General features: G+C 49.8%; 6 protein-coding genes across 11 annotated transcripts; 3 read left to right on the forward strand and 3 right to left on the reverse strand.

Moving 5' to 3' along the window:
* Nucleotides 1–63,398: 63,398 nt before the first annotated feature.
* TOP1 (DNA topoisomerase I) lies at nt 63,399–132,556 on the forward strand. The gene is made up of 21 exons (XM_055722123.1): nt 63,399–63,765; nt 64,384–64,408; nt 93,607–93,709; nt 105,002–105,128; nt 105,672–105,730; nt 108,552–108,647; nt 109,855–109,930; nt 110,943–111,040; nt 115,396–115,511; nt 119,431–119,552; nt 120,258–120,380; nt 121,846–122,033; nt 122,657–122,801; nt 123,848–123,991; nt 125,184–125,369; nt 126,956–127,024; nt 127,653–127,767; nt 128,490–128,617; nt 129,739–129,833; nt 130,618–130,767; nt 131,153–132,556. Exons 1-21 carry the CDS (start codon nt 63,733–63,735, stop codon nt 131,253–131,255), a joined length of 2,301 nt encoding a protein of 766 aa, XP_055578098.1. The 5' UTR covers nt 63,399–63,732; the 3' UTR covers nt 131,256–132,556.
* LOC129736924 (uncharacterized) lies at nt 132,237–134,952 on the reverse strand. Its single transcript, XM_055722124.1, has one exon. The coding sequence runs from the start codon at nt 134,800–134,802 to the stop codon at nt 133,867–133,869; it is 936 nt and encodes a 311-aa protein (XP_055578099.1). The 5' UTR covers nt 134,803–134,952; the 3' UTR covers nt 132,237–133,866.
* A 3,748-nt stretch (nt 134,953–138,700) lies between these two features.
* On the forward strand, nt 138,701–187,599 carry PLCG1 (phospholipase C gamma 1). Of its 5 annotated transcripts, none has more exons than XM_055721921.1 (32): nt 138,701–138,995; nt 161,233–161,385; nt 162,551–162,644; nt 163,175–163,222; nt 168,107–168,191; nt 169,031–169,114; nt 169,456–169,478; nt 170,678–170,750; nt 171,809–171,910; nt 172,672–172,790; nt 173,589–173,674; nt 174,005–174,125; nt 174,564–174,732; nt 175,140–175,262; nt 176,201–176,302; nt 176,535–176,722; nt 177,022–177,222; nt 177,688–177,807; nt 178,116–178,296; nt 178,635–178,712; nt 179,165–179,268; nt 179,509–179,605; nt 179,719–179,791; nt 180,634–180,791; nt 181,330–181,426; nt 181,877–182,101; nt 182,950–183,098; nt 184,991–185,105; nt 185,290–185,451; nt 185,782–185,870; nt 186,486–186,673; nt 186,985–187,599. In XM_055721921.1, the coding sequence occupies exons 1-32, from the start codon at nt 138,794–138,796 to the stop codon at nt 187,025–187,027; spliced, it is 3,852 nt and encodes a 1,283-aa protein (XP_055577896.1). In that variant the 5' UTR covers nt 138,701–138,793; the 3' UTR covers nt 187,028–187,599. The 5 variants fall into 5 exon arrangements, with proteins under 5 accessions (XP_055577896.1, XP_055577898.1, XP_055577897.1 ...); XM_055721923.1 differs by having other exon boundaries at nt 186,489–186,673; XM_055721922.1 differs by having other exon boundaries at nt 179,722–179,791.
* Nucleotides 187,600–188,111: 512 nt separating this feature from the next.
* ZHX3 (zinc fingers and homeoboxes 3) lies at nt 188,112–238,590 on the reverse strand. Of its 2 annotated transcripts, XM_055721927.1 has the most exons (5): nt 238,424–238,590; nt 219,683–219,789; nt 200,671–204,034; nt 195,389–198,324; nt 188,112–193,892 (listed from the first exon to the last, which is right to left on the reverse strand). In XM_055721927.1, the coding sequence occupies exons 4-5, from the start codon at nt 198,162–198,164 to the stop codon at nt 193,882–193,884; spliced, it is 2,787 nt and encodes a 928-aa protein (XP_055577902.1). In that variant the 5' UTR covers nt 198,165–198,324; nt 200,671–204,034; nt 219,683–219,789; nt 238,424–238,590; the 3' UTR covers nt 188,112–193,881. The 2 variants fall into 2 exon arrangements, with proteins under 2 accessions (XP_055577902.1, XP_055577901.1); XM_055721926.1 differs by lacking the exon at nt 200,671–204,034.
* Nucleotides 238,591–245,519: 6,929 nt separating this feature from the next.
* LPIN3 (lipin 3) lies at nt 245,520–257,869 on the forward strand. Its single transcript, XM_055723013.1, has 20 exons — nt 245,520–245,620; nt 248,413–248,613; nt 248,947–249,042; nt 249,822–250,057; nt 250,282–250,389; nt 250,830–250,950; nt 251,110–251,512; nt 252,329–252,428; nt 252,543–252,712; nt 252,796–252,889; nt 253,106–253,175; nt 253,769–253,861; nt 254,321–254,382; nt 254,655–254,784; nt 255,045–255,193; nt 255,344–255,430; nt 256,400–256,552; nt 256,863–256,974; nt 257,071–257,174; nt 257,294–257,869. Exons 2-20 carry the CDS (start codon nt 248,422–248,424, stop codon nt 257,436–257,438), a joined length of 2,625 nt encoding a protein of 874 aa, XP_055578988.1. The 5' UTR covers nt 245,520–245,620; nt 248,413–248,421; the 3' UTR covers nt 257,439–257,869.
* Nucleotides 257,870–261,177: 3,308 nt separating this feature from the next.
* Nucleotides 261,178–271,184, reverse strand: EMILIN3 (elastin microfibril interfacer 3). The gene is made up of 4 exons (XM_055723014.1): nt 270,862–271,184; nt 267,015–267,137; nt 263,754–264,001; nt 261,178–263,222 (listed from the first exon to the last, which is right to left on the reverse strand). The coding sequence occupies exons 1-4, from the start codon at nt 271,056–271,058 to the stop codon at nt 261,328–261,330; spliced, it is 2,463 nt and encodes an 820-aa protein (XP_055578989.1). The 5' UTR covers nt 271,059–271,184; the 3' UTR covers nt 261,178–261,327.
* Between the last annotated feature and the right edge of the window lie 10,616 nt (nt 271,185–281,800).

Raw genomic sequence — 281,800 nt, forward strand, 5'->3', positions numbered from 1 at the left:
GAGGTCTCCACATTTGCCTGTGAAAAGCAGCTGTTATTTATAGGCCACTCTCCACTTTCTCCCGATGCTGAATATAGAAGCAATAAAGAGGTGAGGACCATCCCCCTGTTTACAGTGTATTTTTGTACGTCTCTCCAGCAGCAGCTGACGGGGAGGGACACCTCAGCTGTGAGGTAAGAATCTGCTTCTCTCACTCAGAGACCTGCTCATATCGCTCTCTGCCACAGAGATATTCTTACTATCACAGGACTGTGGATGTTGGATCCTGAGGTCCTCAAGGATAAATATCAAGCTGGGTGGTTTGGGGGTGTGGTTTGGGGGTTTGTTTGGGGGTTTATTTCAGGTTAGGGGAGGTTCTTCCTCTTACAGAAGGAACAGAACGCTGATGTTTCCCACAGCGGCAGAGGTTGCTACTCATTTCTCCTAGACGGATACCTGGTTTCAGGGACCACTTGCTGCTTTTTCCAAAGCTGATGCCAGAAACATCTCTCCAGCTGAGAAGCAGGTGGGTGTCTCAACACAACCTGCAGTGGGAAAGAGCCACAACCATTAGCTGCGGTGGCATGGCTGGCCACCGTGCAGCAATGCCGTCGTGTCCTCTCCCCGAGAGCTGGGGCATTCGGCCGGTCCCGGGAATGGGGGCACGGCCGTGGGCTCGGCAGGCTCCACACCAGGCTGGCAGATCTCCCGCTTCTGTCCGCCAGGAAAAGAGGATTTCAAAGACGACATTCCAGGCAGTGCGGTACTTTTCAGAGCCCGGTTTGTTTTGAAATCCCCTAGAAAGCAGTTTAAGAGTACAAAACCCATTTTACCACGTCAATCAGGGCACAGGTGTAGCAACAGCTTAACTTAACCTATGTAATGTGCCAGGCACAGTGCAGGCTTCAACATTGCCATGAAAGCACCATCCGCTTGCAGCCAGGACAACTAGGAATGGAAATGTGCTGTGGGACGCTGTCTAAGGGACACACTTCCCAGTCCAAGAGGCATCGATCGGTCTGTCCCACCACCTCCCTGGTGGCTGGGCAGTGTGACAAACCCGCTTCGCTGCTGGAACACTCTCCTTTTCACAGAGGAATGAGAACCAGAACGTTAAAATCAAAAGCAAGGTTCCCTCGCGTTAGAAAAAATCTGCTTCCTCCAGGCTCAGAAAACACTCATTCGTTACTGAGTCTTATTTGCAAAGAAATTTTAAGCAAATATAGGTAATAACAGGATACAATGGAAAATGATAGTCCGGTATGGTTTTCATATTGCATTACTTCAGATCTGCTTGCACCACCTGCTTAATTTCACCTTTCTCCCACTGATATCTCCTGGAGATCTCAGGACTACCTCCCTACATCTATATTTGGGTATAATTTGAGTGTAATTTGATACGTAATTAGGGTAGAATAGAAGACTGAGTATTTAACTACCCATACATCTCCCTCTAATTTAAATAATTCCTAATATATCTAACTAGTTTGCCTCATACTGCACTGATGTGTATTGAACTGGGGATAATGAAATAAGAAATGTGAGGGAGAAAAATGTTATTTCAGAGTCGGAAGATCACCAATTAATGACATGAAAAGCCTGGTGGGAATATCTGTACACTTAATGCCCCTTCTGCTTCGAATATAATGCGGTCATAGTCTCTGGCATGAGGGCTCTCGGAACAGTCTTTAGAACAACTCGTGTTTCTGTGAAGCTGTCTCGATGTGATCAAACATCCCACAGCTTTTGGACAGTACTAAAACATACAGAGAGTAAGAAATAAGAATTTCACCCTCAGCTAGCTACAGCCATGTCTTAGACACCACAGTTAAGAGGGGAAGAAACCATCTTTCACAGCCGAATCTCCCTTTTTCTCTCCTGTGCCTAGAGAGAAGCCAGATGACTGCCTTAAGAAAGAAACCTGTATTTGAGATGGTTATAGTTAGGTGAATTCAGCTCTTCGGTGTGTGAATATACAGCCCTGACGACTCAGCATACCATGTCACAGTCAGGGAATTGTTTAGTTGTCGAATGGGAGTTGGCCGGGTTTTATTCTGGTGACTGCTGGATTTCATCCTGCGACGTGGGAAATACTTTAGCACATTCCTCCCTTTAACAATATAAATTGTCTTGCTCATGCTTAAACAGGGGCAGGTGCTGATGGATGCACAGGCAGGCAAGAAGTCAGATGTGGCTGCTCATCTGAGGTTTCAAAATGTCATTCTATCTTCACGGAGGGAGGAGGGTAAAATGGAAAATCCCAAAGTTTTTAAAGGGTAAGAGAAGTTTCATCTAGATAATGATAAAAAGTTTTATTATGATATTGGTTGGCTTCTTTCACGCAATGTAAAATACAGCCACTTAAATGGTGCAATTTCAGTATGCAAAATATTGAAAATACAGTGCAAAGTAACCTAATACCAGCTGGTTATTGGAGGAAAAAAAAAAGGTGGCTATGGAAGTTGTTAACCATTCCATTGAAAATTGCAATGAAATCCACTCTTTGCAGTGGAATGCTTGAATTTAGATGGGTCATTACTCTCAATGGAAAATAATTTTTCAGGAAATTTTCAATCCTGGCGAAGGTGTAGTGAAAAGCAGCCCATGCACAAGATCCCAGCCTGCCTGGGCTCCCAGCTGTCACGAGCTGGCACACCACCACCGCTTCCCCATGACAAACCCTGGGGCAAAAGGACATCTCAGCTGAATGCCATTGGGGTACGTTTTTATGGGTTTTTTCCTCAACATAATCTCTACTGTGCCTTCCAAACAATTTCCAGGGATGCCAGCTGGACTTCTTGCATATCAGAGCGTGCTGCCTCCTGCACCCCAGCACTGTGCTCACTGCTCCCCCTGCTCCACTGCTGCCTACCCACCATGCCACCAACGATGCACGCCACAAAATGTTAGGTCACCTCCCTGTCCAGCTTAGGAGCATCGCTCCACAATCTTTTATATTCCTAGGGCAGCTAAGGGGTGGTGGTGGAATCCTCGGTGCTAACTTGCAGTGTCTGGTCGGGAGCAGCTCCCAGCCTTGCTCCCATCACATCACCACATTCCCGATGTGGTGTGGGCACCCGGGAACCCCCGGCTCGCTGGCTCACACGCTCCCTCCCCCTCCCTTGTCAGGGTTTCTTTCTGTGCAGAACAGATGGGGACAAGCTGTTTGGGAACCACCTCCCTTCCCTCTCCCAGACCCTGCGGAAAGATGCATCACCGGAGCAGGGAGCAATCCCCTCCCGCCTGCGGCACAGCACCCTTTTCAGAGGGGCAGGTAAAAGTTTAACCAGGCTGTCTTTCAGCGGTGGAGGCAGAGCCGCCTTTCATAGCCATGATAAATTGCTCCTGTCAAAACTACATGAATGCTCATATTGAAAAGCTCTTCTTTCTTTCTTTTTAACTTTCCCCTTCTCCCCAGTCACACGGCGTCTTTCAGTTGTTAGCCAACATTTAATGCCTGCTTAGTCAAAGGGCACTTCCACTCCTCTTCTCTCTGTCCTGTCCCCTGGGGCTGCTGGGGCTGAGTTGTCACAGAAATACTGACGGGGAATAAAATTAAAAAAAAAAAAAAAGACAGAGTGGGGAAGAAACCCTTTAATGTTTTTAGGGCTTTTGATTTCATTTGAGTCCTTCTACCAGTAGTCCCTAACCAAAGCAATTGTAGGATGGAGAGGTGAACAGACAGATATCTTCCAAGGAAGTTTCCAGTTGTCAGTATGTTCTAAGTTTATATTGTAATATTTTCCGGAGGTGATAAGGAATGCATAACACAGAATAATCCAGAACCCCTCCTCTCCAGCAGCTGAGCAGCAAGGACAAAGCATGCTGGAGGTGTCCCAGGGGTCAGAGCTTGCCCAGCTCTCAACAGAGTCCTAAGACCCTTCCCCACCTGCCTGCAGGTGCCTTTGCTCCATGGGTGTCCCAGAGCAGCAGCCACCGCTGGTGTAATCTGGGGTGGGTGTCTTGGCCATGGAATTCCCCCCATTTCATTCAAAATTGCCTACTTTTGCCAGCCTCCTGGCCCTGCTGTGGCACTGCTCTGCTGGGGCTGGTGCCCCATGAAGTAGGCTCGTGGAGTCCCTAAAACAGTTACACTGGTCACCGGGGAATGGATAGGAGGGTGGCCTGGTTGTCACCATGAAGATCCTGTGAACCAGTTGTCTGTTCTTGGGTTTGAGAATAATGGGAAGGATGGGTTTAGGGTGCTTGGCAAGCACCGAGCCAGCTCAGCCTGGGCTGGCCAGTCACTCAACCATCTCAGGGTTGCATCTCCAGGAGAAGCGTTGAAGTCCAATACAAGGAAAGTTGACCTGAGCATCCATCCAGAGCACCACGTACTTGGGCTGGTGCCATATTTATACATGTTAGAGCCCCAAGCTCTTCTTCTCCTCCCTATAAGCTTGCTGTGAGGAATGGGAACGACAGGACACAGCACAGCTGTTCCCAGCTGTGCTGCTCTGATGCCCGTCCCCAGTCAAAGCCCACGTTCCACTCGCAGCACACCCAGCTCCCCAGGCGCTGCGGTTCACCCCGAAATACCCAAGCCCTGGCGTGCTGCAGCTCCCATTGCAGAACATCTCTCCCTCCTCCACAACGCCTGAGTGGTAAAAGCAGCCCACAAATTCAGAGCCAGACATTCAACACACATCTCCAAAGAGATTTCAGACCTATTCCCACACTGTGCTCCAATTCCTTCCTCTTACGTCTTATATGTCCATGCTGATATCTAGCCATCGCCTGGCACTCCCAATATATCTTCCAGACTGTAAATATATGTGCTGCTGCCCTGCTACAGCGATCAGTGACAGCAGTATCTGGCACACACACACACACAGAGCTTTCCTAGGTGCATCTTCTCTGTGACAAATATTTCTGCTACGGTCCCCGTAGCTAGTGACAGTGTCGCTACCCTTATCACTATTGGCCTCCCGTAGGGTTCAGCCCTATCTACATCTATATATGTATTTTGGGATATTAATACCATCAAGACACTCTTGTTATCTCAGCTTGCTTGCTCATTAACCCTTTTTATACTCATATATACACAGTATACGTGCAATGAAGACTGCATAGCTCTAACTGTTCCCACCTATCTATATAATCCCAAATATTTTAATAAATCTACATGGATGAAGATGACCGGGCTTTGCCCATACATGCACTCTCGTTTTAAGGGCTGCATTTCTTCTGACTGCAACAGAGTCATTGGAAAAGCGTCGCCCTCCGAGGAGCAAAAGAAAAAGAGATGCTTAAAGAACAAGCCAAGTAATCTCCAGAGGTTCCAGTTCAAGAACAACATAAGCACAGGCTGAAGGTCAGGCCTGGTCCTTTTTTCAGTCAGCTGCCCTTGTTTTCCCCGGCTCTGACAGTGGTCTGCTGACATTGCATGAATGGTTTTCTCTCTCTGTGCCTCAGTTTCCCCTATCCGTCTGCTAGGAAGATTGCTGGTGATGGTCCTTTGGAAAGCGCTTCTCAAACTACCATCAGGAGTGTTGTAGGGACTAAGTACTCATGATACCAGCTTAGCTGGTGATGTGTACGCTTGTCCCCACTTGTGCAGAGCCTCGAAACCACAAAGAGCCTTTACACTGCTTCAGCTTGCATGGCTCAAGCCCAGCAGATTTGAGGCCACAGTCTCCTCTCGCCTCCACGTACCACTTCAAATCAGCGAAGCTGCACCACAGTTATTAACTTGTTTTGACTGACTCCTTAAGTTAATTATAATTTCACAGTGTAATATCAAGAATGATTAAAACAATCAGGTTTTCCACCCCCTTGCAATGCCTCCCTCCCTTTGCTTTCCCTTCTCCCCCATCCTTCCCCTGCCTCCCTTCACCCTGGAAGTTTTTAGATACGCTTCTGCACCACTGCAACAAATTGTATGGTAGGATCTGAAATTATTACCCTCTTAAATGCATTAAACTGTTCATAAAGCAATTTGCAATGCCAGTTACCAAACTACAGTGAGCCTCCCAGCCTGACACCTCCCAAATGCAGAAGGATTCTTGGCAGCCGTATCCTGCTGCGATGCACTCTTGCTCGCTAGAGTCGATGTCCGAAACTTAGGAGAAATCAATGCAATTATAGATATGAAGGTCCAATTACTGCGAAATGTGATCAGTCTTTATCTCTGAGTCCCTCCAAGAAAATCAGGGAGGCTTTTTCTTTTTTCCCTTGTGAAGGGCGTTGCAATATAATGCAAAATGATCTTTTAAGAGGGGACTGAGAGAGAGGGATGTCTGTCACTCAGCAGGCCAATTCTGATGTTGCCCGATGCTGATTTCCCTTTCATACTGGTGAGATTATTCCTGATTTACACCTTGGTGCATCCATTGTGGCTGATGAAATCAGTCCCCATTGACATTGCTATAGGGTTCCCAGCCCAGCGCTGCACGTGGCCATCTCCTCCCCCCCCAGACTCCTTGGGATAATTTTGCCCGTTGAGGATTTTTTTGCCCACTGTCAATCGCATCTGCTCCCCCTCGTGTGGCCATCCTGCAGCGGAGCTGGAGGCAGCAGAGCAGGACACGGAGCTGCCTGGCTGCCCCCCATTAGCATCTAGTGCCACTGGTGGGCTCCTGCCCCAGCATGGAGCAGTGACTGGGCTCCTAAAGGGATCGGAACAGCCTTCCTAGGAAAAGAATTCATCCCTTCTGAGCCAGATTTGATCCTTGTACGTGCCTAGCTGGGCTGATACACACCTCGAGGGGCCAGCCCCAGGGAACCCTCATTTTCCTGGAAAATACAGGCTGGTTCTGACATCCCCAACAAACAGGGGCAAAGAGAATGGTCGGCAGTCACCAGCTGTGCAATAAGGGCAGGTTCTGCTCAATGGCAGTCACACACACCACAATAAGGTGATTTTAACAGAAAAACTATCCCCCCATAGCATTGACTTCGGTTCACGGGGGGTCAGTGAGAGGGGCTTGTGTCTCCCCGTGCTGCACCTTTTATCCAGCAGACCAGAATCCTCATCAGGGCTGCAATTACACAAGTAGAAAAAAGTAACCATCTGCATTAATAAAGAAGACAAACCTTTACCTGTGTTAATTAGAAATAAATTAGCGAGAGGAAAAAAGGTATCTATATTAGCTAATAGTTAATTACTGGAACTATATGGAGAGATATATGTATACAGAAAGTATAAATCTGTTCCAGATCAAGAAAATATTGGGTTTTGTTTCTAGAACTGCAGAACAGGCATTTGTTTGCCACCACAGCCAAGTATGAAGAAGGCCATTTATCATAAACCTCATAGCACCTTGTTCAAGGATCCCAAAGCACTCAGCAAACATTGATAAATAGACCCTGATGCATTCCCAAAGGGAACCATTATCATCATCATTTAACAGCACCAGGCAGGAGCCCAGGAGGCCCAATCTCCATTCCTGCCTACACAGCTCCGGTTTGATCCCCCTCTTCTTCTGGAGAACACCCATCCACTTCCCCAAACAGCTAGTTTGCAACCAAAAGCTGTAGGGAGCCAGGCTGCCACCAAGCTAAGATGTGGGGACGGCAGGGCTGTCATCTGGGCTGGCTTCAGGCTGTTCAGCAGAGCTGACCCTCAACACCTTGATCCATGCCTTTGCCCTGCCGACGTCCCCCAGCGCTGAGCACCACAGGCACAGCCAGGCTCCCCAGGAGGGCACCAAACGGAGGAGAAAACGATGGGGATGTGACCCTTGGATGCCCATTGCCCTCTCCCTGTTCTGTCATGTACAGCACGTTCGAACCAGCAAGGAAGAGCTCTTGTCCCGTGCAGCACAGGAGGGCTGTGCTGCGACCCCGAGCAGCTTCCCCCCGCCTCAGCCCCCTCCAGCTGCCCTGTTTTACCAGGGAGTGTCAAACGGGCTGTGTCACCTCTTTAAACAAAATCCTGGCTGCATTTTGCCCTGGGAAGAGGAGGGGGAGAGGACAGCACGAAGCTGAAGGGCAGGTTGAAATGCGCTCAGGTGAGCGGCAGGCATCTCCCTGCCAGTGGACTTATAGGTGCCGATGGCGTCGTGGCAGGGGACAGAGGCAGCCGAGCACATACTGCCGGTCAGTGTCACTGCTGCCGTCTGAACAGCTGCACACGTGTCCTCCCAGCCCCACATGTGTGAAGAAATCCTGAGAATGCTCTCCACATGCCAGGGCATGTACTTAAGAGGCCTGAGAAAATAAATAAGCACAATATATCTGTGGGTGTTTTTATTTTCTTCTCAGGTTCTGGACCCAACTTCACATTTTCAAGGGCTTCCAACCACAGCAGCATCCATTTCCTTCTCCTGCCTTTGGTTTTCCCCTCGAATTTCATACGTATTTTCTTTTCTCACCACACTGCCAGAATTACAATAAGTAATTTGCTTATCTGGGGGTACAAAAATTGTGTTACTGTACAGACTGGTTTTGCAACACTGAATGTTGTCTGTTAGGGGTATAAGTGTAGAGTTAATCCTGTTTTTCATGGCCCACACTTTCTCTGTACTTGTTTATTCCACATTTTGTGTCCGCCCCAGGATGGATCAAACTGTTTAACCTTTGACTGCAAAGTCAGAAGAATGACTCACTTGGAAGCTAAAATGTAAATAAATATATGCATTGCTAAATAAATCATACACTAATACACTAAACTAAGGCTGATAAATACCCTGATTAAAAACACACTTAAATAAATGGGGCAAATTATCAGACAGTGGATATAAAAGTAATAATTTGAGGACATAACTCAACACAGCACGTCATAATAGCTAAACGGGTTTGATCTTTGACTTTTCTTTACTATATAGAATGAAATCTTTTCTACTACAGTTAAGTGAACCCTAGTATTACCACAAACGCTACAAAAAGAGACGAAAGACTCTTTATTTATTTATTTATTATTGATAACTTTAAAAAACTTTTCTTGTTTACATTGACTGAAAAATGCCCCAAACCACTTAAACCATCTAGTACAGCACAGAGGAGTGGGGACCTGGTAAATGATGTCCCTCTTTGCCAGTATCCCTGCCATAGCTGTGTGTGCCTGCAGACAAAAATTAGCCTCCTGTACAGGTACCTTCCCCTCTGGCATTAAATTACAGAGCACTACCCCCAATTACAGTCTCTAAAACCATTAGCAGTTAAGAGAAAATAATCCCTGCAATTTGTGCAGCAATAAGTATTATGTACGATGGAGGAATATACAAAAAGGAGCGCAGAGCTGCCGGAGGACGAGTCTCTCGGCTCAGGACTGCCACCTCCCTGCTCGCAAAGTGGAGAGCTGCTGGAAGCAAATTTTATTAATTTATTTCCTATTTTCTTGTGTCTTGCCCTTACTGAACTGCCTCAGCATGGCAAGCCTGTCTGCAAGGACTTGCATGCTAGCACATGTCATTTTTTTTGGCACCCCTGAAGGAAAAGGTAGTGTTTGCCTCCCACGTCGGATCGAGCCCTCCGAACCTGGTGTTCCCACATTCTTGACTGCCCTGCTGCATGTGAATCGCATACCAACTAAGCAGTCCTTTAGATCACCTTCCTAGTTCAATTTTTTCCCCCCACACGCTGATTGAAAAGCAAATGAAATACTTCTTCTGCCACCAATTTCTTTTCTTCATGTACCCACCTGCACTTATTATTTCTGAAGAATCTTATCAACCAAGCAACAGGTTTCTAAAGGGGTGATTTGGCCCCTAGGTGATACACTGGGCTGATAATTTATGAAGGGCAGAGCTGTTAGGGGAAGATTGCTCTGAAGTGCTTTGACCTGAGCAGACACCCAAGGGGATGCAACGGAGAGAGCATCCTCCCCTGCCAGCCCCATGGCGCACCCAGCCAGGCATGGCTCGGAGGAGACAACTACACGTGCAGGGTCTTCTGGAATTTACCAGGAAGATTTTGGCCACCTTAGATTAGTGATTTAGCTCTCTTGCTTGCCGCCCTGGGATTCTCCAAATAGCCGCTCTTGTTTAGTGTGTTCTCCCTGCAGCTCCTGCACAAAGCAGTTTCTGTGTTGTAAGCATGCTTTTCTTACCCATCCCACACCAACTCCTTAGACTTCAAGAGGTGAGGACTGAAACTGAAGAAACAGGGTCCGAGAATTCAACCTGGATCAGTTATGGAGTCATGCCAGCGACATAAAGAGCTGGAGTAAAAAAAACAAGGATCTGCAACTCCCAAAAATTGCAAGGGGAAGCCCAGTCTTTAGGCATATACTTGAATTTTGTTGGAGTGGGATTTGAAGTATGTGTTCTGGTGCAATCCTGGATCAAAATGCATTCTTAAAAGAAGGCCTAAATACCTTAGATTTACAGATAAACTCTTCCCCTCACTGCCCTTGTACATGCAAGACGTGGCCAAGGCAGCTTCCAAAACTGCAGAAGGGCTTTTGGGACTAAACCCCAAATCACACTGGTGCTCTTCCCACTGAGGACACTGGGGTTTGGCATAAGGGTTTTATTGAATTTCCACATCCCAAATCTTGCCTTTTCAAATGCATGAGCACCTGGTCATAACAAGACAGAACTTCCTTTTGGAGTTCTGTTTCATTTGCTGCTACCAACCCATGAACAATAGATGATTCTTGAGCAGGGCAATTCAGATAGTGTAAAAATGAATTTCTTTTTGCTAGCACAGTTAGCTAGAAAGCTTTACATTCCCTATTGATGTTATCTAGATAAAATAGATTGCGTTGCCAGTGCAATGCTGTTGCCTCCCATCTGAAGCCAAAGTCACCCACACCCTCCCTGAAGTTGAAAATGAAGCTTTCCCACCCTCCAAACTTTGATCACAGTCCCAGCAGATGCAAAATATTTGCAGTAAGGGGTGCCAGTGCCGTCAACTCGCCACAGTAGCTCCCAGTCAAAATGTTTGCACGCACACTTCAGAGTATCATTTATCTTGAGAGATGTCAACTCCAAAAATGTTAGCACGTGTCACTGTCAAAGCAAATGCCAGAAATTAGCTTTCTTTCATCTGAAAGAAGAATAATTAACTTTGCAACTGTTTCCAAAAGTGCTAATTAATGGGTTTCACCAACTTGACTTGTCAGGATACATCTTGATTGGAACAACAGCTTGTCCTTCCCCTTGAGGATTATGGCTCTTCTTTTGGACTCTTTTCCTCATCCACCAATTTAGTGAGCTGTGGAAAATAGATGTCATTTATAACACAAAAATAAACATGTGAAAAAGGGAAAGCCCCAGAGACAAGTTAAGCTTTATTAATTATTGGTGTACTTTTCTCTATCAGTAATAATGTAAAAACACAATGTTCCATTTTAACAGAATAACCTTTAAACAAGATGGGATTTTGTTGACTGTTTAGCTTCCTGAAAAAAACAGGACAAATCTTCACCTGGGATGTGTCTGTGCATGGGAACGGCTTGGACTGGACCAGAGAGTGGGAGCAGCTCTCCCTCCCTGGCCTTAGAAGTCTCCTCATGGACCTAAGCCAAATACCACCTGGAAGTCCACTCTCCAATGCTCTGAGCAAACTGCAACTCCAGAGAGCACATTTGGAGTATTTAAATTTCTCCAGCAGTTTAAGCAACACATCTTCTCCCAGCTTTTGGCAAGGCGTTAAGTTTCCTGACTCTCAGTTCTGAGCTCCTTCCCTGTTAAGCCATGTCACTCCTTGGGTGCACTCCCACCCTGGTTTCAGCTGGGGTAGAGCTCCATCCTCCCACCAGCAAAAGGTCTGCAGCTTTTCTGCCCTTGCTGAGTTGAAAAGTAAAACGCCTGAGTTTGCCAATGGGATCCAGCTATCCCCATCCCACAGCAAGTCACCAGGAATCATACCACGCTGCCTAAATCCCCAAGACCCTTTGAAAGCCCAAAAGCTTGGATCCACCTAACAGTTTAAGAGACTGTGGCCTGGAGAACCACTGAAGGTCACAGACTTTATATAAGGAGCCTGATGAAGTCTCAGAGCCTTACATGTGCTCCTGGAAAAATAAAGTAAATCAGGAAATCAAGTGGAAAATCCAGGAGGTTATTATTAAAAATCCACAGCTCAATTATCGTTATAATAAACCTTACACCAGAGGTCATTTACATTCATGGTAATTAAGGAGGAAGGTTATGGTTTGAGAATAACTATATATCAACTAAAGAAGAGTTTTATTGCAGGAAACTTGTCCTTAGCACTGCTACCTAAATTGGTCCTGCCAGGCTGAAGACAAACCGAAATTGTGCTCACCTGGGATGCCGAGAGCTCCCTCAGACTCTCACCCCCCAGCAGCTGCTTCCAATCCCCCCAAGAGGGCAGGAGGGCTGGTGCCACCTGAGCCAGACCCTGCCCCTTCCAGGTGGACGAAGGAGTGGGATGACATACAAAGAAGTCAGTGGAGGATGGGGGATGGTTTGCTTTGGAGAGGAGGTGGAGGAAGGACAGATCTTCAGGAGAGGTACCGTGTTTGGGGTGTGCTGAACTTGTGCAAGAGTTGTGGGATGCTGTCTGGTTTCTCTCTGTGATGAGCTGGGCTCTCCTTGTTGCCTGGAAGGAGAAAAAAAAGAAAAAAAGGTTGAGGACATCTGAGTAAGAGTTCTGCTCATTCAGCTGCTTGCTTTCTCAGAGGCTTGTGCTAGGCTTTTGGGGTCAGAGAAGGAAGTGTCCAGGCTTGCGTGCCCCTGAGCTGGGGTTATGAGGACACGGGAGGTCTGGCTCAAGCAGTGAGCTCTGGCTTGTGTTTATGCAGAACTTGATGGTGCTGGCTCTTCTGAAAACTCATTGTGAAAGCTGGGGGGGGGGGTGTGTGTGGAACATAATCTAGGAGCCACAGCTGAATTCAGTAAAGAACAGTGGACCTCTTGCATGGGCTGATGACCTCTCTGTCTTGGTTTTTGCTGAGTTGTTCCTTATACTCAAACTCTGGCAGCAAAGGGTTGATAAATTATTACTTCTGGTTATAAGCACATTAGGACATAAGGGGCAGGTGGTTATATGTGTTTAAAAGTACATCTAGGAGTAGAGGAGGTGGCTACAAGCCATGTGTTAATGTTTTAAACTCCTGATAATAGGTGGATTGGTAAGTTTTAAGCAGCTTCGTGCTTTTGAGCTGGTCATGAGCTCTCTGCTGATATGTCTGTAGCCTGAGCAGTTTTGCACTGGCTTCTCATAGTAATAAACCCCAAGAATGTTTTAGCCTGGTATTTTCATTGCAGGGGCCTGGGAGGGGGAGAAGCTAGCTTTGACAGAAGAGGGCAAACGGATGGGACTAACACCCTGCCTTGGTTTCAGCTGGGAGAGAGTTAACTTTCTTCCTAGTGGCTTGTACAGTGCTGTATTTTGGGTTTAGCATGAGAATAATGTTGATAATCGCTGGTGGTTTAGTTGATGCTCAGCAGTACTTACTCGAAGTCAAGGACTTCTTGGTTTCCCAGGCTCTGCCAGGGAGCAGGTGCGCCAGAAGCCAGGAGGGAGCAGAGCCAGGACAGCTGACCTGAACTAGCCAAAGGGATATTCCGTACTATAGGACGTCATGCTCAGTATATAAACTGGGGAGAATTGGCTGGGAGCCACTGATTGCTGCTGGGGGGCTGGCTGGGCATCAGTCAGCAGGGGGTGAGCAATTGCATTGCGCATCACTTGTCTGTCTTGGGTTTTATTTCTCTCTTTTTGTTGTCTCCCTCTTCATTACAATTATTATTTTTATTATATCATTATTTATTTCAGTTACTAAACTGTTAATCTATGGGGTTTATTTTTTTCCGGATTCTTCTTCCCCCATCCCACTGGGGCAGGGGGGAGCAAGCAGCTTTGTGGTGCTTAGTTGCTGCTGGGTTTAAACTGTGACCCATCCTGAAGGACATCGTTACAAGGGTCAAACTAAGTTTCCCTGCCATCTGGTCACAGACTAGCCTGTAAGAGTTAAACCTGAAGCAACTTCACCTTCAGGGATGTCAACATTATTTACTAGATGTTTCTACTTAATTTGTTGCTATATTTACACTTACAGTAGAAGCTAAAATCCTGTGTTGCTGCATTTTTAAGTAGAGTCTATTTTTATCTATGGAGGAAGGGAAGAATTTTGACATTTACTGGAAGGTATGGGGTTGTCATAGCTCTGAAAGAATAAATATTCTGGAAGAATAAATCTCTCGCCTACTTATCGTCACTTCTTGAATTTCACCTGTAGAATCCAGGCAATCCACTAGATTAAATTTAGGGCAACAAAAAATATTTAGGGCATAAATTTCTACTGGTTTCCTATTTTGAATGGCCCTTCAATCCAATGAAGATGCTGTGGGCACATATATGCTGGTTTCCCATTCACCTGGTGCCGAACACACAGGGATCTCTACAAAAGTTGGCCGAAACACTGGTGGGAAGACTATTTGTGTAATTAAGACGAGGAGGGGAAAAAATCCTTTATGCAGAGCTCTGTACCACCTTCAGATGCATGCTGGGGCAATTCTAGGTGTCATGGGAAGCACTGGGGATGGCAGAGCCAGGCTTGGATCTGGGCTGAACCCTTCCTGAGGCCAAAGGAGTCCTCGAAGAAGGCCTGTGGTATTTTACTACATGTTTGTAAATACGAGGGGAGTTTTGTCAACTAACACAGAACGTGTCACACCTGGGTTGTGTATGGATGAGTGGTTGCCAAAATCACCAGCATTGGCTCTTGCCAAGGATGCTGCCAGATGCTTGTTGTCTTCCACTTCAAAAATCCAGTGGGAGGAACCCTCCAGGTTTAAAAGAAGAAGGGTGGATAAAGGCAGTCACGTTGCATTGCATTCTCACTGGATGCATTTAGCAGGGGAAATGGTCCCTTTCTGCACAAATGTGGATCTTGGCTGTGAGGCATGTGCAGGGGCTCCTGGCTGCGGTGCCCTCTGGGCAGGGTGGTGGGGCACAGGGCAGGCTGGGGCTTAGGCTGATGGGCAGCTGGGGAAGGAAGGGACTCTGCACAGTGAAGGCTTGAGACAACAGCTCAAAGCCAGCAGGGACTTGAGTGAAGTGCAAAACTGTCTCTTTGCAGTGTTAGTCCCTACCCTGTGTGCATATATATATGTTGGTAAAACATGACATGAAAAATCCTCTGCTGCAGATGAAATAGGCTGTACGCTGCAAGTCCTTAAGCTCTACTTATTCTGTTTTCGCCCCCCCCCCCCCCAGACGGTTATGACAGCATCTAGGGAAAAAACAGTATGCTGTTTGCATGCAGAGGCTGGGCCTCTCGACCCAGTGCTAGCTGGTGATGCTCCCACATGCTCTCCCCTGCATTTCCCCATTAGTGCCCTCCCTGCTGGTGCCCTGCCCCAGCTCTGGGAGCACAAGGACACCAGCCCTGCTAGGCGCAGCCTTGTTGTTTTGCGGCTGCTGATAGCCAGAGAGGTGAGCATGGGCTTTGTCGAGGGGCTGCTATGCAGATGATGGGTTTTGTCTCCGTTTACTGGCGTGCATCTCATAACCAGATTTCTCCCCTGTGCATATCACCCTTTGTAACCCCCTACTGACAACCCCTCCCGGATTGGGCTCCTTTACTAAAAATTGGTTGAGAATGAAGGGGGGCAGAAACTTTATTAGTGTTATATGTTATTTTCCTTCTCTGCCTTCTCCCCCCTTCTCCTCCTGCATGATGAATTGCCAGGTACTGAGATGGTAGCTCTAGCCCAGGCACTCAGCAATCTCCTCCTGGTCCCTTGCACAGACAGATGGGACGGCCCGTGTCTTGACCGTGATTGATTAGCTGGAGAAAGCCTGTTGAGTGGAGTTCCATGAAGATTGATGCTTTCTCCTTCTAACAGCATTTCCAAAAAGTTTCTATTACATTTTGATTATGTTTATAGAATCTCACTGGTCTCCGGGAAGATTCAATCTTCTTTTTCCCCCTCTCCCCTCTGTGCAATGTGTGTAACTTCCCTCCTGTGCATATGCTGTTCATCCATCTCTTACCTTTATTCTTTTAGTGGTGCCCCCAGAGGTGTCTCAGGACAGTTCCCTTCCCATGCCCCTCCTGTCCCCCCAGCAAAGGTACTTCCTCGTTAATCCTTGCCCTCTGGCTGGTAGAGGCCACAGACAAAGTAGGAGTTCCCTGGCACTAGGTGATGCCTGCCCATCTGTGGCCTCTAAAAGCTGCAGAGCAGCAGCAAGGAGCACTGTCTCTGATGGCTTGGTGGACAACTGAAATATGGGACCACCAAGGGTGGTATCTGGATGAAGAAGCGCTGCTTCCCTGTGCAAGAGGCTGTGGTTCCTACCTGCCCACAAAACCTGCTTTGTCCTGCCTGGACTTCCTGCAGCTGGAGGGCTCCGCTCAGCTACTTGCCTGTCCCGAGTCACTTGTATCAGCTCAGATGCAAGTCCTTAAAAGCTGCAGGACCTTTTGAGCCTGGGGTTAGTGTGTTTGCCCAGGGAGGGGGCCAGAAAGATGAGCTATTTCAGCATTGCAAGCTACCTTATTGCAGCTGGGTGAGGGGTGACAGCAAAGCAAATAGTGCTGGCTCTGTCAGCATCACTGTAGGAAGAGGATTTTGTTTCACGAGGGAGGCTCAAGTCCTGTGCAGTGTGATCTGGGGTTGTCCATCTAGGAAGGCTAACATTTTTCAGTAGCTCCATAAAATGTGTAGATATGTGATGATTCATAAGTAATAACTTTGGTAAAGTGCTGAAAAATGTGCTCACTGCTGCATAGAAGCAAAGATAAAGTTGGTCCCTGACATCAGATAAATCAACTTTAAAATGCTGGGCTTCTCCAAAGTGTTAAAGGAACCTTTTCAGTTGGTTCCTAATTGTAGCAAATAATTATGTTACTAAATCTCATTAAGAAACTGGCTCTCCTGGTCTTCCCTTCTTATTTAATTAAACAGAGAGCCGGGCTCTTTTGTAGAACAAAAGTCACAGGCAGCCACCTTGCTTTCACTGTGGTATCCTCTCTAGGAAGCCACGTCCCTTGTGCCACCTCAGCAAATGAGCAGGAGTTGCCTGTCCTGAGCAGTGGGAACGGTCCCACGAAATGAAGGGTTGCGTACGTACGCCTGCGTGGGCTGAGCACAGCGCCTGTGGCATGGGAATGGGAAACGGCTTGTGGCTGCCTGTCTGCTGCTGTCTAGAGGAAGGAGGGTGCAATCTGGTGTCTGCTGTTCCCCCTTCTCTCCTTGCTTCAGAGGTTGTGGGTCTGTGTCCCAAAACTGGGGGTTTATGGGTGGGGTGAAGGGGAGTATCTACCAAGAGGCATCCATGCGATGCTGTAACCACCTTCACCTAACAAGGACCACCTTCTCCAACTGGTAAAGCACAATGCCCTTGGCAGATACTTACGTACTGGCTATATACTGCATTAAGGGGTAAATACAGGTAGGGAACAGCAAGCCAGCGCGTGCAGGCTGAGCCACGGGTGCACGGTGTGACCTGGGAGATGGCAGTTGCTCACTAAAGGCCTGCAGAGGAGGGGGGGATGCAGGGAAGTGGTGCTGCCAGGGCTCTGCCAGCCTGTGTGGCTGCTGTGATGGCAGTAATCGCTACCACGGGTGTTTGTGTCCCAGTGAGCTTCTCAGTGTTGGCTGAGAACCACGAACCTTTGTACACCTGAGGAAACAGATCAAAGGAGTGATGAATGCAGTTACTGAGGAGGCAGGTGAGAGGCAAAGACAGGACTGGTGCTGCCACCGAAGAGCCTTCCTCCTCCAAATGCCTTTCCGGGGTCCCACAAGCTGTGTGGCACCTTGATGGGACAGAAAGACACTCTGGAGGTTCTCTCATTGTTCCAGTACTGTCCCTTTGCCTGGACACTGGTGCAGCACTCCTGTTTCCAGGCATCACCAGTTGTCTGCAGTGTTTTAGCTATATGTTCAACTTGTCAGCCTCTGCTTTAATGTCACCAATGCTTGTATGTCCCTGGGTGCCTGGTGAGGTAGCAGCAATGCTGGGGGAAGCCTTGCCAAGGCAATGCAGTGCTTGACTTGCAGCTTGGCTATTTTGCTCCTCAGTGGGGTCAGCTCGCCCCAGCTGAGCTTCATGGCACAGAGATGACCCACTTCCCCCAGGCTGGAGCTTGGCAAAGCTGCCTCAGGTATTCTGCTACTTCCCAGCAGCATTGACACAGCCTGCATGGGTCTTGTAAGGGTGACGTGGTACCCCCTTCGCTGGCAGAGAGGCCACAGGGCATGGCAGGACTTCACTAGGCTGCCTGCTGTGTGTGTCCCTGCATCGCTGGGTATGTGCACACAGCCAGTCTTCCTGAGAGTGGAAATTTCTGGTATGTAATTATTAACACAAGCCATGCAAGGACTTCTGCTTTAATTTTTTGTGCTCCTTCTCCTTGTGTAAAATCAGGCTGGGCAGGAAGCCCATGATTTATGTGAGAGAGGCATGTGTATGGATTCCCCCTCCCTGCGCAGGAGATGGTGTGGCGTCCTGGGATGCAGCCCTCAAAACCCCTGAGCTCTCTCCCTCGCCATTAGCTCGCCTGCCTGCTCCTGCCATACCAGGCTATTTTTTAAAATATAGACCCCATTTTTTATTTCTGCATTTATTACAAATGCAAATTACAGATGAAAGCATCAACTACACAAACCATTACTCAGAGGAGCATCTTTCCAACTGCTGGACTTGGACTGAACAGCTTGTGGTTAATTTGCTATATAATCACTGCCTGCAACAGGAAAGCAAGTGCTTCAACTGTGCTAATATTATGAAAGGGGAAGTTAACCATAGAGATAAATTCTGAGGAGCTGCAGCTGGGATGAAAGAGGGAAATAAATGTAGCTGGAGTCCAGGCTTCAGGCTTGCAAAAGTGGCCGCTTGGATATTTAAAGGGATAAAAGATAAGAGTTCAGGTTAAACACGGGGGTTTGAAGTTGCTTTTAGCCTGAATATATTTCCCCCTAGAAGCAGAGAATCCCTGCAGCTCCCATTGACCTGCGATTTGAGCAGCTCCCTGGACTGTACACAGGCATGCAAATGTAATAAACTGTCTGCACTGCCCTGATTGCTGGGTGGCTCCCAGGGCAGCTGCTGTTTGCAGAGGCAGGCGCAGGCACCATGGTACAAAGGAGATGAGCACATGACAATTTAGCTGGCAAGATTTTACTGGGGGGGGGCGGGGTGGAGGAAAGTGGAGTGTCCCTCTCCATCAGCCAGGTCTGTGGTTTTGGCATCTTGCACAAAAGCCAGGGAGGCTGCATCCCGGGGCAGCTAGAACTGTGCCCCCGCTGTACGGTGCTGGGGGAAGGGATCAGTGGTACCTCCAGAAACAAAGTGTAGGGTGCAACAGGTCTGCTTACCTTGGATGGAAGAGACACTGATCTTGCTAGGACAGAGTGCCCTGCTGAAGAACTGCCCTGGGACAGAAAGCATTACCGTCTTGTGGCACTGCTTTGTGCCCGTCAGCACACTGGCTTCACCAGAGCTGGCTTAATACCCTGTGCATGTGACTGAAATAGTATTTAGAAGTTCCCAAGTACCCAGGCTTCCTTACCCTTTCACTCCTGTGCCTCCAAATGTAATAACAGTTTAATACTCGTTCTGTTTTGCGAAGTGCTCTAGGGATTAAAAACTGTTCCTGTAGATTATCTCTCGAGACAAATCTGAAGCCTTGACTAACTCTTTTTCTCTGGAGGCTTATGAGAAGCAATAGCTGCTAGATGAGCAGAGATAGGAGGCATGTACAGGAGTGGGAGACTGAATCAGCTCAAGATGGGTGAGCTGGTTCTTATGAAGCAAGAGAGCTCCAGCTCCAGGAACCATAGATTCACATCCACCTCAGACACCTTTTCAGACTCTGAAATGTTTGTGTGTGTTTTTCACAGATTCCCAGGCTGGGAACAAAATACTGGGGTTGGGGAGGGGGTGTGAAATGTTGGGACAGGTTGTGCCTGGGAGAAGCTAGCTGAGTCCTCTGAGCGGTGGGCTGAGGTTACCTCTGTGGTGGCAGCTGGAGGGTTCCCTGCAGCAGATGTTGTGGCACAGGGCTGCTGGAGGTGTTCTTAAGCCCCACCGCTATGAAGAAATTGTGCTGACAATGCAATATACTTGGCACTGGCAAGAGCCTGCCCTTGCCAAAAACTTGGCTATCAGCAGCCGCTTTTGCAAGCCTGAAGCCTGGGCTGCGGCCACATGTGTTTAAGGTGCAGCACCAGTAGAAAGTGTCACTTCGCTTCCCTGTGCTGGGAATTGGTTTTCATGGGACTTTCAGGCCATGAGGGCATATAGCAAAGCTTTGACGGTCAGTGCAGGGGGTGTTAGCACCTGATGAACTGAGTTTTGAATGACTGACCATAACAAGGGTTTTTTTCTTTTCCAGAGCTGAGTTAGATTCCTGGACCTTCTCAGTCTTAGGGAAGTGTCCCTTGATCTTTTGGTTTTAAGTCCACAACATTTTGTCCAGTCTTGAGATACAACTGTTTTTCTTCTCCAGCTGATGGGTAAAAGCATTTTCCTTGCCTCCTGGTTATTTGCTACAGGACCATGGTAACTCCCAGCTCTAACAAATGCAGTTCCAGAAGTTAATCACTGAGCAGGGAGGATGGAGACATTTGGGGTGCATATGTAAAGAACAAGAGGGCCAGAGGCCCTGTGTGGGCAGGGGAATGGGAAGGAGATGCTATTTGGGGAGAGGGGGAAGAGAAAGCAAGGGTGTCTGGACGATGGTGGGACTGTTGCGTCAGTGCTGGCCTTGCAGTTTGACTCCCCAGTCAAAACAGATGAGCCATGAAGCTTTATGCTCAGTCAGGAGAGGATGTTAGGAGAGCATATCACAGCAAAGATCACCAAGGCTCACTCTAGCAAAGACCATCCTGAGATGTGTGTCATGGTACATGGCATACAGTGCTGTTACCTACTTGGGTTAGGTTATGCCAGCTCAGCTTGACACGGCAAAAATTGTAGGGAAAAGATATTCCCACCTGTGGGTTGTGAATGAAGCTCACTTCCTCCTGATAGCATCACTTCTTAATGCAAAGAACAAGGATGGTGTGCATTTCATGAAGGGAGAATTTTCTGGAACTGCTTGTTAGCCTGGTACTTAAGGGCTACAGCTGGAGAGATCTGGGGTCAGATCCACCTCCCTCTGCTCAGAGCCCCGCAGTGTTTCCTTCCCTTGCCATGGCTGCAAAACCCTCTGTGCTGGTGCCAGCTCAGTGCAGGCATCTCTGCACGGTGAAGCTGGTGCACCGCAGGGATGTGCGGCTCACCTGGGCGTGTGGTGTGAGCTTGGCGAGAATGTCTGCTCGGGCAGCTCACCCTGAACCTTTCCAGCTGTGAGGTGGGGATGGTTGCTGTGTGCTCGGAGCTGGGTGGCCACTCGCTGGTGGAGCAGCCATGCGTCGTGAGCTCCTGCTGCAGAGCTGCACAAAGCAGCAACCCAGGGGCTTCCCAGCACAGCATCAGCAAACCGCAGCCTTTGCACAGGCTGATCCCTGAACGCCCTGCTGAGAGGGGAAGGGAAATAGCTTCAGACAAAGTAAAGCAGCCGAGGGGGCTGCTACTGATGCCAGAGCCTCCTGAACTGGTGCTGTGAGTTGGGCATGGTGGTCGGTTGATGTGTTTTCAGTGCTGGTTTTTGGGGTGCAGATCACCAAATGGTTTCAGAGAAACCTCAGTGCGGAGCGAAGATGCTCTGAGATACCCTTGTGGTATCACAGCACGAGGGTATCCGCCTTCTCCAGTGTGGGAAGCAAATGCAGAAGCACTCGGGACACGGATCTCTTGGAATATGATCTAGAAGTGCTTAAGCTGCTTTTCCTGCAGCCTTTGTGGAGCTCAAACTCTTCAAAACTGCCCCAGAAAAAGGTTGCAAATACCATAAAGACTGAGAAAGCCAGGATGATGTGAAGAGAGGGATTGCTTTTTCAAAACTAGTCGCTTCTGCAGTCTTGTGAAGGGCAACTCCACAACCTGGGTGCACTCTATATCGGGTTTTTGTGTTGGCTTTTAAGTACTTATTTTGTCCTAGCCTTTCAGAGGTACTAATTTGCTTTGTCACTAGGCCCTTTGATGAAAGCAGCTTGTTACTTTAAGGTAACCTGCCAAAACCATCTTCTGGGAAAAGAAATGAGTTGCGGTTAAGACATGGCCTTTTTCTGTGTGCGAGTTGAAGTAGTTGGGTGCTAGCATTAGAAAATTCAATAGTGTTCTAGTGAATAAAAGGGAAAATACAATAAGCCATTAAATAACTTGCTTATGTTTCAAAAGAGAAGGAAAGCTCAGTGTTGACAAGGTTCCTCAAGCACCTTCCCACATAGCTAAGGTGAGTTCACAATCAAGCTCCAGTCCAACATCAAAGGAGATGGGTGTCTAGGAACTTATCCACATCCACATAAGGGCCAATTTCTAAAAGCATTTCAAATTTCCTGGCTCTTTTTTTTTTTTTTTTTTTTTGCATGTAAAAATTGCTTTTACTAGTGTAGAGAAAAGGCAGAGTTTGTTCAGGCTATGAATTAGTGAAGCAAAAATTGTGGATATAAATTGAGAAGCTGCTTTTGGTACCTTTGCCCAAAGACTAAATGCTGCAGAGCAAAATCACAATAAATGATTTAGAGAATAATCAATAACATTAAAACCAACTGGCAAAGAACTGTCTCTGCATCTATAATGTATTTTCTAGATATTATTAAATAATACATCAGAAGCAAACTCTTGAGTGATGAATTTGGCAGCTGTTTTGCAAAAGGTGATTATCTCAGGTGCTATCCTTCCTCTGCTCTCCGGAGGAGGTGATTAGCACACTGTGCAATGTCTCCTCCCTTTTGAAAAATAGTTATTGCATAGACCCTAAAGGTGTTTTGATGCCAAAGGCACATCTTTCAGATGTGACTGAGCCTTGGGGTCATGCTGATCTGCAGGTAGACATACTCTAATCTTAATCAGACAGACAAAGGTTTTTCTTATCTAGTCTCAAAAGGCGCTGCACGTGGGATGTTTGATGCCTTCTCCTCTTCAGCCCTGCTCTGGAAGACTCAGCTGGATACTGGGGGGCAGTAAGGCTGTGCCTGAGAAATAGAGGAGGCTGGAACGGTGGTCCTGGGCATGGATGAGTGGTGTGGTGGGGCTCTGAGCCTGCCCTGGTGCTGGGGAAGCAGCATGCTCAGCCCTGTGTTAGAGCTCAGCTTGTCCCAGAGCTCTGCACATTCTGGTTCAGAGTATGGTGTGACCATGGCACTATGGTGACAAGGTTTAGACCTTCGTGGCCCTGCGCACATAGGCTCAGCTGGCATCCTCTGCCCTCCCTTTGAGCAGAGGAATAGGAGTTTTTAAAAAAGATGGTTTCAAGTTGTCTCCCAAAGAGCTGGTCTAGGGGTACCCAGCCAGGAGGACTTCCCACCAGTCTGCCAGGGGAGAGGGAAAGGAGCTGTCGAGTTAGTCACTTTTATCTAATTACGCTTCACCCCTCGAAGAAAAGCCTTTGAACATGAAATTCAGCAGTGACTTACAATTTTGTGGCTTTGTTTTAAAACTAAGGCAATTTTTTTCTAGCCTAGAGATGTAACTGATCTTTTTACCTTTGGGTTGGGTTTTTTGTTAAAAGAAAGATAAAACGTGCTGTTCGTTCATCTGTCTCCACCCTGAACCTCACTGCGGTGAGGAGGACAGGATTAACTGTGGGAGAGCAGTGCTTCTTATCCCAACAAGTGTAATGTTTTTTCCAGGCACCACACTGCTCTTGCAAAGCAATTCTTGTAAGACTTTGGCTAGACCTGGCAGTTCTGACAACCCTTTAACCTCCAGTTACTAAATTGGAAGTGCCAGGCATGTCCCCAGACACTGCATCTAGGGGGATGGCATGTTGGGACGCTGCTTTCCTACAAGGACTGAGTTCAGGCTGGTTGAGCTCACCCCAACTCAGGTCCTCATCCATAGCAGCAAGTCTGGAGGCTTCCAAATGCAATTAGACAAATGCGTGGGAGAAAAATCCAGCCATGTCCATTAAACAAAATGATCCTTTCTGGCTCAGGGACTCCTCCCTGAGCTGCAGAGCTGGAGTCTGGAATGATTGTTAACTTTATATTCTTCTCTAAGCAACTTCTGTTTGCCACTGTTGGAAACTAGGTCCTGGTGAAATGGTAACTGGTTTAAATTGTTTCCACGTCCTTTTACAGCAAAATTTCAAGCATTGGTGTTTGGAACTACCAATAAAAAGCTGAAAGGCTCTGTAGGTTATCATAAACAGCATCCAGCCTTACTCTGATAGACTCAAAAAAATATTTTTATTCCATTTTTGAGTGATCTGCACTAACAGAGCATGGTCTAGTTTTGGTAGATGCTTGTGTGGTTGAAATCTGTCTCACAAGCTTGCTCAACCTTAATTGCAAGGGCTTTCTGTGATTCAGCCTCCCTTTTCAGCACACCTGGAGAGGAGTCAGCAAAATGGAGATGCTGGCAGAGGTGAGATGAAAGCCATGCTGTTTGAAAGGAAAGTAAAAATGCAAATAAGGAGAAGCTACGTAACACCTTTCTTCCCCTTGCTTAACAGAGGAACATGGCTTAGTGGTGGATTTGGCAGCGCTGTGTTAATGGTTGGACTCGATGATCTTAAAGACCTTTTCCAACCTACACAATTCTATGATTCTGTGACTCTGTCCTACTGCTGTGTCCTGATGAGCTGTCAGGGTCCAGCCACTGCTCTTTTATTGAGAAATAGTTAATCTGTCCTTAATACCAGACTGATTTGAAATAACCACCAAATGATGCATGATATGATCGGTATCTTACCTGAATAATAATTGATCACCAGCTTAACCATTCCTGTCCTGATACAAAACACCCTGGATATACAGGCAGCAGGAAAAGCCCAAGACCTACTTAGGTTTCTGCACCTGAGGGTACCGCAGTACCCTCTCATGCTTAGAAACTGTGCAATGATGTCACTGAACCCCTTAAAATTAAGACTGGTTAACTGCTCATTTTAGCAGCCTTTTGCTACTTTCAGTTTTCAGTTTCTTGGTCTTTCACAGTAGAATTTGACGTCAAAACTAGACTCCACGGTAATGACAAATTCAGGTGATGGGTAAAGTATGACTAACTTGCCTTACACATGCTTCTGCAGAAGGACAATGTCACCAAGAGCTTCACACAGAACAAACTGTCATTGAAACAGCTGAGGATGCTTTTTGAAGTGGGTGGGCTGGAGCTATTTCTCATACGAGAGTAAAGGATATGCTTTAGCTGGATGTGACCTTTAGTAAAATAAAAGGGTGTCTCACCACTCCAGAAGGAGACCGTAGGCTAAGGGTGTTGGTGCTTCCCCTTAGGCACCACAGGATTTAGTCTGAGCAATTCCTCGGGTACATGCAGCAGGGATGGGAAAGGAACACAGTTTAGAGAACAGCGTTGGATCCCTCTTAGCCAGCCACTCAGTCACAGCTATACCCTGCAAAACAATAGCACTGCAGGCACTGCTCTATTCTGCAGACCCATAGCAGAGGTTAGCTGGTAGCTGCAGAGGGAGCAAAACTGGCTGGCGTATAGATCACAGACCGAACAGGCTGCATGCCCGGAGACCACACACCAATCTGACAGATCTTGCATGTAGAATAGACAATACCTCAAGGTACTCGTGGAGCAGAGGCTGAAGCGCTGCTCGGTGTGGTAACTCCAGCCCCTGGGCTGCACAGTCCCGTGCTTTGTGCTGGGGGCCTGGTGCTCAGTTCTGAAACAAAACCAGGGATAGAGACACACTGGAGGCTCTGGGAACTGGTTAGATTTAATTGGTGTCAAGTTTTTTTTATTGTGCCCAGAACCTGACTTATAGGAATGACAATTGGTGGCTGTATGTTCAGGACTTGCTAAGAGGGGAACTGCGCTCTCCTGTGCTGGGACCATCCTGAAAGCCGCTTCGTGCGTGGTCACCTTGGTTCTCTAATAATTCATAGAGAAAGATGGTTAAGTGGCAGCAGCAGCTGGTGAGGGAGCAGATGGTGCCACCTGCATAGTCAGATGTTTTATCACATTCTCTGTTTTATCCCACAAAGAGCGGCTGGAAAATAGAGGCGAGTGTGGGAGCTAGTGTAGGTTGTGAAGGTGTGAAAAATCACAGGTAGCTGCACTGCTTCCCTGCCAGGCTGCTGTTTTGCTCAGCACTGGGTTAAGAAAAAAGTACTTGTGCTTATGAGAAGGTCTGTGCCCACCTGTGCTTGAGACGGCAATGCTGCATTGGGGAAGCACAAGGCTTCAGAGCATGCTGGCTGTCCATGCTGGTGGCTGGGGCTCAGGACCCACTGTGAGCCTCCAGGGAGGTTAAGAGGAGCTGTCTGGATCACCAGCAAACCCTTAGATTCACCTTGGTGGTGGCCAGCCTGGACGCCGTTTCCTAGTTCTGTCCCAAAGAAGGTATAGAGACCTGGGATTAAACTTGCTAAAGGATCCAGCTTCACTGTGAGTGGGAAACCCACTGAGTGAGTAGCTTCTGTTTTTTCTGGGCTAGTCCTTGAGGCTTTTGAAAACTCCTTCTGAGCTCCTCTGAAGGAAGAGGAGGGTTTGTACTCTCAACACATGCCTTGCACAACCCCCAAGAGCCATTTAATCCAACAGGGCAGGGTTTTAACATCCTTTCTGTAAAGGACCTGTACCAGAGCCCATCAGCTGCAACACGGATTTGAATGAATATTACAACATGGTATCCCCTAACTGGTGTGTTCAGGGGGCAGCAGTTTGCAGGACGCACGCGGGAAGACGAGGCAGCAGTGATATTCCATACAGCAAAAAGTTCCAAAGCAGAAAGTGTGGCAGCAGGGTGTGCTGCTGGGGACAGCTTTACTTCAGCTCCTGCTCTGAATTTTGCTCACCTCCCTTGGCAGCTCTGTCCATCCATTCTCCTGTTGCCCCAGCAATCGCGTTGCGGCGGTGACATTCAGATGTTAAGGGAGCAGACGCTGCGGCAGACCGGTAGCTACATGGCAGTTGTTTATGTAGCAGTCAGCAAAGCCATTCACCAGTCTGGGTTAATATTTCAACGGGGTGGATGGATGGGAGGGTGGGATGGCAGGAGAGTGGGTGAGGAGGTTGGCAGTTGTCAAGCCCAAGAGGAAGAGGAACGTGTGTGACTACAAAAGGGGAGGAAGCCCATTGTGTCTGAAACAAGATGGAAGATGCCATCCGACGAAGCTGGCTAACTGGTGATTAATTAGAGGCACACTTTGAATTCCGTGCCTAGTTGCCTAGTTTAGCATTAACAGCGTTTCCGTGGCATGCGGTGAGTTGTCTTGCTTGGTGGTTTCATTGTCTGCGCTTGGGAGGAGCAGGGAGGGGTTTTCTCAAAAAAACCCACCTACTTCTGGAATGGAGTGAGTGTGTGGAAATCTCAGCTTCCACTTGAGGCAGAAAATAAGGAAAGGAAAAATCCCAAAAGATGGAACAAGGAGTTTCACAGGTGAACATGTGAGAAATACCAAATGAGCTTGGGGTGTTTTTGAGGGGTGCAGAGGAGACACGTGGTTCTGCATCCTGGTTCCATTGCCTTCGTTTGGTGGCTGGGCTTTCTGAGCCCAGCGGTGTCTGTGCGGTGGGTTGTATTCCAGGCATGTCTGCGGTGCTCTGGCTCTGTATTAGTGTTTATAGGAAGTCAATGAGATGGAACTCAATAGAGAAAAGGAAGACTTAAGAGTCACTGGAAGACAAATGTGAAGGCCTGGCACTCAATAACTTTACTGAATCATATCTTTTGTTTCTGGGTAGCAGGAATACAAGAAAGAACAGGTCTGTATGTTTCAATACGCTGTTCACCTTCCCCTTCAGAGAGAGGGGATGTTTTATTTCCCTTTGTAAAAAGAGATCCATCCTCGGCTTGATATGGAGTCAAGCAGCACCATGAATCAGGGGGAAGGTGTCAGTGGCGATGGAGACTGGACTGCTGGAGGTGGTGGAGGGCAAGTGGGACACCACAAACAAATTATGAGCTGTGAGAGCATGTGTGTGCATGCATCTCCAGCTGGGATGCTGTACCAGTGTCTAAAGAGTTCGTCCGGGTTGACACAACTTGCAGCTGTAGTCCACAGAGCAAAGGTATTTTATCCAAATGGCTTGAGCATCCTGACGAGCATGTGTCCTTGGCAGGTAGAGATCAGGTGTGGGTCGGGCAGATTCTGCAGGGAGGGGACAGTCCAGGCTGAGCTTCTAAGTGAACCTGTGAAATTTGCCCCATTTCTCCTGTTTTAAGAAAAGGGTGATAAGATGGAGTTGCCTCTGCTAACAGTCATTGGATTCAGTAGCCAAAGACTTTGTCACACCAGAGATGGACGGGGCCCATTCAGTCAGCTGCAAGGCTGAGCAAAATTCAAGTAGCTTCATTATTTATTTTTTTTTAATAGGAAAATACTTTTCAGTGGGCTTCAGTTGCCAAAATAAACTTAAATAGTATGTGAAGTGAAAAAGAAGTGCAAAGCAAAAAGCTCATGGAACCTCTCCGGCCTGGGATGGATTTCTGGAGGTGCCAGGAGTGCTTGAGCACAGTTGTCTTTCTGAATTTTCAGAGAGTTTTACTGAAACTTGTCACCAGCTAAATGTATGGAAACATGTGAACTGGCAATACTAAAAAGCTTCTTCATTAATTGATAAATATAATTAAGGGTATCACATTAGTATTAATTTATATGGCTAATTAACCGAAGTCATTAATTTATACTAATGCATAGTCTTGTTATAACCCCCGGTAGTTCTGCTTCATGCACAGTGCATTTTTGTATACTATCACTTTGTGGATTAAGCAAACACTTTTGAACAAAAAAAGTGTTGAGTTTCTTGGAACCGAATATATGCAGGACAGAACTGCTGATGCACAGGGCTCTATAACTATATTCCCTTCTCATTTTCACTAAACAGCCTTTGTAACACAGGGGATTAACACCTCTGTTAGATGTTTGAAACACCTCCAGGAGAGCGTCAGATAAGGTGGATCTAGGTTACCCCCCCGTCAGATGCTGAATTTATAAGCATGTGTGAGCATTCAGACCCAGGGTCCTGCCCTGTCCTGCACAAAGCAGTTTTCACCCCGTAGTCCCTCACCTGCCTGAGTGTGCAAACGCCTCTGCCCTGCACTAAGGGAACAACCGGCTGTTCCTTAAAGACGGGTGTTTGCAGACCTCCAGGTGACACTTGTTGGAGCCTACAGATGGGTGTGCAGTGCTTCCTCCCATGCTGTGGCCAGTGGAGGATGGAGGTGACAGGCTGGCCCAGGTAGATCCCCGAGAGAGATCAGCCAAGACAATCTGGAGGCACGGACGTAATAGCTGTGTGGGGAGGACAACAGAGCATGTGGCTCACGGCCCGAGGATCTAAGCTGCCCTGTGCCGAGAGCTGAGGGTGGACGTCCACTCTGCTCTGAATACGGCAGCCTGCTCCAACAGGGGATGCACAAGTGCTCTTGCCTCTTGTAGATGCTTTGGAGAAAAAGTGCTTTGTGCTTGGGAAAGCCCAGATTGCAGCAACGAGAGCATGCTTGCCCGAAGACTTCCTCCCACGTAGGCTGTGGCAGCGGCACTTTGCCATTAAATTCCCAGACCAAGAAAATCTCAGCTGATCTCCCTCCTGCCAGAGGAAACACAAGCTGCATTCTCCTGGCCGCAGCCCAGCTCAGCCCCAGCTCCAGACCCCCCTCTCCCCTGGTTCACAGGCACCTGTAGGCATGTGGTCAGAACAGGATTTGTCCCACAGGGAGTGGGGATTTGCTGAATTCTGCCTTTTGTACGAAGTCTGGCCACAGTCCCACTGCACATTTGGAAATGACCAAATTCAGACTGATGCAGCCGAAGTCCCCAGGCATGAGGACTGATCCCGCATCCACGCGGAGGCTGTAACACCAGCCCAAAGCCCTTGCTACAAGCCCTAGACCTACAGCTCAATGGTCCAAAGGGATCCTCTCTGCGCACGCCCCTGCTGCTAGGTGCTGAGCTGGCACTAATTACAATTTTGCTAATTGCTCTAAACTCCACTGCCTTGCTGCTTTCCATAGGCAATGTTTGGCCATGGCTTCTGCTGGAGCCAGGGACTCTTCTTGGAAGCTTGATAAAATCTGCAGGGAGACACCTGCCAATCTTCATATGCAACATCTTTATTTTAATTCATTGGCAGCATTTAGAAAAATTGGCTTCTGTGCAGCATCAGTTGGACTTCATTAAAATAATAAGAGAGCTAAGTTAGTAAAAACAAACCTGGCCAGTTGGCAACCTCAGACTTTTGTCAGGACTGATCTATGCTGGAAGATATAGATTTAGTCCATCTACAGTAATAAAGTCCCATGAACCCATGGTTAAAATGTCTTTTTTCCCTGCTAGCTGATGGAATTCATTAATTATATGACATTTCCACAATGATTTCTCCAGAAGGCCCTGGATGCCAAGGTTTACATTACATTTTCAATTACAGAGAGATCCATATGGTGACTCTGCAGTATGTACAACCGCTTAACATGCGTCTAAGCCCTATTGCAATGCGAGCAGGGCTTGGGATGTGCTGGCAAAGCCCCTCCTGCATATGGGGCTCCCACGCTGGGGGTGTGCTGGGGGTGGCAATTAGGGGTCCCTGCAAGGAAAGTGTGGGGTGCTGAAGCACAAATCCTTATGTCTTTTTGGGCCACCAGACTTCAACAGCCTCTTGAGGTTGTGAGTTTGGATATAAATCAGCATTACAGCCCATCAAGGGTCTGAAAAAATTTATTAGGAGTAGGATTTTAGACAGAGCCGAAAGAGCTCAGTGCAGGCATGGATTTCCCAGGCAGGCTCCAAGGAGCTAGTGAAGGGTCAGAGCCCATCTCCCACTCCCCACTGGGACATGCACATCCCCATTGCGACATCTCTTTTGTCCCAACACCCCGGCAGCATTGTAGACAGCCAAATGAGGGGCAAAGCTGCAGGGTGAGGTGCTGTGATGGATGCAGAGCTGTGCAGAAGAGGGTCATCCTGTGTTGCATGGTGCAGTGGTGGCCACGTTGGTATTTCTTCACATCAGGGCTGGTCTTACCCACACAAAATCAACTGCTGCTGTAGAAGCTGCTTAATTAACCACTAGTATGAAAGGTACAAGTTGCGATTCAGGTACTGCTTGGTCTGAGGAACTGTATTGATTTGAACAGACCCCTTAGAGAAAACCTCACTTGTAGTTCTCAGGGGGGGTTGCAGCACTTTGATACTCAGTCAGCATCATATGAACCATCCTCGGTTCTGCCCAGCAGCTCCTGCCTGCCCCAAACATTGTGGTAATACAACTGGGCCCTGAAAGGAAAGCACGGATCTTCATTTGACAACTCTGGTGTGTGGACATGTACCTGGAGGCTGATTCCTAGCACTGTCAAACGGGTAAGTTGCAGGTTCACTTTTCCCAGATCTGGACAGAGGATGTGCCCGTGGCTCATCCCCTTGGTTCTCCCAGGTGCAGGACCTCACTGGCCCTCCTGCCGAGCAAGCTGCAGCGATGCTCCCTGTAGCACCGCGAGTCAGGAGTCAATGCTGTTTGCACAGTTGCACTCCGATTGGCTCTGCAACGCCTGTAACCTTAGAGTAGTAAACCAGTGGCATATATATAGTTGAACAATTATATGTATTGTGACTAAATTTCCCCCTGAAGATCTCATTCACGATGTTAGAGTGAAAGGATCATAAAATGAATTAATAGCTGATTCACTGTATAATTTCCTAGTTCAATATACTTTAGTGTACCAGCTAAATGAGCCATACACAGCATTCAGCTCAGCCAGTTAACAGCTTTATCATTGAGATCTCAGGCTTAGAAATAAAAGCAATTCTTCTGAAGTAATTGCGTCTAATTAAAAGAAACATTTAAAAAGTGTAACCAAAAGGAATTCATTTCAAATGGAAAATTAATGCTGAAAAATAGCCCTGAGCTCTCTTGTCTTTGCTAATAGCTAAGCATTCTCAGAATAATTAAACTGTTTTGAAATGTTGATACCTTCCCCTGTTAGAAATGATAGCCATGGCCCAACACATTAGCAAATTCTCAGTGTGGCTTGGTGTAGGTGTGGGACGTTGGGTGGGCAGGGGAGGAGAGTTCCCACCCCTGAAGCAGGGTCTTTGCAATTTCTTTTGCAAAAAAAGAGGAGCTGAACTCAGCTTTGGGAGGCTCTGCCAGATGCTGGGACTCCCCATAAAAGCAGAGGAATTAACAGAAAATAGCTCTCTGTTTAAAAGTGAGTGGACTTTCTTACAATATTTGCTCACGTCTGCAGCGCCTTGGTTAGCTGAAGTTCCAGGGTGTTCTCCTGGGAACAGTCCCTTCACTGCTCCTCTGTTACTTTTTTTTCATGAGCAAAAAGCACAGCACTTCTTTCTGGGGTGCAGGTTGATCCCGCAGCAAATACCCCATTTCACAGAGTTCCCGGGTGGTGTTTGTGCTGTGGGTGTGTGCCAGCCTGGCTGCTCTTGACAGAGAGGATCCTAATTCTTTCAGGTTCCTCATTTGCTTCTCCATCACTTGCTCCTCTCCCTTTGCTACTGCTCAGTTCTGGTCGGGAGCATTTCAAAGCTGGGTGTGTAGTGAAAAATCCCACTGATGAGCTGCCCTGCGTCCCTCCAAGCAGGCATGCCCGCAGGTGCCTCTTCCCCTCCCTCCACCCAAGGACATGCTTGCAGATGTCAGAGCAGATGAAGTGCATCCTGTGATGTGGTGGGGATGAGCGCAAATCCCATGTGTTGAGCAGGAGCTCAGTTTTTAATTCCCTGTGCTGAGCTAGGACCACATCTCCAATGAAGAGTCTGTATCTGGCTGCACCGAGAGACCCGAAGGGGTGGCTGTCAGGGTGGCAGGGGTGTCTGGTGCCTAAAACAGTGTTATAGCATTTCACTAGCACAGATCGAATGGCTGGGTGCCACTGACGTAAGAGACCTGCTATAGCTGGCACTGCCAAAACGGAGGTCATCATAGTGGGTGAGGAATTGCCAACAGAGCTACAGGGCACAGGCAGCTGGCCAGGGATCTCGGAAGCCGCTGCTGGGCTGTTTTGTCAGGAAATGCAGATTCCTCAGACTTGAATCTCTGTCTGGGATCTTTTTTTCCTTGAAAAGTGACTGAGGGGGCAGAAAAAAGTTTTAAAAATGTCAACATTTGGTTTCAGCATCTTTGTGTTAAAGCATTTCATTCTCATATTGTAGCAACTCCCCACTGGGAAGCAAACACTGACAAAGTTGATTTCTTTTAAGTGTTAAAAAGACCCAAACACTTGTGACCCAAGTGACTTCTTTTGCTGGATGACCAAGACACACGTGTTTTTGAGAATTCAACTTTATACTAGTGGAGGGAGAGAATTTGTTCTCTTAAAATCCTCGTGGGATGGGAATGTAGTTTCTCATGCTGCTGCAAGTGGGAATCTTGGGGAATCTTTAGGGGCTGCTGCTTATTACTGCCAGCACCTACTGACTTTACTTTTGGTAACTATGACAGAACTGAGCATATTCCATCCAAGACTTTCTGCTAACTGTTCCCAGGAAATTCTCTGAATGTACAATATGTGGTATGTAAATATACATTTATAGCATTGATCCTACAAAATAACCTGTGTGTCTGCTGGCTCGTTTCCCTTTCCATACCATTGTGCTCTTTCATGTTTTTCCTTGATGTTCCTCTTCAAATTGTAGTAAATCAAAGTTTTCTTCCTTTCATTTTGGAGGCAGAGCAGAAGGGCAACAACTTAAGACAGGTTTCTGTATTGTAGCATGTTTTTCTTTTACAAATAATACTGAAAATATCATAGCTTTTAAGAGAATGTGTAAAACTGGTCCCTGGTCTTGGCAGCAGGTCTGTGAATGCCCTGCTCTGGCCAGCTTGCTCAGAATTCTGCCTCTATTTTCTAGATGATCCAGAACTTTCTTCTTTTTTTTTTTTTTTTTTAATTCCTGAGTGTTTCTAATTGAGCTAACATTATTAGAAGGTTTAAAAAAAACCTTTCCCAAATTCCCTTTGCGTTTCAGTAGCTCTTTAATATGCAAGGCAGCAAGAGATGAACTGGGTCTAATTACGAGTCCCTGGAGTAGCCAGTCAGAAAATGAATTGATGCCTTTTTCCTTATGAACAATGCATGTACCACAAATTAGAGGCGCCATCACCAGAGATTTAATTACAAAATATCATTACTTTCACACATCATTTCAGATTTGGCCTGATCAAATCAAAGTTGGGGGAGAGAGAGAAGGGGGAGGCGGGCGAAGGGAAAAAACTGCACCACTAGCAGGGTCATTCGTTCAGGGGTACTTGAATGCAGGAGGGAATTGGTGTTATTGAAGCTTCCCAAAAGGCAATTCTGCAAAGAAGCAGCGGCCGGGAGGAAATTCATTTCCTTTTCCAAGGCAGGCTCCAGGCAGTTCAGCTGTCCAGGGGAAAACACGGCGTGACCACGGCGGCCAGGGCTGGGTGGGCTTCACTGGGATGTGCTGCCTAAGGACCGCAGGCATGCCCAGCTCCGTGCCAAGCCTGGCCCTGCCTGGGGAGAGGGGGATGTCTTTGTCAGGTAGGAAAGATGTGATGAAAAGAGCATTTAGTCTCCTATCACTTGGCTTTAGCTGGGCTTCCTCTATCTCTGGCAGCAAAAACTGTGTACGGAAAAACAAGGGATTAATCCCAAGATGTAGCTAAGCATACTTCAGGCATATACAGTGTACATTATACTGTGTCATTCCTGACAAACCTCCCCAAAAACACAGATGCTGAAGCTAACTATTCATGCCAAGGAGCGTGATAAATTTTGTCAAGAGGAATGACTGCCAAGGGAGGCCTGGAAACTCATTTGCTGCCGAGTTCAGCCTACTATTGTGGTTTAAAGGTCACGGTGGTTACCAGAAAAAGGGTCTGGTGTGTGCTGGGAGGAGGGTTTGGCTGCTTTTGCTTCCCTGATCTCTGTTCACCTCTGAAGAATACAGGAGCCAGCAGCTCACCATCTTATTCCTAGCAAGGTGCGTCCATCCCTGTGGCTGGGCATCTTTGTAGCTTGTGGCGTTTTCTACACGGAGCAATTGGGACTGAGCGTGGTCAGAAGTGGTCAGTGGTCCCTGATCTGTAAGTAAACCCTGAGAATCTCCTTCAAGCTGAGCATCCCAGGTAAGAGGTCTTCTCTTTTGGCCCATGCCACCTGAAAAGGGGTAGCACAGGTTGCAGCGTGGAGTGTGACTCTTGGCTGCAGGAAGGTTCCTGGGCTCGAGGGCCCCATGCCAAAATGGAAAATCTGGTGAATATTCAGGAGCTGAACGGTTCCAGTGCTGTGCACTCACTGTAGCAGGAATGGAAATGTCAGAAATACCCCAGTAAAATAAAAAGTAACAGCCTGTTAGTGTCTAACGTGTGCCTGCACGCTGATCGTTGTAGTGGACTGATGCTACGGCATCAGAAATCCTCTTCTTCCATCCTGAGAAAAAAAGCGAGGCTATTTTCCTTGCAGAATGACACCTGTCTGGTGCTGATTTAAAGGGCTGGCTGTTGAACAGGGTCATTCGTGCTGAGCCGGTGCCATAAAGCCAGTCAGCAGCAAATGGGGGTGCTGGGGATGGGAGGGCAGAACGGCTGCTCAGCCCAGGGATGATTTACAGCCCCCGCACCCAGCCTAGGCCATGGGCTGCCATCATTTCTCAGCCGGACGCACAAGCCAATCGTTTCAAGAAGCTAAAACGCTCTTCAAAATTTATGAGGAAAATGACGGCTTGTTGAATACATGATGTAGCAAGATGTAGTTTTACATTAACTTAAGAGGCATTTATGGGGCAATATTCATCTTCTCTGTATTATGGCAAGTATAATATGAGAGGATGCTATGTCATGGGGATATGAGACCTGACAGATACGATGTACACAGAGGGAAGACCATGATGAAACAGAAAAAGGCAGGAAGAGCCAGAGCCACAGGCTGAACGTGGATAGGGCAGGAAAACAGGCTGTTGGGAGAATGTGAGATGCCACCGATGTCCTCCACCTGTGGAAGTGAAGTTGCTTCACCACTTACAGGGAGCCACGTGGATGCCCACCAACTGAGAACTTAATCCAGGGCTTACAGCCCTGAAAATCCACTCATGACTCAAGGTCAGAGCTGCTCAGCTTTTTTTCGTGGTCCGGTGGACAAAAGTGACCCAGGGCATGTAATTCTAACGGATTGTTGTGCAGGTGGCAGCAAGAGCCTGGACCGCTGTGAGTGTGTGGGCACATTGAGAAAAATGATGACTTCTGCTACTGTTCTACCTGATGGCTGGACTTTGCCATGCGAGCACGCAGGCTGAAAAAGGTTGTGCGGTCTTACGGAGGAAGTAACGGACTCCCCTGGGAACGTGGGGCACAGGCACGTATATCACTGTTAGCTAAATGTAGCTGGATACTTGCAGAGCTTGCTCCAGCTGGCAAACCACGCAGTGTCTTTTCTCTCCTGTCTGTCATACATCCGACTCCTCTGAACATGCAGCACAGGCCAAGCTCTTGGGCTGCTCCAAGTAAGCCTCCCTGGTTTAGCCTGGCAAAATTGTAGCTGAAAGTAATTCCTAAGCATTTTTTCCCCCACCTTTAGCTGCAGGGAAAATTTTGCACTATAAATTGTTTGACTCTGTGACAGAGATCAAATAGCCGTCTAACTGGAGCTGTGAATTAAAGTAGCACCTGCGGTGCAAGCCGAGACCCTGTGGCATCCTACCCCAGGCACCCAGGGAGGGCCTTCGGGCTGCCTCCCCCTCCCCTCCTCACTGTGTAGAGGCACAGGCAGCTGCAAGGCACACGAGTCATTGGTGTGGCCATGTACCGCAGTAAGTGATGCAGGGAAAGGCACTTTTCCCTGACACCAGGGATGTGTGGCTGCATGCACCTGCTCCTGCTCACCCAAGTGTTTGGGTTAGCACTGGGCTCACGGCCCCTTGCAGAGCTGGATCCAGAGGCAGCAGAGCAGGGCATCCAGCTGATATGGGCTCGCTTGCAGTGTAACCTCACGTAAAATTACAATTGCAGTGGGGTCTTGGTCTCCATGATTCCTCCTTGAGCATTATGTGCAGGGAGAGGGGTTAAATTTTCTTTTTCCTTTGGTATCATGAAAACATCAAGCAGAGCTGTGAGCCCTGCCTTAAGGAAATAATGGTTGACTTTGGAGTAGTGGCTGATCACCAAGAGACCAAAGAACTTGTTCTGCAAAGCCAAGGGTCTCTCTGCACCTCTAATTCAGCTCCTTCCTCCACGAGAACTGCAGTGCTTCCCCTCCCCTGCATCTGACCCTTCTGTTCCTTGGGAGAAAGGGATGCTGGTCCCTTATTTTCTCACCTTATTAGATAAAACAGCTCAAAACTTCTAGACTTTGAGTCACCCTGGGGTGAATACTTGGATGGATGGCAGCACCCACCTTAATCTGCTAACACTGCTGCTCCCCAACTTCTGCCTCGGAAGATTTTTGCTAACCTTTATTAAGGCTTGTAGCTCTGACAGAGTGATGCTGTGAGCAAAAATACAGCAAAGAGGTTGTATGGTGGCTGTGTTGTCCTTTCTTGATATCAGGTGGGACCAGAGCTCCAATAACCAAGTGCAACTTAAGATCAGTTGGAGAAGGATGAAAGGTTTGCAGGAGCTGTGGCAGCTAGGCACAGGGAGATGGGCTGAGGCTGGAGGACATGCCTAGAGAGGTGTCTGGGTGCGGAGAAAAGGTTGCAGAAGCCATGCTGAAGGGGCAGGATGATGTATAATACCCATTACACTGGAGAGAAATTAAAAGGATTGATTGATATCAATTATCAGGTACAATTTGTTGCTGCACAATTGACACGTTAATCACTTCCCTGCTGCATTTCAGCATGGCAAGATTTTTGACCAATTTGAAAGGTTTACAGCAACAATATGATGCTGATTTATCTCTCCTTAATAAAAAAGTGATCAACTGAAACCTGCATCCATCATTCTGTTTATCACTCATGGTGATTTATTAACTAATTATACTTACAGTGGGTCTTTTTCTATAAGTATGGATAACAGAGTGATGCAGTGTCAGTGCAAGTCATAAATAATGCCACAGTACAGTATGTTTAATACTTACTCCGAGGACCAGCCCATAACAAGATGCCTTGATTAAGGTAAGCAGACGGCTTCGTTTGTCAGGAACGGTCCTGAAATTGCACATCAAGGAAACAAGTCCATTTCTCATGTTTCCAGCACTGGTCATTGCACAAATGTCTCAGCTATGTAATTCAGACCAGGTGAAACACTCCCAGCTTGGCCATTTTTTCATAGGCATTTGCAAACTCTCACCAGACCTCATCGCACCCTGAGGCTGAAGAGCAACATGGTGCTTCAGAATCGAGGTCTTTGGAGCCAGAAGCAGCCACAAATGCAAGAAAAAGGGATTTTGCTGTGGATTTTAAAACAGAAGTGGGGAGCTGACAAAGATCAGAACTTTTCCGGCCATTATAAAAGGAAAAAGGATTTTTGTTGTTTAAGTGACAAGTTATCAAGCCCTTAAATCAGTTTGATCCATCAAAAATACCTTATACAACACTTGTAGGTTACAGTAATTGGCTAATACAGACTCCTAGGATTTCTGTCTTGACAAAGAGATGTGGTCAGTTCCCTTGCCTCATGCAAGAGGAGGATGATGTGACTCTATTAAACAATTACACCTGGTAATCATGTAATCTCAAGGAGAAAGCAGCTTCTCAAATGACACATGGGACAGCTCTGTGCTGTCTTTTTCAGACTGTGCAGCTGAGGTCTGTATGATCTTCCCTCCCTCCAGTGAAGAGATGTTATCAAGTGTATCACTAAGGTGATGGCATTGCCAGAGCAGCCCTGCAGTGACTGGACTGGCTGTGTATTTTGGGGTCTTTCCCTAAGAAATACAGCAGAACCTACTTGCATTTTCACATGTGCTTTATGGAGCAATACAAGACACCAAGTGCCCAGGGCTGCTCAGATTTAATGACATTTTTCTTTTCCTAAAATCAATTGGGAAGTATTCTTTGGAAGCCCAACCTTAAACCCATTGTGGTTCTGCTTGGAAAGCAACTATAGAAGGGCAGCAGGCATCTCTGGGGCTCCAACGCTCTCCAAAGCACCGTGGCAGAGTCTGATGCTTCTTGCGCATGATCGTAGTGGTGCAGCAGGACTTCTTGGTTTCCCCTTTTTCTCTTGCACATCACTATTCTCCTGCTGGGTGCAGGAGCTGGAGCATTAGATCTGCCCTGACAGCCTGCAGCTGTCCCCAGCCTGAATTCATCTTGCCAATTGAGGGAGAGGCAGTCCAATTTTTTTTTTCCCCCTTTAATATCTGTGAGGACTGGGTGAAGTGTTAGTTGCTTCTTGCCACAGGAGGTTTGAGGGCACCAGAGAGGATAACCTGGGTGCAGAGGAATCCCTCACCCTGCTGCCTGTCCCCATGCAGTAGATCAAATTTACTCATAATCCGATCTCCAACCTTTTGAACTTAAACCAGAACCATCCTCTTAACTTTTCCATCTCGATATCTGCCCAAAAATGCATTTATAGAGTCCATTCTTTCTCCTGATCTTTTACTAAAAATATGATTTCTCTTGGTAAGAACAATATTCTTTTTCCTTAAAGATGCTTTCTTTCTTTTATCTGTCACTGGACTAGGTCCATGGTGAATATCCTGTGTCTAGACTCCCTTGTCTTTCTGTTTTTCATAGGTACAGATCATATGAGATTCCTTCTGGTATTGATTGATCTCTGTAATTAAGAACCTCATATAAATGCAGCATATACTGGCTATTGTCCCATCACCCTGCTGCCCCCCTCCCAGCCCTGCCATTGACTTACTCCACCAACTTGTCCAAGTCTCTCATTGCTCTGCCATGAAAATATTAGGTGTAGCACAAACTTTCTTTGGGACAGAGTCTCTTATTCTGTGTTTGGACAGCGGCTGTGAGATCTCAAACTAAACCTCTCTTTCTCTACCCCAATAATATCTGTCTGCTCTGTGATTACAGCTTGCTTGCCCAGTGAAATGCAGCCACTTCTAGCTCCGAGCAGCAGCGGCTGAGCAACATGCAGCATCACCACGCTGTATTACAGGAGGCCAAACAATAACACAGCAACACCAGCCCAGAGTACTAGTGCGGAAGGAAGCGAGGGGATGTAGGTGTGATTAGCACATTAACAACAGGATCCATAACCAAGAGGGAACACTCAAACCAGCAGCAAATAATTGTTAAATTATTACACAGTTAATAGTTGTTTAAAAGCAAAGCAGGAATGACGCAGAAAATAGCTCTTCTTGAAAACAGTTTTGCAGGGCTGATCAACACAAGCGCTGCTGTGCAAGCGGGAGTGCAGCTGCAGAGACACCGCAAAAATTACCCAGCCCCTTTCGGGGGAGCAAACAGTGACAGATCCATAATTTATAGGGGGCAGTCAGCGCTCAATAATTAGGGCATAATTTACACTGAGTGGGTTCTGGTGGTGGGAGAAGAGAGGCAATTTTGTTTGTTCTCCTGTTCCTTCCCTGGGCGTCTGTCCCAGAGCTTGGAGGGGAGAGGATGCTCCTGCAGACAGACCTGGCCTGACGCAGCATTGCAGGGGCTCAGTACATCCCCTCCCATCGCTCCCTCAAGGCCATGAGCCCATAATGACTATTTTGCAGGTTTTTCAGATGGAGAGGTTCAATTTTGCTGCTCTGATCCTTGGCACAGCTCTTCCCCTTTTGATGACTAATCCACATCCTCCCTCCTTCACCAGAGGCTCCGAGCATCCCCACAAGCCTGTACCACAACTCATCTCATGCACTGTAACAGCCAGTCTCAGTGGCTTGAGCACATTTGTGGCCTGCAAGGCGCTTGGCACTTCGTACCTGTCACCATCCCTAAGGCCTGGGGCAGTGGTAAAAACAATGCAACTCTTGTTCTGCCTTTCAGCCACAGAGCCACCTTGCAACCGGGCTGCCCTTGTAGCTGCCCTCATCCCCTGCCCTGCCTGGGCTTGCAGGGTTTAACATGAGCCACCTTTGGTTTTCCTATTTTACAGGCATGTCTGGCCCTCAGGACCACCTTCTGTGGGCAGGACCTGGCCATGCTCTGGGTGTGGAGCCAAGCTAAGCCCATTTCCACAAAGGGAGCCAGCTTGTCAGGCACCAGGGAGATCCAAGGAGAAAAAGTCCTAATGTAACACAACAGGAGCTAAAGAAATCCTGAGAGTTTCGGGGCAGATGCCTCCCTGATGCACATGAGGAGGGGATCACCCTGTAGACTTCTCAGTAAATCTGTGCCCAAGCTGTCATGGCGAGGAAGAGCAGGAGGACGGTATTTGTGCAGCACCTTATTTGCAACACCTTATGCTTAAAGTTTACAGCTGATGTGTAAACCAGACTAATAGGACGTGCAGATTTAAACTGAGAGGGAGAGGGATCTGCAGGACTTTAGCCAAAATGTAGCTCTGCTAATTACCTCTTCCCTCTTAAATTAGCCCTGTCCCGATGACACTGGATGAAAGCTTTGCTGCCTGCCCCATCCCGTGGAGCAGCATCGCTGCAATGTGTCAGCCAGTGCTGGCTGCCCTGCAACAGTGGTGCAGTGCGCGGTGCCCAGGCTGAGCACCCTGTGCGGCTCTGGCTGCGGAGACAGCCACCAACACGCCGGGCAGGATTGCCGCCCACCGAAGGCCTCCCTGACCCTGCCAGGGTAGCAACAGCAAAGGAGTTAAACTGGGTTTCCTCATCGGGAAGAGGCTTGCCAGGGAGGCAGGAAAAAAATTACTTAGCTTCATCTTTCTCCCATTTTAGAAAAATTAACTTTTGAGAAACCTCCACAGTTTCACTATTTCTGGTGCTTAAATCAAGCAGGCTGACAGCCTGTCCGGGGGTATTTATGGGCTCCCTCGCAGGGAGCCGGGGCTTCATCTGAAGACCACGAGTGCCATCTTCTGGGATGCTGCAGCCCTGCTTCCCTCTCCTCCCCCGCGGCATCCCGCGCTCGTGCCACTAATCTCGACTCCCGAGGAAAAAAGTTTCGCTACGATGCGCTTTACCCTGGGGTTTCCCCCTCGCCTTCCGATGGGGAGACTGAGGCGGAGAGGCGGGGGATAAAGCAGCCTCTCTGCTCTCCCGCAGGTGCACAGCGGGGTCTGGGGTGTCGTGTGGCCTCTGAAGCCCCCAGGTAGCTCAGGGAGCTGCAGTTGTGCCCCGGGTTTGCTCTCAATCTGGAGCTCTTTTCTAGCGTCGGGTAATCGGCAGGAGCCTCCCTTCGTTTTTCTCTGTTAATTTTCTATTAAGAAAAGATGGTGGTGTTCTTGCACAAAGATTTTACTCCAGAATTGTGCATTCTAAGATACCCCTGGAGCATCACAAACTCCTAGCCCAAGCCCAGCGGGAGGGCAAGGCTGGCTTCAACTCTTTGCTTAAAACAAAGGGATTGCCTGAGCTGGAGCACAAAGCTGCAGGCAGAGGGTGGTTAGAGCATCCCAGGAAAGGAGATGGAGGCAAAAATGAGGGGACAATGCCTCTCTTGCAGAGATTTACAAAGGATTTAGTTTCTTTTGCTGTAAAACTCATCAATGCTTTTTGCTGAGGTTTGGTTTATGGTAATGGGAGGGAGCAGATACCTGTGCCAGCCCTGCCAGAGCCGGCAGTGGCACAGAGGGTGCTGCTGGGCTGGCCCAGAGTGCCTGTGAGAAGCCAAAGAACTGCCCTTTTCAGTGAATTTGTTTGAATATTGTACAGTGGTTCCCATGGCTAAAGGTGGGGTTAACAGTTCCTGGGTGCCTGGTGCTCCTAAGCCTTCGTGGAAGCATGTGGGTGACGGGATGTCAAAAAGTACGGCTATAAATACCTAGCAGGTCCACAAAGCAGCACACAGACCATACAGCAGCATGCAGCCCGTATGCCAGCATGCAGTACGCACAGCAGCATGCTGTGTGCAGCCTGTACAGCATCGTGCAGCCTGTACAGCAGGGTGTGGTAGGTACAGCAAGGTGCAGTTTGTACCGCACTGTGCAGTCCTTACGGCAGCACACAGCATATGCAGCAGCACAGTCTGGTTTATCCAGCAGTGTGCAGTCTATATGGCACTGTGCAGTATGTACAGCAGTGTGCGATGCACAGCAGTGTACATGCGGGATGCACAGCAGTGTGTGATGCACAGCAGCATGCATGCAGTATGCACAGCATTGCGATGCAGAGCAGTGTGCGATGCACAGCAGTGTGCACACAGGATGCACAGCAGTGCGTGATGTGCAGCGGTGTGCATGCAGTACGCACAGCAGTGTGCATGCAGCACATACACCAGCGTGCGATGCACAGCAGTGTGTACAGCATGTACACAGCGCACGCCCGCACAGTCAATGCCACACGATGGTGCTCGGAGCTCTCGCTCCTGCCTTTCCTGCAGGCCAATGCTGCTGGGGGTTTCTCTGTCCGCTCAGGAACTTCTCAGTGTCCCTTCTGGGCCAGCAGAGACTTGAGTGGAGCCCCTCGGATGTGGTGTGACTTCTCTCTCATTCTCTGCCTGGTCCTCCCCATTGATGGCTCCCGTCACACCCCAGGGAAGGGTGAAACCTGCCACGCAGCAACGCGGGTGGCAAGGGAGCGTGCTGGTCCGCAGGGTGAAGTGCCTCAGCAAGGGCCTTTGCTGCACCGCACCAGGTAATGGCACCCACCCTGGCACGTCCCAGCTCTGCCACCCATCACCTGACGCCCCGCAGCACCTGGGGCGATGCCGGCACCGCTGCAGGCTGGCACAGCCCTCGGGCAGTCACACTGCTCACGCTGCTGGCTTGGGACATGTCTCACCAGCTGCTCTGCTACGCGCTTGGGGGAGTCTCACGCAGCAGCTGAATCCCTTCATTCTGCGGCTGTAGGTTAAAAACCCGTTCACCACCTTGCTACAAGCATGATCCCTGTGGATCTGAAAGAATGTGAGTGAAAACAAGTCTGGACGTGTATTGTAGTTTTGGCTGGGATAAAATTAGTTTTCTTTTCAATAGCTGATGCAGTGCTGTGTTTTCAATTTAGTATGAGAACACTGTTGATAACACATTGATGGTTTTAGTTGTTGCCAAGTAATGTTTCTACTAAGTCAAGGATGTTTTCAGTTTCTCAGGCCCTGATAACGAGAGGGCTGGGGGAACACAAGCAATTAGGAGGGGACACAGCCAGGACAGCTGACCCAAACTAGCCAAAGGGATATTCCAAACCGTAGACCATCACGCTCAGGATATAAACTGGGGGGGGCTGGCCAGGAGGGGCTGATCGCTGCTGGGGGACTGGCTGGGTATCGGGCAGCAGGTGGTGAGCAATTGCATTGTGCATCTGTTGGGGGTTTTTGTCCTTTTAGGTTTTATTCCTTTCTCCCTTTGTCTCCATTTCATTACAATTGTTGTTGTTGTTGTTGTTACTATTATTATTGTATTTTATTTAGTTTATTACATTTTTCTTATCTCAACCCACAAGTTTTACCTTTTTGCTGACTCTCCTCCCCATCCCGCTGGCAGGGGCAGTGAGCAAGCGGCTGCGTGGTGCTTAGTTGCCGCCAGGGTTAAACCACCACCTCATGTTCTCCTCCTTCATCCTCCCCTGCAGCAGGATCCACGCTCTGTCAGGATTACAGACCAACCCCTTACCCAACCTGACAGCGAAGCCCCCCGCAGCAGTGCTGCTCCCCAGCCTCCCTCAGCATCAGTTTTGTCACTTCACTGGCTTTATCAGCAGGACCAATCTTTGGACCACACGGATCCATCAGGTCTCAGCGATGGAGTGAGAGGGAAAGCAGCTGCATAGCCAAAGGTGGAGGTGGGGAGTCTGGGGCCCCACATCAAGTGTGTCCAGGAGCACCCATCCACCACCGTGGCGAAAAACAGAACGTGGGAAGTTGTTGTAGCCCAGTTGCTGTTTTTCTCAAACAGAAAGTTAAAGAGTTTCCCTTGGCAGAGAGTCAGTCGGTGTGGAGCTCTGGTGTTGCAAGGGGATGGAGGTAGAAAACCTGAGCTCAGCTCACCTTGCTGGCCTCCCGAGCAGCTCGTTGAAGTTGTGTTTGAAAAACAAAGCCAAGTGGCTCTGCTCTGCAAACGGAGCATTTCAGACTGAACCGTGGTGGTTTTTTGGCAGACGTGTGCATCATGATGGGGCAGCTCACAGCTGCTGGGGCTGGGGGATTCAGTTAGTGCTGGAACAGAGCAGGGATGGCTTGAACGGATCCTAGGGTGATGGTTTTCAAAGGAAATAGCAAATGTTAGATATTCGAAGCCCCTCATAGCAGATTTCAATATCTGATTTCGTTAAACTCTGCGAATAACCTCTTATATGAGGAAAATTCATTATTTTTAAAGCTAAATCCCCCCACCCCTGTAACACTCAGTGCTTATCTCTTTGCTGGGGCAGGGGGAGAATCATGTGGAAAAAACCTCGTTAAATGTATTCCTGCTGACTTTTCATCCGAACAAACTTCAGGCCGGTTTGGAGAGTAACCAGAGTCCCCGTCCAACCTGTGCTAGAGAAAAGGGGAAACAGCATCTACCACATTCAGTCTACTCGTGACCCAAGCCCAGATGAACCAAACGCTACCTGGAGGCAGGCAGTGCCCTCTGCGAGACGATGACTAAAGTGATGCCTGCAAGGGAGTTCAGATAAAACTTGGTGAGGTTTTCAGAAGAATGATTCCCACCAATAACACCATAGGCAAGATTTCAGAACAAAGGCTTTTTCTCATGAGTTAGCAAAAGCGATGCTAGCTATTCACGATTTATGCCTCCCTCATAAATTAAATTTAAGACTAGGATTCTGTGTCATCAGAAAAGATACATTTTATTTTTATATAGCATATTTAACACACACTTAAGGAGAATGATGGTGTTGTCAGGGGCCTGGGGTGATAGGGAGGATGTTTTTTATTTAAAAAAAAAAACAAAACAACACAAAAAACAGAAGGGTTTCACCCTGTGAAGCTGGGCAAGGGGAGTTACAGCAGAGTTGCCGGCTGACAGATTTAGGGGAGGAGGCAGAGATCAAAGGGAGAAGCAGGGTGCACAGAGACAGTGCATGTGCAGGAAGAGGCTCCCAAGGGAAAGCCATGGCAGATCTGGCCCCTGGAGGTGTCAGGTCCCACATGTAGACCAGAAGAGCCCTTCCCATGGTGTCTGTGCTTTCCTCTGCTCCCTGCCCAGCCCCTCACCCAGCTACAGTTGGAAAGAACTGCAGGGTTCAAGCCGTGCTTGGGTACCCGTAGCTGTATCTCCGTGGGATTGTCACGTTGGTACGGACAGGTTTGGCCCTGATGTGGGATACGGTCGCTGCGTTTGCCACCGTGAATTGCTCAGACCTGACCTTGGGGCATCCAAGACTCTGGTCCATCTCTGTGGCGGCTGTCTGAACTCTCCATGTCTTAGGTCACTGGGTTGTGTAAGAACTGCAACTTCTGCAGGCTTAGGGGTTCTTGCTAAAACTTTTATCAGTGACAGGGTGCATCCTGGTGGCTCAGAAATTGGGAAGCAATAGGCCAGGCATGTTTAAAAATGAGAGTGCTCTTACGCTGCAGTGCTAGCCTCACCATGCAGTCACTGGGATCTGTACCAAGGTAATCCAAGCCTTTTTCTTCCCCAAAGTTTCCAGGATGACTTGGAAAAGTGAGGAATTCATTGAGTAAAGATGTATTCAACAGCTATATTTTGTGGATAACTGGCTAGCTGAAAAAGTTCACACAGACATAGTCCAGCTGGCTGGACAAAAATGCACATCGCTCTCAGCTTATCTGAAGTAAAGTAAAAATACACTATCCTTGGCTGTTCTTGTTACACAATATCAGGAAGATTGCGGTGGGAAAAGAATGTTGCAGGTGGGAACAGATAACTACAGAAGAGAAACTAGAGGCGGACTTGATATTTAGGCAACTAACCAATAATGAGCTTAACTTTTGTAATATGTATGAGCTAATTATAAAAAGGCATAAAAGGTGACTGTAAGGGACAATAAATGAAGTCTGCTGATCACTCATATTGAGTGACTGTGTCTTCCCTCCGTCGCGACAATATTTTCCTCCCATTCTTCTTGGCTTCTGTCCTTGTGAGCTGGCACATGGCTCACTCTAACCATGGTCACTGGTTACCGGTCCCTCAGCAGTTGTAACCATGACTTTTACATGATGTTTTCTCCCAAGGCCAGGGAAACGAACTCCCCAAGATTACTGCTTCCCTGGGACACCCCAGCAGGTACCCCCCCCCCTCCCTTGGCCTTCCCCTTCCCCCCAGGGGGCTGAACCTCCCCCATTGCGCTGCTTTGCAGCTTTCCAGGAGCTGGAGGCAGCCCCGTGGAGCCCAGTCCCAATGGCTCTGTGTCGCCCTTCTAGAGAGAACTTTTGCCAGTTTGTTTTTATAAACTTTCCCTGCCAGTGCAGCACGTTAAAGAGCTCTGAAAGGGAAGGAGGGGAGAACTGCGTATCGGGTCATCTCCATGGGAACGTTGTGGGAAGATTGATACGTGCCCCAAGAGGCGGGTGCAGTTATTAGTATGTTCCAGATCCTTTCCTGTGGCCTTTTTTTTTTTTTTTTTTTCCCCCTGCTGAGGAGGAAGAAATAGTTTTCAAGGAGGAAGGAATATGAACACCTGAAATAAAGGCACCAGCAGCCCTTTCCAGGAGAGGATCTCCGTTACCTGCCAGAGCAAGCGCTTGTGGCGGTGGAGCTGTGAGAGCTCTGGCAGCTGTCAAAAAGACCCAGAGGGAGCCAGGCTAGTTTGCCCAGGAGAGGACAACCCTGCTGGTGTGGTGGGATGGCACCAGCCATCACCAGCTGGACGTAGAGTGACGATGCTTGGCCAGGCGTAGGGAAGGAGAGTGGCTGGAGCAGCTCCTCGCTTGGTGGTCACGACCACTTGGTACAACTTGTGACTTCTCCTCTGCTTGCTGCCCCACCAACCCACGTCTTTCCACATCACAGCATCATCCGAGACAGTGAGATGGGTTCCAGCTCAGTTTGGTGAGCTGAGCACAGATATGAGCACCCGAATCTTTCTAGCGCAGCATTAACCCAGAGAGCCAGAGGAGGCCAGCTCATCTCCATGTTCCTCAGTTTCCTCCCAAAGCCCTGTTCTCCCTGGCCAGCACTGGGGACTGCCAAGAGCCTTCACACATGCTAACCATTTCCAAGAGTGATGGTGGGCTGAAGACAAGCCCTTCAGTCTTGCAGGAGCCAAGAATGAGAGACCAGATGGTGCGTGACCTGATAAAGCCCCCTGTGATCTTGTGTTTGTTATTCTCCTAGAAGCACGTTGCCCTGGGAAAAATCCAAGGGTTCGTTTCCAGGACCCAGACTCTTTTCATGTGTAATAGCAACTGCACCTACTCTGGCCACACGCATTGCTCACATGAGGCCCTCTTGCTGATGCAGTAATGTTTTTGGGTGCGGGGGGGGAGCTGGTGAGGTCTCCTAGAAAACCAGTCTTCAGCTCAGCATTCAGCTCCTCCAGGCCACAACTGCAATTATCCTCCCGTCCCATGTTTGTAGAGCACCTAGGAAGCAAGAGTCCCAGCCGCGACAATCCTCCCATAGGCACTACTCCAAAATTACTAGCAATAAGAATATTTTTAAAATGGAAACCGCTGCTCTGAGCTATGTAGGAATTAATCATTAATAAATCACAGAACTCAGGAGGAACTTTAATGCTGCAAAGCTGATTTTAAGAGCTTGTCTAAGTGGACCTGAGTGCAGAAGTGGATCTGTAACACGCTTCTCAGGTGGAGGGTGTCTACTTCCCTCCCACGCCAATTAATTTCTGTCAGGCAATGAAATTTGGATGGCTGGTCTCTGCGGGGCAGATCGGTCTCAGTATCTGTGTATGCAGCATGGGCACAACTGGAAAAGATCAAGGCATGCATCTGCAATAATAATAATAATAGTGTCCCCAGAGTGACATTTCAAATGCAAATGAAAAGAATAAAAATATCAGTTCCCGTTATAACTTTGTTGCTGCTGTAACCAAATCCAAGAGAAGCCCTGAAGCTGTCCCCGCTGCCCGCCCGGCAGCAGAGCTGCGATTTTGTTTATTTTCATTCCTGTCCCAAGCGGACGGGGACTCAGCCCTGAGCTGAGAAACAAGGCGAGGAGCTGGGCCTGAAGACAGTCTCATGGTGGCAGTTACCAGATGTTAATCTAGTATCAGGCATGAAAAGCAAAGGGTGACAGCAGCTATGCAGGGTGTGACTAATAATTAACCCGCCCTGGCTGGGGACCGGCTCTGCTCCTGGGCTCTGGCTCTCAGGGCTCTGCCAGGTGTAACGTGCTCCAGAACCAGCAGGAAAGATTTCTTGCAGGTCTGATTTCAGTCCGTCTTAACAGTTGCTGTTCAACTGCAATATCCGATCGCATCCCTTGTCTCTCACTGTGTTAATAGGCACAGCTTCCTTCCCTTCCCTCCAGAGATGCAACCGTGTAGGGTGCTTGCGGGTGTGTATTGTTGCCTTTGCACAAATGCACATAGATACATATAACTAACGAGGGCATCTTTTCGTATGAAAATTACAATATAATTTCATTTAAATTTTTCAGTTAAAAACTTTGTGCGTGGTTTGTGTGCATCCTTGGAAGACAGAGGCACTGGGGTGCGGTGATTTGGGCCGGTTTGAGCCCAGAGGTGCAGGGCTGCCTTCATCCTCTGCACAAGGCGACCCCTCATGCACAGTCCCGCTCCTTGGCCACACGGTGGGTTTTCTGGAAATCCAGAAGCACATCTGTTTATCAGTTTATTAATTACAAAAATAAGCCCCTTAATATTTATCACTTAGGGTCGGAGTTTGGCTAGCCATGGGAGAAATTGGCAGCCGGGGAGCAGAGGCAGGATTTATGGTTGCAGGGCACATGCAGGGAGCATTTATCTGGGCCATGCTCCCAGTAGCTTCTAAACCAAGACAGAGCTCTTAAGACGAAGAAACGTTTATTTTTTGCAGCAAAGAGGTTGTCTGAGAATGAAACTGATGTTTTTAAAAAAAACAAAGAGAAAAAAAAAGGAATTGAAACTGCGTAGGCTATTTTCAGCCACCAAGATGAATGAAACGTAAAAAAATAAAATAGGTTGCAAGTTTTGAATTCTAAAAAAGATCACTCTGAAAGCATGATAATCCAAGCAGGTGCTGTCAGCTCCAAGCACAGACTAGGCAGGCTTTTCTGCTGGCAAATAGTGGAAGGTTTCGGCAGACACACCTAGGACAACACAAACCTGCTCATCCTCAGGGCTCTTTAATTATCAGTGGAGACCTGCGACACATTAACTGCTTTACTGTTGCTCCTTATTCCTGGCTCCTAAGGCTGGAGGCTGCTGGTGCAGCTGCCACGAGGGCAGACGAGACTCACAACCCTGCTACAAAAGGCAGCAGAAAAGGTGTTAATACATCAAGTGGGAGAAGGTGATGTGCAGCTCAACCCTTCGCCCACCATGCGCATCGCCATCGTTGCAGGCTTTCAGCCTCTGCTAGTCATCATGACTTTTGCTGTTGTTTACCTCCATCTGAAGCAGGAAGAGATGATCAGGGCAAGGAAAGACAGCCTCACCAGCGTCATCCAACCCTGAGCCTCCCAGGAGCGCTGCCCTCTCCCATAGCTGCCCACACCAGCTGAGGAGGGGAAGCCACGCGCAGTAATTCGGAAACAAATCTGAGCTGCCCATTTCAAGGTGTTGCTCGGAAAATTCACTTTCTACTGTGTAGTGCCATCGCGGGACATGTGCGGGTGGGTGGAGGACCAGGAGGGCAGGACCTGCCGAGTGCTGAATGCTCCGACCTCAGTGCGCTGTGCTCACGGCTGACCCGGCTCTTGGTGGCATCCATGGCAAGGAGCTGCTGCAGCAGCGGCAGTGGAAGGGGAAAGCCAGGCTCAGGAGCCCCCGTTGCCACCCCACCTGCCCTTCAGCAAGTCCCAGCAAGTGATGAGCTGGTCCTGGAGAGCCGAGGATGGGCTGTGTCCTCAGCTGGGGGACACGAGGCTGCAGCCCAGCAGTGGACTCGGTGTCTGACCTGCGCTGCAGCACCTGACCCCAAGCCAACCTGCGTGTGCTGCTTGCCCTTCCCTGGGGTGGTTCATGCAAGGCACTTATCGTCCGCGCAGCGCTGGAGGGGGAGCGAAGGCAGCTCTGCTGTGGCCAGGGCCAGCTCAGTTTCGGAGAGTGGGCAGAAAGACTTCCAGAAAGATGAAGCTGGTGGGAGCTGTGCGGGCTCTGCAGTGAGGTCCCTGCACCGCCTGCCCAGCCCTGGGCAGATGGGTGGTGGGAAGCCAGGTCCCAGAGACTGAGCGCTGAGCTCCAGCTGCTCAGCCCTGCGAGCCAGGGCTCCTGCTGCAGAGCCGCTCTCCGAACCATGCTGCTGAGCACGTCTGCTGGGATTTACGCAATCCAGACTGCAGGAACAGACTGAACAAAAAAGGGCAAAAGCACCTTTTCACCCACAGATTTGGGTTTGTGCTCAGGGGCCAGCAGAGATCCTTTTCTGGCTGAAGCAGAAAACACTTCCCAGAGCACTGTCCCTCTGCTCTCTTGCTCATAGCAATCTGGATTGGTGCTGTTCAGCTGCATTATATTTAAATTACCTGTCAAGCAATTGCAAACCGTGGTCTTAAGCAATATGACCGCATCTGGCTGCCCCGGGGTGCTTGTATCAGCCTGTATGTGCTGACAGCACTAATGCTTTTTGCCCTGGTGACTACCTAGACGCAGAGAGTGGCTGGGGCTTTTAGAGGCTTTCCTAAAGTTTATTGGCTTTTATAACGGTCATGAAAATAATTGGATCTGAGACATGCACTAGCAATTTGGTACAAAGGAGAAAAAAAATGAGGCCAGATGAGGTGTAAATCAGGAGTAACTCCAGAGCTGCTGGTGTGGTTTGAGCAGAGCAGGATGAGCTGGAACAACAGTGCAATGAGTCCTGGGGAGGTGGTGGGGTTTGGGAAGGGTCCTGGAGGCCATCCTTGATGCAGCCTCACAGTTACCTGTCCCATCTGGGCGAGGAAGGGGATGATGCCGCAACGCCTGGGCTGGGTGCTTCTGCCAGGTGCACTCAGGAGCGGCACCTGCCCCAGTCACTCCATTCACATGCTGCGGGTGTCTCACCACCATGGTGGGATGCTTAAATAGGTCCTTGAGGCACTAAGGGCACTGCATGACAGCTGTAGCCACGGGCAAGCGCTTGCCCCACTCTCTGCCCTGCTCCTATAAGCAGCTACAAGCTGGCTGCCAAGCTCAGGGCTGCCTGTCTGTACCTACTGGTTACTGCACCAGCTGGGACCCTCTTGCCTTGCTCAGCACCCATCCACACCCTGCCCCAGGGCCAGCGATGCTGGTGGCAGGCTCCAGTCCTGTACTTAGAGCTTTTCCACTCAACACTTCAAGCAGACCAGCATCAGCCCTTTCTGTTTGCAGACGGGGAAACTGAGGCCCAGAGGAGCAACCTCAAGGAGGCAGCCAGAAGAGGTGCAGCCTCCAGGGGTTTGTCCTGTGCGCTGGCGTAAGGGGGTTTTCCCGACCCCACTGCCTGCTGTGAGCCCTTCTGCCAGGCCTGCTCTGGGGGGATGGGAAAGGGGCTGCGGGGGTGTGCTGACCCCGGTGGGGGCTGATGAGCAGGCAGGGGCTCTGGGTGCTGCCGGGAGCTGTGGGTGGGCTGAGCCATGCCACGAGCTGTGCAAGGAGCAGCTGACCGTGTGCTTTCAACCACAAAGCTGCAGATCTTCCTCCAGCTCCCTCCATGCACACATGCTCTTCACGCTGGCTCCGTCACAACAAAGCGGCCACTGTTCCCCACTCCATCCCCAGCTCCTCCCCAAGCCCTGTCACAGCCAGCGCTGGATTTATGAATGAGTCCCCTGCTCTGGTGACCGCGAGCCAGCCCGGGTGGCTCGCTCCAGGGTTGGAGGCACAGCAGGATTCTGCTGCCATCAGGAGCCGCACACGGTGGGGAAGGCAGAGCTTTGGGGTGCACAGCCTGCACCCCGCAGGGGGCATGGTGCCATGCTCCCCTTCCAGCCCCAGCCTGGCCCCATGCCCACTTGCTGGGGACCATTTGGGATTATAACTCATGAGCTGCCTGTGCCAGACTGCCAGCTGGCACGGCCGCATGGGAAACAGCTCCCGAGTCCTCACGTCCTGGCACAGCAGCCGAGCCCGCCTTGGTGCCACTTCCCTCTGCTATGCTGGGTGGGAAACTCCGGCCGTCAGAGGGCTTTCCTGGGAGACAGACACCCCTGCCACAGCGCTGGGACCTCGGGCAGGCGGGCACTGCGAACAGCCGGCCTGCAACCCACCTGCATCACCACATTCAGCGCTTTGTCTTTGCTGCTAATTAACACAGTACAGGTGAAGGATGGCTGATTTCAACACACTTCATGCAAAATGAAGATATGGAGCTGACAAAGCACTCAGCGGTGTCACAAGCTCAAGGCCTATCATGTAAAACCACCAGTGACAACCCGTTCACTTGCCCAACACCCTGTGTGCTCAGAGCTCTGCGGGTACCCCTGGGAAAACCCTTCCATCACCTCTCTGAGCCAGGTCAGGGCTTATCAGCATCCAGTCATCCAGGCAGCTGAACTCTCCTACACATCACACATTTTCTGCTGGAGTTTATGCCCAGCACCCACAGCCTCCCAGGAGCCAGAATTTCACCCTGTGCTTCCAGGCCATGCTGTTCCCTTCAGCTGAGCAGCTGCTCCTGTGTCACCTGTCCCTTTCCCTCTGCATGCCCGCCTTGGAACCCTGTCCTGGACCCCTGTGAACCGTAACAAACCTTTTTTGCTCATTTCAAGTGGCTTTGGATCAAGCATTGTGCCAGTACCTGAACAAGGTATTTCCATTTATTTCTTCTGCATCTAGATCGCTCTAAGTGTGAACATCAAAAATCAGTTCCCGGGACTGCAGGGGCTGTGGTCATTGTGTGCAGCATGGAAATCGCTCCTCCTTGGCATTTGGTGGCTGTGCAGCTCCACCTCCAGCTCTGCCCCTTCCTGCTGCATCCAAGAACTCTTGGAAAATGGAAGGGGGGGTGGGCGCAGCCACCATAGATGGGGCTCAGCTCAGGGGTGAGGAAGGAGTTGGTCCCACCTGGTTGGGTTCTCACTTGCCTTGGTGCCTGGAAGCAGACAGCAGTTGCCATGCATCTCCATCCTCTCCTAAACCTTTTTCCCTTCTTGGATGTCCCACATGATCTCCCTGCTGTCACCGCCAGCTGCTCCCCTCGGAGCCACAGCCCCACGGCTGCCCACAGCAGCTGCTGCAACAGGCCGTGGGCTTGTGGGACCTCTTGCATGTCCCTGGAGGAAGATATGTGCCCCAGCCCAATGGCAGCAAAAACTCAAGGAGACCAAAAGCTCCGTGAAACCACTATTGATGTCATACCACACTAGCTCCAGCCTCCAAAGAGACACATTCCCATGGGCTCCTTGTTACTTCTATTTATTTTTTAAGACTGCTTCACATCCATGCCGCTGGGCTGTGATATGAGCTATGCTTCACTACCAGTCTGTTTTCATATAAACATACCGGCTACCCTAGCCACATGAAAAGATGTTTGAACTTGTATCTCAAACTACTTAGGGCTGGCTAAGCCTCTCTTTATAGCTGCATCTGCACACCCTTACTTTATTACTTAGAGTTAACGTTAATATATGTCCAGGATGAATTCAGAGGTGCACGATCCTGAGGAAGGCCTTAGGAAGTTATCTGCTCTCTGTGTCACAGCCTGCTGCCAGGTGATCTTGAGGCTACGCAGAAGAAACCCTCGGACACACCAAGAGAGGTTTCCTGATCTGAGAGCAGAAGATCCTGCTCTTGGCTGCCTGGGGCTGTGCCCAGACCTGCTGCACCCCCGGCTTCCCCAGCAGGCACCGGGGTCTGCTTGCACAGAGCTGCTTGCAGGTGATGGGAACAGTAGCAAAAAATAAGCATCCTCCTCAGCGTGGGGCAGCAGGCCTTCGATTAAGCTGAACACCAATTTAGATGCTGGTCACCCATGTTTCTGTGCTATCTCCACAGCATCTGAGCTCTCTAAAGCCATGACGGTTATTGTCTGTTTATCTCTCTACATGTAGACATAGATGTCAATGTAGGTACAGATGTAGATGGTACTGACCTGAGACTAGATCTTTTGGACAATCCTTTTGCTAGGTATGGCCCGTGCTGTTCTGCCTTGCTCCATCACGCACAACCGCCGAGCACCACAAGAAGCTTCTCCCACCACCTTTCCTCAGCCAGCTTGACACAGGGGGTGACTGCACCTTCCCTCCTCACAGCTTACTCACCCCATTCTCCAGCCTGGTCCAGAAAAAGATCTGTGTTAAAGGAAAACCTATTATTATTATTATTATTATTATTATTATTATTATTATTTATTATTATTATTAAGTCAGCAGTTTGTTTCTCTGAAGTAAAGATGTAATTCCCCAGTAATTTAAGCCTCCCTTAGCATGGAGGTGTGCTCACATAAGGTCTAATCACTGATCTAATTAAATTGATTTGGTACTGTGTTAAACCAGTGCAGCTATATTGAGCAGATCAGGTCTAAGTTTCTATTCCACCTCATCATAAAAAATGATAATAAAAAGCACCTTCAAGACATCAGTGCTAAGAATCCAAACAGAAAGTTACATTTATTATTTTAAATCTAGTCTCATTATTTCTGGGATGTGAATTTTTGAAAGGGGCTACGCTATATATTTGCTACATGCCAATTGGCATTGGCAATATTCATTTCACATTTTATGAAGACCTCTATAGCACATACAAATATTTATTAATGTTCCAGAAAGGTCTAAGGAGTTTACAAATCTAAAGCCCATTGAAGGTGACAACTCACTTTTGAAAATAAAGAAAACAGGCAAGTCAAAAAATACCTAATTGTTTTTAAAATCAGTTTCAAAATTATTTTCATTCATTATTTGAAATTTTTTCCTTCTAAAATATCTTCATTTTTTTCTCCCTGACAAAATTACTTTAAAGTAGCTGTTTCCACTTGAGGTTTTGGTGGATTTCCTGATCAGTGGTTTATGTCTAGGCTTTCATAGATCTGTTACAATACTAATGTTGCAAGTTATTTCAGGAAAGATTTATGTTCCAGCTAAAACCATGACAAATAAACTTAAACCCAACAATATAGACTTTGTATACAGAGCTATCTAATTTGATAAAAACTACAAATTTTGTCAGATTCACTTCATCAGTGGCCCTTTAAACTCTGATTTAGAAGTCAATTAATAAGCTGAAATAGCAGCTCATTGGATTTTCAGAGCCAGCAGTCTTAGCCCGATAGCAGGACAGTACTAGGCTGAGACAGAAGCATCTCCCACAAACCTCTCCAGCCCGATGTGATGCTCCTGTGGACCTCACATCCCACTGCAACATCGCATTCGGGATTGGCACCCAGGAGCTCAGGTGCTGCTGGCTCCCGGGTTTGCTCTGCGGGTGAACCACAGCAGTCCTGCCCTAAGTGAATGACCCCAGCACACCCTGCGCTTACCTCTGCTGATGGTTTGCTGCCGCGTGACATTAAGTCAGGGATTTGCACCCAGACTGGACCGAGTGTGGTCTGATGGACTCCCGGACTGCGAGGGGGTGCTAAGGTCTAACCACCTCCAGGGAGGGGGTGCCACTTAGCAGACCCAGCCAAGGGCTACCTCTGCTCAGTAACAACGCTTACCATTGCAATTAATCAGGCTGATGAGCTTAGATGTGAAAACTCCCTGACACCTTTGAATCATTCTCACCCGATCAGCAGAGGACCCCACATCTGCACTTCTCACCCCATTCCCTGTGCTGGTAGCTAGGAACCATGAGCCTGTTTGCCAGACGATGAGTTGAAGCACAGGGAGGCTAAAGGCAGGGTAACCTGTGGCAGGCTGTCCTCAGTGTAGGGGGTTTGCCCCCCCGAAAGCATGGCCTATATCCATCTCAACTTTAGCCAGCGTCAACTTGCAAAAAAACTTCTGGTTTATTTTCCTTTTGTGCCAAGAGGGGAGCAGGTCTACCCAGAGCCTGGAAAGAACCACAGAAGAGGGCAGGTGCTGCATCTGCCTGCTGAGATACCATGTGGCAGAAACCCTTGGAGCTGCTCCTGAGAGCTGAGACACCTAGCAAGAGCTGCAAGTGCCAGCATGGCTATCCAAGGACAGCACCCTGTGCTGAAGGGAGTGCAGAATAGGACTCCCAAACAGCCTGGTGCACCAAGCAGGGTGCAGTGCTTCCATGACAGTCCCTGCTCACCCATCCACCACTACCATGTGAAAGAAAGCAGCAATTCAGTGAGCAGGATCACAGCTGCAAGCATCACCCAAGAATAAGTCTGCCAGAGCAGGAACCAAGCAGCCTTTGAAGCCCTGCGAGCACAGGACTTTCACAGAACCATGGAATGGTTTGGGTTGGAAGGCACCTTAAGGATCATCTAGTTCCACCCCCCTGCCATGGGACACCTTCCACTAGATCAGGTTGCTCAAAGCCCCATCCAACATGGCCTTGGACACTTCCAAGGATGGGGCATCCACAGCTTCTCTGGGCAACCTGTTCCCGTGTCTCACCACTCTCCTTCTTCCCTGGATAGAACCACCCAGCTGCATGGGACCACCGAAGCTAATAAAGCCTTTAATAGGCCCATATGTCATCTCCTGACTAAGGCGTGAGCAATTCACACTTCATTGTGGCTTTGAAGTCTGAATGGGCCACATTTGGTCAGACCCCTCCAGCCTGCAAGGCAAGCTAGCAAAAGGGCAGTTCCCCACCGTCTGGGGTCTGGGGAAAACAGTTTTCCAGGCTAGACTGAACTTAGGCTACCTCAAAGCCCTCAGGCTAAAACAGGTCTTTGGTGTGAATCTTGGGGTAAGAGGGCAATGGTATGCTGGCACGCTGGATGGGAAGCTGTACGGAAAGGTGCTGCTGAATTTTCAGCTCTTGCCACTGACTTGAGCAAAGTTTTTAAAGGCTCCTTTTCAAAAGCGCTCTCGGGTTTAGGAGGGGCGGTCTCTGGGATATGTCTGGCCTGGCACTTGGAGTGACGAGTATCAGAGTTCCTGTGGATTTTGGATGAGTTTAGGCTGCTCAGATCTCCTGGAGTTGGGCCCAGCATTCTTCACGTGGCGTAACTCCAGAAATGGAAGCACTCCAAGTTAGCAGTTTCTTTCCCAAAATGGGGATTCTTCTTTCCTTTGGATGGAAAACACTACAGACAGGGGAAATATTATCTCATTGTACTGTGAAGGAGAACCATTTATTAACTGTGGGTACCAAATTTAACACTGGGTATTTTTTTAATAGAAGCTCTGATATGAATAGAAGAGTCTGGATCCTTTCCTTGTATTGTCAGGAATCTGCACCACAGAATTATGCCACTATGTGAGAAACAGTAACTAAAATCAGCTACAGGAGAAAAATGTAAACCCGGCTAGCCTAAATTCATTCCAGGGGCACAGATTATGTGAAATGGCTCCTTATCTCAGTCATATTTGCAACACGTTAACACTCAAAAAGAGCCATCCTATTGCCTCCTACACTTGCCACATTATGCAAGGGTGGCTTTTCTCACGTGCTCTGGGGCTGCCGAAGCACCCACGCTCCGCTGCTGCGAGCCTAGGCCATGGGGTAATATCCAAATACAAGGCACTGCTCTACACAGTAAAACCAGGAGGACAGCAGCAGGCTGCTTATGGGTTTCTCGTTGCTTTCTCAAGCAGGAGAGTTGCTTTTATTTGTTAGGAGCAGAGAGGCAACGTGGCGTAGGGGAATATATATGCCCGACTGCATTCCGTGTTAGGCAATGGTCGTACAGCAGCCACAAACAAACATAACAGATTTATATGGATTTGTGGTGTTAGCTGGCTCCATGAGAAATTGCAGTTACATACTCTAGATTATGATCCAAATGTTATTCTTTCCATTATACCAACTTTTCTACCACTTCTGGCTCCCTTAACCATAGCAAATGAGGACATAATAAAGTTCAAGTGATATCAGCTATTGTTTTCTAACTAATAATTTCCCAGGGCTTCTGCAAGCTTCCCCTGTCCCAGGTGAAACTGTAATTAAGACTGACCTTTGAAAGCTCCCACTTACGGTGGTATCTGCTGGTTCTGCTTAATTTGCTCCCCTGTCTTACATATAAAACTGTGAATAATTGCTGCAGTTTATTAAAGTGGAAAATAAAGAGCTTTCAAAGCACTGAGATCATTTAGTTTCAATACATTCGACAGTGCATAATAGGTATAAGTGTTTTGAGCAGGTTATCCTAATGAAAAATGAGAGGGAAGTCATATATCTGACTGTTCCTATTTTGTACAAGTGTCACTTTTTTCTAGTGACAGCAGGTTTACAGGATCACACTGACTGGGAATCCTGCACATCAGGCAGGTCTCTCTGGCTGTGAAAAATTGTGGAGTAGCAATATGAGTATCCAATCCATAGTTTTTACAAATTAGCTAAGACTCAGAAATCATGACAGGTTTTTAAAAATGAGATTTTTGGTGTTTAAATCTGTTCTGTAACTGGTCTTTTGCTACCTCTTCATTAGCAGAATGCACTTGTTTCATAGTCAGAAGTCTTTTTTTATTATTATTTTTCCCCCTAAAACATAAGTACTAGAAACTTGCTGCTGTCTTAACAAAAGTAGAGATTCTTACAAGACAATATCAAAGAAAACAAGACAAGTGGCCTTGGGGATGTGGGACTGGTAATAAAATTGCATGACTTGGCAACATTGTGTTCTTCCTTCTGCACTCTGAAAGAGGGTCAGAGACCTGAACTTTTGATATAGAAACCAAAAATACCAAGATATGGATGTATTTAATTACAAAATCTGTTTCACTTTCAAACTTCAATGCATCATATAATAAAGTTGAACATAAAGGAGAATTAACTGAAGGAACACAACACTATGGCTTCACCTGAGGCTCAAGGCAAGGCAATGGCTTGGAAGGAGGACTACAGAGGGTTTAGGGGTTTGGATGTATAGGTTTTGTTTCCTGTGTTGGTCCTACAGCCTCACTTTTGTATTTGCCTTCGGTTTCTTAGGCCTAGGACAGCACAGCCTTGTATTCACCTGGGCACCATGACCCTTTGGAGCTGGCTCCAATGCTCAGGGAAGGCAGGAGTCCTGCTTTTGCTTCACAGAGCACTGCCCAACCTTTGGGGTCAGCTTTGACAAAGCCTCTGCAGAGACCCGAGAGCCACTGGTCCCACCGCTGCATGAGGGAGGCAGGTCTGTGGAAGCTGTTGCCCTCCTGAACTCTCTGCTCTTCTGGATAGCGGCCAGAGAGCAGCAGTGCAGAAGTGGAGGCTGAAGCCACCACCCAGCAGGCACAGCGCAGCCACAAGCCTGGCCTGGCAAGGGCATTTCCCGCATCTGCAGATCTCGTTCATGCACAAGACTGGGGATTTAAGCTGGAGCAAGGTGTAGGATCCCATCCTGACACAGGACTGCAAAGCTGGTCAGGAAAAAGGCACCCACCTACCTCTCCCAAAACAGGCACCCTGAGCACAAGAAGCCCTGAATATGCCAAATAAATCAAATCTCACAATTCACCAGGATCAAGAACTGGAGGGGTTCCTACAGGTTTTATATCCAGGACGATTTATGATTTAATTTAAACGTGTAGTTTCCAGCCATTTCTTTTTGCAAGCAATCACCTAGGCTACATTAACCTGATGGTGATGTACTGCAGTCCCAGGGAGCCCTGGAGAGACAGAGAGAGAGGACAGCACTCAGAGGTGTGAACTTCCCCCATTTATCTTGATGGGGTGTGCACAGCCTTGCCAGGCAAGCAGGTCCAAGCATGTTAACCACTTCACTGCCAGCCTCTGCTGTTGAAAGGGCTGGTTGTACAGCAGCGTGTCCTGTATGGGCCTTTCCCTTCCTTTGGTAGAGCCTCCCCAGCAACAAAGGATGCAAACCCAGAAGGGGATGAGGAAGGTACAGGCTCCTGGAGTGTGATGGTGCAGGTGATAGGTTTGGAGGCACCCTGTGTGATCAAATGGGGTTTTTATCATACAGCTTGTTGCAACAGATGTGGCCATACAGGTGTTACAGTTTAATATGCTTTTGAACAATTCTGTGTCTCCCCATCTCTTGGAATCGAACAGTGAAGCAGAGGCTCCCAAGCTAACAAAATGTAGTAGATGGGAACTGATCCTTGGAAGCCACTTCTGCCTGGTTTGGGTATGGATGTTTCAGCTGGAGGCTTCCCTCATCATATGAGTGGTATTTCACAGCAGTGGCACAAGGTTTTGCTTGTCACCAAAGGATCTGGCACAGCTGCCATGGGAGTGGTGGTTATTAGGACCTGAGCTAACAAACCAGGCAGCTCCCTTCACATTCAGAGCTCTCCTATGTGGCTGGCAGCAGACTCTTGCAGGCAGTGCAGCACTGAGCTTCTGGTGTGCCAGTTTTGGGGCTCTGTTTTGCAACCAGACGAGTGCTTGCAAATTTCTGTGAAGATGGCAGCTGCTAGAAGAGGTAGCGATCCTTTCCTCTGAACGGGGCTGGCTGCAGCTGCAGCATGGTGGGGGTTGCAGCAGGTCCCTCTCCTGTGGCAGCGTGCAGCCACCTGAGCAAGGCTTCTTGGGGAGACAGAGATACATACGATTTAAAGTGAAATTGCTGCTTCAAAGAAAGAGCTTTTAGGAATCTCTAAAGCTGAAAGACAGAGGTGCCAGACTACCCTCAGACTGTCCCGCATCAGTGGACACAGCCTCTACGCCCCACCACAGATGTTAGCCAGGAGGGGCTCAAACCCAGAGCAAAGCCCCCTTTCATCTCATTCTCATGAGCTAAGGGCAAAACACCTCTACCAACAGCAGAGGTGTCTGAAACAGCCTTTTCATTATGTTTATATTTAAAAATCTAACAGTGACTAAAGCAGTTTGCATAATAAACAGCTCTAGAGCCAGAAATACTTGCTTGCTCTTGGTAAAAAAAGGAAGTCCTCAGATCCTCTTCTGAAGACTGTAAGAAAGTGACAGAGTTTTCCCTTTACAGGCTATAAATATGCAGTGCAAATAGGTGGCTGCTGTCGCTGCTTAGATTTTGATGTATCTCTTCAGATAGCCTGGCAGCGCCAGGTTATTTTAGTGTCAAATCAAAGCTCTGGTTGTGTAAAGAAGCTGAGGAACGGTACAGTCTGTGTTGCAGCACAGGATGGAAGCTCCAAGAAGACTGGAGGCAGTCCTGTGAGACATGTACCAGCCATGCATACTAAACCTGCCATTTAGTACACCGAAAAGAAAACCCCTTTAGTAAAGCTGCTGCAGAACAGAAATAAATGTCTTTAGATTTGGGTTAGGGCAGAGGAGCATTTTTCTAGGGAGGTAAATGATTCATTCTCACATTAGCTAAAAGAAAGGAAAGCTTTTGTTTCCATTTTACCCTCAGTTTCTTCGTGAGAGAAAAAAATTCAAGGGCCTGTTTATGCTAGAAGGAAAAATCTTGCTGGCTGATCCCTTTTCAAAGCAGAAAGCTCATACTTGCAATGCACCGTTGCTGTCCTTGACCTTAACAAGTCAAGCCAGCCCAAACTTGCCTGATTCAAGTCCCCCCTTTGCAACACTTATATCTGGATGCAGGGCAGTTGTGCAGCGCCTGCCACAAGGTAATGTGTGTTTACCGCGACCTCTGCATTTCAGCTCAATACAGTCATGTTGACAGACTAATAATGAGAGGTGGGTCAAGTGCTCGGGCTCGCTGTAGGAGATGCACACACTACGCTCAGCTTCTTTCCTGCCGTGGGGAACTGGCAGCTGCATCATTTTGAAACGCTCAAAATCAAACTGCACATCAGGCCACTTCTGCTTACACAGGTTCTGTAGGAGCGTGACTCAGCCAGACTCGCGGATCTCCTCCTGCAGAGAGCTGGTTTGAGGGCAAGGCCTGCCAGGCCCCAGGCCCACCAGCAGCCCATCGGGAAGGAAGAGTCAACCCAGGCAGAGTTGCCCAGCCTGGAAAACACCGCCTGTGTTTCCACGCACTGCAGCCCTGCCTGGCACCGACCAGGACGCCGTAAGCGCGGCCACAAGCAGGGCCCGGGCGACGAGGCCGCACGGCTGCCATGAGGAGACGCCCTGCCCCGGGGGCACGGCTGAACCTTGCCCGAGAGTAGGGGTCAGACCTGGCAGGCCGCGGCCAGGCCCAGGGCGTGCCCGGAGGGCCTCGAACGAAACCCAGCAGCCCGCTCAGATTAGCAGGGACAGCGGAGCCGTGCGCGGTGCTCCCGATGTCACCGTGCCGTTTTCACGGGGACGCAGGCCCACAAGGCCGCCCGCCCGGGCGCCGCCATGTCCCCTGGCACGGCGGGGGCGGGGCCGGCGGGGTGAGGGGCGGGACTTAGTATGCAAATACAGCCGGCGGCCTACGGCGTGGGATGGGACGCATGCGCACTGCGCGCACAGTGGGGCACGGGTTCTTACACAATGCGCCGGGCTCCTTCAGCGGCGGGGAGAGGAGTGGCGGGGCGCGGTCGAGTATGTAAATGAGGGCCGGGTTTTGCTGCGCGATTGGACAAGTGGGAGGAAAAGGCGGGACCGGATATGTAAAAGCGAGCCGGCGCAGGGCGGACGGGAGGGAGTGCGCGGGTTGGTTGCGTTCGGAGTGAGCATGCGGGAGGGGCGTGGCCCGTATGCAAATCCCGCCGGCTCGCGCGCGCGGGAGGGGCGTGGTCCGTATGCAAATCTAGCCGGCTGGCGCGCGGGGAAGGGCGTGGCTCGAATGCAAATGTCCAACTGCCGTTTGCCAGGCCCCGCCCTATCGTGTTGCCCTGCACCGCCGCGGCCCCGCCCCGCCGGTAAAAGGCCGCGCGCCTGCGCAGTGCGCCGAAACGGGGACTTAGTCTGTTACACAACCGCTGTGGAGCCCGGGCTGCGCTCTCCGCCGCGTCCAGCTCCGCGCGTCCCCGGCGGCGCGGCTCGGCTGTCCTCGCCTGTCTGCTCCTCGCCTCTCCTCCTGCTCCGCTCCGTTAGCGCTTCCCGCACCCTCCGGTATGAGCGGGGACCAGCTGCACAACGATTCTCAGGTGAGCGCCCCTTCACCGCCCGCTCCCGGGGGACCCCGGCCCCTCGCTGCCGAGGCCGCAGGGTCCTTGCTTCCCGTCAGGGTCGGCCCTGGGGGCCTGGCTGACGCCCCCCCGCCCCTCAGGGAGGGGAGACGTGCCCCGCTGCTGCCCCCTGCCCGCCCCCGCTCGGGGTAGCCCGCGCGTCTGGGGAGGGCCCTGTCAACCTGGCCTGTCCCCCCCTCGTCGCGCTGTGGCGTCCCCATCCACCGAGTCCGCCCCCGCCCCGGGACCCGTTTCTGCCCAGATGGGGGGACGCTGTGGGGGAGAGGGGGCTCGTGTGTGACCGGGGCGGCTGGCCACCTTCCCCTGGCTCGCTCCCCTCGGGGGGTGGGGGGGTCACCCTAGGAGCTACGCGGGTGCCGGTTCACCCTGCCTTCCCGCACCCCGCGCCGCGGGGCCCTTTCTGCGTCGCGCTGGTCGTTTCTCATTTGATATTTAATTTCCCTAAAAATGAGAAGGAAGGAAGGAGAAGGGGGGGGGGGGAGAAATTCAACGGCCCCCCCCTCAAAAAAAAAATAAAATCGATCCCCTGGCGGGACGGCGTTGTTCACGGTGTCTCCCTGTCTCCTCTCCCCGCAGATCGAGGCGGATTTCCGAGCGAACGGTGAGTGTGGCCCCGGCGCGCCCCTCGCCTCGCCGCGCCGGCCGCGCACAGACATGGCGTCCCAGAGACTAAGTCCCGGCTCCTCGCTCACCGGCCCCATTGTTCCCATCGAGCTGCCAAAAGCGGCCCTTTCCCGGCGGCCTCGCCCCACCCCGACCCCCGCCGCCTCTAGTGGGGGCTCCGGAGGCCCCCGATCCGAGCCCATCGGCTCTCCCGGGATCCCCTTTGGGCCCCGATTCCTCCCTGGAAAGTCGCCTTGTCGACGGTCGGGACTTAGTCTCTGCGCCATTTTCTTTTTCTCCTCTCTTCTGTGTGGCTTTCTCGCCTTCTCCTCCTCCCCGAGCTGCCGGCAAGGAGCCTTCTACAGAGGCACCGGGCGGCGATCCCCGGCCCCCAACCCCTTCTTAACGGAGGGGAAAGCGAAGTTTTTAACTAAAATAAATCCCCAAGACGTTTTTTATCGCAGCTTCCCTCCCCCCACTGCTCCCTGTCTCTGTTCCTTTCAGGGAATCCCTCCCTTCCCCTAAAATGAAAGGTGATTGCAACATGTTGCTCTTTAAAAGAATCTGCTGCATCCATTTTAAGATCGGTCTTACTTCTTGCCTTGCTATTTAATTGATGTAACTTTACCTTGTTGGGTGGAGATTTTTTAATTAAAATAAAAGCCCACACTATAAAAAAAAAAACCCAACAAAAAAAAAAACCCTAACAAACAGCTGAAAACCAGTGTAGACAATTCCAGAAAGGTAGACAGCATCACTTTAGAAAGTTTGCAAGGTAACTGTTCATTTCGTTCAGAAACACTATAGAAAGCCTGTAATTTTATATCTATGTATGTATATATTTATATATTAATATATACACTTAGATGTCAATATATATTTATATTCATGTATATACACACACATACAATATTATCTTTTCTAATCAGCCTAATGGCTGCTAACTTTTCCTGATAGTTTATGCATATTTTCTAGGAAGCAGGCTAATTGCAGTTTCTACCATCCCCCCTCCCCAAGTTGGTAGGTGTCAAATTGAAGGGTTTAAACAGGGTGGAGGGTAGTTGAGGATGTACAACCTACCCTTTGTGCGTATGTGTTATTGTCACTGTTTGGGATGTGCAAGGAGCTCTGAGCTGTCCTCTTGACTGGTGAGGTGTGGTAGAGGACAAAAAAAGATGGTTGAAGAGATCTGCTTGACTTGTACTGGTTTTTAGCATGCTTTTCTGGATGATGTCCATGTGCCTGGTTGCTTTGTAGGCTACTGCATGTAAATATTTACAAATCTACATTTGTGTGCACCTTTCTGTCGGTTCATTGGAATGTGATTGTGTGCAGTGAGAGCAGGCAGTAACGAATATGCATTTTTTTAACTTTTATTTCCATTCTGAATCTATAGTAGGGCTCTATATATAATTCTTAATGGAAAAAAGGGCACAGAGGATTTCCCAAGAGGTGCAGGAGTAACTCTTGAAGGAACTTAAATATAAGTATGTTTTTGAATACTTGTAGACTTGTTATGCTGGGAAATATTTTCAAGATCATTTATCTTTATTTAGAGAAAAGTACTCCCTGGTAAGCTTTAGTTATATACTGATTTACATAGGGGAGGTGATGCATATTTGACCTTTCCACTCCAGCTTCCAGTGGACCTCTTAGAGCGCTTTTTCTCTTCTACTGTGACCATGTGCTGTTTTATTCTTTTAAGAATTTTGGGCATATAGCAGTTAAAACTCCTCCAGTTTTTATTTCTACCATGTGTTGGAGGAATTCAGTACAGAAATTCAAAGAAAGACACCTTGGTGGAAAAAAAATAATTCCTAGTAAATCAGGCATACCCAACAAATTCACACTAGTGTAGGCACCCTTCTCCTATTGTAATTATTTTATGGCAGTTGTGTAACATGTTGTGACTGATCAGAGGGCCCCTAAAATCCAAAATCCTTTTTACCGCTGAAAGGTGCCTGTAACCCTGTTAGTCTTGTTAAGGCAGTAATGCTGAATAGACACTGTCCTCTCTGACCTTGTGACCACGACTGATCTTCCTGAAAACCTGTCACCTCTGCTTGCTCTGAGTCTTGTTTCCTCGACACAGGAGTTCTTTGCGTTTCTGTGTCGAGAACTGTCACGTGCGGATCTGAGAACAGCAGTTCTCATTTGGGCATAGTGGTGAGGCCCCAGCTCTTATATTCTTGTTTTGATCCTATTTGGTGGCAAAGATTAGGAGTGGGTGGTAGGAATATTAAGTACTTCCCCCCCCCCCCCCCCCCCCCCCCGATGTTTAGAATTGGTTTGTACTTTGGTTATTGTTAGGCAGCACTTAACAGTAGAGCCATGTCTCCCTTCAGGCTGCCTTTACATTTGGGGGAAGGCAGTTTTTTCTTGGGGCTGGTACTGATTCATTCTAAATGTTGAATGTACCAACAGTAAGTATTTTTGTTAAAAAAGAATGTTTGGGGTGACTTCTGGATAGCGTATCAGTAATAGAGCAGCTAAGCACTTCGAAGCTTCCTTTTGTTACTAGTGTTCATATCTGGGTCAATGGACATACTACCTCAGGTTGTGACCACACAAGCTGTTGCGGCTGAAGTGGGATGAGGGGGGGTGGATCTGCTAGCTGGTTGCAGGTCACCAAGGAGTACCCTGGTTGTAGCTGAGACCTTGGATTTGATTACACACCCGTTTCATTGATGGCTGAGTAGTGGTAGGTATGAGAGAGGATGCCAGCAGTAAATAAGTGTTCCTGGCTATTTCTTGTCATTAAATAGCCAGATCACTCTAAGCAAGTGTGTCCTGGGCAAATTCCAGCTTGGGTAATTGCATTCTGTCTCAATATCCAGATTCTCCCTCCTGTTTAATTTGGCCATAGTGGGTATTTTTTTCACCTTAACTGTATTTTTAGTATCAGTATGTACTGCGAAGAATTTTCCATGTTCACTCCTAACAGTGCCTGCTTGCAAGGCATCCTGAGAACATTATTGTGCTAAGACAGTGAGCCTTTTTTGTATGTAATGTCCTCGCAGTCTTCAGCATTGTGGAAGGGAAATGGTGGTCTAAAACTGTCATTTCCAAGTACTGCTTGGTCATTGAAAATGACCCCTTCGCAGATGTTAATGTTGAATTGCAACTATGTACTCAGGGAGGGAATAATTCTGATATTTTATTTTTTTCTCTCACTTGGTAAAATTGCAGATCAAATGCAAAATCTGTTTGGATTCTGTTGAGTTTTGCCTTGAAGAGCTTTGTTGTTAAGGTTGAATGTAATAACCTCATGACTACTGAGGACAATGTTGAGACTAAAAGCAATTTGTCCTGACTTTCAGTTCTCCCGTTGCGTTTGTAGAGTGCGGTAGATAAAAATTACTTTTGTTTGCAAAATAATCAAATTATGTTCCAAAGCTACTAAATTTCACTAACTGCTCTTAGTGTCTTGGCTGTTCGTCACAGATCAGGCCTGTGATCAGAACTGTTCTGTGTAGACAGTAAAAACATCACCCTAAGAAGTGCGGTTTTTTTCCTCTGGTTGACTTGGCCAATAATGCTATGATGCAGTTTGAGGCCAGAATCACTGTAGTAACCATTACAGTTATATTAACAGGAGTTTAAGTGTGAATTTGATTGTCCAGGGTCATAGAGGTGGCTTCTGGAAGTCACACACTTGGAGGAGCTTGCTTTAACAGTGAATTATTTTTTTGGCGGTGGGGGGAAGCAGCCCTTGCTGCTGCAACATCTTATCAGAAACTGGCAGGTTTTTTGTGTTGGCTTGAGCGCTCATATGGCACCTCTGTATGTATCAGAGTGAAGATATGAAGGGCAATGAGTGAGAGGGAAATCTAATTTAAATAACAAGTGCACTGAAAAAATGCCTTACAAGTTAAGGAATTTCAGCACACTTTGTGTTTTGTGTTAAATTCATGTTTCACGTGTGACAGAGCTGTGCATGTAACAGGTGGGGGTGGAGTAAATGCTGACAAACTGAAAAGCAATATAATGAAGATCCTTAAGATTCTTCAATGGTTGTGAAACAGTCTGTTGGAGGGCAGATTTGCTCTTCCTTGCAGCTGCTTTGCTGGCGCCTTATGGATGAGTGAGAGTTTTTTGAAGGAGAGTATGGCCACTTCTGACATAGGGCTCTGTGTGCCTCAGCGCTGCTGTTAGAGCCACTGTACTACAACTTCTTAGGAAGCTTGGAGGTAAACTCTGGTGCTCTATCTGTGTTTTGTGCAGGTCAGGGGACACTGTCTTTTAAGTTCTCTGGGAGCATGTGGTCATCAGTGCGTTTAAATGTCAAATGTTTGGCAAGGGATCTGAAATACAAAAGGTACTTGATGGTATTTAGATGCAGATTGGTATCTCCACTGAAAATTTCCTTTCCCTTTTTTTGTGATACTTGGAGATGTGAATCCTGAAGAATGTAATTTGTTCCTTCCAACACAAGCCTTGAGTCACTCCCTGCCTTCACTTCCAGACTGCGGTGCTGGGTGATGAGCCCACATTGTAAGAAGTGCTGCCCACAGCCTCAGAAACAATACTTGGGGTAGCTTTAAGTCTGAAACCACTTAACTTTTCTATTTTAAAAGTATTCAATGTCAGGCGCCAATCTCTGCAAAATTTCTTAATTTTATTTTCAATTGATTTTTCAATATGTTCACAGCAATCTATTGCAGGGCTTGTAGAATTTGAGTGTTGCTTGACTATAGGAATCTTCAGATTGTTACAGGTGAGGGTACTGTGAAGTAAATTGATCATTTATGATGCTTCTCGGAAATGTAAATAAACGTACTGTTGGTAAGCTGCTTTTAAATATCATGTGCTACATAAGTTGTCTGTGTTAATTTTCCCAGCAGTAGCCTCAAAAGGGCTTTACTAAAGACCTTGAGGTCTGTTGTGTTAATTGGTCTGACACATTCAGCATTCAGGTTAAAACTTAATGGGTGTCTTGTGGGAGTGGGGAGTTGAATGCATTTCTGTTAGCTGCCGCCAACTTTTGTTTTTGTTGAAACTCAGCAGAATTACCTAAATGTGCTGGAAGATGTGTTTTGGGGGTTAATGGCCTGTGTGCTTCCTACCTCTGGCAGATTTTCTTAAGATGTTTTTCCTTTTACTACAGTGTTAAGCACTATCTGTTATTAACATGCTGTCAGGGCTGCTTTGTTTACTTTGTAAAACATGAAAAATTTTTAACCAGGGGACCACTGTAAAAGTGTGGGGTTTTACATGGCTTCACATAAATTAGATACACGGCTCATAAGCATGATTGAACACAAATTCAGATTTAATTTCATTTACAACTGTGACTCCAGATATTTGTTAGATAGTTCATTGAATTCCAACCTCCTGAGTTGCGCTGTCAGCAGAAACTGCAATAATATGTAATTATAGCAAGTACTTAACATCTCATTGACTCAAATTCCTCTGTTAATGATTTCACTGGATTCTTGTTAAAGTAATACCTGCTGAAATAGCACAAGCCACTGCCCTATTAGAAAGAGGCTCCAGGTCAGATTCTTGGCGTTGTAAATTGTTGTAGTTCCGCTAAAATCAGCGGAGCTCTGACAGTGTATCTGCGTTTTTGTTATTGGACTGCAGGGATGGGCTTTAATGATACACTAAGAGGAGGACAATTTAACATAAGAAATCAGTGCAGATTTTCTTTTTCTGTGGCTTTTCAAGATGGAATAGTTTCAAGTCTGCTTGAGCTGGTTGTGCTAATATAATTTCTCATATCCTTGTAAGACATGCAGTCATTCAGAAATATTTATTGGCTTATTAAATTGAATTGCCTTTGTGGCTGCTAGTTTTATAGAAACTGCCCTAAGTTTTATAGAAAACCTCACACTCTGAAATGTGGGAGCAAAACGCTATTTAGCATTATGTATTCCGCTCCTGCCTGCAGCTTTAGAAGGACCGTGTCTTAGGTTTCCAAATCTGAGAGAGGATGTTCCTTGTAGAAATTGGTGTTTATCACCTTGCTTTTCTGGGGCTGTTTCGTTTAACTGAGATTGCAGCATATGACAAATATGTCCAGCCGTACCTTCTCCCTGCATGCCTTTCCGTTCTGAGCTGTTTAGCACTGTCAGCGTTTAAATATGTATCATCATTAGATTTCAGAATGCTTCCTCCTGTTCAGAGAACAGGAGAAGGGTATGGACTTGCTGTTCTTTCAGCAGCGAGTTTGCTGGTGACCTGCTCTTCTGAAAGAACAGCAAGAAAATCAGTTTAAAACCCAGTTCTCAGCTACAGTAGGATTATTCCTTTTAAACAGTATCCCCAGCTCCTGCTGTCCTTACTCTGCTATTAACTGTCACGTCTGCTGGTGGTGGCTTTCTCTGTCACTTGCTGAACGCTGGAATTAATGCAGGGTTGAAGTGCTGTTTTGGGCAGAGCAGAGAGTGCCTTTTCTAGGGCAGGCTCCTGCTATTTAGTAGTTCAGCTGAACAAGTTGTAGTAGTGGTTTCCTGGTGTGTATGTGACTACAATATTTTTAGCACAGCATTTGTTCAAAATGTCCTGGCTGACATAAATACTAAATAGTTCCAGTGGATTTAATCAGATTTATAGTTAGAAATATTTTCATCTTGAATGCTTGCTTTTGAAACTAGTGATCATAGAGAGTGAACTGCCGTTGATATCTTCTGGTGTCACAGTGAGAGTTAAGGACCTTTGGAAGGTGACGTGAAAAGAAAGGGTGAAGTTAATTTTGTCTTCTTGTGAGCTGCAAGGTATAGAAAGCAGTAGAAAGTGGCTGTTGGCTTTTGAAACATGAGCATGCATCCATATTTTCAGGTTGAAATTTGGTTTCTAAATTTGACTTCCATAGCTACTCAGAGGATGATCAAGTGAGAGCTCCAGGCTTGAGGATTAAAGTGGAGAGTACGGAGCTGCCGTCAGTCTTCCTGAAACTTGTTCTTTTGCAACACCTGCTTTTAACATCAATGATTCTTGGACTTCTTTGACCTCAAAATAAGATTTTGTTAATTGTAAAAAAGACCTCAGTTTGTGTCAGCAGGAGTGTGGTGATATGAAATATACAGCTTTGTGCCAGTCCTTGCAACAAACAGTGTTCTGGGAGATCCTCCAGAGCAATGGAAGGCTTGATGCTTTTGGGGAAGTGGGAGACCTTGGCAATTGGCTGCTTGTTTGATAGCTAATGATAGAGGTGTAGAATCCTGTAATGAGAAAGAGGAGTAGGAGAGGGACATTGGTTCAAATAAGAGTTGCCTCATAAATTTGCGGGGGTGTTATCACAATGTTCTAGCGATGTTTTCTGTCATCTCAAGGCCTGTTTATCCACTAGAGTAACATACTCTGCAAGAAAAAGAAGACATGGCCCAACAGCTTTCATGAACACTACGTCTGTGATCCTGTTGCTTCACCCTTGGGAAGTTTCCTTTGTTCATAGCTGTACTTAAATCTCTGTAGCTTCACTTGACGATGGTCGCAGTCGTAGTTCATTTTAGACAATTAACTTGTACTGACAGCTGCTGTGTGTTTCAGAACAGCTGGTTCCAACGTGGAGTCACAAGGACAGACGGTATTGAGCATGCTTTACCCCCGTCTTGGAAAGCTTTGGAGGAGGGGGCTGGAAAATGTCTGAAATGCATGTCTTCATGGGATGGGGGCAGTGCAGGCTCAATTATGGGAGGCATAGCAGGAAGGTTAGCGTAGATGCTTGTTATTCAGCCTCAGCAGACAATAATTCATCAAGAAAAACAACCTGTGTTTCCACCTAAAGTACTTAGATCCCTTTTTAAGTCTGAAAACTGTAACTTCTGAAATTGAAATGACTTCAGGGTAAAGAGGGGCAGCATCAGGCCATTGGGAAATTGTTTTATTAGAAGGCTTCTGTCAGTCTTGGAGCCAAAAGTTGCTTCCCACAAAGCTTCTGATTGCTAGATGTTTTTTGGATTCCTTATTGATATTTTTGACATGAATGTATTTGTTCATGTTCACAAGCTTCCATATGCTTTGTGCAGTTGTGAGCTGTGTGGGTGTGCGTGTATGTATTTTTATCTTATACCTTCGTCAGAGAAGGGGCTTTTTAGGGAGTGTTGTAAAGACAATGGCTTCCTTCTCTGGCAGTATTGCAGAGAGCTGAGCTTCATGGTGCCCACCAAAAGATGCAGATTTGCTCCTTCATAATTCTGCCCAACATAGATGATCATGTGTTAAAAGACAGATGGACATTCATGAAATCCAGTGCTGCAGCAGAGTGATTCTGCAGCTGGCTGTATCTTTCCATGACTGAAGAGAGATTGATTTCTGCCTCAGGAAAGCTTGGAGTGTACTTGTAGCTTCACTGAAATATTTTGATCGGTCTATGTAACTCGCCTTTGGCTACGTCATAGCTGTGTCCATTAAAGACATGCTCCATGGTGAGTACGTACTATCTTAAGTGCTTGTTGTGGCTCATCAGCTGCAGTATACAGCTGAGAGAGTCTGTTACAGACACACAGTATTTAGCAGATAGTACAACTTTATTTGCGGGAGAAACACTCTTATATTCTTAATGAAGGCATGGTTATGATTATTCAAGATGTCCCCTTTTCTCCCATAATGCTATTTTTTCAACTATTTTCTAAAAATAAAACCCTGGTGACTTTTACTACTTACTGCTCATTTTGAAATCCCAATCATTGATTTGCACAGTCTTACTAATTTTTGCAGCAAGCATCTGGGACCTCAGTAGTAGAGCATTTTGCTGTGTTATGGAATAAATTGTAGGACCGAATGAAATATGAGGTCTTATGTTCAGCGTGAGTAAGACTGCATACTGCTTGTCCTGTTTGAAACCCACTGCATGAACATGGTTTTTCTGGCTGCTCTGGAATGAGTTTTAACAAATGCTTTGTAATTTCTGAAGTGTCGGGCTCACTCCACTGCTCAGTGTATACTGCACGGGATTAGAAGTTGTCTTGATTCCATCCAAATGTCTTGTCAGTTTGGTGCAGCTAGATGATGGGTGGCAGTGTCTAAATGGAATAATTTTAAGAATTTTTAGGAATTTTTTTTTGACATTGACCAGAGATGTGGCTTCATAATAAAAAGTCAAGAAAATAAATCATAGGCATGAAGCAATACCCAAGTCCAGATTGCTTTTTAATTTTTGCTGGCATTTGTCAGTCACTCTGATCTATTGCCTAACACTGCTTCTGACACATGAGAATATGAACTTGCAGGGTTATTCAGAACAGGGTTTTTTTATTTGTCACTTCTCTTCTGTACACTTTTCCAGTTTGAATGCCAGTGGGGTAGTTTTTCCTTTGTATGTAACGTGGAATAAATGAACTGTGTTTTAGGGCCAGGGCAATGTACTTTAGTTGAACTTTTCATTGATGGCAATGTATTACTGCTCAAGGCTTACTCTGGTATTTGAACGAGGGCCAGACTTGTCAAAACAGCTGCTCATCTTCCTCTGAGGTTGCAGTTTCTTGTTTTGGAGAGGTGGCCTAAAAAGACCTTTTAGGGGAGAGGGTGAAGGAAAAGTGGACTCACCCTTTGAAATGTGGTAAGTGTCTGTTGCAGATCTTTAAGTATCTGGAGGTAGAGTTGAGAAACATATAGTGGTCTTCTAACTGAAATGTAGAGATTTCTGGAGTTATGGTAGCACAACTAAGAGGCTTCTATTTTTGTGGTTTGTAAGCAGAGTTTTAAGAGGAGAAAAGTACAGGTGGTGGGAGGGGACACACTGTTCTTAGCTTGTGGCATGAGATGGTTTGGAGACCTGATAACCAGGTAGGAGAGTTGTCTTCATCTGCTCTGCAGTGGATGCAAGTGAATGGAGTTCTTTCTGTCCTTAGGGAGGTTAGTAGCTAAGTTGGCAATTCTTATTCCAGCTTTTGGTTTTGTGTGATGCTGTCTTGCCAGCTCTCAGCATAGTCTGTGTTGCTCGGTGCTCTGGTCAGGCTAGGTGGAGATTAAGGGTTGAACGTGGAGACACTTGAAGCTGAAGGCAGGAAGTACTGGGCAGGGACATTCTGGTACACAGGGACTCTGTACCTGGGATTAAGGTCCTTATTACCCTGTCCTTAGGCCATATTGTTTAAATAGGCAACACAGTGGGAGAAGAGGGAGTACTATGCTCTTCTCAGAGGTAGAGAAATGAGAACAGAGTGGGAGTGATTTCTTCCAGCACAGAAATAGATATAAAGCTGTCTGGTTAGGATGGAGATTCAATTCCAACTTGGACATTTGTTTTTGATTTTTAATTCTCTCTCCAGCTGAAGACTGAGGTGGTTAGCAAAGGGCAGTACGGAAAAAAAATAAGAGCTTCTGCAGTTTTAGCATATGTTGTAATTTCTTCTTAAATGCAGAACTCGTCTCAGGAGCTAAAGTGCATTTTTTTTCCCCCTGTGATACTAAATTATTTCACAAATTCTAAGACATTGCATGCTGGGTTTTGCAATTAGTGAAATCACTGAATTTGCAGAAGGGAGATCAGTGGTTTTCAGGTCTGTGTGTGGGATTTTGGTATCAAGTACTTTACAGGTTAGACTCTTGCACCATACGTGCCGCCTTGGTATGAATGTCTCCTAACCGTGCCTTGAGCAATAGGAAGAGCATATTATGTCTTCTGCTGGTTTGTGAGTGCTACCAAGTGTGTGAGTAAGATCAATTATTGGAGAGATAAAACCGCTGGGCTGGGCAGGTACCGGTTTTAACTTGCCTAAGAAGGTACACTTTCAAGTTAGACAGGCACTCTCCATTTTAATCTAGCCTTTTGGGAAACGGGAAGCAGGAGCTTTTTGGAGATCTGTGTGAGGGTATGATTCATTGCAACACAAGCAGCATGTACAAAATGGAGGGATGGAGTAGTACTAGTGACGTACTCTGAGGTTTGTACTCTAGAGTTAATGACCACCAGATGGGAAATAAAAGGCTGCCTGCTCTTCTTCTGAGGACCGAGAATGACACTGAGACTGTTAAAATGTGCTGTATCTGTTGTAATGCTTCTTGTGCGCAGGAAGCCCCTTTATGTGTGGATCAGAGCAAGCTTTTCTTACTGGTGCTTCCCCTTGACACTTCATCTTTAGCATTGGTTTTGGCTGCAGATTAGGTTCCTTCAGTTTGGTAACAGTGCACCTCAGGGATAAACAAGTCTGGAGTGCTTTCTGGCAGTAGAAAAAGGTGCAAGTTGTGTTTCAGTGCACAAGTGTAAATTGCCAGATCCAGAGGCAGTAGGTTCCTGTGAACATGAATACAATGCAAGAGATGAACTCTTAATAACAGTGACCTTGATTAACTCCTGCAGTGTTGCCCAATCACGTTGTAGGTGTCATCTTGATTCATCTTTTTAGTAAACAAACACTGGCACAAATCAGAGTCAGGATATCAGTGCTGTTAACTGCAGTCTTGCTCCAGCAGATTGGAACATCTCTCCAGCTGTCTAGGTTACCTTTGGATGTGCATGTGAATAACATGCATTTTTCACTTTTCTTTCTTGTGTCCTCCTGTGTTCTCCCTACTCCAAAACCAGGAAGCCTCTCAGAGGAGCTAGCATCTTGTCTGAGTCATAACATCTCATAGCTGTGTATGTCACCTGCACTTCATTAGGGAAGCATAAGCAAGCTGTCCTTGAAATACCTGTTTTTATGAGTAGCTAGAGTCTTCTAATTTAAAATACGCTGCTCTCTGGAGTTTAGTAGCTGTCATAAACAATGTTTTTCTTTTATCATCAAGTAGGCTTATTCAGCATCACTTGTATTGAAAGGAAGCTTCTTTCTAGGTTTTAGACTGTTGTAATTGTATAGATATAAAGAGGGAAGTACAGCTTGGCACTTCATTCTCTATGCTTGTCTTACTCAGTTGTCAGCATGTGGTCTTGGGAGAGCACAGCACAGTGCAGTTTTGTTTGCTCCAGTCCGTAGTTTGTCTTGCAGTGGATAAGAGACTGCAGCTAGCAATAAGCTGGCTATTGCAGTAATTTAATTCTTAAATTGAATCTTAGGCAAAAGGCAGAAGTACTTGAATTGACGAGTCCGTCAGTTTCTAGTTTCATAAATGAAGGTGTAAAGCTGTCGTTCTTCAAGCATTGCCTTCTGTCTCTAACATGTTTGCCCCTTCCCTTCTGTGCAGCCCTGTTGTTGAGACTTGTCCAGTGATGCATAATCTTCAGTTTATAGTTTTGCTATCCATCACTGTCAAAGCGTGAGCTTGCCTGTGTAGAGGTAAAAGTGAATTTATTGTTGAACAATAGCCTGAGTTAAAATATTCTGTTTTTCTCTGTGTTCACGAGTATGCCTCTCTTAGAGCACTCATCCATTGCAGTATTTGCCTTTTTTCAGGAATCTGATAGATTTTTCTTCAAAGCTGCCGGTGTTGTCTTTGCATGCCAGCTGAATCTGGCTGCGTGCAGTTCTGCGAACAGGTTACATGTGCTGTTGAGAGCAGGGATAGCTAGTTCAGAGCTCATCACTGTACTTGGTTAGAATGAGAAATGATACTAAAGCCCTGGCCATGTTTCCAAAGGGCCGGGAGGTTTACTAGGTCTTTGCGTACTGAAGTTGAAGTGTGTTTTTTTAAATAGATTCCTCTACAGAGAATGAAGCTGCGAAGCATTGTTTTGTGAAATAAGTCCCCTGTAGCTGTATTTCACAAGAACATGAAACAGTGCTCAAAACAGATGTGAGCCTCATTTATTAATGGCAGAATTAGTTTGTTTTTAATTTGAGTTCTTACGTTTTTTCTCCTTTTTTTTTTTTTTTTTTTTGTAAATACTCCACCCATCCACTCAGGCACAGGAGCCTCATGCTCAAACTCTAATCCAAACTAAGAAACCTTCAGTCCCAAAATGTGTGATTTTTTTTTTTTTTTTCCTAAACTGAATTTTTATGATGTCTTTTTGTGTGTATTAACAGTTTAATCTCAGCAGAGCTCTGGAATTAGTCTTTGGCAATTAGCTCTATAGGAGAACAGAGTTAAAAAAAAGCCCTCAGTTCAGCTGTTTTTCCCCAGTACTGGAAAAAGTATTTAAAAAAAATATAGTACATGGATTGCAAACAAGTATAATGGTGATTTTTATTATCTTAGTTGCTTCAGAGACTGCAAAGGTTTAAGTTTTCCGCTAGTTTTTAGTTCACACAAGACCTGGTGTTCAGAAGGGCCACCTTCTAAGCATCTATGAAGTATTTGAAGGTTTAAAAATGAATGAAAATTTGTGTAGTTTCTGGGTTCTTCATAGGTCTCTTATTTCTGTGTTCTGAAGTCTGTGTCATTTGGTCAGTAAGTGTTAGTGACATTTGCTCATGTCTTCATTGCATAAGCTATTATTAAATCTTCGCTGTCATCCTTCCCGTCGATGCCAGGTGTCCAGATAGTATACTGCTAGGCAGTTAGCACTTTGCTAACTGCAGCTATGTGATTTCCCAAATCCTGTAATCTGGATGGGTTTATTTACATACAGAATTAAATTAAGATCAAATTACTTGAGGAGATTGGTACTCCAAAAAGGCATCAGTACAGAAATAGGTTGTTAAACATCCTTGTACACCAGGAGTCAAATGAGGCTTCCTCCCTGTAGGTCCCTACAGTTTTCCCTTATAAAAGTAATTCTGGTTTAAGTGTATGTCAGCTGTGCACGTAGTTCATAAAGCAATGTCTGATACATTCCTTGATGGTACAAATGCTGGATATGACATTATCTGCAGACTTTTCACTGTAGAAAAGTTAGATTTTCCTGAGAATGTAATGCTTGGTATTAGCAAACTGTCTTGTTGTTTTTACTTGTCTGTGGCTGTTTCTTTTACAGAAAAATTAAAAGTTGCAGTTTCTGTATCAGGGTAGCTGTCTTACAGTGAAGTGCCATCAGGCAAGAGTCTACAAGTTGTCACAGAGACTAGTGGCAGAAGGTATCTTGTTTTGTGTTTTAATCTCAAGGTAACTGAGATTAAAACTTGTTGTGAAAACATGCTGAACTGTTTTTCCGGTCATAGATACTTCCTTGGGCAGAGACTGCTGAACTGGTTCACCTCTTAAAGATGCAAACAAATATCCTTAGGAAATCGGGTTGAACTTAGATTGTCTCCAACAAATTTGGGATATTTAGTACACCATCACTAGAAAGAGTGTACAAGCTGCTACTTTACTTTCAGTTTTATCTTCTTATACCTCTTTCTCCAAAAGTATCTGTCCACGCAGCTTCTTAGTTTTGGGAACGGCACGTGAAGTAAAGTATCTTGTGTCATTTGCTGATTTTCAGGATAGGTTATTCAATATTAATTCTTTCTTACGGTATAAGGGGTACTCATCATTTAGTTTTCCCACTTACAGACTTTACTTGGTACTACCACAATCATTAATGAAAGCTTAAGGCTTCAGTACTCGGTATTGGTGCCGTTCTACATGTTATAGTATCAAGTAAAAGATGATCACAGGTTGCCTTTGTGATCGCAGGGAAAAGGGAGTTTTCTGGTCTGCTAGGGACTGGAGTACAGGAAGTAAGACAACTGGTAGTTGTAAACCAGATCCAAGTTCAAAAATAAATTAGTACACCTTAAAACCTGCAAAATAATGTCGCTGAAATGCATGCAAACTCAGGTTAAAAATCTTCAGGTGTTGCAGTTTCAGAAAGCGCTGGGGCTGCTGTGCTCTTTCGGGTAAAGCAGAACTTACTCTGAAGAATGTGTGCGTTGCTTTCTGCTGCTGGGCACCTGGATGGTGCTTTCGCTCCCAGAAGTGGTTTTGTCTAGCACGGGCTTGAAATACTTGCAAGAGGAGGACAGGAGCGAGCAGTACAGCTGCTGCTCTGGGCTGTGTGCGTAGGAGTGCACTAAATCAGCTGGAGTGGCTACAGCTTTCAGGGTGGTATTAGTCCTTCATGTAAAATTCACAATAAATTTTAACAGATGCATTGATTTAATTTTGACTCTAGTAAGAATCATAATAACTTTTAAAAAAAAAGCCTCAACACATATAAAACTGCCAGCCAAGAAACTTTTAAAAATAGTTTTTCCTAGCCTTACAGTTGAATCATTCCGGAATAAATTATGACATTGTAAATAGTCTTAGATGTTCCTCTTGTTTCCTTTGCCGATTTCTGCTGTCAAATAATAAAGTGGAAAGAAATACTACTTAATTTTCCCTTTGGAATGCTCCTGAAAATAAGCTAATAACTTGTTTTTTCTCATTTTGGGTTACATTAAAAAGGAATAATAAAGTCTTTAACCCCTATGGTTGCTTGTGTAGTGCTCAGTTTTTGAGCATGTTTCTAATCCTCTCACCAACCAACCTCTTAAAACATTTAAGTAATGTTATGTTTCATGCTCAGAAAACTTGAGAAGTGGAGAGTGATTATGTTGCAGTAGTTGTAAAGCAGAGCCTCTGATATGATGGAAGTCATTAGTTAGGCACTTGGAGTTTGAAGTGTAGTGATAAACAAACTTCTGATGACTCTGCACCTGCAGCATATTTCCTTCAGTTTAAACAGCTCATTTAGTGACTGATTGTGGAAACCATTTGAAAGCTGAAAAAAGAAAGCTACCTTTTCACACCTAGTTATTTCTGCGTAGGTAGAGAGGACTACCCTTAAAATTGAGGGACAAGTTAAACAGAAACAGTTGGTTCAGTTCAGTTTTCAGGGACTATGCTTTGTTTTACAGACTTTAGATGTCAGACAAATTAAACGTTTTTCTCCCCTTCATAAGTCTCACAGAAGGCAGATGTGAGTTTTATGTAAGGTGGAATTTGAAATCATTGTCTGTGCACTCCATCCAAAGATGTAAACCATTAGTTTGAAAAAAAAAAAAAAAACCAAACAAACCCAAACAAAAAAAAAACAACCCCAAACCCCCAAAAAACCAACACCAAAACCCACCAAAATCAAACAAACAAAACCCAACAAAAAACCTCACCAAACTGACAACATACTGCATGGCACTTTTTTGATTGAAAAAGTTGGGAGTTTATTTTGCATAATAAAGTAACCACAGGATGTTATCCTGCATTAATAGGTTATGGTTTATATTCAGGTATTTGTATCAGTGTGATTTAACAGTTGCCAGCTAGTGAGACTTGACCTGGATTTAACAAAACAAACGTATTACAGGTGCATAACGAGATTAAAATCAGTGACTTACATCAGTAGACACAAAATACTACTGTAAATTAAAGAATTTCAGTGGAATTTTGCACCATATCTAGGAGCTCTATTTACTAGTCATTTAACTATTGCAATTATAGCCTTATTTTAAAACTCTTTTAAAGCTACTGTGGTGATGCTTTTTTCTACGTCTTCTATCCTTTTTAGAAGACTGAGGAGTACAGCTTTAAGTACAGAAACCTCAAGTGTCATTAAACATTTACCTTTTGTTTACTCTCTTGTGTGTTTTAGCTTAAATCAGGTTTCTTCTTGTGTACTAATTGTGGTAATGTCCCCTTAAGGCAGGTGAATTGCTTTCCCTCCTTGTCTTGAGAGTGGAGCTTGTGGCAAAGCAAATTCTGATGATAAAATGCCTGCAGATAACTTGGAATTAGCCTGGCAAGGGTGAGTGATCACTTAACTCACCCACAATAGGAGCAGAGGTGAAATCGGTCTGTATCCATCCAGTGCAGACCTATACTTAAAAGAAATTATTGTAGGTAGAAAAGAAAAAGAGGGAAAAAAACCCCACAAAACCAAACCCAAAACCCCCTGACCGGTTGGAATCAGTGTAGGAGTTGCTACTACAGTGAGGAACCAGTTTGTGTGTGATAAAAATAATATAGAAGGCTGGTCTTCTGAATCAAACTTTTTGTAAGACTTTGGCCATGCTTCCCCCATCAGTTCAGCTTCGCAGGCATGATACTAAACAAGTAGTCGGAGAATCATCTGACACCAGCGTAAAAAATTGTGGTACTGCTTGGCAGAGGTGATTTAAAGCTTGTACCAACCACTTTTCTGTCTTGCAGACTCAATTTATGCCGTAATACTGAGGATTGCAGGGACCTTATGTTGTTCCCAGGGGTGCTGCCTCTTCAAGTCTTTCCTCCCTACAGCAAGCAGGGGACCAGCGCTGGCCAAAGCCACATCGTGTTGTTAAGGGCTGGTTAATAAAGGCTTTGAACAGATGCCATTAGAGCCTGTCCTCTGAGGACACTGAGCACAGCTTATACCACTCCCATGTGTATAAACTGTGTGTGATCCTGACTGCTGACAGGAGGCTAGTCATTCACTGCTGCAAGAGAAGCATTTCAATGCAGCTGCTTTTTTTTATCTTCTGTCAAATTTTTGCTTAGGGGAGCCCGTGTTCTGGGTCAAACCCAGGATAGTCAAACATGCCAGCCCTGTCCTTGTGTGGTGTTGGTGCAAATACAGGCTCTGTGTGAGCTGCTGTTGAGACATCACTCTCGTGCTGAGGAAGTGTCAGGATTTCAGGGTAGTCTTTACAAATTTCTTTTTCATGAATCCAAGAATGGTAGTGACTCTACAGAGCTGGCAAGTGAAAGTATTTTTCTAGTTGATGTCATTGCAGTGTAATTATTCCTGATAATATAGTAGTTTTCCTGTTAGCTAGTGCTGTTTTTAGAACTGAAAGGTTTCTTCTTATGCCCCAAAATAATGTCAATCTCTTTTAGTATACCTGAAGTTTCTGTTATTCTCTGTAAGGACTGACAATTACAGTTGTTTGCCCCTGTTTTCTCCCGATTCACCTGTCTTGAAAGTTTGCATGCAGTAAGCAGCTGTTGACTTTGCATCACAAACTATATTGTTTGCACCTTTCTAACGTGGTATGAAGAGCAGTTGGAGGCGGAAAAACCTACTAGGGGCACTGACTCAGTCTGTGGATGGAGTATGGTACATGAAGTTCTCTGTCTGCAGTGTGAATTTGTCACAGATTGCACCAAAAGATTTTCTTTGCTCTTGACCCAGTCTGCTGAAGTAACTCTCAAAGCTGTTCTCGGGCAATTCTTTGTCAAAAACCTCCAGAAGATGATGATTCAGCCCACCTACCTGTGACAGTGACGCAGGCAGGAGCAGACTTGCTGCACTCCTTGCTTAAGGTCTAGGCTTGATTCTTAGGCTGCAGTTGAGCATAAGCTGGGGTTCTTGGAGCTGTGAAGCAGCCGAAGAGCAAAAGTGTCTCTGGTGTAAATGTGCTTGGTGGCTGAGCAAAAGTGTTTCAGTCTAGCCTGGTTTGCACATCCTTCGTGACAGGGGATTGTTGAAGAACAGTGTGTTATCCCAAAAATTCTGCAGCCCGAATTGTTAGACAAGAACTCAGTGAACCATTTTGTTCAGATTGTGTTGAAGTAAGGGTCTTCTGCAGTCCCTGGTAGCTCTGAAGTGTGAACATGACTGTAAATGTTGCAGTTGCCCCCTGTAGCAAACAGTTTGGAGAACCAGGGCAGAAGGTGAGCACAGAGGTGTGAGTGCCTCTGGTTCTTGCTCCTGAGCAACTCGCAAGAGACTGTGGGCAGTTCTTTGTGTCTGGCAATCCATCCCTCGGTGCGGTGTGTGTATCCCTCCTGCGTACATCCCTCCCTTTGTCTCTTCCTGAGAGATGATTTTGTGTGACAGCACCGCGTGACAGTTTCTGTACTAGGCCTTGGATCTGTGCTAAAGGTTGGTTGCTTTATAACTCTGAAAATAGGATTAGTCCCCCTTGCTTTATCTGTTTGAATGCCCTTAAATTTAACCTTCTTTCAGGATTTTACACTACTTCTGCATTCCTGGATACTAGAGCAGTTTGTGAACAGTTGCCCGAGTTCTCCCAGTGAGCCTGTCCTTCCTGCTGTGCTGGTGGTGGTAACTACATTTTGCACAATGGGGAGGAAATGGGTGCAAATTTGGAAAAGCCTGACTAGATGCTGTAGTAAAAATATTTGTGGATCTAAAAGAAATCACAAGGAACCTACCCGGAACTACTTTTTTATGCAAATTTTTCTTCCCTGAGCCAGTTGGTAACAGCTGTTTCCCCTCAGCCACATTCACTTTATATACCCATAAGGCCTCCATGGTCTCAGTCCTGTATATGTGTGTATTAGTAAATTGGAATATAGATTTAGTTGCAATGAGTGTAAGGCTTTTGAAACCTGAAAGGTAACAAAGCTCAAGCTTTTTTGGCTGTCCCCTGTTTGCTCTTACTTTTTGTGTTTTGGATCTGGTTGTGATACTCAGATACAGGCAGAGATGGCTTTGGAGAGGGTCTTTGGCTGCTGTAGCTGCCTGGCTTTCTACTTTCCTGTTTGGACCCCATTTATGGGCTGTGGAAAGCAATTTTGGGTTAGTTTTGAGGTGAGAGCAGGAGGAATAAATACTTATTGAAAGCAAGGCAGTTGTATATGACCACAGCTGGGAGTGAAGTGGGCATATACAATATAAACTTGCACGTGCTTCCAACACAGCTTTATTACCGAGTGTCCCGGAGCTTTCCTGAGTCCCACAGTGCTCGCTGTGTGGATTTTTGCCTAGATCCTTCTCTCGGCCTGATCCTGGCCTCCTGATATACAGAGACTTAATGGGCCATGGCTTTTGAACCTTGAGGCAAAAGTGTATCTTCAGGTTTTGCCGCAGCTTTAAAGATGTACCTGCAGTGTGTAACTTTGTTCATTTGTGTGGGTGTAGACCCATAAGGCAACAGGCAAAAAATTGCTGCAACTATTTCTACCCCAGTAAGGGAAGGGGAGAATGTTAGTATGCAAGTTACTCAAATTCCAAATGGAGGAGGCTATGGAAAGCAAGTAGTTCTATTCATAAAATAATGCAGTCTTAAGAGAATAAATATCACTAGGGACAGGAACAGGGTTGCTCTTACCTTGTTCCCTTAAGAGACTGCTCTGGACTTTCCTCTTCCCTGCCAGCACAGCAGCATTTTGAGCTGTGCACTGGTGCTAGTAATTTCCCTGAAGTTTTAAACTTGCTGTTCTGTTTTATTCTGCTTTGTTAGTGGAAACATACTAATGGGTTTCAGTCTCTGACTCTTTATTTATACAATTACAGGAGACTGTTTTATAGCTTGGGAATTCCTGGAAACACATGTTTCTGTTCACATTGAACTTTTTTAGGTTTTGAATGCAAATAATGGATTGAAACTTCATTGTTGCCTCTCGGTTGGGAGCCCTTTGGCATGTGTAAGAAGCAGCTATTAATTGAGCCTTTCTGTACAGATCAAACATGTATTTTCATGTGTTATAAGGCTTCCTCAGTCTTATCCTTTGTGTAATATCATCTGCTGCAATTCTGCTTGCAGTGATTTTATGCATTTGTTACACAGCAGCTAAGATCTGCTGCAGAATAGGCGTATGTGAGTGTGCCACCTCTTTCAGAAGAGGCCAAGTAAAAGGCACTGACAGGTCATTAAACTTGCTGCTGCTGTCTACACTGTTAGTTGTTTTGCTACAAAATGCTTGCAGTGCAGCAGTTTCTTAAGGTCAGCATCCCTTTATACCACATAGCTATCTCAGTCACTGAAACATTAATTACCCACAGAGTATTAGGTACTTCCCCAGCAGGTGGAAAAATGAGGTGCACAGAAAAGAAGTGATTAATCCAGTGTGGCTGAAAAAAAATTGAAAGGCTCAAAATGTGCACTAAAGAGTATCCATCCTCTTGCTGCATAGGCTCTTGCAGCACATCTTGCTTACCTACCCGGCTTCTGCAAGTTGGTTTAGATTGATGGAATGCCAGCAATGACATTTGCTTCAGGATGACTTCCATGTCCCAGAGGCTTCAGTAATGCAACATAGGAGTGATCAGTCTGGTTTGGGGTTGATGTTTTGTTTTTTGGTTTTGTTTTTTTTTTTCCTGTCCTCCTTAACCTATCCATGATAAGCTGTTAAAGTTTGGGACAGATAAATGAGTGTACAGCTTGGCTTGCAGGCTTGGTCCTGTGCCTGCCATGCTCTCTCACTGTTAGTTCTGTCACATTGTTTATGTCTCTTCCTTAGATTGAAGTTGCCTTAGGGCTTCAGTGGAGCAGAAGGTGTGCTGATCTCGTTTTGCAAACTTTGTGTTTTTAAGAAGCTGTGCAAGGTCCTTGCTTTCATAGTAAAACTTTGCTGGAGTGTTAGTGAGACGTCTCAAGAAGTTGGTAGGAGCTATTCTGAAAGACAAAGAATGGAAGAATTAATCTCTTCCACCCTAGTTCATCACCAAGTTGTGCCACAGGTTGTTTCTTCCTTTCCCTGTGTTCAACAGGAAGGAATACAAGGCCTTCAAATCACAAGATTAATGAAGAATGCAGTATCTAAGGGGTCTGTCTTGTTCTGAAGCTGTTTCCCAGCACAGCCCTTCTAAGGGTCAAGACATAGTATCTGTCTGTCCCTGTAGTATCTTTTGCCTCAAGTAACTGCTGAAGTGTGGGGAGGGCTTGTATGGTCGTTGGTTTTACTCCTGTTTCCATCAAAAGTACTGAGTTTTCAAGCTTTGGCAGAATTGGATACCATGTGGTGTGATCAGTTCTGGCTCAGCCCAAAGGAGTTTTGTCTCTGAGTAACTGTAGCCTGGAAAATAGGTTGACTCAAATCTCTTCAGTGATGATGTATTTCTTCATTTGAACCCTTAGAAAAAGCAAGAATACACTCTGGAGGAGTCTCAATTAGCCAGTTCATCCTTCCTAAGGCAGGAACTTTATTACTATTCTGCTGTACTCTTCCAGGCTCCCTTTTCAAGAAGCTTTCATACTTCTTCCCCCCTCCATTTTTTTTCCCGTGTATGATTGGAAAATGAATGAACGAGAATCTAAATTCAGAACCGAAACCTGCTTTATGTATTCTCCTTGTGCTTAGTCAAAATGAATTTGGTTGTTTTGCAGTAAACTATAAAACTGAGATTTTATTCTGGTTTATGGAGAAAAACGGTGAGCACTGTTGGAGTGTCAGCCTCCCTGAAGTGGTGCACCTGACCCAACACCTGAAGTGAAATAAGTTTGCGATAGCACAGTCATTGTGCTTCATTTGAATTTGACTTCAAGAAGATTTTTAAGGATTTAGCAATAGCTTTCTGTGGCAATGTTGGTTGTGGAGATGTCTTTCAACACTGGTAAAGGGTTGTGTGTCAGGTTGCTTTTGAAAGGTCTATCTGTGCCATTAAGCGTGGCACTGAGGAAGCAGAAGCCTGGCAGTCTTGTTTCGGTATTATTGTAGTTTCTTCCCTTTCTTGACACCTGCTGAGAACTCGGGTCCTGCTGCTTTTATTGAATTTCATGCTTAGGTTATGGGGGACTCCAGTCATGGTCTTGGTGAGTCGCTCTCGTTTCAGGATTCCAGATGTTTTTCAGTCAGCTATTGGAGAAATAAAACAGCACAACAAACAGACCTGCAATACCTTTCCAGGGTAAATCTTCTATGTGTATTCTGTAGTTGTGTAAATAGGGCCATTAGGCCAGTAAGTGACACATCCAGTTTCACATGGAAAGTTTATTTTAGGTTATGGTTTTCTGCTGCAGTGTATCATCTACAATACTGTAATTTCTTTCTGAACAGTGCCTTCTGGGTATGTTTTTTCTGCTTTTGTCGCTTATAGCTGCGTATAGATGTTTTCCAATTTCTGTGTTTTTCATACCTACAGTTTTGTTTTCAGCCTGCCCTGCTGTATTGGGAAGGGTGTTGTCTCCAACACCTGGATGCAGTTCTGTTTTCTGTTGAGTAGCTTTTCCTCCCCCTTTTTTGGGCTACAGCAATAGCAATGCATTCCAACAAACTCCAGAAACACTGTGTAATCAATTACTGGAATACCATGGTCACACTGTGACTTCTTCCAACTGGAATACAGATATTTAAACCTCCTCCAGACTGGTTAGGTGGGATTACTGTACATACTTTTAAATTGTTAAAACGTGTAAAGTCAGGTAACTAGTCCGAGTCATAGCCTGCCTTAACAGTGAGGATCCTGATGCCCTATGCCTCAGACAGTGCCACTTTCTCCATGTGGTTGCTCTTCTGAGTCATATGGGGTCTACAAATGGGCTTTTTCATCTCTGCACAGTGGTTGCTTTCTCAGGTGAACAGTTTATAAATTGACCAGAACCTCACAGAGCAACCTTTACATGTGCGATTACTGTTGCCTGTTTATGTAATCTGTTAACCCTGTCACTATTCATGTTAAAGATCTTGGGTAATGATGAAATGTTACAGTCTTTCTATGTGCTGATATAATCTATATGTTGTAAAAGTTAGGGCAACACTAAACCATTTTGATCACCTGCCTAAGATGAAATGACATGTACTTTGCCAGGAATATGAAGAGTATTTTACATACCTTGAATGACATTCAGATGTTTGACCATTTGTCGCACTTCTGGCATCATTTCAGCAAATGAGCCTTGATAATTTTAAGTCCTTTTATACCCAACGTAGAAGAAATTAAACTCTAAAAGTAATATGAATTTGCAAAATAAATGGCAACAAATGATAAAACTTGAGTAACTTGAAAATAAGAGGCCTTTTTCTGATGATCTGCAGTTTTAAGATGACTGTTTTTGAGGACGGCCTGTGGGGAAGGAGAAACATCAGTAACAGTGTTTCATTTAGGTCATCCAGAGTCTTTTTGCTGTTGTTTCCTCAATGCTTTCTCAACAGGTGACGAGGAAGTCAGGCTAAATAGTAAAAAGGCTACTGCTGTGGAGCAAATGGTCTAACATAGAGGTGGTGTTTCAGCTGAGAAGGGACTAACCATTTCTCAAGTGGTTCATGAGAAGTTTTTGAACTTGACCAGCTTTTGAACCTAATCCAGTGTTCCTGAATTACCTTTCTTTCAGCCGTATAAATTAGCAGAGGAACTGGTGAAGTCTGTTTTGTTTTGTTTTGTTTTTTTTTAAGACTTTCTTCTCCTTTCCAGAGGAGAAATTTAAAAGACCCTGCTAGTTTCATCGTACATGTCCTCTATGGTGATAGTAAAAGGCTTCTTGCTCATGCCTCGGGTTCAGGGTGGCTGAATGTACCGGTAGTAGAGTGCTATGCTCACCAGACCAATGATCCTGAAAACGTCTTGAGAGCTCGTATGCTTCTTTGGTAAAGATTAAGTAATATTGAGACACTGGACTTAAATTGGGGCAGAGATTCCAGCCACTCATCTGAAGCAGAAGTGTTACTGGAGGAGCAAGGTAAAAATGCTTTTTTTTGTTGCTAGGGTGATGCATTTTTTTATGCTGTGTCTTCAGATTTGGGCGCAGATTTCAGTCCCAAGAATCAGGTGGCTTAAAAGGTGTTCTGGGACATCAGTGTAGAGAAGCATTGAGATGAGGCTTCAGACTGGTAAAATACCAGCATAAATATCAGTTGAGGTATTTCTGGGCTGTCTAATGAGAAGAAAAGCAATTGGGGTGTTGGTGGAACCAGAAAGAAAATATAAAAAGTCCTTGTCCCCAGAACCTAGTAGAAGATTTCAAAAGAACAAAGACTGCTGGCAGAAACCTTTCTGTAAGCAGGTTAATGAAGTATTCAAATTGTGCTCACAAAACTTACGGGAACATGAACTGAAAGACAGCAAGTATGGAAGGCTAATAGATTTATCTTGAAAAGCTACTGTTGACCAGAAATTGGGGTTACCAGGTGTTAATTTGTCAGCTATCTCACTTAATTTAAAAGAAATGAGAAGAAACCAGATTGTTGCTTACATCTTTTTTTTTTTTTCCCTCAGCTCTTAAAAAAAAAAAAAGATATTCTAATGCAAAATTATGAAAATGGGATAAAAAGGAAGTGGGATAAAAGTGGGTGGTGGGAGTGGGATAAAATGGCATCTATAGCATCCTGTACCATGTGCCAGCAACACTCTCCCAAATAATATTGATAGCTGTACTAAATGGGCATATGAGAACTTATGCCTCTTTCCCTGCTTTCAGTATTTTATTAGGAAAGTTGCTGTCAAAACTGAAATATTAATGTAGAAAGTAGGTCTGCTGCTTCCCTTGATTATGATATGTAAGTAATCCTTTTTGGGGATGGGTTGCAGAGAAGGGTGTTCAAAAGTGTTTTAAAAGCAAATGAATTTTTCTCATGAATTAAAACAGTATAGTCCACATAACTGTTTTGTCACCAGACTAATCTATTAAGCCAGGGTCATTCTCGTTATGAAAGGAGACTGCTCGCCTTTGCTGTATCTGTTCTTGTAATGCTGTAGTTAGAGATGCCTAACCTTTTTACAGCTCTGTTCCTGGATAAAGAGTAAAACTGCACTGTTCCAGTAATATGTATGTACAAGTATTGCAAATAGGGTTATGATTCAGCCTTTCCCCAGAGACTTAGCAGTGGAGTGAAGGGGGGGGAGGGGGGCGACACACAAACCAGCCGCAGACCAAAAGTGCTTAGAATTTCCCATCCTTAAGTCAGGCATCCTTGTAATTAAACAGAGTTGAAAGATGAATCAACATACAAAAATGTGGAGCTGCTCGTGATTGTTGGAGGTACAGGGGGAATGGCAGGAATAGTACAGGGACTGCGGTAATCTTTTGGAGACGTACCAGGCTCAGCATTAACAGACAGAGATCCAGTGCCAGAGACATCAAGCTTTCTAGAACAGAAGAGATGCCAAAAGCTTTGTTTGGATTAGAGGATACTGAAGGGAAAGCCTTGGGAGTAATGGATCCTCGTTCAGTGAGCATAACCCCTGTCCCCTCTGTAACCTTGATGCTGGAGAGAGGCGTTTCAGTTTCTGAAATCTTTAAATATCACATGAGCTTTTAGGGGTTTGAACTTTGCTCACAGGAGACGGTGGATTTAAGTAATGGTCTTAGAGAAGGAATAGTCTTTATCTCCTTGTTTAGTGTTAGAGGGAGCAGACGTACTTAATGGAAGACATAAAAGGCAGGAAACAAATCTGAATGTGTGATAATGTCAGACCTCATTCTGTAACTCATGTGAGGCTGGACCTGTTCAGCTGCTAATCAGCTGCAAGCTGGGAGAGAGTTACTGGAGGTTGGAATATTCTTCCAGGAATCAATATGCTAAATATATCAAAGAAGATATATTAGAGACAGGATCACTTCCATTGATGGCTTCTGTGTTGATGAGGTTTGGTGTGAGGTAGCCTACTGTATCTTAAAGGTTTGTTCCCAATTCGGTCATCTGTTGCCTGTGTAATTCAGTTGGAGGTGATGCTGCATTGGTTTCTGTGAAGTGGGTACACAATCTGGAGTGAAATGGCTAAATTTGTTTCATGTCAGCCACCAAATAACCACCAACTTGAACTCCTAGATAAAGCCAGGCTGGAACAAAGCATATTTGTGTGATATGTGAAAAACGTAATTCTGCCCTTTTTAATGACCCGGTCTACTGAACCTCATCCAGCTCCACCCTCAAAAAAAAAAAAAAAAAAAAAGACAGCTTTCATGCCTTCTGAAGATACAAATATGTCAGCTCAAGAAAATTTAATAAATGCTGTTGAAGTCTTCGTTCTTAACCTAACTCATGGCATTGTGTCAGAAAGCAACACTGTGGAGCCTGAATACCAGGCAAATGTTCCAGAATAATTTAATGCTTGGGAGACGTGCCTGGGAGGTAGTACACTTACCTCCGTGGAAGTACTGAATTTAAAGTGTTGTCCAGTGTGAGAGGCCAAGTACCTACCCAGCCTTGACTGCACTTGACTGAAAGCTCTCCTGACAGTCTTTCCCTTCTGCTTTCAGGACCATGGGCATGACCCCCTGTTCCCCTGCTGCTCTGGCCTGCCTTTCAGCCAGAGTACCTCTGTGAAAGCCCTTCCTGCTAGGAATCCTTTGGTAGAAGGCAAAGGAAAGCTGAGTGGTGACAAATACTAGCAAGCAGCGCTAGTTTGACTGGTCAGGCACTCTTTTTCTTTTTTTGTTGTTGTACCAGACTTTAATTGTCTGAAAACACCAAATTATTGTAAGCACTGCAGAGGATTGAGGAAATAGACATCTGACTCCAATGTTTCCAGGGTATAGCAACTACTTTTCAAGAGCAAATATTAATTTCAGCTGGAAAGCACAAGTCAGCTGGAAGGGAATCTGGTGGTGAAGGTAAAAGACTTCTGTTTTCCACTTTTTTGTGTAAAATAATCTTGTGGTTCTAAGCTCTAAAGAGAATAGCATTGAGCCCAGTTGCACATGTTTTCCATCGATTGGTTTGTAGAAAAAAATTGACTCTGTGTCGGTATGTGCCTCCTTACAAAGCAAGTGTGTTATAAAATGAGCGTACATAGTTCTATGTATAACATCAGGATGGTTTTTCTAGCAATTTGCCTATTCACCAAGTGTAAATAGATGGCTGTTCACTTCAGCCAGTGCTTTAGGAATCAGTGAGTAAACTCTCTGTGGAGTAAAACCCAGGCAGTTTGCAAACAGCCTGAGCTTCCAGCTACTGGCTAAACTGAAGAATCCTAAGTGTGAAATGCATTGCAAAAACATTTTTGCTAGTGAAATGTGTGTTGTCCTGGTGGGAAGAAGGGTACTGAGAAATTGCTTCTTGGCTGTTCAGAGAGTGTAGGTGTACGGTCCCCACACAGTTTGCCAGAGATGCCTGCAAAACTCTGCCTGCTGTGAAATAGATTTTGCTGTTGGTACTTGAAAACTCTTAGGTGTGTTATGCTCTAACACCAAATGTTCCGCATAACCTGCCACATGCCTGTTTATCAAAATATATAAAACTAAATCTTGTGCTTTAAATGTATATGCTGTATACACCAATGCACTAGGAGGTGTTGCCAAGTTCAGGAGGATTGAGGAGAGATGCAGAAGGCAAATCGGAGGCTTGAATGTCAGCATTCAGTGTTTTACGTTGTCTTACTGCAGGTGTCTGAAAACAGTACCTGAAGTTAGAGAAAAGGCAATAGATTGAAATCATGTTCTGTGGAAATGTGACTGTGGGTGTGTTTCCACTAAAAGCAGTTGAATGTTTTGAGGTTTAAGAGCTGGTGTCAGTTAAGGAGAAAAAAGAATTTGTGGCGAAAGACTTGGTTGGGAGTCAGGAGGACAAGGCTTGTTCCTGGCTCTGTAATGCATTTCCTATGTGACTGGGCAAGTCACAAAATCCTTTTGTTGCAGTTTCCTATTCTTAGTGCAGGGAGAGGCATGGTAACGTCTATACAATTAATTAAGCATTAATACCTTAAATCCAAGATCTCTGGTGGAAGTTCTGGTGCTATTATCTGAAAACCATTGCCAAAGTCAGCGCAGCCTTTTAGGTATCCTGAGGAGCTCACTTAATTTTAGTTGCTTTGAGAAGCATGTTCAAAACAAAACCTCGGGGGGGGTCTTTGGGTACGTACATGTTCTTTCCAACGTTACAGTGACCTTGACTGTAAATGGTAGTGCCTTTTGAGGTGGGTTTGAGATGCTAGTTCAGCCTCAGCTCCTTCTTGATCTACTTATAAAGAAGATTTAAGGAGCTAAAGATGTTTGTCAATGAGTTTATTTAAAGTTGAACTATGTTGCTCTTCTCCTGTGCTGGATCTATTTCGTTGGTGCTTTAAAGGACTTTATTGTATAGTACAAGTTGTCACTGAGGATGGGAAATGTCACTTGGAGTAGAAATTGATACTGGTAAAATTGCTGTGTTCATGTAGATTTACTTGAGTGCCATCTTTCATTTCTGACCTGTCACTTACTTGGGCCAGTCCTAACCTGTGTAGGTGGGTTACCACTGGCACATACTCATTACAGCTGTCATGGTAGATTTTCTTGGTGAGGCTCTTAGCGGAGGGAGGTAAGTGTCTCCAGAAGAGAAGCATGAGGAGAGATTCCTAGTCCTCTTTTCTTTTCACCCTTTATTTTTCTCATTACTCCCCCTTTCCCTTGCTGTGTGCCTGTCAAGTCATCCGCTCTTGGGGATAAGAATAAGATGATTTTAGTGGGGGTGCGGGGCGCTGTTTTTCTCTAGACTAGACATTTGTGGAAGTAGCAGTCTAAATTCTAGGATTCAGCAGGCCTAACATTTCAGCTTTATGCTCTGTTTCTGTATCCTTATCTATTTGACATGAAATACTTACTGGCATAGGAAGCTAGGTTTCCCATCTGCCAAATAAGATTGAACTTGCTCTAGCCATACTTACCTATTTAATAAGAAAGGTTGCATTTCTTCAGGGTCTGTAAAGTATTTAAAGGTCATTGAATTAAAGACCGTATAAATGCAGCTGTTGCCAGGATGAATTAACTTGTGCTACAGAAACAATGAATCCATTTAGGACCTCTCAAAATTTGGAACAAAAATCTTAGTTTCAGTCACAGACAATACTAATATGGGGTGGGCGGAAATGCAGAGGTTGGTAAGGGAGGTGTGGAGTTTTCTCCCAACTTCATTTCTTAATTTTTTTTGCCTCTCTGCTTGCAGATTCTCACAAACACAAAGATAAACACAAAGACCGAGAACACCGGCACAAAGAGCACAAGAAGGACAAGGAAAAAGACCGGGAAAAGTCCAAGCACAGTAATAGGTGAGGAAAAAGTCAATGAAGTCCTCATAGACTAAAACACTGTTGCACATGCAGTCTTAAGAGACTTACTCTGATATGAGGATGAAATTGCTCCATTTTGAGTGTGGTTTATAGGGGTGTAGGTGCTTTAAGCCGAACTTCTGTTATTGCGTGCGTTTCCATATGGGTAGCTGAAGTAGTGTATCTTGCAAATGTGAGCCAATACTAATGTATAAAATATTATTGTAGTTAGTGTTACTAAAGGTGTTGAAAAGTAGTTTAACCCCACTATCATGAAGATCGATTAATTTTGTTCATGATCTTTTTTGTGTGTAGTTCCACGTGTTTGTCAAAAACGTGGGAGCTCTTTTCGAGTGTTGGTATAAACTGTTTCAGCGTAGGTGAACCTGATGTGACTGCTAAGCCTCCTAATAATTCAGCATCTGGAAAGATGGTTCTCCAGAATGATGCAGGTGTCCTTGGCCTGCTACCACAGTGGTTGGGTATCTCATTGCTGTGAGGCAGTGTTACGAACTTCTGGGTTAGATAACGAATTTGAAAGGATTGCATGCTGTTTTGTCTGATGTGGTTGATACATTACACTGCAGCTATATGGGGAAGGTGTTTCATGCAAGTCACCTGCCATACCATCCACACTGAATGTAAACACTTATTTATTCTGTGGTGACTTGCACCTCTTGAGGTGGTGGTGAATTCCATGCTCCAGTTGATACCCTAGCCTTGGCTGTAAACTGAAGAACCAGGATGCGTAGGTCTGTCTGGTGATTTGGTACGATGGAGCACAGGGCAAGTATGTCACAAAGTGGATGTTACTTAGAAAAGCTTTCCTAGTTGGAATTCCTGACGTGCCAGTGCCACAGAGTCTACTTTAACAATGAAACTTGCAAAAAACAGCCCTTGGAGGGTAAGTTTCTGTTGTGACACTTGGTGAATGGCAAATAGTGTTTATGCTACAGCCAGGCAAGTGTTATTAACTAATTGCTGTGCAACTCTGATAACACAATCTAAAAATGAATAGAAAACCTTGCGTCAACAGTGATTTCTATTAAAAAGAAGCATGGAAAGGAGGAGAGAGTCTGTGCTAAGCAGTGGATTTGTTTTATTGGGGTTGTGCTTTGAGTTTTCTGTGACCTTTTGGGAAGTTATACAACCTACAGTTCTATAATATGTTCTCTTTTTTGAAAGTAAATGGCTGTGGAGGAATTTAGAATTTAGGCCAAATAACTTGCAGCATTTACTGATTTCCACAGCGAAGATTAAATGCTTTGGACACAGTGTTTGGACTTTTTGCTCACATATCTATATTGCCTTGATTTCTGATTTTCATTTTTCTGGTATTCAAGCATGTACCCCGAAATTTGCTATCTTGCATTTCCAAATGTTCATTGCTTCACTTGAAGAAAAAAAAACCAACCAAACAAAAAAACAACAAAACAACAAACCACCACATCCCATACTCCTGAAATCTCAGGAGAGTACATCCTTTTGTAAGGAGTAATGTAAGCGCTATCTTTAAATTTCCAGAATTCATTAATGAATTGGCCTTATTTGTGTAGGAGTTAGAAATGGTCAGCAGATTTTTAGCTGGAACAACAAATTATGGCTTGTAATGTGAAGCTGCACACTACTGATTGTGTAAACAATAAATATGAAAACAGTGGAAAGGAGATAAGAATGGCTCATGTTTTGTGAGGTGTAGTTCATGATATGTAATCATGCTTTATCTTGAAGTAATTCCTTCTCCCTGCAGTGTTGCCTTGAAATCCCGGTGAGAAAGGCATCATGTTTTCTAGGCACTGTGCATAAAGCTTCCAGTCACACTTGTTTATCTATTAAGAGTTCCTTTGTCTTGTGGACACAACATACTGCATTTTTAAGTCCCATAATAGGGTACACCTATGTGGATGGCATGACTGAGTGCACGCATGTGCCAGGGGTTTTGTTCAAGGCACCTTTTGGGGAAAGATTCCATAATACTGTGTTGCCCCTCAGGCCCCTACACAAGGTGGGACTTCCCTTCCCTAGGCTGAGCACTCATCTTGCGACTGCCACCTTAAAAATGAATGTATTATAGTGCTGAATCGTGAGAACCTGTCTTGAAGGTGGTACTTGGAGAAGACAATGTACGCAGACACACGTGTGGTGTTCCAGCTGGATCACTCCTTCAGGAGTGCTCCAGAATTTTCACTGCCCCATTCACGCTCGGTCACACACAGGGTACGTAGCTGTATAAAGCCAGCTGACTTCTAACACAAACTTTTTAGAAATAACTGACCTTGTAATTGAAATGCAAGCATTACTTCCCGAAATCTTTTGATTCAGCTGTCATCCATGTAATTCCATAAATGTAAGTTGTGCCTGTGAGGATTAGATTTTAGGTGACCGTTGTCTTGTGAAGGAAGTAGCCCAGCAGTGCTCGACAGGGGAGGTGGAGGTGTGGAAGAAGATAGTGGTGAGCAGGGAATTGCTTAGAGAGGAGCTGTTGGAAAAACCTGAATGGAGCATGTACTTGTGGCCAGGCTGCTGGCAAGTGTGCACTTGGAAGGTGTTAATCCAAGGATGGCAGAGGCCGGACTGGTGAGTTATGGGACAGGATGGGGAAGGACTGAAGCAAGTTGAGTTTCTGTTTGGGTTCTGTTACTGCAGTCACAATACCAAAATACTTCCCTGGACAGAGCCAGGATGAACAGAGAAATCTGATTTTTAGGATGGCTGGTGTGACTGTACAGTGTCTTATCACTGTCATACTGCTAAGCAGTTGGGTTGCACTGTGGAAGGGGGATTTGTTCACTATGCCATTTTTAATAGCTTTTAATTTTACCAGCAATGGGACAGGAATAAATTGCTTTGAAATACTGGAGAATTTCCCTATTTCAGGGGGCTCTTATTTGTGATGTAACAAGACCAAAAGCAAAATTGTTTTTTGGGGAAGAAGAGTGAGGGCTCTGCGTACATTTCATTAGTCTGGCTTAGCCCTTCGTAATAGAACCATTCAAAGGGCTGGTTCTAGGTCCAGTTTATATTGATACTTGATTGCAGTGGCCATCACTGCTAAGAAAGGTTCCTCGTGCAGAAATTTGTATGGATCTACATGGAACAAGTGCCTCATCAGCTGGGCTTAAAAATGGATACTTGTTTTTCAATCCATCCACTGACTTTCATGACACTGGGCTGGTAAACGTCTGTATTCCCCAATGTCACCCAGTTGTGCTTGCAAGCTAACTGAAAGGGGTTGCATTTTTAGGAGATGGATTCAAAACCTGTTGGAAACTCTTCGTTTGGAAGGTTTTTAGACAGGTTAGAAAACTTGGTTTCCAAGTTTTTCAAGTGTGCAGCTGGGAAAGCTTTTCTGGATGACACACTTGAATTGGTTTTTGTAACAAAGTGATGTACTGGTGGATCTGTTCTCATGATGCTATCTCTATAGCAAGAGTTTCTTTAGAAAAGCATTTACTTTCTTACCTGTTGTTCAAATGGCACCTTCACCTTGAAGGGGCACCTTAAGTGTGTTTGGTTTTTTGGATAATATCTGCTAGGTAGCATACTATTGACAGCAAGCTGTCATCAGCAGGTTTGCAATGCTTTTTTTTGTAAAAAAAACCAACCAACCAACCCACAACCTCTTTAAGTTCAATAGCTCTTTTAAGCCCTTTGCAGTGAGGTAAGTGGTGAACCTCTTAAGTCGTACACGAGATTTACGTGGTCACGCCCCCTCTCATTATGACTTGTAGAGACTACTGGGTTGAGGGTCTTGTTTTTATGAACAAAGGTGACAAAGTGCCCCTTCCTAAACTTAGCCCTGCAGCAGTGCCACCACATTACTGTCCCTCCACTGTGACCATCCAACACCTCCCATCTGCAGCACAAACATCAGCTGAACCCAGTTGCAGGGGTCCACAGCAGACCTCTAGAGCCTCTGCTCTGCTGAGGATTGTGACAGCTGTTTTGATAGGGGATATTTTTGCACAGAAGAATTTTTTGAAGGAGTAAAACCTGCCTGTACTGAAGTTTCTACTTTGACAATGAAAAACAAGGGAAAAAATACCCATTAGTCCTTTAGAAATTAAACAAAAATTCCAAGGTAACAAGAATGTGTGTTTTTTCCAGTGTTTTTTTACCTGTGTGGGGAATTCTTAAAGCACTCCATAAAAGCTTGTCACCTGTTTCTAAAATTGAAAATTAATCTTTTAGGAAAGTTGTATCTTGGATCAATAGAATTGCATGTAAATCTTCAGAAAAGCCATTCAGTATTTCAGAAAAGCTGCTGTGTTATTGCAAAAGTTGTGCTGTATCTTTGATAATTCTCAGAGGTTGAATGGTGCTTTAGCAGAAATCCAAGCCATTGTTGTTGGTGAAACTTGGCTTTGTATCTCCATGGCATTTTATACAGTGTGTGTAAAGAGTCCTGTAATTGCATTCTGAGAAGTACAGTACTGCATTGGACATTGGACACAGTTAAGAGCATTGTCTAGTTGTGTTTGAAGCAGATCGTTTTTATGTCTGTCTGTAATAGTTTTGACAATTTCATTTCCTGCCCTACACTTAAAAAAGGCTTTTAAAATGAAACCTGCATCAAGAAGGCAGAGAAACTTCAATGCAGGAGAATAAATGTTTCCTGTATCCAGACTTTGAAGCATCTAAACTGCCAAGATAAGTCTCAGAAATACCTAAAATAGATAATTTTGATTTCATATGGCAGAAGTGTGTGGAGTCGTATGTAGAACTTCTTAATTTTGCTTCTTGCTTTCCTCTCCCACTCACAAGATGACACTTCTGTATCTTAACCACTCATTTACAGCTGTAGTAAACTGAGAGAGAACATTTGTATGCCTCAGATCTTCTCAGTCACCCCTCAAGGAAAGAAAATGCAAAGCCCACTGAAGAAAAAATCCATATCAAAGAATAAATCCGCATCACTATAGAGCAATCTCTATCAAGCAAAATGTTTTCTTTGGCTCCTTTGCTCAGCCCTGTACTTCCCGATCCCCAAAAGAAAGTTTAACACACACCTATTAAATATAAATGTCGGTGGTTAAAAAAATAAAATTAAACAAATCTGATGTGGCAGTAGGTTTCTGATCTGTGGGAGACAAGTATTTCAAAAAAGTAGAATGTACAAAATAATAAAATAATGGGTCCTTTGAAGCCAAGGCTTGTTAGAGATCAGTTCAGAAGCGTTCACAGCAACAAGTGTCTTTCTGCCAGGTGTCTTCTTGGGCTTTGTGCATGGAGTGTGGGCTGCCAGTAGACTGGGGAGTGCAGGAATGGCTGTGATGGGGAAGGGGAGCAAAGAGGCTGCTCTTGTAGCACTGATCTGTGTTGTCAATGTGACAAGCATCTGAGCTGCAGGAAGAAAAATCTTCTGTCAGATTGCATATTTCCTCCATTTACTAAATCTCTTGTGATCACAGCTTGAGACAAACTGAAGCGTGGAACACAGAAGGGATTTATAGACGTGATCTTCACTGGCATCGTGTAAGTTTTATGGTTTTGCTAGGAAAAACACAGATTCCAGGCATTTGCTAGTCGTGAATGAAGATAAATTTCAGTTCAGACTTCTTGCACATCTCCTCTGATTTATTATGTGATCCTGAATGATTAAGAACTGTGTGCATAGGGGGCAGGAGGAGGCAGGGGTATCTGATGTAGAAGGGAAAAAGCAATTTTAAAAAAAGTGTTTCAGCACCCCCTATGCTCTAGCACTTGTGGGTTTGTTTTCATTCCCTATTTGAGTGCACAGTTCACCTTGATGAACTTTCTCATGTGTGACGCTGCCTTCCAGTAGTAAAAATACTTGCTTTTCATTTAGTAATATACCTGATTCTCACACGTCCACAGAAGGTACATGCTAAGCCTGATCCTTGTCTCAGTCTGTGAATACTGTTCTAGTTTTTAATATTTTTATCAGCTGTTGATTAGTCCAGCTTTTTATCTTGTTCCTCTTGCTGAAGGCTTGCTCTGTGAATCTGAAAATTGCTGAAAAGACTTCTTTCAACTCCGGGAAAAGTCATTTCAGGTTTTTCTTTATTGTATTGCTGAAATCCCAGCAGAAGCACTGGAGCTCACGTGTTCGTTCCCTGTAATACCATATGATAACCCTCTTAACTGTGAGCATAAAATACTGCAAGCCAGCTGAAAACTTGTCGTTTGCTGGTGTGCCTTCTGTTTCTGAAATGCTCCCTGCACAGTCAGCCGTTCTTGGTATGCATTAGTCTGAATATGATCACAGTTTGCCATTAATATTGTGTTACGTCAAACGAGACACAGGCTGTGTAACCTATGCTCTGTCCCTATTGTGTTTTTAGATTTCACTAAAATCACAGCTCCCTGTTATTTTACGCTTCAGTTGCATTGTAGGAGCTCCTGTGTAGGCAAGCAGAGCTCTGCTTGCAGCAGGCTCTGGTGCTTGCTAGTAGCAGATTCCCAGTCACGAGCTAATTACAGCTGAGAATATGAGAGAGGAAATAAAAGACACTTCAGATAAAGCATCCTTCCCAGCTTGTGATTTTGAAGCTGGAATGGAAAGGGCCTGGGAAGGGATTATTAACGTACGTAAATGGCACCTGAAGAATGCGGTGTTAAATTACTGCAAAGCTGTTGTAGTTTGAAGAAGGAAGCTGTGATCTGCACATCTGCCATTCTTTGGAAACACTTTCCACTTGTGACTTTCCCATGTGATCGTAGCCTCAGCAGCTGCTGCCAGGTGGCTGTCCTCCCTTCCTCTCCTCCTTCCTGCCCTCCAGCAGGCATCCTCACTGGGAAATACAGCCACCTTTTCAAGGGAAGTGGCATCTTCTGTTGCATTTACTACTTCGTCTGCTTCAGGCTGAGCTCTCCAAGGCCTTCAGATGCCCTTGTTCATACTAAAACTCTTAAGTGAAAGACGGGCAAGCTAGTAGCAAAAAGGTTGTATTTAGGAGATGCATTTCTACTCGTCTGGCCTTTCTGTGAACTAAGCCAGTACCGTGGGATATCTTCAGATGACGTAGTCCCTGGTTCTGCCTGTATTGATATGGTGTCCTACTGTACTCTGTTACCTTAAAACAAACAAACAAACCCCAAATCCAACAAAAGCAACAGTGCAGGTTGTCAGAATTAAGCACTTTCAGAGGTGTAAAACACTTAAGTGCTCTTACAGTGGTTAACTGTAATGTTCTGGGTGAAAAGGAAGATCTTATTTTGTCAGCAAGGCTGGGTATTTCTAAAACAGATTGTGAGCAACTGTTCTGTGATCCAGTTGTCTTCAGGCGAACTTGCACTCGAGGTTCTCTCTCTCTTACCCGGGGGGTTGCTGTCCTGCTTCATTGGCTTCAAGCTGTCTTATTGGCAGAGGGGTGTGTGCAAGAAAGGTAACAGAGGATCCACAGCACTCCGAGAAATTAATTCAGGATAAGTTATCTGGCTGTATGTGGTCTTAAGACCTTTTATATTGGTTGGTTTTGGTCTTTTTAAAGAAAAGTGATCGGGGTGGTTTTTTTTCCAGTTTTGAATCGGCCAGGAAGATAGACTTCTGATCTTTAAATTGTTCCCAGTCCCTCCTAATAATAGCTTTGGGGCTGTCTGGAAATAGCTTTCTGATAGAAGGCTGACACTCCTTCTTCAGGGTAAGGATGGCATCCTGTTGCTTTCTCTTTTCTTTTGAGATTAGTGTGGTGGTTAAATTGTGTTCCCCTGGAGGCTCGCATAAGTATCTTAGCCAAATGAAAGACCAAAGCAGCTCGGCTTGCTGACTGAAGTTAATATCTGAGCAACTTGCTTTGCTTTTGGAAGAAAAAAGGTTATTCTTCTCAGGATTGTTGCTTGGGGCCTTTGTTATCAGCATGTTTCCAAATGAGCTTTTCTGGGAGATGCAGATTTCAGGCCCTCTTAGGGAAGAGGAGCACATGCCCTCATTGTTGCACGTGTCAGAAAATCTTGAACCAAGTTGTTGAAGTCAGAGCTGTGGTCCAGTGTCTAGAAACACATAGGGCCGACAAGGAGTCTGCTTACAAATAAGGGAAATAAATGTATGCCTTTTTTGTTTGTGTTTTTTGGTTGTTGTTTTGTTGGAGATTTTTTACATTGTTGTCGTGAGTAGCACATGAAATCAGATTTTTATCTGGGGAATTTCTTCTAGTCACATACCAGGAGCAGCAGCAAGCGGAACCTCAGGGCCTGGCCACCAATACTGTTAGGAAAATGAAGCTGCCAGGTGAAACTGGAGACAGTTTCCTTGGGTCATCTGAGCCCCCTGTTGCTTTGGTGAGAAATTTACTGCTTTGTAGAGCAAAGGGGAAGAATAGTCTTGTGATTAAAAAACAAAGCTTAAAAAAACCCAAACCCAACACCTAAGACTGAGTCGGGAATCCAGATTTCTTGATTCTGACTCTAGTGCTGAAAAATCTGAGCTTTAGATTAGATTGCGTAACAGCTTTTCAATGGTGGCCACTTACTGTCTTTCGAGGGAGGTGTCATTTGAGCTTCTACTTCAGCAAGCCTAAGTTTTTAGTACTTTTTGTCTTTATTCCAGCTGTTAGTCTGTAAGCATGCAACATAAAAATTCTCACTGCTTCTTTTAGGCCAGTGGGATTTTTCTACCTTTTTCAGCATTAGCTTTGCAGATGTAGGTTGTCATCTATTAATTTGCTTTTAGTCACATTTTGTGTGCATCTCTGGGCTCTGCAAGTCACATACTGAAAGCTAGTGCTTTTGGCTGCTAGCGAGGAGCATGGTGCTTTTGAAAACTTAAGCTTTTTTTTTTTTTTTCTGCTATTCCAAACTCCCAAGCAACATTTACCTTAGAGAACAAACCCCGTCGATCGCAGCGTGTACTGTGCTTTGAAGATGCAGATTGTCTGAGTAAAACATGTTATTGCAGGTAGGATTTAAATATCAAATAAGAGCAAGTCAGAAAATAGAAACAAGCAGACTTGCAGAGAACAAAACGGGTTGAAGCCTTGCATGTTTGTTAATTATGTATGTTTTTTTCCTGTATGATGATATGCCTTTGTAATTGTAAAACTTAAATCTTTGGCAAATGATGTACCTAGCATACAGATAACAGTACAAGATACCAAGTCAGAATTTCCAGATCTTCCTGAGTTAAAAAAGGATTAATCAATGTGTGGGGTTTGTGCTTTCAGACAGTCAATGAATCTCATTGGAGCAGAGGAAAATGAAATAGGTATCTTAAGTCTGAAACACTGATGAATAAACAGGATACAGAAGCTGGGATGTCAAATCTGAGCAAGAGTAGCAAGCATCTCCTGGATTTCCAAGATCCAGTGTCAGGATGTCCTGCATATGTAATTGCATGTCCTGATCACACAGCACACATAACACGATCTGCTGGGTAAGAATAGTCTGCAGTTGTTGAATCTTCACTCACAGGCAACATGTGGTGCTGTGCGTCTTATTTCTAAGAGTGCCAGTTGCCTTTTGATATTTAGATACTCCTTTACAGTTTTATATGTAGTATGAAGAGGTTGCTAGAGAGTTAAAATGAAACTGGTTTCTCTTTCTACTGATCTCTTTCAATGTGACACAGTTTGTGAATATACTGACTTCAGTGATGGATTTTCATGCTTCAGCTGCTTGAGCTTGAAAGGCTGCTGTATATTTATTGGAGTGTGTGGGACTCTGAGCTTGAATAATTTAGACCTTTTGCAGGTTCAGGTCCTTTTGTGCTAGTGTTACACAAGGCTCTGAAACTCTCTGCGTTGGACTTTACTCGGCAGTTCTACAGCTGGGTATGGGTCGGTGTATTTGTGGCTGTGGCTGCCTTCCTCTTAATCACATGCAAGATTTATGGGAGCTAGTTAATGTGGTGCTTGTTTTCTGTAGCCATTGAATATCCAGCCCTTTTGTAGTCTGGTTTTTATGATAGAAGGAAGACTTGAAGCATATATAGTTTTTAAAAATCACACTCCTACCTGGTGTTCCAGGCTTGCTGTTTTTCAGGTCTGTGCTCCCCCAGATCAGTTTGGACTTGCACTTGAGTGTTGAAATGACTGAAATAAGGAAGCTTGCCTATTTCTAGTAGAGGTTTGCATTGCATTGAATAGTCCTAAGGAGAAGCGGAGTGCATCCCAGAGAGCAGTAGTGGTGGGAGTTAAGTGCTGAGGAAGGAGGAGCATGAGCTGCCAGTGTGAGGAGGGCAACTTACTTGGTGCCTAGCCATGCCCAGTAGAAGAGAGGCTGATTTCCACTGTGCCTTTCTTTGGTTTGCTTTTAAGCCCAGCATGACCTCAGGGAGTGCACACAACCTTATAAATGTGTATTGAAGGCCTGTTGAATTGACAGGCTTGCTGCTTGGCTTCCACAACAGTGCTGCTAATCCTTGCGGCCAGTAGAGTCTCCTGAGAGTGTTTGCTTACTTTCTGGCTCCAAGGATCGGGTCATTTCATGTCATTTTCATTTGAAAACAGTTGCGTCTTTTTGGTTGATAAGAAAAACTTGAGAATGTGATTCCAAATTTACCTAAATGTATTGGAAATCAGAAGGATGTAGACAAGGAAGATTTTTCTTCTCCTTGGGGATCTTTTTTCCTCTGTTCTGTCTAAAGAATTTTGGTTATTTGAACTCTCAATGCTGTTATCCGTAGCACCAAACCCTTGGGTAGCAGCAGCCCAGATTTTCACCTTTGGTGAGTTCCAGTCCTGCATGGCAGGGTCGTCTCAGCCGAGCAGAGCTTGCTTGACCACCGTGGTGAGGCACAGTGAGGAAACAGCTTCGACTGAGGACTGCAGCATTATTCCTGCCTTTTCTGTTTGACTTTGCATAAACACAAGGACATCTCATATCCTGTTTGCTCTGGTTTTCCCATCTGTTTGGGAATAATAGAGATCAGCGGTTTTCTCTTTAAGTTCCAGAGATGAGAGCTGCTACAATGACAAACTGTTGTCTGAGCAAAAGCTGGCATGGGCATTGATGGGACTGGCGGCTCTATTCCAGTGACCTTTTATGTGGACTAGGAAAAAGAGGAACAGCAGAGACAGTGGGAATTCAGCCTAAAGTGTTGAGCTTTAAGTGTAGCAGCTGTGGATTTCCTCAGCAATCCAGGCTGATGGGGGTTTTCCTGAGGTGGAGCTCTTGGCGTCTGTGGTGTTGTGGTATGTCCCCCTCCTGTTCCTCTTCCTCCGGAGGAGCATGGATGACATGTGACAGGAGACTGTGGTGGATCTTTCTGTTGAGGTGATCTCTTTATTTTGTAGGGTTTGTAATGATCAAACCCAGTGACTCTTTACTGCTGGAAGCTGTCTGTATTAGTTCTCCTTGTGTTCCCCTCTGCGAACATACGCTTTTGTCTTGCAGTGAGCACAAAGATTCCTCGGAAAAGAAACACAAAGACAAGGAGAAAACCAAACACAAAGATGGCAGCTCAGAGAAACACAAAGACAAACACAAAGATAAAGACAAGGAGAAGAGAAAGGAAGAGAAGGTATGTGTCTCCTGTGGGAGAGACAAGAGGATGGTTCTGGTTTATACTACTGAATGTTACAAACTCAGTAGGTTAGATGTAGCTTATACTTCCATGTTTTTATCAGCCTGGAGAGAATTATCCCAATGCTACCCAGAGACTTAGTTTGTGGAGTGCTAGGTAGGAATTTGTAAGGACTTTAGCTGCAGCCGTGGTGAAGCATAACAATTCCACAGTGGAGCTGTTTCTACTGGCTCCACATTTCACTTTGTCAAGGCAGAAAAATCTGTTAGATCATGTTCGTTCTGTGCAAGGACAAAACTATACAGTTAACTCCAATCTGTTGAAATTGAGGGCCAGAAAATACAGAGTTGACCATGATTTACCAAAAGTGTTGCCTTTTTGGTGTGTCATGTAGGTCACTAAAGGCTACAGGGGACGAAGGTGTAGTCACAGTGCCCTTTGGTTCCTTCCACAAGTTAAATATCCTGCCTGTGTTGCATACTAGAAAAACGTAAGTGGTCTGGGCAGCACTAATCACCTCCTACTTTTTATGTTTTTCAGATGAAATTACCTTCTGGTGATATAAAAATAAAGAAGGAAAAGGAAAATGGTTTCTCCAGGTAAGAAGTCAGGTCTATGATCTGAAAAAAAAAAAAAAAAAAAAAAAAAAAAAAAAAAAAGCAGTTTGACTTTTCTTAGGTGCTCAGTGTTTGACCACTCTCACTTGGTCTTGGGGAAAAAATTGGAATGCTTTTGACCCCTTCAGACACCATATTCTCAATTATGGGAACTGGTAACTGATATACTTACCTAGTTAACTGGAGATGGGAGCTGTTAAATACCTGGTATCTGCCTGCAGATGATGGATTTGTCCAAGTTTGAAGTAGTTGAATTCTGCCAAGGACAGATTGAGCTATGGAAATGTTGGTAGCTGGAGTTGAAAGAACCTTTGTTACAGAGTTGGTACCTGGAAGCTGCAGGCAGTCTGCTGGAGACAGGGCCTTATAAAGACACTCCAGGTTGCCTCAAGTGTCTCTTCTGTAAGTGACTGCAGCCCAAAGCCTGCAAAGAGGCATGGCAAGTGAAGGGTGCTGGTGTAAAATCAGAAGTACCCTCAGAAAATGCCTAAATGTCCAACTCTGTTAAAAATCCTGCTAATAATACAGGCTCCTGGGCTTAGTTGTTGTATCAGTCATTAATGGGTAGTCTTACTAAAAACTGGAAACGAGCAATTGTTTCTGAGTACTTTTTTCTAATAGTTTTACCAGCTAAGATCACTTGTGACTTGTTTAAGTGTAGCCATTGGTGATCTTTAAGGTGGTAAATCCAGTCCACTAACTTACTGGAGGTCTGTGGCATGGTGGATGCATGTGTCGGTATCTGTTAGTCAAGCAAAGCTTTCAGTCATGTGCCCATTTTTACGAATTCATTTATAAAAAATAAACAAAATCCTTCCAGTCTCACCATGTTCTGCAGACACAGAGAGGCTGGGAGAAGATACCTGTCGAGTCCATGCCTGTTAGTTATTCTTTGCATATTTTGAATGTGCCCTCTTAACATGAGTTCCTCAATCTGTTTCATTTTCTTGCTCCTGTTGAAAAATGCAAACCAAGTAGTTAGGCTTGGCGCAGGGAAGAGGCGCCCCCTGCCGGCCCTTTTGGGGATACCCTGGAAACAGAAAGCAACGACTTTTAGGTGTTCCGTAGTGTAGGAGACGGTTAATAATAACTCTTTTCAGCCTCTGCTATTCAGCAGTATTGCATGAATGTGCTAACCTCACCAGGGAAGTTGTGTGTTCTCGTATCAAAGTAACTGGGTCCTCTTTAGGTCCCAAAACATTTTTTTGTGTGTGTGTGTTTGAGAAAAGCCTGGAGGAGCCATCACAATTGTGCTTTCTTCAGGGCCTAAAGCTGGCTAAGAGTAAAGTAATTATTTTCTTTTTTTCTGCTGTAACGTTTTTTTTTTACAAGCTCACCAGAGAAAAATATCCTCACTCAGATGGTTTTGATTTTCTTCCTTAAGACTTGGTATGATGAGCAATGTTACAGTCTTGGAAACAATGCAAGTCAAGGTTCAGCTTGGTCACGGATCTCCTTTTTTTAATATAATTGCACTTTATTTCCTACTATTACAAAATGTTGTGAAATATTTCACTGTTAAAATAGACTAGATAAAATTCCTAGCAAATTAATGAACAGTAGTTCTAGATTTCTGCCTGGAAGGGAGAATAAATTAAACAAGACAAATACTTTTTTTCCATGTTTTGCAACTGTCTATGTGTTACAGACTTGTGTCTTAGTTAATCATAAGCGATGCCACAGAAATGGCTTCTTACAGCAGCACGTATCTGTTTCCCCTGAGTTGCATCTGCCAGCACTGCAGTGGCTTTACAGCTGTGAAAGAGCAAACTGCCTTGTTCTGCTTCATGGACACGTTGCCAGCTAAAATAAGACTCCAGAATGTCTCTTGCTGACTGTGATCTACAAAGTATAATGGTGCTTTTTTTTCTCCCACTCCATCCAATTGCGAAATCCATATGTTGACTTGAAAACTGAGTCAATTTGATATAGAAATTGCTGATTGAATATATGAACAGGAAAGCCCAGGATGGCACTCTTTCTACCTGAGTGGAGCAGCACTAAGTGCTTCAAAATGTAGCTGTGAACTCCTTGAGACATCTTTTTCTTTATGAAGATAAGTAAAATGCTTCTGTGAAATCCAGAAGTAATGAGTTTGTTTAAAGGGATAGTATCTCTTGTACATGTACTCTTTCTTGTTCTTTTTTAATTTTTTTAAAATTACTGAGGTCTTGAGACACTATGTCTGAAAATGTTGAGCCTAACTTAATATTTGTGGTCTGTTGAAAGGGACGGGATTGTTTGCTTCCCGCAGTTTGGACAGTGAAAAGAGTGTGATCAGTTTAACTTTGCCAAATCTTTGTTTCCTTTTCTGGTTTTCACATGCCTCTGTATTTAGTTGGCAAAAGATTCATGGGAATAGCTTTCAAATCTTTGTTTAGTTGATAATCTTTTTCTCTTATCAGGCTCAATAAGGATATTGAGTTGAAACTAAATAATGTCCTCTATTTGACTGCACACATGCATTTCAGTTTTGTGTTAAGTACATTTGAAAGTGCTGGAAGCTACAGTTGTTTTTACTCAAAACCTCAAAGGAACACAGTGAAATCTAAACAGTTGAATTTGATCTTGATGTTGCTTGAGAAATGGTAAATAAGTAGGCACTGAATGACTCCTTATGCTGTCTGTGGATATTCAGAGAATGACAGTTCAGGTCTTGGGAGTCTTAAGATGACAACACATTCCAGGACTGGAAGACATGCCCGTTTTGGAGATGATAATTTCTTAAAACTGAGTTGTTGCTGGTGTCCAGGAAACCTCATATTTGAAATTAAAAACCACCTTTCTTGGCTTCTTTTTGTAGTCCACCTCGTATTAAAGATGAACCAGATGATGATGGGTTTTACATGTCTCCTAAAGAGGACTCCAAACCGCTGAAGAGACCTCGAGAAGATGATGAGTAAGTGGTGTGGGTGCTGGCGACTTGGATGTTTGGCTTTTTAAAAAAATAACATTGAGGGAGAAGGTGGGATTTCAGGCCATCAAGGCAAAATTGTTCATGTGGGTGACTGGAGGTCTGAGACCGGACTCCTTATGCTGTTACAAGTCTTCTGTGCAGGTCAAGGATAGTATTTGTGGTGTCCAAGGCAAAATACCATTACCTGCTCCTGCAGATGATGCTGTGAAATGTTGCAGTGCTAGTAAATAAAAAAGACAAAAACCCAGAAGGTAGGTAGAGAAAGAGCAAGAGAGGTATTTATGCTAGCTAAGTAGCTTGCAGTGGTTTCTGTTGGGTAAGGAAATGACTGCACAAGTGGAAGAGGAGGCATTGTCAGCCTGTTTGGGGGCAGGGTGGGAGGTTTGCCAGCACTGCTTGGCCTAGAGTCTAAATTTGTCATGGGTTATGCTAAATCAAAATAAAAATACATACGGTGTTTGCCTGATACAGTAACCTACCCAGTAAAATAAAAGCCCAGTTACATCATGCTGATGTGTCACCATCTATGTGCATCCAGCTCTTTGGATAGTGTGGCCTTACTAGCGGTCTGGAGTTAAAGGGTTGGAAGGGTTTAACCATGGTGGCATTGTGTCCCTGTGTGGTATTTCTCAGTTTCCAAGAGGAGATGGGTGTGACATCCTTTGTGTAATCATTTGCTGCCCTCTGTTAAACTTTTGTGACCTCCCATCTCATGTCTGCAATGGAAAGATTAAGAATTTGCCAGTAGTCAATTTTGCTGTTGAACTAGTGGAGGATGCAAAAGGTGAGCCATGTGGGCAGGTCCCAGACTGATGACTGGAAAAGGAGTTGGGGTTAGAACATGCCACAAAGCTGTTGCCCATTTTATCCCATCCCATGTGATCACTGGGAGGCTACTAGTGCTTTTGGATCAATTCTTCATCAAGGAAGATTTTTGCTTCAGCAGTTTGAAACTTGTGGAGAAGTGTTCACAGTAACAGCTTACGGGTTTTAGGGTTTTGTAGGCTGTTTGGCTGGATAGGGATTGTTCAGTTTTCTGAGAGTGGGGCATAAAATTATATTCTTTAGAAATGAAACATGCTAGAAATATTGTGAACTTGTGCACACAAACTTGGTATATGACTTCTGTTTATTTTTTTTTATACTGGAAAATTATTATTTTCATCAGCTAGTGGTTTTGTTTTTACAGTGCTGAGTACAAACCCAAGAAAATCAAAACAGAAGACATCAAGAAAGCAAAGAAAAGGAAACAAGAGGAAGAAGAGGTAATGTGAAAGATGAGTTTATTTCTATAATCAAGAAAAGCAAGGCTGACAATTTGGTGTTGAATTATGTAGAGCAGGGGGAGTCTGATTCAAGGGTACAGAGGCAGGGGCCAGTTTGGGACGAAGCTGCACGTGGTAGATCCCCACCTGTGGTGCAGGTTAACTTATCTGAGCCATGATGTATACAAAGTCAGGAAAACTTTGTCTCCTGCTCTTAAAACAACGGATGGAGATGATGCCTCCAGGACATGAACTTCTGCCAGTTCCAGGCAATTCGCAGTCCTTCTGTTAAGTAGCTCACAGAGGGTAGAGGAGCCTCGCTAACAACATCTGGTAATTGCACAGATGATGTAGCACAGTTCAGAAGCAGGGGAGATGAAACAGAGCTAAGCTGCTAGAAAGATGCTTACAGCTTTGAGATGAAGTGTAGAGTGGAAGTCTCATTGGAGAGGGACTTTACTGAGAGGTTAGCCATAATTTGAGACTAAGGAACTATGCTCCACATCTAGCAAAGGTACCCTTCTGAGGCACATGTTGCAGGCACCTCCTGGCAGTGTGGTTAATTCTTCATTTCAATGACAGTGTCTCTGTAGTGAACGTATACTAGTACGTTCCCAGAAGCCACCTCACAGTGGTGCAAGTGTGCTCTGTAGCATTGGCCAGACTAGATAACGCTAGTGCAGGCCAAGGAGGGTGTTTCTATAATTAAGCAATTGTGTTACTATGGCCCAGGCTCCTCGCTTATTAGGTGAGGCAGAATAACTGACTGTGTGTACACTTAGCATGCCCCAAGTGCAAAGTAAAAGAATTTAGCTTGAAATATAAGTGGGACCATCAGCGGATTTTAACTTAATAGGATGATCTAAGAGCACGTTTACGTATTGAAGCCACAGGAATTTGGTTGTTTGCAGTCAGATTTATATACCCCAAGAGACAGTCTTCTAGTTTTAAAGCATCTTGTCAGGGAGGGGAGAAGTAGCTCATTCTAACAGATTCTTCACTCATTTTGCAGGACAGCAAAGCAAAGAAAGCTAAAAGCAAAGATAAGAAAGTCCCTGAAGCAGACAAAAGAAAGAAGCCGAAAAAAGAGGAGGAGCAAAAATGGAAATGGTAACTATCTATCAGTGATGTAGGCTACCTCTGCACCTGACCTTTCCCTGTTAACTTCCCATGCTGACTGATAAGCATATCTGGCTTTCTCTTTTGGTGATTCATGAGGATTTGTTCTGAATAATGGGCTTACTTTTTCTGGTAAGCTTTAAATAAGTATCTCATTCACTATGTTCATCCCCTGAAGCAGAAGTGAAATACCTTTTTTGGTATACCTAGAACAAGAAATAAGTTGTTTGTGAGGCTGTTTTATGTTGTGGGGTTTTTTTTTCCTTATCTGTAGAATGTAGAGGCTGTCTGTAATGATCAGGTACCAGTATTCTGGTGCCCAGGACCTGCTCCATTCTGACACTCTTCAGAGCAATATGAAAACTTGCAGGCTTGGGGGAATATATAAATAGCGTGGAACTATTAACTGGTATTCTAGTAGATCTTATCTGTCTTGTATAGAGGGTACAACATGAGCGGTTGTCTACCTTTCTATTCTAGCTGGATGTCAACTGTGTGCCTCTCAAAACTGCTGCTGTCTCTGGCACAGATATGAAAGTTGGTCGATGGACCGGTTAAACGTGGGTTGTTTGGACAATGAATTTTGAAGATAAGTTATGAACGGAAAGCACTTTTTGTCTTGCTCAGGACCCTAAAGTTGTGCTTTTTTTTTTTAGAACATTTTTTAAATAAATCTGGACTTTGTGGTTCATTTGGAAGACAGGCCTATGCTGCATCAGTGGTGCTCTGTGTAAGAAACCTGCTGGATTTATTTTCTAGCTATCCACAGTAATGTAAGCTGTTGTTACAGCTAGATTTGAGGAGCTGTTACTTGTGTGAAGTTTGGGCCTTAGTACTTCCCTCAGTTCAATGCATATTTAGATTTCAAAAGCATGTTTATTTTCTGCACTCTTGTAATCTCCTGTAATGTATTTTTGTGCCCTTTTGGAGATGATGTTTTCATGAGTGTTTTATGAGATCATTTGGCTATTTTTAATAGATCTGTAGTGTTGTGGAATGCCTTTGCAATCTTCAGTCATTTCAGGTTGAGTTTTTTACCCCTTTATTTTCCCTCTTATTGATTCATCTTTAAAAGAAAAATTATTCTGTAGTGTATAGCCTTGGCATATTTCTCTTTGTCACAGCTTCCTTAGAACACCAGCACTTGAACAGTTTTTTCATACTTTTATGCTGTCTTAAAAAATTGGTTTTCAGGCCCTTCCCCAGAACTGTCCTGATTGATGATATTTTTTTTTCCTTTTTCCCTGAACAATCCACTTTTTTTCTCGATCCTTGACAACATATTTTTAATATGCTTTGACATTAACAAACTATAGGGACATGAAGCAATAGGAAGCTACAGAAGGTCTCTTTAAGCCTTTATGATCTGTTGTCTCTCTGGCTTTGTTTCAGCTGCCCTTGCCTGTTCTGTCGAAATACTCTATTATCACAACTCCCTTTTGTTGTAGTCTGTATCCTTCACAGCAAACCTTTACTGGAGAGCTGTGCTGTTCTCACCTGCCTTGGCTGCATGGGCCCTGGTAGCTGTGTTAAGCTCTGCGATTTGTGCTTACTGCTGAGGAAAACTGCCTTTGAAAGCATGTTTTGCAAAATTTGGCAGTAGGTAGCTGCATCCTTCTGCTGATGTTCCTGTCATCCATCTGCAGCTTTGTATAGCGTGTCTTTGCTGGACAGAGTTTCATCTGCACTTGTGTCTCTTAAGGGCATTTCATGTTCCATCTGAGTCAATTTTCTGAAAGTCTGATATCTTTTTTTGGCTGCTTGTTCAAGTGCTTACTGCTTTGAGCACTTTCATCCTCACTTATGTGAATACTTGATGCTAGACATTCCCAAGGCATTGGCCTTGTTCATCACTGTGTGGAGCTCTTTTAGAGGTCATTTTCACACCCTGTCAGTATGTGAAAAATATGTGATCCAGAAGTATATCTTATGAGCACTTCTCCCACCTTGTGTTATAGTAAGTTCATTTCCTTGAAATAACATGTCCTGGAGGTATAGTCTGGGGTTTTTTTTCGTAAGAATCTTCTCTATTTTCATTCCACTTGAAAAATCCCTCTCCAACTCTACCTTCCTGAGCTGCCTGGCATTCTTGATAGAATCAACAGGCTTGATACGGGATTTAATCAAGGAACCTATGTGACTGATCAGCAGCGGCTTTCCTAACAGGCAGTGTTCTCCCTGCTCCATGTAATCTTTTGTAGAACATTGCTTTAGGACCAGGAGCTATCTTGGACAGTGTTGCTCTAACAGGTTTTTTTGTTTAAAACCAAATGAGGATGAAAAATTGGCTAAACTCAGAAGGCTTACTTTTACCTTTTGTCTTAATGGTTATGCATGAGGTTTAGGAAGGTGGAGGTGGCGTTAGGAATGGCTTATGATCTTTTCATGACAAACTTTCTGGTAGCCTTGGGCTTAGAAACCACCCCATGGATCGAGTGTTTCCTTGTAGCCTTCCCAAAAGGCACAACGTGATTCAGCTATCTATTGGAACGGCTACCTTTCTAGGACTCATTTTACATGTGTCCTTCGTAAAAGAACAGGAATGGGTAGAGGAACAATTTCTCATCAAGTAAATACCAGCATGATAAATCTTAAAAAAGACATGGCTGAAAAGCAAGAGTGACAAACTTATCCTTTAAAGTAGTGGCTACTGTGAATGATCCCCATGTTTTTTCTTACTTGAATAAAAATACTCATTGTGAGAGAGGATAGCTGGGAGGAGAGGCAAATGGTTTAATTTATTTTGCTGGAAGGAGCTTCTGGGTGGAAGAACCTAGGCCTATGTTTGACAAAATATTTAGATGTCGAGCTTCTAATTAATTTAAAAAACAACCATTAGGAACGTAAATATTTGGGATCTAGACTTCAAATGTCAATATTAGTTTCTTATATAAACATAGTTTACTCAAGCCTTCTTCCCAGCCAGGGACTGCAACTGACATGCAGGTTTTGTGCCGATAGCTGGGATTGTGGGCTTTGCTGTTAAAGATGTTACTGTCCTTCTCAGTTCAGGTCTGGAGCTGTGGTCAAAGACAGTGTCTTTCTAACTGTGTCAAGATGTTGCATCCCATACAGTTGTTTTTCCTAAATTCTTGATGTACAGGCACCGGTGAAGCATTTTTAGTGTTTTCTGGCAGAAGCTCTTTTCTCTCGATACAATGCTTATCTTCATCCCTGCTGAGATTAAGAGGGTCAGAGCACAGAAGTGATCTGTATTTGTGTATCACGATTCCTGAGATGCATGCAGTACATGTACGTCTTTTCTCAGCTGCTGTTGGACCCAGAATGGGACTGCTCCATAGGGCTGACACTAGAGGGAAGCTTAAACTATTTTTTTTTTTTCTTTTTTGCTCAACAAAGTTGTCTGGGCAATTCAAAGCCTGAGTGCTGTGACAGGTTAATGGTCTTCCAGTTGATTAATCACTAAGGTAAAATAGCCTTTCTCGGCAGGGAATCCTGTGCCAGCAGCATGTAGCAGTAATGTTCTGGTAATCATGAAAGAAGTGTAGAGGGGAGGGGAGGAGTGTGGAATCGGTGGCTCGGGCACACAGGGTACTGGGAACTGGGGGAAGGATACTGGCCTGCTGGGACCCCTTTTCTCTGTAGATAAATTGCTGACCCTGTGAATTCAGTTGGAATATGGAATTGGTGCTGCCTGCCTTGCTGTGTTGTGATACCTAATGCATCACTTGCAAAACATTTTTATAGAGGTGCTTTCAGGCAAGTTTGAGATTTTCCAATGCTACTCTGTTTTTCTTCAAGTATTGCTTTTTTTACCCAAAGAATCAGAATGAATTTAAAATAACAGAGCAGGTTTTAGTCTTTCTGTCTAAGCAGGTTTGTTCTCATTTAGGTCGTAAAAGAACATCTGTTTCTTTATCTCTGTCCTTAACGGCATACTTGTCCACATCTGAAAGCAGCTGCATAATATACTACAATTGTTTGGCTTTGCTGAACAGGCATTCTGGACTTGATGTTAGATCACAGCTGACTCTAATTTGGCATGATCCTAGCTGTTTTACAAGACTGAATTCTTCGTTTTCTTAAGTTCTAAGCTTTTTCAGCTGTGTGATTTTATGAAAAGAGCAGCCAGTGGGAGGTGAGGTTATGGTGTCATCAGATAACCTGTGACCCAAGGTTCATGGACATGGCTGTGCTTTTGCTTAAAAAAAAAAAAAAAAAAAAAAAGTAAAAAAAAAAAGTGCATTGAATATTTGTACTTGGTCTGTGCCTGGCAAAGCAATGATTGCTTGCTGATTTTTCTTTAGCATACTTTTATAGCCACATAGTAATAAAATGAAGATTAGGAGCTTAAATTTGTATTGGTTCGTATTTCTTTCTTGAAGGTGGGAAGAAGAGCGCTACCCTGAAGGCATTAAATGGAAGTTTCTAGAGCACAAAGGTCCTGTATTTGCTCCACCATATGAACCTCTGCCTGAAAATGTCAAGTTTTATTATGATGGTGAGTTAATCTGTGTTTCCACTTGCTGGGAAGAGAAATAAACATTCTCAGGGTATTGTGGTGTTCTTCCGGGGACTGAAAAGATGAGGAGGTGGTTTTGTTTTAGTGGTTAGCTTAAAAGAAGTTCCTCAACTGCTAAGTGAAGGAACGATCTGTGGAATAAAGGAACAGCCTACTGAATTCTGCTGATGGGGTTGACATGGAGATGAACTTGTTCTCCCTCTGTTACAGTGGTAAATCTCAGGTTACTTAACAATATGAGTGTCTAACGCCTGCGAGTAGTGGTTTAAAACTAGTAGAGTACGTGATTGTAGCTTCTTCATTGCTGGTCACCTTTAAGCTTGCTCTGTTTTCTTAATGTTATGAATTGCAACTTCCATCATCTGTGATGAAATTCATCATCGCTTGATAGCATGAGCAGGATGAAAGACAATTGAATTTTGATACAGATGATTAGGATCTTGTAGGAATGCATGGGATGACCCTGACCTCAAGGACACAGCCCTCTGGTGTAAGTCATGGTCCCACTCACTAACTGGTGTGTGTGGTAGAACTAATTGATGTGGGATTCTAATGTGTTGGGCTGACTGGTTGTTAGAGGCTCATGTGGAAGGGATTATATGAGGTGATGCCTGCTGGAGATTGGACTTGATGACCCGTGTGCTTCCTTTTAGTCCTGTGATCATGTTAAATGAAGGATCAAATTAACCCAGGATTGAATTAAGTGGGAGGCATCTGAAAGGATGAAAATGTAATTTTTGGTGAAGGGGACATCTGTGCATGGAACTCTTCCAGGAGCAGCGTGCTGTTTTCATGTGACATGACACAGTGTTTTTAAATACTGAGAAATAGGTGGCATTCATTTTCAGCGACAATTTAGTGAAATAAACATTGCATCCTGTTGGAGGCTATCTCCAAGCAAGTAGCACAGTGATCAGGGATGTCTACAGACTTCTTTCTTAGGGTTCTTATAAAGAACTCGATAAAAGTTGGAAATTTTTTTTTCCTCTGTTGAAGCATGTATGATGCCTCTCCTGCTGTCTAGAGAAGGGGAGGGGCAAGTTGCACTGCAGCTGTCTGTTCGGTGCAGGCAGCAATAAGCTCCTCTCTATCTAGCTGTCATGATTTAACCCCAGCCGGCAACCAGGTACCATATAGCTGCTCACTCCCGTCTCACCCAGAGAGATGGGGAGAACTGGAATGTGAAACTTGAGGGTTGAGATAAGAACAGTTTAATAGGTAAAGCAGAAGCCATGCATGCAAGCAAAGCAGGACAAAGACTTCATTCACTGTTTTCCATCGGCAGGCAGGTGTTCAGCCATCTCCAGGAAAGCAGGGCTCCATCACGTGTAACTTACTCGGGAAGACAAATGCCATAATGCCAGATGTGCCCCCCCTTCCTCCTCCTTCCCCCAGTTTATATACTCAGCATGATGTCATATGGTATAGAATACCCCTTTGGCCAGTTCAGGTCACCTGTCCTGGCTGTGTCCCCTCCCAATTTCCTGTGCCTCTCCAGCTGGCAGGGCCCAAGAAACTGAAAAGTCCTTGACTTAGGATAAACATCACCCAGCAACAACTAAAAACATTAGTGTGCTATCCACATTGTTCTCACACCAGATCCAAACCACAGTGCTGCACCAGCTAATAAGAAGAAAATTAACTCTATCCCAGCTGAAACCAGGACACTAGCCATCTATGTCATGGAATCTCAAGGAAGCGCAGGGATTTTTGCAGCCTCTGTCTCCATCATGGCAAAAAATTTATCAGTAGTCTCAGCAATTACAGGGTGGGCAGGGGGGTCTAGCAAATAAAGTGATCACATAAGTCTTCCTTGAGAAACTAGGCAAAAAAATCCGATGTCTGATTTACACAGCAGCTGCTGAGAGCCGCTGTCCGTGCTCACAAGGCACTGTCTAATTTCAAGATTATGCTAGGATGATTTGTAGAGCCCAATAATCACGCTATGGCTGGCCAGCCAGCTGCCAGGCTGCAGGCTGTCACTGGAGGAATCTGTCCCTTGCCCAGTGACTGTGCTGCGGTGGGACTGCCTGTTTTCATCTAACATAATGACTGCTGGAGCCATCGTTAGTGCCTACAATATCAGACTCAGTAAAGGAGCCTGAAATGCCAAAGCCATCTTTTAGGGCTTGACTATATATATGTTTGAGTGGCTGTGGGTTAACAAGCTGCTGCTCATACCCAGGAGGTGGCTTGAATTTGCATGTTTTTCTCTAGGTGGGGCAAGATAAGAGTGTAGATAGTGGCAGTTGCATTTCAGTCATGGCCATGTGGTCTCTTCTGCTCATTATGTACACTGGTTGCTCTCTGGTTTTCAGTTTTTACGTCAGGTAACTAATATTCACACCTCTGGAATAAATCTCTTTTTCTTTAAATGTACAGCCCTGTCACTGAGAGCCTTTTCAAACCATTGTAAAAAGAAGGAAATTGAGTCCGATGCAATATATTCTAAGGTGATTAGATAAAGGTGCCTGAGCCTTCAGCTATTTGGGAAAAATATCGGTCATTTGAGCCCCATAATATGTTACTAACTCGATAGCCTCTTTCAAGCTAGACTTGAAGCCTGGAAAAACAGTTTCCTTTGCTGTCTCTCCCTTCCCCCATTTCCTGCTAAAAGCAAACAAATGCAGTGTTTTAGGTTGCAGCTTAAAAATTGGCAGAGTTACTGGTGGTTTAATTTAATTGTGGAATATTCTCAGATCATTGGGAGGACCTTTTGCTAATTCCTGTTTTATGGGGATTAATAGATCTTAAGGTTTTATAGCTGACTCCCATGCTTTAATTTTAGAGATGATGCAACTTTTAAAAACATGTAGTAAACAAAGTGGTGTTTTTTCCAAGAGCATAGAATCAACAGTAGTGTTTCTTGTATTCACTTTTGTGGAGTAAAATGGTTGTTAAAAAAAATCCACAGGTGTTGACTGTCTGCCAGCCTATTGGGACTTTAAATATTTCTTGCAACTAGCTGGAGATGTGAGCTGCATGCAAAGCCCTTCACAGGGATCACTGGCACCTCATGTGTTGTCAGGAGTGCAGTCTGGCCCACAAAGATGCTAGATGTGAATGTTCGATGTCAGATCAACAGCTTCAGTGTTGCAGCAGCCTCTTTTCCTTTGTCTGGTAAAGTCTTCCCATGCAGCAATTTCACCTTGTACTGCAGTCTTGCAGATAAGCTGAAATGTGACCTCTTCGTTCACTGAAAGCTCAGTCTGTCTTAAAAATGACTAGCTTTTTGAGGCCGATTTGGAGACACAGGAGTGCATTTCCACAGCAAAGGGAACAATCAGCAGAATCCTGACACATTTCCCTGCAGTGAAGGAGAGTTAAAAATTTGGCAGCGCTTTCCAGCCTATTTGTGGTGTATCCATAGGAAGAAGGGCTTTTCCTGGCTAGAAAAAGCTAAAGGCTGGAAGGGGTGTTCCAAAGCAGAGACCCTCTGTGGGTAGAAGTGGAATACAAAAACTTTATTTCCCACATATGTGAGTGCTGGAATATGAAATTTCATAAAATCCCTTGCCTTTTCCACTTCAAACAGCAGTATTTCCCCAGGAGCGTGCATACCACTGGGGTGTCTCAGCATAGGGTTTCCTGCAGGAGGCCTTTCCCCTTCCTGCCCTCCATGTCTCAGACCTGTCTCGCATCAGATTGCTATTGCTTTTTTTAATGTTTAGATTCTAGAGGAAACTTTTTTTCTAAATGTTTATGATGCTAGTCAAGCAATTGTGCTCCTCTGTTTCCTTTGTCCATCCAATCTGCTGTATTATGTATTATTTTTTTTTTTTTAGGAAAAACTTCTCTGTGGTAAAAATACAGCGTCCTTTAAGGTAGTTACTATGACCGCTTTCTGGCTTCAATTCTTGTTTACAGTTTTCTTTAAAAAGAAAACCTTTCTTTGTAGGTAAAGTCATGAAGCTGAGTACCAAAGCAGAAGAAGTTGCCACATTCTTTGCAAAAATGCTTGATCATGAGTACACTACAAAGGAGATCTTCAGGAAAAACTTTTTCAAAGACTGGAGAAAGGTATGCATGTAGACTGGGGCTGCAGTGACTGCAGGCATGCTCAGCACTGGGCAATGAAAAGGGGCTACTGTCCCATGCACAGGAAAGTTCACTTAAGGCAACTAAAAGCTGCCTTAGATTGCAGCTGTGAGGTTTCCAGTTCATCTTGTAGTTTCACCAGGAAGGACCCTGGCATAAGTACCTTTCTAAACCAGCAAAGTCAGACTTAACCCAACCAAATCTGCTTGTTATGGGGTAATGGGGTATAGCTAATCTGACTGTTACTTGCCTTGTTGAAGAGCCAGCTTTATATTAGAAAGAAACCTCTTCCAAAGACCTAAAACTCAGAACTTCACCTCAGTCATCAAGCCGTAAGATCAGACCTTTTGATCAGGTGATGCGGTTTTCCTAGATGGGTTACTGGGGTTTTCTCCTTATCCCTCAACAGTCCCAGGCACTGTTCAGTGCGAGAGCGCTCTGGGAGGTGGTGCAGCACCAGCACTCTGAGATCAGAATGCTGGAAGGCCAGCATCCATACGCTCTGCTCCTTGTCCGTATCTCCTTGACCTTAGTCGGAGTGAGCGTGTGGAACTAGGGGATGCTTGGGAGTTTATTGTGAGAACCTGTCTATTCTTTCTGTTAAAAGTGCCTGGGGTAGGGTAAGCTCTGCTATGCATGAAAACTTGCTATGTGTGAAAACTTGAAGTGCTGCTTTCTTTCTGGAAGGAAATGACCTCTGAAGAGAAGAGCACTATCACCAGCCTCAGCAAGTGTGACTTCACCCACATGAGCCAGTATTTCAAAGCCCAGTCGGAAGCTAGGAAACAGATGTCTAAGGAGGAGAAACAGGTACCAGAGGGAATTCTAGGAGACTTCTTGATTCTTAGCTGGCTTGTTAACATCTTTGTGTAATCATTTCTCTGCCTGCCTTGCTGTTTGTAAGCTAGTGTTTACTAGCTTTCAAATTATTACTTTAAGGTTAACTGTAGGAATCTTTACTGTGCAGCTCAGGTAGGGCAAAGCACTGCTTTTACAGCTGAATCTTTATCCTGACTTAAAATTATGTTGATAGGGCTAAGGCTCCTGATCCTACTTAAGTAAATAAAGAGAATCAGAGGTGCTACCTCCTTGGGATCCTTGGTTCCTGGCCAATAATGAGCAGTAGATACTCAGCTGAGGATAGCTTTTCATTTTAGAAGCTCCTTGGGTCTGGAGGGCAAAACTGGTGATGGTGGGAAGCATGCAGCAATGACATTAGCGAATAAAATGAGAGAACAAATCTTAAATATCAGGTAAAGAAGTTTTCTGAATAAAAAAACAAACTTTATTTTCCAGCAGCGTGGCTACAGTGGCTTGTGGGGAGAGAACTGAATAGTTTAGATGAGTGAAACTTGTTGCAGTAGAAGTTGGAAACTTGCCCCGAGTTCTCAGTTGATCTTTTGCAACACTACAGTAATTGTCCTTTGAGTGGGGCCTGGTAGCTTGCAAGTACGGCTTTTGGGGTCAGAGGGGTCCCAGCAAAATAGAGAGCCCCTGTCTTACTGCCGTTCCCATTTGATAAACATGTGAGTGAGCCCTTCTCGGTTCCCATCCGTGGTAGCTGTTAACGATGGAGCAGAAATGGCTTTTTCTGTTAGTTTCTTACCTGACGCGCCAGTGGTGTCTATGGGTCAGATGTTTTATTTCGAGCTGCAATGTTTTTATTTTTCCTTCTGTATAATTAGACTTCAAACACAGAAGTATGCATGAAATCTCAGCACATTTTTGCTTAGACTGTGTTGTGCTTCTGAGACTATTTGCTGACACAGGCTTGACATGTGGCAGACTGGAGACATTCCTCTGCCCGCTTTCTGATGCTCAGCTCCAACGCAGAAGTCTGAGTTTTTATACAAAACCAAGAAGATGTGAAGTCTGGTGGATGTCAAATGCTGAATAGACTGTAAAGCAGCACTACTGTGCTGGGGCTGCTCTTGCAGCTATGATACATGGATAGAGGTACATGCCTCTCCTGTAGCAAAATGGTCGCTGTCTTCACCAGCCCTAATCTGTTTCGCTGAAATACAAGTTTTAAGAGAGTTTTCTCACATTCTTTCCCTTTTTCCAGTTTGTGCTGCTTGCGTTTTATGAATGCTTTTCTGGACAGCCTGCTGCGCTGTGTGTTGATACAGCCCTTGGCATGGTGGGGATCTGGCTTTGAGTCTGGTCTTCAGTATTAGTGTGGTGCAAATACGAAAATTTTTTAAGTCTTGGCATTTAGAGATGTGTGTGTGGTGCTGGATATACTGTATCATCTTTGCTTTTGGCTTTTTTCTAGAAAATCAAAGAGGAGAATGAGCGGCTATTGAAGGAATATGGTTACTGTGTGATGGACAACCACAAGGAGAGAATTGCCAACTTTAAGATTGAACCCCCAGGTCTCTTCCGAGGTCGTGGGAACCATCCCAAAATGGGCATGTTAAAGAGACGCATCATGCCAGAAGACATCATCATTAACTGCAGCAAGTGAGCCCTGGATGCTTCACACATTAGCTTTACTTTCTAGATAGGATAGTCACTTTTTTAAAATCCTGTATAGGTTGATACTCAAGCCTGTAGAAATATGCGTGCTGCTTATCTTACTCGTATATGGGCAAGAAACTGAGTCATACAAGCAAAGACTGAACAAGGCTACCATGGGTTTCGTGTAGAACTCTGTCAACATATTTGCAACCTACATTTGCTTAAACAGTCGTTCCTGCTACTATTTCCAGAAATTAATTATCTTCTAGATAGGTTACCCTACTTGGTTTTCCTTGATGTTGAAAGCTAGGGTTTGGTGGGCTTCTCTTTCCTGGTAAGTGTTGATGCTGTTGCAGTGTGAACAAGACAGAGATGATCCTAGCGATGTGTGTTCCCACCTATAGTATAATTCTTCAGCAGATACATACAGATAGCAGTTACATTTCTGATCTTTGACTGTTCACTCTGATTCACTTGCCTTCCTGCTTGTGGAAACAGGTAGTTACGTTGTCTCAGTTTCTTTCCCTGTGCTTTCTTTGTATGATGGTGTTCATTACTTTCTCTATCTTGATGACATGGAAGTCTCTTCAAATGGTTTTTATTTTCTGTTTTGTAATTCTCTGCAGGGATTCAAAGATCCCTCCCCCTCCACCAGGACACAAATGGAAGGAGGTCCGGCATGATAACAAGGTTACCTGGCTGGTGTCATGGACTGAGAACATCCAGGGCTCTATCAAATACATAATGTTGAACCCTAGCTCAAGAATTAAGGTGAAGATCTAGTTTTTTACAAAAAAAAAACCATCTTACTGGTCACGTCTCCAAGAAGCAAGTCTAACTGTTGGCTAGGAGAGAGATAGGAAGTAAAGCTGTCTTGCTATTCCATCCTGCACTGATGGAAAAACATAGGAAAGTTTCTGTGCTTTTGTTCCTCCTTGAAAAGAAATAATTACTGCACAGGAGAGCAGATAAAATCTGGGAAATAACTATTGAAAAGCATCATTGTGTCATTTGTAGGAAGAGTCCTTTACCCTGTGTAAACCTAAAACGAAGCAACTCATCCAAGAACAGACTTGCACCCCTTGATACTTGACCTACTTTTTGCCCTAACTTCCTCTGTCTGATCATGTAGTAAAGCACTAACCATGGGTTGCTAATTAGCTGATCATAAAATAAAAAATGTGGCCAGCCTACTGGCTGAGAAGGAGCTCATGACTGCAAAAAAACCCTAAACCCAACCAAAAAACCTGCTGTGGGAGCAAATAATCAATCATCAGATCGATTGCATAAAAGCAATGGTAAAACTGTTGAAAGACAAGTAACCTTCCATTTTCAGAGGTAGGATTTAAGTTGTTCTCATTAAGTCTCCACCCCCACCCCCCAAGATATTTTCTCCTGGATTAATAACAGGGGGTTTGTCCTACAAGTGCAGGGGAAAATCTCTGTTCCTTCTTTTTGCTGTGACTTGAATATATAACAATGATGAACTGTTGATGTTGCTTTTAAGTTTTATGGATGTTTAATTATACAGCTGAAGGAATGTAACTGTCATCTGAATAAAGCAGAGGAAACCATTTATATGTTGAGACCATAGTATGGTTTGTGTCTTTATAGTCACTTCTGTGGAAGTGTTTAATATCATGGAAATCTGAATTACTTACAGCTGCGTGGCAGCATAGTTTGAAGTTGAGCTGGTAGCAGAAAAATCTCAGTGGTTTTATACAGGGAGATAGTTTGCCACACACAGACTTGCAAAGCCTGGAGGTGCAGATTGGAACTGGTCCTGCTTTCTTATGCTCTCTATTCTAACTTTGCAGGGTGAGAAGGACTGGCAGAAGTATGAAACAGCTCGGAGGTTGAAGAAGTGCGTAGATAAAATCCGAAATCAGTATCGAGAAGACTGGAAATCCAAAGAGATGAAAGTACGGCAGAGGGCTGTGGCGCTGTACTTCATTGATAAAGTAAGGCTCGTTCCCAGCACGCTCCTCTTACCTTTCCCGTCCAGCTGAGAATCCTTGAGAACGCTGTCTGTTCCTAGGGCAGAATGGAGCCCAGTCGCTTGAGGTTTCCTGAGACTTCCTGGTGGGCAGGCTCCCGTCTCCTTTTCCTTCCCACTACCTGGAATCCAGAGCAATAAGCTATTGTACTAAATGTGGCTATTTCAGGCAGCATTGTTTTAGTTCAGGCAAAATTCACAGTCTGGTTCCAGAGTCGCCCAGTTGGATTACTGGGAGGTTTGTATGGGCCTTTTGTCTCCAGCTGTTTCAGTTTTCCGGCTGTGAATTTCTGCTGGTTTGTCACCTCTTTAGTTTGAGGTCACAGTTGTGAGGTTGCATAATTATGCTAATTTTTTTACCACAGCGTAAAGAAAACTGCAGTTGTATTGATCCATTTAAAGCCACTTAAAACCAGTTCCCAGAGAGCTGTTGCCCTGGTAGTGTATGGCACTAACCGACGAAATTAACAAGTTTTGTTCAGAAGAGTTTGGTGTAAATCAGAGAAGTTAGATGTGAATAATTCTGGGTTTATATGAACGCTGAAGGGTTTTTTTTTTCAAAAATTAGAAATTGGTTTAGCCAGTACTGTTAAAACCTTTTTTTTTTTTTTTTTTTTTTTTTTTTTTTTTTATGTAGCCTTTAGATAATTTATATAACCAGAAGTGTCCTGTGTGCTCTTTAAAGTCTGGTTTTTTAGCATGCAGCGAAGAGGTAGGATCATAGAAGATAAACAACTGAACTTCATGATTTTGTATGAGGTTAAGCTCACAAGGAAGTCAGCTTAATATTTTTTTCTTTAAATATCAAATGTTTTGAAATGGATTTCCATTGGTCAGAACTGTCACAGTTTGAGTTAATGAGTGAAAGCTGGCAAAACATCTTGCTTTAAATTTCTCTTTAAAAAATGAGGTATTCTGGTAGATTGGTAGATTTGTGGTTTTAATGGAGGGTTATTTAAAACAGATTTAAAGAGAATTTAGGGTTGGTTTTATTAGAATTTTCTAAGTGTCAGTTTTATCCACTCAGATGCACTTTCTTCCTTTCTCTTCTCCTATGGACACTGCTGATTCTAGGCCAGTGTCTGAAAGTTTCCAGCATCTATACATTACTGGGATGGTTTGAAATGCTTACTTTTCTTGTCTTGATATAAATCTAGCTTGCTCTGAGAGCTGGTAATGAAAAAGAAGAAGGAGAGACAGCTGACACTGTAGGCTGCTGCTCTCTGAGAGTAGAACATATCAAGCTGCATCCTGAACTGGATGGCCAGGAATACGTGGTTGAATTTGATTTCCTCGGGAAAGACTCCATCCGATACTACAACAAAGTCCCCGTTGAGAAGAGGGTAAGGCATCTCCAAAAACACATACGTAGACTGAATCACAGAAAAATATCAGCACAGTTTTGATGACAGTAACCTGGTGCTTCATCACAGGTCAGATACTTAGCCAGAAAATAAATCTGTTAATGTTCCCATTTTATTGGCAGTGCCATGGAAGATCAGCGGGCTGGTGGTGTAACATAACCCAGCAGATGAGATACTTAAACATCTTAACTGCTTTTCCCTGTGGTCTCGTGTCAAGAATTGGCGTAACATAACTGTAGCGGCTATGTTAGAGGAGTTTCTTGGGTCTCATTCTGGTCAGCTGAGTTGGTTTTGTCACCTGTAGATGGTAGAGTTCTAGGCCCGTATGACAAGTAATAGCATAAAAGGTTCTGAAATACCAGTGCTGGACTAGCAGTCCGACTTGGGCGTTCGTGATACCAGCTTCTCTGTCACGGTGGTTTTGTTCCCGTTGGAGCTGAGCCCTCACTGAAGTAGGTCTTGATATTGGGTGCTCCAGAGCATGCAGAGTAGGTGCACCGATACCTCTGGCCTATGAACCTGGGTACCTGCTAACCGATACTTCTTTCTTACGCAATGTTAATTCCTTTATTTTTTAGTCATCCACCAATTTAAAATCTGCTGTGGCTTTGACCTCATTCTGGAGTAAATCCCCATCCAGCAGTGTGAACCTGGAGGGCACTATCCAAAACCACCTTTTGATTTTTCTGGGTGTAGCAGATTTGCCTCTGGCCCACGGCTCTGCAGTCAGCAGAGTATGTTAGATACGGCACGTATAATACTGTGGTAATTGTAACCATAGTCAGTAGCGAACGTTGGCTTCTTGGAGAGCAAAACAACTGGAAAAAAACAAACTACAGCTGCCATAGAAATGAGCATGTGCTGGAATTCTTACTTCTTTGTTGAAAGAAAAAGTTTTTCCTGTTTTTAAATTTATGGGTGTTGGTATCTCTTGGTGTTTCTTCTTCAGTGCTTACAATGGGGAATTGATTATTGTGGAACTCGAAGCCTTTGTATATTAGGCGTCTATAGAAGAATGTGTTGTTGAGAAGCTGGGAACTGGGGATTTGGAGCGTGCAAAGCTGGGATTTGTGGTCTCTGTATAATCAAAGATGTCTCGATTATTCTCTCTACCCTACTGACACTTGCTTGGGTTGGAATTGTGTGAAACATTTAATGCAGCAATGAGAAAGGATGGGTTTTGGTAGCTTCGCTCCGTGGGAAATGGCTCGGGGGTCTCTGGCTGGAGTAATGATGGAGAGTAAGGGAAAGATGGTGTCTTTGGGGTCTCTTTCTCCGTTAGGCAGCTAAGCCAGAGCAGAATCAGGTCTCCTGTAATCTTGATCTAAAGGATGAGGATAAAGGGCATCAACCACTCAAGACTCCTGTTGCTAGCGAGGAACCTTCAACACAAGCACTGTAGAGACATGGGTCTTTGCCTGCTGAGAAGTAACATCCAGCATTATCACTGTTGCCTGAAAATAGTTTTAAGTGGCTCCCTGGCAGTGTTGCTTCCCTTATGTGTTGCTGCTACCCAGCACTGTCTGGTCTGTGTACCTGAAGTTGTTGATTTTCTTTTCCTGCAGGTGTTCAAGAATCTTCAGCTATTCATGGAGAACAAGCAGCCTGAGGATGACCTCTTTGACCGCCTCAATGTAAGCACATAGTTAATGATGAGGGATGGTGGTAGAGCACCATGAACAGGCTTGCTCTGCACCAGACAATAACAGCTGCCGTGTTCCAGAAATGGCTTCAGTGGCAATTTTCTTCCAGGGCTGCCCTGAGTGGCCTAAAAGCAGTGAGAGTCTCAGTCTGGTGTCTGTATTGTCCCTGTGCCCACAGGTTCCTGAAGCAATGTCCTTTGGTCCGGGTGAGCCTGGCTGGCTCTGACTTGGGGAAGTTGTTTTCAGCGTTCAGAGATGATGATTGTGTGAGGTGACAGATTTTTAGATGCCATTCTCATCTGCACATTTGGCTCTGTGGGAGCACTGTGGTGGTTCAGGCACCTTCCCTGCAGTGGGACAGGCACATTTCTATCTGTTTGGAACCAAAACCTCCACACAGAAGAAAAGATTTTTGGCTACCTGTGGTACTTGTTGTGGTACTTGATAGCAATCTAGTACTTGTTGGTTCTTTGTTCACTTTTCCTGTGGTTTCGGTAAGGTTGTGGTCAGGTCTGAGTACATTAGGCTTCAGCCATGAGCTTCATCAGCTGCGTGTCCAGAGATTTCACACATCCTGAGGTCAGTTCTAGTGCTAACCGTCATCTTTCTGTTTCCTTAGACCAGTATCTTAAATAAACACCTTCAAGACCTTATGGAGGGACTGACAGCCAAGGTATTCCGTACTTACAATGCTTCCATCACGCTACAGCAGCAGCTCAAGGAGCTCACTAATCGTAAGTTTTGTCCTTGAAACTGTGAAGGGAACAGATCTTATCCTGCAGTATAGACCTGGCTTCCTTGCCTTAGCCACAAGTCTCGTATCTGTACACCACTTCCTCATTGCAAATGTCAAACGCCTGAGGTCTGACCAGAACACTGCAGCCAGACCGTCTTTTGGGGTAGCTGAGCAGCCCAGCACTGGGACAGAGCAGAGCTGACTTGTGAGCACACCAGGGTGTGCCTGCTAGTTTATACCTGTCCTTTACCAAATATCTTCCTTGCTTTCTGTTAATTGTAAAGTTCTGTAGGTGGCAGACAAGGCAGACGCATCTGTAACAGCCCCAGGTTTCTTGGCTGCTCATTCACAGCCTCTGTCGAGCACTGCTAGCTTGCACTTTAACGGCTTTACGAAGTTGGGTACGTTGGTTCTGTGAAGCCCAGCAGTGGCTTGAGCAGTATGGGCCTGCTGTCCTCTGCTCTCAACATGGGTGTGCTTCCAGTCTTGAGTGGCGAATGGTGTCTTTGTTGCTACCAAAGTAATGGTCCCAGAAAGAGTTAGGGCCCACGATGGAAGCGGTCAGGCTCTTCGAACTGTAGTTGTGCAGAGTTGCACGGGCCCACCAGAGGGGAAGGCCGGTTCTGCGGTGACTGCGAGCTTGCAGAGCTGGTGTGACACTGGCTGGGGCTGCACAGCCCTGGAGAACCCACTTGCTCACCACTTTCTTGTACTTTGCAGCGGACGACAACATCCCAGCAAAGATCCTCTCCTATAACCGTGCCAACCGAGCGGTTGCCATTTTGTGTAACCATCAGAGGGCTCCGCCGAAGACCTTTGAGAAGTCCATGATGAACCTGCAGAGCAAGGTACCCCGACCGTGCCCGGCGCTTGGGCTGGGACAGGGCTCCGGGTGCTGCATCTCAGGAGTCACATTTCCTTTCACTCGGGGTGTGAAGGGGAAGCAGAGCCTGCCTTTCCCTAGCGGGGGCTGGTTAGGGCTGCATCACAGATGGGCCTGCTTGGAGAGGAGGAGTGAGCTGAAAGGGACACCTTTCAGTCCGAGTCATCTTTTACTTGTAAAGACCAAGACCAGACCCTTTCTATCTGCCCTTCATCCCATAGCTATGTGTTCTGCTGCCATTGAAACTTCAGAGCAGCAGTCTCTAGCTCTGATTTGTGTCCCCTAAAGAGCCCGGCGTAGGCATCCACTCCTGTCCTACGAATCCCAGGCTGCTGTCAGTGCACTCTGTGTACGTGGTACACTTTGCCCCTCTGACTTGACCTCTTCCTTTGCAGATTGTTTCTGGTGAAGGCCATGAGGTCCAAAGGGGTTAGGTCTGTTCCTGGTCTGGCTTTAGAATAACCTTCACAATAAGGACTTTGGTTTGGCACTGCAGTGTCCCCTGCTTCTGTAACACCTAACATGGCTGCCTTCACCCTGGGTCTTAGAGCGTGGGGAGTGTTGAAGGGGAATGGTTGAACAGGGGCTGCAAAACACTAAATCTCCCTGAATCCTAAACTTACTGGGGAAGAACTGCCTGAGGCCTTAACAGCTTTCAGCCTGTAGGATCTGGGGCAAGAACTGATTCCTGCTGAGGGCACAGGGATCATCCTTCCATCTTGCAATCACAGAGCTGGTGCTGGTGGGATACAGTGGAGGCAGACAAGCTGCCTAGAGGGGCTGTCGGCCAGTCCCAGGCCAAGCCAATTCCTGTGCCTGCTTGGTTGTAGCTGTGTGAGAAAATGCCCGGCACCACCTTGTCCTCAGAAGCGAGTGGGGCCCTAGTTTGAGGGGAGTGTTCACCACACTAGGCTTTACATCAAACTGAAAGGCCAGTGGCCTAACTGTTCTGCAGAAGTGGGTCTGACCGCTGGTAGATTCTGAACATGGTCACAAACTTGCCCCCTGGGTCATGCTGCCTTGGGGTGACTGCCACGTTGTCAGCAGCTTGTTCACAGTGCTGCCGTCTGGTTTTGCCTCTCCTAGATCGATGCCAAGAAGGAGCAGTTAGCTGATGCCAGGAGAGAACTGAAAAGCGCCAAAGCTGATGCCAAGGTCCGGAGGGATGAGAAGTCTAAAAAGTAAGGCTGGTGTTACTAGGCTGTGCAATGCTCCCAGTACTTTTGGCTCAGAGTGGGTCTTTCATCCTGTATTCTGTTTGCCCCAGCCTGTGATCTGGGAAGGCTTCCTCAGGCTTTCCTGCGCCCTCTTTCTTCTGTACATGAAGAAATTGCCTCCAAGTTGAGAACCGTAGGATGGTGTGACACTGCAGTTCCTGCTGTGGTCTCTAGCACTACTCTCCAGTGTGTGTCTCGGCACTCTGAGGTGAGCACCAGCCAGTGCTCACCCGCCCTGCTGCCCAGGCCCGAGCAGAGCGATGGATCCAGCGTGCAGCGTAGCCATCTTAATGCGGAGCCAGGAGCTACACGATTGCACCTGTACTCTTCTGGGTTCTGCTCTGCTCCGTTGGAAGCCCGCGGGGCAGATGATGCGCTCAGGCTCTGTGTGGGCTCTGCAGAATAGCCACAGGGGTGCTGTTAGGGGAGCTCTGAAAGCAGAATCAGAGCATGACTATCGGAGGGATCGATGGGCTGGTTTTAAAGTGGGTATAGCATCAGTACAGTTCAGGCTGTTGCTTCCGACCCTTTAAAACAAAACCGCTGCTTAAGGTTTCTGCTCTGCCTCTTGAAAATGTCAGTTCTTAATTGCATGTGCTGAGTGGTTTGTGTCGCCATCTGTGCTGACACAGCTGCCCTTTGTGGCTGGCGGCATCGCTTACCTTGAGCAGAGTCCCTTTGGGTTCCCATGGGCTGCCATCTCAAGCCTAGCAAAATGCTTTGATTTTTTTTTTTTTCCCCACCACAGGACAGTGGAGAGCAAGAAGAAAGCAGTGCAGAGGATTGAGGAGCAACTGATGAAGCTGGAGGTTCAGGCTACAGATAGGGAGGAGAACAAGCAGATCGCTTTGGGCACCTCCAAACTCAACTATCTGGATCCCAGGATCTCTGTTGCTTGGTAAGCATCTGCCTGGGGTGTGCTGGAAGGACCCACCCCGTCACTTCTGTCTCGTCCCCGCACTAGCAGACAAGGGCTGTGGCTGAGAGAGCAGTGCCCCTGTGCTGCCAGAGATAGCGGTCTCTGTGCCTGGTCTCGGGAAGCTGTGTGTCCCTTGAGGCGGGGACTCTTTGGCCGACCAAAGCCAGCACCGCACTGGGAGGTGATGGGTCGCGGAACCTGCAGGGTCTAACACCAGGAGAGCAGTCGTGCGCGGCGGGGTGGCGTGTTCTGTAGCGGAGCAGAGCTTAGGAAGGTGCTGGGGGAGAGCAGGGTGGCCCTGTGCACAGCGAGGGGCTGAGTGCCTGCGCTGTGTTGACTCTTAACAGCATCTCCTCTCCTGCAGGTGTAAGAAGTGGGGAATTCCTATAGAGAAGATTTACAACAAAACCCAGCGAGAGAAATTTGCCTGGGCTATCGACATGGCAGAGGAAGACTATGAGTTTTAACCTGTTTTTAATGAGCTGAATTTTATGGGAAAAGGGAGTAGCCTGGTTTTTAGGGAGATTGATAAACTGTGAGCCTTACTTGTCCTTGGATGCTGGGGAAGGGGGAGGAAAGGGGCAAGTGAGCATCAAATAAAACAGCCAACATCTTGCAGAAAGCATAACCTGGAAATATCCTAAAGGAGCTGAGCCAGTTGTCCTATGGACAACTTATTTAAAAATGTTTCAGAGATCCAAATTCTAGCTGTCTGGTTTGTGTGGTTTTTCTCTTGAGGCAGGGCAAGTGGATGGGGGATTTGTCAACCTTCCGCCAGGCAAATTCACCATCACACTGAGAGCGTGGGAATCTTTAGCTACTGTATACAAAATCCAATTATATTGGTGCGTTTTTACAGTTAGGGTTTTGCAATAACTTCTATATTTTAATAGAAAATGGACTCCTTAACCCCTGCCCTTCCCCTCCCCCTCCCACCCCATTTCAGAATAACGAATAAACAAAACTTAAGAAACCCAACGCACCTGTTACAGCTGTCACTATAGTCATGGAAATACCCAAATCTTTTTCAATTTGTCACTTGAAACAGTCGTGGCATTGGAACATGAATTACAAAAATCCACATTTGTTCAGAGCAAAGCGTGATGGGAGATCGGCCTCCTGACTTGAGTGTTCCTTTTTTAAATGTGAATTTTTATTTCTTTTAATTATTTTAAAATATTTAAACAGGTTTTTTTTTTCTTCTTGATCTTAAAGATCGTGTAGATTTGGGGAGCGGGTGGGGGGAGGGGGCCGTGTGATGGGGAGACGCGTGTGGAATTTGAGGACAAGTGAAATTGGCAACAAATGACATGCCCATCACCCTGTGTTCTGAACATGCTCTGTACACTTCAAGAATATCTACTTTTTAGGTTTGTCAGACTGTTTTACCTTTTTCCCCCCTTTTTTTCTAAGCCCCACTCCCCTCTTTTACTTGAAAGATTTTATTGTGTAAAAAGAAGTTTCACAGGTCAATAAATTTCGAGGGAAATGAGCATTGGTCCAAAAAAAGGAAAATAATCAAGATTTTAGGGCTTTTATTTTTTCTTTTGTAATTGTGTAAAAAAATTTTAAAAAAATTAAAAAGCAGAATTTTAATGTGAAACCTTTTTTTGCTATAATCATTAGTCTTAGAGGCATTGTTAGCGTAGTGTGTGTGCGAAGACCATTTCCTGCAGCCTTTCCTCAACAAGTATCTTCTATTTTTATCATGAATTCCCTTTTAATCAACTGTAGGTTATTTAAAATAAATTCCTACAACTTAACTGAGTGTTGGTGTCTGTGTGTTCTTTCACCTCTGGCCCTGGGCCATGAGGTCCCCGAGGTCCCTAGGCTGCAGGGGGAGATGGTGGATGTGGCACCACGTCTTTTGGCAGCCCCTGTGCAGCAGGCACTGCGCAGGATGCTTGAGCCTGTCTCCTTTGAACAGGGCTGCCCAGAGGATGCTGAGGCTGTGGCAAGGGCCAGGTGGGTTGGGACTGACCCAGCAGTTGTGTCTTCATCAGGGGCGAGCTGAGAGCACATGGGTTCCTCGTGATGCCAGGGATCTGAGCTGAAGCACCTGGCCGGGGCTGGCTTTTGGAAAGGAGAATGCTTTCCACAGCTGCTGATGGTGCCCTAATGTGCTGAGTAACTGGCACTGCTGGTTGCTCGTGTTGTCATGGTGGCTCTGGTCAGCCTGTACGGCCATGTAGGCAGATCCTCGATGGGTGGAGAGGTTGGTCCTGTGGCATGGCAGTGTGGGGTGCTTTGGAGCCCTGGTAGGGGCACAGAGCTGACCAGGCTGTCCTGCCAGCCTGTGATCCTGCTTGCTTGATTATGAGCAAGTGTTAGTGGGAGGGCTTGAGGTGGTCTGTCACCTCGTTTGGTTCCCAAATCCCTCACCTGTGCTCCTCTGATGGCATTGTACTTGTCTGGGTGGGTGGGTTGTTGTGACCCCAGGGGAAGCTGCCTTGAATAATGCGCTTAAATGTCAGCAGCCCGACCCTCCAAGCTCTTGGGGCACAGAGCTGCCCGGTTCCTGTTCCCAACACAGCAGGAATTGCCTGAAGGATTTTACTCCCCTTTAATGAGAAGCTGCTTGGTCACTGCTGAAGCCCTGTCCGTGTGCAGCCTGCCCAGCAAGCCCAGGAGCCTGCCCTCACCCTGAGGGTGGCTGCAGATGCCAGGTAAGGATCCTTTCTGGGACTCACTTGCTGCATTTGTGAGTTGGTAGGAACGTCTGGAATGTGGCTTAGCATCTGTGTGCGGGGGCCCTTCGAGCATCCTTGGAAGTGGAGGCTGTTGCTTTAGTGAAATGGGAAGTGGACCTGAGGCAGCAGGAGATGGGGGGGGGGGGCAGAGCCAGGCTGACCTCTGGCTGGGAGAAGGGGTGGCATGGTGCTTGCTGGGGCCTGGGTGGCCCCTGTGGGAAGGTGGTTTTCGGCTCACATTCCTTCGAAGATGCTGCCTTCAGCACGCGCTGCAGCTGGGGGCACCAGGAAGCACAAGGAAGGGCAGCGTGAGCGTGGGTTTTCCTTTAGGACGTTCCTTGTAGGGAACGTTCTCTGCCCTGTTCTCTGCCCGGGCTGTAGCATGTTCTCAGCAGCCTGGCAGCCATGTCCTCGCTCCAGCCGAAAGCCGCTTGATCCTGAACCCAGCACTTGAGCTAGCGCAGCCGGGGTGGCTGTGGGGCAGGAGAGGAGCTGGGGCCGGGGCTCCGTGCAGGGGGTGCTCTGGGGGTGGGGGCGGAGGGGGCTGCTCTGGGGTGCGCAAGGAGCTGGAGGGGAGGGGGTTGAGGGCTGTGCTGTGCGAGCTGTAGGGTCTTTGGCTCTGGAGAGATGATGGAGCCCAGATCTGGCGGTGCCCCAGCGGGGTGTCCCGTGGGCTCTCACTGCCTTGCTCTGGTCCTGCTGCCCCCGGCCTGACCAGTGGTTGCTGTGGGTTTCCGTGCAAGCACAGCTCAGCACCCGCTTGCTTTGCCTCCCTGAGCTGTCTTCTCACCTGGTCCCCGGAAAAACCCTGCCCGGCACAGCGAGAGCAGGATGTGGCGAGAGCTGAGCTGCTCTTCCTGGTGCCGATTCGTTGCTGCCTTTTCTTAGCCCGCAGGGGAGGATGGAGCACAAGCAGCCCCCTCTCCTTCCCGGGAAGGGCAGGAGGCTGGGCAGGGATGCGGGCGACGAGGCTGATGGATGCATCCATCTCCCGGGCACTGGAGTGCAGCCCAGGGCCCCGCGTCCCCAAGGACCCTGGGGCAGACACTGGCCCTGGCTCCTCCACAAGCACATCCCAGTCACCCCAGTGCTGGAGCAGCGCTTGCTGGGCTCCCAAACCCTCGAGGGTGGCTGCGGGGTCAGGCGCAGCAGGCGCAGGAGCCTCCCAGCAGCCAGCCCCGAGCTTCCTGCTGCCCGCTGCGATATTTTCAGGCGCTTTGTTGTGGCTGCAAAAACTCGCAGTTTGGCAGGAGTTACCGTTTACTCTCTGGGGCCTTTCTAAGGTGCAGTGGAGAAATGCCAGCAGAGAGGGAAAGGGGCTCATTGTGCTCCTGACCCGTGCCTGGAACAATGCAGCCCGTAAAAATATCCTTTCTATTTATACAGCCTTCCCTGCCTGCGCCCAGACCTGGCCCAGGGAAATCCTCATTCCTGATGCTCCTGAGCAGGGAAATGTGCTGCTCCTCCGGCCCCGCTGCAGGCAGCGGGGAGGGATGTGGGGATCCCCCACCCCAGCATCACTGCCACCAGATCCACCTTCTCCCAGGGCAAAACCAGCCCTTGAAGAGGCACTGGGCTCCCTCCGAGTGGCGGGGAGCACGGGCGCTCCCCCGCCGGCTCTTTCCTGGGCAGGGAGCTGAGGAGGATTTAAATCTGTGGTTTTGCCGGTGGCACAGCAGAGTCAGCACCGCACATCCCACACTTTAAAAGGAGAATTCCCAGATACTGTTGACTCACTGTGCAAACAGAGAAATGGCCACAAAACATGCCTCATCCCGATTTGCATCCCCACCACTGCAACGCCCGATCCTCACCTGCCCCAGTGCCACCACCCCGCTATGGCTTTCCTGCCCTGTTTGGCACGAGGGAAACTGAGGCAGCAGTGACGTGACCAGTGGAGGGAGCAAAATTTAGGCTGAAACTGGATTTTGTGCGTGTCAAGCCTGGGGACAGGGCCTGACAGCTCAGGGGACTGCAAATCCCACTGGATGCAGCCCCATCCCCCTTGAAGTCTTAGAGGATTTGGTGGTTGGAAATTGAAACCAGGTGATTCCAGGATATTAAAAAAGCATGTGCTTCCCTAGTGACATCAGGGAGCAGGGACAGGGAACCCGGAACTGCAGCGGGTTTCCCGTCAGGTGCCAGTTTGTAATCCAGAGGGATCTTGCCATGCCTGGAAGGGGCAGAGGGATGCGGGGGGGGGGGGCGGCCCTGGCTGTGGGCACAGCTGTGCCCCAGCTCCTTGGCGAGTGCTCAGTGGGCACCGCGCCAGCATCCGCAGTGGCTCTGCGGCCCCAGGCGGCTCTGCTTTCCTTCCATCCCCGGCAAAAAAACCGCCTTGTGCTGCTCTGTGTCTGCTAACACTCCCCGGGGCAGGAGGTAGCTCAGCACCGTGTTCTCTGAGGGTTTTTCCAGCTCCCCGCTCCCTGCGAGAGCAGGGGAAGCTCTGCCCTGATGGTGATTTTCTCAGCCCATGGGCTGGTTTCTCGTCCACCCGCCCCAGGCAGCGTGGAGCAGGCAGGAGTGAGTAAATAACCCAGGCTGGTGCGTCTCTCCAGGGGATTGCAAGATGCCAAGTACCGCTTGCTCAGGTGAGGATCGGGCACCTCCTCTCAACACACGGTCCCTGGGGTGGGAGAGGGACGAGTCCATTCCCAGACACTGGTGTCAGAAGGGTGCTGGGCTGTGGGGACCCCCCGCACTCACCCATGTGGTGGCCTCAGGGCTTTTTTTTCCCTGGATTTTGCTCCCCAGCCCATGAGCAAGGCCAGGGGCTGTCCTGGAGCCAGAGGTCACCTGGCCGTCAGCCTGCTGCCTGTTCCTGGGCGGAGGATGCAGCTGCTGCACAAATCCTGCAGGATACGGCAGGGTCGGTGCCCCACACTTCGGGACTGCGAAGGGGGAAGATGCTGGGGCCACTCGGAGGGGAAAAACCCTTTTCCCAGAGGTGTTTGCCGGGGGAACTTGGAGACCCCCCCACCTTCCGCAGCCGTATGATGAACACGATTCAGGGAATTTCCAAACCAAAGCCTGTCTGACCCACTGCGGACCGATGCCCAGGTGGGGTAGAGTGGGGCAGGATAACGGGAATATGATGGAAGATTCCAGTGCCCTGAGGGACCAGGCGTGATGGCCCGCAGCCTGGCTGGTACAGGAGCCGGGACCACGGAACAAGGCTGGCAGACAGCAGACAGACAAAAGCGGTTTCACGTGCTGTCAAATTAAACTGTGAAATTCCTTGGTGTGCAGCATCGCGGACATGGAGAATTAATGCAAGGCTAAAAAGGGATTAGTCAGACTCGGAGAAGAAAAAATACCCATCACAGACACCTCATCTCAAACCATCACCTCCATGCACCAGCGGCAGCCTCCCAGGCGCCGTGACGGGTTCTCCCCATCCCCACGGACAGGCAGCGGTTGGGAGAGAGGGAGTTACCTTTCTTGCGGCTTTGATGGCCACTCTCCCTTCTCAGGTTTTGCCCTCAAAAACAAGGGTGTGCCCATAATGCTCGGCTATTTTAAGACCACTGGGAGCTGGCTGCTTCCTGCCCGTCCTGAGCGAGGCCCTTACACAAGCGTGGAGCGACTTTCCCAGGGGCAGCGGTGGCTTATCCTGGAGGGAGCAGGACAGAGGGTCTTGTGCCGGTGGGAAGTGTCCCCAAGCATCCTGTCACCTTTACAGTTCTGTCATACACTGGTCAGTTTTATAAGGGCAGCTTTAGGTTCTTATCCCAGTGCATTTATTGTTGGGTAGGATCCTAAACAACCCAGGAACCGTGTAGGGCTCCTAGTGCGTGTGCACGCCTGTGCTTGTGCATGTCCCTGTGCAGGTGGGTGAAGCAGCAGGACAGGGGCAGCTGCTGGCCTTTGGGGTGCTCTCGGTGACGGACGCCTCACTTTGCACACGGTGCCCCTTCCAGAGCCACCCAGACACAGGCTGCTGGGCCGCGTGCTGCCTTGCAAGCACACGTAGGTGTGTGTATGTACCGTATGTATCTGCATATATGTGTTTATCTGTGTGTTTATATAGAGGGGTACATCCCCTCCAGCCTCCTCCTTTCGCTGGGCTCGCCCTCGGGCAGCCCAGCACCACCAGCCAGGGTGGGCGATTCACCCACCGCTGCACCAGAGCCAGGGCAGCCTGAGCCCGCAGCCCACCCTGGGGTGCCCTGGCGGGGAGGAGGGCTCGGGAAGGCCAGCAGCACGGAACGAATGGGAAATAGCAGGCTTTAACCATGTGAATGGAGCAAACCGCCCTGAAATGCTTCCCAGTTCAGCCCAGTTCAACGATTTATCCCCCACTTCTGTCTGATTGGTGGGCTGGAGCGGGGTTGGAGAGCCTCCCGGGACCCCTGCCCCCTGAACCCCCCTGGGGATGGGGTGCCGCCGGCCACCTGCAAGCCCAGTCCCGCTTTCCTTGCTGGCACAGGTCCGGCGTGGTGACGGGGAGGAAGCTGTGGCAGCCGTGGGCCTGGCTCCAGCAAAGAGCCAGCGGCAGCCAGGCAGAGGGGACTGTCCCCAGGAAAGCCACCCCGCCTGGCCTGTCCCAGCGCAGCAGGGCTGGGGGTGTCCCTGGGAGGGCAGGGAGGGGGGGGCAGCTGCCAGCCTGGCCTGGCCCGTGCCCAGCTCACCCGTGTCCCTGCGTGCGCCCGCACAGCCCCACGGCAGACGCGAGGGGTGGTGGGGCCGTGCTGGGGGGCTCGGGGGGCTGAGCCCCTCGGCCCTGTGGCTGCGCACGGGGGTGATGGCCTGGGGGATGCAGCACCCCGCGGCACGTGTTGCACACCCAGGGCCCCATGTAGATGCTCCTGTGGGGTGCCAGGGCCCTGTGGTGGGGGCTGCGGGGTGTGTGGCACATTGTGGCCCTGCGTGTGCCACGCTTCTGGGGCGCAGGGGACCCCGGTACCCCAGGTGCGTGCTGTGGGATGCAGGGCACCCCTACTGCCCCCGGTTTATGGTGTGGGGTGCAGGGGACCCCCCGTGCCGCCGGCGTGCTGCGGGGCGCGCAGCACCGGGCCCCCACGCCAGGGCCTCCCGCAGCCCCCCGGCGCTGCCCCTTCCCCCCACTCCCCCCCACCCCCACCCTGCGGCGGGGGCGCGCTGGCCCCCCACGGGCGGCTGAGCGCGGGGGGCGGTGCCCGGGCGGGGGGCGGCGCCCGGGCGGGGGGCGGGGTGTCCCTGCCCACGCCCCGCCCCCTTCCTCGCTCCTCCCCCGCCCCCCCTCCCCGGGCCGGCGGGCGGGATGGGGCGCGGCGGGCGGCGCTGAGCGGCGGCGGCGCTCCGGGCGCTCCCGCTCCCCTTTGTTCGCGGCGCTGATGGCGGCCGGGCCGGGCAGCGGCCCCGGGGCGCCCAGCGAGGCGGAGGCAGCCCACCTCTGCCGCAGCCTGGAGGTGGGCACCGTCATGACTCTCTTTTACTCCAAAAAGTCGCAGCGACCCGAGCGGAAAACTTTCCAGGTGAAGCTGGAGACGCGGCAGGTCACCTGGAGCCGCGGCTCTGAGAAGATCGAGGGAGCGGGTGAGTGCGGGGGGGCACCGTGAAACCCGGCCGGGAAGGGGGAGAAAAGGGCTCCGGGTCCCTCGGGGCGATGGGTGCGGGGCGGCCCCGGTCGGAGCCGTCCCGGGGAGCCGCCGTTCGCCGGCTGGGAAAGCGGCGTGAGGCTCGGTGGGGAGGAGGAAGAAGGGGAAAAAAAATAAAAAATAAAAAAAAAAATCCCGACCTCCCTGCGACCGGCATCTCCCCGCGCAGCAGCTCGGGATGGCGGAGGTGGGGTCCGGGTTCCCTGCGCGGTGGGTGAGCGGGGGATGCGGGGATGCGCGGGCCGGGTACCGCCATGGCCCCCCGCTGTGCGCATCCCTCCCCGGCACCCAACTTACCCCGGGACGAGCCGGCGCCCCTTCCCGGGCGGTACCTTGGGCCGCAGCACCGAAAAGCCATAAGGAGCCTCGGCAGGAGGCAGGAGTAGTGTGAGCCCTTTTGGGGTTGCGTCTCGGCGCAACAGATGAGGTGAAACGGAAAGGGCAAAAAGCAGAAAAAACAACCTAAAATATGGTGATGCAGCTCCCTCCTCTCCTGCCCTTTCCGCGGTGATGGCGGAGGGTCAGCGCGGCTCCTGCCTTCGGTTTCCCGCGTGTGATGTGGAGCTGGAGCATGAGGAGGGCAGGGGAAAAGATGCGTAAGAACCGTGAGCGTAAAACCACCCTCACCACGGGTGGGAAGGGGGAGAGAGCAGGGGGCCCCGCGCTGGGAAACTTTTCACCTCGGTGTTGGTTTCCCAGGTCACTGCTGTTTCTCTTAAATTACCTTTCCCACTCCCACGCGTGAGGACGGTGTCTCTGTTGCGATGCTGGAGGCGAGGGAGAGGGGACACGCACGAAGGCGATGTGATTCAGGTCCTGACGCTGGCCTTCCCCACCGCTGAGGGATGCGACTGGGCGCAGCGAGGCTGCGGAGGGTTTGTCATCTCCTGACGAGTCCCGCTGGCCCAAGGCAGAAAAGTTGGATGCTGTTAGTATTGCCGGGGGCTCAGGTGAAGGAAGGAGGTGGAGATGATGGTCACGTCTCTGTGGCAGAACCACAAAATGCTGGTGCTTCTAGTTTGGGCTTTGGTTTGCCTTAAGGTCCTTGGAGTCCTCCAGCTTCTGCCCAGCAGCATCTTGGGCAGATCTGCAAGGAGCCTTGGGCTCCGTTACCATCACTGGGACGTGGAGCTCCCCCACCCCTTCTCAGGGTGGCCTCCAGGTGTGTTGAGGCACCGGGAGAGGGAGGAGAGTACAGTGCTCCATTGACCCTGGGTTTAAGTTGTTTGTAAACCAAGGCAAAGCGCCCACTTGTTCTGCCGGTGAGGCACTGGTCTCTGGCAGCATCTACAGACCACGTGGGTCCATGGCCCACGGTGGGACAGAGGCCCGCGTTGATGTTTACACGGGTCATCGTTCCTGTGGGCAGACCTAAGCACGTGCTGCAGGCCTTGCAAGGCTGGGACCTTGACTTCAAGGAAATTTAGAGAACTTCTAACTCCTGTACCAAAACTGCGGTGGTAACGATGATGATGATGATGTCCTGTGCTGTGCTGACAGCCAAGAGCAGATCACTAAAAGCAGAGAGTGTGTCCCAGGGGCTGAGATGAACAGGTTAAAAATGTAGTAAAATCCACAGGTTTCTAGCAAAAAAGCAAGCGTTAGGGAGCCGGGGACAGCCAGTTCCCTCATGTTCCTTGAAGCATCACAGTGGAAAATTACTTGGGGCTTCTCGGCTCCGCTGCAGGCGAGTTGGCCAGCTGGTGGCCATGGGCGCTTGGTTCTCTGGCACATGCCTCCCAACACCCGTGCCATTCCTGCTGCGCGTGCATCCCGCCTGAGGGGCAGGACGGGCCGTGCTGGGAAGAGAGGACATCAGCCTGAAGAGATGCCGTGTCTTCAGCCCCATCTCTGACGCCACATGCTTTCCCCATGGCCTCCTCTCTGCACCTGAGCATCTCACCCTGTCCTCAGTCCCCTCCTGTGGTGTCACCCAGCACCCTGAGCAGCATCCATCCTCTCACCCCTCTTCCTTGGCAGGGCTGAGAAGCAGAGCTTTGCTTTAACGCTTCCTGGACAGAGGCATGGGAGCTCCAGGTGGAAATAGTGGCTTGTGTACACAAATGGTGACTGAGTATCGAGGCAGGCAAGGCAAAGCCACGCGATCCTCGGCCAGCAATACTGGGTTGTTGGCCAGCTTCCCTATTTTTATCTGGATGTGCTTTGTGGGCGGAAAAAGGATGCCTGGGAAAACCCAGGTGTGTGACAGCTCCACTTCACATGGCAAATACATTGATGTATTCTCCTCCTGGCTCATCCTCTCCCCTTGATGACCAGCCTTTACTGGCACAGCGTTCACATGGCCGTAGTGGGAACCAGAGGGGGAAGTGGTACAGAGTCGAGATAATCGCTGTTAGCGCAGGGTATTTTTAACCATGAGCAATGGCTGACCCAGTTCTCCCCACGAAGACAAGCCGTGCTGGTGTGGGGAGCAGGAGGTGGGGGCTGTCAGGAAGGCTGGGGTTTGCTTTTTGTGGCGGTGCCGGTTTGGCCCTGACTTGCAGCGTGAGTATGAGCAGAGGAGAGCAGCTGTCAGGGAGTGAGGTGTTCCTTCACAGGGAACAGCATCTCTGCCGGATGACGTCTGGGGGTCTGCAGGTCGACTGTTGTGTTCATGGGTTGGTAATGAATGTTCTTCTGTTTCTTGAGATATGGAGACCAGCAAGGAGCTTCAGAACCCCCTGGGCACAAGTTGGTTCTCTCAGTAGGAATGATCCTGGGGCTTTATCCATTTCAGAGCAGATGGGTATCCACAGTATATCACATACACAGGTCTGGGACTCGGGGCACGTCTGTGTAGGTGGCCATGTCTTGGAGAGGTGTCTGTCTCCACGATCACCCCAGCATGGAGGAACTGTGCTCCTTTCTCTGCGCCTGGTGGGTTTTGCAGAAACAAGATGTGTACTTGGCCCAGGGAGGCGTGGGCAGTGCTGGGGGACCTGGCTCCGTTACTGACCCCGCTGGGAAGAGCACAGCCCCCGTGGCTGCGGCTCGGGGAGCCTCCTGCTGCGTGGAGGCAGTGCACCAGGGGACAGAGGGACAGAGGTCAGCTCCAGGTGGCCTTAGGCATGGGGCTAAAGCTGTGATGTGCTGGCAGGAGAGGGCTTCTGGGCAGTCACAGTCACTGTTCCTTGGTGTGGTGCTGCTCATTTCAGAGCTTCGTTGTGGTTGTGGGTGGTGTTGTGGAGCTGCTGCCTCCGCGGGGTCTGTGGGCGCTTGCCTGTCTGTACTTCTGATCTCCTCTGAACTCTGGGCGCTTGCAATAGGCAACCGGTCGTTTGCCTTCACCTTCATGAAAAGCCACGATTTGGTGGTGCTTGGCTTTCTGGTGTGTGCGGACCTGGAGCTGATGGAGAGCAGAGCCGGAGCAGGTTTCAGGTCACCCTGCCGCTGGAGGGGAGCGTGCCTGGAGGGAAGTCCAGGGAAGCCCCCGTCCTCCGTGCCAGCAGCGTGCTGTCGGTCCGACAGCTTCTCCCCGACCGAACGGGTGTGCACCTGCCAGCTCCGCTGGCCACGCTGCTTGTGCTTGGAGGCGATGAGACATCTTTTATTTCAAATTACCTATTGAAGTGAGTGGGATCTCAGCTGGCCTCTGGAAGGAGCTTTCGGGACCTAAGGACAATGCCCTTAGTGTTGAACAGCATCTTTAACAGTGGTGGGACCAAACTGGAGGGATGCTGGCTGGGGACCAGGTGCTGCTGGGTGAGTTGGGTGGCATCGCCATACACGCCACAGGTGTACGGGCAACCAGCCAGCTGTGCTGGCCACCAAATGCCCAGCCTTGCCTCCCACCCGTGAGCAGGAGGTGCTGGAGTCGTGGTATGTTGGTGCCGAGGGGAGGGGGGAACCCTTGCTGGTGTGACAGCCCCTCCTCTTCGTCGTCCCCTTGCTCTGCGACCCTTGTGTAGTGCTTTGTGAGCGTCGTATAAAGAGTGACCTTGTGTGTGAATTGTCAGCATGTGTCCCCCCGCTCCTCCCCTCCGTGAGCGGCTCTGACTCAGCAGCGGGCAGAGCGGGGGCTCCAGCCAGCTGGGCTCCCAGATGAAGAACCTCTTCTGTTGGAAAGGACCCATCTCCTGCTCTTTGTTCTGCTCTTCAGCTCGCTCCAGAGCGCCCTGGCTCTCCACGAGCAGGATCAGCCGAGGAGTGGGGAGGAGGGGGCAAAGCCTTTCGCTTTGACAAGCGGCCACCTCCTTCTCCTGTACTACTTCAAAACTGAAACTGTGCAAAATGCAATCCTGGTTTCTGGGAAAAAAAGAAAAAAAACGTAAAAAAAAAAAGTGGTTTTTTTTCCCAGTTAATATTTGTTTTTATCCAAAGGGGTTTCAGCCAGCACTAATTACCAGTGCATTGCTTTCTTGCTAATCAACTCTGCAGAGGGCCTGGCTGTTATGATGGGAAGAACTCTAATAATTTTCTATTCTTTTTGTTAATCACCCAAAGCAAAATAGAACTAATCCCTGGAGTCCGTTGTCTTTTATGCATTTTTTTTAATACTTCCTGTGTTACGTAATTCTTTTTTTAATATAAAAGGGTCTTGCATTCATAACTTGACAGGCTGGGGGGTTATAGGCCAGTTTCTAATTAATCTGTTTGCCTTGAAACACGTCAGAAAATTCAGAGAGTTTGCTCAGAGACCAAGCTGAAAATTTGTAGCAGATGTTTGTTTCATAGGGGAGAGAGAGGGGGGGGAAACACCTTGGAAAAGCCCTGGTTCCATTCTTGCTTTCAGTGAATTCAGCTCGGTCCTGTGGAGGTGGAGAAAAGATGTTGCCTGCGTAAAAGAAAAGGCAGGAACTGTAAAATAATAATACCAACTGACTTTGAAGGGTGGCTTGGACTCGCCTGATCCTTTCCAACTACCTGCCCCTTTCGTTAGTCCACCAAGGCACAGTTGTTTGGGTATTTGTTATTTTATTTTTCTGAGGCTATCTGAATAAGCTGAGGGGCTTGGAGCTCTTGAGAAGCGAGCAAGCCAGAAACAGCTTTCAAGGATAAACAAACTTCAGAGTCTGATCCTCTCAGGGTGCAGGACGGTTCCTGCACTGGCGGGTCCCCCTGCACCACTGCCCCACGGTGCAGGATGCGGCCCCTTGCAGGGGCAGGCAGGGGAGCTCGCTCCCGAGGTGCCGGGAGCTGGGGGCTGCAGGAATTGCTGGTGTGGGAGGGCGAGAACATGGCTTGTGACCGTCATAATGGTTAAATCTTCCCCTGCTGAAGCTCTCTTGTGGGAGTTTCTTGAGCAAAGGTGGTTTTTTTGTGTCGTTACCGGTCCCCTTCCTGCTTATCAGGATATTTGTGTGAATCTGGGGGAAGCGAACGAGCTCTGCTTTGCCTTCACCTCCAAATCAAAACAGCCTTTTTCCCTCACTTTACATCTCTTCGTCATCTCCTTCCTCTTCTCAGTAGCATCTTCCAGGAGGAACAGGTTAGAAGATCACTCCTCATGCAGTAGTAGGATACGTCACAAATTACCCCTTCCCTTGGCATCTCAAAAGCTTCTCTGCGACCCAGAGAGCAGCTGGAGGTTACCCAGCTGGGAGACCAGCTCCACCGTGGCACCCGCACCCATCTTGTCCATCCATCTGGTTCCTTCATTTGCCAGGCAGCCACATGGAAGGTATTGGCTTATGGGCTTTAAGCCCAATGATTTAAAACGTGCTGGAGAGGTTTTGCATAGTGTCAGACTGATTACTTCTCACCTAGCCAAGGGCCTGAGCGCTCCAGGATTTTCAGGGCAGAAGCGATGTGGCTTGGCTTTCTCCCTGCCTGCAGGCAGCCGTGTTGGCTGGACACCATGTGTGGTGAGAGGAGCATCTGAGTAAGCTGGATATGAACATCTGGCTTTGCAGAGGAGCACCTCGCGTGCTCGGTGCCGTCACCTCCCATCTCTGCCAGCAGTTTTGTCGTGGGATTCTGTACAGGGCTTTTAACGTGCCCCATCTCCAAGCTGAGCTGCAGTTGCCCAACCCAACTGCGATCTTTTGATTTCTCTTTGGTTTAGTTCCCCTGCCCACGTGGCGGGGGTGGTCCTCCTTATCGGCTAAGCGTTTGCTCAGCTCTGTTATCTAATCACAGTGGTGCGCACCGTGAGCATCCCAAAGATGTGCCGAGCATCTCGAAGATGTGCCGGCTGTTAGCGATGCCCATCGCTTGTCCCTGCATGAGCGGGCGTGTGACCTTCTGCGTGTCTTGCAGATTGCAGATGGAGGAGAAGAGGTTTGCCTGCAGGCTCATCAGGGGTCTTGGGAGGAGTTGGTGCTGAAGTCCCTGTCCCCAAGCAGTGCTAAGGTCCCCATCTCCAAGGGAGCAGTGCTAAGGTCCCTGTCTCCAAGCGTTGCATGTGGTAGAGCAGGCTTGACCACCGAGTTGCCCCAGAGGTGCAGGCTTCATTTAATTTTTGTGATCCTGGGAACTCGGGCATTGCTCTTTGGCTGGGACCTTCCCCTCCAGAGAGCGTTGGGACCGTTCTGTCACTTGCAGTGGTGTCACTTGGGTCGCTTCCCGCTGAGGTGGGCAGCCTGGCTGGGATGTAAAGCTTGCCAATGCTTGGGATGGAGCAGGAGCTCTCAAAGCACAGTGTTCAGCTGGGACTGCCTTACAGTTCTGGCTACATCACACAAGCTTCTGCTTGTGTCCTGCCCTGACCAGCTGCAGCAGCTCAGCCCATGGATGGTAACTTTGGGAGCTGCTGGAAGCAGAGCACACTTGACTGTGTGTCCATCTCCTCTCTCTCTGCCAAAGTGGGATCCTGCTGGGGTCGGCGTTGCAAACGGTTTGTGCTGAGCATCTCATCCAGGCCATGGAACCAGCTGGCAGGAGCTGTGAGACTTCTTCCAGATCAGCCCACCACCAAGCACGCTGATGGCCGGTCCCACATGGCTGTGGGAACACAGCAGGACCACCCCCTTGGTGGGCTGCAGTTCCTTAGATGAAGGGGCCAACAGCAGTAGTCCCTGCTTAATGGCCAGTCAGCCGAAAGCTGGGCTGGTGGTTTGGGTTCAGAGGTGACGGTGCTGTGGGTGGTCTGGCTGGGGCTGCAGCAAGCCCCCGGTGCTGTGTCCCCATTCCTGAACTGCGGGGACAGTAGGAGCTGGTGGGAAGCACACGATGGGGGGTGTGGGGAGTGCAGGAAGAGCTTGCAGCTTGTGGTGAGGGGGTGTGGGGCTTCGATCACAGGAACCCCGTGCAGCTTGGAGTTTATACCATTGGCTGAACCTTGTTATAGAATGAAAGGAAATGTCTGAAGTCAGTGGAGGAGACTTTTTCTTTTCTAGTGTGCTCTGAGGTTTAAGGGCAGAAGAAATCAGAAATCACTGGGGCTTAAATTTTGAAGTCCTTACAATGATTTTGAAAAGTGAATCCCCACATCCTCCCTTCTTCCCCTTGGTCAAACACGCTTGGAGAGCAGGTGGTAGGAGATGGTGCTGAAATAGAGCAACTGGAAGGATAGCCGTCTAGAGGAGGACAAAAGAAAAAAAGATTTGTGTGTTCAACAGACACCTGCAGCTGTATGGAGAAAATGATTTCGTATCTGACAGCCAGGGATGCTCACAGAAACCTCTGGCTGTCCCAGCAAACACCTACCTGTGAGGCTTGTTGGCTCACTTGGTCGTGGTGTTTGCTACGGCTGGTGCTCTCCTGCCACTATCGTGTTTTGAGATCTGTTTAATATCTAGAACATCCTCCGCACAGTGACTGTACCCTGCCGTGCACGGGGGTGGGTGGGTGATCTCATGGCTTTTCCTCCGCTCTGACGTCCCTGCTTATCTGTTCCACCGAGTGCGATTTCTCCACCAGAGGTGTTACATCGGGCAGTGGCAGGAGGGACCCAGGCCGGGGAGAGCCCTTGGGAAGGGGACACGGTGCCAACGGCCATTCCCAGAGGGACTCTGCAGCGCTGGAGGAAGTTTTCCTTCGAAAGGTTTTTAATCTTCAAGTTGTGAGGATTTTTGTGTTGCACAAAGAGCTGGTTTTCATGCTTTTTGACATCGATTCAAATTCAGATTTCCTTATTTCTAAGAACTGTCTGCCTTTCTGAAGATCCCGTGGCACTTGGAGCTGCAGGCAGGGCTGTCTGCCTCTGCCCGATGGCTGTGCCAGGCTCATCACTCCTGTCCCAACTCTGGGCACCTTACTGACTCTTGATATATCCCTGTCACATATCAAACACCTTGATATATCAGATGGTGGGAGGACACATGATTGTGGAGCGCCCCGAGCACGCAAAAGCCAAGGGCTGGTATCTCTAGCAGAAGGTGGCAACTCTAGATCTGGAGGAGTCAGCAGATCTTTACGACACTGACAGCCCATACTCTGAAAGTCTCTGTGACTTTCAAACAGCTTTTCAGCTCTGTCTCTGCTGCCTGTGTGGTCTGGTGGCTCTTCAGCTCAGCCTGCAGCTGGGGGTGCTGAACTGGGCTAGCTGGAGAGCCATGGAAAGCCTTCCAGAACCTGGAATGGACCTCTCCCTTGCTCTCCTCTGCAGCTCCTACCTTCTGTTTGAAAACATTTGTGGTCCTGAGGTTTTAGTCCGTCGTGTCTTCTTGTGCTGCTAATAGTGTCCCAATGCACTCCTGGCTGTCGACAGGCAAACCCGCATCGCTGTTTTAAAATTGTCCTGGCGAAGGTTGTGGTCCAGCATGTGAGCTTCCATGAGCGGGATGCTGGGCTGAGCTGACTTTGTCTGCTGGCCTTGAGGATGAAATGGCTAACAGATGCGGCAGAAGGGGCAGGACCGAGCCTTACGGGTTGTTTTTTCTCCCCAACCCATTACAAACGCATTTATGTTCTTTTTCTTGGAATGTGACTTTTGTTTTTTTTTTTTGCTTTCCTGCCTTGACATATGAAATCATCAGGGCCGGAGCTGTGCTGCCTGGTGGTTGCAGCTCAGCCTCTCTGCTCACCCCCAGCCTTTACCCATGCAGGGATGCGCGTGGGACTGCTGCCTTCCCCCAGATGTGGTTGCTCCTGCCTTCCCCCAGATGTGGTTGCTCCTGCCTTCCCCCAGATGTGGTTGCTCCTGCCTTCCCCCAGATGTGGTTGCTCCTGTGGCCCTTGGGGGAGTGACCCGCGGGGTGAATTGTCCTCAGGGACTGTGGTTGCCTTTTCCCTCTAGCTTCAAAACCCATCACCCAGGAGCCGGACGTGCAGTTGCTGTGCTGCAGTCCATCCCGCTGTGCTGCAGGGATCGTGGCACCTGGAGGGGTGGGTGTGGGGGGCAGCACGCAGTGATGCTGTGGCTGCTCTGCTGCAGTGTGCTGCTCCCCATCTCGGCTGGAGCTCCCCTGATGTGCTCCGCACTGTGCCTTGCTTCTTTCCTCCAGGGCTTGTGCTGTGCAGGGCCCCATCCTGCTCCATTTGAGCATCCATCTGCGCTAGGGCCAGACCGGCCAGGCTTGGAAATGAGTGTCACCGAGAGGGGATGTCAGGGAAGGCTGTCGCAGCAGGCTGTGCCCCACGGGGACGCTGGGTAGAGCAGCTGCTTGAAAGTCTTTTTCCTGTTTACTTGCTCCCAGAAGTGCCGGGTGATGTGGTGGTTAAAGGACATCCCTCCTGTGTGTGCCGGGGCGTCCTTCATCCCTCCTCCTCACCCTCTTTAGGGGATGTTTCCACACCTGCAGTCCCAGCCTGTAAGCCCTGTCAGATAATGGGTGGGGGTGGCTGTGGACCACGCTCAGCAGTGTTGGGAGCACACGAAGTCCAAGAGGACTTTAACCCCCTTGGCACCCTGCCCTGTAAATCTGCGCCCGATAAATCTGCTTTCCAGCTGGCGGAGGGGTGGGTTGAGGGCTGGCTCGGTTTGTTTGCTGAGCATTCGGGCACTGCCTGGCGTGGTTCTTCTTGGCATGAGCGAAGGGCAAGGCTCTCGTGCTGCTGGGCTGCACCAGAGCAGAAGCAGAGAGCCTGCTGCCTCGCCTGCCTGAGCTGCTGTGCTCAGGTGCTTCTGCCAGCACCCAACCCATAGGCATTGCTCCTCCATCCTCTGGTTCCTCTGGCCAGGATCCCAGGGTACCTGGGGTATCCCACTCTCCTTGGAGCCTTGTCCTGCTCACAGCTAGCCAGCGCCCAGCCCTCCTTGACTTCAGAGGACCAAAAAGTTGTCCTGAGTCCCAGAGCAGACCCAGAGGCTTGCTGGGCAGTGGGGAGCTGGCTCTGCTGGGACACAGCTGGGCTCTACATCCCAGCAAAGCAGCAGAAAGTATTTTTTCTTTTCTTTTTTTTTTTTTTTTTTTCTCCCCCCCACCTCCTCGGTGTCTCGTATATCATTTAATGCTTTGTGTCAGCCTGTTCTCAAGGTCTTGCTGCTGGCTGGAGTCCTTGCTGCTGGCCCCTGTGCCTTCCCAGCAGCTCAGGCTCTGGGGCATGTTATGAAAAGGCTGAGGGATGAGGGCATGACATTTTGGAGCGTTGACACATCGGGTTTGGTATGAACTGTGGAGCAGGTCAGTGTGCATGCAGGAGGTCTCCAGTTCTGGGGACCAAATACATCCCAGGTGAGATCATTAAGAAAAAGCCAAACTCAAGCCGTAGAGGGTCCTGGTGTGAAGACCATATCCAAGAGCTCCTGCTCTTCCCATGTAAACTGAAGATAATGTCTCCTGCTAGGGAGGTGTGTGGCTTAGATAGTATCTGCTCAGTGCCTGAGATCTTTAGCTGGATGGTGCTGTAAGAAGGTGCCGTTGGCTGGTTACCAACCATACTCTTGCTTGGCAATGGGAGGTGAAGCCAGCATCAGCAGTGGTCCCATCATGGCTGCTGCAGATAGAGCAAAACTGGTGAAGAGGAGGTTCGTTGTTTCCATCGTTAACCGCTTTGGGTCAGAGCAGGTTTGATTTCATCAGGTTTGATTTCAGCAGCAGCCGCGCTGCTGACGCTGCCTCTTTCTCTGGTTCATGGTGCGGTGAGTGGAAGGGACCCACATGGAGAGTCCGAGGGGAGGTGACATGAGGAGGTCCCAGACACTCCCTGCATTATTGGTGGAGACGATGCAGCTCCCTGGGGCCTCTGCCACGGATAATGGCACACAGGAAGATCTAGGGGAGGGTGCACATCTGGAAATCACATCTGTGCTTCAGCAAATACTCAGTCCTTGCTGTCTCAAAACAGCTTTGGGGTTGAGCATGGTGGGGGCAGAGGTCAGGCTGCTGTGGTGACCTCGAATGGCTCAGCAGCAGGTGGGATCTTTACCCTGTTCTTCCCTTCCCAACTTCACCCTGACACTGGAGAGCTCAAGCCCTGGCTGGGACAGGAACGAGCCATCTCCCTGCTGCCCGCTGAATGTCCTGGCCAGCAGTCGCCTTTGCTGCTAAATCGCTGTCACGGAAACTTGATTACATTGTCTGGTGGGATGGATGAAAACTTGAGTCATGGCATCTGAGCGTCACTGGCATTTGCTGCCAGCGTGACAGATCTTTTCTGTCCTTTGGTTTTCACTCCCTGCCTTCGTGCCCTGTCCTGGGGACTCTTGTCTCCATTCGCTTTGTGATGGGGCATCACTCTCCAGACACGAAAGAGTCAAGAAGGTGCTTTTTTGTGCTGTTTTGTTTTAAGTGCAAAAATCCCCAAAGAGCTCCAAGGAGAGCTTGCTGCTGTTGGGCGCCCAGGTCCCCAGATCCACCTCTGCCAGGGCTTCCTCGTTGGCCCTGCCAGTCTCCTGGCTGTGAGCTGGTGAGCTGTGCCTTTGACTGCCTTGTGCACTCAGGAACTGCTGGATAGCCATGTCTGCCCTTCTTTTGTGCTTGTTTTTTGTCAGTCTGCTTGCTCCCATCCCTTTCCCCTTGCAGGCAGTGCTGGCATGGGTAGGAGTCCTCTAGCTGACAGAGTCTGGGGAGGTCAGTGACCCTGTAAGCTCACGGAGAGGGATGCAGAGATGTTGCACAGAAGTGCTCCCTGTTGGGCCCTTTGATGGGGATCACCTGCCCTGGGAGCAGCTTCTTTGAGTGTCTCCCCATTCTGTGCCGAGATGCAGCGCTGTGTTGGGTGCCCCATCGATCCATCCCTGCTCTCCGTGGTACCGCTCAGATCTCCTTACTGCTGCATGTCCGCCCTGGAGTGGGGGAGAGCGGGAGAGGCAGGCTGGAGGAGCTGTAGCTGTGCTCACAGATCCTCAGCTTCCCCCATCCTCCCTGTTTTACTGTGCTCCTCTAAGGTCATTACATTTCTTGCCCAGACAGGGCTGAGGGGGATGGAACCCTCAATGCCACGAAGGAAAAAAAGTCACCTTTGGGGGGTGGCTTGTGGAGCCATCCCTAGACAGACTGTCCAGAAGCACTGATGTTGAGCTTCCCCTTTCCATTTGAGTCAGTGGCAGTTTGTGCCTCTCAAACAGACCAGGCTGATGACTGAAGGGCAGCTTCGCTGGCTGCTGCTGGCATTATTTCATCTGGGGAAGGGACAGCGATTTCTTCAGAGCAGCGTCTGTGTGAGCAGAACCAGGGCTTTGCCTTAGCTGGAGCAGCTCTGTGGGTGTTTGGGGTGGAAACGTGCTCCCAGTCCTGTGTGGTGAAGGTGCAGCAAATCCATGGCTCTGGTGGGTGCCAGCTGTGTGTGTGGGTGGATGCGACCAGCAGCCCTGGGTGCCAAGCTTGGGATTTGGTAGAGTCCAGAAATCATGGTACAAACCCTCCACAACATTTCCATGGTGGAAGCCCCGAAGCATCCCAGATTGCTGGGGCCCTCCACTGGTGTTTGCCATCTGGCTGCCCATCTCCTCGAGCTGCCCACCAGTGTCCTTGCAGGGCTGTGCTGGAGGGACAGGGCTGCTGGTGTCCAGCACTGAGCTGGGTGAATTCTGAACGGGGAACCCCGTCTCTGCTTTCCTACTTCACAGCCTATTCGCGTTGCTCGGGGTTCGCCCCTCCTCACAGTAGCTGTCCTAAAACTGGGTGCCTGCACCCGGCTGTAGGCAGATGAGAGAACCTCCAAGGGAGACCCCAAGCTGCAGAGCGGTGGGTGGTGGGAGGGTATCTGGAAGGAGATACCAAGTGGGCTCGCTCTGTTCTTCACTCGTTCCGCAGCGTTCCCCACTGGCCACCCCAGAGGTGAGGTGTGAGCCAGAGGTGCTCTCTCCAGCAGCCATGGAAGAGATGCGTCTCCTAAGAAGTTTCCTCCCACCTGCCTGGTACGCTTGTGTAGTGCTGGACTGAAGTGCCCATCCCTCCCTGCACTGTGAAAGGAGCCCTAGTGACCAGCTCGCGAGGGATGTTCCCTTTCCAGTGACATGGGAGAAAGCATGGGGGAGGCTGGGAGAGCCAGTAGGAGCTGGCACCCCATACTCGTAGCACCCTATACGAGAAGTTCATCTGCTGAGGGAGGAGAGCCTGGGCTGTTTGCATCCAGCAAGCCCCACTGTGTGCCCTGCAAGGGCTCTGCTGGCAGCAAAAGAGCCTGAGGTGGGGAGAGCAGCGGGAGAGCAGAGAGCCTGTCCCTCTGGGGGTGTGTGGAGCTGTCCCCAGTAATAACCCTGCTAATTAACTGCTGGCCGTTAGCTGACACTGGGTAGGAGACATCTCCCAAGCCTGTCTTCCTCCCTCTCCCCGTTGGAGGGATGCTGGCTGCAGGTGCCCAGAGACAGGGCTGCTGGTGGGGTGTGGAAGGATTTTGGGACTGGGGAGCCTCCTGGTCCTTCCTCAGGGGCTTGGGCCGTGACTGCAACAAGTGACCGTGACTCAGGATTGGTGTCCCACCTCTGCTTCATTGCTTTATTTGCTGTTACAGTTTCTTGTCTGGCTTTGGGATGGATGTACCGGTGTGGTGTTTATAGCAGGTGCTGTGGGCTGTGCACGCCCCCGGTGACATCTCCTTGTCCCCACAGCCCCAGGGGTACAACCAAGGGGGCTGTGCAGCTGAGGCTGGAGGAGCTGGAGTTCTTTGCCCGAGACTGTGCAGCCCACCAGAGGTACTGGTGGGTCCAGCACCACCCTCTCAGCTACACTGGGGCCAAGCGGTGGTGATGGACAGGGTGGCAGCGCTGGCAGAGAGGTGGCTCGGGTCAAGTGGGTCTGAGCATGAAGTTGTCCCTGGGCAGGCTGAGTGTGAGCTGCCAGCCTGCACGTCCCCCGTCTGTGCTGGGCTGTGGGCAGAGCTGTGAGATAGCAGCATCCTGCTTCGCTCACTTGGGGATCAGCTTTGGGGTTGTTTTTTTTTACTTTATTTTCTTGCAGCTGAGAGTAAGCGGGAGAGATGTGCTGATGATACAGGGTAGGCAGCTGCCAGCCCACAGCTGCCTCTGTTTGTAGCATTGGGAGGGTGTTTGCGAGCTCTTGAAGGCCACCTGCGTGAAGCTGGTGGAGCAGCAGGGTGTGGGTCAGCCTGGGGAGAGGTCTCAGCGCCCTGTAGGAGCCGGGTGATGTCTGGGCAGGACCTGTGCCTCCCTGCTCCAGCCCGGAACACGGGTGCGTGGGATGGAGGAGGGAAGGGCAGTTCCTCACATCCTCCAAGCCGCAGAGCGATGCAGCAGCATAGCATCTCCTAATCTCCCTGCACATCTCCTCTAGTTTCCTCTAGTTGATAAGGATTTGGGGGGGATGAGGGGGAGAGGGGGGAACTGGAGCTCGGAAGCCACAGGACACGTGGCCCAGCGGCGCAGCGGAGGCAGCAGCAGCTGGAGGTGCGGGCAGGAAACACGGGTGCCCACAGAGCAGCCGGCGCGTCCCTGCGTGCCCCGCGTGGGCTGCCCGGGCGCGCTGCCGGGGCAGGGGTGCTGGCTCCCAGGGTGGCATTTCAGCTCTCTGCCAAATCCTCCTGCTCCACACTGATTGACCGAGATCGTTGAGAGGTGAGCCAGGATCTGAGCCGGGATCCAGGCTAGTCACAGTCACCCTGGCTAACTGGGAGCTCGCTGCTGTCCCGTCTCCGGCCCACTGAGCAATCTTTTTTCCCCCAGCATCTTCTCTCCCAGGGTGCTCTCTGTATGTGGATGTTGCTGCTGCTGGGTAGAGCTAATGCGACAGTTGCTTCATAGCCAAGTGCGGTGCCTCGCAGCAAAAATTGCTGTTTGCTGATGCAGACAGCAGGTGAGATGAAGCAAATTGCTGAGACGCAACTGAGCCGAGTCTGCAGGGGAAAACTGTTTTACCCACGTCTTTTCCTGAGGCAGAAGCGCCTGCGTGTTACAGCAACCAGAGCAATGGGACCCAACAGGCCCCTGAGCACCAGCGTGGCTGTGCCCCTCCCTGGGACAGTAGTGGGGGTGAAAGAGCCTTTCACAGGGGTTTTGGTGCCTCACTAGACGAGCAGCTTGGCCATTTTTAGCTCGTAGAGGATGAGGGATTCACTGGGACACAGGGCGCTGCTGGTTCAGTGTTTGTGTTGGCCTCCATGGATGTCTCAGCCCTGCCTCCTGCCCTCTGCAAAAGTAGTAAGGTCAAATTAGAGGCCTCAGCTGCTTTCTTGTTGTCCTGTCTGGATAAACCATCTGTTAAAGGCATGGGATTGTTCTCTGCAAACCTGATAGCCGGTGATCGGCAGCTGAGGTCAGGCGCAGCAGGAGGATGCGGTAACCTCATCGCTCTCTCAGTGCAGGGATGTTTAATTCTCCATTACACTGCCTGCTTTAGTTTCATCGATTAAGGAGAGCTTGTGGGGTTGAGCTGTTTTCACTCTGAAAACCTGTATTAATGAGAGATGCACCGCTTTTCCCTCTGAAATATGTTCCTAATTGGTTGGGGTTACTGCGTTGCCTCTTGTAGAGGGGATGATGTTAAGTGCAGGACCCCACTTTTTGCATTGATTCTGGGTGCAACGTGCGTTTTGTAACAGCCACCTGAAATTTTGCAGTCCAGCCTCCAAATTCAAGCTCAGGTAGTGACCGTGTGCCCGATTCCTCCAGGAAACCTCGGTGGATGCAGGGATGGGTCCACGCAGGGACAAACCCAGGGCTCAGCCAGAGTTTTGCAGGCAGAAGGGGCTCCATAAATAGCGGTGGGCAGGCGACGGGGCTGCAGACTGCAAGGTGCTGAAGGCTCTGGCCCCTGTCCAGCAAAGCACTTAGCACTCACTCGGCTGTTCCCCTGAGGCTGTTCCCCTGAAATGCGGAGCGGTGTTGGGTTGCAGTCAGCAAAGGTGAGCGGCTGAGCGGTGTGGAGCAGCCCCGGGCTGGGCAGGTTGGTTGCAGATGGATAAAGCAGCTGGTGAATGCCGGCAGGAGAAGGTGGGCTGCAGCCCTCCTCCGAGCTCCTGCAGCTCCCAGTATCTAGTGCTGAATGGCCACTCCAGGGGGCTTCCACTGAAGTATTAAGAGGGAGATGGCGCTACTTTATTCTCCATGCTGTTGCATGATGGATTTCTCCTATTTTTGCCCACATGCACACACGAGTTGTCAGGTTTTTTTTGAATTCTTTCTCCCTTGGCAGCCTTTCTCTGAGGGCCTGACCGCCCAGCACCCCTTCCAGTGATGGGAAGCCTGGGGATGACCGCAGGGTTGTGCTCAGTGGGATCCACAATGTTAAATAAAAGCAACTTTTTATTTTTTCTTTGCCAGAGTAAGTAGCCTGGAGGCTTTTCTGCTGCCCCGGGTAGGATCAGTCTGTGTCAGCTGGCTGAGGTCGAGCTGGGCTGGGAGTGACCATGTGGCTGTCACTACACCGTTTGTCCCCAGGGAGACACATGCACTGAGCAATGCTTGTTGAAGCAATGGGTGTTTTCTTGGAGGCTGTCCCTGATAAATCCATCCTAGGAGATAACCTGGGCTAAACCCTCCTTTTGCCAGCCTTTTTTTCTTTAATCAGTTTTATATCTTTCCAAAAATCCTCTGGAGGTGGAGATTTTGCAACCCTCGGAGCCCATTCCAGGGTGTCCTTATCCTTGCCTGTTACAACACTCCATCCATCAGCGGTTAAATGAAGCTTGGATGAAGTTTTGGTTTTAAGTTACTTTAAAGGTGGATCTGGTTTTCATGTAACCAGAAGGGTAATTTTTTTAAGCTTTTTTTTTTCTTAAACGGTGTGAGGGTGGATCTGGGGTCAGCTTTTTCTTTCTGATGTAACCCGCTCCTGCTGAAGGGAAGGCTCCTTGCCCAGGAGTGTGACCGTGTCCTTTTATTTAAGCGCTGGAGGCAAGTGGAGGGCCAAGCCTTTCTGCTGGTGGTCGGCTGGGGGGAAGTTTGGGAGGCTGTGAAGGGCACAACCTGTTGGCACAGCCACAGTGCAGCTCAGCGTGCAACATGGAAGCATGTGAGAGGCTTAGAGCATCTCCAGGCTGGATGGGCTTTGCTGCCTCCCTGCCAAGCCTCTGCTGGCAACTGCTTGCACGCCTGCCTGGGAGGGCTGGAGGATGGCTGGAGGATGGCCAGCACGCTCCAGGCATCCTGTCTCATCTGCTGCTCATCCGTCCCTGCTTACTGCTGGTCCCTGCGCTGAGACATCTCAGCCCTGCCAGGCTGCAGCAGGGTTGATATTCCAGCAGAGAGCTTCCCTCTACCCCGGCCATGGCTGTGGCACCAGCTTCTTCTTCCTCTTGCCACTGTCCACATGGGATGAAGACCAGTTTCTACCTTCTGCAGTGACCGCTGCCTTCCACAGCGTGCGCTGGGAGAGGGCAGCTTGGGGAGGAGATGTGGCTCACCTTGGTGACAGGCTGCTGATCTTTGGAGGGTTCATCCTGGATTACCTGCCACTTCTTCTGTTGCCCAGGCACGCATGACCCACGGTGGTGGGGCCCCACCAGATGCTCATCTGGTGTCTCTGGCCACATCCCTGGTAGGTCTTTCCCAGCAAGGACCCAAGGTGCAAACCTGTGGTGGGACATGTGGCTGCTGTCACAGAGCCCACGCTGCCACTCACGTGGGGACCTTGCTGGTGACTGGATGTCACTTCCAGCGTGGGCTCTGCAGTTATCCCTTCATTGCGCTCGTGGGGAACCTCTGCTGTGCTTCCAGCTCGCCTCTACTCCTCTGCCCTCTCTTTTTTATTAATTTCCACTCCCTGCTCAAGGCTGGCTGCCAGGTTCCCCTGTCTGCCCGGGGGGGTCCGGGCTCCCCCCGCAGCCCTCTCTACAGGTTTGCAAAGCCACAGGGCTCTGCCTCCAAATAAATGCAAGTGCTGGTGGGCAGATCTGGGCATGTGGGATCATCATCAGCCGTGGTGGGAGCAGGCTTGGGGGGGGGTTGGAAGGCAGCGGTGGGAGGATAGCTGCAGGCACTGGGCTTACTGGTTACTGGCAGGAGGGTGGCAGGGGTGTGCAGAGGTGGCTGTGTTTGACTTGGGGCTCTTTCTTGCGCACTGCGATGGAAATAGTTATGGGTTGGAGTTTGGCTTGTTGTCTGGAATAATGTGCCTGGCCTTGGCGGTGCTGGGGACAGGCAGGAGGATGGGGAGAGTGGCACCCAGGTATGGGGGAGAGGAGTTAGTGCAAGGCAGGGCAGGGGGAGATGGGGCTTGTAAGGCTTTGCCTTGGTTGCCTGCAGGCTTGCAAGCTGGTTGCAAGCTTGCCTGCAGCCTTTCTGCTGGTAGCAAAGCTGAGGTGGAACAGCGCTCAGACCAGGCTGCAGAACCCACCCGGGGCAGGTTTTGCACCTTCGGCTGCATGCTCCTGCGGCAGCGGGGCCCCAACTGCTGCTGTGCAAAGCTGGGGTCACCCCCAGGAGCCGCAGCATCTCGTGGGGCTGACACGAGCAAGGTCAGCGAGAGAAAATCCCAGCAAGCCCTGGGCTATAGCAAGATGTCTTCGTCTCTCCTTCCCCTGTGGATGGTGGCTCCCGGTCCTGCGCTGGCAGAGGGAGGACCTGCGGTGGGATGGAGGCAGGGCTGGTGCAGGGAACCAACATTTCAGCATTTGCTTGGTTGGGATGGTGGCATTTGTGCTTACTGCGCTTCCTGCTAAGAGTCATTTCCTTCCACGCTGCAAGGGGGCCAGGGAGGTACTTGAGGTCAGTAGAGAAAGTGGGGTTCGAGAGGCTGATCTGCTGCTCCACGGCAAGGAGAGGGCTGCATAAACCAAACCCTGAACTGCCTTCTCCCCGGCACACGCAGGCATGTTTGGGAGGATGAGAGAGATGAGCAAGCAGCTGCAAGCATGCGTGGGCTGGAGGTTTTTACCCTGCTCCCTCCGGGCGCAGAGGCTGCCCTTCGCCCTAGGAATTCCCTGCGTGCTTCTGTCTTTGATAAGTACCTTGCTTGCTCCGGGGCTCCCTCCGTTGCGTGGATTTTAGGTATGCAGTTTGTAACAATAGCTCTGTCTTACTACTTACTTACTAACCCACTGGTGCTCTGTGCAGTGAAAGGTGAGCGCAGGACATAGGACACTGCAGCATCCTGAAGCAGAGACGAGGCGCTTGCAGCATGCTGCAAGGGAAGGCCGTTAATATTTTGGCACCTTCCCTCAGTAGTTATTGGCTGCTAAACTACCATGAAAACCCAGCTGCCGGTTCTTTCCCACTGCATTGGTCAAGCCCTGTATCCTTCAAAGGCAGGATTAGTCTTCAGCCCTGATGTGCATGTCCTGGATGCAAAGACCTGAGCTGTGATATGGGTTTGTAAGGGCTAAACCAGCGTGCTGTGTCGCTGAGGATGTGAGCACATGGGCAGGTTACGGCAGGGCACGCTAATGTTTGAACTTCCAGACAGCTCATTTCCAAAGGGTAGGCGGTGCCTTAAGAAGTCACACCCTTGCTTATGGTAGGAGGCTTGTCCGTCCTCCCTTTGCAGCCCCAAGGAACTCGGTCTTTCTGTGCTCTTGTCCCGAGTTGAGGAGCTTTGGCGGGTTATTGCGGTGGTCAGTCTGCATACGTCCCGTGTCAGGCAATGAGCAGGCTGCCATCATCTCCACGTGCACACCCACGGTGACTGGGTGCATTGAACTGCATCACAAGAGGATCTCGCATTCCTCATGTAGGATTTAAGCATCTTTTAAACATCTCCCCAAAGTCAGGCCCTGTGTCTGGCTTGCTGTGGTGTTCGTCTGGAGCGAGCATCATCTCTCGTGATGCAGTTCAGTGCTGTTGGCGGCTGCTGTGGGTAATGAGCAGGTCACATTTCTGTCTAGTTTTAAGCTGCAGTAAATTGAAATGAAAGACGAGTCGATCCACAGTGAGTGCAGTAAGTGGAGTTTAATTGGGATGAATTACATGCCAGGTTTGTAGTAATCTCCGTCCCACATTGCTCAGAAGCATCATCTACTTTGGAAACGTGACTCAGAAATGTTGTTATTTGATTCCCCCGAGCATTTAAGAAACTGTTTTTCCAGGAAGCAAAGATTCTTGAGTTTGGGTTTGGTTTAGGTTTTTTTTCTTTCTTGTTGCTGCTGTTGTTTTCTCTTTGTTCTATGGCAATGAGAGTCTTTTCCCAGAATTTCCTCTGGGGAGGGAGTCTGTGAGATGCTCCCTTACTAGCATCTCTTCAGCTCCTTCTCCTTGCTCAGCATTTAATGCTCTGGCATGCTCGCAGCTGCCCCTTGCAGAGGAGCCAGCTCTGAGGTAGCTCGTTGGAGTTACCTGCTGCTCTTCTCCCTGAGCCACAGCTGAAGCTGCCAGGATGCTGGAGCTGTACTGACGGATTCACCACCCACATGTGCAGCCAGGCCCTAACACCCTCTGCTGCTGCCACAGGTTCAAAAATAAGCCAGTTTTTATAAAATAAAGTCCAAGGGACTCGTGTATAGTACAAAGCTGTGAGAGGTGGGAGGCCTGAGCTGTTATCCCCCCTCCCTCAGCTCTGGTTCTGACCAGCACCTTGCATATGTTTATGTTGTTGATACCAGACCTCCCTAGTGGTGTCTATAATTCAAATGATCTCTGGAGATTGGGCGGTTTTCATGCTTTTTCAAATGTTTTCTCTCTGGAAGGTGTTTGGAAGTGAGGTGGGGAGGGGGATTCTGCCTGGAAGCATGGGGGGTGGGGTGGTTACTGCAGTCAAATCTGCTCCAGAGCTGCTGTGGCAGATCCACCACAGCTGGATCTCCAGAGGTTGGATTTGGTTGATACTTGTGCTGTGCTTTCTTCTGTGGCCTTCTGAACATCACCCAGAGGTGCTAAGCTTTTTGTCCCTCTTTGGCTAGGGAAGGACAGAGTTTTCTTGGTGAAGATGGAGCATATATGAAGGCAAGGACTGCCCTGGGCATCCTGGTGGTGCTCAGAGGAGCTGGGGAGATGCCAGAAAATGCATACCTAATTTAGCATGAAAGTGGGGAGCGGGGCAGGAGGCAGGGGCATCATCAAGTTGTTTAAAAGAAGGATCAATGCAAGTTTCAGTATCTAACTTGAATTTGGAGAGAAGCGGATCTTAAATCCATGGTGTTTGTAAGATGTGGTAGCTGCAAACAGGATTTCATCTAACTGGGCGGGAGGCTGTGCCCTTAGAGGGTTCGCCTCTGTAGAAAAGCTTGCTTTAAAAAAAAAAACAACCAAACACTACAAAATGTTGCTGCCTGGAAAGACAAAAAGAAGTGCAGTTTGCAGGTGTGTGTCGGGTGGAGGAAGAGGAAAGCATGGAGTGTGAAGCTAAAGGGCGAAGGAGCTTACAGTAGCGGTGGCGCTGCCCTCTGCTCATCACGCCTGGGGATTGCCACGGTGGGGTACCCAGATGTTCAGGGGGACACGGAGGTAAAGGGGCTGGGGGGGCTTCCTAGGGAGCCGGTAGAGTGGGGCTGTGCTTGCAGGCTTGTGTGTGTGCATAACCACGTGCACGCGGCAGGAGAGATGTGCAGGTGGTAGGGTCTCTGTGCTGTTTTGGAAGGTTGAGGAGCAAACTGGGGCTCCTGAAGAGCTTGTTGAAGGTGAGAAGTGTGGCCAACTGCTCTGGGAGGACCTGGGCACCTGTGGCTGTACCGAGGACCAGACTGGTGGTGCTGTGCTAGAGCTCTGGGTGCCTCTTCAGCCTGTGCCATCAGCAGTGGCAGGGGAGGACTGGGAGGCTGCTGTGATGGTGGCTTGTTCCCTCTGCACGACACCATCCCCAGCACCTGCCACTGACCTCGGATGTCTGGCAGCTCTCTGCCCGGGCCGGGGCAGCTGTCCCATCCTTGCTTTCCAGCATAGCCAGGGAAACGCAGTTTGCTGTTCAAAGCCTGGTACCACGGTGCCATAGGCATGCCTGGGTCTGCCATCGTGTCACGGGTGGTAATCCAGCTCTTCAGATGGCTAGGACCTCTTTATCTGTGCCCGCCCTTCCTCCTCCTCCATCTTCTTGTGAATAGCTTGAAATTCCCTGAACTCCCCTTCTGTTTTCCCTTTCTCTTAGTGGATATTCGTGAAATCAAAGAGATCCGTCCAGGAAAAAATTCACGTGATTTTGACCGGTACCAGGAGGATCCATGTTTCCGACCAGACCAGTCTCACTGCTTCGTTGTCCTCTATGGCACAGAATTCCGGCTGAAGACCCTCAGCCTGCAAGGTAAAGCACTCGTGGCCTCAGGGCTGTGCCAGGGGAGGGTTGGGCAGGCACCTCATCACCACAGGCCCCAAACTTCTGATGCATCCTTCCACGGTGAGCTAGAACATATCCTTGGGTAGGTGCTCTTCTTACCACACCAAGGAGGTGTCTTTGGAAGGTGACACCGGTCCCTGAAGGGTTACACATCCAAGCCCTAGTTAAGTCAATTAATTCACCTGGTGAACCCAAAAGTTGGGTGAACTAAAGCCCCTAGTTCAAATATGTGCTGGAAAATGTGGTTCATCTCAGCTTGGCGTGTTGGTGTTCATCAGCTGTGTCGTGGTAACCAGCCCCACACGTGAAGGGGAAAATCTTGCTCGCTTCTGCTGTGCAATTCTGAGTGAGAAAACGCTGCCAGTGCCAAACGGTAATTCACAAAGCCTGGGTACCTCTGCGGTGTTGGTCTCAGCTTTCCTTGGCCACTTGTCGGTTGACTTAAGCCAGACTTGGAGCAGCCATCCTTATGTTTTGCTACTGAAGGAGACGAGGTTTATGCTATTGAGTCTCCTCCTGTTCAGGTGGAGGACGGGCTGCAGCTCAGCTGATGGGCGATAATCTTTTTCTGCTAACAGTGCGCAGGCTTGTAGACGGGCCCGTAGATGGGTGCTGACGGAGGCAGTGATGCTGTGATGGAGGCGGTGATGCTGTGATGGAGGTGGTCATGCTGATGCCTTAACCTCCGTGGCAAATCTGCCTCTGGCTAGTGCTGCAGGGCACAGGGACAGGGACAGCACCTCTGCCCTTAGAAAGGACGGAGCTGCTGTCAGGGAGGTTACAGAGGAGCTAGCACACCTTCCCAAAGCAGATGGTGGCCTGTCACCCAGGCCAGCCAGAGCATGACTGCTTGAGGGTGAAGATAACCCCCAGCTCTCGGGGACTGAAGGGAGGAGAGAGCATGGCGTGCAGGGGCAAGGGCTGCAGCCAGCCACATACATCCCACGGGAGGGGAGCAGGAGCCCGGCACAGAGAGGAGCCAGCCAGAGCATCTGCACAGCAGGGAGCTGTTATCAGAAAGGGGATGAAGGAAGGAACAGGGGATACAAGATGCTGAGGATAGTCCACAAGTTTGGGTTGGTCAGCAGCTTCTGCGTCCCTTCCTCCCATTTCTCCTGTGCACTTTCCACAGCCACTTCCGAGGATGAGGTCAACATGTGGATCAAGGGGCTGAACTGGCTGGTGGCAGACACTCTGAGGGCTGCCACTCCTCTGCAGATCGAAAGGTGAGGGAGTTGTCCTTGTTCTGCACTTCTTTGGGTTTGTTTTTTTCCCCTTTTCTGTCCTTTTTTTGACAGAAAAAGGTGAGCACAGTGACATCGCCTCCTTCCCTCTCTGAGCAATGCTGACCTGGCCCTCCTGCCTCTGTGCTCGAGGCTCCATCACACGACCCGGTGCACAGCATCGTCTGTGGCCAGAGCTCCATCTCTTATGTGTGCAGGGGAAAGGAGCTTTATGACAAAGCAGATGTTCCTGTGTGTGTGCAGCCTGTATTATCCGTAGCAATTCAGTGCAGAGGCACATAGAAGAGAAGACTTTTGGGTTTTTGTCTTAACTGTGGACCCATTTCCAGGCAGAGACAGTTTTAAAGGGGGCAGGTTGACCCTGGAAGGGGCGCAGAGTTCTTTGGTGGGAAGAAGGGCTGTGGGAGTGGGTGGCGTGGTGCTGAGCATCTTCAGAGACGGCGGCAAACTGAACGGGCTTCTTGTCAAGGAGCTGGGGCAAAAGCGTGTGGTGTTTGTGCCTTTCCGTTTAGGTGGCTCCGTAAGCAGTTCTACTCGCTGGATCGCAACCGGGAAGACAGGTAAGAAGAGAGGAACCGCTCACTGGCACAGACGTGCGTGTTCTCAGAAGGGTTTGGGCCAGGGAGGTTTCCCTTTGACTTGAAACCTCAGCCTTCGCTTTGGACTTTTTGTTGGGTTCTTTAGGTTATTAATTTTCATTTCCAAGGAACTTTAAATCAAAGTCCCGGTACTTCCTTGGTTGATCTTTGCTGAATTAAAAAAGCGTTTAACAATGGTCTTGTTTCCCTGACCTGTTTCCCAGCTGTTCAGACCCAGTAACACCTTGAGAGCCCATAGCTGTGAAACACCCTCACCCCCAGCTGGCATCACCCAAGGAAGGTGACACCAAAGAGCCAACAGGCAGCTCTGGCCACCCCACCAGGGCTGAACAGGGTTGTGTTTGCTGCTTTTCACCCTGTTTGTTTTATTCTCCTTTGCTGAGGTCCTTGAGGCCATGGATCATCCTGCTGCTTGGCTTTTAGGCAGATGGGCTGCAGCAGGGCCACTACTGCTGTGGTTCTTGGGTGGATACTTAGTGATGTCCTAGCAGGTGAAACGTCATGCTTGAACCCATCACAAGGAGGTAAGGGAGGGGAACTGGGTCATGAGCCCTCATGAAGGGATGAGGGAAGGGACGTTTGCCTGTCAAGGAGGCGAGTTCCACCATGCTCTGTTTTGTGCCACTGCTGCCATAGCCTGCTTTACCTGGCCGTATGCCGCTGCCAGTCTTCTCTTCCCGAGGTGCTGTTATCTGCCTCCTTTCATCCCTGGGACGTGCTTTTCCCCCATGATGTTAACTGAGCCCATTAACCGTTCTGCATTGATTTCCTCGTTAATGTGCTCCCTTGGGGTAGGGGGATTCCTCCAGTCCTATCTGGAGAGGGCAGTGCCAGGGACATCACTTGCACATCAGCTCGTGCCCCCCGGCTGCAGTGGTCCATCTGCCCCCTGTATGTGCCCGGTGCCCAGGCAGGGCTCGCTGCAGAGCACCGGGCAGGACCCTGTGCTCCAGCGCATCCTCCGCTTGGTCCTCGCTGATGACATTTGATCTCGCACTGCTATTGATTTCCACGTTTCACCCCGAGCCCTGGAGTCTTTCTCATCCTTGCAGCAAAGCTCCTGCCAAAAAACTTGACCCACAAACCCGGCTGTCTGTGCCAGGGGGATGCTGCTGGGGAGTGATGGGTGACTGTGGTCGGACAGGTCAGTCCTGTGGATCAGCAGGCAAAAATCCCAGCTCCACACTTATCAGGAGAAGTGAGCAGCTCCCCTCATCCCACTTTGGTCCCCACTACCATGTCCCTCCCTCCCGGCTGCAGAGTGCTGCTCCATGACAGCCAGGACAGGCTGATGGCCCCACTGTCGGACTGCCAGGGGTTAAATACAACCTGTCTGCATCTCAGAGCAGAGCCGGAGTGTGTCGCATGGGGGAAACCCCACTGCATTGGACATTTTGGCTTTTGCAACGATTTATATCGTGGTGTGGCGAGAGCACCGCTGGGTGCACAAGGATTTTGTGGAGGAGGGATAAATCCTAGCTAGCAGAAGCAGAAAGGGAAAGAGTGGTGCTTTTAATCTGTGGCAGATGCTACACACCTTTCAAATCCAGGCTTCGGTTTTATACGCAGTGTACTGGTTTTCAGTGGTGACAGAGCAAAGTATTTCGTAATTCAGCAATGGAGAGCACTGAGGCAGGGGTGACTGCGTGGGGCTTTTGGGTAATGAATGCATGAGAAATGGAAAAAATTGGTCCTTTTTTCTCACCTGGTTATACAGTAAAACTGATAAAATGGCATCCTGACAGGACGAAAGAAATCGCATGTATAGATTCGTCTGCCCGAGGCATGATCAGCAGAGCTGAAAGGCAGCCTGTTGCATCTCTCTTCTTGTTTTTCTTAATTTCATCTTTCTATTAGCATTTAGAATTAAGGTAACAAAATAGAGTATATTCCTTACCTGTCAATCAAGGGGAGAGGTTTCAGTGTAAACTGCTTAATTGGAAGAGCTGCTGCTCCAGCCCAGGCAGCAAAAGGAGCAAAACAGCAATAGAGGGGCAATGTGGGAAGACTGTGGGTCTCCCCATTTTACAAGCATCATGTGTTTTCTGCAAAGTAGGGGCAGAAGTTATGGGGCACATACATCTCTCAGACGAAATCTTTCCCCTTACGAGGCATTTCAGCGTTAACTTTGGTGTCGCTGGGCTCTTTGCTTTTACTTCTCAGTCTGGAAACGGGTTTGAAAAGAGAACAGTGAGTTGGGGTTTTTTGTTGCTTTGTGGGTTTTTTTTTTCAAACCACTTCTTTTGCAAATCATCCTTGGTCCTTTCCAGAACGGGCAGGTTTCTGGCAGCTGAAGAAATCATTCCTGGCATTCATGGACCCCGCACTCACCCTGCGCCCCAGCCTCCTGCGCCAGAACCCTTTCCTTTCTGCCTTCTCCCGGCTGGGTGCCTGTGCGTACCTTCCAGCACGCCGGCAGATGTTGGCTGTTTTCACTGGCTGCTGGGCCTTCGGGTATTTGTTTTTCCAAGGGAGGTTAGGTGGAAAGAGGAGGATAACAGGATGTTGGGGTTTTTTTCCTAACTGCTGTGGGGGAGACTGTTTCACCTCTAGCTAGGAGAGCTGCCCGTTGCTGGGAGCCGTTACAGGCTGGAGGAGGGGGGAATGTTTTCATCCCCTGTGAGAGGGCTGGATCTGTCCTTTGGCCTGTTTGTCATGAAACCTTAAAAACCTTCCATAGAAGAAGTTATTCATTTGCTTTTTTACTTTCTAGTCTCAAAATACTACCAAGCTGTTTATCGAAGGTTGCCAACACTTCATTAATAAAACACAGTAAATAAAATCCTTCCGTGCCCCATCCTCCTACTGAAGCGGAGAGGGAAGTGTCGGTAACAGCTTTTACAGGGTTTGCTCTCGCTTCCTCTGGTGCCATCACATCGGTGAGCAGTGCCATGGTGCCACACCTCCCTGTGAAGCAGTCCAGCATCACCAGAGCCAGGCGCTGGCTCCAGCGGGTCTCCAGCCTGCTGCCTGCTGCCGCAGCCCCTCCTGCCCTTTTCCCAAGAGCTTTTTTGTAGCCTCAGCCTCCCACCAAGGGGAGATTGCTGCTGGGTGGCCTGGATACTCTGGGTGTCCCATCAGGAGTCCCATGAGAGCTGTTGCATGCTGTGGTCCCTGATGTGTGAGAGCATCTCTCGTGAGCCACCAATGTGCTGGCTCGTTCCCCCCCACATCACCTAATTTCCCTGTCACCCAGGACCCCGTAGCTGGGACCCCCCCTGCCCTGGGGGCTGCAGAGCACCCTGCTTGTGGCCATGGAGCTGGGTGTGTTGGAGGAGGGAAGGGGCAGGCTCCCCTCCCCAAAACGTTTGCCCTGAGCCCCCGGCATAACTCTTCTGCTGGGGGAGGTGGAGGTGCAGGGAGGAGATAACCAAAGCTGCTGCTTGTGCTGAGAGCGTGTCGCTGGCTCTGTAGCTCACACAGCCAGGAGGGGAGGGGGGGCTGGTGCCATTTGTCAGCTTTTTTTTTTTTTCCTGTCCTGCCAACGAGTGGCAGGATGCTGCCTGTACAGTCTCGGCCGGGTGCTGGCCCTGGCCACCGCACGGGAGCTGGGCCAGGTCCTGCTCTGGCCGTGCGTGCGTCCCGGTCCCCTGTGGCTCCGAGCCCAGAAACAAGGGCTCTCTGTGTCCCACTGGTCTCTGCAGCGCCTGACACCAGCCAGTTTCTCCCTCTCCCTGGGGCTCTCTCCTCCTCCTGTGTGGTTTGAGATCACCCTGTTTTCAGGGAAGAGCCAAAAGAGACGCATCGCTGCAGGTGACAGTGTGCGCCTGGGTTAAAACCTCTGCCTGGGACATCTGCCCTGGCACGCTTATATTTGCACCCCAAAGCTGTAAGCTTCCAGGGTCAGCCCTGCCCTACGCCTTGTGGGACGGAGGAGCATCCTGTAGGGTCCTGGGCTCCCACGCACGCAGTGGGGGGCAAAAGCAGCATCTGTGATTGCTGGGGCGGACTCGGAGGACTTGCTTTTAAGGGAGGAGCTGCCAGAAAATGATTGCACGCAGACCTTTCAGCTTCTTACATGTTGCAGATGGGAGGCATCCACATTCTTCCTCGCTGCAGGGCTGTTGCCCCATGGGGGGACAACGCCAGAGCAGGCAGGGGCAGCCCAGGTCTGTCTCTGCCCACCTGGGGTCCTGCTCGGGGTTGGCACCGGAGCCCTCCTGGTCCAGGAACCGGCACGTTGGTGCAAATGGCCTTGGGGGGAGGACAGCCACGCCGGCTGCCCGTGCCAGTGGTGCGTGTGGCAGTGGCTGGGGGAGTGCAGCTGAGCACGACGTGGCAGTGCTGTGCCTGTGGCTAAACACTCAAAATGGCTTTTTTTCCTCTCTTCAGGATAAAATTAGCTGGGTCCAAACCACTTGCACAGCCTACCCTCCTCCAGCTCCTTCTGCAGGCCGGGGAGTGGGTTTTGGAAGGAATCTGGTCACCCAGCATCCATGTTGGGACACAGATCCTTGAAAAATGCTTCTTCCTGATTGTTCCTCTAAAGCAGCAGGTGCTGTGTGCCTGTTGTGGCATCGGCTCGAGTGGGCTGAGGGTGCTGGGGCTTGCCCTGCAGTGTTAGGAGCTTGCAGGCGTGGTGTCTGCAGTTCCCATTGGCATGCCAGCACCTCTCTCTGCTCCGCACGTGCAGCATGGATGCAGGGTTCAGTGGAAAACGTTCTTCTGTTCTGCCTTTCATCCCAATCCTGCATCCTTCGGGGGTCACACATCTGTCCTTGTGCATCACAGCTGATGCCCCTTTGGGCATGGCTGCTCCGTGCATGTGGTGTCCTGGTCCCAGGGTGAGAGCCCTCCTTCCCAGACCTCCTGAGCGTGTTTCCCCTCTTTCCCCTGCCGAGCCAGGATCTCCGCCAAGGATCTGAAGAACATGCTGTCTCAGGTCAACTACCGGGTCCCCAACATGAGGTTCCTGCGGGAGAGACTCACGGTGAGTGTCTGACCCCTCTGCTCTCCCAGTTAGCACTGGGGACCCTTGGCAGTCTGTTGCCTGCCTGTGAACAAAACCCGGTGGTGGCTGAACTCCCACAGTACGTTTGCATATTGCAGAGGCTCCCAGCCTTTCCTGGGAGGGCCCCCACCCACGGCGGCGACTGAAGAGGTGCCAGCTCCCGCTGGGTGCTGCACCCTGCCCTGTTTGTGGCCAGCACCCTCTCTTCACCCCATCCTGCCTCCCCCACTCCCCACATTGCTCCTGTCTCCTGTCGCGGGCTTTGTGCTGGTGGGGTAGAGTGCAGGAGGACAGGCAGTGAGGTCAGGTCCTGCAACCCACTGCCCCTGAGGGATGGGTGGCTGGCTCTGCCAGCATCCCTGCAGACCCCTGAATGAAGGGTCATCCCGTGATGACCAGCCATTTCCACCAGCACTGGGCTCCCCGACCAAAGAGCTGTGTCCAAAGGAGAGCGTGCACTTCAGGTCTTGCAGTTTCCAGACGCTTCAGATGCTCTGCAACAAAAATCTAAAATAATCCTTTCGTAGCTATTCAAGTAAGCGGTAATGCTTTTATCAGCGCTGCGATGCCTTTATGTGGGTAGGCTTGGGGAGTGGCGTAACTCGGTTTAGGATGTGCCTGTGTCCTGGGCACTGCAGGGTCCCTCTGGCCCCAGCAGAGATGTGCTAGCGGTAGGAGGCAAAGTCTGGCCAGGTTCTGGTCTTTTCCTCCTGCTTTTTAACCCAGGAATCCTGGTGAGAGGAGATACTCCTTGGGCCATGCAGAGTTGCTTGTGGCCCCTGTAAAACCTCAGGTGTTTTGTTGTTTTTTTTCCCCAGGACGTGGAGCAGAGGAACGGGGATATCACATACGGGCAGTTTGCACAGCTGTACCGCAGCCTGATGTTCAGCGCCCAGAAAATGGTAAGAGCTGAATTCTCCAGGGCTGGGAAGGGGACGGAGAGACTGTATTTGTTACTGGGCATTCCCTCTTAATTTCCTTTTTAACCCTGCTGCCCTCGGCTAATAGCTTTTGTCTCCTACCTCTGGGCCACGGATGATGGGGAATAAAGAATTTATTACTTTAAGCTGGTTAGCACGGGCTGCTGGGGATGGGGGGGGCGGTGGATGAGCAATGGCTGTAAGGAAAGCTGAGCTGCCCTGCGCTGGTTTGCTGCCCCCACTACCTTCTCGATCAATTTGTGTTTTCACATATGGTGGTGAGATTGAGTGCAAACCTAATGCTTGTGCTTACTCTTTTGCAGATGGATGTCCCGTTCCTAGAAAGGTGGATAATACTCTGTATTTGCTGGGGAGGGGGCTGTTTTCTTTTGCTTCGTAAAATGCTTTGGTGCCTGCAGCAGCATGTTGGGGATGAGGCATGCTGTGTACCTCTTGCCACCGTGCTGCTTGTGTTTTTGCATTTGAATAAGCATCTTTGCTGTAGACACTCAGCTTGGGTCTGTATGGGCTCTCTTCCTCCCAGACATCCCACTGAGATCCAGCTCAGGTCAGCCGCCTCCAGAAGCAGTCGGTTGGTTTATGTGAATGAGTCAGACCTTGAGCCATCTCCCAGAGGTGGTCCTCGTGGCTGGGGCTGGTTGGCCACAGCACCAGGGGCTGTGCAGGCTGTGCGCAGTGCATTCCCTCTGGCTCCTCTCCGGGCAGTGCCGGTGGTACCACGGCCAGCTGAGCCCTTCCCTGCCCTGTGCGCATCTCAGCCTTGATAAGAAGAGTTTGAATTTAGATATGGAAGCTGAAGAGTGTTAACTTGTCCAGATAATTCCCCATGGTTTCCTCTCTTTTTTTCCTATAACCATAGAAAAGAGTTGGCAGGAACCTCAGCAGACCAGCTGGTTCATCCCTCTGCCCAGGGCAGCCAGTGCTGCCCGGTCCATTTCTGGTTTTTTTTGGTGTTAGTCCCCAGCATAGCCCTCGGCTATCCATTATGGCTTGGTACGTTCACAGACAAGTCTTTTGGTATAATCCTCTACAAAGTTCCCTCCTTCATTCCCTGCCTTGCTTCCTTGAGTCCATGTCCTCTGGATACCTGTAGGTCTGTCCTGTCTACAATCACCCCTGGACTGCCCTCCCCCTAGTATGTTCTTTTCACTTTTGTACAAGACAGACCCTCTGTGATATTTTTTTTTTTTTTTTTTGCACAAGTCAGTCCCTCTGATGATTTTTGCTGCCATTCACCAGAGTTTCATGTTATCGTGCCCTTGGCAGTGTGAATCCTGGATGGCTCCTGGAGCAGTCCCTGGCTCTGAGATGTGGATGTATAATCTCAGCTGCTGTGTGTTTGCTGTCCTGCCCTCCTCAGCTCTCTCTGCTCATCCCACTCTGCTCTCACAGCGCTGTTTGCTCGGGGCACATCTTGCTTGCACGTGCCATGGTGGTTGTGGATGGCATCTCGCATGATGCTGGTAACAGCTGGTCGTAATGTGCTGCATGAGTGACCAAAGCTTCTCTCTCTCTGCTTGTCAGGGGTGGAGAAAGGTCTGAGCACTTCAGGGTGTCGCTGATGGAGTTGCAGAAGTTCTTGGTGGAGTACCAGAGGGTGAGCTCAACACAGACCCAGAGGAGGGGTGAAGGGGGTAGGCACTGGTGTCGGTAGGGATCCAGTACTCCAAGGGTAGCCTGGCTGTGGAGCTGGGATGATTCGGTCCTAAGGTGCTCTGCCTGGCACGGCCACAACCTGAGCGCATCCTTCCTGGAGCAGGAGGTAATGCAGGGGGAGCACTGGTGAGGGTAAACCTGGCCTGAGCTGGGTACCCTGGTCAGAAAAGGGACCTGAGAGGAGCAAAGGTCCCAGGAGGGAGGAACTGGTCTGTGGAGACTTACCCAGTCCCTGTGACATTGGCTGGTTCCTGAAGGTTTGCAGCAGCCGAAGCGTCATGGTCTGTCCTGTCTACTTGGGAGGTCTCAGCAGCTCCTGAGGAGCATCCGATGGATTCGATTGCTGACTTTTCCCTTTAAAAGTGACCTCAGGTCATTCACCAAGCACAGCATGCATGCTTGGACATGCACACAGGCGCAAGCAGTGCATTTGTGGGCAGCGCAGACCCTTAAATTTGACTCTTGCCAGGCTCCCATCTCGTTGCTGGTCTCCTCCAAGAGGATGGGGGTGGCTGGCGAAAACACTGCCCTGCCTCATGTGAGAGCAGAGGCCTCCTGCTTTGCACCATCCTCCCCGCCCCCCGCCCCCGTCGTCCCCTCTGCCATCTCCCTGCCCATGGTCTGCAGCAAGCAGAGTTAACCAGCAAGGAGATGCAGCCGTTTTGATGGCCAAATGAAAGACACCCAGGGAGAGAGAGGAGCAAAAGGAAGCTGAGTTGGCTTCTGCTGCTGGAGGAGGAGGGAAGGCAGATGTGTGCAAAGGAGAGAAAGATGCATAGCGTTGAGAAAATGAAGACCACTTAGAAACAGGGCAGATTTCTGCAGTTACGTGCTATCCGGCATTTGTGCTGACAGTTGAATTCCTGGCAGAGACGGTTTTGCATTAAAAACTGCCTCCTTAATTGTTAAAGCTTCTAGCTGGATGAGTAGTGCATGGTTTTGAATAGCACTTTCTGAATTTTTATATTTTATTTTTTTTTGTCTCTCTTGGGTTTGCAGGAGCTCTGGGCTGAAGATGCCCTTCAGGTACAGGAATTCATGTTCAACTTTCTGAGGGACCCTTTGAGGGAGATTGACGAGCCTTATTTCACTCTGGATGAAGTAAGACACCTTGAATGCTAGTGTGTGTGGAGTGGGGTGGAGAGGGTGTGATATCCTGGGTGCGATGAGTGATGGCTCTGCTGTCTGTGTCTTCGCTACAGGGTGGTGATGCTTAGGGGATTGCAGCTCCTGCAAGCTGCGGTGCTGTATGAGGTGAATGCGGTGGGTCACCACGTTGCACAAGAGGGGTGCGAGGGGTTGGCAAAGGGAAAGGCTTAGGGGCTCTCCCCGTGCTGAATGTGTGCAGCTGGGAGTGCTCATCGAGCAGGTCGTTTGGAGGAGGAAAGGGGCTGCATTTGGCTTAATGCCCCTTTGGGGCATGTGAGGGTCTTCTCAAAGCAAGAAGAGCTGAAAACAAAAGAATAAAAACAACCAGAGATGACCATGTCACTGGCTCTCTGGACCGACTCCCACGCAAAGGTTCCTTCACCCACATGGCTTTAGTGAGCTATTGCCTGTCATGTGAGCCACAAAATAAAATGCAGAGCAATTAATTCATCTCCGGCTGGGTCAAAGGATTTGTACGTAGGTATTTGGCGCAGCTCAGATGATAGGTGGCAATGCCTAAGCTGTGGTTACTCAAGCGTGCTGGGTCAGGTAGCTTGTGTGCTGTCTTGGTTGCCTCTGGTCGGTCTGCGCTGAGCTTAGAAAATAGCCACATGCTCGGAGGCTGCTGGTGTGGAGGGTGAGTCGTGTGTGAAGCTAAACTACAGCACCAGCTCCTCGGCACTATTAACACGCTTCTGTTTCTTCCTGAGCAGTTTCTCACCTTCCTGTTTTCCAAAGAGAACAGCATCTGGAACTCGCAACTGGACATGGTGTGTCTGGAGAACATGAACAACCCCCTCTCGCATTACTGGATCTCCTCCTCACACAACACGTAAGGATTAGGGGATGGCTCTCTCCACCCGTCTGCTCCCGGCGTCCTCTTCCCCTCTGCCAGGGTGGGATTCTCCTGATTTTGCCCAATCCCAGTGATGGGTCAAGTAGACTTTTCCAAACCAGGGTCAGTCTCATCAGAGACCTTCCTCTTGGTGCCCCGATCCTCCCTCCATTGTTTAACCATCAATGTTTTGCTCGGACATTGTCAGCACCACACATCTGCACAGACTGATTTCTTACCATTAGCAATGTCATCTTCCACAGCCTCTTTGGACAAATGTGATAAAAATCTGGCAGGCTGAAACTGGCCATTTTCCTTCTGTGCTGCTAGGATAATCTTGCAGGAGCTGCTCGCTTTGCAGACGGGCCCTGTCTGTGCTGCCCGCTCATGGGCTGCAGTCGCAGCACCTTAGCCCAGGTGTACAGGATGGAGAGCCCAGGCCAGCTGGGCAGCCTGGGGGCCAGGCAGCGAGCTCCTGTCTGCCTGCAAGAGCTGCTCTAACCCTGCTCTCAGGCTGCTTCTGCCCGGTACAAGGGCTTTTCCCTGGCACTGACGCTGCCATCGCTCTGTGAGGCTTACCTCAAGAGCTAGCAGAAAGGCTGGACCTCAGAGCCGAGCTTGCAGCCCCCTGCAGTAGGGGCAGAGTTGAACCCCCCGCTGGGGGAAGGTGGCAGGTCTGGAGGAACGTCGCTGCTGCCACCCCTTACATGGCGGAGGCAGGGCTGCCGTGTCCCCGTGGGCACCCGCAGCTGCCGTGAGCGCGTTGCCTTGCTGATGTGTTCTCTCACCTGAAAGGTACCTGACAGGGGACCAGTTCTCGAGCGAGTCCTCGCTGGAGGCGTACGCCCGCTGTTTGCGCATGGGATGCCGGTGTATCGAGTGTGAGTACCCAGGGCCAGCCCTTCTGTCCCCATCGTCGTGATAGCTTGTGGTGGGTGGGGAAGGCTTCGTGGGGAAGGCAGGGTGGAAGGTTGGTGTGCCAGTGGCAGCATTGTCACCATGATGTGCCGAAAGGCCTGTGGCTGGTTCCTTTGTGGGGCTGGGGTGTACGTGCCTGAGCTTTTGCTTCCACAGAAAGATCTGGACTCTCATCTCCCTCCTTATTGTGATCCAGTGTGGTTCCCAGCAGCGCTTACTTCAGTCCATCTCATGTCCATGTCCTGCCTGTATTCCAGCCCTTGAGCTAAGTGTCTGCCATGGGTCTCTTTCAGTGGATTGCTGGGACGGTCCCGATGGGATGCCAGTCATCTACCATGGACACACCTTAACCACCAAGATCAAGTTCTCTGACGTCTTGGTCACTATCAAGGAGCATGCCTTTGTCACCTCTGAGTGAGTACAGCAGGGACCTGGACTTCAGCTAGCAGAGCTGCCAGGGAAGCAGAGAGAGGGTAGAGCCAACACTGTAGCAAGGTGAAGCCCACCTTTATCTGGAGATCCAGCACAAGACCACATGCCTGGGACTCGGTGGGAAGAAAGCGTGCTGTTGCACCTCCCAGCCAAAGGGAGATTTCTCCCAGAGAAAAGTTGTGGGAGGGAAAGCTTCTGGTAAACCCCAGTACTTTGCCAGTCCTCCCCTCTGTGCATTGCGCGCAGCGGTGGGAACACCTTGCTGTAGGGTGGTTACACAGAATGCTCAGGACAGCACAGATCACTGTTGATGCACGCTGCTCTTTGAGGGCACAGAGGTTAGGTTTTTGAAATGGAATTTGGAAGGCATTAGTTCCATCTAGATGCCATGCTGGTTCTGAGGGCTTTTTCTCCTCCCAGTTTCCCTGTCATTCTGTCCATTGAGGACCACTGCAGCATTGCTCAGCAGAGAAACATGGCTCAGAATTTCAAGAAGGTCTTTGGGGACATGCTCTTGACCAAGCCAGTAGATATTTCTGCTGACGGCCTTCCCTCTCCAAACCAGCTCAAGAGGAAGATCCTTATCAAGGTGAACTCCCTTCCCCAGCAAGGCTCCTAATTGGAGAGGGTGGGAGCAGATGGGGTGAGGGTGGGGCACCCAGGGCAGCCCCTTACCTCTGGATGGGATTGGTTGGAAGTGGAGACCTGGTGCTAAAACGAATTGGAGACAAAGAGCTCTCTTGCTTCAGAGGAGCTGCTGGGAAATGAGCTCAGCATCCTGAGTTCTGCCTTTCTGGAGAGCTTGGGGGAGGTTGGTCTTTCTGCTGCAGGAATTGCCTCTGGGAACAAAGGGTGGGACTTCAGAGCCATTTGGTGATCTCTGTCACATGGGTCCTTTTAGTCTGGAGGGACCCACTGCAGCAGACTTGGAGTCTGAGAGTTGTTCACTAGGAAATCCATGCTGCTTTTCCGTGCCTGACCACTCTCGCCCCACAGCACAAGAAGCTGGCAGAGGGCAGTGCTTACGAGGAGCTACCCACGTCTGTCATGTATTCAGAGAATGACATCAGCAACTCCATCAAGAACGGGATCCTCTACCTGGAAGACCCCATCAATCACGTATGTCTCTGCTGCTGTCACCCTGGCCCCGCTCTGTGGGCTCCATAAATGACACGGTAACTCCGCAAGGCACTGCGTGGTGCTGGAAGGGCTGTGGTGCAAACGATCTGAGAGGCCGTTGGTCTATCCTGTTTCTCAGGAGACTTTGGAGGCTGGGGGAGTTTTTATGCTGGCTATCTCCTGTGCTCTTCCCTAGGCATCTCCTGTTGGCCCTTGTTAGAGGCAGAAGGCTGAGCTAGAGGGAGCTCTGGGCTGATGCGCTGCAGCTGCTCTTGTGTAATCCGTATAGCCTGTTATCTGTTGCTGCAGTAAGTTCTAGCGATGGCCTGCGTTTCTAGACCTGCCTGCCTCCTACCAAGTGCCTACACACCTAACACACCTAAATGAGCATTCTGCTTTCTAAAGCGCCGAGCATTCGTTTTAGTGTGTCTCTTTACTTATACACAGTCCACCTCTTCAGCTGCTTTGCTTTGCTGAGGATCTGTCAGGCAAAGTCATGTGCAAACAAAACAGGTTTTTGGAAAATAGGAAAGTGCAATGGTAAAAATGCATAACCTTCCCTGATATCCTCATCTCTGATAGCCCCCGTGCTGAATCCATGCAGAGTGTTTTCTTTTTGCATTGATTTGCTCTTCATTTGGTCATCTCCTTTTAACACATGCTGGGACGTTTGCAGTGTGATCTGCAGTCACTTTGTGTGTAAGAGCTACCACATGCTGGGTTTTTTTGCTACTGATAAATCATGCTTTGGATCTGGGGGATGTCTTGGAAGCTCCTGCGACTCCACAGAAATCAGTGTCGCTGGTGACTGTCCTTTGCAAACCTGATCACCCCTCACTGCTTGTGCTGATCAGGAAGAGATGAACCCATGGATGGGTGGTGGGCCAGCTCGGTGGATCCGCAGGGGGTCTCTTTGCCCAGAGTTTGTTTCCTTCCAGGAGTGGAACCCACATTACTTTGTCCTGACCAGCAGCAAGATCTATTACTCTGGGGAGACAACCAGTGACCAAGGAAATGAGGATGAGGAAGAGCAAAAGGAGGTGAGGGCTCCCTTGCATGATGGTGAGTTGTGCCCCTGTGGAGAGGACTTGACTGCCCAAGGGCCTGAGCATCTCCACTGCCAGCTGACTTCAGGGGGAGATCCCGTGGCGGGAAGGGTGGGAGCTGCTTCAGAAACCCCCTGGTCCTGGTTGGAAGACCCCAAGCAGGGCAGACTCCGGCACCACGAGCCTGCCATCAGTAAGCCAGGACGGTGGCTTTTCCCCCTGCCAGGTGAGCAACAGCACCGAGCTTCACTCCACGGAGAAGTGGTTTCACGGCAAGCTGGGAGCGGGACGCGACGGGCGGCACATCGCGGAGCGGCTGCTGACGGAGTACTGCATCGAGACGGGGGCCCCCGACGGCTCCTTCCTCGTCAGAGAGAGCGAGACCTTTGTTGGAGACTACACCCTCTCCTTCTGGTGAGGGCCACAGGCACCAGCCTGCTGCTCTGTGTCGCTTCTGGGGTAGTTTCATCTTGACGCTGTCTTTAGTGGTGGGGTCCCGTTCCCCGGTGGCCTGCAAGCAGGTTTCTTCCCCTCTTCTGTGGCCCAGCATCGTGTCAACTCGCTGTCCCAGTGCAGAAGGGTCGAGTCCCTTGGGATCCTTGCGCGATGGGTCTCCTGTGGGACAGGAATGCTGTGTCCAGGCTGGAGCTGTGCCCGCGGCAGGTGCATGATCTCCATGGATTACCCTGCTTTACCCCCTCCCTCTTCTGCAGGCGCAACGGCAAGGTACAGCACTGCCGGATCCACTCGCGGCAGGATGCCGGCAGCCCCAAGTTCTTCCTGACCGACAACCTGGTGTTCGACAGCCTGTACGACCTCATCACCCACTACCAGGAGGTGCCGCTGAGGTGCAACGAATTTGAGATGAGGCTGACTGAGCCCGTGCCACAGACCAATGCTCATGAGAGCAAAGAGTGAGTGTGTGTTTTGGAGGTGGTGGGTCATGTCCGCTGGGCAGATAGGACCTCATGGGGAGCCCTCCCAGATCTCTCCTCGGTCATTCCCTCCTTCTTGAGGCTCTCTGGTTGCCACTTGCTCCCTGCTGAGCTCTCTGTGTCACAGCAGCCACACGGGCCAGCTTCGTTGTCCATGGAGCTGGTTGTTGTGGAAGTTTGGTGCAAAGCCGGGAAGTACCAGGCTTGGTTGGGATGCCCTCGCCCACGTTGTGCATCACCACATGGCTCTGTTCCTGCCTGCCCCAGAAAGGAGAAGACAGCCCTGTTGCAGTGTTCCGTATATGATGATCTGGGCTCCCTGGCCTCCTTTTGAGGAGTCAGGCAGCTTGTAGGGGCTGGAGGAGAAGCCATGTGGCATGGCAGCGGTGTGGGGTGAGCTGGAGCTGTGGAGACCTGTGTGTGGTGACATGTCTTTCCTGAAAGGTGGTACCACGCCAACCTCACCCGGGCCCAAGCCGAGCACATGCTGATGAGGGTGCCACGCGACGGAGCCTTCCTGGTGCGCAAGAGGAGCGAGCCCAGCTCCTATGCCATCTCCTTCAGGTGTGTCCTGGGGAGAAGGGTGATGGGTGCGGGGGGTGGAACTGGGATGCTGCAGTGTGTGGGAGAGCAGGAGAGGGGCTGCGAGCCTGACACCAGGCTTCCCAGAGCTCTTCTCACTGCTAGATGGCCCTGGATAAATCCTATAGCCCCTTGAGAGCCTTTTAGACCCTGATCTTCCATCTTCTGATGGGAGATGGCTGTGCTCAGCAGCCAGCCCCAGGGCACCTTTTGCTTGGGTGTCTTTATTTTGGCAGAGACCTTCTCTTGCCAGGTGCCAAGTGGCTTCTCTCTTTCTTTCCACCTGCCAGGGCAGAAGGGAAGATCAAACACTGCCGAGTGCAGCAGGAGGGCCAGACTGTGCTGCTTGGCAACTCCGAGTTTGAGAGTCTTGTGGACTTGATCAGCTACTATGAAAAGCACCCACTGTACCGCAAGATGAAGCTGAGGTACCCCATCAATGAGGAGACGCTGGAGAAGATAGGGACAGCGGTGAGTGTGGGTGGCTGTTGGAAGAGCTAAGCCAAGGGGTGATGGACAGGTCCATTTTGAGCTGGTCCCTTGAAGGGGTGGTGTGTGAGCCATCCCTGTGCTTCCCAGTCCACACCTCTTGGGGCTTCATGCCCTGTTGGAAACACTGGGTTGAGTGAAATCTATTGCTGCTCCCCTGACCCAGGTCAGCAGGGAGTATGGGCTTGGGCATGTTTGCTGCGTGCAGCATCATTTTTGGTCTTGTGCCTTCCCTGGGGCGTTCTCCCTACCCCCCCAAGGTAGGGGGCCTGTTCTCCTTCAGAGCCACTGCTGTAACTGCTGGCCCTTTGCTTCCGCAGGAGCCGGACTACGGAGCCCTTTACGAGGGACGCCACCCCGGGTTCTACGTGGAAGCCAATCCCATGCCCACCTTCAAGGTATGCTCACTGCTTGGCATGAAACAGCCTGCAGGGCCTGAGGGTTTAGCAAGTGTCTCTGGTTTCCAAGAGCTGTATTATTTTGCGCACCTTTCCAGCCTGTGAAGGGGAGCCCTGCTCTAGGCTGAGCCTGCAGGTTCCCAGCCTGGGCTGCCTCTTGTTTGCTCCAAAGCAAACCCATCGGTGGCTCCGACGCAAAGGGAAGTGCCCGTGCAGGGCCATGCCACGCTTGTGACTTCTGGTTTGGCATGAATGTGTGCCTTGATTTGTTCTGCAAGGGTCACTAGGGTCTGGCAGCCTCTGGCAGCAGGGTTGGATGCTGCCTGCACACGACATGCCTCACAGCCCCTGCAGCAAACCCGTCTGCAGTGGGAGCTGATCTCTCATCCCACGGGCTGGCTGACCATGTGTCCATCTGCTCCCCGGCCTCACGGGACCCCTCCTCATTGCAGTGCGCAGTCAAAGCCCTGTTCGATTACAAGGCACAGCGGGAGGACGAGCTCACCTTCACCAAAAACGCCATCATCCAGAATGTGGAGAAACAGGAAGGAGGCTGGTGAGTTGGTCCTGAGCCTCCTTTTTTCCCTCGGGGACACAGTCAAACCTTGGTGTTACCATCCATACAGAGGTGTCTCTCCTCTAGGGGTGGCTCTGTCTGGGGATTGCCCACAAGCGGCACAGCCCCACGAGTCCTAAAAGCAGATGATGGAGGACCTGCCTGTCCCCCGTGACCCCCAGCCAGGATGCTCTGGGATCCCACGGTGGGTGCTGACACTGCCCCTTCCCTCTCTTCCAGGTGGAGAGGAGATTATGGTGGCAAGAAGCAGCTGTGGTTCCCTTCCAACTACGTAGAGGAAATTACTGGTCCCAGTAGCCTGGAGCCAGAGCGGGAGGTGAGCTTATGCCTGAGCAGAGCAGGGAGGGGTGGTGGGGAGGAGTGCATGTGAGCAGCCCCCTGGGCCTGGCTGCACTGCCCAGCACCGTCCTGCCTGTGCTTTGTTCCCAGCAGCATCTGGATGAGAACAGCCCCCTGGGAGACCTGCTCGGAGGTGTCCTGGATGTGCCCTCCTGCCAGATCGGTGAGTGCCAGCGAGGGGTGGAGAACAGGGAGGGTCTTACAGCCCTGTTGCGTAATGTCTGTGGATCTCCTGGGCCAAAGGGCTTCGGTCTCCATCTGTCTCTAGGCACCCCTGTGCCTGCTGCAAGCGAACACCAGTCCATGTGTGTGCTTGCCGTGTGGTGACACACTCCGCTGCTGCTCCCGGCACGGAGGGTGCCTTGGGATTTGGGGCTCAGGCATGTCCTGGCAGCCTGAGTACAGCTGAGGAGCACTGGGGGTCCTGCCAAGAAGCCACTCCAACACGCCTGGAACCTGGTCTCGGGGGCAGCTGCCCCACGGGCAAGGGAGCTCAGACCAATTTTTTAGGCTCCTTCTTTTCTGTAAGGATTTGTACTCCCTTGCATACGTGTGGTCCAGCCTCTGTGCCGGGCTGCCGCAGGCTCTGGGGCTCCTGGGTGCTGGCTGAGCTGGGTCTGCAGCTCCCTGCCGTCCCTCGGCTCCTTGGAGCCCAGAGGTCGTTGTGCTCCAGGTGGCTGTTCCCACCTGGGCACTTCAGGGCACAGAGTGAAGGAAGATGCAGGCATGGGAGGAAGATGCAGGAATGGGAGGAAGAAGGTATTACAAAGGCCCCGTGAGGCTTCTCAGCCCATTGGGGTACACTCTGCATCCTCACCTGTTGCTTCTTGGGCTCCATCTGTGGCCTCCAATGACCAGGAATGGGAACATCTCCTAGCTGAAGAGTTCCAGGGCATCTCTGAAAGTCCCTCCATGTCTGTCCTCTCCCTTCCTCCCTCTGTGGTGTGAAGGACTTGGCTCAGCATCTGCTTGTGACCTTGCCCTCTGCTCCCTCTCCCCATGCAGCCATCCGCCCCGAGGGGAAGAACAACCGCCTCTTCGTCTTCTCCATTAGCATGGCCTCGGTGTCACGCTTGTCCCTTGATGTGGCAGCTGATACACAAGAGGACTTGCTGGACTGGGTGAAGAAGATCCGGGAGGCAGCCCAGACAGCTGATGCACGGGTGAGTCTGGAGAGCCCTTGGCAGGGGAGACATCTCCTTGCCACGTCCTGGATTTTCCGGGAGTCGAGGAGCAGGTGGAGGCTGGTGGGAGGGTGGCAAGGTAGCAGCCTGCAATGAGTGGCAGAGCAGTTACAAAGATGATAAAGCCAGAGTGATCTTTGACAACATAGCAAGGGGTGGTGGCCACGCATTGTGGCTTTGAGAGTTTTGGGCTGGACGTCTGGGAAGACTGGTCCGTTGGGAGGGTGTTTCAGCCTCAGGAGGTGGGGGAATCTCCATCCATGGAGGGTGACCAGGCTCAGCTACAAGGCCACAGCCGCCCTGCGCTGATACCGGTGCCAGTCCTGCTCCAGATGGGAGGTGGGACCCACCAAGGGCCCTTCCCATGGGTGCTGTCGTGGTGTTCCACCGTGCAGACCCAGCAGACCTGCTAGTGGTTCCCACAGCATGGGCAGGAGCGGCCACTCCAGGTGAGCTGGGTTATCCAGCGCCGCTGCTCCCACCTGGCCGTGACACCTCATTCTCCCTCTGTTGGCAGCTCTCTGAAGGGAAGATGATGGAGAGGAGGAAGAAGATTGCCCTGGAGCTTTCGGAGCTGGTGGTCTATTGCCGACCGGTGCCCTTTGATGAAGAGAGTGAGCATCTGCTGGTCTGGTGGCCACCACAGGCAGTCACCATGGCATTACAGACCCTGCGGTGTGCCCCGAGGTGCTGCTTTGGCTAGATCTCAGCAGAGGGCAGATGTCCAAAGCAAGCTGGAACCAGCTTACATTGGAGCTCTGGAAATGTCCTTCTCCAGAGGGTGGAAGTTCCCTTCCTCATCCCTCTGTTGCTGGGATCTGTTACCCTCCAGAGCAGCTGCTGAGGGAGTGGGGCTGGAGACCGTCAAGCCCGATCACTGAGAGTGGTTTTGATGCTTTCAGCTGTCAGTGTCGGGCACCCAGCAAACACCTGCTGGGGCAGAGCAGGTTCTGCACTGCCTGATGGTACTTGAGCCAAGGGCAGAGAGGATGGTGTTAGTGGGGTGGTTGAAGCGTCTGGAAAGGGAATGTGCTCCTGGCTTACACTGTGCTGTCTCCTCCCAGAGATCGGCACAGAGAGGGCCTGTTACCGAGATATGTCCTCCTTCCCCGAGACCAAGGCGGAAAAGTATGTCAACAAGATCAAAGGCAAGAAGTTCCTGCAATACAACCGCCTGCAGCTCTCCCGCATCTACCCCAAGGGCCAGCGCCTCGACTCCTCCAACTACGACCCCCTGCCCATGTGGATCTGCGGCAGCCAGCTGGTAGCACTCAACTTCCAGACCCCAGGTGCGGGCAGCAGGCGGGGAGGGTGGGCAGGCTCCTGGGGTACCCTGCGCCTCCTCCGAGCCACCAGCCTGCACGCCTGCTAGCTTGGTCCCAGTAAACAGAGGGTCTGGGAGGGACTCTGGGTCTGGGAGGGGCTCTGCAGGGAGCAAGACCCAGTGTTCAGGTCCGGGCTGCAGGGGAAATGTGCTGCAGAGGGCTGGGTTGGCCAAGGGAGCTAGGCTGAGCCAGGAGGTTGTGGTGCCAGGAGGACAAGATGAAATGAAGAGGAAGCAGGGAGTTCCCCTGAGGTCCCTGGTGACTGGCAGGGCAGCAGAGTGGTACCAAAGGGGGACAGTGCAGCCCCAGCCTTGGGACACTAGCTGGTTGCAAGGTCTGAGTCAAGCTCGCTGCTCTGCTCACCAGCTTCCAGTCCTGCTCCTGCCAGGCTTCCCCCTTTCCCTGGCCCTTGCCAAACCCTGCTGTGAGCCTGTTCAGCTCACCAACCCACCAGAAAACTACCTGCCTCTTTTTTTCTCCTGCTTTTCCATTCCTTTTGTGAACTCGAGCATCTCGCAGGGTGGTTTGGCAAATGCCAGAGCCAGCACAAGGAAAGCTGAAAGGAGAGGGAGGAAAAGAAGGAGGTGACCTGTGGTGCACCAGGTAGTTGGGCAGATCGTGCATGAGAAAGTCACCCCATGGCCCCAGCACGTGCACAGGCTGCAGTGAGGCCGTGGTGCATGAGGCATTGCCAAGGGATGGGCCAGGTCCCCTTGCAGAGGGCTTCCCGTGAGGCACCAATAATCCAGGTGATCTGGCTCGTGGAAGGGGCACAGGGTCTCCTCCCTCCATCTCCTGCCTGTGCTCTCCAGACAAGCCCATGCAGATGAACCAGGCCTTGTTCATGTCCAGCGGCCAGTGTGGGTACGTCTTGCAGCCAGCCAACATGCGGGATGACATCTTTGACCCCTTCGACAAGAGCACGCTGCGGGGTGTTGAGCCGCTCTCCATCTCCATTGAGGTCAGTACCTCCTCCCAGCGTGGGAGGAAGACAGGGTCATATCCAGGCGGTTATACCAAGCTTGGGGTGATAGAATGGTTTTTCCACGTTCCTGGCCTCTGTCTGCAGCTACCTCTCACCAAAGCCCTCAGCCCCTGGCTGGGATCGCAGGCTTGGAGACCCCTTGCCGAAGTGGGGTACCCGAGGGATGCTGCTGAGGGAAGCGCTGCCAGCCTCCCCGGCTGCCTGGAGAGCAGGAGCAGGAGCACCCCTGGGTGCTTCCCCCAGGACCCCTCCTGCCCAGGGGCCTGTGCCAGCAGGTGGCATCCCTGAGCCGCGGAGGTGGCATCCCTGTCCCCAAAGCTTGGCTGGGACTGCCCGCATGATGGCTCCCAACGGGATAACACAAGAGCTGTGCCTTGTCCCCTCCTTGTCACTCAGTTGCTCTGGTCTCGATGTTTCCATGCCGCCTTGCTCATGGCCCCTCTCGGGAAGAAGCTCAAGGTCAGAGCGGACTTTTCGGCCTGGTCTGCGTTGCACTGTTGGTGATGATGATAAGAGTGTGTGTGTGTGCTGGTAGGGGGTAGTGGAGGATGGACTGTGGATGCTCGTTGAATCTTTTTGTTCCCAGATGGTGGGACTGGGGCTGGACCATGCCTGTGTCAGCTCACAGAGCTGCACAGCAGAGGCTCTGCAGGGGTACAGGACAGCTCGCCAGGCAAAGCCCCTGGAGGGATGGGAAGGCTGTGACTGTGCCAAACCAGATGGCCCTCGTGTTTGGACCAGCGGCTGTCCCACTAGCCTGTACAGGCATCCCTGGTGGTCTCGGAGCTGAGCTGAGGGTCAGCAGTCTCCTTTGCAAGTCTTTTCAGCTCAAGCAGACCTTGGGGAGGAGGCAGAGGAGATCCTGCCTGTGGGCGCTCACAGGTTTCCAACAGCATACCCAAACTGCTCCTCTGAGGCCACCTCTGTTTTGGCATGAATCCCACCTAAGAGAGCCACAGACCTTTTCAGTGAGGACGCCCCATCGTGTCCCATCTGCACCATTGACTCTGGATCCACTGTCTCCCTAAAAATCCCTGGCACCGTTTCCCTGCACTGCCTGTTTCCCAAAGTCTTCCTGCATCTCGAGATGCAGCTGCAACCACCAGGTGTCAAAAGTCCCTGTGCCACAGCCTGTCACTGTCTCCTTTAAGAGACAGGCTCAGCCTTTTGTCCTCTGGCAAAACTGCCCGATGTCCCCACCAAAGCCAGCTTTCACGGATGGAGAAGCCGTCCCGAGCCCAGCATGACTCAAAGCACATGATCCAGCATTGGCAGCGTGTCCTTCCCCTGCAACAGCAGTGTGCCGACAGCATGCTGGAGTGACATATGGCCACTGGCAAGAGGGAGCTGGGATTTCTTTCTCCTGCAAGGAAGCAGGTTGTCATTTGAGTGGAGCACAGACTGTGCTATGAACAGGAGGCAGAGCAGCAGCAGAGCTGCTCCTTTTCGTCAAGCCAAGGCAGGAGGGCCAAGAAGTTTCAGCAGAGAAGGAGGTGTCCAGCATAGCTCTCCAGGCAGGGGGAGGCGGCTCAGCTTGGCAGCCCAGTTCCAGCTTGGCAGGCTGGGGGATGGATGCGGTGGTCCCAGGGCTGGCTGTACAGGCGGCAGACAGGCACCTGGGGCAGTTCAGCTGCCTTTTTTTATGGCTTACAAGTCAAACTGGTGATCAGTAACACCGTAGCAGCTTCCAGGGGTGGGAGCTGGTTTTCTCTGAGAGGCAGGCTGTGCTGGGCTGCCTGTCAGCATCTCTTCTCTCTCCAATCGGCAGAGCCAGGCTGATTTATTTGGAAAGAAAATGTCTCGGTATGCAAACACAATTTTTTCCTTTGCTTCCATCTCTTACCAAGTCTCTCCTGCTCTCTGCCCAGGTCCTGGGAGCCCGGCATCTTCCCAAAAATGGAAGGGGAATTGTTTGTCCATTTGTGGAGGTGGAGGTGTCTGGCGCCGAGTACGACAACGCCAAGCAGAAAACCGAGATCGTGGGTGAGTGGGTTAGCGAAGGGAAGGGAGAGGGGTGTACCACCACTCCTGCCTGCAGCGTGAGCCGCAGAGCCTGCGCTGGGCTGGGGGCTGCCATGCTGTCCATCAGCTCAGCATCAGCCGAGGCGGGCGGCAGGGGCACGGGGCTCGGGGGGGCTGCCTGTTGACAGCAGTGTTTTGTGACTAGCCGACAACGGCCTGAACCCTCTCTGGACGCCGAAGCAGTTCCACTTTCAGGTCAGCAACCCCGACTTTGCCTTCCTCCGCTTCGTGGTGTACGAGGAGGACATGTTCAGCGATGAGAACTTCCTGGCTCAGGCCACCTTCCTGGTGAAAGGCTTGAAGACGGGTAAAGCACTTGGGGAAGCCAGGAGGGGGTGTCGTGGTGGTCCTCACCAGTTTGCTAATTGCATCATTAGCCTGGGAGCCACAGAGTTTCACAGGAGGATGCTGTCAGTCCCCAGGCTGGCTCAGTCCCTCCTGTCCCCATGACAGGTCACAGCCCCAACCAGGTAAAGGAAGGAAGAAGCCACTCCTAATAACCCTTGGGGCCAACTGCCACTTGAGGGGAGCTGGGGGAGGGGAGGGCGGTTGGAGAAGACCCGCTTGAGTTCTGTGCCAGGGGACCAACACGTCCGTGCCTGTGCTACAAGTGATGCCGGTGCTGTCTCTGCCACAGGTTTCCGAGCTGTACCCCTGAAGAACAACTACAGCGAGAACCTGGAGTTGGCTTCCCTGCTCGTCAAGATAGACATTTTCCCTAGCAAGGTATGGTGGGTCACGCACGAGAAGGTGACGCTGCTGCAGGGCTGAGGAGCAAAGGCAGCGAGCCCTGCTGGGTGCTGCCCTGTTCGGAGCAGCGATGCTCAGCGTTGCCTGGCGGAGTTTCCAGTGCTGCTCTGTAGTGATGCACAGAGGGTTGGGTGAGATGGCAAGCGCTGGCTTTGCCTCCTGCAGCAAGTCAGGGCGTTTCAGGCAGGGTCCTGCCTGGGCTGCATTTGACCTGCTGGGAAATCCCTGCAGCAAAAGCTAAAGGAGGCAGATTTGCTCCGTTCCAGTCCCTGTCTGCGCTCTGAGGAAGTTACAGCTCAGTATCACGGAGCCTGGCTGGCCTGGGGCTGTCTGCGTTGGCATAAGCAGAGGGCAGGGCTCCTTCAGAGGCAGATGTTTATTTCTTCATTTAAAATGATGCTGGTGTGAGCCAGTGATGGTTGTTAAAGACAGAACAGCTGCATGTTGCAAACCCTAAGACCCCATGAGCCCTGGACACACTGCGTGGCAGCTTGCAGGGCCCTGCACCAGGACTGCTTTTACTAGAAGACTTAGGCTTTGAAATCCCAAGCCCTTTACTACTGTATTTTTTTTCTTTTTGTCTGATCCAAGCAGGAGAATGGCGAAATAAACCTCTTCAGTGCTTCAGCCTTACGGGAACGAGCAGGGGATGCTTCCAATCAGCTGCTGGCGAGCAGAGGCAGAGAGGGGTCCTTCGAGTCGCGGTACCAGCAGCCCTTTGAGGACTTCCGAGTGTCGCAGGAGCAGCTAGCTGACCACTTTGAGAGCCGGGAGCGAAGGTGTGCCAGCACTCACTGAGCTCCTCCCAGCACGAGACACCCCCCCCAGCATTTAGTCTCCTTGGTGGAGGCAGACAAACAGCCTCCCAGTAACCCAGAGCGGAGCTGCAGCCTTGTTTGCTGCATGAAAACTCTAAATATCAGTACGAAAGTTGTGCCAGTCCTTTGGGAAATCGCTGCTTTGGGTTCTCTGGGAGGAGGGTGGGACACAGAGCTGAGCCCCTGCTTTCCTCCTTCCTTTTGACACTGGCATTGCCCATCATTATCCCTCGGTCAGCCTGAGCCATGTCCCTTCTCTGTGCCCCCTGCAGGGTACTGCGGAGGACCCGGGTCAACGGGGACAACCGGCTGTAGCCCATCTCGGCGGGCGAAAGCACCTCCAGTGCTTGTGAATCTCACGGCACGCTGTGAACTGGTTTCTATGGAAACGGCACTGCTATGGCCTACTTTCAGGCAGCTTTTCCAGTTTCTCTGCTGAAGTGTGTTCGAGTGGAGAACTAAAAAAAAAAAAAAAAAAAAAAAATTGGAAAAAACCCAAACCCCTAACCAACCCCAAACACCCACCAACCTTCACCACCAAGCCCTTAACGAAGCGTAGCGATGCGTACAGCCTGCCAGCCGCCGAGGTGAGAGACGAAACTGTCTATAATCACACAGAAAGAGACCCAAAACCCCCCAACCAGCCCTCCACCGTCGCTGTTCCGCCTGTGCTCCCAGAGATCCCGCTCCTGCGCCGCTGCTGGAGGCCCGTTGCAGCCATCCTCTGGGTGAGGGGGCACGTCAGCCACCCAGGCAGCCAATATCTTCTGTCCTGGCGGCATCGCATCTACCTACCTGTATAGCCACTGCCTATGGGTCCAGTAGTGAAACTCTACATTTACAAGGCCGCTCTAGCTTTAAACGACAATAAAAGTGTCAGTATTACACGCGTGGTGTCTCAGGTGTCTGGCAGTTTGCCCCCCTAGTGTTTCAGGGGGGAGCTGGGGTGGCTGCACTGCTCCCCCCATCCTCCTGGCTTTAGGCGGGGGGTTGCAGCTACTGGGGGGAGAAATAACCAGGAGGGGCCCCAGGTTTAATGTTCACTCAAAAGGGTAAAATCAGGGTATGTGCTACAGCTCACCATGCTTTTCTGAACCAGACTGGGGACAAGCAGTTACTCCAGGCTGCAGAAGGGCTCCTAGGACGAAGGTACTTGGGCTCTGGCACGCTGCTGGGTCGGTCACTTGTGGTCTTACCCTGCAGGTAAGTTGTCATGCTTTTAAAACAAATGGGAGGGTTGTGACTGAGCATTCCCCCCTCCCCACCAAGCAGCTGGGGTGCATGGGGAGGGCTGTGCCCTGCACAGGGCAGTTCTCGCTGTTGTGCGCTGGTAGCACTGGGCACAAGGGCACCATCATGGACTTCCCCGAACCTAAGTGCAATCACCAGTCAACTCACATTTATCTTTTACGCTCTTTATTTAGGAACAACCAAAAATGTCTGGTTTCATTTCAACAAACTGTACAAGCAAGCTCTTCCCCTCGCCCACCCTCACATCCACATATACAAAAGGAAGGGAAACTTGCCATTCACTTCTCAGAAGTGGCATTGTTGCTACAGGGAGTTCTCGCCCTCAGAATAAGAGCAGGTAAAGTCCATAGCAGGTACAAGCTACCCTAGCCCTAGTAATAGCTACAGCCCACAATCACAGGCAGCTTCACTTTTTTTTCCTCTTGAAAACCTTTACCAAAAGTAAAAACTATTTCCTGTCTCACACGATTGCCAAGGTGACCATCTAAAATTGTGGTCTTAAAAAAAAACACAATTAATAACCCCACTGGAACCCCCCACACCTCCCTGGTACAAAGACGGTTTACACAGCAGAGCCCTCGCTCTGCTCCCTAGCTGCACGGCCACCCTTATGAAAGGTCCCGTTGCAGCTACAATTACATTTTCCTTTGGATAAATCCAAGCAAAAATTCCAGGTCATTCAGCACCAGCATGATTTCTAAATAATAATTAAAAAAAAAAAAAAAAAAAAAAAAGAGACCCCGTTAGGCTGACTTTGTGGTCTGCTGAGAAACAAAGTGATCAACACACTGTTCCCAAAGTCTCTCTTTTAGTGCAATGTTAGTATGTGCAAGGGGAATCACAGCCACGTACCCATAACACCACCACGAGCCAGATGGGGCAGAGAGAAAGTGCAATTTTAGCAAGACGTTTTCTATGCCGTGGATTCCTAGCCCAACCTTCACTAGCACCAGTAAGCAAGAGTCCTCCTAATACCACCTTCCACCAGTACAGGGAAAAAGTGGCTTTAATTGTGCCATCAAAATATGGCCAGCGTCAGCCAACAGAGCACTCTTTACTGGAACAGGTGATAACATGAAAACAAAAAAAGAAATAAAAAAAAAAAAATCACTGCTTAGGTAACAGAGCTCCCTTGCTCTGCTTTAAAGTTTTGCGACGCTGATCCAGCATTCCTGGCAGGGACCACTGCCAGTAAAACATACAGCAGAAACTAAACTTGATAAAAAGAAGTACAGCTTGCAAGTGTCTCACCCCCCCTCCATTTGCAGTGTTGCCTAATCTTACCCTGCTGGTTTTATGATCAACTGAGAAATTACAACAGAGCTTACTGCCATGAGCTGAATCACATCAGGCCACCAATTCATTTGACAAGAGCAAAGCCAAAATTACCTGGGCAACAGGAGAGCGAAGTTTACATCCGTTTTAAATACTATCAACTTGACTGGAAGGTGCATCATTGTATTAACTTTCTTATTTCTGCCTAAGTGCTGAAAATCATCTTTCTCTTCTGATTCCCAGTGACCCAGCCTCCAAATATCACCTTCTGATCAGGTTACCTCTGTAACGTCTCCAAGAGAGGGGCTGCAGAGAAGACAGAATACAACACTTCTACCCCTGACCAAAAATCGTTGCTTCTCATTAAAAAAATAATAAATAAATACCCCATCCCAAATGGAAAACCAGCCTTCTACAGCCTCCTCTTCCTCCTGAACAGACATGGGACACCTAGCAAAAATTAATCAAGCAGGTTCCTTGCAGCTCCAGCTTCTGTGCGAGCATCGCCTGAGCAGGTTAAGGCTCTGCATTCAGCTGTGGGCTTCTCTTGGTGACCAACGCAAGCCCCTGGCAGGGAGGGGACATGCTGCTGTGCTAAATACCTGTGGCTGGACCTCTGCAGGCATTTGCTGGATGCCATGCATCGAAGCAATCACCTGTGCTCAATCCTGTCACCTCGGCTGTGGGCCAGTGGAAATAGGAGCCTGTGAATTATCGGGGTTTTAGCATTCTGCTCAAAAAAAAAAAAGGGAAAAAACCCCCAGAATGGTCTCCAGGATGTTAATTAAGGAGCTGAAAAATAAGCTACCCAAATAAAACACACAGCCATGTCTAGAAATCTCATGGCAGGGCCTGCTGACATGAATGAATGAAGTAACTGTTCCTTGCATCAGGAGAACCAGCAGCCACTTACATGAGCAAGCCAGGTACAGCACAAATCAGCGTTTCAGGTTATTAAGCAATTGGATTGTGTCCTTAATCTAAGCAGCCTCAGAGATGTAAGTAACAAGATTCACGTGGATTAAAAATGATAGTTACTACTGTGCCTGTCGAGCCCAAGCTCACACATGGTGGGTGGAGGTAAAAAATTTCATTTCCCTTCCTTGCTGATGCTGGCTACATGACCTCTCTCTTACACCCCTCCTTTCAAGTCATATAGTCATCTTTGATTAGATGATGATAAATATTCACACACTGTAGAACTGTGGTGACACTTCCTCTTAACACCAGAAGAGCTGCTGCTGGGACTGTCAAGCCACCTCTCAATTTTTCCTTTCAGTTTCAGATGCAAACACATTCCTAATGTCCTGCACCAAAACCTGAATCTATTTGGAGAGGACACCTGCTTCTCCTCAGCTTCAAAAACGATGCAATAGGGAAACAGAGGACCACAGACCCTTAAAAAATCTTCAGCTTATACTTTCATGGAGATTTCAAGTCAACTAAAAAATGCAGATAACAAGGAATGTAGGAGTTAGAAAGGGAACTCAATTACTTTTTTGTTTTTCTGTCTCTAAATCTTACCCTCCCCACGCAATGGGGCTTGCCAGCCCAGTTGCTGCGTCCGAGGGGAGTCTGAATGGAACCACTTTTTAAAATTCCTCCGACCCAAAAGAAAGAAAACTCCTGCTGTGCTTGTATGAATGCATGGAGACAAAGCTCAAAAACCTCAGCAGCTTCCAACCCTCAAGGCTGGTTTTTCTGTGTACACTGGGAAATTCTCCCTCTAGCTCACAAGACTTCTCTTTTCAGTTTTTCTGGAAAACTGGCCGAATACAATCCAAGTGCAAAAACTTCCAGCTAGTGCACGGAAAAATGGTTTGAAGGGACCATTTCATACCATAGTCCTCAAGCATTTCTGTAGATGGAGCGGGGATCACTCTTCCAATTAGCCATAGACCTTTAAGTGTACACCAAAAATCCCACAGAAAATCACCTTGAATGGGCAAACTACACTTCCAACACGTTTATATAGCAAGTAGTTAGTAAAAGTGTACATTTTTAATGTACATCTTAATGCAATAAAGAATCAATGGCATATCTGAACTGTATATATGTGTACTTAAATAAACCTGCATGTACATAGACACTAGAGAGTAAATTGACCTACCTGTATTTGTTCTCTGAAGGTAACACCGTACATACACTCATACTCTTGGGCCGCACGACTCCCAGATCTGCTACCTCTGGCTCTAGGACCACCCAGATTCTCCCCTCGCCTGGAACATTTTGGGGTGTGCAGGATTGTGCCCGTGAGGGTGAACCCCTGGAGCTCTGGCTGTCTCCGCAGCGCAGCCACCCCTGCTTTCCCAGAGGAGAGCCGCGGGGCTGCTGCCCACCTGGGCGACAGGAGGCAGAGGGGGGATTGCTGCCAGTTATGCCTCCAACCACGGCGTGGCCAGCACTAGTGCTTCCAAAGAGAAAGAAATTGAGGGAGCCTGGTGTCACAGCAGGGTGTTCTGGGTCAACGCCACCCCGGCTCGAAGCATTTGGGGGATTCATCAGCCTGCCAAGGGAGGGCTGCAGGGTGGGTGCCTGCCTCCGAGCACATCACCCCCGGCTCTCTTCAGGGTGCAGGTCATCTCCTTCTGAAGCAAATGCTTGCTCCTGGCCGTGTGGGTTTCACCATGGGCCAGCGGAGCGACATGAGCTCAGGCGCAGGCACCTACCATGCAGGCACGTACCGCCAGGCGGGAGAAAGCCCTCACTCTTGTAAAGCCCTGAGCAGATAAAGTTGAGCAAGGCGGCCTCTTAAACAGGGGACGAAGAAAGAATTGGAAAAGCAAGGACAATTAAAGGTAGAAATCAGACACCATCTTTGGAAGAGGTTCTGAAAGAGCTTTTTTGTTTTTAAACCAGATTTTTTTGTAAATCTCTGGATCCGATCCTTTGGGGTTTGCTACCCACCCTTCTAATAAATATCATTTACCACCAACAATAAAGTCTCCCACATTAAAAAGCTCTCACTAAATAAAAACCTTCTACTGAAAAAGCTTGGCTGAGTTAGTTTGGCAAAAATAAGGAGCTATGACTACTCTCCATAAATACATCAGCGGATAAACACCAAAAACTATTTAAGTTAAAGGACAATGTTGGCTCCAAAACAAACCAGGAATGAACCAGCCATGAATTAATTCAAACTAGAAATTTAAATAAAGTTTCTAACCATTCAAAGGCAGTGAAGTTCTGGAATAGCCTTCCAAGAGCAACAGTGAAGGCAAGACATGGAACCAATTTTGAGCTGGGATTTGATTAGCTTGTGACAGAATGGTCTGACACAGCATTTGGCTGGAATATTCAGCTCAAGAGTTTCCCTTCCAGACCTTGTTTTCTGTTAGAAAAGAATATTAAAAAAATCTTCAAATAGTTGCATCACACAGCAACCACCCAAGACAACATGGGCACATAAAAAATGTACAGGTACTGGCAAACAGGAAGGTTAAATGGGAAATTTATTTTGCTGTTTCGCCAGAACTGTTGCAGATGGACTGGGGAAAAAATGGAAAAAAAAGAGGAGGGAAAAAAAAAAGAAAAAGAAAAAGACTGGAACAAACACTTGAAGTTACCAGCGCTGCTGCAGGAGGATCTGTCATGTAGTGCTGCAACAGGGAAACTTCCTGATTGCAGAAGAGCTGCTGCCTCGCCAATCCCTTGGAGACGACAATGACTTGAACCACTTGCACAGCAACGCTACGTATTCTCTGTGTTTGTTCTCTGAAGAACAGCTTGTTCTCTCTGAACAATGAAAAGGATTCCAGGTCAGGATGGAAAAATTATTATATGCTAGTTCTCAGTGATTAAAGGGAGCCTTGGAGATTTAATAGCCTGCTACAGTCAGTCTCCAAGAGTGCAGGGGAAAATATTCTAGCCAGCAAGGGACAAATGACACCAAACTCCATCACCTGGGTTGTCTGGGCCTGGGAACCTGCTCCTTATTGGAGAGTATGCAATGCGAAATCTAACCTCGTCCACAGGGATGAAAATCTCACTCAACTCCCACTGGACTTCAATGCAAGACTGGCAGTTTTGTTCTCAGACACCTTTCCTTTCCTAACACACACACACTTGTGTGCCCGCAAAGCCCTACATTGCCAGGGCTTAAGGACCAGAAAGGGTGGAGAGGATATATGCAGCCATGCCAACCTTTAGAGAACAAACACCTTAACAGACAGATGCAAAAAAAAAAAAGAAAAAAAAAAAAAAAAAAAAAGGAAAAAAGAAAAAAGTACTGTGCCATGATAGTCCATATCTAAGCAATGACCTAATGACCTTGTTTACACAATGTCTGAGATTTGTTATGCTTGTATAGGCAGCTGTAGGCATCGGTATATGAATATGAAATCTGAAAGTCTGTCCACTGTAAAGCAAACAAGAGCATCCTATTTCCTGGGTGCAAGCTGAGCCCCCGCCTCTGCCAGCTCTCAGCCATCTCCTCGGCTGGGCCACCGAGAGCTCTGCACTAAGTGCCCAGTTTTTGCACACATGCTCTCTCGTGTGCTGTGCTCAAAGGTCTCATTTATGGCAGTGCTTTATCACCATGTCCTGCTCCTGAGGTTTGGATCAGGCCGGCCCATGGGTTTCTTAAAGACCAAAAACTTCTTCTCAAGGGTAAGAGTGGATCCTCCAGGGCTGGTGGTTTGAGTTCAGTCTGTTTCTGAAAAAGAACAGAGGTGTCAGAGACACGCCAGCTCACCACAGGGGCCTGCAACCCAGCTGGGGTGCTGGGTGGGGAGGAAGGGGTGCAGGAGTGCCTTGGGATGGGCAAAATTGGGAGCCTTGATGAAGTCAGCTGTGGAGAATGGCTAGCTCCATTCAGAGGAAACCCAAAATCCTCATGAGAGTGGAGCTGGGCTTTGGCCAGCAGCAGGGCTAAGGAGGGACCGAGCCTGCAGCGGTCCAAAGCCATGCACCCTTGCTGAGCACCTCCTGTCTCTGTGCCATCAGGGGTGACGGGCCAACCTCGCTCTGGGTGGCATAAAGCCACACTCGGAGGGTGCTATAGCATGGCCATCTCCGTGACATGGGCACAAAAGCCGGCCCACCACCCTTCCCCACACCGCTCCTCCTGCAGCCGCTGCCCAGCAGAGTGCACGGGGCAACATCCAGACCTCTCAGATGCAAGAAGGGCAGCTGCGAACCCACCCTCCACCTCCTCCAAATTAGACGGGGGAGGGAAGCAATGAATTGTAGTTGATTTTTGTAATTTATTTATTTTTTTAAGGCCTGCAGCCACGGCAGAGGTGTGGGGGGAAGCTCCAAAGCAAGGCAGTGCGGCTGGAGAAGATCCCAGCTGCCCAGCACGCCAGCAAGGGGCTGCGTGCCTGGAGCAGTCGAGGGGCTGCACAGCCCACGGCGGGACTGGGCCAGCGCTCGGCCATCCCCATCTGGTGGGAAGCCCGCCAGGGAGGAAACGGCCCCCAGCTGCACTTCTGAAGAGCCCACGGAGGGCTTGGAAACCAGCTCTCCTCTCCTCCACACGCGCATGCACACGCACACGGCTTTCAAAAGTGAGTCCTGGAGGAGGGGTAGGGCCAGCAGCCGTAAACACCAGTCCTCCACGTCCTCTCTCTCCTTGCAGCCTCCATCTTCATCAGCCAAGCCCTGCCACAAGCCAAACAAGGATGCTCACATCTGGAGAGCTGGCGGTGGGAGAGGGAAGGGAGGAGGCTCTTGCCCGCACAGGCAGGCAGGGGTTATGGCCGCAGCCCGAGGCCAGGGGGAAGCACGGAAGGAGCTGGTGGCATGGGACACAGCAGCCAGGCCTCTTACTCCCCAAACGCCCATCCCCTTCATGCGTAAGCCCAAGGGCCACCTTCCCCTGGGGTGGGTAAAGGGACCAGGCACTCCTGCTGGTTTTACTTGGGTTTAAAATAAAGCCAGGACTTGGCCTCTGAGCAGAGCCAGCAGCCAGTGACCAAGGCAGGCAGGGGCAGGCAGCGGTACCTCACCAGACCTTCCCTCACCCTCCTTCCCTAGCCCCCCCTTTCCCAGAGGGAGTTCCTCCCTGCTTCCTCAGTTAAATCCCAAACAGCAGGACCGGACACTAAACCCTTGCCTAAAGCCTCCGCTTCCCAAATGGCAAACGCCCAGTGCCCCGAGCTTGCCCAGACCCTCCCGCAGGGCCGGCGCTGCCCGAGGCGGGGGCCTTACCGAGCCGCGCAGCGGGCGGCGGGCCAGGGGCATCGGGGGTCCCGGCGCTGCCCTCCTGGCCGCCTGGCTCCCACGACTCGCCGCTCTCCGACACCTCTGAGCTGGCTTCGCACGGCCCTTTGCGGCTTCCCGCCGCCTTGCCGGCACAGGCCTCCTCGGGGCCGGGCCCCCTGCTCTCCTCCTCCGCCTTCACGGCGAACCACACCTTGAGCTGCTGGGCGCTGAGGTGGGAGCGCTCGCAGAGCCCGGGCACGTCCTCCTCCCGCAGCCCCTTGTGCTTCTCGTAGTAGTCCTCCAGCACCTCCCGGCCAGCGGGGCTGACCTCCACCAGCCCCGGGGGGAAGACCCCCCGCCTGTAGTTCTCATACCACTTCAGCTGCCCGTTCTTGTAGCCATACCGGCTGTCCCCGAACCAGCGAATGACCTCGGCCCGTGGCAAACCCGTCTGGGAAACGATGGCGTCGTACTCCTGGTTTGTGGGCCGCTGGGTCTGCACGAACATTTGCTTCAGCAGGTGCCGCTGCTGGGCCGTTTTTTTAAAGTTCAGTTTGGTTTTTGGAGGGGTGGGTGGTCTGCTGGAGCTGCCATCCCCTTTCTCATTTGCGCCGGTCCCCGGTAATTCGCCTTTGCCATTGGACTCAGTCACTCGCAGGTTTTTCAGGTTGATTTTGATGGGACTCACTTTCCGCTCCATGGAGTTGGGGTTGTTGCCAGAGGCGTCGACTGAGCCGTTCTCGCCCGCGGCCCTCAGCTCATCCAAGGAGTCTTCTCCTTCCCCACCACCATTCTCCACCTCCTCCTCCTCCTGCCGAGCCGCCTCCTCCACTTTCTTATTTTCCTCTGCCACCTTCTTCTTCCTCCTCTCCGAGAACCAGCTATCGATCTCCCTCCGTGTCATCTTTGTTTCCCCCCTCAGGCGGTTCACCTCTTCCTCTGCGGGAAGTGGATTTAGGGCAAAACTGCTCTCCAGGGCCTTCAGCTGCTCCGGCGCCCGCTCCTTGTACTTGGTGGGTGTGAAGTCGGGCGCCTGGTGCCATGACTGCCGCCGCGGCGGGGGGTGAGGGGCCGGCGTGGCCACCGCCGCTGCAGGGCTCAGCTCGGCTCCTCTGGGTGAGACATCGAAGGGTATTTCGGACAAGGAATCAAGAGCGCTGTCTCCAGGGAAGACGGCTCGGCCGCCTCTCACGTTCCTGTAGTGGTACCGCCTATCGCTGAACCATTTTCGAATCTCCTTGGTAGACAGGCCCGTGATTTTTGTCAGCCGCTCAACTTCGGCCTGGCCAGGGAACTGGTTTCTGCAGAAGCTGCCTTTCAAGGCTGAGAGCTGCTCGTGGGACTTCTTGTTTTTGTACATGTTGGGATCCAGGAAGGTCTGCGAGGAGATCGCCGGGCAGGCAGTGAGCAGCGACTGGGCGCTGTTGACCACTTTCACCCCCGACGTGTTGCTGGAGGTCACCGTGCTGTGCTGTGCCACCGGCTGTGGCTTGGGGACAGAAGTCACCGCCAAGCTGAAGGAGGAGCTAGTGCCCTTCAACCCGTTCGCCATGATGGGCTGCGTGACCAGCAGCCCCCCCGTCCCCTCCGGCTGCCCCACCACGTGGCCTGGTAAAGTTGCCTGAATAAGATGGGGTACGCTCCCAGGATTCGCAACCAGCGGTGTGTTCAAAACTGTAATGGTGGGTTGCGGCACAGACTGAATAACAGTGTTGAACATCTTCTTTCTGGCATCTTCGATCTCCTCTGGTGACCAGCTGATGCCCTGCTTCAACCTCTGGGCAGTGAACCAGATCTTCAGCTGCTCTTCTGGGTACTTCGTCACCACGGTCAAGTAGCAGAGCTCAGCTTTGGTGGGGTAGGGAAACTTGTGGAAAGAGTTTTTCAGGAAGCTGTTGGAGTCCATGGCAGCGTTGTATGTGGGAATGCTGCTCAGGGGAATCATCACCTTGGGAAGGGACTTGGACGTAGGTAGCTGCTGATGCAGCGGGGGTTGCTGTTGCAGTGACACAAGTTGTGCAACACCCGCCTGCAGAACAGGCACGTTTCCTATGATGGAGCCATTCGCTATATGAGATGATTTTGTCGAACTTGCAGTGGGCTGGCTGGCTGGCACAGACCCGTTTGGGAATGAATGCTCCCCGTCTTTTGCCTCCGACTCACTGCCCAGCTGACTTGACACATTCTCCTTCAGCGTGTGGATTTTTTTGGCCTCGGGTTTACCTTTCATTATCTTCATGATGGGGGTTTTGGTAATGATAATTTCAGACTGACCGTCTGCCCCTTCTTCAGCAACCTCTCCCGGCAGATCATGGCTGCTGGCGGCCTCGCAGAGACTTTGCTCCACAGTTGTGTGATTGTCTTGCTTAGCCACCCTCCAGACAAAACTCGTTTCACCAGCGTGCGACTCTGCATTGTGGTGAGAGAGCCCTTCATGGCTGTTTGCCAGAAACTTGCATGCAACACATGCAAACGCAGGGTCTTTGCTAAAGTCTGAGTGCTCAGAATCCAAGTGCCCAAAGAAGTGATGAACGTCTTGAGATCCAAAGTCACAAGACTTACAGATGTAAGTGTCGCTATCTGCAACACCACGGTGCCCGTTAGACAAAGCTCCATTATTGCTGTTACTGGCACCAGTATCACCAGCTGCTGGCCCTTCCACAGGAGCATCTTGTTGCGTTCCTTCACGATCCTCTTCTACAGCATCCAGTTCAGTCTCCTGAAGCACCAGTGTTTTTACTGGTATCATGCAGGGAGTTGTGGATTTTCTTTTGCTAGCCATCACTACGATTGATCCAGATTATTATTTTTCTTCCATTTAATTTAAATTCAAATTTAAAAAGCACTGCTGCAAGTGCTCTGTGGCCTAGATTCCAGAAATTTCATGACGTCCCAAGGAGTTGTTGTCAAACGTTGACAAATGTTCATATTTGCCACTGAACCTGAGGACAAGGAGAAAGAGGAGGAGTTAGTTCCCTTGGCATTAGACAAAGCACAACTGTCCTGGTATTTAACTGTTTTACTCGATAAATCATTTTCAGCCTCTCTCGCTGGAAAAATTTAACTTGACCTTGGATTTAGCACGTACAGCCTATGAGTTACCTGTTTAAAAATGAACACACAAACATGTCTTTCTTATTGCCCGCATCAAATTCTCATTTGAGGAGGAAAACCACCCAAATCCCCCTTCAGCCTGCCCTGCCAAGACCCCTCACCAGTGTTTCGATGGGCCGAGCAGTGCCTGGGCTCCCTGGCTCAGCAGCGCGTCGGAGGCAATACCAGGCAGGGTCACCCTGGGAAAGCTGCCTGCTTTCCATCAGAAAAACCTGATGAAAAATCAACACGTTCCCCACAGAACATTTCAATTTCTTCAAAATCAGCATTTTTCAACCATCCTGTCGGGGAGTTTCTCACCAGCTCAAGGCACCGTGCCTGTGCCAAAAGCCTCTGCTTGCAGAGATGCCTGGAGCCGCGGGGAGCAAGGCATCTGCAGCCCAGTCCCCGTATTTTAGCACTCCTCGCTCAGCAAGCCTGCAAAGCATTTGTGAGATACCCTCCCCACCCCATGCACACTTCATTACTGTTTTAACAGCATCTGTTGAGTCTTCATCTGGAGCTGCAAGAGAAGGTAAGGGCCCAAAACTCAAGGGCAGCATCACACATATGTTCCTGGCTCCCAGCCTTCCCCTCCCACCACCTTTGCAGCTTTGGGCATTCACACAACTCAGTGCACTGCGGGTATTTCCTAAGTGTAATTTCTCTGCAATGCAAGCTCATTTTGCTGGGCTTGGGGTGACCAGAAATCTGTCGCACTTGGGGAGGGAAAAAAAAAAAAAAAAAAGGAAAAAAAAAAAAAAGGAACAACTTTCTCTTTTTTTTTTTTTTTTCTTCTTTTTTTGTCCTGAAGCTAAAGCAGTTCCCAAACTGCCCTGGCCTGTACAAAGCCAGAGCTAGCTGGGGCATTAGCCACAATCTTATTCCTGGCCTGATGTAGCTTCAGCAAATGCTCCGTGCTTGAGATCACGGCCGAGGGCAGCAAAGCTGTCTGCTGTAGCTGAAACCAGGAGCCACTTGCCTGCTGACAGGTCCCAAAGACAAGGAAGGCAGCACATCGAAGGGTGCAACACCTCTGCCTTAACCCCTCTGTCAACCTTTTAGACAACAACTCTGCTTTTTTTTTCTTTTAAACACAGGGATAAAACAGTATTTTTCCAGATTGCAAGGTCACTTGGAAGCATATGGACACACTGATTCACATTACAAAGACTCTGTGCCAGATTTTCCTGGGATTTACAGTAACAGCGACGGAGCTTTATAAAAACACTCATAAAAACTTGAACTTAAAAAAAACCAACAACTTACCATCCTACCAGATGACTCACAGTGGTAACTCCTATCAGTTACAGCAGTTGTGCACCAGTAGCTTTCTCATATCAGATATTCTGAGCTGATCTCATGCACTGAGAAATGCAGATCAGGCAAATGACTTTGTGGTGCTTATGCAATACCTCCTCTGCTTATTTTTGTCGGTAGCTTTTAGAACAGAGGAATGAAAGGTCCTAATGCAAAAAAATCAAATGGAGGAAGTACAATCTGACCTCCCTAACTTAATTATAAATTCTTTAAAAAATCATTCTGAAAGCTGACATCATTTTTTCCATACAGGAGAGCCTGGATGGCCGATTCTGGCCTCAGCAACTCTCAGGCACCGTTTAAAAGACTGATGGGAAAACGTAACTTCCCGTTAATGTGGGCTGATCTGAGATTACAAAACAGTCCTGTAAATAGTGTTAGTCATCACTGAACTTGGCATCAGAAAAGGCTGTTTGCTATGCTAAAGCTTCATGAAAAGCTAGAAATTATAACATTTTTTAAAATAATCTATAAATAAAAAAGGTATTAAAGCTGTGACCTGGATTTAGACAGTGCGAATTGCACGCTCTCAATACCTGCTTTATGCCACTCTCATCCCACCTTTTCGTGGTTAGTCTTTCCCTCTGCAGAGGGCCAGAAAGTTAGTCATTAGCATTAACAAGTCGAATACTTGGATGACTATGAATGGGCTTTGCTATTCGGAGGGGAACAGCATCCATTTGACACCAATCCCAAGATCCTCATTTTTGATGCTAAGTTAAATATTACACAATCTAGCAGGGTACGATGACCTTTCCAAGTCGAATCAATTAGGAAAAAACAACAATAAGACCAGCCTGAGGGCTACAAAACATAGCTTTAAAGGCTGAAAGGAGTTTCATGTCAGGGAAGAAAAGGTAAAAGGGAATTCTTACTTAATTTTATTCCGCAGCTCTAACACAGGCCAGGGAGAAACTGGTGAGCCCTCTGCAAGCTTTTTCGTTTCCAGCAAACTCCTGAGAGATGCAGTTCCAGAGCCTCCATTACTGAGACAGCTCGAGTCCCAGACGGAGCTTACCTAGTGTTCATGGAGTTGCAGATATCGAAAGGATTATTTTTATCTGTCAACAGAGTAAATTTGATACAGAACAAGGGAGGTACACAAAGACCCCCACTGTGCCATGTTAACGGAGCGCCCCTCCCGAGCATGCTGTCACTATTATCCTGGGTAAATGTGAATGGCCTGACCCACCTACGGAGAACCTAAAAGCTCTGCATTTCATTTACCAGCACATTTGCATCAAGCTCCATGCTCTCTCCGACAACTTTCGTTAAAAATGCAATCAAAGCGGCCCCAGCCACCACAGCTCTCCTGCTGGGGCTCCAATATTAATGCCACCTGAGAACACAGATTGCAAATTTAGCTGGAATTGAATCACAGTGCCAATTTACTGGGAAAAAAAATTAATCAAGTGTACTGTTTGTCCGTTTCATTTCCACAGAACAGTTGCATAACCACATGTTCGGAGCATGTTTTATTCACTGCTCACCTTCTGGAATGCACTAATACTTTAATACACCACTAATATATAACAGAATGGATAATTCACCGATTTCTCCGTCATTAAAGTGAGGCTGTTTTAATGGATAGGGTAAATTAATAGCAGAAAAATTAATCAATTAAAAAACAGGCTTACAACAGAGCTCAGTGTACCACCACTGCAAACGCCCCAGACCAATCTGTACAGCCGTGTGTGAAGAACTTTATTTCCTATGTATTATTTTACGATTAACTAGAGCAATGAGACATTAGTTGAATGGAACAGCTACCTGCCAGCCAGGAAGACAATGGGATTGTACCTGAATTCATGCTTCCCATTTAATTTATACCTGCTAATTTAATAGTGAGGTTGCAGAGTAAGCAAGTCAAATGACCTGTGCCCCTAAACCTGCCACTGCTGTTGGAGATCTGAGGGAAAGCTGACTTAAAGCAGAGTCAAACCGATTCTGTCCCAGGTGATGCTCCCAGAGAAACTAACGCTGGAAGGCAAGGCAGCCCAAAGGCTCCTTTGGCCAGGCTGGGTCCCAGCCCAGCACGTGGCCGGGGGTATGTCTCTCTCCTATCTAAAGCACCAGGAACTGAGCCTGGGGCTGATGCTTGTTCATTCATACGACAGCAAGACAACTGTGCATACCCCACTCCTGTGACAGGGACAAGCAGCCCAGCCTTTGCACAAGCCCCACGCCAGCGACCCAGCCCCAGCTCACAGACCAGTACAAGGAGCACAAGTACTACCCCTAGCAATTCAGAAAATAGTAACAGAGGAGGAAGATGTGAAATCTGGGAGCCCAACCTACGAAAATAACACAGCATTTCTGCTAGAGACAACCCAAAACCTACAATGCTGCTGCGAGCATTCCTCCTGTAACACTTGCTGTACCAGCCCTCCTTCCTCCCCAGCACAGGAGCCTTCCCATCCCCATCGGCAGGTCCAGGTACACACCACTAACCCTCCACAGAGCAGCTTTGCCCCGGCTGAGGAGAACAATGCCGAGACTGGTCAAAGTGAGCTTAGCAATTTCAGAAAATTTACTTCTGCAGAGATTAACAAAGGGAGGTTTCGAAATCCGCACTGCTGAGTATGAACTTTCAGCTTTTTCCAGCTTGGCTGGATATAACTGGTTTGGTTTTAAATGTTTCAGTGAATTAACGAGTTAGGTTGTTAATGCAAAACATTCATTCCACGCAGTGCCAAGGTCCCCAGTTAGAAGATTAATTTCTGCGACCTTTTGCAAACCTCGCCTAGAAACAACAACCAGAAAACCCACCAGGCAGTACCACCAGCCAGCCAGTGCATAGCCAGGCACAGCAGCTCCGGTCCCACCACCCAGGCATGGGGACAACAGGACAGCCACCCTTCTCTGCCCCAGCCCAGCCCAGCTCCTGGGTGCCCACCCAGGGGACAAGGCTCCATGCGGACATATAGGATGGCTACGTCCTCTCCTGTGGCCTCTGGTGTTTGATGCAGTTCTGCTGAAGAGTGAATGCTCAGTCAAAAAAAAAAAATTGACACCAAAATAGAAGTAAAATAACAGTTTTCTCAACATTTGCAGTCCTGCTAGGCAGGCAGACACACTCCCCAGGTCAGAGACAAAGGTGATGTTTCTGCCTCATAGGAAGCCAAGTACAATATTGGCACTTTAAATAATAGCGGTTTGTTTTTAAGTTGAAACTCTGCAGGCCCCAGCTGATAGTATAATATGGGGGGTGAAAAAGAAAAAAAAATATTAAAAAAATCAAAGGAGGAAAAAAACATTGATGTTTAAGAGTTTTTGTCTCTCCCCTTTAGGCTCTACCTCCAGCTAAGCCCAGAAGATGCACATCTATCTTTGGGAAGCCCACACACGACTTCCCAACTCCCCGCTGGTAATTAGCAAGTAAAGACCAGTAAATAAAAGATCCCTGTGGGCAGCACAAATGAGTGGGTGCTCTCTGCAGCACCCAGACACATGGGCTGAGCCACCTTCCCCTTCCAACCACCAAGCATCCCACCGTGCTTCACAGCAGGTCCTCCCCAGCATGGCAGCCTCCCAGTCTGCTCTGGGCAGAGCTGGGTGCCAGCTCCATAGCCTGGGACCGGGTGTACTTACCTGGGTGCTGGGGAGAGGAGGACAAACAGGTCCACGCAGCAGCGAGTGCAGGGTGCAGGCGTACATGGGGCACAGCCCCACGACTGCCCCTGTTGCCAGCCACGGTAGTCCTGGGGCTGGGCATTAACACTTGTTCTGCATTTGGAGTCTGTTCATGAGAAATCATACAGGGGTTTTACCAGTTTTATTAATTTATTGCCAAAACATGCCTGGTGCAGGCTGGCAGGAGAGGAAGGCTGGAGACTCCTGCATTTTCTAGACCCAGGTGAGAAGGGGCAAAGGCTCGTTCCCCAGCCAGACACTGACACTAGCTCTCACCTGGGTTTCATCGCCATGGACTTGGAGTCACAGGTTTTGGTTACAACAAAAGCATAACGAAACACAGGGAGAGGGCATGCAGCAGCATCACCAACAGGCTTCAGGGACAGGGACACAGTTCCCTGCCAGGAATAGGGCAGCTATTGCTAATCCATCCCATGGACAAGCTATATGGATGGACATGCTCCAGCAACTCAGCAAAGACCTCTCCAGGCTACATCCCTGTGATTCAATACAGACACAGTTAGAGGGAACAGCCCACCTCTCCAGAGCAAATCCCAATTTCCCGAGCGCAGACAGGACCTCTCTTTTAGTTGCGCCAGCATGGCTCTGTAACAGAGAAGAAAAGGCAAGATTTGGCAGGGCTGAGCTCCTCTGTTCCCAGTCTGCGGCTGTACAACCCAGCTAGCTGGGGTTCAGCATCCTCCCTGAGTAAATCTGCAAAGCCTGCAGCTGGAAGGGAAGTCACGGGATGGGACCATCTCCAGCAGCCTAAAAATGCCAGCAGCAGAGCATCACCCTGGCTCCCGTGCACATCTTCACGCCATGCCCTCGCCTAAGGCTGGCACCTGTAGGTACCATCTGCCACCCAGAGCCTGGTCCACAACCGAGATGAAGGTTGTGACACACTTAATTCTCTTGGGGTTTAATCCCATACGGGACTGCAAGTTCCCATGAATGAACAGTTAATGAGATTTGCCCCTCCAGAGTAGATTTCTACCACACTAACACTGCGCGCACTCAAAATTCAGGTGCTCTCAACAAGAGCAAGGAAAGCAACCAGCAATAAAATAAACGCAACCCAAGAGAAGCCACGCAGGCAAGAAAAGCCTCTTCATATCTTATTATTTTGCACTGCACAAATGTACAAACACACAGAGAAATATCAGCAGTTTTGAGCTTCAAGCAGCATCACAGTCAACATTTGTATTAAGGAACAATTTCTCTTTATGTCGACTGGTCAGGGTGCTTTGTAGCTTAAGCCTGGCTTTGAAAACGCGGGTACAGTCTAAAGGCAGGGGAAGCTGGTTGACCGAACAATCGTATTCATTCTCCATTACTTGGCAGGCCCAGAGTAGAAAAGCGTCTTTTCCATTTAGGCTAGTTAAACAGAGCTATTCATTAAAATTTCACCCTTCTACAAACTGCTGTACTTCTCCATTTAAAATTTGCCTTTCTCCTCTGCCCTGCGACACTCCTCATCGCCCCGTTTCAAGTCATCACCCATTTACGAGCTGTGTTTTTGGATTGCTCTCGTGCTTCCATAACAGCAGCAACTCGCCTTTGCCATCGTTACCTGGGTAGAGGCTGGCTTGCTGCCTTAGCACTCAGGGACTAATGGTAATTATCTCTGCTTTTTTTTTTTTTTTTTTTTTCCAGATGAGCACAAAACTGTGTGAGATGGAAGGCTAGAAAGGGGTGGCTGAAACAGAATGCGATTAAAGTATAAAAATAGGTCACTAGGATAATATAACCTTTAGACTATTGGCAATGTGCCCCCCTTAGAGACAAGCCTGCGTGCTATATTTCAGGAGAACGTCAGGAATAATAAAAAAAAAAAAACAACACACATCAAAACAAAACCACTGATCATCCCTCAGAGCTTTGCGTGCTTCTGTTTGAACATCACTAACATTAATTCACTCCTTTTCCTCTGCCCTCATCCATTTGATCAAGCACAAAATAAACCGTTATGCAATCATACCATTAACATCTTCCAAAAAAATAATAATCTGTTTTGGCATAGAGGCTTCATTACAGATTTGCTCCAAGTTACACTACCTTAGCAGGGTTCACAGTCCCAGCATCCCAGGGACCCACCTCCATAGCTTCAATCCTCACATTTTGTCCATCTTGCAAAACATTCCTGGCATTCCCCCAAAAGGAAAAGGTCCAGCAGACAGATAATCATCTCTCGACAGAGCCAGCTCTAAGGTTAACAGGTTAATGCTACCAGCAGAGGACACCAGATAGCATTAACGGAGCTTCAAGAAGTCCCTCAGCTCATTGGTATCTGGGTCTCCCATCACCTCGCACTCAGCTGGTGAATACCAGCGGGTTGGTTCGTGCCTGAACGGAACAGTATGAGAACATTGACCATGTTTATAAATGCACAGGAGCTCCAGTTTCACCCCCTTGTGCCTTCTCCAGGAGGTTTTCTTTTTGCTTGCACTGCCAGGGATCTGTTTGCAATTGCAGCTTGATCACAGGCACCTCCAACGGCCCCACACAGGTCCGTAATATTCTGCCACCCCACGTTCAGACTTGCTACACACCTTGCGATCCCACGCCTAGAGCTCATTACCAAGCATCACCCTTTAGGTAGAGCAAGACCAGCTTTGGCAGATGCAGCCCATTGGAATGCAAGTGAAAAGGGTTAGGTTACACCTAAAATATACTTCTTCATATTTTTATTATCTGAAATTACTGAACTGGCTCCAAGCTAAAAAACTATTGGGAAGCTCAGAGTAAAGACACCCAGTTCCCAAAGCAAAATGAGAACCAGAGGTAGATCTTGGTCCACGTTAAATTTCTGACAAGGATACTTAAGTCTTTTAAATCAGCAGGAAATGCTTGGCCAAGCTGGTGAGAAGTTCACAAGTGCTCAGTGGCAACAGGGCACACAAAACACAGAAGCCCACCGTGCTCCCAGCGCTGCTGCAGCCTGCCCAGTCCCAAGGAGTCATTTTGGGGGAAGCCTCTGAGCCCATGTTTCTGAAGCACTTCTGCTCAGAACCCCATCTCAAGGTTTGCACATCCACCTCCATATGGCTGACCCTATCTGGGGGCCACCACCCAAATTTGGGAACCACAGCTCTAGATGCTAGCACGTTTGTTGTTAAAAGAACACCAGCATCAGCTTTTATACCAGCACTGAAACGATCCTGCTGCAGAACCACAAACCCAAAAGCTTGCTAGAGGGTCACATGGTTTTCTCACTGAGCATCCAAGTCCCTTGTGCAATGAAGAAACACTGAAGACGGGCTGACCACCAGTTACCAAGCAGCCCCGTAAGGGACAGACCTGCAGCAATTCCAGGGAAGTAAAGAGTGTCCAGAGTTTTAAAACAAGATATGGGTGGGAAGGACTAAACCAACCTACTAAATAGTACCAGACAGCAAATGTAGGGTGCTGGAGCTGATCCTCTGCAGCACAGACTGAAGAGCAGCAGAGTGCTGCAGCCCCTTCCCAGTGGAGCATTTTCGGATGACTTCATCCACCATGCCCTTTACAACATGCTAGCTTCAAGAGCTGCGCTACGTTCTGGCCCAGCATCAGCTCCCATTCCCCCACTTACGGTTGCTATAATCAAAAAGACAACTGCAAAATACTTGGGCTGAAAGCAAGGAAACGGGGTTTGGCAGGTCAGGATCGAGGATTTTTTTTATATATTTTTTTTTTCCTCATCCCCTGTGGATCCTGCCTCAGAGTCGTCCTTTCAGACCTTGAGCGCAGTCGATGGCTTTTGCAGCTTATTGAGTCCACTGGTTTATGGCAATGTTTTTCTGCTCACTGAACTGGCTCATTCTTTTAGCAGAACAAACTGTTCCACGTTGAGGCAGGAGTTGGCTGTGTTTTAACAAAGGATTTTTCCCTTCTGACAGTGTTTTGCAAAAGACCCAAAAAAAGGAGTTTGGAGCCAAGTTACAAAAGGTCAGGAGAGGCGAGTCAAGCACTGGGTGTAGTTCCTGTATGTCACAGCCAGTCAAGGAAATGGGTGGGGAGAAGAGGAATGGCATTTCGAGCTGCAATAATATGTATAAAGCGATATTAATGAGGAATGGGCTTTTGAATGAGGATGGCAAGTATGCAGGCACTATAATTTTTGCTTTACAAGTGCAGGCTTGTTAGGTAGGCTGAGGTCTCTGCAATCATTTATCCCTGTGAAGTATGCATTTGAGAGAGTTCAAGTAGCACTAGCAGCAAGAAAAAGGCAGTCTTATTTGCCTCCCCTCCCCAAGCTGATTTCAAGGAGCTACCATACTCTCATCTCCCGCCAGCCAAATGAATATTCAAAAGGCTTTTGCCAAGCAAACGCCAGTCAATCACCTGCACACAATGCTGGGGGAAAGAAATACTGGGCTGAGAGACCTGCGTGGGACTGGCACCTTGCCCCTCTGCTGTAGCATCCCAGCCATTTTTAACGTGGTGCAAGGGACTCCTGCAGAGATTTGCTGGTGCCGCGGCTGCTCTGCCTGCTCCTTTCCCGGCCATGCAGCAGGACACCACCGCTAAAGCAGAGCTGTGGCATGGAGGACAAGCATTCACTAGCGAGGGTGCTGTGGGTGGAGAAGGAGCCCAGCACTGTGGTCCCAGCAGCACAGCCCTCCCCAGGGAGCTAGTGACAGGTCTTCCCTCTCCTCTTCTAGAGGCATTTTTGGCAGTGGATGGACAGGTTCCTGGTGAGGTCCCACTCCCTGCTCAGCAGTGGCTGGTAGGGTTAGGGTCTTTCTGTGCTATGCACTGTGCGTGGACAAACCAAGATGGCCAATTCTGGCCTTGCAGATGTTGGAAGAAGGGGAGCCAAGGGGATCTGCAACAGTTGACAGCATGCAATGCCTAATACTCAAGCTTTTCCAGGCCTCAGAGGATCCCTGAATAGAAAGAAACCACCCACCACTGGAACAGAGCCACTTTTGTGGCTGGAAGGGGCAGATGTTCAACCCCATACAACAATGCAACACAACAGTTGAGACTGTAAGTGAAGAACGCTGCATCCACTTAAAACTGAAGAGGGAAATCAGGGACACCATCTAATTCTAGAACTACCATTTGGTCCTGATGCTTACAGTTCACATACCTGCTCTGCAGGAGTAGCACAGGGTTTTCTTCCACTGCCTTAAATAGACAGTACCCTGGCCTAAAGCGCTGAACCACAAGACCTTCAGAAGCATATGGTCAGACTGGCAAGTGTTCAGCTCCTTCGGCTAGAACACCATTTTCAAAAGAAGTCCAGCTCCTTTTTAGTACCTACATAAGTGACAGACTTCCCGAAGTCCCCACTTCCCAGCAGGTCCTGCTGACACAGCGAAGGGCGGACCACTGAGAGGGCTCAGCATCCTAATGGCCAAACTCTTTGCTAAGACATGCCTGATGAGAAGCCGAGCTTCAGAAGCCCTCGCCACAGCTAAGAGGTGCTCCACCACTCAGCGGCCAAGAAGAACGGGCATGGAGAACGACATCGTCCCTGCTGCTGAACCCTCATCTGCTGACAGCCGAGAGCTCACAGGACACAACCTTCTCCCTTGCTCTGAAACATTCACCATTTCTTTTGGGATTGATAGTAAGAGAAAAATGGATTTGGGATTTTATTTGATATTTCCATGGGCAAGATCCAGGCATCCAAATCGTGCACCTGCCAGCCAAACATACTACTTGTCATTCGCTCTCTGGTTTGAAAACTGTTATTTGTTCAAAACCATTTGTCAAGCCACTCTGGACAGTACGCAGGGACACAGAACGAAGTTCAAAGTTCAGAGGTTATTTGTGATATGAACCGTGCTTGTCCAGACTCTTCCTCCAGCTGTTTAGTGACACTTGGAATGGATTGTCCTTACTGGAGAGTCAATTATTTTTTTTAGTTGAAAACTCACCATCCTCTGTAGGTCAGCTGTGAGCTGTAAGCATCCCAGTTATTTACTGCTGGAAGCTAAAGGAATTTCCTTACTCTCAGAAGACAGATATTTAAAATTAGTTTCAAGTACAGTTGCGATAAACAAATAATGTTCTCCTCCTTTCTCTCTCCTGGTTTTTTGGTTGTTTTTTAAATCACGCCTGCTGTCTAACCAGCCTTTCCCTTAGCTGCCCTCTGCAACTCCTCGGTTAAAAATTCATTCACAAGGACGCAGGGGACATCTAAGAAAACCCAGCAAAGCCTGACCCCTGCTTTCAGAGCTCTCCCTTTGACACTCGATTCCCCAGGGACCTCATTTTTTGAACACCATTTTAAAAAATCCAACCCACCCGGTATGTGGCTTTTTTTGCCCCTTCCTCTGAAGGGCAGAAGGTTGGGAGTTGGGTTGTTACCTTCTGCAGGGGACAGGGGCTCTGGACTTCAGCTCCCTGCCGACAGGCAGCCGGCGGGGTCTCGCTGACTGGAAGATGAGCTCCCCAACCCACTCCACCTACCCTGCTCGGCAGCTGGGGATGGAAACAGCTTTCAGCAGACTGATGAGGAAAACAAGAGGTGTTTTTAAATGGCACGATGGCCCAAGTAAAGGGTTTTGGGGTTTTGGACTGAGGTCTCCTGCAAGCCTTTATTCAAAATATTGATGTACTCAGCAATTTGTGGCTCACAAGGCCTTGATAGGAGGAGATTCTTTTTAAAAAAAATCAGGCATGCTGGGAGAATTGCTTCCTTGCCATGTGTTAGCGAGTCTACCCATGAACCGCCAGCAATTACTAAGCCTGCACTCTGTATTCAAAGCTCTACACAATAGAGTTTATTATTTTTAAGCCTTTCAGACATCAATGGAGCGAACTTAAGAGAGCTATTTGGAAGATTAAGATACAAACACCACCATATTATTCAATTTAGCTCCAACACTGAACACTTATTTCTGTAAAGAGTCACAGCTAATATTACATTTCCAACTGCCAACAAAGACAAATACTTACAGCTTTAAGTCACATTGCTGCATGGTCTTGTAAACCAAATTCCGGAAATAAGAACAAGGAAATTACTATCATTATGCAAATACTGCCCAATTACTGCCATGCCGTACCAAACCAATCTTCAGGTCTTGGCCACAGGCTTCAAAAATACACCCACAGACACCACAACCCCAGGAACTCCCCGCTTTCTGTGCGTGCAGCCAGGTGTGAAGTTAGTAGTGTATCTCCAATAGCTGTATTGGATGAGTTTTCTAAGTATTTTATGTTCATACTAGTGCAGAGAGGCTTGCTACCACCTCACTGCCCCAGTCCCTGCTTAGGACGGTCCCGTGGGGGACAGCAGCAGCTCTGGGTTTTGACAACGATGTGCCAACCCCAAGGGTTCCGGCCACGTGTGCTTGGCTCTTGCTCCCATATTCTCTGTCCGAGTGGGAGAAACCTTGGTCCCATCCCCACAAGCAGGTGCTGGCTCACCTTGAAAGAACAAGACTCTTGCTTTTCCAAAGAGCTCTGCACAGCTCCCTTTGCAGAATGAGGACATCTGGGCCAACCTCTCACTCCCAGCAAAGCGTTTCCATCAATTCTTCACCAGACAGGCGAGGCTGCCTATCAGTACTGAGCTCCTGTTTCCTACAGCCTGCTGTTGCACGGGTACAGAGCAGCTTTCTGGCACTTGTGTAATTTACAGAGACCGTTGAGTAATATTCCTTTCAAAAACCCACACGAATTACTAAAAAAAAAGAAAGAAAAAAAATCCAAGCCATAAATGTAGACTGGTCCCAGGACTTTTTGGCCCTTCCTGTGACAACAGCAAATAAGAGTTTATTAGTAGCTGCTTTATTTGCCCAAATCAGATGTGCAGACAGGTGACATAAAGGGAAAACAGGGAAAGGATTTGTGCCTGTTTTCTATCGTTATGCTGCTTAAAGGAGAGCCGACTGCTCCATTTTGCCCTCTTGAAGCCATGCCACCCTTCGCAAACAATTGCGTGAGTTAGACAAGACTGGGTGCAGGACTAGCAGGATGGGAACGACATCCTTCCATAGGAATGCAGGAATAAACCAAGGAATGAAATGAAATAAGACTCAGTAAAAATAAAAAAAATCAGTTTGCCTATTTGAAGGCTCTCATTCCATCATAAGAACTGATTTAACTTGAAGCCTTTGGAGAAAAGCTGCCTTTCTGGAATCTAAAATTGCCCAGCATTTCAACCACACATGGAAAAGTTCTCATGGCAAAGTGTACCATGGATAACATAAATATTCCTGATTTACACCACCAAAAGTATCACGGCCTATGTTATAATCTGAGAGAAACAAAGATCAAGACTTCCTCCTTTTTTTTCAGAAATAAATGAACCAGTGTAAAACATTCACCAGCATCATTAGGATGAATGGCAGACTATACATTATTAACTCTGTTTAACATAACTAAGAAAACAGCAGAATGAACTAAACTGCAGGAGGAGTCAGCACAGGGGACGATAATGTAAAAATAACATTTATGCTGTGTCAGCAGGTAGTCTGCAAATACAGGAATGGGGACGACCAGCTGGCTTGGGGGCTTACTAATGGCATGATGGAGCCTTTCATTTCTAGGGCAGCAGTCCAAACCATATTCACATTAGCAGAATGTGGTCCTCCAGGCACCGGCTTTCTTCCTTGGGCTGGGAGAGAGCAGACTTGGAAGCAGCTTAATGATATTGCACCAAAATGACAGCGTGTCACACTGGAGAAAGCTCAGGACAGCAGGAACTCCCTCCACACACAAGCCCATAATCACCTGCCGGCAAAAGATTAAGCGAATAGATGCCTGCAGCATCAGGGGAGCACGGGGAGGAAGAGTTCACTCAGTGGGACTCGTCCTCAGTTAAGCTAGGAGCATATGAGGCAGCTTCACAGTGAAACCCACGATGTTCTTCATGTTCTTAAAATCAATCACACAAGTCCTTGCGTCAGTCAGGCTGCTCGCCCAAGCGGCCAGGATCAGGCAGAGCTGCCGAGCGAGAGGGTTCATGAAGTGAGCTCTCCATGGATTAATGCTGTAAAACTGTACGTACCTTCCAGTGACAGCTGGGAAAGTGGTTTGCAGCACTATCCAAAGCACCGCAGAGCCATACTCCCACTGTTTTTAAGGTTCCTCTAGACCATCTGCTTTCACACCTAAAGGACTCAGCAACTGCTAGGGGCAGCCCCCAAAACTCAAGGCCAGCTGCTCCTATCCGCACCCTTCATCCTCGCTCCCCTTCTAAAATGGGGCAAGTCTCGTCACTACCTGGCAAGTGCTAACGAGTGGTGAAAAGCTGCTAGTAAAGAAAGTACCTTTGCCTTTCAAATCACTCGAGCTGCCGTGTTGGGCAAGGTGCCGTGGGACTGCAGCTGCCCACCAGCCAAGGGCTGCTCCCAGGAGGATACACAGGTCCCACTTGCCTGTCCCCCAGAACACGCAGGTGTTCTGAAATGGTTCACGGCAGATCACTTACCTTAGGAAACTGCTACCAGCCTCCCCCCTTGCTGCCTGGCATTTTCTCCTCATCCCTCCTCTCCTCTGCCAGTGGTTATTTCCATGGCATTTTTGATTGTCCCCATGAGACACTTGCTGAACCTCTCTCCAGAGCTCCAATATCCTCCAAAAGACAACTCTGAAGGCTCCCAGAAGTCACACATCTGCGTGATCTTCCACACACATACACGCCAGCCTGGAGCTTACCCTCCCCAGTACAGAAAGCAGCTTGAACGATTAAAAGACCCACAACTTCGGGAAAAGTCCACAGCCTTAAATGTGTGCTGTCCCACCATGAGGACCACACAAACCATGCAATGGGAAAAGAAGGGGGTTAGACAGGAGTGCTTAAAGATACCACATCCTTTACATCAACAGGTTGATTTCTTCCCTTTTACCAGTGTGGGTCCTGCTCTTTAAGACACAGTTTTACTCCAGGAGGGTTCCCAGCTAGAGGCAGAGTCTGAGGGAACAGCTGGCAGACCTACCTGCAGTCTGAGCTTTGCAACCCCCTGGTCTAGAAGCAGCTCCAGCCTCTTATCCTCTCCTGGAGAGCACACACTGCCAGCTGCCCAGCCTCACAGCATCCCACCTGGCATGTCACTAACTCCAGATACCTTGAAGAGGAAAGCTTTTGGGGTTTGGGAAGGGCAGAACAGAGTTGAAAGAAAAGCTTCTGTCCAAAAGGGATGGATGGATGGATTCTCTGGGCCACGGTGTGATACAAATTTCATATGACAGATATTCCCACCAAAGATGAAAGAGCTGGCCCCAATTTACAATCTGCTGCTAAGTTGCTTCGGGGTGCTTCTCAACAGCCTGCACAAGCCGTTAAACCCAGCTATATGACACAGGCGAATACAGGTATCCATATTTGTGTTACTTCTGGAGAGTCAGATATTCCCCGGGAGCATTTTTACCCACCCACAAACACGAGGCCAAATTTTCCGCCACGTCTCAAAGATGCTCATTTCCATCCACTCAATCCCAGCATCCCACACTGGCTGGAGCTCAGTCACCGATACGGGGAGGGGGGGGGGCGGTCTCAGGCCAGCAGCTCTCCCAGATCCACCCCAGACCGTCAGGCTCTACAGAGGGAAGAGGGGCTGCATGCCATTGGATGAAGGAGGTTCAGCATCACTCCTCCTGCAGCTCCGCTGCACCCAAAATGCAGGCAACTGGAGGCAGCTCCTGCGCTGCCTGGATGTGGCCATCATGTGGAGGCTTCCCATGGGCTTATCCCTTGGGAATGGCAAGGAATCTTCACGGCACAATGTGGGAGCCAGCAAGGCCCCTGCTCCCCCCCCTGTTGTCTGCCTTCCCAACCAGGAGGTTTTAGCATGTTTCAGGGGCGCTGGAAAGCCTCTCTTGACCCTTAGGAAGGGGTAAAAGGGGTGGTCAGCACTGCTACCCCCACTGGAAAGGGGGAACAGGAGCAAGGAGGGATGAAACAATCTGCCCGAGGTACGTCTGCACGCTGAAGTGGGGAGCAGCACCACATGCCAGCATCTTTCCTCACAAAGCCATCACCACTCCCTAGCACCCACCCAGGTTTAAAGCAGAAAGGCAGCACAGGCGCAAACACAGAATACTACAATAAAGGAAAACTTTATGCTGAGGCCAAAGAAACACCAGAAACCTGCTCTACCCCAACTGACCATCAATTTGAAGCTAAAGAACTGAAAGCAGCACTAAGGAAGGCTTCTCAGCTCAAGGAGCAGCTAATGACCTCGCTGGTGTACACCTGCAGTCGGGCAGGGAGCCCCAGGATCTCACCTATAAAACCATTTCAACGATCATCCTGTTCCATTTTCCCCAGGAGAACAGAAGAAAGGCCTGTAAGATGGTCATGCTTTCTACTCCATCCAGGTTCTTCACACACCAGTTATGGAAAAGGGTACGGACCGCCCTCCCACTGCCACAGCTCCTGGCTGGAAGGGAAATGCTGTCACCAGTGTGTTACAGAAAGGGAAATGAGGCACGCAGCAATTGCAAATAACTCGCCCAAGGTCACAGGAAGCTTATAGAAAGCAAGTAATTGAACCCAGGACTTGTAAGTCCCCAGTCTAGTTATTTAACAGAGATCATCCTTTTAATGGGTCACCTTTAGTCAGAAACCCTCCCAGTTTGCAGACAAAAGCGCTGCCAGGAGATTATGCTGAAATACACTGGCACAGAGAATTATTACGAGTTTCCCTTCCAGCCCAACAAGCTCAAAGGGTTGTTTTGGAAGTAAAATAAATTAAAACTTGCAGCACATTCAGTGTGCTGGAACAGACAACTCCCTAAGCACTGCAGACAGCTGAACCACCAAAGCGCTTATAAGGCTGCAGATCAAGCTGGGAGATAAGAAGGTGTTTTACCTCCGCATTAATCGCTTTGTTTTGAAGGGTGGCCTCCAGTGAGAGCTTACCAGTTCCCCAGTTTCACCTTGGATTTGCATCTTCATTCATAAATACTTATGGATGAAACAGAATATTGCAGCCTTAGCACTGAGCCAAACATCAAAAAGCCTTTTTCCCTTCACCCGAGGCCTCTCCTTGAACCTGGCACGCAATCAGTTTGTGTTGCTGCAAAAACAACCAAATGGACTTTATCCGCGCTTTCATGGGCCACGGACACAGCTCTATTCCGTCCTAAAGGAATCTGCGTACAGCGTCTCTCAGCATACCCCAGTCCATCTACAGAAACTAGAAATGGCCTTCGCTGGAGCCTTCTATACCCTCAGCGCAGCCCTACCAGGCAGGGCTGGTTGAAGGCATCTCAGCAGCATCCAGGCTGGCTGCTCCTGCAAGTCTGCGGGGTGGGGACAGCCACTGTTGGAGCCCCAGCAGTGCCACCTCCCCACATACCCCGGTGCCTTCCTGGGGGACAGCTCATCTTGCTCACAGAGCCACGAGGAACAGCAGAGCCCAGGCTGCAGCATCACTCTGTGCCCCAAACCCCTCTGACCTCCAGCATGGGAGAAGCCCATGCACATGGAAACAGGAACTGCAAAACAAATCCTTCCAGCAGACAGATGCAATTTTTAATACAACAGACAATCAAACCATGTCCGTGGGTATCTACAGTGCTCAGATAATTTTCAGCTGATGACAAATAGTGAAAGTGTTGGGCAATAGGTTTGGAAAGGGCCACGCAGGATGGAATTTGCCTTTCAAGCAATACAATGCAGCCTGCACAGGAGGGAGTCAAAACAGTTAGTGCAGGTCTAGCCAAGAAGTTTATGCAGCATTTAAGCATCCAGTGGCCACATCTTTCTGGGTACAAGCAATTTAATTTGTCACACTGATACTGTATACATGTCCCCAGCAGACAGGTCAATAAGAGATAAGAGTAGGGAGGGAGGGATGAGGGGGGTTGCCTCAGGACAACTGTGTCTGAGCTGCAAGTGGGGAAAACTTTAGTTACACATCCTGACTGGGGAGATATGAAAATGAAAACAGAGGTAGATCCCTTTGGTCAGTTCTCAAAACAGCTTCACAGCTCCATGCTCAGGGCTACGGCCACCTGCCTGGGGAACGATGAGCCCTCTTCAGTGCTAACCCCCAACCATCACCTTCCTGGGGAGCACCAAACTCCATCAGCTCAACGGGAAGAGAGAAGAAAAAGAACAGAAAGAGAGAACTTCACCTCCACTAAGACTCTGTTACAGAAAAAAACCCAGCACTACCAAGTTACATGGATAAAGGACGATTCTGCTTTGCAAAGCCTTCAGGTGGGGAATTCTTTACTTTGTGCTCTGCTGCAGATTTGCAGGTGAACATTTGCTCTCAGTAAAAATTTGTCTCTCGGGGTGGGGAAATTGAATCTATCTTTCCCCCATCTCTTTACTGGCAGAGCAGAGGCAGCTGTTGGTGGAATAGCTGATGACGGCCACAGGAGCACGATAACCATGCCCTAGCCCATTTCACTTTCAAGTTACCCACCAGAAGACCTTGCTGTCACTCTGCAACACGTGACCCTAAACCCCAGTGAGGAGCACGTTCAATGCTGGAGCTGGAACTGGGGATTTCATGCAGAGCACCCAGTTTTATGAAAGCACCCTATGCGTTTCACACCATGGGTTCCGTCTTCATTAATGCCATGCCATCTGACCAGGATGAACCCCTCAGCCCCCTGCAAGAACCAGTTCAGCAGAAGCACCTCCAGTCAGTTATTAGCAACAAGATCAAACTAGCAACCATGGGCCTCCAGATCCTTGGACCCTAAACACACAGCTGAAGAGGCATGATATCAAAAATTTGCTTAGCTTTGAAATCCTACTCCTGCTTATTTATGTTTCAGGAGTACCCAGAGACCTCAGCCAAGCCCACATCTGCTCTACAAAGCTTGGCCTGGAAGTGCATTTGCACATGTACTGGCCACCTCCACGCAGAGCTCCCACCCTGTGGCCAGTCACAAGCAGCTCATCGTTTAGTTTACAGTAGAAACAAATAACAACCAGGTGTTGAGGAGAGGAGGTGCAGCAGTGGGGCGGGCAGGCTATAGTGCTGGGAGCCAAGCCACCAACCGGACATCACAGACACTGGTGTCCGTGGGGTTTTTCTAGTGCTCCCGTAGTTGAGCCAAGCTCTGCCTCCCAGCAGCCAAAACGCCCTGGTGAAAATGCTGTGCACAGAGCAGAACCGTACTCTGCAAACCCCTGCAAGGATGCAGACAAGGTTGTTAACCTAAACAGACAGGTTTGAGATTGATTCGTAGGAAGGATGAGATCAAGAGGTAAAAATAATGTTTCCAACACACCAGTGACATACTGAGACCTGAAGCCAACAGACTATTTACAGGCCAAGAGCACTCCTCGCTGCTCTTACCTTCGTCTGCAAGGTCTGAACCGACGGCTGCTTTGGAGGAGCCTGTTTGAAGGCAACAGGCAGCCCAGGGAACAGCCAAGCCTGAGAACTGGGATTTGCAGGAGAAGTTAAATAATTGAAGGGACAACTCAGCACAGCTCACTAGATTATGCTTCACAATCCAACTGCCAAAAGTTGGAAACTCAAAACATTTCCTCCTTGAACACATTAAATTCCCATTTTCCTATTTCAAAGTCTTCTACTTGCTTCAGCATCCAGATATGCACTTCCCAAATGCACTGCTAGGAATAGGGTGTTGTAAACAAAGTTTTACAAAAAAGGAACGTTAGCACACAACATATTTTTCCCATTACTCCAATAGGTCCTGCAAGCTCTGCAAGCTTGGTAAAGAAAAAGTCTATTTAAAAATCTAGGGTGGGGAAGAATTAGCTCACCAAAACCATAAACAGATTTGCTTTGCACTTTCAGTCCAAGAGAAAAACAAGACAGGCTATGTGCATATTGATGCACACAATAGCACAATCATTTTAAAAACAAATTAATTGGGAGGGAGAGGACACCAGAGAAGGGTGGGGGGAATGGAGGAGTGGAGAGAAAGGGGCCAAGTCCTAGAGCAGAGATCCTGAGTTTGGTTCTTAAAGCTCCCTAAGAAGATATCGGAACCCCCCCGTGTGCCAGCGCAGGACTGCGAGCACACAGGCAGGATGACACATGGTGCTACAATGCCACAGTCTGTCTCTGGGTGCAAGCCCTTCAGTAATAAACGACATTATTTTCTGCAGATGTAACACAAAGAAATCCTCCCCACTTACCCAGTGACCTTCCACACAAAGCATCCAAACGCGTTATTACTATCTTTCAGTGGCAAATACCAAGGGATATAAAATTTAATTCCCTTCCCCCTACTCTCCTTCCCAAGAGACCCTGACCTTGTTTACCAAGGCAGAGTGAAGCTACAAAAGCTTTAACCTCTTCCTCCTGCTTAATTCTCCATCTATAATGGTAAGACAACCCCAAGAGCAACAGTTTTCACTGCATTTGCAAGATTACTGCCATAAGGAATTTGAGGACCCACCTAGTATGCAATTAACTGAGGCAACTTCAAGGAGGACAGCTCTCAGGAGGCTGAGGGTGCACGTGGATCCCAGCACATCACGTGCTACAGCAGGGTCCATTAGTTTATTCCTACCAGTTTAACAGGCTGGATTTAGCCTGCAGAGCTGGAAGTGTGTCAGGAAAGCTGCAGTAAACAGCATCAGTCCAGTTGTGGTAGTCCTGATGCTGATTATTTAATAAAGTCTAGAAACAAGCAGTCTCCAGGCATGGCACAAGCTGGGTAGAAATCACTCTAGGGTTTGAAAATCCCCATTTCCACAGGGACACTGTCATTTGTCACACAGCTGTGAATTGGGTGAATGAATTCCCCACCAGCCTGCACACTAATGCTCAACTAAAAAACCTCATTTCTTACAAATGAGATGGCTTTGCTCTGGTATGAGACCCAATTTCTCCTTCAAAATTCTGGAACAGTGTAATGGAAAACCAGAGTGTTATTTCCAAGCACACTTCTTCTATTGGCTGAAGCCAAGGAGAAAATGCATCGCTCCCCTGACCCCTCATCCACACCATGAGACAGATAAATATTTATTAAGTTATATGGTTTCCTAGAGGTGGGGAAAAAAAAACCAACATCAGTGGTCTAGCACAGAGGAGCACCAGCCAGGAAAAAGAGTACAAATGCACAGGACATCTGAACTCTGTCCCGTCCAAGGTGTGACATTCAGAGGCAAAAGATCTGCTCCCTTCTTAGGGACAGCTGGGAGCATAACCCAAGACCTGTACTGACCACGGAGCAAAGCAGGGCTCAAAGGTTAATGGAGCAAACCATTGCAGGATCGCTTATTTCAGCCAGCAGGCTAGAACAGCCTTCATAGGAGAATCCTGCAATACACTGAAATAGGGCACATTTCCCTGCCCAGGCTACCCGAGACAGAAAGGTGCACGGTCCATATCACACATGGAGCCCGACGTGGCAGTGGCGACTTACCTGCACAGGGGACCACGTCCTCAGCCTCTCCTTCTCCAGTTCTTCCTCCGTGCTTGCGTGCATCTTTAAAGTGCCTGCAGTCGCTTCAGCTGTGCCGGGATTCAGGGCTGGAAGAGAAGACGTTACACCAAAAATTACTGCTGTACCTCCAAAGGAGAAGGCAATCCTTGGTTAGTAAAGACTAAAAGTATACATAAAATACTGATCACTTGAAGGTGTCTCCCAGCTGTCCACCCCACCGTGCTCCCACAGCACATCCTCACTGAAGCACCCCAAAACACACGTCAGATTATTTTTTTTCCACTCAATTAGCAAAAATATCATGTATCGGAAGTTAACCAAGTTCACAGAGTTAATCACCAAGCACTCAGCTGTGCTGCTCTCATAAATCTACCAGCAGAAGTAAAAAACTCCCAGCCTGCGGCATGCTGGAAAGCAGGGACGCTGCTCCCCGGCTCTCGGCCACTGCTCATGGGCTCGGTTCGTTAACGGGACTGGAGATCTCAGCTGGCCAAGAACATATTTAGAGAAGCAATCACAGCACCCTGACCGACACTGCCACAGCCTGCAGCTATATATAACCTGCCGCTTTGCTTGTAGCTGTGGGCTTCCTCTCTCCCCTTTATTTTCCTCTGCTGCCGTGCAGTCCCCATTCCCTCATCCCCGGAGAAGCAGCAGAGCCACCCTGATGTATTTCATAATTTCTAAACTTAACCATCTAAAGGGATAACCAGCCAAGTGGATTTCTGGGATTAAGTTCAGACAGGGGGAGAAAACAGCATACTGAAAAACAGAGAGTCACCCTGGAAAAAGGTGAGCCAGAGCTCATAAGGATGAAAAACAGGAAAATTATGTTGTGATTCCTGAGTAAAGGAAAATTTACGCTTGTTTTCTGCTCCTGCCCAAGCATGGCCAGTGATAGGGTCTCCTCCCCCAGCAACACATCCCAAGCGCCTCTGTGCGTCAGCCAGCGTGCGTGCTCCTGTCCCCTGAAGTCCCCTGCCAAAGCCCTGCTGATCTGCTGCTCAGGTTGGATCCTGCTGACCATACACTTCGCACGCAACCGGTGAGTTCCTTTAATTAAAATAAATACGTAAATTAATGGCATGGAGTGATTTCACCAGACAACTAGCACAGATGCATTACAGCTCGGGACGGTGCCCCCCGACCCCATCCAAACTCCTGCAGACAAGAAGCTTCCACTCTGGCTGTAACCACACAAACCGAACCCCAACAGGAGTGGATTTTTTTTAAAAAAAAAAAAAACAACTCAGGTGTCCCAATGCTCCCTGCTACAGAGCCGCCCTTGGACAAAGCTTCCCCCAGACCTGCAGTGCTGCTTGCTGTGTGTTATTTGCTGTACATTATTTTCCCAATTTAATTCACAGAAAATGCAAAGTGAGCACAAAACTGGGGGAAAATTCAGCCCCAAGGCTGGTAAATCACAAGAGTTCAGAGAACAAGAAAAAGATGCTTTAAATTCCTGCTAGATGCCACAGCTTTTTATTTTTCTTTGCTTTTCTTCCCCCCTTCCCAACCCTAAAATGAAGAGGCTTATTCTGAACCAACTGGGTTTCAACATGCTTGGAAACATCCCAGTGTTGAACACTGGGACCTTGACATAACAGGTGACAACCTTTTCTATGCCAGAAAATGTTTAACATCTAATAAGAAACAAATATTAGACTGCTGATGGAGTGGGGTTTTATTCCAGAAATTTGTGTAAATGTCCTGTAATGACTTGCACAACACTACCATCTCCCAAACGAAGTGATAACAGCATGGCCCTGGCTGCTTATCTGCCATTTCTCCTTCAATAACACCACTGTCTCTCTCCCTTTATTATACAAGCTCTCTGCTACAGTAGGTTTAATATCATTCACACACTCCTTCAGGGATCCAACATATGCCTAACTTTAACAGACAAGATTTCGTGACTCTTGGAGTACCTAAATTAAGGAGAGCGACCTTGACCACAGCAGTCTGAGCAGCCTCGCGCTCCCTGAAATTAAAGGTGGTTTAAATAGAAACTTAAGCTGGAGGCAGAGAAAAATCTGAGTTTCCCAAAACCTTCGTCTGAAATACAGAGCAAAACCCCTGCAACCTGGCACCGTGCACCACTATTACCTTGACAGCTCCTCCTTGAATGCCTGAAGTTGCTGCTTCAAGTACAATAATATAGGAGAGAGCTGGAGCAGGGGGGCAGGGGTTGGGCTTTCCTCCAAGCAGCACACGCAAACAGTTCAACTGCTTATCACGGAAACTGGAACAGCAACAAGGACGACCAAGGCATGCTTTTTCCCCCACTAACTTCTTTCAGATATTAAAATCCCAGCATTGGGTCCTTCTACCTCAGAGATTTCCACTGTCTGCCAGAGCCACTGATGGTCATTACCACCCCACTGCCATCCTTTCCAAGTCTTGGGGCTTCCTTGGGCTTGACTGAGTGGCTCAAAACCTGCAAACAGCTCAAGGACGAAGAATATATCCCCCAAATACAGTCTCGACACAGAGAATAAGTCATCCTCATATACCTGGGGGTTTAAAATCGTAATGCGTGGACCAGCTGGGACAGCAGGCTTGTGCAAAGGGAGGGAGGAACATCTGCATCCCGGCAGCATCCCTGTGCAGGGACCCACTGAGGGTCTATACGCTTAAAAGTCAAAACCACTACAAAGTGTCAAGAATAGAGACTATTCTGTTTCTCCTTTCACCTGGCAACCCCATCCCAGATTTATTTATTTTTTTAACAGTTGTTAGCTCTCTTCTCCCTCTCTTTTGTTTGTTTCTTTTGGGTTTTTGTTTGCTTTTTTTTTTTGAAGTGGCTGGAAAGGGAACAAGGCTGCCCCAGAACAAAGCCTCCTTGCAGAGCAAAGGCTGCTTCAGTCTGACACTCACACAAGCAGACAAGGCAACCCCAAGCTCAGCTCTCAGCACTCTGCCCCGCTGCAGGGCGGGCTGAGGAAAAGCAAAACAACGCAGAAGATGATGAAAACAATTCCCTGGTCCCCAAAGGGGGATGCTTCGGGGGATGCTTCGTCTTTTCTTGCTGGTCCCAGGACTGGGAAGTAGCTCAGCCATGCAGGCACTCTGCAAGACCCCAGCTTTGGCAGAGATGGGCACCTTCCTGCAGTGCCTGTGTGGCCCCTCCTGTGGTCCATGGGACCTTCTGCCCCCAAGACCAAGAACACGGTAAGGTTTCCTCACCGTGCCGCTCCATGTCCCATCACCCACAATAAAACAAGTCTTTCTGTTGCCTTCAGTGAGCATCGCAGACCAGTTTCCAATGATTATGATTTAGCAGCTCTCATTAATGGACGGTCTTGAAATGGATTGTTTTATCTAGCAAGGAGCAGAAAGCTCATTTATACCTTGAGATCTGAGTTGATTTGTGTGGATCTAACAAAAGAGGTGATGTGCAGTGACGCACAGCTGTGGCCAAGGAAGAACCAACTCTTACTTGGCTTGAGATTTTGCACCTTGTTTGCAAATCCATAGCACAGACCTGCTCCCTGCTTGACTATGAAATGGTTGTTCCCTATAGGGAAAAAAGGGACGTTGGCATCACGCTGGTGTCTTTGATAAGGCTCTTGGAGGAAAAAGGATGCAGAGGATGCTGCAGAACACAGTCCTGACCTGCAAAGGATGCGTGGGGAGGAAACACTTCTCAGCCACGTGGGACCTCATGAGACGGCCCAGCAGAGACTGTCCAGCCCTGCGAGCTCTGCTGCGTGCGGGATGCCGATTTAAAAAGGTTCTCCTTCCCAAGGTACAATTAAAGGACTGACAAGTTACCATTCAGGATCTCTAAAGTGGCCGTTTCTATTTCTCCAGTATTTACACAGAGCGGGGAACTTGTCTTTACTGATATTTCTTCGAAGAGAAACAGCTACACTAAAGGCAACATCACTCACACCCCTTCTGTCTCCTCCAACTCAAGTGAACCAGTGTCCTGGAAAGGCTGTATCATTGAGAGACAAAAGTCATACAATTTAGCGTCCATAACATCCAATTTTAGAATCAAAGAGCATAAAATATTTCTAGCCAACATCTGCTTTTGTAGAGAGGCATGCAAACTTATATTATCTTTAGTCACTTCAATCTTTTTAAGTGCCTGAAAATTTAAGCCCCAGAACATCATTTGTCATCTCTTGCTTATTTTAGACTGAGAACAACCCTTCCTAACCTCACCACTCCATGCCAGTGCTGTAGGAAGAGAGGACAGGAAAGCATCAAGACAACTCCCACTTGCAGGAGAATAAACTGCACCTGCACCGTGCAAGAATGAGCATCAAGAAATATTAGAAAGATATTTCCAAGCCTTTTTCATCTTCCAACAACTGATGCTCCACAAGCTCTTCAGACCATCAAATCCAGTTGTTACTTTTAGGAAAGTATTGCCCAATATTTAATCTGAACTTTTTTTTTTCTCCACAGTTTTAGGACTGTGACCTCTTGCCCTACCTGTGAATGCAGAAAGCAAACACCACCTTCCCTTTTAGGCACCTGAAGATTTCCTCCCTCAATCCCAAAGAACTCGGCCTTACTCAGGCCAGGGTTTCTGGACCTCCTCCTGCCAGAACCAGGAGAGGACACCTTCCCCCAGCCTTCTGCACCACACACCTCTCCACTGCGGCATGTTTATTTTCAGGAGAGATAAAAGGAGAGATGACTTTTACGCCTAATCGCCAACAATTTACAAGCAGATAGACACATGGTCTAATTCACACCTACCTTCATCATCTTTTCCATCACAAAGAGAAGGAATTATGGAATATTCTTGTTAAGATAAAAATTCCTATTGCAGATTTTTAAAAATTTTAAATCCTATCCAGGCTGGATTTAAAAAAAAAAAAAACAACCAAGAGGTATGTACAGCATTGAGCATTAAAGCTCAGCAAATGATGGTCAACTTCTTGCTCCAAGAAAAGGAAACACAGAGCAGACTCCCACACATTTTCATTTCACTGCCCACAAGGATGCTTTGAGGACCACAGGGATACAAATATCTAAATTTTACTATCTATTATTTGAGAGCAGAAATCATCACTTTGTTACATGTTTTATACAAGGCTTAACAGGGCTCTGATCATCTGTGATTATCCAGTTTGGCTGAAATAGAATAGCACTGGTTTCCCTTTCATCCAAAAATCTCGAGCCTACAGCATCCTGCAGGACGTGGGAAGCTGCAGCTCCGTTCCAGCACTGCCTGGAGGGTTTTGCATCGTTAGCTCCAGCTCCTGCTGTGAGCTGGGATATTCTGGGATGGGGGGGCTCTGCCAGTCCCCTGGGATCTGCCTTCCATGCTCAATAACGTATCTAAACAGTCAATACACTCAATAATGTATCTGAACAGTGCCTCTGCCCTCATCTCCAGCCTCTTTTACAACCAGCTGCAGTTACTGGTCCCACTCACAGTTTGTGGGACCGAGGGGACAACAAAAGCAAAAATAAGTTTTTTCCAAAAATAAAATTTCCTTTGGCAAAGAAGTCCCCCTGGGCACACTGCAGCAGGCAGCACTGCCATTAACCCAGGTATAAAAAAGCCTGGGAGCCAGCAGTGGCTACACTATTATAATACAAATTATTAATAGGAGGGACCTCACTGCCCTCAGCTTCCACATGCAGCTCGGCTAAAGCCAAAGGAACCTTTTATTTTTTTTCTGCATGGACCTTGCAGACTCCACAGTTAGCAAAGAAAAAACACATTGACAGTTTTTACACTGTCTACAATATCTTTTTAGGGTGATTTGTCATTTAAATTGTCAGCTTGAAATCTAATGATTTTAAAAAAATAATAAAATACTATGTATTACATTCACAGGCTGCAACCACTGCCAAATTCCTCTGTCAATTTTCAAGGGATTATATGCACATTTCTCTTTTAATGTTTTATTCTCTTGCTTCTGTACCAAAGAGATGGGGAAAAGAGTAAATGGCTACTTAAGAACAGTGTATGACAATCCAAACCAAAACTGAAAACGGAGCAAAGCACCATGCTCCTCCTCCTTGGAGAGGATGCTCACAGCAGGAGCATCCTTAGGTGTTGGCTGCAACACAGCAGCCAAAACACTTTCAGATGCCAGCGTAATTTTAAAGCAGGTGTTCCACAAAAAATCCTTTTTTTTTAAAGGAAAATCATTTTTAATTGCAAGGCAAATGTGTGGGAGGACAAGCTTCACATTTCTGTCGTTGAGAAATACCCGGCTCTTGCAGAGACCAGAAACTGCTCAACTCAACAGTGGACGCAAGGGAAGGTCTGTGGGACCCAGAGCAGATATAAGAGCTGAGCACACCCCAGCCCCCTCCCAGGGGCTATACATCCTCCTTTATCACTACATTTGCTGCTCAGAAATCCTACTGCCTTCTCTTCTCCCTAAACTTTCCTTCTTCCTGAGGCGGAACAGATGAATGGACCCATCTTTGGTCTTCCCAGCTTGCTCTTCCTACTACAAACAAGCCCTGTCTGAGCAAACTACCAGCCAGGTCCCGATCCCCGTTCCTGCAGGGACCTGGCCAGGGCTCAGCCTGGGGAGAGTTACACAAAACAAGGATTTTGGCATTTTTTAGTCAGAACCTAAATGTCTTTTTTCCCCCAAAGAAAATGCCTGGAGCACAATAGTTCTTGTTCATACAAAGAGGACAAAATTGTCTAGAAATGGAAGCAAAACTTTATTCACCCAAATTAATGGGCAAATTTTACAACGTGAACACAAAAATGTTGGGCTTGAGGGTTTTTTTTGCCTGCAAGGCACTTTTTTTTTTTTTTTTTTTGCAGGACAGTGTTCCTTTATAAAAGCATTCTTCTGAAGGCACTTCTCCCGTGAAGCTCCCCCCTCCAACAGCTACTGTTACAAATCTCTGATAAAAGATGTATTCAGCAGGGTTTGGCACACAGAGAGCACCCAAACTGGCATTGCCAAAGCCTCACAATTTTATCATAAGCTTCAACATATTTAAAGAGAGAAAAGATGCTCTTGCTGGGAGTATCAGCTAGGAGAGGGTTCAGCTCTTGGGGTCATGAGAACCTCAGATTTCGGGCGGGGGGAACAAAACAGTAAGTGTCTAGACACAATTCTGGAAAAACACTCTCAAGCAGGAGTGCAACGTGATCCAGACTTTCAAGAACTGATGTCCAAGCAGAAGGAACCTTTGCTGGATTATCACCTGATTTGGTCCAGCTTCAGGATTTTGCAGTGTCTCACTGGTGACTTCTGAATATTTCTGGGGGTAACAACACTGTGAACTTCAGCCCTGGAAGCATGATCAGAACCAACGTTTTTTGCAAAGGCAGGGGAGAGAGCGGCTGTCCCCAGCGCCGCTGCACTCGCAGCCAGTGCTCAACTACACGCATGGGAGCAGAGCCATGGAGCTCCTGTGGGGCTGGAAGCTTTGGAGCTCGGCTGAACACAGATGCTTTGCTTGCCTAGACAGGGTACGTGTCCATGATCTAGTCACTTAACCCTGGCAAAAAAAAACCAAACAGGAGGTCTTGCTCTGCTCTCCCTCACCCCCCATCTCCCTCTCCTTGCCCCTGCGGTCTCTCCCTATCCCTTAGTACGTCCAGACCTCTCCGAGAGCTTCTGAGCTAGCAGCAAGCTTTCTGCTGTTATCCCTCAGCGTCAGATCAGATCAGCTGTCTCACAAACCTCTAACATAAGCTTGTAAGGGAAATATAAATGGAAATAAACCCCCTCACTGATTCAGCAGCGCAGCAAGGCAGGTCCATCAAAGCCCAGGGGATGCACAGGTCCTGATGGAGGAGGACAAGCCCCGGTGATATGGATGGAGAGCATTGCTGTTTCTGTGGAAGCGGGACTGAGCCCACAACAAGTGTGTGACATCTATAGGGTATCTTTACAAGGATGTATGCACACACACCCAGCAGCAAGCATAGCTCTTCTGTCTTGCTGCTCTTCTCATCTGTGCCAGAAGCAAAAACCGCAGCCAAACTGGACCCAGCATCCATGGCACAAGGGAAAAGAAACATCTCGGCAATGAATAGATTTCAGCTGGAATCTCCCAGGAGACAGTATTAAAATGAAGGGGGGAAGAAACAAATAAACAGAGGAGAAAAGAATCAACTTGCCAGTATCAGCCATGCCAACTTCTAAAACCATAAGTCAAGCCCCGAACACCACAACACTGGCTTTCAGTCTGGGACACTGGGAAATAACCAGGCTAACGCGGGGTGGTAAGAAGAGGGCACCTCCCTACCCCTCTCTGCCCAAGAATTCCCATTCTCCAGCTTTTCTCAGTCACTGCGATGCTCCAGAGGTCTTTTTTTCTTTAAAAAGCCAAGATTTTCACTGAAGTCCCTGGTTCTGAGTGCTGGGCTTTGATCCAAGTGTCAGATGTCAGGAGATAGTGATGGGCTACAGGAGCTGGCCACCAGCCAAACCTTTTTCCAACCAGCTCAGCTGGAGTCTGGATTTGGGAATCCACACCAACGCATTTGGGAAGTATTTCCCAAAATGCAGAGTTTAACCCCAACATTGTATTATGCAGCAGCAAGCACAGCTCTGTATTCCTCTATAAATACATCACTAAACACCATGCTCACCGGGTCCAGCTCTAAAACCGGATCACCCATCAGTTGCAGAAAATATAAATATTCTCCCTGGTTTCCAGTGCAATATTCCCAAATTAATCCAGAGAACCTATGGAGTCGCTAAGCTATAATTAGAGGTTTATTATAAAAGGTGTTTGGGATGTCTGTCAGCACTGAAGGACACCCTGTATTTAAGGTACCCTTAACACACGTAGCAGCAGCCGGACATTTGGCTTTCACTAAAAAAAAAAAAAAAAGCCAACTTGTTTACTCACCTCAAGTGACTTTACTTGGTCTCTGCTTTGCAAGAATGTTTTCAGCCTCTAACTTGATTAATGTCATTTTAAAAAGGCAAAAAGAAAAAGCCATCAGTGAGGTGCTTTAAAAGACGTATTATGAACTATGGATAAAAATGTGATACCAGCTAAATCTTGCTTTTCACCAAAAAAAAAAAAAATTTAATCGGGTGCAGGACGTGCACGTTCAGTCATTCGTTATTGTAGGATTGTTGACATTAGCTTTTATTTTTAGAAAAACATGAAGTGTGGAGGGGAAATGAAACAATGTGATACTTCTTCGAGACTGTCTCTAATATGAGGAAAATATGCAAAGAAAATACCGTAGCGATCTGCTTGCATACCTTCCCACAGAGTGCTGGGCTTGAATTTATAAAATAATAAATACCATTTCAAAGCACTTGGACTGGCCTGACTTTTTTTTTAAATAACATCTGACAACGTCACCATACCCTGAGCCTTTGGGAGGGAGAAGAGCAGAGAGCCACACACCAGGGATGCTCTCTGGGACCTGGTCTCCCTCCTGGCTGTCACACCATGGGGTGACCCTGGGCAGCCAAAAACAGGGGGCACATCAGATCACCAGCTTCATGCCACAGTGAACATTTCACATTGCAGGCACCTTCAGCTGCCCAAATCCTGCAAACACCTTCATAAAAAGATTGCTCCATCAAACGCACCGGGATTTCTCGCCTTTGCAGCACAGTGTGGTACCTCGTATGCAATACTTGTAGGGTCAGGGCTACAGCAGACCATCCTCTGCATTTCTAAAGTAGTTTTAGGCCTACAAGCACCGAGCTATACCACAACTTAGTAAATGTTGCTGAAATTAAGTCTAAACTAGAACGAAAAAGCATCTCTGAAGTGATGCTCTGGTTCAACACCTGGTAGCAGCAGCATCTGTGCTTTCCTGCTGGAAAAATAAGCCCTGAGGGCAAGGTGGCCATGGCTAGATGACCAAAGCTGCTCTAGGAGGGGAAAAACATCATTAGGAGATAAAATCATCTCTGCTAATAGTGAATGTGAATTCAGGTGCGTAATTACACCAGCTGCCAGGTACAGCTCTGCAGAGGTGACCTTTCCCGGTGCTGTCTGGACATGACACCATGGAGGCATCACGGCAGAGAGGGGATTTCTCCAACCACCCACCTTTGGGGCAGAACTGGCCCAAAAAAAGCAGTGGAGGAAGGCAGGGCAGAAAACATCCGCAGATCCCTGTGGTAAGAGGGTGCCCAGCTCTGGCATGCTCTGAAGTCACCCCTTCCCAAATGCTGACTTCCATCCATCCCTTCAAAGCACAACAAGAACCTATTTGGGAGCTGAATGGATGCTCGGTAAACACAGAAACAAATTTCACTATTAACAGCCTCCAGTGGGCTTATTTTTGCATCCTGAAGCAAAGCACCACTGCAAGGGAATATGTTCCTCTTCCACTAGACTATTTACTGTCACACACCTACAAAAAATTACAGATATTTGACTTACAATTTCTATTCTCCACCCCGCTACATCCCCCTCCCCCCAAGAAGCTCAATTTCAGTGGCTTTTCAGTTGCAAAATTAGCAATACAATACTTTGTATCTAAATTCAGTTTCAAGAACCTCCCTCATCTCTTTTTTATAATCACATGGAGAACAGCTACACTGCACATACCATTTTTTGCTACATTGAGCTTGAGGGAAATTTAAGACTTCCTCCCTGCCCTGCCTTCTTTTTAAATGGGAGATGTGATTATTGAAATTAATTCGGAAAATAGTCAGCATTCACCAATCAGCTCAGCAGTCTGGGTTTTCTTCATCTGCTGGTTACATGCTAATTATTGTACTGGTGGGATTATTTCCCATTCACATTTGGAATTTACAACACAGTAGGGAATTGATTAAATTACAAGAAAAATACAAAAAAAAAAAAAGAAAGAAATCAATGACATTTTAAATGCAACATTTTTTTTTTATTTTCTTCCAAGTCTCATGCCTACAAGGACCTGAAAAACTCAACCCTGGCAGCACAGACGCACGACGCAGCGTTTCTGAGCGTTAAGGGGCAGAGCAGCAACGTCTCAGGAGCAGACATTTTGGGAAGGCAATGCAACCCTTCCACGTACATCAATACCTCTGTTGTTCATCCCATCCTCCACTGCCTCACACTGACCGTACCCTCCTCCACTTGGCCCACATTTCTAATTAAGAAGGAAAACCTGCCCACAGGTGGGCAATAAGGCCCCATTCCCAAGCCCAGGGCTCCAGCCACACTGGAACGCCTGTGCTGCGGTGGGAGCTGGGGTCCGCCAGAGCAGGGAGCAGAGGTGGCGATGGCACATGCGTGCCATGCTGGCCCCTATCCTGTCAGCAGCTCTGATGGACTTGGGTGGCTTTGTCCCCACCCCAGAAGAGTGTGAGGGACAGAGCAACAGCAATCCACAACGCCCGCTGGCAAGAACCACTTTCTCCAGCTATCAGGTCTACCAGCCAAGTGTAAGTCCCTGACGGAGACCGTCTTTCAGAGGTACCCAGCGCAAGAGATCCCTAATTTTGCTATGTGACTCTCAAATACTACTTATTTCACTTACTACTTATTTACTCACTTCACCTGGGCAAGCACATATGCCAGTACCATCAACAGCAGGGCTCTGAGCACACAAAGGACTTTGTGTTGGCCCTGCAGGGCTGTTTGTTTGGTGGTCACCCCTGAAAGCAAGGGCTCCTTCTCACCCCCCACCCTCTCAGCTCTCCAACTGGCCCATGAAAACTACAATTAAAAAAAAAAAAAAAAAAAAGAAAAAAAATAAAACCAACACCACCAAAACCTAACCTACGTGCCAGAGATCAAAGTAGGAGTGTCAAAGCCTTAAAGTTTCTTTAAACAGCCCAGTCTCCTGCTCCCCACCCACTGCTGGGCACCCACAAGCTGCTCTGAGGCCTCCTCGGAAGGTGACGAGAAAAGCAAATATCCTGCAATGCCGAAGGGAATCAACACCACCCCAGAAAACATGCAGGAATTCCCAGAGCAGAAAATACGATTGAAAAATCACATCTGAAGAACAGGCTTAACAAAGCAGCGGCACAGGCTGGCAGCGAGGCCAGGCAGGGTACCGGGGTTGCTCGTGCTGTGGTTTATTTTGCCACCATCACAGGTACCCCCAGAGACCCAGCTCAGCCCAAGCGATCCCCCGGGTGGGCAGGACAGGCAGCTGTCTTCAGCTTTCCCTGCCACAAGCAGGAGTTTTGGTGCAGGCAGGCACAGCCAGAGCTGCAGCCCCCCCCGGACAGGGAGGCTGGAGGAGCCCAGCTCCAGGCTGGATGCTGGGGAGCGCATCCCCCGAGAAGCAGGGTCCCCGTGGGGGGCATGTGGGCATCTGCCCGGGAAACCACCAACCTCCTAAGGGCTGGGGGGCGGCCGAGCCAGCACTCCTAAATTAAGGCAGAAGGGGATCAGGGGCTTGCTGCGATCCAGACAGGCAGCCCGGCAAGAAGAGGATGCTGGCAAAATTAGGAGAGCACGGAGCAGCAAATGGAGCTCGGCAAAGGGTTAGGTGCGGGTGGACACAGCAGTGACTATCCACAGGAGAGGGCTCTGCACAGTTAACCCCAGTATACTGGCTCCGAGGATGCCTCCTCCAAAGCACCTTCATTTCCAGTGCTTTTATAAGCACTACCATGATGGCCAGGGCCAAATTTCCAACCTCCAGAAACAGTGCCGGCACGTGGCAGAGCAAACACGGCTCAGCACTGCAAATCCTGGCTGGGCGAGCTGGGCGACACCACACCACTGAAACAAACACCAACAACAGAGGGGAAAAAGCTAAAAGCAAAGGACCTGCAAACCTGCCGTGGTTGCTACATCACCCTCCGTTTCCATCTTTCCTGCCTGCAAAGCAACATGAAAATGCCAGACACTGGAGCAGGGAGTGCAGGCTGCTATTTAAAATATTCGCTGCACTTCACGGTACACACATGACCGGAGGAGCGGAGCCTAACAGGTGGATTATGGTCTTAATGAAATATTCACATTCATCTGCTTGCTCCAAGGCCAGACCACAAGTCTGCTTCCCCTCTGCTAGCACGGGTGAGGGGGGCTGCGCCCAGATTTTTGGTTTTAAATTAGCTCTGCCTCTCTAAAGCAGACACTCCCCTTGTCTTAAATATTTCCGACATGGAAATGATTCCTAGCAAAGAAAGAAAGAAAGAGCAGGATACATTTCAGAAAAGGAATGTGTTTTTATATCCTGCTTAACAAACCAAAGCACAACACACAACAGGCTCACATAACCTCCTGCACACGATCCAGGATAACTTGTCACTCTCTAATGACCACCCTACAACTAGGAACGCATGTTAAGAGCCAATTAACCTTAATGCAAAGAGCAAATGCACCCGTCTTGCCAGGGCTGTGAAAAAACACACATCAAGAAGCCCCATTGGTGTCACATCCAACCCTTCAAGGTCTCCAAAGCCACCGAGCACTGCGCTCGAGGTGCTGCTTTAGAGGTGACCACCTCTACCAGGGTGACCAGAGCCAGAAGGCACAATGCAGGTGGCAAGAGAAAGCCCAGTGCATCAGCTGGCATCAGAGGCTGAAATGGTCCTTGTGCTATTGGTGTCCCAGGGCAGGACCTGGAACCACCAGGAAGGTCTCCAGCCATTGAAACCTGCCCTGAGCACAAGCACAGGAGTCAGCGATATGGTTGGATCCTTAACACACACACCCAAGGCTTCAGTTCATTAAATATGCTACAAATCAGAAAGCATCCAAGACACCCTCATCTCGAGCATCCTCTTACACCAAGCATGCTCCAAGTACTCCAGTGTGCCATAGCAAAGACCCTTGTTACTCCTACACTGAGGAGATCTGGAGATGAAGAGCTACAGGATCAAGTATCCAGGACCTCAAGCCTAATTTTGGTCCTCTTAAATGAAAGTCTTTATTTTTACCATTTTAAATACAGACAAGAAGTTTCAATCCCTCTTTCAAGGCGGATACTGACCATTCTTATTTGGGGAAGACAGAAGAACAAGATCCATCAGACGGCAAGGCAAAGCTTTCGGCAGGAACCACGCTCTCCTTCTGTGGGACAACCCAACCGCTGGACTTACTTTCCAGAGGGACACCAGCAACACCATGGCTGGGGCTGCAGGACAGGATAGCGAACGACCAGTATGACCACTTTGTTAAGACTTGGTGTATTCTGGGAATTTCATTTTTAAATTGATTTAGGTTGTTTCGATCCCACTGCTGACCTGAACTCCTCAGGAGAACAAAAAAATATCTCCCCAGCTTTCTGATAAGCACCTGGATATAAAGAAAAAAGTGTCACAGCTTCTGATTTAGAGCATGAGCCCATAGGAGATGCACAAATTCCAGATGGAAAGAGAGACCGATTACATACAATTATTAATGTGCGTGTCTACGCCACTGGAAAAAAAACACAGAATATGCTTAAAAAGAAACAAAGCAGGGAAAAATAAAATGACTACCCAGTCAAGTATTTGTGCAGTACTGGCATGACACCTTAGGGAAATAAATATTTGCTTGACCTATTTCCAAAAGAGAAGTTTTTATAAGTTCCATGAAAACCTCTTTATTTATCGAAGCATGAGAGCAGAGCATGCGCAAGCATCCCGCACGCCAAGCTGGGCTCCAGGTGCAACGAGCTCCCTTCCCATCCTTCTCACGGAGCAAACTGATCTCCTTTACGCCAGTAGGACCAAAAAGTCAGCCTGAAAACAACATCAAGGCACCTATTTAGGAGAGGAAGAGTTGAAAGATACCAATGCACATAGCAGAGAGCCACCTCGCCTTGCTGGAAGCCCCTTTCAACTGATTCATCTGCCTCTTGCCTCAGTGATTTTTTAAGTGCACGCTATTTAAACCTGTCCCACCCAGGCTCTTTATTAAGGACATTCTGCCGGCCACATGCCAGGGCTCACTCCCCACCCTACTCCTGACGTGACCCTCTCGAGCATGTCTGCATTAAAAGAAAAAAAAACCACAAAAGCTCTTCCCCTTCCCCTTGAGCCACCCAGCAGGCAGGGAAGCCCCATCACCCAGTCCGAATTTTCTGAGCATTACTGAGCAGGAGCGTTTGGGTGGAGCTATAATGGAAACTTTTGCAACCTTAACACCATGCTATTTTATTTCATTTTTTTTCCCCTGCCAAGTGCTAAAACACATGGGGGGCCTGGCTGGAGTGGCGAGGGCAGCACTCGCCTTCAGTAGGAGGACATGACAAAAGCCATCACTGCAACTGAACGTACAGTTTAGAAGGTTCATCCTCCAATTTTTCTATTTCTAAAAAAAGTTAAAAATAAATAGGAATAAGGAGCAGAGAGCACAAAGATAAAAAAGGAGTTCAGTTAAATGTCCTCTGATGACACATGTATGAAAAGGACCGGGCACCCTCACACAGTGTTGTTCTGAAAGGGGAGAGGGAGGAGAAACCACGAAGCCTTTGAAAGGCTCGAGCACACCCTCCACGCGGGGATGAGCCATGGCTGCGACTGCATCTGGTGACAACCCAACTGCTCCGGCTCCGCTCTTGTGCCATGTGTCATCACCAGCTCCTCTAACTCCACCGCAGTCCTCATCCGACCAGGGCTTCTCCAGTGACTTCACTTCACGCAAACTCACTTAGCTTTCATTTTAAGCATTGTTATTTAGAATATTTGTTCGGGGGGGGGGGGGGGGGGGGGAAGAGAGGAAAAACAAACAAACAAAGGGGAGAAGTACAAGAGGGTTTTTTTTTTCTTTTTAATTAGAAACATCACCCCTCGCCTACTCAACAAAGCAGAAAACCCAGCACAGCTGCAAGAGGGAGAGATGCTGCAGACCTTCAGCACAAAGACCAGCAAGCAGGATCTTCTCCCAGTTAGCCTCCTTAGCAGGTCTAGGCTCCTTCCACCTGGAACAGGTGCCGAAGCTACAAACATAATCACCCTGGGCTCCTATTTCGCTCACGCAAAGAGAGAGGCACCTCAGAGTGATTCGGAATCTGCACGGGGCAAAACATCCTTAGGACAAGCAGGGTGGGGGCACCTGGACCTGGCGTGGGGCTCCGGCTCCTCCAAGCAAATCTCTCTATGGCAGGGAGGTGGCAGCTCCACGCAAGAACAAAGGTAACCATGAGCAAACCAAGGACCCCTCCACGGGATGAATCTCCCTCATGCTTTTTTACACACAAATCAGGTCGAAAAAGACAAAATAATAAAAATATTGCCACATTATCAGGAGATGGGAAGCAAAGGGCCCGTGGGCAGCGACATGCTAGCCCATGCAGGTTTGCTTGCACAAGCCGGGGGGGTTGAGCAGGACAGTGGTGTGGTGGGACATGTCTGCTCCCACCTTCTGCCTTTTGTTTGCACAGATTTCCACAGATCCTCAATTAGTCATTTCTGCTCCCACCAGTTTTCTGGGGGAGCTAATGCCCTGTGTTCAGCTGGGAGCCGGCAGCCCCGTCCCCGCAGTGGGTAACAGGAGCGGGTCTTGCAGGGTTCCCCACTGCCCAGGACCCTGCCCCACATTCCGAAACAGCAAGGGACCTGTGTGACAGCCTCGCATGGAGCACCGGGTCCTCGTGCCCGGTAACCCGGAGGAGGCTCCCATGGGACCGAGCCACGGCCCTGCCCTGCAAACGATGCTGCCTCCGGACCTGTCCCACCGCACAGACAGGGAAAGGCTTGACAAGGGATGGACGCAGACCCGCGTCCCCCGGTTGGCCTTGTAAACCCAAGTTGTAGATACTGTCAGGAGCTAGGAGATGAGCTGCTTTTACATAGTAACACCATAGTAACCGAGGCGGATGATAAAGCTTGCATACACAAGAGCACCACATTTTTGGAGAGGAGGAAGAGGAGGTCTAAATAGAAGGAAAACCTTCCTGCAGAGCAAGGGGACACATTTGTATACAGGAGAACCAGAAGCATACTGCAGTTTAAACCTCCCCCCCAGATGACAACAACCCAGATGGCTCTTACTACCAGCCCAGCTCACCTGCTCCAGACTTCCCCGCTCCAGGCTGTCAGCACTGCCTGCATCGGTCCTTGCATTTCCCTGATGAAAGCCAGCAGCCCCCACGGGGCTGGTTTTGCTTGGCTTTGCAACAAGGATTGTATTGATAGAGATGTGCTCCTGCGAGCGACTTTGGGGCTTCAAGTTACTACGGCTTTCTTACGGTAGCAAGAATTGCGGAGGCTGAGCCCTGTCAGGAAAACCTATGCTAAACCCCAACCCATCTATAATACAATTAACACAAGCTACAGATTAGGCTGTATCTGAAGCAAAATGCAATCCAACAGCCTCCTCTTTCCCACCCCCAAAGGTGGGTCAGGACTCCGAAACTGTGTGGGCATACGTGTGCTGCGAGTTGCTGGGATGAACTAAGAGGAAACAATAAACAGACTGCAACAGTCTGCTCCCTCTTCTCAGCTACGCATCCCGAGTTGTAAAACACATCAAGGTCACAGACCCAACCTAGTTAATAGAAGTTATCATTAAATTGCTGTTTTCTTCTACAGTAAATAAAATGCTTCTGATCTTCTGGGTGGGTTTGGTTTTGTTTTTCTCCTCATCTCTTCAAGAGAAATTAGTTCAGAAGTTTACTTCGTTTTTCTGGAACAGGTTATTCTGGCTTCCCACCTGTGGGGAACCGTTCCTCAGGATGCTGTGACCCTGGGCAGGGGGCTGCAGCCAGAGTAGGTGCTCCGGGAGAAGGGCAGCAAAACCCTCCCTGCTGCCGAGGGGGAGCCCACGGCCGGGCAGAGCCTTAGAGCAGAAGTGGGAAAACAGCTCAAAAAGCATTTCTACATGGGGGTTTTTCCCCCTCCTCGGTACGTCGGTGGGCCCAGGCAGACCCATCAGCTGCCTCTCCCCCAAAACCTTCCCACCTTGGTACCCGAATAGAAGAGGAGCCCTTGGAAAAACCGTATGGCTTGAGTTGTGAGGGCGCGGGCTCAGCACGCCCTGAACCAGAGGACCGAGTTCAGAGCCCCCAGCCGAGCCGTGCCACCACCCGCCCGGCCAGCCGGCCGCCCACGCAGGCGATGCCCGAGGGGTGCACGGCGCCCCCCGCCCGCGTCCCCCTCCCCAGCCGCTCCCCACCGCGGCCTCGGCCCTGGCCCCGCGCCCGGAGCCCTGACGGAGCCGGCACAGCCGGGCAGGACTTTACCCCGGCAGCCCGAGGTGGCACCGCGGCCCCAGCCAGGGCGGGGAGCGTCCCACGGGAAACCAGGACGGAGCGACGTGGGGCTCGGTCCCGGCTCCGCCACAGAGTCCCTGCGCGGCCCCGGGCACGTCACTTCGCAGCAGCCGGTGTCCCCACCTGCGCCGAGGGGGAGAGGCCGCCTGCTCGCACCCCGCTCTGCCCCAAGGCCAGGCACCCAAACCCACCACCCCTACAACACCGGGAGCCACGAAACCCCCCACGACCCACCCGTGACCAACCCCCCGGTGACACGAGTGGGGCCAGCCTCCCCCTAGCCAGCGGCCAGCGAGGGCTGGAGAAAGGAGCTCTCCTTCCCCAAAGACCCAGGGTAAAGGAAAAATCCACCCGAGACCGGCCCGCGGGAGAGGCGGCCGGGTCCCGGGCAGCCCCACGCAGAGCTCCCGGCGCGGCCGGGCCGGACCATTTTTAATTGAATTTATCTTAATTGAAATTTTAATCGCTGGCAAGCCGCCCGCAGCGAAGGGCAGCGCAGCCCACCGGCTCCCCGGCCGGCGGCAGGGCTGGGCGGCGGCGCGGGGGCACGGACACACGGACAACACGCGTGTCCCGACCCCCGGGTGGGCCCCGCACCTGCCCGGGCTCGGCGGGACGGCGGGGCGGGCGAGGGGCGCGGGCGGGACCGCGGCGGCGAGGCGAAGCGGGGGGCGCGGGACCCTCCCCGGGCGCTGGGCACTCACCCGCGGCAGGTCCCCGGGCCGCCGTGGCGGCTCGGCTCGGCGCGGTCCGGCGGAGGCCCCGGCCCCGGCGGCGAGCGCGGGGCGGGCGGGGCGGGCGGCGCAGCGGGGCGGCCGGGCGGGCGCCGCCGAGCCCAGGCATCGGCGGGGGGCGGGGGGAGCGCGGGGCGGGCGGGCGCGACACACACCGGCATTAGCCAGGCTCCATCGCCGGGCTGGGGGGGCGGGGGGTGACGTCACCGGAGCCGGACCGGGGCGGTGCGCGCGCTTGCGCGCCATTCAGCCGGCGGCGGGGCGGCGCGCGCGGGCACCGGGCACCGGGCGGTGCTGGGACGGCGGTGCGGGCACCGGGCACCGGACACTGGCTGTGCTGGGACGGCTGTGCGGGCGCCGGGCACCGGCTGTGCGGGCACAGGGCACCGGGCGGTTCTGAGACGGCTGTGCGGGCACTGGGCACCGGCTGTGCAGGCGTGGTTGTGCGGGCACCGGGCGGTGCTGGGACGGCTGTGCAGGCACCGGGCACAGGGAACCGTCTGTGTGGGCACCGGGCACCGGCTGTGCAGGCGTGGTTGTGCGGGCACCGGGCGGTGCTGGGACGGCTGTGCAGGCACCGGGCACAGGGAACCGTCTGTGTGGGCACCGGGCAGTGCAGTGACGGCTGTGCGGGCACTGAGCACCGAGCACCGGGCACCGGCTGTGCAGGCACCGGGCAGTGCAGCACCAGCTGTACGTGCACTGGGCACCGGGCGATGCAGTGCCTGCACCGGGGAGGACAGCGAGCGTTTGCACCGGGCCTGGGCACCGGGCAGGCGATGAGTGTTGGGCACGTGCGGGGGGCCGGCGAGGGCCTGCACCGAGGGCGTGCAGTGGGTGCGTGCCCGGGGGGTCAGCAGGCGCTGCACTGGGGCACGTATGTGCTGGTGGGCCAAGCGTGCCACACGCACCGAACATGGGGAGGGCGGCGACCGAGGGACGGTGGGGATGTGCAGCGGCCACCGAGAGCAGTGGATGCCCCACGTGCGCCAGGGCGCTGCACCCCCAGCCACACCTTGTCACCCCCACAGCCCTGGGGTCCCCCAGCTCGGCGCCTCACCCCAGCCCCAGCGGGTGGCTTGGTGGCTGGAAGCGCCCTGTCCCGTCCCGCTGGCAGCCATGGGCCCCAGCATTGAGGTCGTTCCACCCAGTGTGGGGGGCTGCTGTCGTGGCTGGGGGTCCCACTGCAGGGCGAGCGGCTCTGGGCACCGCGGTGCTGCCGGGGGGTGCTCTGGGGATCACCAAACCGCTGTGCCCCAAGGGCTTCGGCAGCAGTTCATCATAGCGTGCTGCGAGCGGGTCGGGGATCAAATGGAGCACCAACTATTTCTTAAATAAAGCATGGCTTGGAAACATCATCTGTCTTGAAATAAGACACCAGCTTTGGACAAAAGATAAAAGATTTTCCAGCTGCCTAAATGTGCACGTCATCCCACTTTTCCTGGATTCAGAGCTAATGGTTAGACAGAGCGCACAGTTACATCCATGTAAATATGATGTTGCTTATCTAAAGCTGTTGGCTTTAAAGCACAGGTTTATTGGCAGCTGGGACAAAAAAGCCAAGGGCTCTCAGTGCATCGCAAGTGCAGAGACTTCGTTTTTCAGGACCATTTCAGTGCTCAGGGCTATCAGTTCTCCCAGTTTCAGAGCGGGGCTGGATTTTTCTGCAAGCCCTGGCTCTTGGAGCCACGCGACTGCATGGGAATTGCAGCTTTCTGGTTTTTCTTTTTAAGTAAGCTTGAACCCTTTGTGTTTACAGAAGAAATGTGAACTCTTAACAGGTCAGAAACTAGGAGCCAAGTCAACAGAGCCTGTTTATAAACCAGAACGGATGGTTTTTAACCAGTCCTGCGGCCATAGCTCAGCTTTTTCAATGCTTGCGATTGGCAACGGAGGATGGCATTTCCTCCTCTTCAGGCAAAATGGCTTTCCCACCCACTCCATCACATGCCAGGCCAATCTGACCTGGTCTTTCTGGGAATAGGAAAGAAAAAAAAAACCCAAAACCCCATCACTGTTTTCCTGTTGTATTCCTGGCTCCAGAGCCAGCACTTGGAGCAGGACACCTGAACCTTCCTCCCTGTGGCTTTCATGGGATGAGAATTTCACCCCATCCAGCTGTGCCAACTTGGCATTTCTGCTTCTCCTCTCACTGTTTTGCTGAATCACCCCTTTCACAAACCTCTGGAGATCTTTGTTGATCCGGGGAAGGGAATGGGAGCCCCTGGCCAGCTGAGAGGGGCAGGAAACTCTGCCAGCCTTCCCAGTGCTCCCCTGCTCTTAAAAAGCTGCTTCTGTCTGCTGGGAGAAGGGGCCCTGATAAGAGGGAAGCCCTTTCTTTGTATTCCAACCTCTGGCGGGATTCCCTGGAGGGTGACAGCGAGGCAAGTCAGTTAGGGATGACAGCCCCGCCAGCAGCAGGGAGCTGCTCCAGGGAGCTGCCTGGCACAAGGACCTTGGACCTGCTGGATTGATTGACAGCTGTCAACCGCACACCCAAGATGCCCAGCCCAATAAACACAACGGCTCTGGCCATCTCTCACCTGGCATTTGGTGCTTGCAGCATCGTGCTCAGTGTACAGCATTCGGGAAAAGGCATCTGCTGACTCCTGCCTGGATTTTGCCAGCATCTTGGGAAACCCCACTGTAAGGGGGATGCTGGTGCGGTTTAAGGAAAGCGCAGACCCAGGGAGAAAGGAATAGGCCAGTGGCCATCAGAAGACTGTGCCCCAGAACAGTGAGGTCCTGGAGCATCCTTTCAGTGTGGGAAAGGGAGCAGGAGAACATGGCTCCCTGGGTCAGGGGTGGGAAGAGGATTTGGATGCTGCTGAAAGTGGCTTAGCAAGGTAGGCTTCCAGCCATCAAACCTTACTGGTGCCCCCAGCTATGAGGTGAACCCCAGGGCTGGAAGGATTTCTTCTGTCCCAGCCCCAGCTCTACTTGTTTGCACAGCAAAGCAAGATCCTTTCTGTCAACTCAGTTCCCCTCCTGTCTGAGAGAGCTTCTTGCTCCTCTGCAGCATCTCTGATGAGCTGAGCTGCATCAGGTCTCGGCCAGCATGGAGGCAGGTGGGTTGGCCAGCTTCCCAGGTCTCTCTTGCAGCTGGATCATCTGCCCTCCCTCCAGATGTTTCACCCCAGACCCATGAAGAAGCAGGGAGCAAGGGGGACATCCAAGGAGAAGTGTCCCAAGGGACTGCCGGGCTGCTCAAAGACAAGCTTAAGCAGCTGGGAAAATCCCAGAGAAATAATGTGATGACTGAGGGAGGAGGCAAAGCCCCCACCTTGGAGGCAGCTGAAGAACTGGCTGTGGCCTGGCTTGTCTGCAGCAGCTGTCGAAATACAAAGAGGGGGTAAAACAAGCCTGTCTTTGACACGGCTTGTCCCCTCTCCCAGCCTGCAACTGAAGACACAACTTGTTTTTCTGGGACAGAGGAAAATTTAGGAGTCTCCTGGGCAGCAAGTGCCTGGGGTGCTCCCAACTGCCAAGTGGATGGATGGAGTTTTTCTGGGAAGGCGCTGGAAGCACTGGGATCGTGGCTTCCAAGACTGTTGGCCGGCATAGGCACAGCACAGCCTGTGAGGCAGCACTGAGGGGCTCAAGCGTGGCTGGCCCTGCCGCTGCCCAGTGTGGGGTGAAGGCTGTGATCTGAGATGGGTGGGGAGTGCTGGGGATGCAGGACGAAAGCCGCCAAGATGGACACGGGCGTGAGCTTTTTGGAATGCAAGGAGCTGAAACTATTGCATCTCGGTTGACTAATAAAAAAAGCCATCTTGTTTTGCAAAGGCTCATTGCAAACATCTGCGGGTTGTAGAGTTCCCAAAAGGGGGAAGAAACCTCTCCCTGTTGGAGCAGCTCCTGGGGGGAGGATGCAGAGGGTGCACAGAGAAACTGGGGGTCTCAGGGTTAGAAGCCCAGGGAGTGATGGATCTGCAGGACTTGCCTTCCAAAGAAAGTAAGTGGGAGCAAGAGGGGGTATGAAAAGCAGCTGGCAGGAGCCAAGAATAATTGTATGGCTTTGCAAAAAATGACCATGGCAATTAAAAGTGCTTTAAGATTTTTTTGGAGGAGAAAGAAGGAAAGAACAGGTAAGTAAAGTGCCCCAGGACTGGATTGCAAGGTAGCATGGAGGGAGGTACAGACATCACCAGTGCGGCCATGGCACAATTGGGGATCTACTGGGGGGGACTGGTGGATGAGCGAAGCCTGGTGTGTCAGGAGCTGGGCATAAGGGCCAGCAGGGAAAGCCAGCTGAGCCAGGAGCCTTGGAGGTAAGTGATGGGGGAAGCAGCTTCTGCAGGGTGCCCCTGTGTCCAGAGGGCAGGAGCTTGGAGCCACAGCACGGCTGAGCAGCCTGCGTGCTGCTGCTGGCTTTGCCTTCTCCGCCCTCACCTGAGGATGCATTCAGCTGGCTAAAGAAGAACTGGTGTCCTGTGCTGAAATGTCCTCTGCAGCATTTGTGACCAGGTACCAGGTCTACAGCCCAGATTTATCCTTTTGTGTTCCAGACCCAGGGTTTGCAGGGTATAAACCACTGCCCTGGGTGAGACCCATGCCGGTGGCATCACCAAGCTCTATGCGAAGACAAAGGACAAAGCACCTGAGGTGTCACATCCTGAGGTTACAGCAGGCTCCTTCCCTGCGGGGCATGAGCGCCTGGTGACCTGGCAGTGGGCTGCAGGGTTTGGTGGCAGCCCCCCACTCCAGGCTCCCTGTAAGCCCTGCTGGGGTCAGCAGCCGGTGCTGCACGGTGCCAGCCCACCCTCCTCGGGGACCACAGCCGTGCCTGGCCACCCACAATAGCTGCTTTCAGTCCAATTTCACCGAGGGATAGAGCTTTCAGAAATACTAAGCTGCTGGAAAACACTTCCTTCCTCAGCTGATTTGTCACAGCCTTTAGGAAAGTTTCCACATTGGGTCTGGAACCTTGCACCCAGGCTGGGCTTGGGGTGGCATGGGTGCAGGGGGGGTTGCCGTACCCCCTGCTGCCATCAGCCCTACCAGTATGGCACAGCTGAGGAAACTGAGGCACAGGGAGGTAATGGCGCTCGCCTGGGAATGAGCTGCAGCGTTTCTGTAGATGCACCCATCAGCTGTGACCAGCCTGGGTGCTTCGGACCCTTCTCCTCAGGGACTAAAGAGGTCCTCAGCAGCCAGGCTCCAGCTCCGGTGCTTCCCTGCTCTCACACAGCAACGTCACCTCCACGAGTGATGAGTGGGAGAGCCCTGCACACTCACCGGTGGAAAAGCCTTTGTCCCCCAAGTGCCACCAGCTCTCGTGCAGACCAGGAGCCACAGCCACACAATTCACGTCACCCCAAACATCATCACAGAGGGTGCTGGGGAATCCCCTGCACAGCGAGTCAGGGGGTTGTGGGGCAGAGCCAGCGCCAGCCACATCCCTGCCCTTGGGCAGTCATAGTCCAGTGGGAGCCACTTTTTTGGGGCACAAAAAACCCCCACTGCATCAGTTTCTCACCTGAGCCCCCCTGGCTATTCCTCCGTTGCTTCCCCACTGCTGTCAGGCCCGTTGAGAGCTGGAGAACCTCAGTCTTCTTAAACCTCTGCTTCTTTGTGCTTTTCTTTCAATTCATGCTCTCTTTTCTCCTCCCACTGGAGATACAGGGCAGAGGAGCTCCTGGGGCTTGGCCACCCACTCCCTCCCTTTATACCTTGTTAAAACTTCACTGTGGGCTTTGGTGGTGCCTCTAAAATGATGCTCGGTGCTTCTTTGTGTCCCAAAGCTTTCCCAAGGCTGTGTGTGTGTGTGAATTAAAAGGAAAACAAAAAAACCCAAACACCCTTAAAAGGCAGAAAGCCACAATGATGGAGGTGGAAGGGTGATATGGAGCTGCTGGTGTGCAGGGTACTCACACCCTGGGACCTGGTGGTGCAAGGAGGGCCTAGAGGCTGGGGAAGGGGAGGGAAAGCCACCACCCTGTGGTGACAGTGCTGTGGAGCACCCAGGAGTGCCAAGGATGGCAGGCCAGGCTCCTTGCGGCATACGGCACAGCAGCAGCCTTGAAGGATTTTGCAGGAGCGGGGGCGATGCTGTCCCTGTCCTAGCAGGTGCTGCCCTGATAGGAAGCGCTACCTTGCTCTGCTTGCCCAGGGGTACAGGCTGGCTTGTGGAAAAAGGAGGTCCCAGTCCAGTCCCAGGCTGCACAATGAAATAAACTCACTCGAATTCACTCTTCCAAAGTTTGCAAAGTTTACTGAGGGGCAGCTAAAATTATCCCTCAAAATCCTCCAGAACCTTGGGTTCTGGTGAAACCTTATTCCTCCCTACAAGCACCACACACCAGCACCTTCCACGTTCCTCCCAGTCCAAACCTGACCAAGGTGCATCCGATCTTACATCCAGGATCAATTAAGTGAGCAACACAGCAATTATCACCCTACTCACCCTTCGTGGTCCTAGTCCATATGACCCTACAGCACTCCCTATAGCCCTATGGAGGAGGGAGAAATTAGCGCCTGGCATAGGCTCCCTAGCAAGACACTTCCCACTCTGAACAGTCCTTAGCCTGGCTGTGGCTACGTGAGGATGCTCTCCAGCTATTGCAAGGCAGTTTTTAAGGGGCAGAACTTCCCCAGAGCTGCACAGTCAGGCTCTGCAAGCGCCTTTTCCAGAGAGCTTAGTCTCTCCTGGGGTGCTGAGAACTAGGGCTTTGTATAGTTTGTGCGTGGGGGGCTAAACGCTGGGAGATCTGGTCTGGAAAATGAAAGGACTGTCTTTGGAAATTGCAGCCCGGTGGGTCGGGCTGTAGTGGCCTTGCAGGATGGTGGGGTGAAGAAGGAGGATCTCCATCAGTGCAGGGCAGCTGGCAGCTCTGCCTGAGCCACTGGAGCAAACAAGCAGGTTGTAATGAGACACATGAGCTGGTTGCAATGAGGCACAGCTGCTCTGTGCAGGTGTCAGCTGCCTCCCCAGATCCACCCTCCGGCCTCCCAGGAGCCCTCATAGGCTCAGCAGGAGGCAGGGCATGGGGACTGGGTGCTCTTTGGGAGATGGGGCCCTCCCCTTGCTCAGGTGAGAGGAAGGAAGCAGTAAGGAGAGGAGGAGCTGAGGGTGAGCAAGCTTGCTGCAGGCAGAGAGCAGCTCCCGGGGTTTCTGGGCTGGTTGCCCCAAAGTTGAGGAGTTGCTGAGGTTCAGCAGCTGCCCAGGTAATGGGGAAGGTCCCGAGTGGTTTGCAGCATGTGATGGATGGGCAGTGTGGATGTGTGCAGTGGGAAGAGCGTGCTGCTTGTGGGGTGGCCCAGCTTGCTGCCACCTAGGAGAAGAGCAAGCTGGTGTTAGCAAAATATCTGGCTTATTTTGGGAGGCTTTCTAGCTGGAGAGGTGGATGTGAGCTGCGTTGCCTCCGTAGAGGAGGCTTGCCCCCTCTGCAAGAGCTGTGCTGGTGAAGGGCTGTGATCCTGCTGGTCCTGGGGTTGAGGGGTGGGGATGCTCCGTTCCTCATGGGGTTTATCTGTTGAATGTGCTGTGGTGTCCTCCAGGTGGCTTGAAAATCCTTTCCCTCCTGCCTGGTCTACTTATTAATCTCTCTCCAGAGCACGGCTTATTCTTCATCTCCCTAACGGACCTCTTCCACCCGTGGTGGGGCTGGGGGCTGCAGGGAGGAGTCTGAGTCTCTTCTCTCTGTTCCCTGCTTCCCTCCAGCTGCCCTGGGTGAAGCACACAGGGAGTTAAAACCCAGCAAGCTGAAAACTATACCAGAGCCACCCTCTTTCCCCTGCCCTGAGCTCTGGGGCTGAGTGTCCCCAGCAATGTGCAGGGGCTGCTTGAGGAGGGGGCTGCTGCCCGTGGAGGCAATGGGGCACGAAGCCCTGGCGGGGGGACATGGCCCCAGCAGGAGACCCTCAGCAGTGTGTTTTGCTGGGTGGCTGCAGTGCTGTGTTAAGCCCTTGCACCCTGTGTTCCCATGAAGGTGCTGCTCAGCATGGGGCTGTTCCTGGGGTCTTTTTCCAAGCCCTGCAGGCTGTGCAGGTTTATCTGCCCAGGGTTTTCCCTATGTGCTTTTCAGATCTGTCTTAATGCAGATCCCAGCTGGGAGCCCATCAGCACTGCCCGGGCAGCAAGAGGGCCAGCCTGATTGTTCTTCCTCTCCAAAAATTCCTCCCCCTCTCAGCCAGGAGCTCTCTCCTGTTTGCTGCCAGGCCCCGTGGCACAGCAGGGAAGGCAGCTGGAGTGCTGCCCATCCCGGCAGCGATGCCCAGGAAAGCTGGGCTCAGCAGGTTGGTGAGTGGCCCCGTGACCCTGGCCCCGCTCACAGCAGAGCTGATGGAGGCACTGAAGCTTCGGGAGCCAGCTAGGCTTCCCTGCCACCCATGCCGGGGAGGATCGGGGCTCTGGGATTATTCCTGGCTGGCAGGGGGGACAGGGCATGAAGCAGGGACCATGTCTTTCCACGCAGAGCACCTTCCAGAAGGGATGTCTGGGAACAGGACGGGGCTGAGCTTGCGCCAAACGGATCGGAGAGGCTGGGTGCATGCTGGGGCAGAGGGCTCGGAGGGTGGCACGTGCTTGTCCTCATCCCTTTGGGTAAGGAACCAACTCTCCCTGCCCCCTGGGTTGCATGTGTACTGGGGGTTGTGCTGAGAGCCCCCTGGGAACACCATGCCATCGGCTGATCGCCCTGCCGGCACAAAAGGCTTTCTTTAGTCCATCTGTGGTCCTTCTGAAGTCGTCATCCTGTGTCCTCATCCTCTCCTTGGGACAAGGTGTGCTGTGGAACCGGCAGCTCAGGGCCCAGCCTGTGGTGTGCTGGCACCAGGGCCATTGTCCTGCTGCTGCTGTCCCGCTGATACCGGGTGCTCAGCAAATGGAGCAAGGGACTCCTCTGGGACCCACACCCAGCACCCCGACACAGATGCGCAAGAAAATACTCCAGGGACTTCAGCACGTTGACCAGTAGGCACTGCCAGCGGTGGGCTGCTGGAAGGGGAGCTGCGTGAGAGCTGTTTGGAGCCTGCGTGTCACCTTGTGTGGCCGGAGACATGGCTGGGCTGCGAGCCTCAGCATGGGCCATGCGAGTCTGGCTTTGCAGCCATGCTGTTGCTCCAGCATGGCAGAGGGGAATTGTTTGCTCGGGGAGCGAGCAGCTGAAGGATATGAGCAGGCGAGGGGATCAGCAGGCAGGGCTTTCCTTCCATGTGTTCTTGCTAATGAAAACCAGGAGCTGTGCAGCCTCGGAGTGCAGCAGTGCCTTGTGAAAATGGTGTTGCAGAGCTGCCTGGGTGTCCTCTGGGTAGCACGGCCCCTTTGCTGGGATTCCCTGGGAAGCTGCAGGGTGGTGGCAGGAGCCCAGGCATGGAAACCAGGGATTTCTGGCTTGAACAAGGGCCATGTCTGGCCGATTCAGCAATGCCTAGGTGGGATGCCTTCCCCTCCAAGTAGGAAATGTTAGGTTTGGACTTTGTTCAAGGTGAGCACATGGTGTATGCAGCAGCTCCTTGGACTTACCACCTCTCTGCCCCAAGCCGAGGGTTTTTTTGGTGGTGGTTGATTTTTTGTTTGTGGGTTTGTTTGGTGGTTTGTGTTTGGTGTTTTTTTTTTTTTAGGACAGCTCAGGGCAGGAGGTCTCCTGCCAATCAAATTCTTTTTGACTGGAATGTTGACAGCTTGACTGTGAAGTGTTGCTGTGAGGTACTGTTTGCTCTCCCAAGGGGCAAATGTGATGGTGCATCCCAACGGCAAAGGCACCTCTCCTCCAAGCTGAATGCAATAACTTGTGTTCTGGCTTCTGTCCTGTTTTCTGGTGCTCCCAGAGGCCCTAGCTGATCTGTATCAAGGCCCTTCATGTGTCTGCCTCAGTTTCCCTAGATGCTTACTTGTCCCCATGATGGGGCTGTGTTTGCAACTGTGAACTGACTCTACTTGAACAAACTCACATTGCATTCAGCTGCTGGAGCCCGCTTCCCGCCAACCTGAATCTATTCCTGTCTCTCATCCACAGTCTCAAACAATGAACTACGTGGGGCAGCTTGCTGAGACAGTCTTCGTCACGGTGAAGGAACTGTACCGGGGTCTGAACCCCGCCACCCTGACGGGCTGCATCGATGTGGTCGTAGTGAGGCAGCCCGATAACTCCTTCCAGTGCTCCCCATTTCACGTGCGCTTTGGGAAGCTGGGTGTGCTGCGCTCCAAGGAGAAGGTGGTAAGTGGTGGCACCCCTGGGACTATGCTTCTTCTCCGGTATCTCTAGACTTAGGATCTTCCATAACCTGTGGCTTATGGAAGAACTTTGTTTGAGGGGAATGGGAGCCCTGCTGAAAGGATTGCTTGCCAGTTTTGGGAGGGATGCCCCCAAATGGAACCCATCCTCCTCCAGGGAGGACTCTGCTTCCCAGGAAAACTGGGAGAGGTCCCTTGCCTCAAGGGACTGGGTGGCTGTGAGCTACCCCAACCCATCCCCTCCCTGGGGGAATGCCCCCTGTACACTGATGGGTGAGTGTGTTCAGATGGACACGCTTCTTCTGCCCCTTGCTAGGTTGACATTGAAATCAACGGGGAGCCTGTGGACCTGCACATGAAGTTGGGTGACAATGGAGAAGCCTTCTTTGTCCAGGAGTCGGAGGAGAATGAGGTTGGTGATGAAGTGTTGCTGGTCTGTGTCCTGCTGTGACCACCTGGAAGTTCAGGGTTGAGGTGGAAGGACCAGGTTTGGACTGCTCTTCCTCCCCAGGGTGACTCCGTTATCCTGCTCTGACACTTTGTGTGTCTGGAAAGGTTCCTACTCAAAGGATCTCATGACCAGTGTGGAGGATCTGGGCTGTGGAGCGCTGTGAGGGAAGCATTAGACCAAATATCTGCATCTCAGACTGGCCTCCATCAATGGGCATGGCTGCTGGCCAGTCAGGCAGATATCTCCGGGCTTGGCCTCTTGGGGGATCTTGTGACAGGGACAACAGTGAGCCAGATGCTGTGGCAGGCTGCCTGCTCCACTGGGAAGCAGGACGAGGCTAGTTGTGTCTTCCAGAAATCTTGGCAGCTCTCTCCCAGGCTGACTTGTGGTCGCTGCTAGCTTGGGCTGGGTTTGAGAACAGGGAGAGGGCTCTGGAGCCAAATCCCATCTGGAACCTTTGTAATTCTGGTCTTGTGGTGCCATCTCCTGCCTGCCTCTCCTTGCCCACGTTAAAGGCATCTTTAGCTTGTGGCTGGATAACCCTACTTTTTTTTATTATTATTTGCAAGTTGTATGTACAAAACTCTTCCTTTTAGGCCTAGCCACAAAACCACCCTCAGGCTGAGGGCTCAGTGGTGCTGGTTGTGCTGGTGGAGCATGTTGCATAGGTGAGAGCCATGAGCTACTGGACTAGAAAGGAGGGTGCTGGAGCTGATGGGCTGTTCCTAACCCTGTTGCAGGTCAATATCCCGTCCTGCCTCTGCACATCCCCCATCCCCACGGAGCAGATCCCAGAGGATGTCGCTCAGCCCTCCCATGGGCAGGAGACCTCCACTGCCGAAATGACCTCACGCAAGAGGAGGCGACGCAGGAGAAAACCCAAGCAGCAGGAGGTGTCTGACTTGGAGTTAGAGGGCTGCGAGGACACCAAAAATGAGGTGTCCATGGAGGAGCTGTGCAAGCCACCAGCCCCAAGGTAAGCTGCCTCACCTGGGCAGGGTGATGTGATGGGTCAGGCCCATAGGTTCACTTGGTGATGCCTGGCAGTACTGAAACATTGGGAAAGCGTTTCTGAGCTGGACCTCGGCCTCATGTGGAGTAGCAAGTCAGTGGAGATGGTCAAGTTGGGTATTGTCAGCTTTCCAGGACAGGAGGCTGGTGCCTCAGGGCAGCACGACTGACCTCTTCCCTCCTTTGCAGTGGTTCAGTGTATTTCTCCTCTGCTGATGTCCCCGAAGAAGAAATCGGATCATTGGAGTCCCCAGAGATTCACCCTTACTCTGACGGGGAGCTGGCCTCTGTGGACAGGTAACAGGCAGAGCCAAGGCAACCTGCTTGCCTTTGGGAGCAGGGGATGGCCGTGTGGCTGGGAAGGTGGTAAGGAAAAGGCACTTGGAGGTGTCCGGAGAGGAGGGTTTTCCTGGCTTGATAAGGTGCGGCTGGAGGAGAGCTCGGAGCCCATGGGGAATGCTGCTGGCCATGGTCACAGATGCAAGAAGCCTGCCCTTACAGGGCTCCCCCGCCTCTGCTGCTGAGCTGCTCCGGGACAACCAGTGGCCCAGCACTCTGCTTCCTTGGGCCTGAGCTTCCCATAGGTCTTCCTGATTTTTAAGTCATAATTTTGAGGCAGAACCGATTCTATAGGAAACCAGCCTTATAGGGTTCTCAGACCTAAATATACTTGCAGTGGTAGGAAAGCACGGGGCTGTGGAGTAGGTGAGGTCCCATGTTGCCTTCTCTTCTTGTAGTCCCACCCTGAGCCATCCATCTCCTCCTAAAAGTGATTCAGAACTGGAGATCAGGCCGCAGGAGAGCTTGGCTCTAGGGGCTGAATCCCACATGCAGTGGACCTGGGGAAGGCTCCCACAGGTGAGTCCCTGCCCTTGCTCTTCTCTAGCAGCTGGTGGGAGAGGGGCCTGCAGAAAGTGGAGGAGGCTGTGGCCAGGCAGCCTCAGAGGAGTTGGCATTTTCTGCCTGATGCTTTGGGCAACTTCCCATCCTCAAACCTGTTCTTCTGCTTTCCTTGAGGTGAATAAATCTGAACGAGTTGAACCAGCCAAGTCTGCAAAGACCACTGCTACTGCAGCAACTGCTGTCTCTGCAACGCTGGTCCTAGTGGATGAGGCAACCCATCTCGTTGCCACCTCTGAAGGTCTGGGAGGTGGTCCAAGCCCAGCAGGACCTCAGAGCATGCCTCGTTCCTCTGCAGTGTCTGTTGTTGAGCCAACACTGGTACCCCAAAATGGGGACATCCCCAGTGCTGTGGGAGCCAAGAGCTTGCTGGAGGCCTCCTCAGCCCCACAAGAGAAGCAGGAGGGAGGCAGGGCTGTTGTGCCAGAAGTTCAGCCAGATGTGGAGCCTTTTGAGGGAGCCACTGCTTTGAGACAGGTGGGCTCAGAGGGCCCCGAGCTGGAAAGCCAGAGGAGAAGAGGTGAGTGTGTGACTGGTGCTGCTGGAAGCGATGTTTGAGCTTGTGTCTGTATGTGACTTGGATGTGGGGCTGGATTGTTCATTCACCGTTAACTCCTTCGTGACTGCCCTGGGAATCGGAGGTGTGACGTGTCTGCTCTGCCTTCTCCAAAGCAAGGGAGCTGGTAGCACATAAAGAGACATTCCTCAGGTTTCCTCCTTTCAGTGACCACCCAGCTCCTCAGGAAGGCTTTTGTGCCTTATATTTCCTGAAGTCCATCCTTGAATGTCCCTGCTTTTACACGGTTAGAAGATTTCTCAGCAGCATGGACCATACCTTTAATTTGAAGTGTCTTGGCACCACCTGGCCTGACTAGTGCCCCAAGCCCACCAAGTTGGGTGGAAAAATCACACAGTGAAGCATGCATTTGCCTCCCTTGATAATGTATTTGAGGATTTTTATGCTGTTACCTGTCCTAACTAACCTTACTCTTCCAGCCGGCATAAATTCAGAGCATAATCATCTCCCTGAAGAAGAGATGCTTGGGATCCCCTGTGTAACAAACTGTTACCTTGCATGGTGCTAACTTCAGATTATCATGGCAGGACTTTGGCCTGTCCTTTGTGTCCTCTTGGCAAGCAGTCTTGTGCCAGTGCAGGTGTCTTGAGGTACTTCTGTTGCTGTTGACATAAGGCAATTTTTCAAGTAGGAAAAGAGATACCTTCTTTCTGGTACATGAATAGAATAGAGGAAAATGCTGTTAGCTTTCTCAGTAGATGCTGGGTTGGTTGGAGAGGTGATTCAGCTAAGCTCTCTCCCTTCTGTTTGTGCATTGAGGAGCCATCAAAAGAAGTCCTCACCTGGGTCCTAGTGATGTTTACCTGGAAGAGCTCTCCAACCTGGATGAGGAGCATGTGGGGCTCTATTTCCCCAGGAGGTATGGGTTGGCCCAGCTGGCTAAGCTCAGACCTTCTTGAGCAATTCCCCTACAGCAAAGGATGGAGGAGCATCTAAAGCTATTGCCTAATGTTGCTTCTTCTCTTGCTGGTAGTGACACAGAGAAGAGTTCAAAGCCTGTGGCAGACCCCAGCAACCCTCTGTGTGCCCAGCTGCCATCCAGCCAGCCCGCCAACAGCCCCACGGACTCAGGCTCAGATTTGCTGCCCACCATCGCCCTGTCCCTGTGCGGAGGCCTGGGGGGCAGCAGGCAGATCTCCTGTGGTAGGTGGGAGAGGAGGGGGAAATCTGCTGTCCTGAAATCCATTATACACACCAGTGGCATGACACTGCCTCTGTCCCACCAGAAAAGTTCATGGAGCATATGGTCTCCTACCAGCAGTTTGCTGAGAATCCAGGACTCATCGATGACCCAAACCTGGTGATACTGATCAACAAGAAGTGAGTGCCCTGCTCCTCCTGCTGCTTCATCCCAAGATGACCAGTGTGGCCCCTTTGTCCCTACAGAAGCACTCCTGTAGGAGTGTGACTGCACCCCAGACGAGGATTATACCGCGGTAGTTGTGGGAGGGGACCTTCTGGCCATGCTGCAGGACAATGTGGAAATAGCTCTTGCTCCAGGAATGATGATGTTCCTGTTCCTCTTGTTTCTTCCAGGTATTACAACTGGGCAGTGGCTGCTCCCATGGTCCTGTCCCTGCAGGCTTTCCAGAGGAACATTCCCGAGGTCAGTGGCACAAGACATGTACTGGCCATGCTTCTCAGCAGGGCTTGCAGAGTACAGTGGGGCTACAAGAGGCCAAGCTTCCCATACGGGGCTTTGCAGGCAGTCTGGGGCAAAGCCAAACATCACTCCAGTCTTCCAACCCTGAGGCCTTCCTTTCCCCCACAGGGACCACGAAAAGGGGGGCTTTTAGATACCTGCGTACCACTGACACCTGGAGAGCAGAGATTTCCTTGTCAAAAATCTCCTATTCTGATGGTTGTGTCCATGTGTGGATGGCCAGAGCCAGCAGCCCTGGCAGTCTGGAGGAGGATTTGGGACTGTGTGAGCCCACTCTAGGGCTCTGCAGACCTGGCTGGGATTGTATGGAATAAGGCACCCAGATATACATTGTTTATCCAACCTGCATGAAGGGAACAAGTCATTGTACCCTTTACCCCAAAACCTTCTCTGCTCAGAATGCAGCGAGTCACACTTTTCCTGTGAATAAATTTGCAAATGAAAACATGTCTGGACAAGGGTGTCCTTAGCCTGCGGGCAGCTGAGCCTCCCTGGGCTGAGAACTGACCTTATCCTGTGTTCTGCCACATCCACAGAGCGCCATCGAGCAGCTGGTGAAGGAGAAGATGCCCAAGAAAGGCAGCAGGTGGTGGTTCTCCTGGAGGAGGAGAGAATTCCCAGCAGAGGAGGTGTGTTTGCAGCAGTGGCTGTGACAATCATGTCCCCAGGAGGCAGGTGTCATTCTGGTGGCTGGCAGGGTGGGGGGAAGGAGAGCAAGCAGGGTCCTGGGGCTGGCCCAAGGGTGAGTACAAGGCAAGGTGACTTCTGAAGGTTGCTGCTGTCCCCTCAGGTCTGTTAATGCCTGAGCAGCTGAACACCACCGGTAACCCAATAACATTGTAATGGTGAGACACCTTGCCATATGCCCCTCACACCACAGCCTGGGCACCACATGTACTTGCTGCTCTCCCTGCCCCATCACAGCACCATGTTGTGGTTCATCTTCCACGGTGCAGTGTCCTCACAAAAGCAAGGGATGCATTTCCACCTCTTTTCTGGTATTGCCGCTCCAAGAGGCGGTAGAGCAAAGCAGCCCCTCTTCCAGCCCTTGGCACTGAGGTCCTAATGATGCCACTCTCTGCCTGCAGCAGCAGCAAAGGCCAGGGAAAACCAAGACGGGGATGCTGCAGCCCAGCTCTGCTCAGCAGAGGTAAGTGCCTCCCTCCCAGGGTGCCTTTAGGAGTCTGTGCATGCTTCTGGTCTCTTTTTCTCCTAAATGACCAGTTATCCCCAAGTGTACCTAACGTATGAGAGCTGAAAGCTCTGTTAAGGCTCTGGCTGACCCTGGTCCAGCCAAGCTCCTCCATGGCCGCTTCCTGGTGGGTGTGTTGTCCTGGGTTCCCTCCAGATCTTCCCTGGTACTCATGGGGAAAGCTGTGGTCTGCAGAGTAAAACAAGCATGGTCTTCCCTTCTTTGTATAGGCAGGAGGAAGAGGGATCATCTAGTGATGACGGGTCCCTGCACCCTGGGAACTTGTTAGCAAGGGATGCCCCTGCACAGAAATCTCCACCAACCTACAAGAAATCCCTGCGGCTCTCTTCTGAACAAATTGTATGTACTTCATTCCTCCTTCACTGCCTGCTTGTGTGTTTAGGGGTGAGACAACCCTTAAATATGGATTTCTCTACTCCTGACCTCATGATTTTTTTTATAGGGCATTTAAGTATTTTGCCCTCAGTGGCTACCCTATGGATGTCTGGGGTCTCTGGCATCCAGTGGATGGCTTTGGCCAGGTGGCAGTCAGACCTCTAGGAAGCTTTGGACTGGTGTGAATTGGTGCTGGTGTACCACTTCTGTTCCCTCTGCCACAGGGAAGGCTGAATCTGCAAGATGGCCCCAACGAGGTGGCATTCAGTGTGACAACCCAGTACCAGGGCACGTGCCGCTGTGAGGCCACCATCTACCTGTGGAACTGGGATGACAAGGTGGTGATCTCAGACATCGATGGCACCATCACCAAGTAAAGGGCCTTTCTCCCCCTGGACATCCCTGTTCCTCCCTGTTATGGGAAAGTGTCCTTTCACAGCTAGCATAAGAAGCTGGGAGGGACCACAAACCCCATCCAACCCACCAGGTTGGGTCAACCTAACCTGGTCTCCTTTTCTTCTAGGTCAGATGCGCTTGGGCACATCTTGCCGCATCTGGGAAAAGACTGGACTCATCATGGGATTGCTAAGCTCTTCCACAAAATCCACATGTAGGTATTGGATCGACTGAGGCCAAGGGGAAGTGGGAGGATGATGGAGGAGAGGCTGGGTGGGAGCCAGAGTCAGGGCTCCTTAACCACTGATGCCGGCCAAAATAGCCTGATCACCCGCTGTCAGTGATGACTGATGTTTGCTGCGCTGTCTAGATGATGTCGGGGGGCACAAGCAGGGGGCTTCCCCTGGGAGCAGTTGTTTGCGTTGCCTTCCCTGAGAAGAGTGTGTGTTGGTGGGGGCTTGGCTGGGGAGGTGTAGCTGAGCACCGAAGGACGGACACGAGACCGCACCGGATCACACCCGAGAGGCCACAGGCATCGCCGAAGACCTTTGCCTCGCTGTGTAGCAGCAGCACGGGGGTCCGCCCGGCGCCGCAGCCCCGTGGGGCCGTGCCGGTGGCCTCTCTGGGCACCCAGCTCCTGCTTCCCGCACCCACGGGGACCCCCGCCCCGAGGTGCGATGTGGGGCTGGCAGGGGGTCCCCACGGAGCCCGGCCACCGGCTCCATCCCTGGCACCGATGGCCACTAAGAGGCACTGTGGGCCCGCGGATGGCTCGTCCCGGCCCGGGGCTGGGGGGGACACGGGGCTCACGCCCCCGGGGGGCTGCGGGCGCGGGGTGCGGTGGGGGTTTGCGGCCACGTCTGGTCCCGCAAAAGCAGCATTCCACGCCTGCCCGGGGGTCTGCACGGGCTGTGCCCAGCTCCCCAGGAGCCGCGGGCAGCCCGGTGCATGGGGGTGCTGGCCCAGGGGTCCCGCTGGGCTTCGCAGCCCGGTACGTGCTCCCCCTCCAGTGAGGCAGGTGGGGCTGGTTTTAGCCTGGGTCTGGGGGCCAGTGACGCCACCTTGCTTGCTGAAGGGCAAACAGGTCTGGGCTTAGGGCAAGTGCTTGGCTCCGTCCTCTTCAGGGGAGCAGGGGGTGCCCTGTCCAGGGCGCAGCCTGGAGGGTCCCCTGTGCGCTCTGTAGGAATGGCTACAAGTTCCTCTACTGCTCAGCCAGAGCCATCGGCATGGCACACATCACCAAAGGCTACCTCAAATGGGTCAACGAGCAAGGCTGTGCCCTCCCCAAGGGTCCCATCCTGCTTGCCCCCAGCAGCCTCTTCTCTGCCTTCCACAGGTACTGTGTCCTCTTCTCCTCCCCAGCCCTGCACCTCCTGCATCCCTGGGGATGGCACCCCCCTCCCCTCGCTGAGGGGTGTCACAGCCTTAAACTGCCTCTGCCCCCTCCCTGGGGCAGGATGCCTTCCACCGGAGGCAGCAGGGGAACTGTGGGTCTTCCCTGCAGTTTCACGGTGAAGTGCCTGATGCATGGAACCCTTCTTGCCCCCCAAATTGCTGCCTTGAGCCCCGGACAGCCTGGCTGCCTGCGGTCCTGGCCAGCTGATGCTACTACGACCTCTGCTCTGTGCGTCTGTCTTGTGCTGCAGGGAGGTGATTGAGAAGAAGCCGGAGGTGTTCAAGATTGCCTGTTTGATGGACATCCAAAACCTGTTTGCGATGAAGGTGCCCTTCTACGCAGCCTTTGGGAACAAAGCCAATGTGAGCAGGTCTCCTGGGGTGGAGGAAGGGCTCGGGCTGTGGTGGTGGCAGAGGTGCCTCGTGTAGCCCTCACACCTCGCTGGCCTTCCTTGGCAGGATGTCTATGCTTACAAGCAAGTGGGCCTGCCGGAGAGCCGCATATTCACAGTCAACCCCAAGGGAGAGCTGATCCAGGAGCTCACAAAGAACCACAAGTCTACGTAAGTGACGTGCTTGTTCCTTGGGTTAACGTGGCTTTAACCCTGAGGAGCATCTCATGAGGAAGAAAAGTAAACAAAACCCCAGTGACTCCAATGCAACTTCTTTCTTGTCCCCACAGGTACGAGCGTCTGTCAGAGCTGGTGGAGCTCATCTTCCCTCCCCTGGGACAGGGTGGCAGCATTGCTCTGGTGTGTCCAGAGTACAGCCACTTTGCCTACTGGAGGCGTCCACTCCCTGCTGTTGACTTGGATGCCTTCTCCTGACCCCATTACCTGTGGAGACCTGACCCAGGGCTCTCCTGCGTGTCCTCTGCCAGTTCGGGATGCTCCATGTGCATCTCCTCCCTGTTTGCTGCTCAGGCATTTTGCCCTTCTAATAGGGATCACATTCTGCACTAGAAACATCCCTTCTCAGGGGGCCAAAGAGGGGTAAGAGGGAGATCTGACCCCACAAAAACTCCAATCACTAAACTAAAATTCATGTAAGCTGGGTGTCATCTTCATGTTCTTAACACCTATAAAGCCTGGCTGCCTTTTAAAGGTGGTGGTGGTGGGTCATGGTCTTATTTACTGATGAGCCTCTGGCATAGCTATTGCTTCCTCCAGTATGACCAGTGTTCCCAGACAGTTCAGCTACCTCCAGTTTGGTAGCTGATGGACTGAAGCTGTCTGTGGCTTAACTCATTAATGTAGATGGAAGCTGTTGGGGTTTTGAGTGTTCTTCACCAACAGCAATAATAAATAAGCAGTGCCTTAATCTAGGCTGCCTGTTGTAGCCCTGTGCGTGGAAGTGGGAGCCAGGCTGGGTGTCCTTTTGCAAATGTGGTGGGGTTTATCCTGCTGAAGTGGCCTGCGGGGGGGCGTCCGGTCTTGGTGGAGATGTGGGCAGGACTTACAGCTTTCTCAGCCTGTGGAGCAGCTGCACTAGAAAAGGACTTTATTTTGATTTTATGGTTTTTTGCCTACTACCTTCAGGTAATGTTGCAAAACTGATTTAATGCAGGAAGCAGGCTCTGCTGCTCTGTGTGTGTGTGCAGGGGCTGAATGTCTCCTGTGCTGGCACAGCCTGCCACAACCTTGTGCCAGGGCAGGAGCTGTTCCCACACCCCTACACTGGAGCAGTTGGGGAAAGCTCAACTGTCCTGAAGCAGGGTTGGGCTGGGACCCTGTCCCCATGGCTGGGGGACTTCTCTGGAACTTGGCTGCCAGCATGGTGCTGCCTTTGGCTGGCTGGGTGCACCAGCTCCAGGAGCTCTCGGCTGTAACTACATAAAATAAAACAAAACAGGCGGGAGCATTGCTGGGCTCCTTCCTCCACTCTGGCATCTACCTTCTCCTTCCCTGAGCGATGTGCTGAGTGTAAATCACCCCCCAGCCTGCCTGCCTCTGTGCTTTAACTCTAGCTCTGCTTTTCTGAAAGCCACACAAGTCATTTTGATCTTGGAAACCTCGGCAAGAAATACTTTATTTTTTTTTTTTCCTTTCCAGTACAAACACTTTCTCAGCTTTTAAAATTTGAACAAATGTACAAGGTTTTAAAAACAATAAAACACAGCCTTTTAAGAGGATCAGTTATCAACTGCCTCGGAAAGCTGCCCATGCAAGGACAACGATGGGGCACCATCTCCTCCTCTCTCTGCAAGCAAAAAAAAAAAAAAAAAAAAAAAAATTTAAAAAATGCCCTATTTTGTATGAAGTTCCTTTCACTTTTTAAACATGAATAGCTGAGAACCGAAATGCAAACTGTCCGTAGCTTCAAGTGACTAGTCAGGAACAGTCCAAACATAGCACCATTTTCTGGAAGGTCAGACTTCTTCCTAGTCCTGGTTCTGTTATGGCCAGTTCTGGCTCCCTCAGTGCTGGAGGAAGCTGCTGTCCAGCTGCTCTCTCACCCAGCCCTGGCCTGGGAAGGTGTGAGTCTGCCCCTTGGCTTAGTTTTCTCTTTGGTTGCTGCAGCCCTTTTTCTCCCTGTTGTGAGAGGATTGCAAAGTACCAAGGATTGGCTTGAGACACCTTCCTTGGGCTGAGGGGAAAAGGAGGAAAAAAAAAAAAAGGGGGGGTTGTGGTCTGAGAGCAGGTTTTGCAGGATGCCCAAAGGTAGCTGGAGTTTCTTGTCAGCTGGAGAAGTGTCTCAGCAGCTCCAGCATGGCTCTAAATCAGCAAAGCCCAGAGCAGCAATAGTGAAGTCGGGTGCTGTGAGCAACTGGCAGCCTGTGAGATGGCAGGATGGAGTGGTGGGAGACCAGGTCCCTTCTCCCTGCTCACACAGCTGGTGGCCCGTGCTCCCCTGGCAGCAGAAAGAGCTTTTACCACTTCAAGGTAATGTGACGTGGCCAGCTAGACTTGGTGATCCCTGTGGTCCTCAGCCTGGAAGCATCTGTTTCAGGGAGCTCATCCAGCTTTTATGGAGGAGAAAAGGCACCCGGATGCATCTGTGCTGGGAGTTGCTGCTGCTTTGCGCTGTTGGAGCACAGAGCTCCTTTGTGGGATGGGGGGACCAAGGGGGAATCGTGGTGTAGAAGAGCAGGGACAGCCTGGTGAGGCTGATGGGCACTGTGGGAGCTGAAGGCTAGCTGGCATGGGAGGGTCCGTGAGCTGCAACGCCGAGCTGGTAGGAAAAATATGTTCCTCTGCTATAAAGTGCCAGAGCTGGTGAGACAGAGGTTCTTTGATGTCTTCTTCATCCTTTCTGGTAATGAAGCCCCCGTTGGCTGAGCAGCAGAGGACACCCATGCCGGGCTCCCTGGGAGAGGCAGGTTTTGTGTGCAACAGCTGCACAGTCCAGGCACGTGCTTCACAGGGCAAGGCTGGAGTTGCTCAGGAACATGTACAACCTTTTCCAGCCTGCCTGTTCGTGGGAAACCAGAGTCAAGGTGAGTAAATCATCTGGGGTTTCCATTCCCAGGCTGAGATGAGGAGAGGTCTCAAGAGATCTTCTCAAAGGTTCCCTGCCTTGCTCCACAGCGGGGCAGGTCCCCAGGGCTGTTGGCATCCCAGTGGGCTCAGAAGAACGTGAGGAGGACACAGGCTCCTGCTCCGACACTGCTGCACGGGGAAAGCCTCACACCCTGGAGCAGCTGCAGTTCTCCTGTCCCGGGACGAGATGAGGGAAACCACCTTCACAGTTTAAGCAAGAAAAGGGACAGGACTGCTCCATGCCCAGCTTGGTCTCTGCAGAAACCTATGGACACACATCTCCTTGGGGAAGACAAAAGTTTTTCCATAACCCTTCATGTCAGTCCCAGGTGTAACCAGAGAGTAGAGCAAAGTGGGATTGCAAAGCACGGCAGCCCCAAGGGACTGCACCCCTTGCCCCAGATACTGCTGCACCAGGTTTTAGCTGCTTAATGTGGTTCTTCGAAACACAGCAAGGGACGTGGGGGCAGCTAGAGGAAACGGCAATCAGATGAACACCACAACAGTGGACTGTTCAAAAATATACATCCACATACCATATATATATACACGTATGTGTGTTTTCTTAATGTATATCCTCATACGCTCCATAAGGCATGTGCGTTTGCAGGGAAGAGTGAGTAGTATAAATGGATTTACCATACACAAGGAGGGCTGCTGTCTTGGAAAGGGGAAAGCAGTTCCCAGGGGGATGTGTGAATACGTGTGTTCTTTGAAATCTGCAATTCCTGTGGTGAATTTTGTTCCCTGTAAGAAGCCCTGGCTCTGCTCAGTCCCTGGATTAAGATGCAGGTGGTCGCTAGGTCAGAGAAACTCCTATTTCTCAACTGATAACTACAGGGTTTTATTCTTCAAGAAGCGATAAATCCACAAAAATAAAATTTAAAAAAACCCAAAACAACAACCCAATGTTCCCACCTCCAGCTTCCTCCTGAATTGTCCTTCTGGGGTCATCAGCCCAGGAGCCAAAGCAACGCCCCCGGTGACACTGCTGCACCGGGGTTGGGACAGCTGCTGGGTGTTGGGAAGCAAAAGTACCGTAACGGCAGTTACGGAAAAGTGGGGCTGACAAGATTTAAAAAAAAAAAAAAAAAAAAGGTTTTGTAGCAGCTTTTAATTTATCTTTTCATTTAAAAAATTATCCCAAGAACTGTTGGCACATTGGAGCAAGTCTGTGTGATATAAGTTAAGCCTGTCCTTCCCGGGGAGGAGAAGGAAGAAGCACGTGGCAGCGCAGCTAATGCTGCTTCCCCTCCGCCTGCTCTTCCAAGTGGCCGACCTGCTCCGCCAGCTCGGAGACCTTGGCCTGGCAGTCAAGTAGGTTGTCCTTCAGTCCTGTTATTTCCTGAGAGTGGGCAGCCAGGGTCCCATTCATGTGGTCCATGTAGTCCCACAGACTGCCCGTGTGTTTCTCCAGTTCATCCCTGATGCCGCCCAGGCTTCCCGTGATGGCACCCAGCCTGCCGCAGACGCTCTCCACCCGGGCCACCCGGTCATCAAAGTGAGCAATCTCCTGCTGCAGGTTGTGGGCCACGTTCTTGCAGGAGCTCAGGTCGCTGACAATCCTGGCTTTGAGTTGCTCCAAGTCTCCCTTGAGGTTCAGGACACGCCGGTTGCTGAAGAAGAGCTGGGAGCCTTGGTCGTTGACTTTCTCCTGGATAGAGTGGACTTCATCCTCAATCTTCCGCTCGTGCTCATCCAGTGAGGAGTTGACGTGTGTCACAGTGTCCGAGTACTGGGAGACAGAGTCCTTGAGCCCCGTCAGAGACTTGCTTACGGTGTTCAGGTTGATCTTTAGCAAGGTGATCTCCCCTTGCAAAGCCCCCGATGCTTCCTCCTCGATTCGCCGCTGGATCTCCAGGATGGTGGCATTCAGCTTACGCAGGAGGTCATAATTGCTGTCCATGCGGAGAAGCAGGTCCTGGTTCTTGTTCTGGCAGTCTTCAATCTCTGTCCGGAAGGTCTCCACATCTTTGGAGGCAGAGGTGCAGCCCAGGGAACAAGTGTTCTCCAGCGTGATGAGGCGATTCTGCAACACCTCCAGCATCTCGTCCATCTGTTTCCTCACGCTGGCGAGCTCCCCCTCCAGCACAGGTACCACCGCACCATCCATTCCCACAGGAGAACTGATGTTGTTCAGCTCCCCCACAATGGTCATGAACCTGTCCTCCAGGGTCTGCATTTTGTCTTCAAAGGCAGTCCTCATGCCATCCACCTCTGCCACCACGGTGCCTCTCATGCTGTCCTCTACACCAGAGCAGCAGCTCCCAGTTTCTCTCTCTGTAGCATTCAGTCTGGCTTCCAGATCCTCAAAGCGCCCTTCAAAAAGGTTCCCTAGGGTGACAGTGGAGACTTCTCCATCCAGCCGTGAGTGCAAGTTCTTCTGGGACTCAGAGATGCTGTGAAGGCCTTTCTCAAGGATGTTCATGCGATCGGTGAGGTAATCCAGGTTGCTGCAGCAGCTTTCCACCACCGTTAGCCCTTGAATCTGGGTCTCCAGCTGGGAGATCTCTTTCTTGATCTCTAGCTCTTTCCCATCCAGCGTCTGTTGCAGCCGCAGGTTGGCAGCTTTCTCCTCCTCACACTGCTGCCGCACCTCTTGGATCCGGAAATCACACGTGGTCTGGATCTTCCCCAGCTTCTTCTCAAAGCCATCGAGCAGCTCCCCGCGCAGGTTGCTCAGCCTCGTGTCCACGTACTCCTCCAGCATGTCAATGGAAGTGAGGGGCGAGGGCCGGGCTGACTCCAGCAGATGCTTGATCTGCCCGTCGTGGTCCAGGACCATGCCGCGAACCTCATGCAGCAAATCTGCCTTGGTCTTCAGTACATCGCTCACCTCTGTCACTTTGGTCAGGATCTCCCCCACCGGTGGGTATGTGGCAATGTCAGCTTTGTCTGCCACATCCACCAGGCCGTCAGGAATGATGCCAAAGCCCACTGTCGAGTCAGGCGTGCCCGGGCTGTTCATCAGGGAGCCGATCATCTTGGAGGTGTCCTCCTGGATGGCCAGCCGCAGGCGGTCCCCCAGGCCACTCACCATGGTGTGCAGGCTGTCGTAGGACTGGGAAAGGCGCCTCACCTCCTCCTCCAGCCGGTCCAGGCGGTCCCCGAAGAGGCCGGGCAGCTTCCTGCCTGCACAGGGAAACAGGAAGAGAGGGCACGGTCAGGGCTGGTGCTCCTTCAACTTCCCTCCTTGGCTATCTTCTAGATTTGAGTCCTTTTCCATACTAACTAACATTAGCTCCTGCCTCCCTCTTATTGCCAGTTCAGCAAAATATCAGCCCGCCCTTCCTCCTTTCCTCTACATATTTTCTTAAACTGATCAGCAAACCCTCTTTTCTTCTTGGGATCAAGCCCTCTGCTCCCAAGTTCAACAGAGAACAACCTGTGGGAGCTTCATCTTGAGACACACTCTACCGACCCCAAAAATAGAAAAATGCTTTAAAGCAATGAGCACGGGCAATTTGGAAGCAGCATGTTTTGAAAGAAACTAGATTTAGAAAGCAATTGATCTCCAAAGCAATCAAATGTCAGGTCTCTGATCAGAAAGCACATCACCCACTGAGGGTTTAGCAAATTCATGCCTTGTGCTGGAACAGAAAGAACCGGGAGGTCCGAGAGTGTGTGGTAACCTGGGGATGTGAAGCAGGAGCAAGATCTCACCATACTGATTCTTCTTTGGTCCTGGAAACAAGTCAGGGTGGCTTTTTGGATAGGGAGGAAGTCTGGGGATTGGAAACATCTTTTGTCCAGGAGGCATTTTAGGGCTGGGATGTTGGGGCAGCAGGCCAGGTTGGTCAGTCGGGCTGTCATGGCACCCTTCTCCCATGAAGCCCGGGCAGCACCTCCAGGCCAGCTCGGTCACTGTCTTGTACCCAATCTTGTATTTGGGTCTGAAGAAGGTGCGGTACCTTTCCAGGAGAGGGGAGGAAGAAAGAAGACAGTTTAGCGAAGCAGCCTCAACATAAAGCAATTGAGAAGAGCAGGGTCCTGTTGAGTGTGGAGAATCCAGGCACGAGGGAAAGCCTGGCTGAGACCTCTGTGCTGCCCCTGCAGACCATGACCCACCTCCTCCAAGAGCTCCTGCTGCACCGTCACCCAGTGTAGCATCATAGTGCCCGTCCAGGGACACAGCTCATTAACCAGTGCTCCAAAAACACGTGCCCACCTTCTCCAGGACCAGACCACAGCGTGCAGGTGTGATAGCACATGGTGAGAGAAGAGTTCTCCTCAACAAGTTGGTAACACAACTAGACAAGCATGAGAAACAGCCCAGGGGCGAGGAGGGACTGTCTGAGCAGAGCCGTTATTTATGTGTCTGTGGTTTCTGGAGAGATTTATTTGTTGGATTATTTTTTTTAACCTGGGACTCTTATTGCATGTTTAGAAAAGCAGCTCTAAGTGTATTGCTTTGGTCCCTGGCCCAATAGATGACTGTGACAGATGCCACACAATTTGGCAACTTTTGGCCCAGGAGATCACAAGATGAAACGATGGAAGTGATTCTAAAACCCCTGCAAGCTTCTCTCACTTCCAAGAGGGGTCCGGGCTGCTTGTGGGTGTGTTTTACACTTTGACTTGACCTAGAAAATTTCCCAGTGGGGTAAAAAAATCCTCTTCTCGACTGGAATCCTGTCCTGAATCCTCTAGGAAGTTGACATACCTTTGGAAAGGTATTTTCTCTGTGTGGAGGGCATCAGTCTGATGGGAAGCCTAAGTGCTTTGGGCTGGCATTGCATGCGAGAGCTTTGACAGTCAGGCTGCAGAGCGCTGGCAAGGTTTACCGGAGCGATGCCATGTGGTGTGCGCAAAGGGATGGCTCCTTACACCTCCTCCTGCCCCAGCTGGGATGCCCTGGGAGGTTTTTTTATCATAGTTTGGGCACTACAACATCAAACCCCGCCATACACAGCAAACAAGGCTGCGAGCCCACCTCCTTGCCTGGTGGGACACTAACACCCTCCCTCTCTGCTCTCACTCCACGTGGGACCCCACCAGCCCCGCCAGAAGGACTCAGCTGCTCCCTACTCTTCGGTGGCACTCTCCCACGAGGTGGCAGGGATGGCACAGGACCCCCCCAGCACCTGTCCTCCCCCCACCAGCTGAGCTGAGCCGCGCAGGGCTGAAGACCGCACATGTCTCACCACCTCTGAAACACCAACGCTTTGAACCTGCCTTTTGGAAATTTCCAATCTGAATTTACCAGGGCTTGAAAATCCTGGAATTTGCTGTTTTGCAACAACACACACAATCAGGCCCTTGTTCTCCAGCACGTTCAGCAGGTCTTGGAGGAGATGGCACAACCACCCGTGCTGCACAGAGGGGCTGTGTAAGGCACTCACACTTATCCAGTCGCTCAGGGCAGCACATGGGGCTGAGCCCCTGTCATTGTCCATGTCCCTGGTCAGGTCCTCAGTGTCCCCAGCCCAGCTGCAGCTCCTGGGCAATGCCACTTACACACGATTCCCAGTGTGGTACAGCCACTTCTGCATGAACCACAGTGCAGGAGGAGAAGGCAAACCCAAATCCTCCATTCTTCGAATCACTTCAAAATTTCTCAAAATCAACAATTTCCCAAAGGCACAGGACAGTTTCAAAACAAGCTCTTCTTTTTGTTTTTCTTCTTCACAGATGCTGCTGAGTTTCCACGGTCTTTCCTTTTGTCTCAGTGTGTAGAAACCTGCCTGGACATAGCACAGCAGGAGACTGCTGCACCCAGCCGCCGTCATGAGGTGAAGTGAGGATGAGGATGGCATCCAGAAGGCAGGGCACCTTTTCTGTGTCATGCTGGCCTCGGCAGAGGAGCCCAGAGCCCTTCGGCACCCCCGAACCCTTCTCCAAACGGTGGCAAGGGGAAGTATTTTTTGCAGCTGCACAAACATTAGCTGATGGCTTCAGTGCACGGAAAACTATGTTTCCCTCTCATGCATGGATGCAGCATCCAAGGCTGTGCAGAAAGTTCAGCTGTGGGTCCAGCTCCTTTCAGGAAACACCTCGGTTTCACCCCAGTTTTGTGTGAAAGGCTGGAGGGGCTGAGCAACGGACACTGCAGAGACGGGAGAGGCTTTGGGGACCTCCACGGGTACCAGCAGCTGCAGGATGTCCTGAAGTCCCCAAATGCTGTTAAAGCACTTGTGATGGGAGGAAGGAAAGAGCAAGTCAGCGAGTGGGCCTGATTGTCTGTTTCTGCCGAGAGAGGCTGTGTGTGCGTCCCACAGCACTGCCGGCGCAGGGCGAGTCCCAGCTGCTGCAGCACCGTGTGCTGGTACTGTAGAAGGGGTGTCAGGCTCCAACAAAAGCCCTTCTCAGCCTGGTTTTCCTCGGTGTTCAGCTCTGCTGCTCTCAGCAGGCCCAGGGAGGATGCTGGAGAGCATCATTTCTGCATGGAGCAGCATCCCCGGCCTGGGGCCAGGGTGTGGTGAAGCACAAAGCCCCAGTGTCCACCCTGCTGTGTCTCTAGCTGCGGCGTGGTGGGGTGGTTCCCTCCAGCACTGACAAGGTGGCAGAGAGTTTTGCAAATATTTTCCTAGGGCAGGAAGCCCTGAGCCATCCCCAGCCATGGGCTCTGTTTCCTCCTCCTCTCAGTCAGGCTTTCACTGAGCTGCCATCTTTGTGCCAAACGGCACGTGTGTGACAAAATGCTTCCCTGCACGGGGACCCCCAGCTTCCCATGATTTCCTGATTTATTTCTGATGAAGGACAGAGCTCCCTCTCCCTCCTGACAGATCCCATATCGCCTCCTCCCACCACTGCTGCGCTGCCATTGACTGCCTTGCCCAGGAAAATCCCTTCAGCCCCTTTCACTGCCCTCTGGAAAGCAGGGTTCACAGTTGGAAGGGTGGCACAGGGGGTTGGGACCCAAGGAGAGAGCAATCTGAAGCTGGGAGGGGAAGGAAGCCGTGCCCCAGTGTCCCCCATACTCACAGCACTTTCCCCGGGCACTTGGGTCCCCAGCTGCACTTGTGGTACTCAGCCTTGATGTAGCTCTCGGCCCCGTCCTGCAGCGTGCACGTCACGTTGCGCTGCACCACGTAGGCACAGTAGCTCCTAGGGGGAAGCACAGTGAGACACTGTCATCCCCTGCCTCGGCAGGTAGCAGCCCCCTGGCTACGCGCCCAGTCCCCCGGCAGGTCTGCCTGCCCTGCCTGCCCCTGCTGGAGGGGTCTCTGCCGGGGCAGGAGTTGGAGGGACCCCCAGTCTGTGCAGCTGCTGAGGAGGGGGCATTGCCCACCCACCCACTGGGGACAGGGACAGCAGCGGGGCCTGGGGGAGTGCAGGGAGCAGGGATGGAGCAAAGTCCCCCAGTGCCCAGCCTGCTGCTGGGCGCACAGGCAAGGGGCAGGCAGGTGCTCCTGGTATGGCCGGGCTGGGTGAATCGGCTCCTGCTCATGGTGTCCCCAGGCACCCCATCTTCCTTCACCCAAGGGACTCAGCCCTGCCAGCTGCCCTCGGGTGCCAGGGTGCTACCCCCAGCAACGAGGAGCCTTTTCCTCAGTCCAGGCATCCCTCTGCCGGGTTAAGGGGGTGTAGCTAAACCCCTGCACCCCCAACATAGCTCTGCTCGCCTCGGCTGTGCTGGGCTCTCTGCTCAGCCTCAGGCAGTGCCTGGCCCACAGTGTTCCTCCAAGCTGGTGGCTGCCCCATCCTCACCCAGCTGTGGTCACTCCACAGTTGAGCCCTGCCTGAGAAATCAGTCTCGGTGGTAGAAACACTCAAGGCAGGTCTGCAGTGCTGCTGTACTGGAAGAGGCCAGGTGCTCAGCACTGTTGCTGCCGTTGTAATCATGGCCACATTGTCACCAGTGCTGGGGTCACACAGAGCCTCAGCCCCAGAGCTGGGCCATGCTCAGCACAGCATGGGCTGGCTGAGGAGGTGAGCTGGGAAGAGAAGCAGAACCCCACCAGCAACCGCATTTATGGGAATAGCATCCTAGAAATAGCTCCAACAGTGGCTGGCAGGGGTGGTCTGTCCTTCTGCAGCTCTTGGAGTGCTGCCAATGCCAAGGCCAGCCCAAAAGCCTTCAGACCTTGCAGTGGGTACTGTCACACTGAGACCAGTGTGATGCTACAGTCAGCAGAGGGAGAGGAGATGCAAGCTGGCCTCTCTGCGGGGCTGCAGCGTCGTGGCTTCCTCCACCACAGAGGCAGGGATGTGACCCAGGTCCCAAGGCAGATGAAGGCTGGAAACCTCTGCAAGGAGTGGTACCTCTTCCCTCCTGCCACCATGCCTGCAGCTGGGTGCCACAGGGTACCAGCCAGCTCCAGGCACATGACCTCTCCTGAGCCGAGCAGCAAACCCAGGCGCAGAGGATGAGATGGCCAGGAGGAAGGCTGCGTGGGAAGGATTCAGCAGCACTGGTGGGACAGATGGAGGCCAAAGCTGTTCCAGCTAAAGGCAGGGCTGCCAGCAGGAGCAGATGGACTTGGTCCACAGGGGCAGAGACAGCAGGGATGTGCGGTGAGGCAGGGATTATGGGCATGGGGACATGGCAGACGGCAGAGTGGGAGGAGAAGAGGGCACAGGCACATAGTGCAGAGCTGAGGCAGAGACAGAGGGTCAGCAGGATGGAGCAGATGGGCCAGCGTGAGCTGCAGGTGCAGGGAGGTGTTCAGTGAGGCGGGAGGACTCGGCTCTCCCCATGCGAGCTGGGGTTGCTGCAGCTCAGCTGCCTGGCCACAGGCTGGGCTGGGAAGCAGCCGAAGTCCCCTGGCATCACCATTGCGTGGCCTGTGCAGAGCAGCCTCAGGGCTGACCACAGAACTGAGCTGCAGGGCCTTCAGCCCAGCTCACGGGCTTGGCATGGTGATGGTCCAGGTGGCATTGAGACACCTCTGCCAGGTGGAGGCGAGGGAAGGGACTGGGATAGTCACGACAGAGCAGAAGGGTTTGGGAAGGACAGCGGTGTCTCCTGTTTGGGGGACTGAGCGTGCACAAGTGTGTGTGCAGCCCTCCCCAGCCTCCCCCCTTCCCCGCCCCCCCCCCCGTCACCATCTGGGGACACAGCAGTGGAGCTCTGGCTCACCATGAATGGGGAAAGATAGATGAAGGAGGGACACACACTGATGGCAAACACGTGAAGACAAAGTACACCCCCTAGCCATGCCAAGGCCTGCCATAACCCCCCCAGAGCCCCTGTTCAGGCTCCTCCACCTCCAACAGCCCACATGGGGCAGGAGGTCCCTCCACAAAGCAGCAAGGTGTGAGCATGCTCATCCTCCCTCCGATACCCTGGCTCTCCCTGCACCCTCCCAGCAGGGACCCCTGACCCCACACGCCCAGTGCATCCCCCTTGTTCCCCCCCAATACCAGCACTTCTACCCCAGCCCCTCACTAAGGGCTCTCTGTGCTCCCCTGGGATGGGCACCACAGGTCCCAGCTACAGCCGGCATCTCCATCCTGCCCAGATGCAAGTGGCTCTGCCCTGGCGAGGGGCTGCCAGGCTCAGAGCGTGTGCAGGGATCGGCGCCGCTCCCCACTCTTCCAAAAGTGACTCATTTGTCTGTGCACAGGGCCACGCGAGAGCAAAGGCCAGCCACTTTTCTTAGCTGGAGGGAAGGGAGATCATGTGTGTGTGTGTGTGTGCATGTGGAAATTTAGAATCACTGCCTATCCATAAATCCAGGATCTACTTACAAACACACTGCAAAACCCCTCTGCAAGCAAGCTAGTAGCCAACACGGGCAGATCTACTAACAAACACTGACTACCTGTGACTACTTGGGTTAGGGTGGTTCTGGCTCGCTCTCCTTCTCAGAAATCCCTTTCCTTCTCACCCACCTGTGGCTAGCAGTTTTATAGCTCCAGCCTGATGTTTTAAGAGTGAGCAGCTGGAAAATGTTACGGGTTTCAGAAAGCTCTCACTGGCACTGCCAGTATTGTTCGTCTCGAATGTTACTTTATTCATTTCAGCTTGTTCATAACACCACATCCTTTTTCAAAGAAGCCTGACAGAAACCCTTCTAGCAAACAAGAGGGGAGGGAAGCAAGCCCCCCCACCCCAAAGTAGCAGCCTCTTTGCAGTTGAATGGAAAAAGTCTATAGTACGTGTAAAGCCCACATTGCTGTCTGCCTGAGCTTTCCAGGTTACTTGAAAACATATTTAAACACTAGTAAGTCTGTGCTTTACAAGCAAATGGGCAAATTCCCTCCAGACCAGCGTTTTCATGCATAGGTCTGTGTACTGCCTCCCTCCCCTCCCGCACATCGCCCCCCTCCTCGCACCCATGTCATGCAGAACAGGTACATGCACCTACCCCATAAGCACACACAGGCATCCCCATCCCCACATCCCCCAGTCCTGCCGCGCACGGAACTGCAGCACACAGTCTGTCCCCCCCAGCCCGCTCGGAAACACAGCCCCACACCCTCCTGCGCGGAGCAGCCCCCCAGCCTTGCTCTACACGGAGGGATGCACCGAGACACAGGGACGCCCCTGCCCTGCCCGCCAGCCGGCGTGGGGAAAGGGATGCCCGCGGCCGGTACCCAGGGACCGCTGCCCAGCCCGGGGCAGGGGAATGGTACCCAGGCTCGGTACCGGGGGTTGGGTGTCCGCGGGAGCCTGTCCCCCGGCGGTACTGCCTGCTAAGCCCAGACGTGCGGCCGGTACCCGACGCCCACGGTCTGTGCCCCGTATGGGATGCCCGACGGGAGGCGGTGCCCGGAGAGCCCCGGCGCGCAGCCGGTACCCAGGAGCCGATGCCCGGAGGCAGCGCCGATGCCCGGCGCTCGCCGGATCGGTTGCGCGGCCGCGGACGCGCAGGGGGTCGCTTACTTGTGCTTGCCCACGGGCTTGCCGGGGCCGAGCTGCGGGCTGGAGCCGGCCGTGTAGAGGCTGTACCTGCCGCCGTAGGGCAGTGGGGCGGCGGGGGGGTAGAAGCCCCCCTTGGCGTCAGCGAGGGCCAGCAGCGTCCCCAGGGAGAGGCAGGCGAGCAGCGCTCCGCGGCGGCGCAGCGCCCGCGCCCGCCGCATGGTCCCGGGCCCGACGGCGGCGGCGGAGCGGGACGGGACGGGGCGGGGCGGGACGGGGCGGCCGCAGGCCCCGCCGGGACGGCGCTGCGGAGGGGACCGGAGCACCGCCCGCTGCCCTGCCCGGCCCGGCCCTGCCCGGCCCTGCCCGGCGGCACACGCTGCTCCGCCGCCCGCCCGACCCCTTTTGTACCGCGGCGGCGGGGGCGGGCCGCGCTCCTCCTCCCGCCCTCCCACTGCCGCCGACCCCCGGCCCCGCGGGCGGGGAGACAAAGCGGCTCCCCCGGCTCCCCCACCCCGCGGTGCTGCAGCCGGACCCGCGCAGCCCCCGGCGGACGCGGGGCGGGGAGCGCTGCCCGCCGCGGAGCCGCGCTGCAAGGGGCGCGCACCCCCCCGGCCGCGGCCCCGGCGCTGCCCCCTGTCCCGCAGCCGCCCCCCGGGCACAGCCCGTTTGCCCCCCACGGGGCAGCAGGTGCAGCGGGAGCTGGAGCCGCGGGGAGCCCGCACGGCTCCCGGTACCCGCCGTGCCCCCCCCAGCCCGCAGGCCGCTCTGCTTCACCCCGGAGCGCCGGCAAAGAAAGGCTGAAGGGACATTAACTCGGCCCCTCAGGCGTGTTCGGCCCGAGGAGAGCTGCGCTGCTGGAGATTGGCAGCTGTCAATCACATGGCTGGCACCAGCGTGATGCGTCCAGCATCACCAATGGCCCAGCAAAGCCGCAGCAGGGTTTTACAGGTAGGGTAAGGGGGAAGCTGCGCCGTTTTGGACATTGGTCCTCCCTGGTGGGTACGGGCTTTGCTACAGGAGAAAGGGGAGTCCCTCGCCTTTCCATGCGGACCCATGGATCTCCCACTGCCAAGTGCATTTCCTCCTAGCTGGCTTTGGACGGCAGGTTCAGGGCTCCTACCCCTCCTGCGCACTGCAGAGATCCCTGCACCCCAGTGCCCCCACCTGCAGGTAACCCCCAGCAAGTGGGTGCTGAGCACCCTGCCCTGCCCCGACAGCACTCGCCAGGCACTGCACCGTTAACCACAGCTGTGCTGTGTGAGCCACAGGGAGCCTTTGCTGTTGGGCATGGGGGAGCGGACCCCCACCTGGGGCACTGGGCACTTGGGAGAGGGGGAACATCCCTGGTACTACCCAGAAGAGGTCAGCTTGCAGCCCTGCGGAACTGGGGCCATGCCAGGAGGGAGGAGATTTTGTCAGGTAAGCAGAGCCAAGGCTGAACATCCAGCTGTCCCCAGGACCCTTGCACCCTTGGGCATCCACCTGAGACCACAGCAGGCTTTGTTAAGGCTCCTGCTTCGGCTGGCAGGGGCCAGCTCCAAGTCAGCCCAGGCAGGGAAGCACCGTGGTGAGGCATGCAATGCTCCTCCAGAACTCTTGGAGGAAAATAAGAAGTGGCTGAGAAAGGGTGGTTGGGTGAAATTCTAAATGCAGGAGTGAAATCTGCTGCTGGAGGAAGGAGGTATCAAGGCTTGAGCTGACACTGAGACAGAGATGATAAGATACTGACACAAACAGCCTTTTTCGGTTAAAAGGAGCCCTTGGCTCGGTCTGAGGTGAATACAGAAACATTAGCAGGAGAAGAAAAACCCACAGGAGAGCCATACTGGGGGAGGCAGGCTGGAAAGACCAGGCAGAAAACCATGAGGAGGAAGTCTGTGTAATGAGCCAGTGCATCCTCTCAAGCGGCTCCCTCCTCTTGGTTCAATCTGCTGCAGGGTATTGCTGCGAGTCGCCATGGGCTTGTCAGGCTGCCCCAGAGGTGGCTGCATTATGGTTTTTACATGGTATATTTGGCAGCACATGAAGCACTTCTCATCCAGCTGGTGCATCGAATTGTTCCACTCCGCTGGGATGCTACAGAAAGGATGGTCTATAAGCAACTCTGGAAGTCGACCGAGTCTGCATGGTTTAATGCTGGATGCCAAAGTCGAGAACTAACCTTACACACAGCCTTAATTTTTTTTCCTGCACGCAGGGAGTATGAGCCAGTTTTAATAACAGTGCGCTGCACGTGTGTGTCTGAGGCCTCAGGAAAAAAACATCTGGTGTTGCACAGTTTCAGAAAAAGCCGTTGGTCCTGGCCTTCAAACTTGTGCTGTGATGAACGGACACAACAGGGCAGAGTTAAGAGTGCTCCGTCATTCTCGCTAGCCTGGCTGTGAAAGGAGAGGAGGTGGGAACCGTTGCACTTGTGTAGGTGCGTGTGTGTATCTGTCTGTCTGCCTGTCCCTGCTGTCCAACTCCACTTTTGAAGCTCCAGGTCATATTCTGCCAGATTTCATAGGATCTTTCATAAGGCAGGATCCTCAGAGAGACTGAATGCCATTTTGTTGTTCTGTTGTCTAACTGTTTTATGAAAAAAGGCATATGGGTAGACAAGAAAGTGCCAAACTTGGGTCCCCACTGAGGAAATGGATTCATCAGCTCTATTATAAGACATCAAAGAATCCACACGGGAGAGAGCCATTATGAATGCCCCAAACCATGGGAAAAACTCTCATGTGCCTTATTAGCCGTGAGCTAATCCAACCATGAGACACAGAGCAGCAGGAAACTGGGATTCGTTAAGTTGCACTTCTCAGGGAGCAGCTTGGGTTTGACTCTTTGATGCTCAGCCATGCTGCTGCTGGTCCCCAGCGCACCACAAGCCCTGGCTGGGCACAGGAGAGTGTCCATGTGGAGCCTGGCACAGCATCCTGGTTTTGGAGAAGTGCTCATGTGGAGAAGAAACCAGAGACTCCTTCCTACTAGGGCATCCTCCTGACATGTGCATGTCCCAGGGGTTAACAGAGAAGATGCCAAGCCCCATCTCCCAGAGCTGTGAAGCCTGTGCCAAGCACCGAGCTCTCCAGCAGAATGGAAGGGCTTTGCCACACTGAACTGCTGCCGAAAGGCTCTGCAGACCTGCTTGCTGGTAACCTTTGGGTGAGGGAGCACCAACCTGTGGTGCTTCCCACAGGAAAGCTCTGCTTTCCCTCCTGGCCTTGGCTGGGGAGTAAAGGGGATCAGATCAGAGCTGATGACGATCAAATCTGGATGCTGGGCAAACCCGAGACCCTACCCACAGAGATGCCTGACCTGGGAGGTTGTGTCCATCAGTGTCCCTGTGTAAGCGCCTTCTGCAACAGCTCAGCATGTGGCTAGGGAGCTTGTTTCTCCATCTGGACTGCCAGGAGTTGATTATTTTGAGAAAGAGAGAGGTACTATTTGAGAGAGGTTACACCTCTCACCCCTGCACAGCTATGCTCCAAGCCAGTCCAGGAATGAACAGGTACAAGTTTTTCCATACTAAGGATCCAGCAGGGACATTGTGCAGGACTCGGGAGCTACCCAGAAAGAGGAGCTCAGCTGGAGGAGATGAGGGTAGGAGCAGAGGTACTATGAGCAGCTCCTCCTTGCTCTGTCTCCCAGGGAGGGCTGAGTGAACCACCACAAAGCTAATTTCCCGACCGGATGACACCAAACAGTGACCTGTTCTGCTTTGCATGCTTTTTAATTAACACCTGCATGGCTTCATCAGCTGAATCACTGCCTCCCTTCACGGGTCAACAAGCCAGCAGCCCCCGACCTCCTGTTCCCACCTGGGTACCATGTTCGGTGCCTGCGCAGGGTGCAGCGGGTGCACGCTCTGGTGCCACCAACCCTCCTGTGGGCCAGCGCAGCAATAGGCAAAGTGATAGGACAGTCCAGGGACTTTTCAACTTTGTATGCTCTTGGTCATGACCAGCCTTGCCCACCCTAATCCTGAGCTTTGGATAGGTACCACTCCTGGAAAGGCACCCGCCACGCTGAGCAGGGTGGGGTGCATCGGGTGCAGTGGTAAGAGGACAGTTGCCCTCCATGTTGCCATGGGATAGGAGCAGATCACAACAAGGGAAATATAAGTTGGATATTAATAATAAAAAAAAAAATCTGGTAGTAAAATGAATATAGCCCTGGAGGAGACTGTATTGAGCCATCTGGAGATTTTAAAGGAAAGGTTAGATAAAAAAAAATCTGTCAGGACCAATTTGGGGTAGGGAAATGGATTGGATGTCTTCCCAAGATCTCTCCCAGCCTGAGTTTTTCCGAGTACAAATTCATTTCCCAAAGTGGCAAAGCAAGAGAGCGGCTCAATTTAGAGGCAGAGTTTCTCCCTAATGATTCCCACTGGATCAAAGGCATTCCTTGAATTGGCACTCAGAGAGGCCTTTTCCCTTGGCAGCGGTGTCTGTATCTGTGTGAGAGAGGGAGCCTTCTGGAAAGCCCAGCTTTCCCAGGTGCACATCCAACAGGATCCACCCAGGGCTTGCTCTGCCATTTCAGAGTCCCTGGGAGGACACCACAGCTATCCCACCACTGCTTCCCCAGCCCCTGGGAGGAATGGGGACACTGCATTGCCCAAACTGCCAGGCAAGGTACACGTCCCAAATGCTGTAGCAGTGCAGTGGGATGCCAGTCCAAGGAGAGCAGTGACCCCAGTAGGGCCAGGAGTTCTCCAGGTGCTCCAGTTCCCAGCTAAAACTGAGCTCAAGGAAGCCCACCATGGTCATGGCTCATCATCTTGCTGGCTCCCAGCACACGCTTCTGCCACATCCCGGCTCCACGCTGGGCAGGGACCACTTCTCCATTGGCCTCCACAAGAGGAGATGCAGGCGTGCCCTGGTCCAGCCCGGTGGCATCAAAAAACCCAGCAATGTCACAACATCTACCTCATCTGGAGGCTGCCAAGGCTGGGTTCTGAATCAGACCCTGCCCCCTGCCAAGGGCTGTGACTGCAGTGTCTCCCCCCCACCCCAAGCTATGGGGTGGGGGGCACCTGGGTTTGCCCAGGCTCTGGAGGAAGCTGCAGCCAGGGGCTGAGAACAAAATCCCTTTCTTCGTGGGAAAGTGTAGTGACTTGAAGTGGTCAGACAGCCTTATCTCTGGTTTCGAAAGCCACACGCTGATCATTTGTCAAGATTAGCGCGTGCGGTAGAAGGGATGGAGCTGTTCCAAATCCATGCTCACATCTCTTCCCTGGGCTCAAGGCCATTCATAAAAATGCCAGAGCAGCAGCGGCGGCGGCGGCAGGCAGCGCATACTGGGGCTGTGGTTTGGGGAGGACTAGGAGGGGTCAACCGCAGGTTATACAAGCTCTGAGTGGGGAGAAGAATACACAGGTTGCTTTATTTATATCTCCGTTAGTGTCCTTCCTCCAGGAAAGCATGCAGGGAGGCTGGCAGGGGAGATTTAGCAAGGGCAAGAGGCAGGCAGGAGGTGATGTGCTTAAAAAATCTCTTTCCCAGCCATGCCAGGACCCCAGGGACAAGAGAGCATTAACAGGCAACAGTCACGGAGATGGAGCAGGAGCAGTCTCCAGGGGCAGTCCCAGCTGGATTCAGCAGCACATGGATACAGGGTGAAGAGGATGAAGGCTGAGCAAGGAAGGAAGGGGCATCTTCCCAGTAAACCCCAGCATGTTGATGGTGGGGCACTGGGGACCTGGCTGGATCCAGGCTTTGTGCTGAGGCGGGCTGGCCCTGTAAGCACCAGGGAGGAGCAGCCCCAATCTCAGCTGGTCCCCGTCAGCTCAGGCTGGGCCGAGCAGGAGCCTGGGAATGCTATAAAAGGTTGGGTGGCTGTACTGGGTGGGAGGTTATGGTCATTTGTAGCTGGTGTATGAGGGGAAAGACCTGGGGTGAGCAGAGGCATCTCTATTGCAAGAAAAAAAAATTGTCAGCTCCTGTCTACCTGCAAGGATGCTTCTGAAACCAAGGGAAGATGACAGGGCAGGAAAATGCCTTCACAGTGGGGGCTTGAGGCTGGGGTCAGGCATACAGCTCTGCTGGTAGGAGCAGGGCTCTAGCCATGTGCTGTGAGGGTAGGTACTGATGCACTGGGAAGCTTTTGCAGGAGTGTTTCTGGCATGAGCCCTCGCGAGGAGGTGTGTGTTCCTCCTGGCTTTGCTGGAGGGAGCTCTGGCAGCAGGCTAGAGCTTGAAGCAGGGTTAGCCATGAGATCAGGGTCTGAGCTGCCCTTCCCATGGCTCCAGGAGAGGGGTTTGGTGCCACCTCACCCCCCAGCATGTTACCCTACAAACCCGGTTCTTGGCAGTGCTAGAGGAGCTTTGGGGGAGTTCCTTGGCTCCAGGGCTACCTGCTGGCCCAAGCTCAACTGGGTGTGCTTGGGGAAGGCTCTCCCACAGCAGCTCTGTGCTGCATCCCGGCTGATGCACGCCACAGGGCTGCAGGGAGGTCATCTTCAGCAGGAGATCCTCCTGTGCTACTGAAATATTTCAGTCATTTCCACACTGTTGTAGTAGTTCAACACTTGCAGTTCTCCTTCTCACCTCCCCTGCATGGATGCTTTCCTCTAGGGACTGTCCCTGGTGCAAGAAACAGTTTCACTGGAAGTGGAAAGAACAGCAGCCTGGAGTTTTGGTTTAAAGAAATGCCTGGAACTGGAATGTTTGATTGCTTCTCCAGGGCTCAGCCAGGTCCTTTGCAGGGCTATGCCTCTGGCTTTTGGGAAGACCCATGTTCTTCCTGGGCTGCGTGTCCAGCTGGGTCAACTTTTGCCTTTCCTGGGAACAGGATGATGGCAGCAACCCAGTGATTTAGCCACAAAACCTCTGCTCAGTGACCTCATTGCTGCACACAGCAGAAGAAAAATACCACAAGAGCGGAAAGAAAATACTTTTCCTTTGGGTTCTGGGGAATATTGAGGGACGTTAGTACAAACTGACCTCTTTGCTGGTTTGTTTTTGGTTTTTTTTTAAGTCACCCAACATTACCTGTCTTCCATGCTCCTGTAAAGCCAAGTTTGCCTGGCATTGAAGTGCTGTTTCTGGGACGCTTAGGAGGGTGAGTTGCCCCTGGGCACCTGGTTCTTGCAGGCAAGGTGAAGGCAGGGAGTCAGGTCTGCTGGGGTGATGGCAGTAGGAGAGAAGGACCTGAGATGCAGCATGGATACAGGTTTCCCTGCATGTGGTGGGCGGGAGAGGCAACGGCCAAGTGCAGAGGCTGCTGCAGGGCTCTGCGAAGAAGCAGCCTGAGGGTTGTCTTCTATCTCCCCCATCTCCTGCATTTTGGGGCAGGAGCCATATGGAGCTTTCCTGGCTGCTCTAACAGCCTGCTTGGATGAGAGTAGTCTCGGTGGCAGATGCACGTTTCTGGGGTGGGTGATGGAGAGCAACCCTACAAGCCCACCTGGGGTAAGTTATGCTACACACTTGATTCTCTATTTTGTGCCTATTTTTGCCTAGCTGCGGACATTTGGCCCGGACTGGGGTCCTGGGGCAGCAGGAAGGTTTCCCACGCCTTGGGGCTGCTTCTCCTTGGCTGTGGTCAAGCGCTGCTTCCTCCAAACTATGGGCAGTGCAGCTCTCACGTGTCCCCAGGCACTGGGTGGCTTCTGGATGTACCAAATGTGGGAACAGCTGGGCTGAAACCCTGCCATTATCCATGTTGCTTGAGGCAAGGGGATGAGGGGGAAGTTATTTTTGTGTCCTAAGAGGGGCCCTTCGTGCCCCCCCTGCTGCATCCATCCTCTGAGGTGACCCTGCAGGCATGCATGTAGGGTGTGCAATGTGAATGGCCATAAATAACGGGCAGTTATTTATGCACAGGCAAAGGAGCAGGGAAGAAAATGTAACTGATACCAGCTTTGGGCTCCTTCCAGACCTGCTTGGAGCTGGGACCTCGTGGCTGATATTTGGCTTCGCCGGTTTCCCTTTGCAAGCAGCTGTTCCTGCGGGCCCTGCATCTGCGTTTGGCTTTCTGCAGTGTTTTGCTAATCCTCTTTCTCACTGTACAGCAACGTGTGCTCGCCAAGGTCCCACTGACCCATCACCAAAAAAAAAAAAAAATAATAATAACAGGAGGAGGAGAACTTGATATCTTCTGCAAGTGAAATAGCTTGGGTTCAGTCTTGGAGAATTTCCCGAACTCTCAAGGAATTTCCTGATCTTAGGAATGTGCCAAAATTTGGGATCTGCCTCTGTTGGGCTGCACATATTTTCAGAGCACACACTGTGGTGCTGTGTTTTGGGTTTCTACCCCTGTCGTTGTAAGGACACGTTCTATCTGAACAGGTCAGCAAGGCCAGCTGCAGGAATACCCAGGGATTTATTTAACAGCATTCCCCCTTTTATTTTGGGATCAATGGCATTTTTGATCCTAAACTCCTGTCTTGCTGCCCTGTGCCAAATCCCAGGCTGTTACTGCAGCCCTCATGTGAACATGGAAACTTGGGTACAGTTGTAATACTTCAGGTTAGTGGCTCACTGGCAGACCTAGAATTAAAGGCATAACCCCAGACTGACTAATATCCCGTATTTTTAGCAAAAAAAAAAAAAGCCTTTGCAGCAGCAGGCAGCCTCTTTGCTCGTAGCTGGGGTTCAGTGTTCATGTGTTTATTGCACATATTGCAAAAGTAAACAAGCTTCTGGGTGGGAAAAGCACAGCCCCTCCCCTCAGAACAAACCCAAATGAAATTCTTCAAGTTTTTTTCCCAAAAATTAATGTTGGCTGGATTCTGACCAGGTTGTTTTTGACCGGCTTTAATCTGTGAAATCAACACCGAGTCAGGAAATGCTTAGATTGACTCCGAATGAGGATTTGGCCAGAACTTTTCTCCTATTTATGAGGGTTAGTTGGAAACAGCAAAACCTCCCGGAGGAGACCTGTCCTGACCTCCCCACTCATCCAGCCCAGTCCAGAGGGGCTTTATCATCCATTAGGGCTTGATTTCATCCCCAGGAGCTCAGCAGTCTTGATGGGTTGTACACGACGCTGGAGCCTGGGACAGGTTTTCCACTGGTTTTGGTGGATTTTGGACCAGGCTGGTGGGACCAGTTTCCCTGTGGGCCAGCAGCGCTATGTCAGGGAAAAAAAACAGTCCCCCCAGGCAATGAGTCAGGCCTGAAGCCTTTGAAATACTGTCCCCCTCCCAGCTCTGACAGGGCATGGACCAGCCCGAAGAGTCACTGTCTCTGCCTCCCTGTTTGCTCCTGGTGCCTACGCATCGTGAGGTCTCCAGCCCTGAGCTGGGGCTGCAGCTGAGCAGAGCCTGGTCCAGCAGAGCCCATGGCATCCTCCATGTCCCACCATGCTTTGCCGTCCCCCCTTCCCCACACAATGCTTTGCCAGGGCATTGCAATATGTCACCCTTGAGAGGAAGGAAAAGAAAACCAAATGTGAGCACATGTGGTGGGCAGGGGGAAATGGCTGCTGCAAAGTAAGCAGTGCCTTTAAAGAAGTGTTTGTCTGGGGTTTGTTTAGTTATCCTCTAGGTAATTTTACAGCTGAGGAGGCTGGGCCATTCAGGCAATGGCCAAAACAATATCCCCACTGTCTGAGCAGCTCTCGCGGCTCGGCATGGCTCAGCGGAGCTGGGGGGGCAGAGGGAGACAGGGAAGAGAAGTTTCTTTTACCGGTCGTAGGCAGAAAGCACCATGGAGGACGTCCTGTAATTAAGACGTCGCTTCGAACATCAAGTCACTCGGCTGTCAGGTTGAATAAAACTCTAGGCTCAGGCCGGGTGTGAGAGGGGGATAAAGGGAGGTTGTTGGGAAAAGCCCAGTCCCATCGTTTTGGTCTGAACTGCAGGTCCAGGCTCAGGGTGCCTTGGCATGCTTGCTGTGGAGGAGGTTGGTGGGATGGGGGCTCAGGTCCCTTGTTCCTGTGGGCAGCAAATTTTTGGTGTCCTGTGTGGAGCTGGAGGCAGGGCTGTCCTGCCTGCACCCCTCTCTGCCCCCAAGCCCTGGGAACCAGCAGCTCCAGCCTGTTGGACATGGGTAACCGGAGCTCCAAAATGCCACCTTGCCCTCATGGAGGGGGTGTGTGCCATGGCAGGTCCTGCCCCCCAGCCCACCAAAGCACGGTTTGTGCTATCACCCCAACAGATCCCAGGCTGAAATCCTCATGCGATCCCCAGGAAAAGCTCCCCTGCTTCTTCCAAAGTCCTAGTGCAGCCCAAGCTGGAAACGTGGGGGCTCGAGTCTCTCTCTGCACTACGTGCAAATAGCTCACATCAGCTCATAGTGCTGTTCCCAAGAGCCGCAGCACTCGCTGCTGGCAGCCAGCTTGCAGGAGGATACCAATATTTCATGCAGACATGGCGAGAAACCAGCCCTGTTTCCCATTCACAAGGGGTGGCTCCAAAACAACATAGAGATCTGTCACAGCATATATGCGGCATCTGTGCAAATTGGCCTGACTGCCTAAATAATTCCGTATATATTTATAAACTGTGAGATGTAACGTTTTTTCCTGTTTACTTTTCGGTTGAATTCCTTGCTCATGGAAATGAGAGCTGCAGCGCAGTGGCTAGACATAACCATTGTATAGGGAAGACACTGTACAAACTGTCCTAGAAAATTCTGCCAAAATGCCAGGCCATATCAGCCCTGATCTGCAGCCCCTCGCCCCTTCCCACAAACCCTCCCCCTCTGCTCCCCCCCGGCTCCAGCCCTCTGCGTTAAGCTGAACCCAGCTGGATGCTCACATACCAAGGGGGTGGTTGCCCAAATATAATTGGGAGACTGCTGCAGGTAGGTCGAGTCCGGACCCACAGCGAGGAAGGTGAAAAAGAGGGAGAGGAGGGTGGGGAAGTTTTCCACCCTTCCAGGATTGCTGTGAATCTGACCTGGGCAAATCCTCTGTGAATACAATCAGAAGAGGTCTCTGCCCCACCAGCCATAGGTGGGATATCCTTTCCCACGTGCTGCTGAGCATCGTGGTGCTGGCAGCACCCTGCACTGGCACTGAGGGTGGCT

Source organism: Falco cherrug, chromosome 10 (assembly GCF_023634085.1).
Source record: "Falco cherrug isolate bFalChe1 chromosome 10, bFalChe1.pri, whole genome shotgun sequence".
Classification (NCBI taxonomy): Eukaryota; Metazoa; Chordata; class Aves; order Falconiformes; family Falconidae; genus Falco; species Falco cherrug.

What these genes read in the sequence shown, in the direction of transcription:
- LOC129736924 (XM_055722124.1), bottom strand. Translation starts at nt 134,802, where the DNA reads ATGAGCCCCTTTCCCTCTCTGCTGGCATTTCTCCACTGCACCTTAGAA.
- LPIN3 (XM_055723013.1), top strand. Translation starts at nt 248,422, where the DNA reads ATGAACTACGTGGGGCAGCTTGCTGAGACAGTCTTCGTCACGGTGAAG. An exon ending in TGCAAGCCACCAGCCCCAAG is followed by an intron (nt 250,058 to 250,281) that starts GTAAGCTGCCTC and finishes CCTCCTTTGCAG; the next exon opens with TGGTTCAGTGTATTTCTCCT. An exon ending in ATCGATGGCACCATCACCAA is followed by an intron (nt 255,194 to 255,343) that starts GTAAAGGGCCTT and finishes CTTTTCTTCTAG; the next exon opens with GTCAGATGCGCTTGGGCACA.
- ZHX3 (XM_055721926.1), bottom strand. Translation starts at nt 198,164, where the DNA reads ATGGCTAGCAAAAGAAAATCCACAACTCCCTGCATGATACCAGTAAAA.
- EMILIN3 (XM_055723014.1), bottom strand. Translation starts at nt 271,058, where the DNA reads ATGCGGCGGGCGCGGGCGCTGCGCCGCCGCGGAGCGCTGCTCGCCTGC. An exon ending in AAGCCCGTGGGCAAGCACAA is followed by an intron (nt 267,138 to 270,861) that starts GTAAGCGACCCC and finishes GCTTCCCCCTAG; the next exon opens with GAGCTACTGTGCCTACGTGG. An exon ending in AAGTGCCCGGGGAAAGTGCT is followed by an intron (nt 264,002 to 267,014) that starts GTGAGTATGGGG and finishes TCTCCTGGAAAG; the next exon opens with GTACCGCACCTTCTTCAGAC.
- PLCG1 (XM_055721921.1), top strand. Translation starts at nt 138,794, where the DNA reads ATGGCGGCCGGGCCGGGCAGCGGCCCCGGGGCGCCCAGCGAGGCGGAG. An exon ending in GATGTCCCGTTCCTAGAAAG is followed by an intron (nt 169,479 to 170,677) that starts GTGGATAATACT and finishes TCTGCTTGTCAG; the next exon opens with GGGTGGAGAAAGGTCTGAGC. An exon ending in AGAGGAAGATCCTTATCAAG is followed by an intron (nt 174,733 to 175,139) that starts GTGAACTCCCTT and finishes CTCGCCCCACAG; the next exon opens with CACAAGAAGCTGGCAGAGGG.
- TOP1 (XM_055722123.1), top strand. Translation starts at nt 63,733, where the DNA reads ATGAGCGGGGACCAGCTGCACAACGATTCTCAG. An exon ending in AGCTGCACAACGATTCTCAG is followed by an intron (nt 63,766 to 64,383) that starts GTGAGCGCCCCT and finishes CTCTCCCCGCAG; the next exon opens with ATCGAGGCGGATTTCCGAGC. An exon ending in AGGGATGAGAAGTCTAAAAA is followed by an intron (nt 129,834 to 130,617) that starts GTAAGGCTGGTG and finishes TCCCCACCACAG; the next exon opens with GACAGTGGAGAGCAAGAAGA.